At 35.9% G+C, this 217,511-nt stretch overlaps 1 protein-coding gene and 1 long non-coding RNA gene across 2 annotated transcripts; one reads left to right on the top strand and one right to left on the bottom strand.

The window, feature by feature from the left end:
- The first annotated feature begins 41,508 nt into the window (after nt 1–41,508).
- UNC13C (unc-13 homolog C) lies at nt 41,509–158,200 on the top strand. Its single transcript, XM_051628273.1, has 33 exons — nt 41,509–42,074; nt 50,885–54,109; nt 62,856–62,878; nt 63,415–63,479; nt 70,823–70,901; nt 75,841–75,912; nt 80,234–80,453; nt 82,860–83,087; nt 85,137–85,278; nt 94,698–94,867; nt 96,769–96,884; nt 97,885–98,048; nt 101,895–102,045; nt 105,671–105,739; nt 106,638–106,727; nt 107,734–107,862; nt 112,974–113,107; nt 121,371–121,456; nt 131,257–131,383; nt 132,362–132,458; nt 132,908–133,051; nt 133,993–134,070; nt 138,101–138,178; nt 138,587–138,616; nt 144,449–144,537; nt 145,579–145,728; nt 147,898–148,021; nt 149,487–149,543; nt 150,367–150,447; nt 151,075–151,222; nt 155,100–155,192; nt 155,894–156,053; nt 156,801–158,200. The coding sequence occupies exons 2-33, from the start codon at nt 51,205–51,207 to the stop codon at nt 157,084–157,086; spliced, it is 6,585 nt and encodes a 2,194-aa protein (XP_051484233.1). The 5' UTR covers nt 41,509–42,074; nt 50,885–51,204; the 3' UTR covers nt 157,087–158,200.
- On the bottom strand, nt 153,185–217,286 carry LOC127388592 (uncharacterized). The gene is made up of 3 exons (XR_007890409.1): nt 217,258–217,286; nt 158,505–158,555; nt 153,185–154,838 (listed from the first exon to the last, which is right to left on the bottom strand). It is a non-coding gene; the product is annotated as an uncharacterized LOC127388592 (long non-coding RNA).
- Nucleotides 217,287–217,511: the final 225 nt, after the last annotated feature.

Here is a 217,511-nt window from a genome sequence, read left to right as displayed (position 1 = left end):
AAGCCTACAGATGTACCACACTGGTGTTCATGATGCTGCTCACAGATTTGCTATATGTTGCTATTCAGAAGCCTATTGTGTCCACGAATCTGAAAATACACATCAACACTACTTTGCATTTTGTGAAGCAGCAGGGTACATGTGCATTTGTATAGGTGGGAGCAATAGAATAAATTAAGAAAGAGAAATACAATGCTGAGAAAGATGCTTAACAGAAATGGAAATAGAATGGAGATATAGAGGCTACAGTGGAAAAGGCAGCAAGTGTAATGTAGGAAAAGGAAAGATCTATGAGGCTGGGTAAGTGAAAAGGAAATGGAAATCAAAGAAATTACACTGAAGACAGTGAGACAAGACAAGGGTAAAAATAAAGACATTGATGTTTAACAGATCATACAAAAGAACAAATAGTGCTCCTTTAAGATGTGAAGTCTACTCTCTATAGGTACAGCAGCAAAAATGTTTCTATACTCCAAGTATTTTCATTACTATCTAATCACATGGCAGGCAACAAAACACTCCAGGAATCAACATTTCTATCCTATCTTCCCCTTCCTTCTGTCTTAATGTATTCTGACAGAACCCTCAGTATTCCACACCTTTCTCTCTACTTCCCTTCTTGCAGCTCCATCCTGGAGACCCCGTCTGCCTGCCACTGCACTTCCAGTTTAAGATTTAATGGGACTTCCCTCGAGACCTGTCAGGGCTTCACCCTAATCGGCTGGAGGAGTCACTGTTGAGTGACACCCAGATCTTCCCTGGGGGGTGAACATACTGCTTTTGCAGTCCAAGGGAGCAAGAGACTGGGACCAGGAATCAATACAACCCATTTTAACTAGCAAGAACCACCTAGTAATACCTTGTTTGTATTTCTTGAACGAGTGACACAAGAAACACTTATTTCATTCCACACAATAATTCACCACAATCAGAAGGAGCACAGTAAGGGCAACACCATCTCCCAGCTGCTGATTACATCAAAGGTTTGCAGCACAAATTCAATTTTATGATGTTAATCTCAGCCTGCCACTCAGAAATTTTCTCTGAGGGATATGATTTTTCTCTGGATTTCATTTTAAGAATGATTTTCTTCTTCTACAATCAATAAAGATATGTTTTCATCAAAAGACTCTATCTTGGCAGAATTCAATTGGCCATCTCAAAACCTTTTGGTGACACAGTATTAATTAAAATCGTTTATGTTGTACCTAAGCTGGAAAATGAGGCAGTGAAAACATCAGCAACTCAGAACACTTGTGCTTTACACACCATCATAAGGTAGAGTAGAATAATCTTCACCTCCTTAAAGTTACTGTTTTACCCCATAAACTGTTACAGTATTTTAAGCTTGTTTGAAGACAATCATGAGATGCTCTTTTGCTAAGTAGAAAAATTAAAAACACATGCAAAAATATAAATTCCCACTTTCTACAAGTGTCATTAAAGACTTCAACAACAAAAATAATCAATTATATAACAGCTGTTTAAAAAATTTAGACAACAATTAATGCACATGAGGTAGATAACTTTGGTTTTAAAACACATATCAAGGATCTTGTTCGTTTGCAAAGTTTATTTGAAAAAGAAATACATTATAGAAGTGTATTTGGAGCCATAAAAGATGCCTCTAAAGAAAAAAGCATTTACTGTCTGAAATATAGTGTTTCAATGCCCTTTTAACTAAAAAATAGGTACCTACAGGAAATGAAGTGTTACTTAAGCACTACACACAGTCTACACATGTGAATTATTTGCCACTTACAAAGCGTTAAGCACATGAATAGTATCACTTAAGTAATCTTCAGTGGAGTTACTCATATTCAAGTGATGAGATGCTTTGCAGGAGACTAGCTTTAATCAGGTCTTACAACATTCACTCAATTCTTACCAAAAAGCACACACAACAGAAAAGGGCCATTAATTTATGCAGAACATAAACCTTGACTTCTAAATAATTACATCTTACTGACTTAAAGACAGGCTTTAACCTTATATTTATATACATTAATTATGCCTACCTTTATTTAGTGTAAAAGTTTTGCAGGTGAGAAAGAGCTGCTTCCTTATGTTAATAAAGAGAAAGCTCCTTAGATTTTCTTAATTATGAAGTATTTTGAGCAAAGAGACATTCATGTCTTTTAAAGAGTCAATGATCCCAACATAATCCCACATGAATCAAAGGGTATACTAAGATGGTGCTAACTCCAAGTTTATGGCCTACATAACTTGGAAAGTGTGGACAGCAATAAACTTAAGTCTGTGTCAATGCTTCCCATAGATGCAAAACAAGAGTCACATATAGTCTATAAGAAATTTACTTTCATTTTTATGAAATATCAAAGATTCTACAATAAACAAGCCATAATTAAGGCTACAGAATCCATTCTTATTTACATCGTTTAACATAAAAAAATATAAAATCTGGTAAGGTCAAGGTACATGAAACCTTAACAAAAAACCTTAGAAAAAAATCTCAAAATGAGGGAAAAACATGCACCAAAGCTCTCAGTTACTGATTTTGTCTTCCTTAAGTGACCTTGAACTCATTTAAGATAAAAAAAACGTTGATCAGAAAGGTAATGTTTTTGGTTCAGCTACATTGTACTCTGGAATGTTTAAACAACAAACAAAGTTAGAATCAGATGCTGGAAATAAATCTACAACATTTCATCACCCTTTGTTTTTTTGGATAGTGATGCAATCATCAGAGGTATAATCAATTGCTATATTAATGAAGATCTCCTAACTCTGATAACAAGAAGTCCTTATTTTTCTATTTTGCTCTTTGAATACTCTTAATGACCAAAGAGGCCTCTACGCAGTGTTCTTTGCCACGGGGCATGCAACTGTTTAGTGTAAACAACTCGGAATGATTTATTATACATACACAGTCAAATCTGCTAAAGTAAAACGACACTGTTTATTATGAAGCAGAAGCAAAGTCCAAAACTGATTCAACGCACTGCAATGCAGTTTTCATTACAGTAAAATTCTAACAACAACAATTTTTTCAGGAGAAAAACCTGCTCTCATCATGTAATCAGTCCTACCAACTGCCACAAAGCTGTTGAGCAGAACCAGCTCACCACAACAGCCTTTTTTGCAATGAGCATTCCCAAAAGATCACAGTTCTGTTCCAGTAGCATTGCTGACATGCTAAAATCCTATGATATATTAAGAAAACACTACTGCTGTTCCTAGCAGTAACTAGAAAAGTAATTGTGACAGAAACACCACAAGGCTCAAAGTGAGCTGTTCTGATTAATTTTTTAATTAAACAAGTTTCAAAAATCTCTAACCAGAAGTATTTTCAAGAGAAAACAAAACTTCTTTCTACTCTAAGATTCTGCATCTACTCCCTGAATAGCACTAAAATAACACGAAGACCTTCTCCCATGTTAATGAGCTACCACTTTGAACTCTGGTGTGCCTGCAAAGGTGTGCCTTCTAAAGAAGTCCACTGAATAAGCCACTAGATCACCTCGGTATCAGAAGTTTCAGATATCTACCATCAGAGATGAAAGCTAAAGTACAACGAAGTTATCTAGCTGATGCTAAACATACAGGGGACCAAACTAAGCTCCCAGGAACTGGGATGAAATTTACCAAAAGAGAGAAACAGGTGCCGCACCAGTCAAAAAAGGCTTAGCGCCCACCAGAAACGCCCTGGGGTACCAAATGCTGCCGTTCCTGGCCGCAGCAAAACCCAGATCCAGCCTGGGTCGCTCCCCCGAGGCGCAGGGCGGCCAGCCCGCTGCGCGGCTGCTCAAGGTCAAGCCCACAGACCGGCCCGAGATTCCCCGGGGACGAATGAGAAGAACCAGCGGGGGAAGGTGACCGAGAGGAGCGTGCCCGGCGCGGGGCCGGGCCGAGCCGGCGAGGTCGCGGCACAGCCCCTTACCTCCAGCGGCTCCCGGGCGCCGCGAACACGGGAGGAGCGGCCGGCGGCAGCGAGGGCGCTGAGGAGAAGGGGAGGGACCTGGGACGGGTTTTATACCCCTCGGGAGCGGCTACACCCAGCGCTGCACCCAGCGCTGCACCCAGGGCTGCACCCAGGGCTCACCCAGGGCTCACCCAGGGCTCACCCAGGGCTCACCCCGTCCCGCTCCCAGCCGCCAGACCCAGGGCGGCGCGTGCCGGCGCCAGCTCGCGCCCCCCTCGCCCGCCCGCGCGCGGCTCGCGCAGCGCGCAGCCCTGTCAGCGGGTCCCGGCCCCGGCAGCGGGTCCCGGCCCCGGCAGCCCAGGGCGAAACACAGCCGCAGGAAACGGGGCAGCGACAAAGTACGAGGAATTAAAGCCGAGCCGCCCCTTCGAGGCGCTGCGGGGCGGTAACCGGCCACACCGCATCCCAGGTGGGGCTACGCGGCTGAGAACCCGGCCCAGCCCTCGGAGAAGAGCCCCCACACAGCCCCGAGGAACTTTTCAAGCGCCCACCCTGCCTTAAGTAAGATGGAAAAGCGTATTTCCGCTGCAGGTTGTGTCAGTTCTCCTGACGAGGGGTGGAACAGGTGCGGCTCTCCAAGGGAGGGGCTTCATGCCTCACCGGTGCGGGGCCCGCGGCAGCTGCGGGTCAGGCCTCGGGGCAGCGAGCGCGGGGGCTGCGCGCGCCGTGGGCGAGGGGGGCGCGCCCTGGTGCGCGGGTGAGCTTCCCGGCTGCAGGTCTTTCCGTGGGAAACGGGGCAGGTTGTAGTGAATTGCTGTGGTAAAAGAAAAAAGTGTGGTGCTTACTCATTCAGTAGACCGTTTCTTCTTTGTTCAAAAGTCAATCGCAGAGAAGTTATGATCTACGAGAGATCCTGGCAAGGAGCCGAGTTGAACGGGCTGTGCAGCATAGACGTGAGTTCACCTTAAAGGCTGAAGTAGTCAGAATCACATACAGGGCTGCAAATAAAATTACGGGAATCATCACTGTTGCTGGGTTATTTTCTCTAAAACTGTGAATTTCTAGATTATCTTCCTTTTTTGCCTGCTTTTTGGTGTTGGTTTTTTGTTTGGTTTGTGTGAGTTTGGTTTGGTTTGGTTTGTGCGTGTGTGAGTTTGGTTTGGTTTGGTTTGGGTTTTTTTAGAAAGGACATTGAAATGCACAGGGAGCTGGAAGAATGTTAAGAGATTTAAGGGTGTTTTTAGTGCCTGTGGTTCTCCGAAGGTAATTGATCTGCTAGCTGAAGTACTAATTGTTTTTATTTTAGCATTTTTGAGTTCACTTTTGCACTAAGACTGCTTCCCTGAGCCATCTACCCTAAGATAACGGTAATACTCTAAAATGTGTTAATGTAATTATAGTCTGTATTTATGGGCTACATTTTAGAGGTAAGTGAATGGAAAAAAAACCAAAAACTAAAACAAAAACAAATCCAACAAACAGGTAAAGTTTGTAACATTTTGAAACACATTTCTCCCGCACTTTTATTTTTGTCTTCTTTAGCTGTTTTGTAGTTCAGATTTCAAAATATTTTTAATGCAATAAAATAAAAATCATTAAAGATGAGACTTCTTAAATTACTTCACCTTATGAATGATTTTATGTAGGCAAGTTATAAACTCTGAAAATAGAACCTTAATGGGTCTTTCATGGATAACTTTCTAAGGAAAAATGAACACTGGCCCTTTAAAGTTGGTAGTAATAACTGGAAACTCAGCTAAAGTTTCTGTAGTCAAAAGATTCTTATCAAGAAAGTTAAATGATTGTATGAGGCCAAGTAACCTAATGGATAAACTAGATATTGCTTGTGCTTTTTGGCATTTCATGTGAGTTGTGAATTCTGCCTGTGAACCTAAATAAATTATTTTTGACAGCCTCTCTTTAATCATCAATAGGTGGAGGTTTCCATAAGAAAAACTGTCACATACATTTTAGCACAATTTGACACAAAGGGAAGGTCTCTCCAAAGACCCAAATTGTATCTTATGCTCAGAGAGGGTCATGAAGCTGTGTATTTTCTATTTTGACTTTCAACACTGTGTGTATGGTAAAATACATAATGCCATAAAAATAGTAGACATTAACACTAATACCACTTACATGTATTTACAGTGCACATTAAAAAATACCAGATATGCAAGACATACACATCGTACTTCCGGATATTAAGAACTATCTCCAAAAAAGCCAAGTGGTTTTGTTTCATTCCCAATCTCTACAATAAGAAACATTGTGTTCACAAATAAATAGCTATAGCTTTTAATCTGTTTAAAATAATGTAAGTTTTAATGTAAGGTGGAAGTGGTAGCATCTCAAATTTTACAACTTTTTAAAAACACTGCTCCTACCTAGAACTAAAACCTCTCATACCTTGTATAGTATTTGTGTGAAGTTTCTACTGTAATAATTAATTTTGGAAAAAGTGATTGAACTACTAAAGAGCTAAAATAGGTAAAACATTAAAATAGCATTTTTATAGTGGTGGTTTAACACAGTGTGTTTTTCTGCATTAGTTCAATAGGGGTTATGCTACTGTCAAATTTCATGTAGGCCACAACAGTATTTTGAAACTAATTAGATGATGATAAAAATTTGATCCTTCAATTATTTCAAAGATATTCAGTGATTATTTTTTAATGTAAAAATGATAATATTTTTAATATAAATACAAATACATATACACATTAAGTTGTGGCAAAGACAGCACCCACACAGCAAGATAAAAATTACAGAAATTAAATACTTGTATGTATTTCCCTGTTTTGCAGCACTGGTTCTTGACAAGAACCTACAATATGGGAAAAGCAGAATTAACACAGACTTAGCAGCCTACCTGCTATGGTATCAGCTGGGTTTTCATCTGAAAACAAACTAGAAGGATTACTTTGGCTTAAAATATGTTTTATTATTGGCTCATGATGTTTGTAGAACATTCTTGAAGTCCATAATGAGACAAAGTTAAATGTATCACAAGTTGATGAAACAAACGTGGCAACTGGTAAGGAAAGTGAGAACAAAGAAAAGTAAGTTAAACTGGTCACAGGTGAGAGCTCAACAGAGAACTTCTTTCTGTTGGAGAAAAAGTAGGTCTGAACTGTTAGATCTCCACAAGGAAGGCAAGGGCAGTTCCCAGATAAATGCATACAAAACTGGAAAAAAGGTGTGGACGGTGAATGATGTTAATATGGGGAGAATCTCTTCTGAAAGAAATGAGTCGTCTTTTCAAAACTGAACTTTCTGCATCAAAGCTACAGTCATCAGTTGCTAATTGCATTCTTTGGGCATTACTTTTACATGCTGTTACAGGAGGTTTGCATTTTCATTTTTTCTATTTTCATTTTTTCTATTTTCATTATGAAAAACCATGAAATCTATTAATGAATAGCACTTTAAAAAAAACTTGAATTTTTTTTTTTGTAAATGTAAAAAGTTAGGCCTCTTTCTCATGGTCAGGGGTTGTGTAGGTATCTGTGCATTCCTATTTATCACTAAAAATAATGTTGGCTCACTAACTTATTAACCATTCAGACCATATATTAATTTCAGTCTCTCCTCTGATTTTAATAATCTAATCCAGTAATTAATTTATCCAAATTTCTTCTCTTCAGCTCCTTTTAAGGATTTTCCTCTGTATCTGAATGGGCAGTAATTTCAATGAACTAAAATATTTATCTGGCCTCAATTAGCAATCAAGGCATGCTTTTCAGATAAATAGGAGCAATTACTAGTTAACAACATTGTTGACAGATGTCACATACTGAAATATGAAACAGCATTAGCTTAGATTACATTAGGGGATAGTTGGCAGGGACTGAGAATTTATTGTATTCTCATGTATAATATGATGAAATATTGATGAAAATATGTCACATTTCATGTAAATTTGGCTATTGTTTTGCAAATATAAACTATGGATATATTCACCATTGGATATACTTCTGGAGACCTAAGGATGGTGTTGATTAAATCAGTGTTTTTATGAGAATAAATGCAATTTCACAAATTGATATCAGATAAAAGGGTGAGGTAAGTCTATGCTTGTTACATTCTGGGCTTAAAGCAAGACAGTATTAATACAGAATTCAGTATTTTAATGTCTTTCTTACTGGATTTACAAACTATACTTTTTTTCTCCCCAAAAAACAATAAAGCTGTAACTTCTAGATCCAACAATAGGGTAGTTTGACCATATTTATTTTTAAATTTGAATAACAATTAAGTTTTGACTTCTTTTTTGTCCTGGTGGAGTGTGAGATGCTAGGGGAAGCAAAGGGAAACAGAGAGCAAAAGGTAAATCCTATTAATTGCTTAATTTTGCTCAGAATGTGAAAATGGGATTTGTCGTTGTTGAACTACTAAATTATATTTTTAAAGATGAAAGAAAATGGAACTTTTATAACTATTTGTCCCAATTTTAGAGCTCCTTATAATAAGCATCGTGACCACAAGTTCTCACTTTTTCTTGCTCTCATAAGACCATGTGGTGTAGGCAATTATGGCAGCTGTATTTGTTTCTAGAAATTCCTCAGTTCTTTTGTGGGAAATGAGAATCCAAGGGGAAGAAATTACATATCCTAAATTTCTATAGAAACAGGACAGGAAATATTTAGGTTTCTGGTAGATACTAATTCAATGTCATTTTATGGTATAAAGTGCTTTTTTAAGAAAGAAAAAGCTGAAAGTGTGAAGCTATTAAAGATATTTGAGAAACATTAATTTAAGCTCTTCCTATCCATTAAATAGAGACACAGGGAAGAAATGTATTGCATACTTCTTTATTTCTGCTATTCCTGTTTTTCTAGAATACATTTATTTTCAGGTGAGCTGAAGAGAGAACTACAATTTTTAAAATATGGGTACAGAGCTCATAATAATTAAATACAGCTGTTGAGTGTCTCAGGAATTTTTGAAAGCATTAAGAAAAGGCAAATTATATTTGCAGCATACCTACCTAATTGCAGACTTAAAAGACTACCAGGACTGACTGGGTTAGAAAATATTCTGCAAAATCACAGAGTAGTAGTCAAGCTAAGACTATTAGTCTGTTTGCTTAGCAGACTTTTTCATTTAAGAGTGGACACAGATGAATTACTGAGCTTTGCCTAATTTCTTGGTAGTGGCTTTTTTTGCCACTTTTTTTTTTTTTAATGTAGAAAATTCTACTCTTGCTAAGAAAGCCAGCTGTGTCCAAGACCTCCATTTCATCATAAATTCAGGGGAGTGATTGTACACATACAAATGTACATGAAATAATCTGTTTGAGATTTATGTTTAGTAAGACCTAGAGGCAGAGGCCAGAGTAACAAATCAGATGCATAAGATGAATTAAGTTGAATTTTCCGAAGAAAAATATCAAGTTACATTTTCTGTGGTAATTTAAAAAAAAAAAAAGTATTAGACATGTTTACACTTCAGTTGTGTATTTAAGCTGTGTATTTTTTTGTCAAGTCAAATGCTTACTGTGCTGTATTTTAAGAAAGATAGAAGATCTGAAAACCTCTGAAGCCCATTTGGAAGTGAGAAATCACTGCTGTTCTCCAGAGCAAATTAGTCTGTAGCCACTAGGTGTCTCTAAATGTAAAATAAAAAAGAAGACAGCCAAGAATGCATAACACCAAGTGAAACAAATGCAAGAGACTGGAAAACATTACCTTTCATAACGAACAAACCTGCACCGTTAACAGTTACTGAGTAAAATACTTTGGCCTCTGATAAGCTAAGTTTCTTTTGAAACTTATTTCTCCTTAATTATAATGAGCACAGTTTAATTTCTGTGTGTCAGCAAGAAATTTTACATAAGTCATACCAATAAGCAGAGCTACTCACAACTAAATTTAAACTTTAGAAAATCTTAGTTAACTTCAAATAGATTCTAAAAAGAAAAGATGCTTTTCTTTATGATTTTTTTTTGTTTTTTTGTTTCATTATTTAAGCTAGCTTTTTCTAATCTGTCTTGCTATACAAAGGGGGCATGACTTTTGGGGCATGTGACTTCAGTGGTGCAAATGATTGCATCATTGAAGAGACAAGTCACAGAGGGGAAGGAAAAGTGCCCAAACTTAAGGACCATAATCATTAAGTATGTCATCCTCTTCCCAATTAGCGTGGTGGGACAATGACTGGCTTGTACATAGTCAGTTTCTATTTATGTAAAATAATAAAAATAATTCTTTTTCTTTTCCTAGTATTCTTAATGAGAAGATTTCCAAAGTCTGCATGGATCTTAATTCCAAAGCTATTTTCATAGGGCAGGTAAGTGATAATATTTTCAGTCTTTATGAAGTTGGAGTTGAGGAAAGAGAGGTGTGATGTGACATGCAAAACTTGTACTCAAAAAGCCTTAATGTCAGTCTGGACTGAACAATCTGTTTTTTAACTACTTTGGACAAAATTTAAAATTATACAGTTTTCTAATTAACTTCAGGTATTCAGTTATTCAAAATTTAGACATTTGTGGCACTTATTTGTAGTTCAAATACTGTTTTTCTGCAATAGATTAAGAAAAAAATTGAGATTAGTCTATTTGTAGTCTAATATTAACTTTTAGTCTATTAGCTTCTGTGGCTATTATAAGTGTGACAAGTGGAATACGAATTTGTGACAAGTTATTGTATTTTTCTGTGTGTTAAAACTTCAGGGTTTTTTTCATTGCTGTGGCTTGGCTTTTTGTTATTAATCTCTAAAAGTGTAGTGAATAGGTATTTCAGTAGAATTTGTACCTGTGTACTTGGTGGTTAACCACACACAACACTGTGAAGGAGGGCTCTTTCCTTTCTTTCTCTTTGGAAGAAGGTAAATGGAGTGCATCAAACTCATTTATCAAGGTGATTCTTGTGAAGGCCAGAACACATCACATATTATTCCTAGCCATAGCTGTGCCTATCTTTTGGAGGGAAGGACCAAATTGATCTGATTTGTAGTTCCTATCCTCAATATTGCTCATAGTTTCTAAGGGTCAGAAATCAGCTGATCAATTTTCAGCTTATCCTGTCGCTTTGATGACATATCTCTTGATAGCATATTTTGTTTCAGAGTTGATTATTGCTATCTTTTATCTCTTACGGAGTCTACTGAAAATTATAATACACACCTGGGGATGTAGAATCTGTATTTCTGAAAGGTAGAAATGAGCTGGCTGGAAAAACTGATCTTTTTCTTGCTCTCCTTGTTGAATTCCTTCTCATTGGTATCAGCTTTCTGTGTTACTATGATCACAATAATGATAATACAGCTGTTTATCTTTGAATTTGATCTGAGGAGCATGTCACTTTTTAATAACAGAAAAAAAACTTCTCCCACTAATTGTCATTTTAAGCTAAAGATTGACTTCAAGGGGAAGGCAAACAAACAGTTTATCTCCTAGTCTTCTGAGGTGCCTGACATATTTCTTCATGTGCTAGTATAAGGAGATACTGATCAATGTTGAACAGCTGAATGTTTCACTCACTATATTAATTTGCAAAGGAGCAAATTTCCCTTCTTCTCAAGGGGAAGTAGTTAAAAATGTTTGTGTTCCAAGGTCAAAAGTTCTTTAAAAATAGACATTGGTCACCATAAAAGTAGCCAAGAAAGGATGGCTTCATAATGTTCACAGATAGAAATGTAGGAGATGCAAGGAAACTGCTTTTACACTCTGTATTTGTAATATCAATTGAAATTTGGCTAATTTTTTTCCCCACCAAGTTTACTTTTTAACACTCTCTTTTGTAACTATCTTAAAATAGCAGTAGGCTGTGTTTTCATTTTCCTGTGAGAGCTGAGAGGTATTATATGAAAATCTAGTGTTCATGGCCATAGTTTTTGCATTACAAGCATCCTGTAGAAAAGGAACTTCCTGAAAAGAACAATACGTAGGTTTAATGCCAAGTAGGTAAATCATCAGACCGAAATCTCCTTGCTTTTGATACATTTACTCAAAGACGCTGACGGACTTCAATTTTGCTAGTATGTGCTATGCTATGTAAGTTCATATAAAAAAAGAGAAGTAAAAAACCCCCAGAAAAACAAACAAATGAAAAACAGAAAACAACACAACAAAAAAACAACCCAGCAAGATTTTCACTAGAATAAAAAAGTAAGTTAAAAAATTATAATAATATCTTCCTTATTTCAGTGTAGAATTTGGATTGAAAAATAATTACATGCATCATTTAGAAGCAGATCACTGAACAGCGTCAGGTATCAGCTGACACATCCTTAATAACAGCATTGCACCTAATTACTCTTATCTATTGAATAGAGGGGAGTGAAAGTATAGACAGTCTTGATATAGTTCAGATAAATATGTGATATATATAATTTTATTTTGGTTTGGTGTTTGTTTTTTTCAGTCTGCCTAAATTCTTGATTCTGCGTATAGATCTTTGAAGTTAGGACCTTTAAATTGAAGTCAACTTATAGGACCGAAAAGTCTTATCAGGCATAAAATAAAAAATTATAATATGGGAGAGGAAAAGGCATGAGGAAGGCATGACTAAATAAACAGGTTTACCTGAGGTACTGAAACTACCAGTTTGTGAAACATGCATGTTGTACGCAACTTGTACTCTTGTGCCCTTTAACCAAACGCCATCCTGACAACTTGTTCCAGCTCAGTGCTTTCCATTTTATTTAATATAATGAATGCTTTTTCCAAATGAAAGAGCATTTGCATGTGCCCTGTTTTCAGTCCACAGTGACCTCCTGCCTATGTTCAAGTATTGTTTGCATATTTCTTACCATAAAGTCATAACATCTTTCCCAGTTGCACATCTAAATAACAGTCAACATCACAGTAAAGTAAATGAACCACAAGGGCTGCTGTAGCTGCTGGAACCCAGGGGTTCAAGGAGATAATTAGTATTCCAAATAAAGGGGCCCAATATTTGAAAAGGGGTGTGGAAGGAAGAGAAAGTCTGCATAATTTCAGAAGGATACAGAGATGCAGCTGTGTAGCTTTGACTCAAGTTAAGACTTACTGTGGGATCTGTTTACTGAACTCTTAAGTCAGCAGTGATTGCTTTTTTGTTCCAAGTCAATATTTTTTCTTCATTTTGACCCAAATGCACGCTCAGGATCAGATTCTCAGCCAGTATGCCAAGCCCTGTTACCTTCAGTGGAACTCCATTGCTTGCATAAGGTAGAAATCTGTCTCTAAGAATATCAGTCTGCTGTGGGAGACTTGTTCAGAATAATAGAACTCGGAAGAGAGATATGCAAGTATATTAATCTAAAACACAAGCCCAAAAAGTATGTGATCCTCAAACAATGTAAGTATTAGAGAGTTTGGGGTGTGTGTGTGTGTGGAAAAGCGCATCTACATGTTTTATGCAGAGTGACTATATGCTTTCATGAGATCCTGGACCAAATTTTCTTCTATGAGAAGAGATTTTTTGACTTTGTAGGCTATCACAGAATCATAAGGAAGTAACCTCTTGAGATCATCTAGTCCAACATCCCTGGTTTGAATATCTCAAAGGACAAAGGCTCAGTATCCTCTCTGGACAACTTATTTCAATGTTAAGCTACCCTCACAGTAAAAACATGTTTTATTTTCTTCAGGTGAAATTTTGAGTTAGAATTTGTGTCCATTGTTTCTTCACTTGTTATTAGGCAACAATGAGAAGAGTCAGTCTTGTTTACACCCTCTCACCAGGTATCTATAAGCATCACTAAACCCACCCTTCCCTCCCCAAGATTTATCTTATCCAGGCTTAACAGTCTTAGCTCTCACGTCTCTGCTGAGGTGTGGTCATCATCCAGATGCAGTTTCTTGGAACTGCAGACAACCATTCCTGAACTCAGACCTGTGCATTCCCACCTGCTCCATGGAGACTCTCCTACTTCATTTTAAAACCTAAGACCAAAGACTACAATTATAATATGACTGAGACTGAAAAATTGAAGAAGTGAAATATTATGTGTCTGTGGAAATGCATGTACCATTAACCACAACTAAAAAAACAAACAAGCAATAACCAACCACAAACCAAAAAAAAAAACCCCAAGCCAGTATTAATCTGAACAAGCGGGCATAAGCACCACCATTTTTATTAAGTACTGTTGTAAAATATTTTAACATTGCATGAGAATATTTACTATCCAATGACGGGCAGCAATTGAATTAGAAATTAAGTACCTTACATTTCAGCTTGTGTTTTTCTGCAATATTCAGACCGTATTTTAGAAAATTAACCCTACTTAAGCTTAGCTATAGCTAATACAGTAAAATAAGAATTCTGACTGTGAATCTACATTAAAAAAAAAAAAATCAAAATCAAACCTATTCTCTTTCAGATGCTTTGAAAGTATTAAAATCAAAGTTTAAGATCTCTCAAAGTATGTTCTTAATAAAATAGTGGCACTGAGTTTGTTATTGCTGGCACAGATGGCATTCTTAAATGTGTTTAGACTAGAAACGGCTGCATACAGCAGATAGAAGTTGAGGAAATGAGGATGAGGAAGCAGTTGTAGTATTTCTCTTTTCCTCTTCCATCTCAGAGTGTGTGTAGAGGGAGAAATAATTTGTCATTGCTCTGTCACTGCTGCATCAATTGGCTGGCTTTCTTCCATGTGAAACATGGGAGGAGCATGCAGGAAAACTGAAACACACTTGCACTGAAGAAACAGGATGAAAAGGGGTAATTTAATCTTCAAGCCAAAGTAATTTTTTCCCATTTGTAAAAAAAAATCTTAAATTTATAGTCTTGAAAATATTTTCTACTGGAATGGAACTTCTTTCTATAAAAGGTAGGTTTTTCTTATTATGCAAGCTACTTCAGTAGTGTGACAAATATGTAGTAGGTGGCTGTAAGTAGCAACTTCATAGATTGTAGATGTGCATTGTTCATTTCAGACGATAGGACTATATCTTACAGTACTTCAAGTAAAGTCAAGCAAGTGCAGTGTGTAAGTTCTGAAATCCCGCAGTGCAGTGGGACTGCTGCAGTGTTTGGACTCTGCTTGTGGCTCAGCAACAGTTTGGCCTCTCCCCATTTGCCTTGAAAGTGAAAGCTTTGTCAGTCTGAGACATGAAGAGATTATTCGTGCTGTCAGACATTCTGCAAATATGGTGCAATTCCATAGAATACACAGGGTTGTTTAGGGTTAGAAGAGAACAAGTGAAGTTTGGCAAGTGGGAAGAGTAATTGGAAAACAATAGTAAGCTTTTGGGTGTAAAGTTGTAGACGCAACATTTTGTTTTATTCACAATTACTAGGTCCCAAGTATAGTAATGAAATTATATATTCACATATGTTTTTAAAGAAGGGCTGCAGTGATGTTCCATTCAAATTGAGCGGAACTGTCTTACACGTGTTGATATGGCAGGAAAATTTAAATAATATTTAATTGTATTATTTAAAAGTCTAAAAATTCAATGAACTTGAGTCGTCGGACATTTGATACAGAATGATGACCAAGTTACTTTTTCATAATTATGGTAACTATCTGAATCACAGTCCTACTAGCTTCAGCCTATTTTTTTCATTAATAGGAGTGATACCATAGTATAGAACTTAAGGCTGTTGAACAAAGTCAGAACTGGAAATGTTTGCTTTGGAATTGGTGAGGTGCTTATTGCAAAATGTCTCTTCTAAGTGGCACAGTGAATACAATTCAAAATAAGTACAAAGGATTCTTTATAAGATGATGAAGCTACTTCAGAATATATATGAGCTTTCTGTGATTTTTACAGAGAAGAATTTGGAACTAGCATTATAAGGTGTTCAGTGGTGTGCTGCTCTCCCTGGTCACCTGCTCTCCATTCTGCCCTTCATGTTGTATCCATGTATATACCAAGTTTCTGTCAGCTGCTTAGACTTTTAACATGTTTCCTTTTCCAAAGAATAATGAGTAATCATATTATCTTACCACAATGGTACTTATATTTTTTTAAGACTACTTGTTTTCATTTCCTGTTGAGGTTTTTTATACCACAGAAATCACTTAGATTTTTTTTCTTGCGTTGTTAAAGTATTATCTGAATATAATTTATTTTTTTTTAATAGTGAAAAAAGGAAGGTTGGATAAAGCAGCTGGTAAGTCTGATTTCCCTTTTAATTTCTGCTTTACGTTTTAATTTCTTGGGCATGCTTGTGTGTATCACACTAAGGAATCATTGAAGCTTGGGACTACTTACATGCATTTCATCAACAGTTCAGTCCAAATGAAATGAGGAAAGAATTTAAAAATATATGTATATTATAAAGGTCAAATTAACAAACAAGGTTGTGGCCTCAGACTATCTGTAATTTTCAGATATTAATCATTATTGTCTCTCAAGCAAGTGGTATTTAAATAGCATTTCCACTTACAAGAATTTCTACATAATTTGATGACCTATATGGGTCATCAGTCAAGATAAACTTTTTTTTGTTTAATATAAAAAGAATGCAGGATTTTAGCTTAATCAGAGCAGGGAAGAAGTGGTGTCTGAATTTTCTAAGTGAAGAAATACAAATGGGAGATACTGATTGACAGTTGCACAGGTAAGTTATAGGTCTAGGCAATAAACATGAGCAAAATCCAGATGTGTCTTATGCTTACAGTAAGACCCTGTAAGTGTACTTCCAGGACAGAGATTTAGCCAGAGTGAAAAAGAAATTCTAATCTTAGTCAGAGATTTTTCACACATACATAGACTTTAAATGTAAGTCCTTCAAGGTTTTTGTAATTACTGTTTCTTAGGAAAAGTTGGTATGTAACATAATGCAGCAAAATTTACCAGTAGATGTCTGGCTAGTATATATAAACAACTTCTGCAAATTGTTTAAAGTTATCTTCATTACAGAAATGTAACCTGAACTAGCACAGGTTAAGCTGCTTTCTGGGAACATGATTCTTCTAATTCTTTGAGAAGTAGTCATTCTTCTCAGTAGGCTGTGAAGTATGTTTATGAAGTATAGCCTGAAAAATAATTTTATTTTCATTGAAATCCTACTGCAATCAGAAAAGTGTTCTGCGGGGTTCAGCAAGTCTTGTATTTGGTTGGTACTCAGAAGAGGTGATAATTTACAAAAGATTTTCAAATGAGAAATAAATTTTAGAGTTGAATATGTAGATAATAAAACAATGAAACAGGCTACCACTAAAAATGAGTCTTAAAAAGTCTTGGTCTTGCCAGTTTTGGCATTTTTAAGTAAGGTAAGTTTTCCTTTGGGGAGAGGTTGTTTGTACTTTTTTATTTAAATGTAAATATAGATGTAGATGCTTAAAATGTCTGCAGTTAAACATTGTAGGTTGCTATTTTTCAGCCAAGTGATTTAACAGTGAGTTCTTTTGAAAATTTCTCAAACTACAAACAAATTTTGCCACTAAAAAAATGTTTTAGCAACTTTTGCATTTTCTTTGCCTCAGTTACACAAAATGTGCAATAGGATGGGATGTGAATCCTGCACTGTTGACAACATGTCTCAGAAATGAGACAACAGTCTTCTAAATCTGTATTGACTTTCTCAGGTTTTTTCAGTGTAAGAACAACAATGTGCTTGAGAATGCTGGTGCATTGAATTATAGAAAATAAATAGATAACATTGATCACTGTTGATTTTGTTCATTGAAGTAAATAGTTCTCATTACATAATATCCTTTAGTCCTTTTGTCAAACATTATAATCAGTCCTAGCTGATAAGATCTACGTGCAGGATGTTCAGAGCTAACTCTCCTCCTTCACACGTTTTGTTAACTGCAGTGTAATTTGGTGCAATATATCCACTAGCCTATTGTAGACAGTGATACCTTCTCTCCAGTTCAGACTGGTTCACTGACCTGTGGTAACAGCTCAAAACTTACTTCTGTACTACATCTCATACGTATATTTTCTCAGTAGTTTTTTGTGTTGTGTTTTGTGACTTTGTTGTGTGTGTTGTTTTTTTAACAACAAGTCTTTTTTTAACCATATATCAATGTTCATCCTTATGTAGGATGCTGGAGTCTAATGAAGGATGTGTTGCATGCATGCAAGATAAGATTTTCTCAACGGCCACATTAATCAAGATGAAATAATATGCCCTTTGTTGCCTTAGATTTCTTTGTAAGGCCCAGAAGCGTAGAGCTTTGCCCTAGTTCTTTTGCTTTTTTCTGTTGGTGATATTTTCAGGCACTTTGAAATTTTTAAAACTTTATTCTTCTTGCTGATTAGGTGCAAGTGTATGAACATTTGCACTGTGCATCTACAAAGACATCTACAAAAATATTTTAGTTCATTTGGGACTGCATCTGAACGCCATTTTGCTACTGCAGATCTAGATTCACATATGCAGGCAAGACTGAGTTATCTTTTAGAAGTCTGTGGCCTTGCCTTAATTGGACATAAAAGCCCATTAGCCAGTCACCAATACTACCATGCCAATTGGAAGGCAAAGAATAACAGTAATTTGCAGAAAGGGAGTGCATACTGGTTTCATGCAAGATCTATCAGGGAGATTGAGAAGTAATCTGAGAAGCCATGTCTGGAAACTGATCCTTAAAATACTTGCTTGCATTTACTGTTATGTTTTCTCCTGCTGGTGATGGGTATTTTCCAGTCATAATCCTATTAGAATTAATAAGAATTTTCTTGTTCAGATCCTCTGAACATTTTGCGTGGAGACTTAAGCCCCTACTGCCATGGAGTTGAGTGTTTCCAGCTTCTAGGTAGAAAGAAAGTGGGTCTTAATCTGCTGGTTATTTATTTTTCAGATACTTTTGAAACCTATGTTGTTTTAAAAGTCCAAAATTTAAAAAGCACTACAATAGAGAGAAGAGGAAATGAACCGTGCTGGGAACAGGACTTCATGTTGTAAGTAACAGGGAATTCTTATTGGTTTTGTTGAATCTTGCTGTATTTGGACAGTTTAGAGCAATTAACATCTGAGGCCACATACAGACCACAAAACCACAGGAGGATCACATCTTTGAAAATGCTAAGGAAAATTAATAGCTAGCTTTTATAAATGCCGTTGTTATACTGCAGCTTTAACTTGTAGAAAATATTTCATGTTTCTATGTAGAGGAATCATTGCTATATAATAATACTGTGTTGACGTGTTTTTTTGGCACTTTACTGATCTAGACATAGTAGTTCTATAAAACACTGGACATGGACTGGATGACAATGTAATAGTATATCAGGAAGCAAATCAATTAAATTCCAGCATTTGCCCTATCTGTTACTGTTTAGTGCAGGAGGAAATAAAAAAATTATGTATTTTCAAGTGTATGTGTGTAACCTATCCTCTAAATCTTCTTGAGGAATGTGTTAAAATATTATTTAATACATTTCCCTTTCTGTTCTCCAGCAGTAACTATAAACATCAAATGTTTTCAGTCCTAGAAGCAGACACTGACTGGAAAACATGCTGTTAATAAGTACCTTCTAAATAACTGCACTTAACTGAGAAGTAAAATTACTAAAAATAAAATTGTTTCTGTCCTGGCCCAAACCAGGACATTTCACCACTTATTCCATACCATTTGCATCATGCTCAAATAACTGATGCTTTTTGTCCTCAAATATGTATATACACACACACACATATATCATTAGTCCATCTTTGTATAACAAAGTTAATTGAGTTCATTTATTTCATTATTGCAGATCTATCGTAGCAGTCTCTCAGAGCAGAGAGATGATATAAAAGTTGTCACAGGTCATGCCCACTGATTGCAGATTACAGATGTCTGACTTGAGGAAGTTACTGAGCATCACTTGATGAAGGTAGCTCTGGTTTCATCACCATGATGTTCATCACTGAGAAATTCCATATGCAAAAGCTAAAGCTGAACTAAAGGCATTGATGGTTCTGGTTTCTTCTTGGCTAATATCTAATAGGGCCGAGTCTTGTAGCAAAATCTAGCTACGAACAACTGCGATGTCTGTGCCACATGTCCAGCAGAATTGTCCTCATCACTTTGTAAGAGGAATCCTGAACAATAAGACTTGACACTTGACTCATCCAGTCTAACTTTTTTATCATGCCTCTTACATTGTATTTACAAATATGCTGACAACAAAGCACCTCTGTATCTACTGTAGGTTACTAACTCAAGATATTTTCATAGATTACTGAGCAGTTGACCCTGTGTTTTCAGCTTAATGGTTTGTGTATTCTTTGTTTTTAGTGAAATCTGTGCTGATGGAAAAGGTTTCATTATAGAGCTGTGGAAAAAAGGTTTGCTCTGGGATAGCATTTTAGGAGTTTTATGGATTCCCCTTGCAACTGTGGAACATGCAACAGATGTAAGTTGACTTTCTCTGGAAATACCCAACACAATAAAATCCAATGAATTTCTCATTCTTAGTTTCCCTAAATGCTTTAATGACATTTGCAATCAATGTATACCTCTATCTCATTTGTTTCGGTCTGTAATATTGAGGCATAATGCACATGTGACTCTCAAAGTGACAAGTGATCAGTGTTAGTCATATACCCTGGAGAAATGGCTCACATACTGAGACAAGTATCATTCAGTAATTAGGTTAGAGTTCATCTGCACTCATGAATTATTGGAAAGGCAAGGACAGTTTGGTTCATGTGATTGGAGTGAGGGAATTTCAAATTGAGGTTTCTGGCCTATGTCTTCATTGTGTGACCTTGGGTAAATTTCTGTTAAACAGTGCAAGATACTGTTGCTTTGTCTCTCGAGGGCATTGGCCGTTGTCTCAAAGAGGAAAATAGAAATTTGCCCTGTGGTGCTATAGAAGAAATGAATACTACAATGAGTGCACAGAGGAGAGGATGAGTGGAGAAAATTTTTCAATCACAAGAGTTACCATGTATCCAGCATAGTCATAGTTAACCACCAGAATGAGTATGCTTGCTCTCAGTAGGTTAGAAAATAAAGAAAAAAGGTTTCTGGGAGTGTGGAAATACTGAAGCAACCTGCAAGTGCTGCGAAATTGTCTGAAATTGGGAAAAACAAGAGGTACCTTATTCTAATACTCCACAGTTCTCCCTTTCATAAATATGCTTTCCTAAACATAGTCCATGGAGTCTGTTTTTTACAAGGTAACTCTGAATTAGAGAGATTAAATTAATTTTTGCAAATAAAATTGTTTGCTTTCTTGGATAATGCTATCAATCCCACTTGGGATTTATACTCAACACTTTCAGAATGTTTTGTTGTTTTGTTTTGTTTTTTTGTAGGAAGGTCCAGGTTCCTGGTGGACATTAAATTCCGAAGTAATAAGAAATGGGAGTGAGATTCAAGGCACAAGAACACCAACTTCACATGAGATCTTACTGGATTTCTACTTTGCATTGCCTTTTGGTGAGTTACGGACTGAGGTCTCACCCCAGCTTACCAACCATTCTATTCCCCTTTAAGTTCCTGAGATACAGTGGCAAATAGAAATTTTTCTCCAGAATATTCAATGCTTATTCATTACTGGAACATCAGTATAACTAACACTGATAAGTAACAGAATCACTGGCAGCTACTTCTAGTGAGGAGCTCGATGAACCATTTAACTGTATAAAGTTCATCCACATGTGGATTGTAGAGCTACAGAAGGAAATAGTTCCTTAAGGCTCAATCTACTTAACCCTGTGCGTTATAGCTCTGTATCATGTCAGCTTTGACCAGCTGTTTGCACAATGTAAATTATCATATAATCTGGGGCTTCACAGCTCTCTTAATCATACTGGCAAAAGTTGTCTGCCTTTATGAACTTGGAAACTCCATGTATGTGCATGAAAATAGTGTATGTAGGGGTAGAAGTGGAAACTGAACATGAAACAATGCATGGGTTCACGTTATTTCCAGATGTAATAGAAAGAGATTTACGTTATCAAGATTATAAATTTACCTATATTACATGGTCCAACATGACAAATAAGTTCACAAAGATAATTAGCTTACTATTTTACTCTTTAAACTGTCTAATGAACTATGTCTAAAAAGACTAATCCTTTGATATAAGAGTAGAAGTAAAAAATGTCATGAAATGTGAATGAGAAGTATAATTTCTCTTTTGAAAGGGAGGAACAGAAGTCATACCAAAGATGTATTCTTCAGCTGATTCATGTATTTTTTTAACTGCATGGTCTGAAACTGAACTTGGCAATACAGCTAATGCTGATTAGAGCAGACTAGTTACTTCTGATGTTTCTGGGTGTAGTCTGCAGAACTACACTGCTGTTAATATGTGTGGTAGAATTTATACCTTTTCATAGAGCAGCTAGGGACTGTTGTGGATCCTTATGAGTCATAAAAGGGCCTACATTTTTTTCTTTACAAAAAATTACACTTTATTTAATACTTCTTAGCCAATAAAAAAATTTAAAAGATGACCTAAGCCCTAGTCACATTCTGGTTTTTGATTGTGTCTTGTTTGTTTGCTATTTCTTCCCCAGCAGCCACAAAAAAATTGCAGTTGTCTGAGTAAAATTTAAAATAGAGGAACTCTTTTTTTTGCTATTCACTTGTACCTCCATTTAGATTATTCTCACTTATGAGATAATTTTATTTTATTTAGGCGTGATGAAAAGTGCACGTATGTTGAATAGACTGAGTACTTAAGTATAAAAAGAGAATAGAGGTACAAAGAAGGAGCAGCTTATGAAAATTACAGAAAAGGATAAAAGTTTGTGCAGAAGGAGTGGAGTACCCATTATAAAAGGAGAAAAATTCATACAAATTGCATTTATTCCATGTGCCATAAATTCTTCTTTAAATGTTTTTTGAGCCAGCAGAATGTTTTAAGTGTGTCCTTGGTGTAGTTTTCATATCTAGAATCTTGGTGCTCATCTGTTACAGAAATTCTGTGTGTTTATAATCTGGAAATTCAGGTAGTTAGTGTTTTCAGGCTGCTACTTCGAGAGAGTGTTGTAGTTTGATGCCTGTACTCTGTTTCAAAATAAATGTATTTGAAAGAGTGCTTTAACGACTGTCTCTGAAACTCTAGTCAAGGAGCACTATGGAAATCCTGTAGAGGTCACTCCTACACTATAATTTTCTGTGCAGAAGGTTGTGTTCAAAAGCATTAGGTGTGGGTATTGAGAATACCACGTTTATCTTTACCCTCTATCTGGAGTTTGACTAAGGTGTTATATTTTGCTTATTTACGCTGTTGAATGACTCTCAGCTTACATGTGACCGGCTGAGAATCTGTCCTTGACTACTGGAATCTGTACAGCCTCTTTGTTATGACAAATGACATGTGAAAGGTAGAATACTGCTGTTATTTTTCACATTTATTGAAAGATGTCCAGTTGAGAATGCCAGATACTTGGTAGAAATAGAAGAGTTTTCCACACTGCTTTAACAATGCAGCTACATTTGGCTTTGAAGCACTGTATGTAATAACAGGGAAGTTGTTTCAGCATCGTCAGTTCATTCAAGAGTGCTTTTTTATAGAAGTATCATCTAATGATAGTTGGGGTAGCAATAAAGTTGTCATTCCACCAGTGCTCTGTAGACTAGGCTTCATAAAAAAAAGCTACTAAGCAAAATAAGGATCTCAGATAATTCACAGTAACAAGATACAGTCTCTAGAGAAACATTATGCTGAATTGCAACATTTTTAATGTTTGCAAAAAGTCAATGTTTCTAAAGGGTAATCAGATTTTGTTATGAAATGCAATAATTTTGCTTCAAATTTATTTGGTCATTCTTGTAAGAGGAGACAAGAAGATTAAAATGACATAAGTAATTTTTTATTAAATCCAGGATATCTCATGCTTCTTAATATTCAATTATATGTTACATAGAGAGTGCAATGAAAAGAAATTAAAGATGATTTTATAAAAGTTAAATAAATATAATTTAATATTTTAATAGTAATATATATAATTTTGAAATAAATTTGTGCATCTTTGGAGCTGAGATCTCATTTTCCCAAGCAGCCTACTGAAAGTCAACAGGGCTTTAACCTCAGGAGTAATTTTGGAAAATGCCATTCACCTGTTAGACTTGGTTGGAATTTAACTAATTGTGACTTTCTTCCATATACATTAAGTAGCAAATGAGGTAACATATGAGGTAACAAGATTTAAGTAAAATGGGTGAGATTAATCACTCTTTCTGCATTAGTCACTATGCCCATTCAATGATACACCAAGGGATTAGCAAATGAGAAAAATATTTGTTTGATAGAACTTTGATCAGCCTAAAATGAGGTCCTGAAAAATCACAGCAGAATACTTGGGGAAAACTCATGCGTTAAAGCATAAAAATCTAAGTACAGAGCACATTCATTAGTGAAATAAGTCACATATACTTACAGCCTAAAAGTTGGCATTTACTTATGCAGTAGGAAAACTGCAAGATCCTGTTGTTTTCCAAAGTATTATCTTTATATTTTCTTTGTTTCACAACAATGTTGTTTTTATTTTGAGCAAAAGATATTACATAAATTTTACTTTTTTGGCAGCTAACCAAGTGTGAGTAAACAGTGTGAAAGGAAAGAAATAAAACATAGTTCCTAGTATGCAACAAAAACATCAAAAATGAAATAAAAGAGATGGGCACACAAATACTTCTAATCAGTTTGGAGAAAATTTCCTCACACTCAGGGCCAGATCATGAACCATTTCGTCTCACTATAACTAATAGGATGATTTTTAGAGTAAAATCTGCAGGAAATCAGTTTGTATTTCCAATTGCAGATGAAATTTGACAGGTTTCCCCAAAGATATAAGAACTTATAAAAAGTCCATTCTAGACCAATAGCACATAAAATTAAAGTAAAACCTGATTCCTTACTTAAACCACAAAACAAAACCAGAAACCAACTAAACAAACGCCACTCCCCCCAAAAAAACCCTCCACATTTTGGAACCCTGTGCAGGGATACATAAGATATACAAGCAAAAGTTAAGAACTCGAGTTGGGCTGAAAATTAAGAGATCCATTTTCTTCCTAATCCAGCAATAAACTCGTTTTTCAGTTGTAAAGTGAACTGTTTCCAAGTCTGTGTAACAAAAAGGTAACTTGTTTAGGCTTCTCAGAGTTTTCAGAACAACAGTCAGAAGGTGATCTTGGAACTCTGCTGTTTCTGCTCTTCTTGTAAAAAGTAATTCAATTGGAATAATATTTTGTAATTTATTTGATCAATTCCCTATTACAATGAATTCAATGACTTAATGTGCACTTCCTGTTTTAGAAATTCCTTCTGTAAAATGGACTGAAAGATTTCTAGCAGTTTTTTATTTTTCCTCTGCAGATATGCACAAAGATTTATATGGCAGAAGCTGGCACAGAGGAACAAGCCTGCAAGGTTCAAGACATTCACATCAAGATACATATGATAGTCTGTCATCCATGGAAAGTGGTCTCAGCATACAAGAAAGCAAACTAAGGTATGTTAACTTGTCTTATCAGACATTTATCATACAATGTTTAGATTTTTAAATTCTTTTTTTAATTACATTGATACATATGCAATTATTTTAAACAAGAATGTGACTAGAAGTTCTATAAACATATTAAACCATAAAACATATTTTTCTATTAGTATGGTGGGACAGTGCATTATTTATCATCTTAGCATGTTGAAAGAAAATGCATGAAGAATAGTGTACCCTGCCAAACTAGTTTACAAATATCAGTGCCTTTTCAAAGAGTCATTGGTGGTCAGAAAAGAGCACTTAAGCCTACAGAAAACATAGATATTAAAAGCAAGCAGAAATACCTTTGTCAAATTCCTACAAAAAAAAAGAGAATATAATCTATTAATGATGCAAAAAAGGTAAATAACAGTCTAGAATCTTCTGTAGCAGATTGTTATGTATATTCAAAAATGCAAATGTGTTGGTTGATTTGCTTTCATTTATGGTGATATTTTAAAGAAACGCAGGTGTTCATTAGCTTTTCTATGCTCTCTTATGGCGGATACATGGTAAAGCAACTTTCTTTCAGATAAAAGGAACAAGGAAAACCTCACCAGAACAGAAAGGCATTCTTTGTATCCATCCTTGTCTCTAACCCTTCCTACTCACCTTCAGCCCCCTGTTGCAACTATGTGGCTGCTCTCATCTCTTTTCCACCTCTCCTGGAGCTGTATTTTATTGGAACAGGCTATCATGAACCCTGTGTTGAATTAAAACAAACAAACAAAACCAAAACCAAAAACCAACCAGGAAGCCCCACTGTTTGGCTTGATTAGTTTCCTGCACATTGAGTTAATTTAATAGTGAAGAATGGAGGATAATGAGAGAAGCAGTGCTTCTACTGTTAGCTGATCATTGCTTTCCCTGTGTTGTATGCCTCCCTGGGTCATCCTAGGAGTTTTTCTAAACATTTGATGAACCAGACTGGGAACTGATCAGAATTTAAAACTGAAACATTTTGCCAGGTTAGCTCTGCTTTGTGGTTTTTCACTTAGCAGATGCTCAAATACTTTTTGTCAGCATAAAAGAAGAGCAGAAATTAGAAGGGACAGTACTAGCTTATTCCAATTTAAAGTGTTAGTGCATTAACAGCCTCAATAATGAGACATATTGAAGGATGGAGCAGGCAGTTTTTGACAGAGCTCTCTTGCAACAGAAGGCATTAGAAAGTCTGATGTTAACTGCTATTTGCACTAGCTTTAACAATTACTTTTGTTAAAGTAAGCTGTGACTTCCTAAATCAACTTTAAAAGAAGCAGCAACAACCCATAAATGTATAGTCTGAAGGGTGAAAACACACTAGGGAGAGGAAAATACTTCCCTTGCAACAAAGAGTTAATTGTGCCCAGGAAAAGGAGGGGTAGTCAGGCTACAGTGATGGATGGGTTATCAATAGCAGCTGTGTAGATAATGAGGCTCAGAGGTATTTCTAAAAGCAAGCAGGAATAGGCTTTTCTTCAGGAAAATATGAAGATCAGTGTGAATTATACCTATGAAAATCTTGGGGAAAAGTCAAGGAAATATTTGAACTTGGAAAAAAATGACTTCTGTTATGGAGTTGAATGCATACCTTGAATTTTCTCTAGAGGTGAGTCAAAAGATATAGGTTGTCTAGGACTTAAATTGTAAGGCTTAAGACTAATCTGAAAAAGAGTGGGGGAAGAAAAATTCTGAGAACTTAACTAAAGCATTTCTGTAAGCATATTTTAGTTTCTCTTCATGTGTTACCGAACATTTGGATCTGAATAGTTAGAAAAGGTTGCTGTTGCTGTTATGTGTTTCAGGCAGGTACACAGGGCGACTTCAAAGAAATCAGAAAATGTTATTTCATTACTGTTGGTTGATAAGATAAATTTAGTACTTTTTCCTGAAGACCCTAAGGCCTTACAATTTCCATTTTAAAACAGACAACCACCAAGAACTCAGAACTATAAACTATACCAAGTGAAAATCAGAAGTAACATAACTGATGTGAACATGATTGAAAATTATAGATACTGAAATTTATAATTGTAGACAATGAGATTGCAAATACAGAAGAAAAAAGTATAGTAAACTATAAAATTAAATTAGTATCGGATGTCTTATAAGTGAGTTGGGTTCTCTACTCTTCTGTTTGAAAGCTAGACTTTTAAGTGCAATTTCAGCATCTTAAATGGGAGCATGTGTAGATGTATAGATTTAGTGCTGTAAAAAAAAAAATATCTTGGGGAAAAGTCTGCCTTCTGTTGCCACTGAGACACACAAAAATATGTATATGAGGTAGGTGGGCAATGGTAAATTATATTAATCTATGCGAGGCTTAAAAAATAAGTCTTACTGTGATATAGCTTACTATGGAAATCCTAGCTCAGTTCTCCTTTGCAATTTTATCAAGTTATCAATTTCATGTTAATGTGATTATAGCCAATATGGACACACACTGCCTACAGTTACTCCTAGTGTTTTACTAAACTGCTACTTATTGCACAGCTTTTTAATGTTATACAGATTCTTTACCTGTACTGTATAATTGAGGCCTACGAACTGAATTACTATTGAATTACAGATATATAGCACAATAACCCTTAATGGGATACCTTTTTTATAGTTTCACATTCCAGATATACTTTCCAATAGCAATAGTGTTCTCTTCTAAGTGCATGAGTCAACCTGAGTGCTAGTGATGCAAAGCACCTGGTTTTCAGCTGGAAACTATTTAAGTGCAGCCAGTTTCAGATAATCTCCTGGCAGGTGCTATAACAAGGACAAGTTTATTATAGCCCAGGTGCATGTAGTATTGCTAATGTCACTTTGGGCTAATGGCTGGGGTAGCAACTTTTGCATCTACTGTTTTATGTGCCAGCAGTAAGAAATCTTTCCAAAGAATATGTGCTGCTGCAGTCAAAATGAGTAACAGATGTGTAAATCCTCCCCAGAAGTTTAAAGTGTCTTTGAACTTAGCATACCCTGCTAATGCATGTTACGTTGTGTGTGTTTCAGAAGTTGCAGCATTAGCAGTGTAGTACTCTAAAGTACTCTTTTTGGTGTTCTAAAAAACACAGAAGCTCTTATTTGTCTTTAATCTTTCCTATCCTCCTTCTGGACTACAAGAGAATGCAAAAAAAAAACACAAAACCCAACACATCAACATCCTTATCCCATATTCTCACAAGAATTACCATTATCAAATACTTTTGAGGAAGTCATTTAAAGAATGTAAAACAAAAAATCCCTCAGTCGTGTGGTTATATACTACTCAAGTAGTTGATCTGGCTTCTAGAGACTGGTTTAAGCACAAGACATTAGTTCCAGTATGACTGTTGCTGGTGGGGAGTAGAAATCAATGTAGATGTTCAGGACTGCCTATTGGAAACCAATAAGCATTCCAAGGATGTCATCATTTGTATGTAGCTACACTGCAATTGCTATATAATTAACTGCTTTACAATGAAGTCTGTAGTGAGATATAATTTTACAAGAAGTGCCGTGAAAATACAAATGGACATTGAAACACTAGAACAGTTTCAATGTATTGCGGCATCATAATTGAGAAGGGAAATACTCTATTAAACAAAAATCTCAGTGCAACTTTTGTTTTCTATTAAAAATCCTTGGCTTTTGGTAAACCAGGCTGAACAGCCTTATGTTTATTTAGCCTGTGCATTCCTTTGCACATACTTGTCTTCTGTTGATTAATTGGCTGCAACAAGATTGGTTATCCTAAGAAGTGTGGAAGCCAGCTAAATTTGACATACAATGCATCACAACTTTGACCTAGGCTGCTTGCTCAACTCATCCTATCTGAATATTGGTGGACTTTTCATTATAAGACTCTCTTCTTATTGGTCCTGTGAACTGCACTGGTCCAGATCACAGCTGGGCATTATGTTGTAGGAACAGTGTATCAGTGTGATTTTTGTTTTTCTACTACAGGGAATTAGTGCTCTGATTCCCTTACTTTCTGACTTAATGCTCATAGGAAGTTCTCCTAATTTGCTGTTATTGCTTATCTTCTTTTTTTTCAAAAATGATAGCAATGTATTTGCCTAGAACAAAATTTGTGCCTTGGCACACAGTTCAGTTAGCAGTACAGATCACTGCCAGCAGTATCTGCTGGTTTCTGCTATGCAGAATTCCTGTAAACCACACTATGTCATCTGGAGGCTTTATTCAGTATTAAGAAACTATTAAGAACCTATTTTCTGCCAGGTAACTAATTAGTGTAGTTACCTGTATGTATAGTTTCCTACTATAGATCTGAAATTTAAGAATCATTTGCTGTCTAAACTGTACCAATCACTGTGTGCAGAAGTGCACAGGTAAAAAGCTGTTTCTACTATGTCTGTCTTACGCTGAGTTTTTTGTGGCATAAGAAGTATACTGAACTGCCTTACTGGTTTGTATTGCTCAGCATACCAATTACTTTCTAAAAGTGTTCCAAATGAGCTAAAGGTTTGGTCTGCCTATGTACATTATGCCTCAAAACTCAAGAATACTCTTGACCCTATTTGCTTTCAGTGAAGGCAGAGAAAGCTGTTTTTCTCTGTTCCTTTGGAACCAACATTGACAATCAAGTCTCCATTTGACCTTAAGGTTAATTATTACCTAGATTTCCGATCTAGTTAACAGCAGCAGTATGGAAGGGACTAACCACTAGTACCTCTTGGCTGATCTATTAATTTTAAAAAAATTATTATGAGGTAGATGTGAAAAGGGCTGAACCTGCAAACATACAGCCTCAGAGATAGGCAGGGGAAGACAAGCCTCTTCATAGTTTGTTTGCATCATGTGCACTCAGCTGTGCATATCAGAGAGAACATTTTCTTTCTCAACTAGAAGAGCACTAATGCAAAAGTCCAAGATAATTAAGTAGTAATGTGTGAACCTAGGGATATCACTGAAGTGTAATATAAGTACACTGCAACTTTACTTAGTAGACTGCTACTGTCCTCTGTAGAGTGTATCTATAGAGTTTTACCATATACTTTTATTTTGCTACTTAATTGTACAAGGAGGTATCTTTTGAATTACTTAGATTCTTGCAAGTGTGGTAGGTAGAGTCTATACTAATGATTTTAACTTTTGCTTAACAGTTGAGAACTGAATTAGCATGTTTCAGCTTGAACCAACATTCTTCACAGGTGTGGTGAAATAGCTAAAAAAGTGAAACCTTATTATAATTGGCCTGTGTAACTATACAATTTCTGTGTGGGTGCAACCAATTTCATAAAAAGTTCTGATTGATCGTTAGAGTTCTGTTAATGATGCTTAGCTGATCAAATGTAAGGTTTTGTTGTGGTGGCTTTTTTGTGGGAGTGTTGTTTTGGTTTGTTTGGGTTTTTTCCTTTCCCTTGTAGAGCTTTATTCCAGGCCTTGAGAGCTGTAAATGATTTCAGCATGACTTGTCAGTAACAACTCTAGTACAGTTTGCAAAGACTTAGTGATGGTGCTAGCTCTGTGTCTCACAAGGGTAGGCCTTTACTGAAGAAATGTAGGGGTTTCCTGTTTTGTCTTGGTGGTTTGTTGATTTGGCTTTTGTGTGCTTTTTTCTTCTCCTGCCATTTGATGTCAAAGACCTTGTAATACTGGTTTGTGAATCACTATAATTGGGAAATATATTCCTTTACCAATGCTCTTTTATACCCTATTAATAATTATAAGGGGCAGGGATCACTTTTCAAGCCAGTATACTTTTAGAATTAATTGAACTCCCTGTAATCCAAAGGGACTATTGGCCAGTCTTCTCTGCTTGAATATATCTTAATGGCTTTGGAATACCTGGATAAATGGGAATTGTTTCAGAACTGCAGTTTAATATTTTGTTACAGCAGAGAAAATCAGCATATGGAGATACTGCCTTGAGTTTTGTTGTAGTTACTGTCTAGTGTCTGCTTGTTTTTCCCTGCATGCTGGGTCAACTCTAGGTATGCTGTGTTGTTTTCAGTAAAATCACCATCAGGTCAGGGGGCTCTTCACTGTAAACATTTTCATTTATTTTATCAACAAAAAGCCCAAGTAGAGAGTGGCAGGGTAATTGGAAATGAATGGGGAAAAGACAGGAAAAAATGTGTTTCTCTACTCTTACTTTCAATTGTAATGAAAATAAGACATTATATTAATGATCAAAACTTGAAGAAAATGTATTTTCAAATTGTTGTATTTGATTTTAACATTTAAATCCTAGGAGAGGAACAAAGCTGTTTGAAATTGGAATATCAGGTTTTATTAGTACATTAGTTTTAATAGCCTTTTGGAGAAAGTGGGCTGGAGTTAAAAATGGTACTTTAAATGTAAATAATGCAAATTACATTAGATGATTGTCTTTAACCTGGTCATCCTCCATAACAAATATTGATCTCGCTTGTGGTACAATGTCACTCAGCAGATATGAATAAAATCTTCCATGTTGAGGGCTAAATAGGTCATAATGAATTGTTTTCCTTATTTGCCATAGCTTGTTTGGATTTAATATTGACAAAGCAAAGCTACTTGTGAGTTCACACACTGGGACTGTACTTGCTGAACAGCTTACCGTATTGAGTAAGTGGCTGAGAGAGTGTGACTTTGGATCAGTCATTTTCCTGCTAAGTGTAAAGTAACCCTTATGCTAATTACCAGGAAAAGTTTTCATGAGGAAGTAGGTGATGGTTCTAGCTGACTTTGATCCATTTATCCATAGACTTATCAGAGTTTTGGGGTGGTTTTTTTGTTTGCCTTTTTTTTTTTTTTTTTCATACTGTGTGGTTCTGAGTTCTTTTTTTCCCCTTCCCTTTCTACAGAAAAAACAAAGATCAAGCTGATGGAAGTGATTTTGCAAAAGCAAGATGGGCCAGGGCTATTCAGAAAGTAAGAGCTGCTCTTAAAACTACTTATGTGTTACTGTAATTTAAATAATTTTCTAAGATGGATGAAGTAATTATAAGGTTTCTAGTTCATGTAAGCTGTTATTCAGTTACAGCAGGATCTGAGGATGTGTCTACTGAGTTTCTGATAGTAGAGACAATTACTCCCATTCATTCTTACGTATGTGTTGTTAACTCACCTCATTTTCTTTTGAAATAGATGTTGTGATCCTGAAACTTTCTTCAGATGCAAGAGAAATTATTGTAGTTTGGCTATCTTGTGTTGTGTATGAATCCAGAAACCATAATTTCAGACATATATTTCTGAATATTTTTTATTATAGGAAACCTCAGTACTTCAATAATAGTTGATAAAAATGGTTTTAAGAACATTGTTTAATTTTTTTCCCTAGAAAAATCTTGTAAATTCTACTGATGGTATCATTGCCTACACAGGCTTTCTTCTTTATTATTAGATGTGATAATTAAGGGAAAGTATGATCACTTACTCTGATTATGTGCTCGACTACCAAATATTTGCTTTCTCAGTATTTCTCCTGTACTATACAAACTATTGCCTAGCATGAACAGTTGGGAATTCAGACATCAGTTTTTGCCCAGGTTACCCAGTAGTACTATCTGTTGTGTCAGTTATGTGCCACTTCTGGATAAAGGAAAGGAACTAAAAATCCAACTCTTACAATCCCATGTTTTTTTGCATTAAACTGTTCTCCTTTGGCTGCTGGTTGTGCTTGGTGTGCACAGGGAGCACAGCTGGGCAGTCCCTCTGTGTCTCACTCTAGCAGTGCAGCTATAACTCTTCAGAGAACAAAGTCGTTCTCTCTACCCTTGAAGCCTCACTCCTTATGCTCAGTTTCTCTGAAAGGGCTGTGTGTGGCAGGGAGGTTGTACACTTAATAGGAACTGAATCCAGTTGCTGTAAATTTGGCATCAATGCCTAAAGCAAAGGCTTTTTCTTTCCTATTAAAAGAGATCAGTAGGATAAATTTATTTCCAAGTTTAAAACCAAATAACTAATGTCATGTGGTCAGCAACTTTACTTTATGATTTGATGAAACAGATGTATTTTGATCAGATATTAAATGAAGATTTTTAAATGAAGTAATGTTAATATTGCACTTCCCACTACCATTCTTCAATGTAATTTTGAGGTCAGTGGTTAGAAAATGGTTAAGTAAACAAGTTAACATACATTAATTGCCAACTTAGGATATCACAGAGCAATTGAATAGTTTTTTTGTAACAAAGCAGTCAGAATAGCTCAGGGTGCTGAAATAAGGACAGATTGCTCAGCAGCTAATCTAGGATCTGGCTGGGGCTGAAAGATGATGACAAAGTTGTTGAAAGTCTTTAATGAATTTGAAGATCAGGTGAATGAGAGATATAAGCAAATACTTAATGTGGAAGTCTTTTTAACAAAAGTAGTAAATTTCTATAGATATTTACAGGGTCATTCTGATTTTCAGAAGCAGTATCCTGATATCATATCATCATCGATTTAGTGCAATTGGTGTGACATGAGCATCATTTTTTGCTCAGAAATTCTAAGAAGCATGAAGGATGAATCTCTGCCAATGTCTAATCAAACAAAGCTGTACACTTGCAAGTATTCTTGTGGCTAAAAAGGGCCATTGACAAAAAGAATACACAGCACAAGATCAGAAAACAGTCCTAATATATGGAAATAAGAAATTAATTAGGCAATTCTGATCAAATATGAGATGACATGCAGTGGCTAACCAGAGCGATGGTAGCCAATGAATGTTTACTCAAACATTGACCAGATAGGAAAGGTGCCACACTGTTGTTTTGGAGAATGTGTCTTTTTAAATATAATAGATTTGACTCATTGTCTGTTTGAAATAGCAATAGTTAGGCCTTACTGCAATCATATAGCAATGTTGAGATAAAAGTATTAGGGAAATTCTTCCCAAATTTGGGAGGTGAGAGAAGTTAGGTATTTGAGGGAAAACTGCTTATCAGGAATTAATAGCTTTTAAAAAGACAATGCAGGACTACATAGGGTTCTTTAGTTACTGCTCTGATTGTTGATTAAAAACAAAAATCCAAACCAGATTTCTTTTACAAGAATCCAATGCTAGTATCTGTTTTTTGGTTTCATGTTCGCTGCACTGCTAGGGACAGTGAACAAGTAGGGGTTTTGTTTGTTTGCCTAAGTTCTCTAAACAGATTTGAAATGAGGGCTATGAAGTACTGGCAATAATTTTGACAAGATGTGTTTAGAGGGTTGGCTTTTTTTAACTCAGTGTCAACCTTGAGTACAGTCAAATGTATTTTGCCCTTTCCTCCCTTTACCCCAGTTGTGTATGTCATGTTGTTTACATCGATAGCTACTAATCCTATGTGTAGTAGAGATGGTTTTGCTATTGAAACATAATCTCTTGAATAAATGCCACCTCTCCAGGATGGTTATGCCTTTTATAAAATACAGAGCACAGTAATTGATTCCTAAGGCTGACAGTAAACAGGAACTACTCGTGTGAGTTACCACTTGTATAATTCCACAGCTGTGTTTAGTGATGTGTGAGTATTGAAAACAACAGACAGCAAAACAGTGGCACTACATGGACTGATCTTATAACCTGCAGATCAACAGTGATAGTTACATTGAATTGCCTGTAGTAATCTTCCCTATGTGCCTAATGTCTTAGTTTGCAAAATGAGCATAGCACATTCATATGTCACAGTTTATGCTATTAAATTAAGAAATAAAAAAGTGTGTTCAAATATTAAAAAAAGGTTAAAATCTACAACCAAACATTCACTGTGGATTGTCCTTAGGCAGATCTTTGAGATTCATGGTTAAATACACAATACATATAGTGGTGATGCTTGGTATAACAATGTTCACTAACAGAAGTTACTACTAGCTTAGTTCTGTCAGCACTATTGATTTACTGTCTTATCTAGAAAAAAAACCATGAGAAACTAATACTAAAGCAAGATATTACACAATTACAACAATGGGAATTTAGGACTGGGTAAGCACAAATCCGTATATAGAAGCCATGGGGCTTTAAGATTAATACATAGCTTCCCATTAAAAGATTTCAGTAGGCCTTAAGAAACTGCAAACTTTTAAAACATGAAACTTTCAGCTGAACAATTTTTAACTCTGCATTCCATGTAATATTTTGATGTAAAAATGTCTTGAAGTGGCAATAAAAATATATTTCCTTTTCATGAAGTGTTAATAATAGAATTTTATATTAAAACCCTAGATCTTTTGCAATTCAAAAGTAATTATAGTGTGCAAGTGACAACCAGCAAGTGGACTGACTGACTGATATGGCTGTCAGCAAACAAGTTGCATTTCTTAAAATTTTGTGAATTTGTTTTGAAGATTAAATATTTAAACAAAAGGTGACAAATTGACAATTTGAAAATAAAGAATACTTTCTTTTCTTTCCACTAAATGAATTTGAATCAAGACATTTTGACAGTAATTTAGAATCTTAACTGATGTTATGAGAAAACTCAAAATATCTGAGGTGCTGAAGGACTTTCCAGGATGTCTTTTCTTTATGAATCACTCTTTTTTGTTATTAATTATGTGAAGAAAATTATTGATTGGTTATATAAAGCAGTTCGACTTCTATGATACAAATTATTTTCACTATTGTGTCTGAGCTGTTTACATGAATAAGGTAAAAAAGCCAACATGGGGAGACTGGACTAAGTTCTAAGATCAGTTCATAGTTGCCATTGAGGCTTTCAAAAACTGGGGTTTGGTAAGGTAACTTTGACAAAAGCTGATTCACTGACAAAGAATGTTTCTCACTTGTGTTGTGGCCACTGACCATGCAACAAGTGCAATGTTTGTGAGTAGCACAAATTATTTCCTCAAAGAGATTATGTGAGATTGATTTATCTTCATTCACAACTTCAAAAATCATGTGTGGCTTCATCCTGATTGCAGCCTGGAATACATGGTTCTAAGCAGAGATAATGGATTAGAAATTCAGCTAATAGGTCAGGATAACAACTCTAATATACTCAGAGGCATGAAGGAAAGTAATAAAAAGCAATAAATGTAACTGCTAGTTGTATGGAAGCAATTTCAAGTTCTCTGCTGCTCTGTTGGTAATTATCTAGCACAGATTAATTATAATTGTATTATGTTTTTAGTTAAAATCTATTTCACCACCTTGTCTTCCATGTCTTATTGCTTTCATATAGGTTATATACTATATAAAAAGATAAAATCACTCTTGCCTCAATTTTGACAAAATAACTGTTTGTTTCTTGTATTTTATATCTTTTAAAGTAAACTGACTAGATTATGTTGGGGTTTTTTCTGGAATTACTTCCTCTGAAAGTTTCTCGGGGGGAAATATACCAAAAGATCAATAGAACTTTGAAGCAAATAAAATGGAGATGTATTTTATCTTAATTGAGCTATAGTTCACTTATTTGAAGTCTTACTTTTACTTAAATCTTCCTAAGGTATTGTGAGTTTAGGTATTTTGTTATCTATTTGCTCCCCACCCCTCCCTAATCAATGTTTAAGTTAAAAATTGCTTTATTTTTAAGAGTGATAGAACCTGGGATAAAACTTTGAGTTGCTGCACTATTATTTGAGGACTCTGTTAGACAAGGTCAGGAAAAGAATGGTCACTTTGCTCTCTTCTTCAAAAGTGAGCTATCATGATTCACAACAGAGGTTAAGAAACCTAAGCTTTCTCTCTTGGCTGTCACAAAAGAAAATCAACAAACAGGAATGTAACGTGTTCTCTTCCACAATTACGTTTCAGTTCTATCCTTTGCATTAGAGTTCAAAAAAGGATCATTATAACATCATTTCCCTTCCTCCTGTTGCAGTATTTCAAGTAACCACATTACAGAGCTTTGTAGGTTCTCTTTCGACTCCTTTTAAATTATTTATTATTGGTTTTGTTGGTAGCCTGTAGCTAAGTCAATATACTATAGAATTATACATCTCCTGAAGCATGTTTGAAATTGAATTGTGATGATTTGAGGCCTGAAAGACTGTGAAACTCAACAAGGTTCTTATCAGAGGAAATTTACAAGTGAGAACGTGGACTTCACATAAAACAGGAAAAATAAGCCAGTTAGTGTGAATCAACTGGGCTGTCCTTTAAAGGGCTTCATTCTTTGGGGGCAAAAGCTGGCTTCTGGAATGCAGTGAAAGTACTGAAAATGAATAGTTAGGAATGTGAAGGCAATAATACATTAAATTAGAAAGAGTTGGGATTTTTAAGGAGGAAAGGGGAAGAAGTCCCAAGGTGAGGAGAAATGCAACCAGTGTTGATATCAGTGGGAGATCTAGGATAGGAAAGAGGCAAGAATGGAGGACTGGTGAATTCAAAATCCGGGCAGAGACTGACAGGTCAGGTAATGAAGAGTTCCATGCTTTAGTAGTGGTAGTATCTGTAAGAGATAAGTCACTGCAGAAAATGCTATAATTTTGGCAAAACATAAAGGGATATAATATTAGAAAGCAAAGCATCAAACCAAAACCAATTCCTTACACGAAGTGTGACAACTGGGTCAGATTCTTGATTTAAAAAAATAAAATAAAATAAAATCTTTAGTAAACATTCTACTTTCCTACACAAGAAAATCAAATCAAGTTTCCAGAATTAACACATTCCTAGAGGGGAACCATGAACAAAATATTCAAAAGGGAAGAACACAGTGGGATGATTACGTTTCAAGAGTAATGAATGTTGTTCTTAAGTTACCACTGCAAATGCTTGATATATCCAGATGAGGAGAGAACTCCCTTTTTTTCCTTCTGAAGTGACTTTTCTAGATGTGTTAGGTTTTTGTTGTGGGGTGGGAAGCCCAAAAACAACATTTGCTTTTCACTGTGATGGCATGTCACAGCCAGCTTCTGTTCAAATTGCAGCTGGCAAGAAGCTGTTACCATGTTTGTAAATTGACTGTTCCCTGTCAATTGCTATTAAAAAAATTCTCAAAAGTGTTTTTACAGAACAGAATTCCAACTCCATGACTTAATAAACCTAGAAATTGGTTTAAGGAACCAGTGTGTGGGAAAGGTTTTGTGCAGAATAAGGAATGTTCTTACTCTTCATAACTTCAGAAACCCCAAAACACTTATCATCATCTGAAGTCAAATATAAACCAGCTCACAGGTGGACTCTATGCACTTATGAAAGACCAATATTTGTGTCTCATGAATAGTTATTTTCTCTTTTCCCCTCCTATTATGAAGTGTTCTTTTGAGAAGAAAACACTGAGCTTTGCAGCAAAGAAAATCATTGTATGTAGAAAAAAAGTGTGGAGAAGAACATCTTTAAAACTCTGTGCTTCTGCAAAAGGTTGAGGATAGTCTATACATTTCTTCCTACTTTTAATAGATTAGGTAGTCTATTACGAGCTGTAGGCGTCAGATCTGCGGGTAGGTTAAGCCGAAGAGCCGCTGCCTTAGCTCATGCACCCACCTCCTGTGCGGGGAGCGGGGCCGCCTGCAGGGGGCGCGCGGGGAGCACCAGGGCCGCGCTGCCCGCCCCGCGCTGCCCCCGCCCCGCCGCGGTACGTGCCGCCTGTTGGCACCGGGGGCCCGCGGAGCGGGCTCGGTGCGCATCGCTGCGGCTAAAGGCTGCTGGCGTGACCGCGGGGGGAGGCGGACTGGAGGAACTGCCCTATACTCCTCCCTGTACTCGCTTTCCCCCCAGTCTGGACGTCTCTGTTTAGGTCAGAACATTATGATGTAGGAACCGGTTGATTAGGTTTATTTTAAATTTATTAATTAGATTTAAGAATTGACACGGTTGTTGTCTGCCTTAAATGAAAGGGAAGAAATATCAGCGCCTTAAGCAGACCAAGCAGGTGGGGGTCAGGCTAAATAGCTTAGTTCTGTAACAGCCTTTCCAACTTTCAGGCTGAAATCTATCATGACATATCAATTACTTCTTAGTTGTTCCATCAGTTGTTAATTGTCACCATTTCAATATAAGTATTAATAGAAATAGTCAAATAGTATCCATAATAGTGATATGTTATGTAACAGTGGTTTTATTTCTTAAAAATAGTTATGGAAAATATTGAAACATTTTCACTAGACAGACTTGCATTCCTATCAATTCTGAGAATAATCTCTGGAAGTTATGGTCACACAATCCTGTAGATAGGCACACAGAATAGCTGTTTTCTCTATGAAGGTTTATAACTGCCCATTGGTTTGGGGTGTTTTGTTTGGGTTTGGTGGTTATTTTTTAAGGGGGTGGGGGATGTTTGGTTTTAGCGAGGGTTTGTTGTTTTTCTCAGTTAAGATACAGTTTGGCTAGAATTGTGTAACAAATTGCTACATCTCTGTACATAGTCGTATTTCTCCAGTTCCTTCTACGTGGGGGAGTAATCTCTATTAGCACCTTGTTTATGAAGTGCAGTAAATCAGCATAAACCCTTAGAGGTCTGGTTCTTTAAGGCCAGTTTCATCAGCATGTGAAGTTACTGGCAAGTAACCACAAAAACCCAAATGGCCCATGCATGTGAACTACCCTTTTGTGTTAGTTTGGTGAAAACTGTCTTGGATGTCTTTTCAAGATGCACAGTAGTTTCATTTCAGTCATCATTGGGTTACAAGCATCTGGGCTATCAGAACTATGAGAATTTTAGAACGAAAACCTCTGCTCATACATTTACTATAGAAAGTTCTTAACATCATATTTGTGTGAGGATTGTGAACAGGTTCATGTAATTATGTATTTATATATGAAACTAGACTCTTGGTTGGACAGTATTACTACAAACAAAGTCAGAATTTTGTGGCTTTAGCCTTTGGTAATGTAACAGAATAGTATAATATAGGTCAATATTTAGGAGCTTGCTTGAAGATGACAACATTGTGTCATGAGCTAACGTTATTTGTAAACAGTTTTTTAATAAATGACAAAACCTTATATTTTTCCAAAACACTTCTAGTATTTTCTATTATTGTCTGTAGTCTCAAGATCCCTTGCTTAATCTTGGTAAAAACAGTTTCTTTCTGTTGTATCTGCTGTGGGTGGCCATGCTTGATTAGACTACCTGATTTTTCTTTTTTTAAATCCTTACGTGAGCAGTACTGTTGATTTTGAAAGGCATTACTGTTACATCTTATGTAATTAGGACTGTATCACTGAGTATTATATAAAAGCTGAGGACTTATATAAAAGTTTTATTGGATTCTTTTGGGGTGTTTTTTGTATTTTTATTGTGTTCTTTCTGGCATGCAACATGGCAGATTTGAAGCATCAGTTTTTTAAGGTCAGAATGTTAAGTAATTGCTGTGGGTTGCTAACTACAATAAGTTTTGAATAATAAAGCTTTCATTCATCTGGTTCTTAACTATAAATCAAATTAATGGAGTATTTATAGGTTTCATTCATTTCAGCAGGACATAATAAATACAATGGCCCGTAATTATTTTTACAATGATATACAAAAAAATGTCAAGTTATTAATTTTACCAGTGTATGTAAGAGATTTTATTCTAGAGCTGTTCCATTTACAAATTGTACTTTAAAAGCATTGTATCCCAAGATATAATTACAAACAAAAATACAAGCATTGCAGAAAGGGAAAGCTGCAACCAATAAGCTTTACTAGAGATTGTTAAATAATTTTAAGTACTGCCTTTTATTCAAGGTATGCTTAATATATCTTTGAAGAAAATCACTGAATTACAAGCTTCTCTGTTACAAATGTCAGCTGCCAGAAAGTCCAGAGTTTTGATTTTTATACAGAAAACATCTATAATTTACTAGCTGAGAAATAATATTTAATATGGCATTTCACTGCCATCTCCCACAGTTAGATGGGATAATGGTATACCTGTGGTTTTATGCATATAAGTGTTTTGTGAAACTTTCACACTTCGATTAAGTGTGCACATTGTTTTATATAGGATCACACTGGATGTATTTCTGTAGTTCTTTGTGTGTCAGTTTTAAATGTATCTTCAGTGTATGTAAGGCTGAATGTAGCCTTACACACACTGATAAATCATTTAACATTTGAAAAAGCACTCATTGTATTCTGTACAAGAAACTTTATTCACTGCATGCACAGTAGTCCATTCTGCTATTTGAATCCCAGTAAACAAATCCCTGAGTTCTACGGTCTGGTTCTTTGGGAGCATGTAATATAGTTTTCATGGAAAGCAGATATGCTTTTTATTATCTGGAGCATCCTTAAATAATCATGGAATGGTATTAGTTATGAATCTACTTAGCAGATTCATTACCAAAAATTATCTGCTGTTGATGAAAGCACAGCTGAAAGAAGTAGCTGTACAAATGTTTCTCTGGGTCCTGTCAGACTGATAAATAGAAGGTTGGATGAAACATGGCCCTACCAAGCAAGAGATACTACCTCCCACTGTTATCCTTGTGGCCATGGGCGATGCACTGCATGCGTTTCTGTGAGCCAGGCTTCTCAATAAGCCTGTTTTACTCTATCTGTGAAGCAGAGGGGCTGCCTTCCACGCAGGAGGGCTGTGGCTATTGCAGCAAATGCTGCATTCAGAAGCAGTGGCAGGAGAAAACAGCAGCGGGTGAAGTTACCAGCACATAAAACACCAGGATTATTACTGTTCCTTCATGTTGATGTTGTATTTGAGCAGGAGTAGGACACTGACTCCCGTTTTGCTATTACAGAGAAGAAATAAAAGCCGAGCTGCAGAATGAATTAGTAGCTAACACCATGATTACTCTTAGCTGTTAGCACAAGTTGTAGGAGGGGGGGGAAACGGGAGAGGGAGGAAAAAAATAAGCCAAAACATTTAATGCTGCCTGGGGAATACGGTGGAATTTAGAACAGCTACCGTTGCGGACTAACAGCATGCCTGATTGCACTTGAGTTGAATCACTGAGAAGCAGCCTCATATTGTATTGTACTGGTTTTAAGGCTGAAGGAAGAACGGCACAATAGTAATGGAGTTGTGTACAGTATTTCTGCCTAATGGAAAATAGTATAAAGATGGTGGTATGTAATTTGTATTTTATTTTTGAGAAGAATTTAACCCAGGTATGTATCCTCTTTGTATTTTTGTATCTGGTCTACACACGTTTTTCTGTTCCCTCTGTTTTCTTTCCCTGTTTTCATTCTGAACATAACCTCCCACTGTTCTAGCTAATGCAATGCATTGATTTGTAACTGATTTGCTTTCTAATGCTATAATGTTGGTGAAACTGGGCTTGTGGACTTAAGAATCAACACTTTATTAAAAAGGGGGAGGGGAGGGCATTTTGTACTGCTGATAAGTTCACAATATAAGTTGAGTGAGACAGTATAGTATTTGATTTCACTATTAGTTGAAACATTTTAACTTGTATAAAGAGATAAATAATATAGATATGAGTACGTGGGGAAAATATAGTATGCTTTGCTTATATTTGCCAGTACTTTTTTCCTAGTTCACAATAGGATTAGTAATAAATTGAGCTTTACAGATGTTTCTGTGTTTCTGGGTCTTGATTAATCTTCAAGATGAACACCCTGCAGCTTTCTTTTGAACAGGAAGGTTGCTTAGAAAACATGCTTGATTCTGTTCCACAGCTAAAACAACATGTTAGAGTACCCTCCCTCATGCAGCTTCCCCTAACCACAGCCTAAAAAACCCCTGTAGCTATTTAATACTTTTTTGTCCATCCTTTTAGGTTCAAGAAGGTAACATTAGTATTTTGCCTTCTGCAATTCCAGAAGCCAAGTAACAGTGGCTGAAACTAATTTCTTACTGTGAGATTGATGGTTCATTTTGCTTTAAGAGGAAGAATGATGTCGATATAAAAATCTAACTGTATTCATTAGCCCCCAACTTTCTTTAGTCACCTGGGTCCTATTGCATTTTCTCTTATTAATAACAATTTGTTTCAATTGGCTACTCTTTGTATGTAATAAGTGAAATAGAACATAAAGCTATGTGCCCTTAAGCTAAGGACACTAATAGTTCTCTTATAATGGGCATATCTAGTAAAAACATGTTAAAAACATTCAAGACTTTAGAAATAATGCTGATCTGATTGTTCAGTAGTCCTGAAATCTCTGAAGACATTCTGTTGCATTTCTAATTTGGATGCAACCTAGTTTTATGTAGGGGGTTTTTAGAACATGTTGATATAAAAAGGGTTAATATCAGTTCCAGCATCTTAATACTGATGTTAACCCTTGGCTGACAGAAATTCTTGTGCTTTAAAAGCATTCAGTGGTGTAACATTATGTAATTGCTTTCTGATGTGTAAATTAACTTTGATCATAAAGTTATTTTTCACAGACGACATGCTTATTTGTTGAATGAAGTTGTTGATGATTATATAAAATAGATGTCTTTATTTAATGTAATACAGTACTATGGTTTGGCAATTGAAAATGTTAAGGTTACTTGACACATTTGAGTGCTCTAAAAATCAATGCTAATTCTTACCATATAAATCAACCTACTGAGAAAAGTGTTGAGAGAATGCTGTTGGGTCTAAAAACATTAAGAATTAAAAGTAATATTTAAGGTTTGGACACATTTTGTTCATCATAATTTGCTTTTGTAAAGCATATTATGCTAGAAATTATGGTTGACTGTCATCTTGAAGACCTTTCGTGTAGAAAGAAGTCATGATGCAAGATAAATGAAGGGTTTTTTTCGGTGGAATTTACAGAACCTGGAGGGAGTTGTGTAAAGGTTTTCTGTCACTATACCATTTGTTTGATCCTGCAATGATGTCAGCACATTATCATAATGACTATATATTGCTGTGGAAACACCTAGGAAATCACAGGTGGAGTACTGGGATTCCAGATTATTATCAAGGAGGAAAAGACTGATAGCTCAGAATACCTCCCAATTCACTGAAGTCTCAAGGAGGACTGAAAATTCCAAATTTTCTTTGAACTGTAGTGTTGTGACAATATAGGAAAAATGAAGCGGTGTACTAGGTTCTGCCTTGTGAGACCATTATAGTAAAACAGAAGCTCTGAAGCATAAAAATTATTTGGCACCTAAGAAGGCTCTTGTACAGATTTTGTTTTTCTCATCCATGTTGTTCAATTAGGTTGATAGCTCTAGAGCAGAGTTTCTTACTTTCAGGTGACAACCTAATAATCACTCCAGAGCACTCAGTGGATTGAAGCAGAGCAGAGAATTTTTCCTCTATTTTTTTTCTTTTTGCAGCAAATTTAGAATTATGTTTAATACTTACCATTCTTATCAATGAATGTCATTTCAGGTGTTTAGCAAGCATGGCTTTTATCTATGTGTACTCATCCTACCGTATGTTGCTGTCCACAGTAGTTGTAGTGGTTTGTGCTTGTGGCATTTTTCAAATGTAAATGTGACAGATGCTTGTCAGCATTTATCAAATGAAAGACCTATTTATCAAAACCTGTCCATTTCATACTTTCATGTTCTAAGAATTTAATGGAATTAATAGTTAATTACATTTTAGAAGATATTTTAAAGCTTTTTCCTTTTTGTTGGGGAAGGATGGGACCCAGATGGTTTATTAGTAATGTTTTGCCCTTTTGAAGTTGTTCTCTTAATCTAAACTTTTCACAGAGAATTTTTGTAAGTAGCTTAAAAATATCCCCCAAAAATCCAACCAAACAAAACATTAGAACTCTTAAAAATAATCTGAGTTCTGTAGAGTGATGTAGTAGTGCACACCTGATCACAGATGCCATGGTGGTCTCTCTCCTAAAGAGATCTGATTCAGGGCAGGGAATTACCTATCCCAAGGCTCAGGCCAGCACAATTAGAGGATTCAGATCCTATATCTGGAAGAAAATTTAGGTGGTTTTTGGCGTATTTTGTATTTTCTGTTAGAATGATTATGGAGATTCTTTAAAGTCACTAAAAAGTTAGAAATATGAGAGTTTGAATGTGCAGTCTGTATACTGTAAATGTCCTCTGCATACGTGTTATGTTTCAGTGTAAGTTAAGTCACTTGGGTTCTCAGGGTATAATGCTCTAAAGAAAACTAATTAAAAACAAATCTAAAATTAAGAACAGAGCATATGTCAAATGCATGTTGATGTTTTCTTATTTTTTTAAAGGCATCAAATTGATTTTAATTATTCTGTAATCTATACAGCAAATATTTTGTATTTTTGTGTTAATCTGACATAATAGCATGCATGCAATAGCCTAACTCATACTTAAAAGCTAATGTGTGGTACTGACTTAGCAATACAATTACCCCCATATTGTTAGAAAACCATTTTTCCTTCTCCAGGTTTTCCGTTGCTTTGGTAGCCTGTATTATCTCTAGATCGTAGCAGCTTTGAAGTGAGAGTATTGACTAAAAATAAGTTTATGCAGGACAGCACAGATCATATATACAGCTGCAAAAGTCGGGGGGCAGGACTCTCAGGTTCACTGTTGCCTTCTTTATATACCACAGTCTCTTATTTCTTTTCTACTTTTCATTTTAAAAGTTGAGGACACAACAAGGAAAAAAGGTTAGTACATTTAGCAAAATACTATTGAAGGTGTCTTCCCAATCAGTTGCAGTCTGTTAGCCCTTGTGTACATTAACGTGGTCAGCTACCCTATACTAACCTGCTGCTATCCAAATGGAGCATATTTTATCTCTACAAATTTGTTCAATAGCTTTTCACATCTAAGTATTAATCTACTATATTGGGCAAATTTCATCTTTTTTTTAATTTCCATTCAAGGCCATTATTCTTTAAGGACAAGTGCTTCAAATATAATTTTCATATTTGTAATATATATACAATACTACACATTTGTTTCTAGAGAAATAAATTGTGTTCTAAATGTCTTCAGCAATTTTGTTTGTAGTTCATAAACTATTGATTAGTAACTTTAGCCTCACAGTTACTGTAACAAGACTTCCCAGAGAAATTAAAATACTATGAATACACACAAAGATGTGGAGAGCAGTGTAAGTAAAAAAAAAATTACAAATTAAAAGTGTTTATTTTTTTCAATGCATGTCTGTCTTCAACAGTAATTGAGGAGAAAACATCTCCAGCTCTGCAAAAAAATCCCCTTTTTTTTCCATACTGGTCATAGCAGTAGGGGTGCAGTGAAGATGACTTTTCTCTGGCATAGTTGCTCATCCTACCTGGTTTTTACATTTTTTCTAAGTTGTCCTGAAGACAATATGCCTCCATATATTACAAAGTGGTGTAGTTGCAAATAACTGTTAAATCCTTGAGTTAATTTACTAATATGCAAAGTTCTAGATATGGTTTCTGATTCAGATGCTGTTCTAAATCCCAGTGAGCCAAAGTCAGTTTTAAGTATGTGCTACTTGCATCTGTTGGTATCTTTAAACTCAGTTAATATGTATGCTGAAAGAACAAATAAGTAACAGCTACGAATGACCAGTCTGTCCATGTGACTGTTTAAATAAATTGGTTTCCATAGTGTCGTTCATTATCATATGTGCAAGGCCTTTAGGACAGCAGCAGGCCTACTGGGCTAAAAAGTAAGCAGTTGTCTTAGTAGTATTAATAGTCTCTTTAGGCTGGGGTTTGAAACACCAGTCTGGTGGTTAGTTGTTTTGGTAAAGTTCTCCACAAACAGGCAAAAGGTTCAATGGTTGTTAGATACGTTAATAGCAGGATCTGTAAAGAAATATTGCCAGTTAATAAGCAGATATAGGGAACTTCCAAATTATGTTGACCATCAATGGGAATAGCTTTCTAGACAAAAGGAGGGAGTGCAGTTAGCACCCCATGATCTTGTGTGAATGTTGGAAGGGGTGACAGGATAGGGCAAAACTCTGGTGAAAGCTTCAGGAATTCTTGGAACAAAAAGTAATTATTCAAAACTGCTTACTTGCTGTTGTCCTCATCTTTGTAGGGTCTGCAGGCAGGCCATGCATGTAGCATGTGCAGTATTAAAATGAGTATCACTTGAGAGGCTCACCAGTAACACACATGAAAAAAAGTCAGGATTTAAGAATATACAGATAATTCAAGAAGAATATAAAGGAGCAGATAATGTTTCCAAATTAAGTCCTTCTGAATTGGGTAATCTGAGATTATTGTCAAGATAATGTTAGTGTTACAGTAAACTAGTGAAACAATCTGGATTATACACAGTTGTGCTTCTCTAGAGAAAAATAGTGTAGGTTTTGCTCAGCAGCCACTCACTGATGGTAAGTACAGTTATATCAGGATAACCTTATTTCCAGGCAACCATAAGACTAGTAAAATACCATACTCAAGAAAGCTGTAAGTCTGATTTCCAGTTATTTTTTTTCGTTTCATTATGTTCCTGATAGTAGGAGAACCTCTCTTAGCCTCGGTTTCTGCAGCTGCAAAAATGATTGTTTAAATTTTTTTGTCATATGTCATTAATGTTAGTGAATAATTTTGCATATCACAAATGTTGCTTCCTATAGACAGTAGAAACTACTTTGGCAGTAACGTAGAGTGGTATTGCTGCAGAAAAAAGATGGTTTTCCCCTACTGTCTTGGTGTTGTGAACACAAACTGCTGTGTGCCTTTTTACAGAGGGAGACTGCTCTTTAGACTCTTCTTCCCTTTCTGCTTCTGATACACACAAGCCCCTTATAGTTGATTAATAGTGTAAAAGTTAAGTAGGACTATGGTTCTGCCTGTTTCTTGCTTTTTTCGGGAGACAGTCTGCATCCACAAAGCTACCTCTGAATGGAGAGGTCTGCTGCTCTACAGGTTCATGTACTGGGACCTTAACAGAAGGTTAGCAGTGATCTAGCTATTATTTTTATATACTGAAATGATTTTTTAAAGATTATTCTATTTTATTTCCTTATAAAAACAGAGGGCTGGATTTGATAAAATGAAAAAAAGAAGGGGAAATTCTGAGGGTCTCTAGTTCAAACATGTAACTAAAATACACTGCTTGCATTATTAAAAAAAAAGCTATAATTCTTAACCCAGGCCACTCCACCCTACTTCCACTTGACATGTTAGTTTTGGACTTTGGAATAAGATACTTTACACATAATGCTTCCAACTGACAAGGTTTATTTTGACAATGCTTTGTTATCAACAAAGTATTATCATCAATTATCCTTGAAATCAATCCAAATTACCTGTTCACCATCAAGTTGACAAAGGTCTATTTTCAGACTTGCTAGGAGTAAAAAGTTGAAAGAAGTGTTGTTGTGTCCGTTCTTTAAAGAAGGAACCCATTAACAATTTCATATATTTCTAGTCTCAAAATTCATATCACTTTCCATTTCCTACTCTATAACCATCTAGCATAAAGTCTGTGTTTTACTGGTGTAACATTTCAATTTGACTCCTTATGCTTGAAATTATTTGGAATAGGTTAACCCTATGTGTTCAACTTTTTCATATACATGTATTTAATTATAAAAAAAAAAAAAAAGAGGTTATGATGGTCTATTGGGAGACCTGGATAAAACCATAAAAATAAATCACCAAATAACATCTTGTAGCTCATTCAAATAATTGTCTTAGGGTCTTATGTGCTTCTCAAAGACTGTTTCTTATTTCTGAATGGTTTAACTTACACTGATTTAAAATAAGAACAAACCTATGCAAATCTTTGCAAAAAGAAATTGATGAGACCTATAATGACTCAAACTTGATTCCTTATGTAGATACACAATTTTAGAAAATGAGTATTTGACAGAGCAATGGTAGGCTGTGAACTGATGAAGAGATCATATGACTAACATAGCTGAGATGGAACGGAACTCGCATGAGGGAACATAAATCTGCTCCATTTAGCAGATCTGCATGTATTTGTAACAGTACAATTTGTAAATTACTATGGCGTTGTCAGACATTGAATAAAACATATGTATGACTGGCAATGAAAATAAGTAGATATGTTCCAGATTCCAACGATAACTTCATTATTTCTTGATGTTTTGTAGGCTGAACTAGTAAACAAACCTTCTAGCTTGTTTATATGTTGTTGTTTTGAAGTATGTTCGATGAGAAGGATGTCCAAGTCATTTAAGGAAAGTTTTTATGAGGAGGCACTTAAAAAGCTGGAGTTGTGTGGGCAGAGGAGGCAGGCAATAGCACTTCAAATCCTTTCCAATAAATGGTTGCAAACATTCAGTGTAAGAGCTGAATGGTTAGCAAGTGTTTCTACATCTGGAAACATGCCTTTGTTGAAAAGTTTCCCAGGATGTTTCCCTCCTCTCCTAATATGTGAAAACAAGGCAGCCTTGGTTTTACTGAGAGCTCCCTAATATTCTGGGATGCCGTTTTCATACCTTGAAAATTGTGTGCAGTCTCTTTGAGCATTCTTTTCCTTCCAAGCATTGCTTGCTCTTAATTCACTCTTCATATTCTGACTTCAGGCAGAATCCTGGAGGAAAAAGAAGCCACAAGCTGAACTGATGCATATAGGTGAAAAATGTGATTCATATTCCACAAATATTTCACCTTTTAAAAAATAACAGGCAGCAACTTTGGGAAAGATCAAGTTATTTTCTCTTCTTGTCCTGTTTGCTCTTGGGCTGCATCAGAGTTTGGTTATAACTGGAAAGGAACAAGTTTGTTTATATCCCCTGTTCCAGGATTCCAGAAGCCACCCAAGCTTTTACCAGCTTTGCTTGGGCTCTGTGCAACCTAGTGCATTTTGCTGCTGCAGTATGAATCAGTAGCTAGTGTTTATTGTTGACTGTAAGTATAGTGTAAGGTCACCGAAGACGAACTCCGTAATGAAAAGCCCAGATCTTGAGGTGTGTGAGCAGACCATAATGTTTCATGCTGTGCCATGCTCTTTGCAGACAAGGACAGTTCATATCCTTTACTCCTCTTAAGACATCACAGAGCAAATTTTAACCCTTCATGTACCCTGTACCTAAATAAGCTTCTTATTCTGCCAAAGAATTTTTAGCGGGTTTAGAAACTGAAATGGCTATTTTAAGAACTATTTGTTCATTGAATTTCCCTCAGCTATTTGTTTTGGTTTTATTCTGCAGCTATGAGACTGGGAGGTGAGTGATATGCTGTACAAAAGAGTATATTTAGATGTTTAAAATGCATTGACTACATTGCTATGGAATAGAAGCTTTCGTTTTATGAAATAAAAGCTTCCAGATACTTAATGAAATTTTATCTTACCCTTCCATGCTTCAGATCAGATTGCTTTCCTATTTTATCCTTAGATTTGTACATCATACTTGTTTTTCCCTCTTCCTCTCATTTTGTGTCGTTTTTTTTCTTTCCTTTATTTTCTGTGACCAGAACAAAAAACTTAGTAACCTGTGTGGGACTGTGTTCCATCAGTTGTCATTATGATTTTCAGTTATTTTCTATCTTCTTAAAGACTCATGAAGTAATTATGCCCACTTAAAGTCCTGGCTTAACAATATATGTTACAGTTTCATATAACAGTAAAGCATGTATTTCTCAAACCATAGTCATGTGCATAATTCAATCTCAAGATAGAACGGTATTTCATGGATACCATACTGATTCCTACTTTGCTCCAAAAGATTGAACCAAAAGAGACCTTTCTGTTTCTATGCTAGAAACAATTGTTGTCCTGCTGGTTCTTTGATCACTGCTGTATATCATATGGATATAAATCGAATGTCATAACTCTGAAAGAAACCAGGCAGCATTCATAGCATATATCTCAGTTAAAATCAGAGCATTAAACAGGACAAAGAAGCCTTGTAAATAGGTAAAGTTTATTGATTTATGTAAAAAATATGTCTAGAAATGCTTTCAGCTTCAATTATTCATGAAAAATCCTATTCAGACAATTGTGGGGAAAGTATAAATAAATACTTAACTCCTCAGTGTTTCTGTTGTAACCCAGTTAAAACAATTTCAGTGTTATTGAATGATAAGTTTGTTTGGCAGCCATTGTAATGTCATTCCCTCCTTTTTAGAAACTTCAAGAAGCCATGCACAAGAGAGTGAAATTTTGCAAGACACGCAAAACCCCTTCAGGATTTGGTTTTGAACAAGCAGATGTGTGATTCTTTTTGAAATATTTTTCTGGGGGGCTGTCCCATGATACCAGAGCATCAGTAATTTATATGTCTATAGTATCTGTTAATGAAATATTGCTGATGACCCTGTTGGAGATACAAATGCTTGTCTGGATCAAAAATTGTGCTTTGTGGAGACAGCTTATTGTAGATTACACTCCATGGTTTCTGCCCTCTTAAAAAGGCATCTCATCTTACATATATAAGATTTACAAGGAATGTTTACAAAGAAATCGGGAAATAGTACAAAAAGGAAAGAGAGTTGTCAGAGCAAAAAGGAAGAAGACTTAACTCAGATTGGACAAACAAAAAATCCAAAATTTTCAAATACTTTAAAAAGCACTGTTAAGAAGATTGCCAAGTGTCCATCTGCTCGCAACTTATCGACTGAAGAAAAGGAAAATAATAGAGAATTTTCACTTTCTCCAACTTTCAGTTACAGAGTTGCTATTGCCAATGGACTGCAAAAGCATATTTTTGTAACAAATGATAATAATGAAGATATAGTTCAAGATCTGTCTTCACATGATAGTTCATATTCTGAGTCGTCAAGTGAAGTAAAACCTAATAGCAAGAAAAACGAATACTTATCACACACGATGCCTGTGAGACGCAACAGAAAAAGCTTAAGCAGCCTTGCACCATCTGATGGAAGTTCTGATGGAGAACGCACCTTACACAGCCTGAAGCTGGGAGCTTTACGAAAACTAAGGAAATGGAAGAAGAGTCAAGAGTGTGTCTCATCAGACTCAGAACTAAGTACCTGGAAGAAAACATGGGGCTTAAGAAGTAAATCTCTAGACAGAACTGGCCGTCACCAGAAATCAAATACTCTTGAACCTGGCTTTAGTTCGTCAGGTTGTATTAGTCAAACCCATGACGTTATGGAAATGATCTTTAAAGAGCTTCAGGGTATAAGTCAAATTGAAACAGAACTCTCTGAATTAAGAGGACATGTTAATGCTCTGAAAGAATCAATTGATGAAATTTCTACTAGTGTAGAAGTTGTACAAAATGAAATTGAGCAATTGCGAACTGGATTTGTGCAGTCCAGAAGAGAAACTCGGGACATACATGACTACATTAAGCAGGTTGGCCATCCAGGAAACAAAGCAAGTCTTAGGTTTCTAAATGTGCCTGAAGACAGACTTGAAAAAGCTGAAAACATAGTTTACAAAATATTAATTGATAAAATGGGGTTCTCAGAGGCACAAAGCACTATTAAAATAGAGTTTGCCCAAAGACTGGGGCAACAAAGAGACTGTCCAAATGCAAAGCCAAGGCCCATTCTAGTTTACTTTGAGTCATCACAACAGAGAGATTTGATTTTAAAGAAGTCTTATAAACTGAAGGGAACTGGCATTGGAATTTCTACAGATATATTTTCCCATGAAATAAAAGACAAAAAAGAAAGAAGACTACCTTCCTCTCAGACATATGAGAGTATGGATATGAAGCTTTTAACTGTGGAGACAAAAACAAAAATGCATGACTGGGAGTCACCTGACAGTGATAAAGACTTGGAATCAGATATAAATAAGAACAGTTACGCAAAGATAACAAAATCAGCACTTCAGATTAAAAAAAGCACTACAAAGGGGAGTATTGAGTCCACAAATACTAAAGACCTCAACAGAACTGCTGATGATAGCACCTTTTCAAACAGAAGAAATCATGACAATCAGTCACCAGAATTTGACAACATGGAAAAACAACTGAAGACCTATTATTCAGATGTGACTCCTCTATGGCATTTACAGAATGACTTTGCAACACCAAAACTTAGCCGTTCAGAGTCAGATTTTTCAAAATTGTGTCAATCTTACTCTGGAGATTTTTCAGAAAATCAGTATTTTAGCAGAACAAATGGCAGTTCACTGTTGTCTTCCTCTGATCGAGAACTTTGGCAGCGAAGGCAAGATGATTCTACAAACTGGTACGGTAGTTCCCAGGAACAGACTTTTGTTCAAGATGCACAACAGTATCCAGAGCAAAATGAAGCAGAGAACACAGAAACTCTTGACAGTGGAGTAAGCAATGGAATAATAGGTGCCTCTGCAGCCAAAAGCCACTATAGTGATTCTCAACTTTCTTTACGTGATGATCTTTCCCCGTGGAAAGACTGGAATCAGTTAGAACGAGGGGCAGATCTGGGCCTAGACTCATCCACACAGGAAGTTTTTGTGTATGATTTGAGCAGCCCTTCAGATCAACAGACAGATTTTGGAAAGTGCCAAAGTACTGACCTGCAGTATGATACTGAAAGCTATGATTTTACTCTTGATGGTACTTCTCCATCTTGTCCAGGCCTTGATAGCGAAACACAAAGTCAGTGGACTGGCCAATATGATGATTATCAGGAAACAAACTCTATCTCCTCTTATCAGAATCAAAACAGATTACCTGTGATGTACCGAAGTCAGAGTGAACTACCAAGCGATGACTCAGAAGAAACAGCCCCTAAATCGTGGCATAGCCGATTAAGCATAGATCTTTCTGATAAGACTTTCAGCTTTCACAAATTTGGATCCACACTTCAACGTGCTAAGTCAGCTTTAGAAGTGGTCTGGAATAAAAGTACACAAAGCTTAAGTGGGTATGAAGACAGTGGATCATCTTTCATGGGAAGGTTTAGAACTTTATCTCAGTCTACTGCAAATGAATCCAGTACAACACTCGATTCTGATGTTTATGCTGAGCCTTATTGCTACAAAGCAGACTATGAGGAAGACTTAATTGAGCCCACTGGTGAGAACGAAACAGACTATGTAGAAGTAATGGAACAAGTCCTTGCTAAGCTAGAAAATAGAACTAATAGCAGTGAAAATAGTGAGCAGGTCCAAGAATATGAACTGGAGCAGACTTTATATGAAACACGGTATGCAACGCTACCAGAGAAGCAATGTGACACACAGTTTGAAAGTGTGGTCAGTGAAGAGATATTGGAAGTTGAAAGTGATATGACTGCTGACATAGAAGTAAGGGAAGATGAAAATCAGAACATCCCAGAGATACTTACTGTAACTCCAAAGAAAAAAAGAATACGGCCATCATTTAAAGAAGCTGCTTTAAAAGCATACAAGAAACAAATGAGTGATTTGGAAGAGAAGATCCTTGCTGGAGGTAATAGTATTTTAGTATTGTCTTTTAAGTAAAATATTGTTCTTACTAGATTTGGACATTAATTTCTGTATGGTACCTGATCCTGTTTCCATTTAATTTTGTGACAAAAATTCTGTTTAGGTCTGGTTTTCTTTATAGAGTGAAACTGTCCCACAGAAGGCAAAAGGCTATAATTTTACAAGTTCATTTGAATGAATTTTCTGAATATATTTAGTAAAACATGTTCGTAATCAATTGTGTTGCTATGAATTTCAGTAACTTAAAAATTAAACTTCACAAGATTTAAATCCTTTAAAAATAACTAAGTAGTACACTGTTCTTGGTTTTCTTATAGTTTTATAAATGTATTCACAGGAGTAATCTATAGTCTTCCTATATTGCAGTGCTTTAAGAGTTCTCAAGGCATGGTTGGTTCTGTAGTCATCCTGATGAGCAGTGTTCTGCATCCTCTAGTCAACCTACAATTTGTCATGTACTTATGAGTGCAAGTTTAAACTTATTTTAATGCTGTCCTTGATTGTACTCCTAGCAAGTGCTCAAACAAGTAGTCAGTCCCCAAAACAGGGTAGAGCAGGGTGAGGAGGAAAAGAAAAAGCCTAAGTATTAGCATCCATGCACAAAGAAGTGGTAGAAAGGAACTGAATTCACTGACGGTGTTGACACAGATTTATTCATTATGGTTATCTTTTGTATTAACAGACTTCAAAGCAATCATACACATAACTTTAATACCTCTAGTAGTATTATAGTAATTCTCAATATTAACATACACTGTAATGCTAAAGTTATAGTAGTGCATGTGCATTTAATTGGGAGCACATAATTACTGCAGCTAGCCAGATGGTAATTGTCACCTTGACTGAATCTTTGCTTTCTTAATCTGCCTTGAAAAAAGTAATAACCTGATACGTTCATTTTAAAGATTAAGAACTGAGACTTTAGCCAAAGATTGTATTTAGTAATAATGAGCATCCAAAACTAGACTAGTATAAATTTCTTTTGTACATGGACAGCTACTTTTACATTAAACATTTAGTTAACTGGAAAGTATGTTACTCAAGCAATTAAATATTGCTAATATTAAAGTTTATTTTAAAGTTCATTTTTACATTCAAATAATGACACTAGACTGTAGATTTGCATTTTACAGATATTTTTCTACAATACTGTGTTAGACAATAGCTGGTGTCTGTATAAAGAAAGAGCAACAAGTACTTTTGTGATTTTTTTAAACTATTTTATGAGGCACAGGAAGGGAGGAACTACAGTAATTTTACTTTAAATTCTGAATTTAAAACTTTCAAAATATATTTCCTAGCTGGAGTAGCCTATTAAAAGAATACACTACTTCTGAGTGAGTTGTAGTATTATAGCAGTAAAATATTTCATTATTTTCTTTTCAGTGAGCTGGCTGGCTGACTTGTAGACAGTTTATTCACAGATAATAGGATCCACAAATGAAATCTCCATCTTTGGAGGTATTCAAAAGCCATCTGTATGATGGTCTTGGGCAATTTGCTCTGACCAACCCTTCTTGAGCAGGGTTGTCAGACAAGAGGTCCTCTTGAGGTCTCTTCGTCCATAAGCTGTTCTGTGATAAGGAAATAAATTTTTTAATACTTTTTAGCCTTTGAATAAGGATGCAATCTTAATGTCCATTTGTTCTGTAAGACAAAATGTTTTACTTCTCTTTTTTGCTTAAGTTGTACAGCAATGTAGATTTAGTATAGAAAACAATATTTTGTGATTCAATTCTACAAAACAAACAAAATATACAGTTGATAGCCTCTTAGATTCGCAACCTGACCCCTTTTCTTTTTGTGTGGATTCATGCATGTCCAAAGAATACCTAATTTATCATTTAAGCAAATAGTAGTTTAGGGTATTATATCTTCCTTTTAATATTTGCAGGAACAGTAATAACTTTAAAGAGAAATCACTAATAGCTGTTCTAGAATTTACATTACTTTTATGTGTTTTTTTTTACTTCTGTATCTGAGTCACAGTCAACTTCTGATTCCCTATTTGTGGATGGAAAAGTACTAGATGCACAACAAGTTCCCTGAATTAATCATTATTATGTAACCAAAGTATAAACTATTGTTTAATGAATGGTTTCATCTCTCTATGTAGGCAGGAGCAGGTAGACAATAATCTGAACAGGAGATAGAGCAAGATAATACAGTAGTGTTATTGCTTCAATTTAATACAAAACAAAAGTTTAAAATGTTTGTATTTCCATTCTAGTAACATACCAGGTATGGTCATAGAAATCTTGTTGCATAAATAATGTATTAATGCACAAGAGCAGCATTGGATAGTCCTATCCTCTAAGTGGAGAGAAAAAAATACACTAGGCTGGTTGCTTATATATTTTTCATTACATTGTGGTTTTGGCCCATATACTGGAGTGAAAGCAATAGGGTATATGGATGAGAGGAGACATGAGCAGTACTTTAGTAATCTTCAAAATTCAAGCTCTGTAGGGACATAGAGGTATAGTGATGATGCATATGTGTTGATGGGTTTTAGAAAATTAGAGAAATATTGGCTAGTGGCTTGTTTCTTTGTATGCTGTAATGGAGAATGACTCTTATCCCTTTATTTATTCTTCCAGTCCTCACTTGCTATTTTCTAAATTTCTTTTTCCCTAGAGGCTTCCTTCTTTCCATCCCTACCTTGTTATCTTTTACAGGTGTCTTAGCATAGGCATCATTCTCTCTCCTGATGAAACTATGCCTCTGGATAAGTCTCCAGAGTTGCATGCACTTGTCTGAGTTGCTATTAATGATAGCAGACTCTTTCTATGCACGGAAATTTATGAGCAATAGCTTTTTGATCTATTTGATTAAGATCTTACTGCTCATTTGGAGAAATAATTCATCAAAACTGCTAAGTTACCTTCATAAAAGAAGGGAGTCTTTCCTACTCTACTCCTTAAAGGAAATGGGGAAAATAACCATTTTAAAATGTTTTGTTAAGAAGGTCAAAATCTTTACTTTCATGAGGCTTATCCAGGGACTCTTTTCAGTTGCTTCTGTTCACAAGAGTAATTATATTACAAAATAAAATATGCTGAGTTTAATAGTATTTGCTACATTAATGCTACTTGTATATTTTATAATTGTGACTAAGCATACATTCTTGCAAGCCTAAAACTGTCAAGAAAGCCTGATCTTCAAGAGGACTGTAGTTTTCTGAGACCACCAAAAATCTAGCAGCACTACTACCATACCACATTCCATAAGAAAATAGTTCTCTTGATAGTCAATAATTTATTCTTTTAGAATTATGTTTCAGAAGTTGGTAGGAACATCTAGCAGCTGTTGAAAGACAACAGAAAACAAGAGAATTATAAGTCTAATGGGACTCAATTTCTAAACACCAGAGATGTTTTTTAAGTGTGTCCTCATTTCAGATTTGCAGGCCAGTTTATTAATAAAGACACAAATGCAGTCTTTATCTTCACCATGCTGACCTGCTGTTTTGGCTCTCAGTGTATCCACTAGTAATTTTTCTACATCACTGCTAGTAAAGTGCTAGCAGCAATTCTTCTATTTCTCCTGTCATCCAAGCTTTATTCAAGTTTGACCTTCTCTTTGTCAGACATCCATCACTCATCTTTTATGATGTGTTAGATTTAATATTATCTTTCAAGCGTTATGCAGTATATCTTCCTATAATATGCTTCAGCAACACAGCATCGTCTAGGCTTACATACAATAATATTCTGTTCTGTGATGATAATATTAGCTTCTGGGTACAGCATTAATTTTTTTAGCATTGCATAATTTGTGTTACTGTTTTGGACATGCAACCTACTACTTCTTTTATTTGACCCTGGTTTTCTACTTTATTTCCCTTTCTTAGCAATATATATTAATTAGAATTGTCCAGCTCAGACTACAAACTAGTTCTGACTATGGCTATCTTACACATGGAATTGCCATGGAACAGCTGTATTGTTAGCTAATTCCAGCAAGTATTATGTCTAAACAGTTTGCGTCCCAGAATTATGTAATTATCAGTCAGTTTGGTGTTCTTGCAACCATTCTGCAAAATTAACTATTAACTTGGAGGGAACAATGAACTTTTTCCAATTTAATGTTATAAAATTAAATACAAGGTAGCACACATAATGCCATTTTAATGCTAGGGTTTCCTAACAGTTCAGGCTTTTACAACATTCTTGCAATTCTTGTGCTGTGGCAGGGATTGGTGAACTACATTTTTGCCATCATTAAAGAAAGAGTATTAGGATGATGCTCAGAAAAATGCAAAGGTAAAACAATGACACAAAGCTTGAAGGATGCTCACAATGGGGGCAGGGGGTGGGGGAGAATATCTTTTGAACCTCTTTGATACAAATGTCTTTGCTGACTGATGAGACTTTTGTCCAGTTGTGTTTCTGGTAGTATCATAAAGTACAAAAGAAAAAGTCTGTCTTCTCTTCTGTATCTTCCTTGCTAGTTTACCTTTCATGCTGGAAGAACCTGCCTTTTCAGCATCCTTTAAAGATTTTTTTTTTTTTTTTTCTGGGGAATTTGTAGATAGAAATTAATTATATTGTATGATGTATCCCTGTGGTGAGTGGTAAGTTACAGGTGGCAACATTACTATTAAAAATTGATAAATCAGACCATGTGTTAATTTCAAAACAGTTGATAACAGTGTAAAGCTCAACTTGTATAAGATCTATTAGTTTTCAGGCTGATCTTGAATATTAATTATGCAGCATTAATAAACACTTGCTGAAAGCCTTCAAACTGATACGTGGACAAAAAATTCTCTCCTTCACTCTGTCCCCTACTTTCCCCCCATCTGGGGACCAACTTACCTCAGAGGATACTCATTAATCACTTTCCACAGAAGGCAGGATTTAGTGTGTATGTTGAATGCAATACAGCCTGTTAATAGTTGGAAGTTATTAACAGAACCTTAAAGATTAATTTGAAATAGTGAATATTTATCTATATCTATATATTTTATTTTTTTTTACCTAAAGGATTCTGTCACTTAATGGGATGTTTAGGGAATGGTAGTAGAAAAGGAGGGTTAGAGATTAGTAAAGAATATTATTGAATTGAAGATAACTTTCTAGTTAAGCAAGTGCATTTAAAAATATTAATTGCTAGATACTCCTTAAGGTTGTTCCCTCCTTCCTGAAGTTTTTGTGTTCTATCATTGACTTTTAAGAATTTTGCATAGAAAATGAGCTTATTTGCAGAAATGTGATATATCATCTTACCATCATGCTTTCTTTACTGTAATTAATGATATGCCACATTTTTATTCTATGTATTGTTATAATTTTAAATGAACAACAAGTACCTTGTATCATTACAATATCCTTAACTACGTTAAAACAGTTTTTTCCTATTTTCACCAGTTGAGTTTGAAACAATCAGACTGCCTAAAAGAGAAAAAACTGGGGAGTGGATTTTCCTTTTGCCTTCAATATTTAACATTTTTAAATACAATTTTCTCTAGTAAGTAGCTAGATGACTGTCCTACTCTTCATCATCCTCTATAAATCTATATACAGGGAATGCACTGAGCTGAAATAAGTCATTATGGAGCAATATCACTCCATGGATTTTTCCTATAATCCTAGTAAAACACCCTCCAGTTGTGTAAAATGGTGTATGGTGTAGAGGCATAACAGGAAGGCTATGCTGGTATTTTGTAATGTAGTGAATTTTCACATAAAAATTTAAGGAGAAACAGACTAATTGAAATAAAACAGGAAGTATCCCATAGGTTTAATTAAATGAACCAGCATTTCCACTGTTCTTGGTATGTTTATAACTTTTAGGTTAGTTGTTTGCCATAAAATGTTGTTATATGAAGATAAGCTATTGTAAGTAAATCTTTGTCATTCAGCAGTATAATCTGAGATGTCTGACCTTGAATCCCTGAGTTGAAAATACATTCATTGGTCTCTTACATAACCACTGTTCATTTCTTATCTACATCAAGGGATGTGGCTGTCTCCTCTGGTAGCCTAACGACTACCAAAGTGAATTGCCTGGTGACAGAACACTTCCTGCTTTATTGCTCTCAAACACACAGAGAACATTTCCACATTGCCGATTATTTCACTTGTGGCAAGTTTAGAAGAAGGAATAAACAATGAAGTTTTCAAACTAATTTTGTCTCTGAAGATGCAGTCACTACTTAAAAAAAAAAAAAAAAAAAAAAAAGCTCTCAATCTCATTTTGAGAAATTTGTGTCAAGTGTCTGCTTTAAGCAAGTTCTGTTGAACAGAGACTGTTAGACTGGTGGGTTTTTTTAAATAGAAACTACAAGAAAAGCAAGTAATACCAAACATGTAATATATTTTTTCCCTTCCTAATTTTTGATTGTTGCTCTCCTTCCTAAATTTAGGCAAAATTAGGTTCCAGTAGAGAAAGTGTAGTGAAATTAGATGAAGCTGCCTGAAACCCAAGAGAGGTAACAAAAATTTCATATGTCCATCTCACATGCTCTGAAATACAAAATTTCATTTAATAGGGAAGGCAAGTCTCAACAATATATTATTTTTAGTACAACTTTCTAAAAAAATGAATTAAACATGTAATTTATGTGACTTTTTACACAACTGATAGCAAAGTATCTGCAAACTATTTTAAAATTGCAGTTCATGCAAATAATACTGAGATTCTTTATGCATCTTGAAAAGCATTATTACAAAATTATTATGATTAGATATTATAGAAAGAAGATGTAGGTTGCATGAAGAGATTATGGTGAGGCTTCTTACTTCACAAATGATGTCCTGCTTAGTTGCCCTCAGTGTCCAGATTTTCTCTTCACTTTATGGAGTCTCCTTTTTCACAAGTCTATAATTAATTCAGTCTCTTATACTTAGATTCCTATTGGTATATTCTCTCATTCACCTATCCAAATGCTGCTCCAGCACTTTGGTTTTAACTATTCCTCATATTTCCTTTAGCCCTCATAAAAGCACATCCCTTTTTTTGTCCACAGCCAGCCCAGCTTACAGCTGTCTAGTTACTCCTGGTTGTGCTCTTACCCTGCTTATTGAAATGCTGTAATAATTTTAGAGTGGAAAGGTAGGATCATATGGTAGTGCTTATCTTCTTTATATGCTTGTGGAGAAATAGTGGCCAATTGTATCTGATGTTGTCAGACGTATTTCACAAATATATTTTAAAAAGAAAGAAAAAGTAAAGACCAACCTACTTTGTATAACTCTACCCAGTCAAGTGAGGGTAATTTGACAAACAAACTACTATAGCTTAATTTAGTCAAGAAATAATGTCTGAAGCAAAATTAAAATTCTGATATTTTAGAAGGGGAAAGGGAAGTGTTGAAGCAAGAAAACATTTGAATAGTTTGTGTCCCAGCGTAATAAAATACCTTAGTGGATTTTTCTAAGACTTGAAAATAATTGTTGCCATGTCCATTTATATTCAAGAGAAGAGCTATGAAAAGAGTCAGTTAATGGCAAGTAAATATTCTTGGAATGCAGAGATGTGCTTACTCTATTTTTAATAAATTGTGGAATTTAATATTAGTAATAGCTTTAATATTCTGTATAACTTAAAACAAGTTTTCCTTTTGACAATAGACTATAGTTCATTCTTTTATGCATGCTCGTTCCAAAAGGGTTGTTCAAAATAGTTGTGAAAGAAAAGATTAAGATCTGTAGTCAGGCCTAAGAAAATGGCAAATGTTGTGATCTCACAAGGAAGAAGAGGCTGGTGTTGGTTTGTCTGGGGATTCAAATGTTGTGTTGTGCCATTGCTAATACCTAGTAGCTCATTCCTCTTTAACCTTTTTGAATAACACAAAATCAGTTCTAATCTGGCTGGTAAAACAAGTTTGGAACACTTTATCCCCAGTTTCTGTTCTGCCTGTTCCTGTGCTCTAAAATTAGTGGCACAGCAGAGCCTTTTGATTCCCTGGGTTGTCAGTACTTTACTCTTCACATTTGCCAATATGTTTTTCATATATGTGTTTGAATGTGATAATTTCTCATAGATAAACTGATTTAAAAATGAAATGTGTTTAAGGTGTAAATGATAATTTTGTAATAAGTCATGTGGAACATCTCCAAACATATTAAAAATACCTGAACTTCTTAAAGGGCCTGTAGAATGTACTCCATTTGGGGAGGCAACATGGAAAGATCAGTAAGGTGACAATTAAAACAGTTTTAAATTGACAAAACAAGAAAATGTCTCATATTAAATCTGAATACATCATTTTTGCATTAAACAATTTTATATGTGTGACCTATCTTCCTATTGGCATTTAGGATTGGGTAATTTCTTTACCTATATGAATAGCTGTGGTAGAACAGAACAATAATAGTTCCGATTTTTGTAATATATATACCCTTAGTAGAAACACTTATTTTCCTTGAAAATAGAGCATTATTTTTTTGAGCACTGCAACTTTATTAAATGTACATTCATTAATATTAAAAAAAAAATAAAAACAACCAAAGAACCTAAAAATCCTGTGGAAATGGGATACAGTATATTAATTATAAGGTATCCACACAGTCCTGCATAAGTGACAAGGGTTTTTATCTACTGAAAATGTCTTTTTTGTTTTTTTAAATTAAAGTGACAGTAAGGAAACAGCTAATCTCAGGTGTTACTTGGATTCTGCTCATCATTAGCAGAGTAAAACAGTGACATTTTTAATAGCATAAGGTATTTTCTCAGACTGTTTTGTCTAACCTGTATTCCCCTTCTTCCCAATTCTCTTTCAGATAGCGGTTCTGTGGATGAAAAGGTTTAAAATTATGTATTTACTATAGGGATCATGTATTTTGTTGATGTTTGTTTGTGACTTATTTGACCTGTTTGGTTCCTTCATTTCAGTTGTGAAATTTGCATGTTTTTTTTTTCCCAGCTTTCCACTCTTTTGTTCTCCTTTGAGTGTATTGCAAATGTGTTGCATTTATAAACAGGTCAGCCCTCACTGTTGTGCTTATCATAACTGCCAACACAGGGGTCTGCTACTGTCAAACTTGATATCTGGGATTTTTGCCTGTAATTACCATCTACACTACATACACCATAGGATTTAAAGGACAACAGTATTTGGGAAGCAATATCTTACCTTCCCCATGGGTTCTTCTAGTGTGTTTCACTAAATGCTGAGTGCTACCAAAATGTGTTCCAAAGCAATAGTTACTCTAGCTTTGTCTGGAGCTGACCCTGCTAAACATTTTCATCTTAGGTGTTATATGTTTGATGCAGTTAAATTACATCCGGGATTTATTAATAGCAACTGAATAACTGTCCTGTTTCTGATCTTTATTCAAGGCTCGGATAGTAAGTGGGAGTTCCTTGGATGCTTCCAAGCTTTATGCAGTGCAAGCATTTAGTGGGTAAGTACCAATATGACTGGGAATTTCATTATTTTTATCTTCATATGAGTCCCATGATGTCATAGTATTTTTACTAGGGCTTGTTCTTATAAGAAACTGAATTATTTCCAAAGGAAGATAGTAAGTTTCATTGTGTGTGTCTTCTTTTAATTATTTTTTGTGCCCTTAATTTTTAAAGAAATTGATACCAAAAAAATCAGTTGCACAGGTGAACTGGATGACAATTTTTTTTACCTCTGTGCATACAAAATAAATGCCTTTTGAAGCTGTAGTTTTATTTTATGTCTTAATTTTAGTAAAAGTATAGTAATGAATAATACCAGCCTAATATTTGAAATCTAAAAGGCCAAGGGGGGAAAAAACCTTCCGTATGCTGAGAGTGAATGTGGCAGGAACCTGGGCATTTTTTTTCGTCTCCTTATGGAGTTACCTTACATCCAGTTCTAGGGATTCCTTCCTTTGAGGAAAATACCTCCTTCCAGTTTTAAATATCTTTTAATTATTCAGTTTGGGAAGGAAAAGTCATCAGTAATATTAGGCAACTATTTAAAAGGAATTATGTCCTCCTGCTGGTGCACTGTATAAGCACTGTTTGCTGTAGTTATGCTTTGTTACAAAGACAAGGTGGTTACATCAGATAATTTATCTTCCTTCTTCTCGTTTATACATCTTGAAGGCTATAGAAGAGAACATAGATAATGATACTTTTTTCATTTAGATTCCTATATTTTGAGTTATTTTTCCCTGAAAGGTATTATATGTTATTAATTTGCATAATATAGTTCATATGCTGCTGTGAAAGGTATAGCTGTGGTAAAATTTGTGCTTATTGCCAAACCCCAAACAAATTTAAGAACACTTTCCAGCTTTACAGTGCCTTAGCTAGTTTCCCTATAGTTTACCATACATCAAGTGTGAAATTACTTTCTATTCCAGCTCATAGAAACTTCAGATTTGATGTAAAAGCATGAGTTTATAAGTGGCATTGTGCAGGACTAGTTGCTGAATGCAACCTGAAGCATTTTGGATATTGTAAGAGGTAATTGATGTGTGTTTTTTAATTAACTTCTTTGGCATTAGACTTAAAATTCTAGTGTACTTCTCTTGGGTTGCAAAGGCCACATTGCTTTGACTTCATTCAGTTGCAGTTTTCTCATATGGTCAGAATTATCTCATTATTAAAGGAAAACTTTTGTGTATTGATCAGCACTACTTCTTACTATTCCAAAACACCTGTTCCTTCTTGGAATGGGATTAAGTACTGTATCTCTCTATATTTTAAAAGTAGAACAGTACAAGTGTTGTGAATTTTCTTTCCTGACTTTCAAATGCAAAACCTTGTTATTTGTGTTTGAATTATATTGCTTGTCTACATGAAACTAGCAACATTGTTAGAAGCACTTTTTCAACAATGTATCAGCAACAAAAACATTTACTGAAACTCTCTATGCTGGTGTTCACTTCATTCTTCTAATGTAAGGCTTTCATCAGAATATTGCCTCTGTGCCAGCAAATTATGACAATAACATTTTTTATATATATTTGGTGTCATCTTAGCTGAAAAAATTAATATCAGAAGCAAAAGGCATCACCGAGGCAGCTTCTGATATTTGCCTCAAATTCTTTTCATCATATATGCAAAGGAGATATATTTTTTTGTGTGCTATGCAATATCAATTAATTTTTAAACATAGGCTTTTAAGGCCTCAGATTTTAGTAATTTTTTATTTGAGGCATCACAAATACACAGCAAGCTGTGGTCTACTGAAACTAAAAATGATCATTCTGAGACGCATTAGTGTGTAAGTGTGGCACAAAATTTTAGAAATCAGAAGTCTAAGACTAAAAATAAAGTTAGTCCAAAACTGTCTTAAATTTATATCTGTGGCTTTTAATGACCCAATTTGGGTCACTGTGTGTAGTTGGACTTCCATTGTGTAAGCTAGAGAATTATTTCTTAACCAAAATCTTAAGGAAAAATTTCAGTTTCATGTGATTTTTTTTCCTTATTTCCCCTTCTTTAAGTAACCTACTTCTTGTTGCTCTGTTACCTTTTATTGTTTGCCACCTCATATGAGTAAGCTTACTAAGAGAGAGCTCGTTCCTTCATATTGCTTACAATCTGCAAAACCAAGAGAGAAACAGTTTAACATCTAGTTCATGCACAGCCTATGAATAGTATTTTGTAAACAGTATCTGTGGGTGTAAATACTGGCAAATATTGACATCTATGCATGCAGGAAGCTACGTGTGACCATATAGTTTTGCCATATGCACTGCTTTCCATAACCAATTAGTTAATTACAGTTTCCTAATAGCTGTAGGATTTAGAAAAGCAGTGTACAAGGGTGTATAGAATTTTTATTTGATTTTATTTTTGAGGGGTTGCACAAAAAACCCAGTCTCATAGAAGGAAGGAGACCTTTTGCCACTGTCTTCCATTTATAGGTGAATAAATTCAAACATTGAATCCTCTGAGAATAAGGTGTGTCAATCCCTTGTACAGCCATCCAGTAACCACTGCACAGGACTACTTCCAGTGACTGACAGTAGCTCAATACTAGCTCTTGTTTTAAGGTTAGGCCTTGCTTCTTTTGGCTGACAGAGTTTATTTTAGACTGGGCTTCTGCTCCTTTTGCTGTCTGCAGTATCTTTGTGAAAGCTTTTGTTTTACTAGGCTTCCCTGAAAACAGTGATGCAATTTTCACTTCTCATTCAGATGAAGAACACTGACATCTCAGACACTGTTGTGGCTCTGTTCTAATTACACTTTCCTCTCTACTTCTGCATGCAAAAATTAATCCCTCATTCTAGAATCCCTCAGCCTCTTCATTGCCAGCATTACTGGCTGCAGCCTTAGCTATGACTCCTTTTCCCTCTATGGTCCCTAAAAGGTTTTGCCATTAGAAGTGAGGGGAGATTCTTTCTCCCAGAACCTGTGATACCTTGCTTTATCCATACAGAAATATCTCACTCGCCTCTTTTCAGCCTTCCTTTTCCTTCTCTTTCATGGCACAATGCTGTGAACCCCTCTCATAATACACCAGCACATTGCAAGTCTATGGCACAGGCTACAACTCTTCATTCCCTGCAATGATCTCCTCTTGGATGCATGAAATGAGAGAAAAACCAGGAGGAGAAAGAACAGGCTAAGACCAAATACAGTTTTTCTGCAGCTTCTCATGCTACACCTCTGATAAAAGGCATATGCTCCATCTTCCCTTCAGTATCAAATATCTTCTTCATTTTAGTTTTCTTCTTGATTTTATTGAACCTGAGACAATTTAGAATTTCTCCTTTCAATATTTTTGAAAGGTACATGAAGGTCAGCTGGGTTTTTCATCATTAATATGAATCTAGGATAGTCCTGTTTTACTTGTTCCAGAGATTTGCTAGGTATTAATTCATTGCTTGCCTGTTGGCAGTAATGTCAGAGACTGATAATTTTACCACATGGCTTGATCCATTCTGAAATTAGCTAATGACACACAGATGGTGCTGCATGCAGATTATTACTTTACTTCAGTGGCATGTTCTCAGTGGTAAAAAAAAATTATTTTTCTTGAACTGTCTGACAAATTCAAATAGATTATTGTTACGCAAAATATCTTCAGAAGCATACACAAAATAGTCAATATTACAGACATTTTTCTTGCTTTGAATTACAACTTGTGTAACTTCATCATCATCATCTTCTATGTCAGAATGTTGTTGGGTTGTTGTTACTGGAGGTGGGGAGGGGAGCAGAGATTTTAATCAGCAGCCTACATAATGTGAAGAGTTTGTCTGTGGCTGTAGTGTTTAAAGTTCCAAAGGCTAATATTTCACTGTCAATACAGCATTGCCCAGTTTATTAGTTCTGGCAATGTAGCTATTCTCCTGGTTTTCAAAAAAATTTGATCTCACCATCCAGATGCATATACTAATCCTAACTTCTATCTTCTAGCTAACAATTACTGCATAATTATGGTCCTTTTAAGTGTTGTTAGGGGAACTGAATTTCTTCTTGTATGGAGAATTTGAGCATAGGAGAGTTTCCAGTTCTTAACCCCAAAGTTGGGGCAGTTTTAGCAATAAATAAATAAATAAATAAAAATCCTACTAAATATGCAGGTGTCCAAGACTGAAACACGTGTTTTCAGTACACACACACATTACTGGAACTGTGCTCTCCCACTGGATATCCCAGGCAGGTGTACGTTTACTGTTTATTTAGCTGTAAGATATGAGAGTTTGGTGGGTCAGGCTTTCCATGTCTTTACTCGATATTGTTCAACTGATGGTGCAGGAATCTATTTTTGTGCTATTAGATTTTGGTTTTGTCTATGTCCTTGAGATGTTTTTTTGTTTCAATTAGTTCTGTAATTTCATTATTTTATATAGTGCTTCTAACTAAACATTTACATTGGGGAAAAAACTAATTAACAGCACTTATCAATGCTAAATAAAGTATATAACATCCTGTATCTTGTCTGCTACCAGGAGTTACATAGAAATCACTTGCCTACACACTCCTGAGTTTCGTTCCTCCCACCTCTCAATATGTGCAGGAGTCCAGTAGCTATTACCTTTATCCTTGTCTGTGTGCCTGTAACAACAGGCTTCCACAGCCTAAACAGCAGTGATCAGAATTTCTGATGTATCCCTTCTTCAGCTTATTACCTGGCTTATACACTTTCCTTTGTCTTCCCACCAAACCCAAAAGATAGGTAAATAGGCTCATATCTGCTCCAAGATCGTTTGTTACAGCCTTTCATACTATCAGCTCTTCCCAGATTTAAAAATATGTTCTTTGTTTTTGTCACTCTCTTCTTTTGAACTCCACCTCTCAAACAATCCTGACATCTCAAACCACTGCAAGGCTACTGCTACCAGCTCCAGCCAAACCTTTGCCAAAGCTGCTCTTCTCCTTGTTTCCCTTTAATCTTCAAAAAGAATGGAAGAGTCACTGTCTATCCCAAATTATGCAAAAAGGCAGCTGTTGGACTTAGGTTAATAAAAACTTTGGTAAAAGATTCACAAGTCCCTCAAAAAGTGAGAACCTGTATAGCCTCAGCTTTTCAAGAATCCCTGTTTGGAAATTACAAGTAAAGAAGGATTTGTCTAGGTTTACTCTCAGTGGTTAAAGATTTTCAGCTGCTTACTAGCTGCTCCTAAATTCAATTAAAGTTGTGCTCTTAATTTGAGCATATGATCAGTCAAAATTTGAGTGGATATATTCCTTTAATATAGCCTAGTCCACCTGAAAATTTTCTGACAGCTTCTTTAATTGGCCAGGATAATGGGTTTTACTCTATGGAGGGGTTTTGATTTTTTTTTTTTTTTTTAATTTCTTAAAGTATTTTTTCCTCATATTAGACTCCCTTAATCCAGCTTTCATTTTCAGAAAAACTGCTAGGTGTTTCTTTCCTGGCATTTTAATACACTGAGGACCAAGAAAAGCTGTAAATCCAGTCCTATAATTACTTTTATAATGCTGATATTTTCTCCCAGTACTCATATATAATTTCAGTTTTCGACTTCAGCAAAAATTGTGTGGATTTGTGGGTCTTTAGACAGTGTGGCTGTCTCATAATTATTTTCATTAACTTGTATGGTTCCATTTTTATTTTTTTACAAAAGCCACTGGCTACATTTTGTGATTATAATATGCAGCAATGATATATTTCTTCTTCCCTTCCTCACCCCCTAGTTCAGTCTTCAAAAAATGCATCTCAGTTTTCATGGGATCAGACCAGCATTGTAAATTATTATAGCTGCCTAGGTGTTTTATTTATCATATTTAACTACAAAATTATGTAGTAATTATGTTATAAAACAGACTCACCGAATCTAAAATATTTTATATCCTAAGAACCTAAACAAAATAAAGTATCCCAGTAACCTAAAATGTATGTTAGTACTGAGTGATTTAAAAAAACAAAACAATGAATCCTCACCACTTCATTTTCGTCATTATTTTCATCTGGAAATGGACTCAGACAAAGCTTAGAGTAGCTCCGATTTTTTACAATTTTTTTTATGCCTAGCAATGACAAAAAGAAGAGAAAGTAAAAACTTTATGTGAAACAGTTTCAAGACTCCACTGGGTTTTTTGAAGTTAAACTCATTGATTTTGGGGATTGAATCTTGTGTGTACCAGTGTCAATGTTACATCTTTATTAAGGTCCTTGCAGTTATGCAACTTTAACCTCTATATCCAACAGGAATCATCAGCCAGCACATTGGCTTGAATAAATATGAAATTTGTCAACTGTACTAGTGGGGAGTGGTTGTAATCCCCAAGTCAGAAAAGGAGTACTGGGCACAAAGAATTGACCCTTTGGAAGGAAGTGCAAATTCTGTCATTAATTTCAGTTAAATCTTTTTTCACTCAGTAATTGTGATATGCATAAATAAAATTAAGGCTTTCAGATGACAAACTGTTTGTGGTGACATTTATCTTTTTATATACATAGAGAGAAATATAAGAACAATTGAAAAGGTTATTTGAGACAGTGTCAAACAAGTATGGAGGGGAAAAATTTGGATTTTGAAAAATATGGTATCCTAGCTTCTCTGTCAATCTCAAAGTGTCTCTGAATTAGCTCTGACAAGGTATAGAGCAATCTTCCAACATCCATTGTGGAAAAAAAATGCGTGAGCATAATACCTATATTTCCTATGCTGAAAAGTCAGGGAGAATGAGGCATATTGTTACTGAATCAGTATGTGTTCTTTTAAATACAATTGGTATGCTAGCCTTATATTCTTTGAAGCAACTCCAAATTGTTCTTTGCTGTTATTTCCAAGTTGTATTTGAAATCTAGTATGGGGTTCAAATGTGTGTGCTTAAGGAAAAAGCTTAAATTAGCCAAGAGAAAATAACTATAGTCACTATGGAGTTACCTTAACATTTGATTAGTTCTGTTTTCCACATTCACATGGACTCATATGAGAAGGTGTTGTTAAGTAGTTAGATATTTTTCTCTTTGTATCAAATTTATGACAATGGCATCCTGTACAAAATTGGGCTTCATCTCAAGTCCCAAATAGACAAGTCCTTTTGATGGAAAGCTGCTGTTATAATTTCTAAATCCATGGTAAAAGGATTTAGGAGGTATTAAGCAACCTTTCAGCTACTCTTTGGGTGACTGCCAGGGGAAAAAGTCAGCCACAAGTAGAATGGTTTTGTTATTTTTTTCATAAGAATTAGCACACTTACCTTCTTCAACTGGTAACTGCAAATTTTTATTTTACCTGCAAATACAAATATTATATGCAGTTCTTAAGGATGGAAACTTGTAAGCCCCAAGTCTGTTTGTTGGTTTTTTTAATATTATTTTTTGCCTTTTAATCTCCAGTGCTGGCCGTGGGCTGTATGGAATTGACAGCATGCCAGACCTCCGTAGAAAAAAATCTTTTCCCCTAGTCCGAGATGTGGTAAGTAACTTCTGGTGCCTTGAAACTGCTGACTCATTTGTCAGTTGTCTAGATGTTTCTTGTAATTACTATTGTGCATGTGAATGATAGTTTATCAACCATTGTTTTATAGGAAAAAAAAAAAGTTATCTTGAGAGAATGGATTGAGAGCAGTAAAAGTCAGTGATGTGGCTGTCATAGTGTATTAGATAAGTCTTGGTATCTCACTGAATATTTAGATATTACTTGTGGAATCAAGTAATGTGCATTTCATGCAATAATATACTAGTCATTTTTGTGTTGACTTTGCTTACGAAGAAAACTGTTGTTGAGTACTTGTGATACTGATTGATTTATTATGATACTGAAAGAGGAAGAAAGTTTCTTTTGAAAAGGAACCCTGTTTCAGCATTATTTTTTTTAAAGGTTTTTGTATCCTTTAGGTACAGAATGAGATATTTTATTTTGGCAGTCAGTGCAGGAAATAATCTAGGCAAATAAATTTCAGGAAGGTAAGAAGAAAGGCAGTTCCTTTGAGATATATTCTGATGTGCAGTCTAAACAAAATTAAGTAGAATCACTCTGAAGAACCTTAAGTGGCATTCACATTTCTCTTTTTCTCTTTCTTAACAATATGATTAATAATTCAATAAAATACATATTTTGTCTCTGGTAGTGGTAAGCCCCAAACCAATTTCTCATTGGAAAGAAAGGATGTCAACCAAAGTAACTTATTACTATAGTTGACTAAGACTGATCTTTTAAAGACAAATTATTACTCAATGTATTCTCAGCTACTCTGTTCAGTTATTCCACAGTGATATAGCATACTATCTGAAGGGTCACAAAGAGAAAACACAGTGACCTTTTTAGAGTAGAATTCCTCCTGAGATGAATGAAAAGTTGCATTTTATTTCATAATAGAACCTACATTTGTTGATAACCATCATTCTGATAGTAATCGCTTCACTGTTAGTTGTATTACACAAGTGTAGTTTACAGCCACATTTAATACTTCTGTGCATGTTAAATAGCACTTTGCTTTAGTCTTAATTGTTGTAACTGTTTACAGACAAGTATTGATCAGACTGAGTTAAGATTTCAGAATCTTTCTATTAACTGTTCACTTTGAAAAACATAATAATTATCAAAGTGAAACAATACAGAAAATTCACATTTTGAAAGGTGGAATAAAACTTTCCTGTTATCATTCTAATATGTCAGTATTATTATGCAATTATTATTTCTTTGCTGTTCAGTCACTGAAGGATAACTCCACCTGAAGGAATTCTGCCTCTAATAAGTGGAAGTTGCAGAGTTTTAAAACTACGCTTTATTCTGGAATTTAAAAATTATGGACTTACAGCTCTTAAGTATATGTTCTTTAACAATACCCTTCAAAAAAATAGTAAGTTATATTACAGTTCAGTTTTGCAGCTATAAACCTAAAAAGAATTACCAAATTAAGAGAAACTTATTTCAGACCCATTGTAGGTAATTTTCATCTTTGAAAGATTATTTGAAGGTATGTGCTTATTAAGCAATCTTCTGTGAGCTCTGAGCTTGTAATAGGTTAGTTCCAAAATACCTCATTTAAATCAGTGACTTAATTCTCAAGCCCTTGTGAGATGTAGTACATTGTACATAATTTTTGTTTAATTTTGGTTTTCAGCAATATAGGAATAGTATTGCTAGAAATGAGTGCTAGACTCTTTTGACAATGTATGAAGTAGATATTGATTGATAGATTTTTCTTGGTTTTGCAATAAACCTGATAAATTATTAACATTCTTTACAATTTTTCTCCCATCTTGGCTGGATATTTCAGGCTATGGTAAGTGTTTTTGTACTGATATATGTTCTAAAATGCTCATAATAACTCTTAGGGATTTCATTAATGTTCAGATGTTTAGCTGCAATTATCTTTCTTCCTTGGTACTATTTAAAAGCAGAAAGGCAGTATGTGGGAAACTTTTCTTGCTACATTCATAACTTGTCACCTGGTTTCCCATAAATGAGTCTGGCATCATTTTTCCCTTCCTCTTTCCAAAATACTCACTCCTCCTTATTTCATTCCATCCTTAAGAACAGACACTGTTCTGTATTCAGTGTTTCAAGCTGCTGAATTATCACCAACTACAGTATTTCTAAACAGAAACATTTTATTTATGGGCTTTCTCCTGAAAATGCAGATTATTCTGACAGTGATACATGAATGGAAATAAGCCTTGTGAGTTTTTTAACCAAAACCATGTAAATTTAATTCATGAGACTGTCAACTTTACTGGTTCATCACAAATCCCTCTAGATAACTCTTTATTATTCTTTCAACATGACAAACAATTAAGAACAACCTAATTATCTGTTTCCTATTAGGCCTTCTTTTATATAAACTGCTGTGTTATGATTTTAGACGAATTTCTGATTTAGGAGCAAATTGGTTAAGCTACATGATTCCAGTAGAATGTTGGGAGTACTGGATCTAAAGGACACGACAGGGTCAACACTGCTTCCCTACATTTCATTTTCTCACAGGAAATAGTACATGTTTCTTGACTTATATCATGAGACTCCAGTTCTTCAGCTGGCTCATGTACTTTGAGTGATACATTGCTGGAGGACAGAACACAGCATCATCACTACCCTATATTTAAGGTTAATGTTACTACGTCCTTTGTATTCCTGCCCCGACAAGTACTCCATATTGCTCTATAGCTTGGAATGTCTAGGTTTGTGTAATTTAGACCTAAAGGGATCAAATCACTTTCTAAGTATCAGGGACATGAAGACTAGAGGTCAAAACTATAAAACTAACATACTGCAGGCAAAGAAGTGTAAATGGCAGTTTTCTAAGACTTTTAAAAGAAACCTATGCTTCAAGAGGGATCAGAAGATGGAAGCTTTTAAAATCGATCTCTTTAAAGCTAAAAATTAGCAAAATTGTTTCTTTTCTTCTGAATGTTCCAAACACATCTTTACTTACCATTGCTCACTGTGATGTGTGGGGTCCCGTGGAATTAGGTCTTGTCACAAAAAGCTTGAGAAAGCAGAGCCTAGACTTTGTTTAATCTTTCCTGTCACTTTATCAATCTCACTGGCACACATCAAGGAAATTTCCCATGTTCACATAAATAGAAGGAAAAAATGGTCACTGACAAGTAAACAGAATTATTTACATATTAGCAACAGAATGGGAAAACTGATAGCAAATTAATGGCATAGGCTTTGTAAACTGCTGAGAGTTTAAAATGGCAGGGAGGAGTCTTTGCATCCCTTATTAACTGTAATAGGAAAGTGATGGATCAAATAAAATATTTCTATGCCAAGGATGACTTCTTACCCTATAATTGGTTTCACAAGATTAATGATTTTTTGTCTGCCTGCAAGTTTAATTCTTATCAAGGAAAACTTACTAAAAATTGAATGGGTATGTTCTCAGGGGAAACTAAGCACTTAGAATTAAAATTAACAGTCTTAATATCTCTAAATAAAACTTAAAAATCCATTTAAATTATGTCAGTGTTTAAAATTAGAAAAGAAGGAAGAAATTGGAATTGTCTCTCCTATTAATGATTAATGATGCAGTTCCTCTGTTGATGTAAGCCTAAATTGCTTCTGACCCAGCCTCTATTTCACACAAATAAGAATGTCATATGCAAAATACCAAGGCTTTTGCTGTAATAGCTCTGTAATGGTGGACTACAGAGACCCAGTTCAGAGTAAGGAGAAAATCTGTATCCTCACAGCAAAGGCAACAACAGATTTATGGCTAGTGGGAGGTATAATTGATCACACTCACACTGCTAGATTATGAGCACAGCAATGTATGACAAAGCGGGTGCTGGGTTATAACAGAGGTAAAACACAAGTATACAGGCACACTTGGTTTGATTTAGAATAGGGGAAAGGATGCACAAGCCCAATTTTGCAGGTAAAACACAGAAATATAGTAGTATTATAGTAGATATTTTTTTACAGTGGAATAAATCTGATCTCTTTCTATCAGGCCAAAAGGATTAATGATAGCAGTAGTGACATTCAGAATTGAAATATTATGTGGAAAACACAGAGAACTTGTTTCCCCAGGGTTTTTTTCCTTCTCATTATTAACACTCTCTAATTCATTCTCAAGGATCTACTTAAATTACAGGGATATTGTGGTAAGGAAGATAAAATTTCCCTATTTATTGTATATTAAAAATACCTGATTTTGACTGCCTTTGGATGTACTATACTAGAGCAAATAGGGTTGTCTCTACAACCAAGAACATAGTCTTCAGAACTGGGAGGTGTTCATATACCCATAACATCATGTGGGCAAAAGAGGAGAGACTGAGGTAGAGTTCAAAACTTTTTCCTCCCTCAAAGACCCAGAGTATTTCTCCATATAGCTATTCACAGTATTGAATGATTATTGTGTTTAAGGTAAAAATTACTTTTCGGTTTCTCTGCTTTTTAAGACAAGTAGCATTTTATACACATACACTCAGTTTTAAAATGTTCAATCACTTACCAAAAATATTACCCACACTGACAATTTGAATGATAAGACTATTGCAAAATGATCTTCCATGCTACCACAAGCACAGACAATTTCCAAAATTAAGGCTGGATGCCTGTCCTTGTAGTATATTAATTTGGCACGCAAACTGGAAAAACAGTGACAGCCTATGGTTCTAAAAAAACTTCATCATAAACCTCTGAATAACAGGTTTTATATTAGAAATGGCAGTTCAACTGGGCACTACTGAAACAAACACTAATGAAGATGGAAACTGTGCTTGTATTATGTACTGAAACCTTAAAAGTTGTGTGCTGCAAACATTAACTAAAAGTTTTTGTGACTCCTATAATTTTGCTTAAATCCAATAATGTAATCAAGCATTTCTTGCCCTCCATTAGATTGAACAATTGGAGTTACTAGCTTGATTTTTAACTGCCTTGCATTTGCTTTAAACAGACACTTGCAGCTCGAAAATCTGGCATTTCCATGGGCATGCTCACCCGGACCTCCACAGACAATGATGAGATGGTAAGTGTTTTCAATGGCCGGTTTAAATAATTTAAATACAGGATATTTTCTTCAGACCTCATCAGAAATTATTTCAGCCTTTGACACTGTATAAGCATGCTGGCTTTTTGTGCAAGAACTTCTAGGGATCTTGAGCAGAATTTGCTGCCTGATCCACAGTGAGAAAAATGAGTTTGTTTTTGCGAACTCATGTCCATGAAAGTCAGAAGATACTGACAAACCTTTGTTTTGCAAAATAGTTACTTGAGGAAACCTTTTCTTTTAAACTGTACAGTTGCATCAAGCTTTCCTTGCAGTCTTTCAGCATCTGTCTCTCTTTGTCACACCATGAGTACAATTAGAATGACAGGACTCTGCAAGATGGTTTCTGTGTGATTTATTTTTTTTTTCCACAGTCCTTTTACACATCAGGGATATTACTGGATTTTTTAAATGTAACTCTTGCTACAAACAGGTGATTATAGATGAAAAAAAGTGTTTAATTCACAAAAGTGACAAAAAATACTTTGAAAATTCATGCTGTCATAGCTAGTAAAATCTGTGTGTTGTGGTTTTCCATTATTGACTTACATTTGTAAAAGAAATATTAAACAAAAACGCAACAAGTGCTATTTTCTTCAGGAATACTTAGTGCAATACAAGCTGGTTTACAGGGCTGAACTAAGTAAAAGCACTCATTTGAAGGAATAAAGGCCTTTTTTGTGTTTCTATAAACATAACCTTCCAGAATGTGTCGTACATTGAAAAACATGAAGTGTTGAATTTTTATTACACTGTTGTTAAGATCCATAGCAGAAGAATGGAAGAGCAGAATATGCTGATGGATATTCTGCAGCTGGAACTCACAGCACAACTAGGTACACATCCATCACTCTTCCCTGATTTATTGTGAACTTTCAGTGCTTATATGGTAATCATAAAGGAACAATTTGGTTGTGCTCAGGGATGGATTGATGAGATGGGAAACAGCTGGTGTTTTAAATGATCTTTCAGTAGGAGTAGTAGTGATTTGGTTCTGCAATCTCAAAATAGCAACAAAGGTTGATCGAATGAAGGAGAACTATGGAATCTTAAGAAGTTAAAAGCTGACAGAAAATTACAGATAACAAACTTATGCCATGCAATTGGTGCAAAATAAAAACTTTTTCCATCTATATTATAGCTGCTACAAAAATAATTAAGTTCAGTAAAAGACTCTAAGATACTCAATGTTCTTTACTAAAAGATGTATACTAAACAAACAAATAAAACCATTTATAATTATTACTACCTTTCATGAAAATAAAAAGAGGTTCAACTATTATTTTACATGCCTCCTGTGGGGAGATCTAAAGGTGCAAGTTTTGGAGATAATATTAATTCCCAACAAATGCAGGACAAGAACAAATAATTTGGACTGCACTTACAGGTTCTGACTTAAGCAGTACTGTTGAGGAGGAAAAAGGAAGGCAGCAAATCCTAGTGGACAGCTCAATGCAAACATTTCTCCAGTGCTTGCTGTGCCTGAGGAGAAACAATTGAACTATGATTCAGGAGAAATGGAAAGGGAAAAATAAGTTGAATGTATTTCTATCCCATTGTACTCTTTAGTCTCCATTTGAGACAGGTCATGTGAAAAATTGTGTACCAGAAATAGATATTCCTTAAGAAATCTTCAAATAAAAACATAGGTCCAAAGGCAGACAATGTAATTTAGATACACAAAAGTTCTTTTGATGAGAAAAGGCAAACAGCTAATTCAGTGAAGAGGTGAATAAGAGAAGCCTGTCCTATGCCAGCCCTCACTAAACACACTAGAGAGAAGTGAAAGGTAGTACTTTTTCTCTTGTTCTGTAAGTAGCCAGCAGAACTTAATGCTCTAAGGCATCATCAAAAATGAGTACAGCAAGATATTGAAGCAAAAATAACAAACCTTTTCAGGCATAAAATAACTCTCCAGATACTCTCCACAAAACCAGATGAAGTAGTGCAGTCACTGATGAGAATTAGGAAAGAAAATCCCCTTTGGGCCAGTTACTCTTCTGATTTAAGGCTTTTCTGGTTTTTATTTTACCTCAACTTTTTCTGGAGGTAATATTAGTGACTGACAGAAGCAGGTTATTTGGCTGATTACATTCAGTATGGAAATTCTTTGAACTAATGCCTTCTATTAAAAATCAAATGCCATTCCAAAAATTAAAACCTGAGATTAAATGCTTTGAGCTTTGCCACCTGACATTCCTGTCCTGGTAACTCATACGTGACACGGAGAGTTTGTATGTTCTCAGGCACTCATCCAAAGACATTTTAAGCAGTGTCAAAGTATTAACTTCAGTGATGCTTGAACGTATGCTTTCAGTTGAGCATTCATTTAATTGCTTTGCTGAACAAAGAGACAGAGCTGCAAGTTTGTCAAAATATTACATTGATGACGTTGAAAAAGTATCTCAAGTAATATATGGCAGAAATTAACTTTAGGGGATAAGAAGATAATTAAATCCTCTTATATATTAACAGTGCTAACAGTTGTCATGCCCAGAGCTCAGTGAATGCATATAATAAACACATTCAAACAGAGAAGAGTATTAAGAATTAAAGCCTCTAGACAACAGGAAGATAAATAAAATTCTCCTTTAAAATTGTGGTTTGCTTTATTAACAACAGGGGAAAGATAATGTTCAGCAGCAAAACCATTCTACAAAACTTCATTTACCCTCAGATGTTTATTTCAAGGCCTGTTGAGCTGGGCCACTTCATTACTTTCTACCATTTCACAAAGAGATAAAAGTTACCAGCAAAATTCTGAAATTATTTATACTGTGAAAAACCAGTGAAGCTGAACATGAGGAACTGGCATGATTTGTACTGACGCTACTAAAGTTCAGAAATGTGAGAGCGTAATCTGCAAAAGAATCTTCAAAGACCTGGTGGTTTCTGAGGAACATGATACCTCAACAAGCTGCGTGTATTCACTTTTGGTTGGTTGTGAAGTTTTCTTTCTGATCCCTGTAGCTGGTAGACTGTGACATGGGAGGCAGAGGGTGCAGAAATGCACAAAGGTGAAGTTTGCCATGGCTAGCCCGGTCTTTCATAGGGTTTGCCAAATCAAACTAGTGCAGATCTTTGATTGCTTTCACAGAGGTTATTGGATGGCTAATTGTGTAGGATAGGCTAAAAAAGCATACTGGAGAGAAATCTAATGTTTAGTCATTCCTGCTATATCAGCCTCTTTTATTAGTTCAATTCTAGAGCATTCTCAGAGGTGTCTCGAAGGTCCTCAAAATGTCTGTCTCTGTCTGTTTGGCCAGGCATCACAGGATAAATGTTGCTTTTAGCATGTAACTGTGATCTTCAGTAAGAGCTGTTGCTGCCTATACTCATTTGGGGTTTTGGGTTTTTTTATTTGTAGTGCTTGAACCTATGAATCAGTAAATTTATGGCTACATGGTAATGCTTTTAGCAGAAGTCTTTTAATTGATGGCTCTGATTATGCAACATTATAAAGACGTGCACAAAATATACTCTTTTTATCAGACAATTTATCATTAACAGAATATCTCACATTTGAGCCAAGATGCAGACACATAAAACCAAGAGCATGTCAGCCTGCTGTTAGACAGGCTAGTATGTTGCATTTGGCATACACTGACTACAGCTGAATGTTAAAATTATGGGAGAGCTACCAAATGCTTAACTGAGTAAGTTAGCCTTGCTTTCTATACTTTCAGAACTGTGGCACACAAATTCCAAAAAAGTTGTTTCCCAGTTTGCTACAGGTACACAGCCAGCATTGCATTTACCTTACATTATATCCACACAAGGTGAAGATCTGGTAGGACAGACAGAGATATTCCACTTCCCACTGTGCTGCCTCTTTTAGTATGGTTTCTTCTTTCTAAAAGAGATTATTTTTTCCTTTATAAGGGAACAGGAAGGGAACTTGTATTACATTCATGGCAGCCATGTGTGCATTTGGTGAAAAAATAAATAAACCAAGGTCATGTTTTTGTGTGGAGTCAAGTGCTGCCAATGCATCAGTGAATGTAACGTAATGGCTCAAAATACAAAAATATATAGGACTCTGTTAATTGACTGACCTGATTCCAATTTAACCTTCCTGTTCCTGTAATCAGTCAGAATGGTCCTCCAGGGATTTTTTGTCTTCAAATTGCAAGGCAAAATGAGTAAATCAGTATTTTGTAAATCAGTTCATACTTCTATGCATGTTCTGATATTTTGTAACATTGGAAGTAAAATGACATACACTTTAGCTCCAGTTCGCTGGTATTAAACAATACTTCAACCCAAGTGTTGATTATTTATTTTTTTTCTTACCCAACAGAAAATACATGTCTTCAAGAAGACACTGCAGGCTTTGATCTATCCAATATCATCAACTACACCTCACAACTTTGAAGTCTGGACAGCTACAACTCCCACATACTGTTATGAATGTGAAGGTCTACTTTGGGGCATAGCCAGACAAGGCATGAGATGCACTGAATGTGGTGTCAAATGCCATGAGAAGTGTCAAGACCTCCTAAATGCTGACTGTTTGCAGAGTGAGTATTTCCTGACAGCTAAAGCTTTGCGGTACTTCAGACTTTTTGATTTCATGTGTACACTCAGATATTTCCTGAAATGAAGGGCCAAATCATCAGAAATCAGTGAAAGCACGTTTGATATTCCTTGGCTGAGGAGGTAGCCAGAAGCTTTATTAAATACTTACTGTTAATTTGACTGTTGTCCTTGGAACTTGCCAAATGTTGCTGGTCAGTTACAAAACAATGTTTGGTAGCATCAGTATATTATTTGCTTATGAGCCTGTGGCTACACTCAGAGCAATTTTTTACATTACATAAACCCTCTTTTGTTTTATTTAACCCAGAATACAGGAAATGTCAAAGTGAAGATTAAAATAAAAAACTCCTGATACTTATTCTGGTCATATTAATATGCTGCAGAACAGAGAATAATATTAAACAATACCTTCAAAATACCAAATCGTGATTGCGAATGTATATTGTAGAAATTGATTAAAATATCAAGCTTTTTAAGGTCAATATTTTGGCTTGTTCTAAATTAGGTTCTAAGAAATCAGTTGTACATTCATTAGACCTCTCATCCTCAACAAGATAGTGCTTTCTAGTAGTAGGTTCAATATGAAATCAGAATTTACTTCAGTCACATTAAGTTTTTATCAGTTCCCAGGGTAAAAGGGGCTTGTTAACTCCCTGTGCAATGTAAGTTACAGTATTGTTTTAATTAGTCTGATCAATACTGCATTAAAACAGCTGTTGATAGACTGTCAGCAATAGAGGATGTAATAACACCTGCAATAAATAATTTAGTATAAATAGAAGACTATGCTGATTTTTCAGAAAAACTTAGAGTTCCATTTTAACACATATTCCAATTTTATCTGTACTGTCTCAAAAAATACATTATTGCTTTTCAGATTGTGTCTATGGCTTATTCAGTTACAATGTTAATCACTACTTTATGAAGAAGGGCAGAAAATAAGAAAAAATGAAAAATGTTGCTTTCCTGCATCTTGCAAGAACCACCTGTCATGCTTTCCAGACAGCTCAGCAATCATCTTTTTTGTGATAAAAACACTAGAGTTCTTCAACTGTGATCCAGTTTCATGGTAGCATTTAAATTTTTTTTCTACTAATTCTTAACTTTTCAGTGTGGAAAATCCTTAATCACTAGGACTTTGGTCTTCCACATTCAAAAAAAAAAAATTGGTATTCAGACCAAGAGATTTTCAAGATTTAGTAGCCATGGAAAACATATTGAAGGAGACATATAATTCAGCCTTATGACAAACTGGAATCACTGGTATCTAGTATCGCATTGCATACTTTTCCAATCTTATTATGCCTTTCTAATTCACTATCTATCTATAGATCTTGTTTCCTTTTGTCCTTGGAAGTGCTAAGAAACTTTCAGATAGAATGAAACCAGTAAAGAAAACAAAGCAGAAAATATTCATTCTGCAAGATTTCACTGACATCTTTTGCTGAAAGGTGACCATTTCCAGCTTTTTAGGTGTGTTGATAATGTCCATTGCAATCTGAGAGTGTCTCAAGAAAAAAATGCCATTAAAAGAACACAATGATTTTTGGTCTGAGAAGGAATTGTGTTCCTCTTTAGTATTGAAATATCTGAATTCTAATTACATAGTGAGTTGTTCAACGTAATTTGTCATCATTTTACTATCCATTCAAAGTGAATAGTAATACTTTGATCACCCCAGGAGCTGAGGATGGCTAGTTGGAAGGGTAAAGTACTTACTCCTGCTAGTGATAATGATGATGACAATGATGACAATAGTGCCTAATGAACCAAGTATGGCTTCTTGTACCAAAAGGAGGGAGAGAAAGGAGTGAAAACAGTGATAACACAATGATGTTTTTGTTGTTGGTGGGTTCTGTTGGTTGGTTGTTTTGAGTTTGGTTTTTTGTTGTTTTGTGTTTGGGGTTTTTTTTGGGGGGTAACAAAAAAAACAACAAAACAAACAAAGAAATTATTTGAGGAATTATTCACATATGCATGATTGAAATTTAGCTAGTAACAGAGGCAAAGGACAGAGCAGACAGACCCAGATACTGCATGCTTCTACACACCTTTCTGGAAGAATCAGTATGTCTAAATATGTAAAAAAAGTTACATGTTTGGATGTTTTCACCGTAGTAATCAATACTGAATAGTACTGAATCAATAAACATTTCTAGGTATAACACATAACTGATTGAAATTGAATATTAACCTGTCATGTTAAACTAAATCAACTGACTATTTTAAATATCACAAAGAATAAACAAAAGAGTCTTGGTATTATCCAGATGAAGCACGTTATCTTTGAGTACTGCAGTACCAAGAATTGGCTGGAGACTACAGGAGAAAAAAAAACTAAGATAGCAACATTTTAATAAAAGTATTGACCTTTTCTCTCATTTCAGGAGCTGCTGAGAAAAGTTCAAAACATGGTGCAGAAGATAAAACACAGAATATTATTAGTGCTATGAAGGAAAGAATGAAGATTAGAGAGAAAAATAGACCAGAGGTGTTTGAAGTGATCCAGGAGATGTTTAATATTTCCAGAGAAGATTTTGTACAATATACAAAAGCAGCAAAACAAAGTGTTTTGGATGGAACATCCAAATGGTCAGCAAAAATAACCATCACAGGTAAATTTTCTTCTGAACTATTTGCTGTAAGAGTTCTTTCTTTCCAAGTCCCCTGGTTCAGGAATAAGATCTATTATGATTACAGCTGGAATCATACATGCTCTCACTAAAAAAAATTATTAGTAGTAATATATTTTTTTGTGGAAGTCAAAAGGTTTTTTTGTGACTTAAATAGAATTGAAAAAAAAAAAGTAAATATGATTTCATCTTTATCTCATTTTTTTTATTATTTCTGCTTTTTTATATGTTTTATGCTGTACATTATGTATTAGTAAAGTGGTACATGTCTATGATTAGTAAATAAGCAAATGTATTTGGGTTGCGTGCTCCAAAATATTTACTATAATGCTTCTAGATTCCATGACAGATTTTTTTTAAGTATTGGGGAAGGGCCATTGAGAGAAAGAATTGCCATTTTTATTGCTGCAAAGTAAAACTGGCCCTCAGGAGAGAAAGGAGAAAGCATTTGTCAAGTAGACCATGAATTAATTGCTCTGTGAGAGTTGGTAGGTGTGGTTTTAGTTACACGTGGCTCTGTAGTTGAAAGTAAAGCTGAGGCAGTGGCAGTACATAAACTGTCCATTGAACTGAAGAATAACAGATATGTGCCTGAAGAAATCTAGGGGAAACCCGAGATTGAGATTCAGATGGATTTGGAAAAAGGGAGGCCATTCTGGAGGCTGTCAAACAGTGTATGAAATCCTAAAGAATAGCTGTTGAATTTTGGAAGTGTCACCAAGCACTGAAGACATAGGTATGTCAGGGAAAATATTTAATTCATATTCTTTCTTTTAGTTCTACTTCTAAATGTTACTCAAGGGATACCTTGTACAATATTAGGCCAGTACATTAGTTAACAGTTCTGGAACGCTTTTTCAAAGCTGGGACCTAATTCTCCTGCATAAATAGGAGTGAAATACTTTCTAAATTTTCTCTTTGGATTTATAGGAAATGGGAAACACAAAATTTGTTCTGTTTCATTCCCAAGAGTTAGTCTTTTCAGGAATGAGATGTGGAAAAAAGTAACAGAGACTTACTTTTTTCACTGAGGTCAGTAGATATGGCAGAACCCACACTAGGGGTTGATATGCTGAGTAAGAAGGTGTTATTTTTATGCAGTTGTTTTTCTGAACATACTGAGGGAGCTTCATTATTCAAAATGATTGACATTAGAGAATGTTAACTAAATGTTATCACTGAGATTGTTTAAATAATGTGTGCAAAATAATAAAACCAAGCTCTGCTGATGCTAGGGACCATGGCAAGTGTTTAAGCTGCAGCTCTCTGGGTTTGGTGGGCTGCTATTTGACAGTTCTGCTTTCTCCTGTGATTATGAATTATGATGGAAAATAAAATTGTGTGTATTTGTCACAAAATGCATATACATTAATTATACACCCACATTAACTGTCAGAAAGGCTGAGAAATACATAAACTGTTAATGATAATTGATCTGAGCTGTCATCCTGTCTGTGATAGAATAGGAAATATTCTGAAAATCCTCATGGTTCATCTCTCACATGAGGAAAATAAATGAAAAAGTCATAATCATGCCCCTCATGTTTAGTTTCATAATCAATAGTGATTTTTTTTTTTTTAAATTGCTGTTTTATTTCAGAAAATTTAGTTTGGATCATTGGAATAATTTTGGCAATCAGTATTTATTTGTGGAGAGGATGGAAATTCTAGGGAATTACTGTACTCAAGCCAAGTAGTACAGCAACATTATATTACTTGCCACACTGACTAAACCAGTTTGAGACGAGTATCTGAATTATGCATGGCAGTAAAAGTATTTGTTTTGTGCTCTTAGTGAATCCTTAAATTTATTACTCTATATCTGTACATTTTATACAGTCCAGAAGGGTAGTTACGTAAGTCTTGTCTATCTCCAGAGTAACAGATGATGGAAAAATTTATCCAGAAAGCTTTGTTTCAGGACCCCTCAGTTTGAGGGCTTTGTTTCCTGTTGCTGTTGTCAAAGTCTCATTTATTTCCTGGCAATGAAAGCTATGAAGGCTTAAGCACATTTATCTCCCTTTTTTGCAGTTCTTTGTGCTCAGGGCTTACAGGCTAAGGACAAAACTGGTTCAAGTGACCCATATGTTACCGTGCAAGTTGGGAAAACCAAGCGAAGAACAAAGACGATTTTTGGAAACTTGAATCCAGTATGGGATGAAAAATTCTATTTGTAAGTATAAAAGATACTCTTGTTTCTTGTTTGCTTGGGTTTTTTTAAATTTACATTTAGGAAATACAATGCTCCCAAGTGAAATAATTTATTTGAAAATACTTGTTGTCTGTACTATCCATATTCATAGTATTAATAAATCAGAAAGTTATGAATGGAGAGAGCATAGAAGTTTATTGTGACTTTATAATATAATAGTTGTACAGCTCATAATTATGTCTTTGGGGAAATCTGTTTTTTAGGCTACTTAAGTAACAGTTTTCAGACTGACTTTACATACCAAGTGCTGGCATTCTAAATGTAGGCGCTATGTCTCCAATACTGACCTTGCAAGTTAAATGTGGTTTTATTCAACATTACAATTTTCTTTGGTGAAACTGGGGAATTTGATACTAACTGGTATGCTTCAGGCTCTGGGCTGGGCTGTTTATGATGTCTATCCTTTCCAAGACTAAGTGTTGTCCAGAAGTGTGATGTGGAGAGTGAGATATGATCCTCCTGTCTTCCTTCTTTGGCCACAGCCTCTGAACCAAATAGAATACAGTTTTTTATCAGCTTATCACCAGAGTTCAACCCTAATTGCAAAGCAGATATTTCAGCCTGTAATATATTGGCTAAGGATTCAATATGATTTCATACAAGTTCTAGTTCTGGCAACATTCCTAGAACTTCTTTCAGAAAACAATGTTACAGTACAGGAAATTCCAATTCATGGGTACTATACTGTTTCTTTCCTGAAAATAGTTCCTGTCTGAGAATGTGACCAATCTGATAAAAGTATCAACTTTCTCAGTGTTATTCCTCTACATGTAGCAAAATTATTTCAGCATTTATTCTTTTCTCAGCTTGATTACTATGCGCCACAGTATGTGATGTGCACTTAACTACTGTTTTTAATGTCAGTCAAGGATTCTGAAAGGCTATTACAAACCTTAGATTTTCTGTGGAAAAATTTAGGTGAAAGTGGACTGTTTATTTAGGAATTTTTTAAAAATTCTTCGAAAAATTTCCAGTATACCTTGGAAGGAAGTACCTACCACAGTATTATCAGTAATATTTTATGGTAGCTCTGTGAAAACACTGATACAGCAAGTTATGAACAGAAGAAATTATCACAGTAAAAAAGGATATACAATTTCAGTGTTCATTAAATACCACAGTTTTATTTAAATTTTTAATGAAAATATATGCAAACTGTTGACGTATTATAATCCAACTTTTTGTTACTACGTTATGAAAGTCTGTTATGTTTACATCAAATAGTGCTATTCAAAACTGGATGTTAATTTGATACAACTTGATGAAACTCTTGATGAATCAGTGAGGATAAACATGATGTGTCATTTTTGTAAGCAATGCTGAATTCATGAAGCAGCATCAGAACAGCTCAGGATCCTGCAGACTGCCCAGCCAAGATGCAGAATCTCCAGTTAGTCACCGTATACAAGAGAGTTTCAAAATAATCACTCACCACAATGTAAAATTGTCTTCAGGCTATAACCTGTTTAGTTTCTTCTTACATTCCTTTCCTCCTGTAAGGAAGATGTAGGTTGTCATTATTCATATCTACATAAACCATGGATAAAAAGCTTTTAGGGTTCAGGCATTTGAAATAGAGCTCTGTTTTCTTCAAGAAGGTAAAGTGTCATAACAGAAGTTACCTTCTTATCATCTGGCACAACAGCTTCTTTCTATGTTTTTTTAAACTAAAATCTGCTGCCTTATTGCTGAGGGGGTTATCATTTCAATAGTCAGTTTCAAAAAGGTGTGACCCAAGATACTCTTTCTATTTGTCTAGAAAAGGTACTAGGTAATGCAGCTACATTAAACATTGTATTTCCATTTCATTCACAGATTCAAAGGCCAGTACTAGAAATTAAGAGCTAGTTCAGAAAAAACAGATTCAGAAACTCTTTACAGGCTTTTCCTATACAGATAGTGTTTTTTTCCCCTGAGTTATTTGTGTTGCTTTAATAACAGTTGAAGTGTCATACTTCACTGAATTACTGTGAGAAACCAAACATAGCAGGTTAATTACTTTCTTGAATTTAATTTTATGTGTTATATACTACCAGAAGCTGGAAGAGCAATTCAGTAAATTTGGTATCAAGTTTAAAATTAATTTTAAACAGGGCTACTGTAAAATCCCAGGAATCTTGAAAATATTCTGATTTTTTTTTTTCACCCAGCAGCCTTAGTAACATCTGCTCTAGCAATAACATTCATAAAAAAACCCTCAAACTCTACTACAGTGTAAATCTCCTGAGTAACTGCATTGAACTGAATACGTTTTTCAATCCTTTTTTTAGCACATGTACTTTCTAAAATAGTGATTGCTCTGCCTTATTTAATGCATTGGATTTCAATAGAAAGTATATGAGAATTTCTAAAGTGTATTAAATAAACTATAAATATTTAACCACAAGATGAAAGCTGAAGTAGATCAATATAATTATTTCTGTGACTCAGGAAGTTTCATGTAAAGTAGGCTGTACTACTGATATTTGATTGTCCTATTTAAAAATCAAATACTAATCATTAGTATAACTCCTAAATAATAAATTGTAGGAAAAAAAATATATCTTAAAATTTTACAATCATATATTTACTTGTAAGACCAAAGCATTCATTTAAGTCTCCCCATCTGTTCCAAAACAAGGACTTGGAAAAAACATTGACTCCCCAATGTGCATTTGCTCTGTCATAACAGATAAAGTGAGGGCAATGTTCTTGTTTGCAGAATCACACACAACCCTAATATGACTGAATGACAAGCAGAGAGTAAATGTTTCTGTAAAACATAATGTATCCCTGTGTTAAATGACCCTGGGATACTGTAATGGATTTTAACATTGGAATTAAGAAATCATAACTAAATTATAGCTTACGTACAGTTGCATGCATCTCACTGAAAAAACATGACTGTCAGAGAAAGAACACATCTTTCCTTGAAATGTGTAATTTTTGTACACAAGATAGTGAGGTAAATAGACCAGCAGGTGCTCTTTCAATGAGTGTAATACAGGTGGCAAGGGCTTTGATCCTTTCTGCTGTCATTATTAGAAAGGAGGTACAGAGCAGTTTTTATTTGTTTTCAATAAAACATCAGGAATAGGAGAGTTTATTCAATACCAGAGCAAATGAACAGTCTTGCAGCTGTCACCTTCCTTATTCTGGTTGAGTGGGCATCTGATATGGGAAAAGGGACTGCATATTTATTTTTGAGTTACAAGAAAGACATATTTTGGCTGTATGGTTTCAACTTTGTACAAACTTTTAGATCTATACACTATTATAAATCTTACCCACTTTTATTCTTTTCTTGACTTTTCAAGAGTTGATTGCTGAAATATGGAAATTTGCTTTTTCCTGGCAGTGTTGTCTAGCAAGCACACATCTCTCAAGTGTCTTGCAGACTTTGAAGGTACCTTTTCCTCTGGCCACTCATTAAAACCTCAGGTACAGTTGTATAATACAGACATCTTTCTTTTAAACAGATTATTATTTTACACTACTTATTCTATTTTGGCTGTAAGTAGGCCACAATGTGGCTCTGAAATACAACTTCATTGAATACCTGTTACTTGTTTCAATGCATGAAACAGCAGCAGACAGCATTGATGTAGATTAGAGATCATGCTAGTTAAAGACTTTGTGTTGGTCAGAGGAGCTGTTCGACTGCTTCATATTTCAGGTATTTCAGTCTAGAACTTCTAATGAAGTAAGAATTTCTGGTAGCTATTTCAGACATCCGGCTGTGGATGTGCTTTCCTTGGAATTACCTTAAAGAGCAGCACTCAAACGGTGTATTTATACTGCAAAAAGTCATTGATGGATTCTTGTAAAGAAATACTTACTATAAAAAGCCATGTATAGGAAATAAATACCAAAGGACCTTACCAAGGTCCTTTCCTACTGTCATTTTATTGGTTAACTCTTTAAATGGTGTTTCAGTTTCCAATGATATCTAAATACAGCCTTGTGAGAATTGTTGAAACAGCTTAAGGGTTATTTCATAAGCAAGAGTATATACCAGGTAATTAAATTACACAAAACCAATTGGGTAATAGAAACCTGAAAGTTAGTTTATTGGATTTACTCATTTGCAAAGTTCTCTAGTAAGCAAGATGTCTCTGAGAGACATCCTACTGATTAAAAAACTGTATCTCACAGCCTCAGCCCAAAACAAGAGAGAACACCTCTAAGAACTAATCCAAATGCTGAATTTTTTTGTTCAGCGATAATGTTTTTCATTGTCACAGTACAGCATGTTTGGTCTGAGTCTTTTTTTCAAACTGCTGTCAATCCAGGTTAATTTTATACAACTCTATTTTTGTTATGACAGAGTAAAATCATGCAAGAAAAGGCATAATTAGTCTCATTCTACTTTATCAGAGAGCATGGCCCATGACTACACTGTTAACGAATTGAGACTGCCCAGGCTAGAGAAGAGACAAACAGTGGAGGTAAGGATGTCCTCAAACACATCCTTTCTCCTCCAAAGAGGAAAGGAATAATCTATTTTCTATGTTTACTGTTATAGAAACACATCAAGAAGTAACAGGAACAAGTTCCATTTAGAGTGGCTTAAATCAGACTGCAGAAAAAGTTTGCCAACAGTGGGGTTAGAGAATTACTGGAATAGGTTTCCTGAGAGACTATGGAGCTACCTCTGAACACTTAAGAATGGAGAGGAAAGTCTTTTCATGGCAATGCCATGGAAGTATCTGGTTCTAGCTTGAAGTAATGGTAATAATAAAAAACATGCGGGTAATAATAGCAATGAAACAGCTTCCTGAACTTCATTCTCCTACTGTATTCCATGATTGTGTGCTTTCTTAACAGAGATTTTGTCCTAAAAGTATTTTCAACTTCCATTCCCTATCTAGACCAGATGGCATCCAAGATATTTTAGTATAAGGGAATAAAATTGAATAAGAATTCAGAAAAGTCCAACTCTTGGATCATTCTATGTGCATTATCTGCTATACAAAATGTGTTTGTTTGTAAGGGGGTCTTCAAGAACTATAATTTGCTATGGTGGGTTTTTTGTTTGTTTTTTATTATTTTATTTTGTTGTGGTTTTTTTTAAATCTGTGCTACATTTTGAACAACTTCATCACATACATAGTTTATGCAGCCTTACTTTTTACCTGTTTTCTAAGTAGGTCAGTGTTGACTTGCTGAATGAATATAAAAGAACAAAATACTGTCTTCCAAAATCTGTTCCTTTAATTTGTGGATGACATCTAAGGTATATGTAATGGTCTACAACTAAGCAATATTCATCTGAAATAATTAAATGAATACTAAGTGTATCTATGGTTAGTCTACTGAAGTGGTATGTAGCATGTTTTCTTTACATGCCTTGAAGACTGTATGTCCAAAAAGAATTCAGGTACTTCTGTAACAGGCTAAACAGAAATAGAAGCTATCAGAGAAAGAAACTGAAAACAAAATACAGCAAAAAACAAAGGTTATGTGTTTTAGTTACAGTAGACCACAGTGATTCTTCAGCAAGTACTCTTGCATAGACAGGCTGGCAGTCTTCAGCTGAAATAGCCTATCAAAACAAATTAAAAGATCTTCAGGTTTGTCCATCAACAACCAGAGTGACTTCTGTGGATCTTTGGCAAGACATGTTGGCTCTGAGTTTGATGTTTCTGGGAAGTTATGTAGGTGAATATTATTTGAATCCTGGAAATCCTCACTGGAGAGGGAAGAGTATATTTATAGAAGAAACTTATCTCACAGTTTGCTATTTCTTTATAACCGCTGTTGGAAATAAAAATGGGTGCCAGTCCTTCAGGACAAAAAAAACAACAACAAAACAAAAACAGAAACAACAACAACAAAAAAACACCCACTAAATTAATTTTTAAAAGGGGGAATGGACACTCTGAGAGAGAAGGAAGATACTTAGAGTGATTCAATCTGTGAATTGTTAGAATAGTTATCACAGATTTAAAATTGGAGTAGAATAGTGTAATTATTTCCTTTTTTATAACTCTTTGTTCTGTCACTTTTGAGGGTATTTTTTAAATAGAACCTGGTCATTATCTGTAGGACGGAAAAGGTAGAGTATTTTATTGTAAAAATTATTTTATTTCAGTTATATAAATAGCAGTTCTTCAGGAGAAAAATCCTTTCCACTTAGACTAACAATTCAGAGTATGAAAATTTGTTAGCACATGTAAGAGCTTCTACTGAAGATTATAAGGAAAGAATAATGAATGATGACTATATTGCATTTTGACAGAGTAGGAAATTAGTGTCCATAAATTCTTTACTGTCTTAGTTCATTTGGATTTATGTCTTTACTGAAGGTAGCATAGTATCAATTAGTTGTTATTTTAACATTGAGTGCAGATCTATTACATGGGGTGTACAATCATATTATGGCAGTGCTCATTTTAAATTTAAATGGGGTTACTAGGAATGGTAGTTTATTATTACATTTTTTAAATTACTTTAACATTAGAATAAGCAGGAAGTACTGTGAGGGTAATTTCAAGTCTGTGCAGGATTCTGTAAATGCAGAAGTAATGTAGCATCTCCAGATTGTTGATAAATTATTAAAACTCTCTTCTGTCTAACATCTCCAAATACACTGCAGCTTTTCCAACTTTCAAAAGCATCATTGTCTTCATTCTTTCTGTGTTAATGAACAATTAACTTCTCACCTTCCTTTATCACACCTTAGTGAATGCTTTTACTGGGCATACAAAACAGAGTGTCTAGAAGAGGAAGACTGAAAATAGCATAGACTGTCTTTGCCTTGAATTTTCTGGGCTGATTTTACTGGACTGAGTCAGCAGAAGTAGGAATCCCACCCAATGCTTCTTGCAAAGCCACAGAGCTTCTGCACAGATGCTACCAGTGACTAAAGCAGAACGTGCATCTCTAAATAATGCTGTTTCTGAGAGGCTGGGCAGGTAGGTAGAATCATGCAGAGTCAGCTCTGCAAATTTAACAGTAAGTCTCCCTGTTGTCTAACTGCCGCAAGGCAGACCAGTAGAAATACATATTCAACCCCCCTTCCATTCTTGCATCACACTTCTATGCTAATTTTGGGGTCTTGCACAACAATGTTGCCAATGTGTAGCACAGCTACAGTTTTAAACACAAAGATGAATATGAGAGTAAATTCATTGGTTGTTGTAGGTCTCACGATGTTTCACTGACCTAAGATTAAAGGAGAAAAAGATGTGGGAGAGATAAATGAGAATATCACAGAAAAGTGCAGTCATTTCTGACCACCTGAATAAATATTCCTTAACCAGCTAAGTGTGCATGCATCAGAGGGAAAGGGGTTTTGTCTCAGGAAAATAAAAATATGCTATTTGTACTGCAGTACCATTTCATGACTTTTTATATGCAGCGTCTCCTTAAAAATCAAAGCAGGAACAGTATTTCAGAGATATGGTGATGAGGGTCATATAAAAAACCTCACCAGTGATGGATCTCCCTATGCCACTTTAGAAATCCCATTTAATATTTCTGTTGGGTGCACAGCTAAATGCAATTCGGGACTGTAGCAACGATAAGCAATAATTCTGGGCTACGTTTTAGGAAAATTAAATAGTTTCTCAATTTAGCCTTGTTTCATAAGGCAAAGGTGCTCATTTGATCCCTCTCTGTCTTCCTATATATTATATGTCCTTGCCACTAGCTTTTGAATTTTGTGGTTAGTCAGAGAAATACCACAGATTGCCTAATACTACATCCATCATGTTATATGAAAATATGTGGTGAGACAGAGATGAGACCCTGACAGTGTGCTCAGTATGAGCCTGCCCCAGGATAGACATCAGGGAGTCCATATGAAGGGGTAATTTATAAAAATACCAGTTACAGGAGAAGATTCAAAAAGTGATTGTGGTTTGTTCAATATCAGGGAAGCCAGTCATAAGACAAAAGGAAACCAGGCTTCATTAGTTTTACTAATGAAAGAACAATGTGGTTTTTAATTACTAGAGATATCTGCGATGTTAAAATTTGGAATTCAGGCACAGGCATCCTGTGATACTGAATGATGTCACAGTAAGTCAGAGTAAAAACTCTGATTGCCATTTTTAGTGACTGATTGGCCTTGACAGTAATAATACCATTTAAAGCACTTTATACTTCCAAAGCCCATTACCACCACTAATTATTTCCTAGAACACCCCTGAGGGATGCCAGTTGGGAGATAAGTTATAGTATTGCTGGTTTAATGCTGGAAACTCTGAGGCAGATCACTAAGCAGTGAGAGTGCTTGGAACAGAATTCACGTACGAACTCTTAATCTAGTGTCAAACTAAGACCTTGCTGAAGATGAAAATTCATTGCTGCACTTTAAAGCTAAGTTTCAAGGTAACCAAAGATTTATAATATTTAAAATATTTTTGTAGTATTACTCAGTGGTATTAAAGAAACCTGGTTAGTACAGATGCATGAGTACGATGTGACCTGTAACAGATGCCAGTCTGTACTAGTCATTAAATGCCATCAGAAAGTTTTTCACTAGCACAGACTTTTGCAATGTTAGGATATTCCAATGAAGTCATCAAAAGTCAACACTGACCAATAGTAAACAGTCTTCTCTGTAGCTTATAGGAATAAACAGCAGTAGTTTCTTTTCCATTTCTGTGCAAATATATGCAGGTTGGAGCTGGGAGTAAAAAACTTTATCCACTGGGAACTCCGCAGATTGCAAGTGGAACCACCTCACTCTCACACATCCAGTAGTTTCACAAATCCACTCAATTCTTGAGGGGTTAGAAACCTACTTAAATTTGCAAGGAATTTTCTTAGTACATGACAGGCTGTCCCTACTCCTCCTCCTTACTATGGAGAAAAAGTATTATATCTTTTAAAGAAAACAGCTACTTATTTCCCTAGGTTTTTCTGGTTGCCCGATTTTTCTTGCTGTGCATACTTGACACTTTTTTTTTTTTTTTTCCCAAAAACTTGCTGCCATGTACTGTAAAGATTTTCTCACTTTTTTTGTATTATAGCATTCTAGGCTAGTACTGCTTTTCTTGTCTACTCTATGTGCTAAAACATAGTATTCCTAAATGAATAAACCCGAGCTAACTGTATCTTTGCAAATATAATTGTTAAATAATAGCACTGAGAAGTACTAATTGTAAATTAATAATGCTAATGAGTTCATGACGTTCCTAAATACAATCCATATGTATATATAATTCTGTCAAGTTAATATCTTTACTTTCTCTTATATGTAGTAACAGTAATTTGTCCCTGGCAATGTGGTGTGGCCTTTTATTCCACTGAATGTTGTAGGTTCTTTGTCACTTCATGCAGTTAAGCAACTGCTAAACAAATGGAAAATGAGGACAGTTAATTAGATGGCAGTACAAGTGTATGTAGCTTGTGTATCACTAACATTTTATATTTTATTGTTATGTTTACAGTGAATGCCATAACTCTACAGATAGAATAAAAGTGAGAGTATGGGATGAAGATGATGACATAAAATCTAGAGTAAAACAGCATTTCAAAAAAGAATCAGATGACTTCCTTGGGCAAACAATCATTGAAGTAAGAACACTGAGTGGTCAAATGGATGTATGGTATAATTTAGGTATGATTCTTGATGATTTTTTAAAACAAACTTAGGTAGAATCTCAGCATGTGTAGATTTGGGATTTCAAATTATATAGCTTTGGTACTAATATGCAACTTTAAAAATCTTTAATTTCACAGGCAGATTTGAAAATGAAAGATATTTTCTTCATTTTGATTCAGAGTTATGACAATTACAGAAAGAAGACTAGTCAGAAAAATATATAAGAAAAATTTTTCATTTTAATGCCAAATTAAAAGTGTGTAAGAAAACCAAGCATTTCAGACTAGTCCTTTATGGGCCTAAACATCTTTGTTTTTCACGGTGTTTGCACCTGCGGTTCTTCATGAAAATTGCTTGCTTCAGTTTGCTGTTCCAAATATCTCAATTTGATATGTTTACATGCATACAATTTGATACATTTACATGCAGAGTCACAAACTGAGGACAGCCTGCTGAAGCTCCCAGTGCTCTCTGTTGTCCTTTATGACTGCACTTTCTTATCTGGACAGACCTTAAAAAGTATCACTCTTTAAACCAGAAAAAAATAAAGTGTGTTCCAGAATATATGTCCTTTATATAAATCTAGGTATAGAAATGTTATTTAATTCTAAAAATCTCTTTGGGTGCACTAAATAGTCTGGAGTAGCTCTTTAAAAGTCAATCTCCTATATTTGCTAGTAAAAATATGATAGCAACACTTTTATCTAGGCTGCCTTCTCTGTGAAAACTTCGAGTGAATTATGTGACATAATTTTCTGATATTGTAGAGCATGTTTCCTAACCAAGGGTGTTTCCCTGTCTAGTGTTTCATTTCCCAGTGCATTACATAGATGTGTCAGGGAGATATGTTTTCCTATTGACAAAGAAGAGAAAGCCTTGCTTTATTTCCTATTAATAATGAGGGTTTTTTTAAAGGTGAGATAATTGAGTTATTATGAATTTTGAATTTCATTCCTGCAAGAATTTCAAATACTTAGACTGATAAAAATATATAATTATTATTAAATTGGGTTTTGAAACAATTCTTGCTGAATTGATTTGACTAGAAGTAGTTTAATAACAGCATTGAAAATCTATTTTTCTCTGTAAAAGGAAGAATCTAGAATGAAAACCTTTCAATCAGCGTTGAAATAGAAATATTGGTAAATGGCTCATGAGAATTTTAATATTGTAAAAAAATTAAAAATGCGTATTTTATTCTGTTGCATAAATGACACAACTGCAAAGTGTTACATCCCCAAATAAAACAATTGGCTTTATGGAATACCAATTCTTATTGATTCTACTATTCATCACCAGTCACATCACAGCACTTTGTGAAAGAGTCATAAAAATTTTAATACCTATTGACTCAGTTATACTGCTAGAGCAATTTGGAAAAGAGAAAATTGGAGGAAAAGATTAGTAAACCCCACACTGAGTGACAACAACTACTAGTGGAGACAGCACAAACAAAGTTTTGTGTAATTTTTTTTCATATAAGATTCAGCTTAGCTCTGTCATTGAGTTCTGCTAAGAACACTTTTGAGTTTCTCAGAGACATAGTAGTTCAGGTTGTTCCGAAGGTCTTCATAACTAAAGGAAACTATAAATAATGAAAATAACAATAATTAGTACAGTTACCAGACAGAAAATTAAAATAATTTCTATTGAAAAGGGAAAAGTGTTAAATAGAGCACTGTGGAGCTGGGTTTGCATTCAGCAAAAATAATAAGACTATTTACTTCATAGTTTGATATTCTGCTTCGTGGCCTGAACTGTATTTGAGTTATTAAAAGGAATTCTCTTGTTCTCAACAGCAGGACTTTCTTGCTTTAAAAAACATTCTTATTAAGCTAGAATGATTTATGAAAGCCTTTCACTTGACATAAATGTATTCTAGGTAGTTACTAATGTATTTTTTTTCTGCTCTTCAGAAAAGCGAACAGATAAATCAGCTGTCTCTGGTGCCATTAGACTGAAAATCAATGTTGAAATGAAAGGAGAGGAGAAAGTTGCTCCCTACCATTTGCAGTACACCTGTCTACACGAGGTATGTCGAAGCTAAATCATCCTGTACAGAAATTGCTATTCGGTTCTAACATGAATAAGAAAAAAAAGGCTACAGAACATTAGGAACACTTAAGTAACTGCTGCTACACTTCAGGAGAAGTTTATTTTAGCTTTCCCACTTCGTATTGCTGATGGCATATCAGGTTCACAGTCAGAGACAGAGAAACATCAACAGATCATTCTTGCTGGTAGGAGTTACAAAAAAAAAAGAGATGGAGTCAACTAAGAGATATTGCAAATGTTTTGACCTGTGAAGTAAATGGTGAAATTCTGTTACTTTAAGGTAACCCACAAGGTAGTTATGGTCCAATGAGAAAAGCTGAAATTATTTCGAAGTCTTGGGGTGTTTTTTGGTCACTGAAAGTAGGAAATCATATCAGCAGCTGAGTCTGTGGGTACATATATGGAGGAAGCACTCTGACATTAGCATCAAATTAAATACTAGGTTTGGTCCTAAGGTTGCTAAATGTACTTTATTGTATGCCTTTCATTCCTTGAGAGGCTTCTGCAATATTACTAATTAGGTTTCCTGTAACTTATGGTTCTTAAATAATGAATTTGAAATGTATTGGTTACAGGTCCAGTTAAAATTGAAGCACTATGTAGTAAGCATTATAACATCATTATTTCATTTATTAGCAAGGGTGTGTGGTGAAAGAGAATGTTTCTGCAGCTATTTGTTGCAGTCTTTCTGTGCCAGTTAAGGGATGTGACCTTATATCAAGGGTATGTGATAGAAGAGAAAGTTTCTGCAGAAATTTATGTTGAAGTCACAAGCCTGGACTACTGGAGTTCCATTACAAAAAATGTGGTTAGAGTCTTGGTGTTTTTTTGTGATGATGACTAGTTAGTGCCCGTCTTCAGGGGGGGGTGACCAACTAAGTAATAATTAACATATTGGTGACTATTATATAAGAATATACCTTCAGAATGCCACTTAAAATCCAAAAATTCTTATTTTAAGTATTTCTTATGTTTAGAATCTATTCCATTACTTGACGGAAGTTAAATCAAATGGTGTTGTAAAAATCCCTGAAGTGAGAGGTGATGAAGCCTGGAAGGTGTACTTTGATGATGCTGCCCAAGAAATTGTAGATGAATTTGCAATGCGCTATGGAATTGAATATATTTATCAAGCTATGACGTAAGTGTTATTATGTCTGTTTTTCCACTCTTCTGTCAAGAATGTCTTTCGCGGAAGTGATGAGTTCCAAGCATTCATGCTTTTATTTTCCATTTCTTGCCCATTTCAGTTTTAAAATTCTTGCTGTCATTTTTGTCCATCTGATTCTCATTGAAGTGCTTCTCATTTGCAATGGAATTAAGATTTAAGCATTTTATAAACTGTTACATGTATTACTGCTAATGCATTTCTTAGTCTTTCTGATACTGATATGTGGCAAGGATCAGAAAGACTTTCACTGTTCCACAACATGGTTTCATGTAGGACACCAGCAATAGTTGTAACAAACTCCATAGTATATGGAAATAATTCATGCAAACCATTTTTAACAGTCTTAGAACCTGTTACTACATTACACATACTAAAGTGTTTCTGATCACTTTAGAATAAAGCACCACTGATCTTAGAGGCAATGCAAGACCCTCATCATGTATTCTAAATTTGTCCAGTGAAAAGGACTACATTCTGCTTTTTCTGCAGCTATAGAAAATCAGAGAACTCTGAATGAGTTCTCTACAGAAGAAATACAGATTTCTTTTTTCCTATACAAAGCTGATATTATGGCATTTTTTATCAGAATATGTATCCCATTTCCTCAGTCTCTTTACATTACATCCTAAAAAAATTCTTAAGTATGAAGTCACATAATCACACGAAGTTTTCTTTTGACTGCTGGGCATAATGACACCATCTGCTATTGCAATACACGTGTCTTTCACTTCTTGTAGCTCATTGTGAATTATTGTGCTGTGTATCTAAAAGGAAGGTAGAGGATGTATTTGTAATATACATGTCATCAATGGTCTTTCTCCAAGGACCTAAAACAACATTGCACAGAATAATTAATTAAGCTTGACAGTTTCCTTGTGGTAATGTATGTCTATACTACATATGGAGGAACTCATGCATCAAGTTTCATTTATATTGGGGGTTCCAAGTTTAACTTCTCTTTCACCATGTATGTCTTTACATCTTGATTACGCTAGATTACTTATTAACTATCAGAGAATTATAGTTTTCTAATTTGATTTAAATTGGTATGTCATTTTTACCAAAATGTTACTCTCTAAAATGATGGGGTTGTTCCTGCTGTGTCTAAATGGATTCAGGGTTTTATGAGATGAATTCTCAAGAGCTATTCATGCCAAGGGAGAGCATTTATTACTGTTTTGCTTAGGAAATAAAGCAAGACTGATTTAGCCTTAGTGTTTCCTCTTAACTCCAGCCCCACTATCTGGTCATCTCAGTACAACATGGCTGCATTTTAGCTGCACAACCTCAACTGAAAAATTAGTTCAAAGTCTCTTTTACTTCATCTCTTGATGAATGCGATTTTCTCTGCAACTTTCCAGAAAAAAATTGAAACTGATTTGAGAAATTCAAATATAGCAGAAGTCAACATGGCAAAAATAGCAACACAATTGACATGTGAGCATTTAAAAAGCTTTTTAATTTAACAGTATTAGAAATGGACAGGTTGCATTTTCATATAAAGAGGATGCTAACTCAATCCTAACTAAAAAATTCTAGCCAAGCATTTTAAATTATCTTACCTCCTTCGTCTTGTCGTCTCTTAGTCCTTGCTTTCTTCTATCCCTTTGCCACCAAATTTCCTTGCTACGGATTACTGCAAACCAGGGATTTGAAGGCATGTGTAGTAAGAAAGTGAATTAAATGTTGGTAGTCACAGGTAATTTACACAGGAAATAAAATACAAGATTTCATTGCCCTCATACCCATGAGCAATTCCTATTTGATGGGTAGGCCACATAATGTCTAAGGCCACATTCTGTTTAAGTTAGGAATAAAATCAGTAATTAATTTAATCTTAAATAATACTTGGATAAGAATATATTTATTCACATACATTGATTTGCTGATTCATCTGCAGACATGTCTCTCTGTAAGATCATCCAGACTTTGGTGAGAAGAGTAGTGAAGACAATAGGTCTGCCATAGGGAATTTTCTTTTGGACTGTATGCTGTTGGTTTTATTTGTGTTTATGAGATCACCTTTTTCTCCTGAAGCAACTTTAATGACTGGGAGAAAAATGTAAAACTTCTTGATTTGGAAAATAGAATTATCAGATTCCATTTTGTAACTATGTGCTCCTACTAAAAGAAAAGCAATTTTCTACCATACAACAGAGAGATAATTTGAATGTAATCACTTGGCCCAAAGGAATATTGTGTAAGCATTTTATGCATGAGAATCTAGTGCAGAATATTTCTATTGCATGTCTCATGATAACATTGTAAATTTAAATGTTTGCATTTGTAAATGCAAAGCTGACAATGCTTTTGCAGCCCATGATCCAGACCCCAGAGTGCATCTACATCCTTCTTATACACTGTATCAGACTCAAGTGAGTTTTAGGGTGTTGCTGACGAGATGCTCTTCTGTCAGAATCTAGGTTTTATAACATATTTGTTTGCAGTTTTAAAATTACCTATTATATGAAGTCTCAGTGCTAATGATAAGCAGTCTTGATCGTTTTATATATGGACAGACAACACATGCTGGAGTAGGAACATATGCCATTTTGCATTTATCAACATAACATAAATCTGATTAAGCCTCCCTAAAGTACCACTTTCTAGAACAATTTGACATCCTGTTCTGCTATGGCAATAAATATAATTTCAAGTTCATGCTGGTGGCTTTGTCATCTATGACCCTCTTAGTAGACCCGTTTCTGGCTCTCAAAATTGTATTTATTTATATTTATTCCTTTTAAGCCCAGAAAAAATATTTAAGAAGGATAGCCTTGATTTTCCAAATACATTGAGTGTTCTCATGCTGGCATCCTGAGGGAGGTGATGTTCAGCCTGGGGACTAGTTGTACTCACATTCTGCAATGAACCTTGTGTGGCAGTTTTTTCCTTTTGCCCCTTCTTTTCTTTACTGTAGAATTCGACATTATGTCATCATAAACCCTTGTATTAGTATTCTGACCTATGCAGCTCTACATCCTGCAGAAGGAAACTGTTCAGTGCTAGATCTCACAAATGCCTTAGAACAGCTATGTCTGAACTGCACCTACTGGGAATATGAGGCTTACCCAGCTTTTTCTTCTCCTACTGCTACTGTCAGCTTCAGCCTTCAATAGCAAACTGGGTTCATCACTTTTATCTTCCCCCCCATTCCAATAGTGTACCTCATTGTGTAAATGCCCGTTTCTAAGCTGCGTCCATGCAGCACAAGATGTGCTGTGGTTTTAATCTCCTGTGTCAGTCCAAGCACCACACTACAGGACTGGCAGTGCTGCAGCTTTTCCCTTGGATCAAAGCAATCCAGATCGGGGAGCAGGATAGTAGTAACAAGACTTCATTTGGCCTAAATCAAATCATGGTGAATCCAGAAGTTGCTTGATGCCTCACCTTTCATTAATAATGTAGTCTTAAATACAATCTGGAGTAAAATGTTCATTTGAGTCTTTTTGATGGCATCAATTAAATCCTTCTCCACTAGAGTATAGATCTCTTGTTTTAAGTTTGTGTTTGATTTTAAGTTTGGGTTTAATACTGAATGTTTTGCTTTATAGTAACTAAGATGATCAGATCATGGTTTTGTATTTAGTATTAAGAGAGTAAGAAGCAAATGTGTATCTGATGTGTTCAATTTGAAAATATCAGAGTGCAACAAGTGGCAATTATATCAAACATGCCTGGATTTCCTCATGTATCTGCACAATTGTCTGTGAGGTAGCTTGAAAGTTATGTTATTGTAGCTGAAATGAAGTTGTGGTGAGAGAAAGAGCAGAATCTTTGCCATCTTTAATAACTGTCAGTTTGTTTGAATTGTAGGCACTTTTCCTGTCTGTCTTCTAAATATATGTGCCCTGGTGTTCCAGCAGTTATGAGTACGTTGTTGGCCAATATAAATGCTTTCTATGCTCATACGACAGCAGCAACTAATGTATCTGCCTCAGATCGGTTTGCAGCTACGAACTTTGGGGTAAGTAGACTTGCTTTGTTAATAGAATACTAGTCCTTGTATTTTTTCTTTTCTTTTCTTCTTCCTTTTTTTTTTTTTTTAGTATATGATACTATATTAACATCTAAATTCAAACATTTTTTAAGAGTTGATAATTTTAAAGAGTAAGAGTTGCTGTTAGCTTTTGAAAGTTTTACCCTGCGTTTTTACAGTCACCATAAAACCTGGAGAAGATACTATTCAGCTCCTTGTATAGCAATATGGAAGGTATACAGGGTAGAAAGCACTGGCACACATGCATAGTAGTAAAATCTTCAACAATCAGGTTTTGGTTTTATTGCAGTGTGGCTTGCAAACTACTAATTGTGCTAGATTAAGTCAGTTGCAATTGTTTCCTTGGGGTACATGTCACCAGTGAACTCATGTTAACCTAAGGGATCGACCCATAAATACTACTCTTCGCACAAGAGCCTGTAAGGATGGGCTCTTATTTTTAATTAAATAATAGTGCATTTTCCAAGTCCTGGATTTAGGAATCTGAAAGTTTAGGAGGAATACCAGGCTCTCAGGATGTGGTAGCTGGCTTTGTATTCTGAGCTGTTCACTTACCCTCACTGGGGACATGACAGCAGGAACAGAGCAATGATTCAAAGATGTTGCTTTCATATCTCTACTGTTGCACATTATATAGTCAGAGATAAATATGATTTGATGCAGAAAAATGCATTCCTTCTTTTTTATTTGTATAGCTGTTAGTTGTATGGCTGATACCAAAGCCATTTTATATTTAATATTTCATTGACATGAAATAAAATATTAAACATAATTAGAATTTATTAAATACAAATTACAGTTATTTTAAGTAGCATTAGAGGTACTAATGCTCTTCTCCAGTATTAAGAATAATAGAAACTTTATGAATTTCTGGATTTTCAAGACAACATTATGCAATTACACATGTGGACTAGTAAACCAAGAAAGACTTAACTGTTTTTTCTTTTGTCTTTCTGTCACAATTTAGAAGCATAATTGTCAGACTATGCTTAATACAGTAATTTAATCCATGCCTGGAAAAAAAGTGTAACTAGTTTTATAAGGAAAATTAGCTAAATTTAATTTTTTTAGCTAGAAGCTAAAACAAATTTTAATTTGTACCAAACAGTGTATTAAGTACTGCATTCCTGCATAATACTTTCATGCAGAGCCTCAAATAATTGAGACTCAATATTATTTTGCATTTCACGCATCAGTACCTTTGAGATAGAGCTTATATCTATAAAACTCCGTGTGTAGTAATAATACCAAGGATTTATTTTTCTTATTATTGCTGAATCCTGAATGTTCTCAGGATCTGATGCTACTGCTTACAGCTGTAAATAGACAACATGAGTTCTAAAAACTCCTGAAGTAGTATTAGCATTAATACATTTTCATATTTAAGCAATGTCATAAGTGTGTTTAAAAAAAAATAAAAATCCATTACGTCATTATTCTGAGGTCTTTCAGTAGGTTTTTTTGGGAAATACTCTAAATACCAGTTTCTTTTTCTTTTATATTAATTTTGCTGGAAGTACTCACATACGAAAGTTCCAAGAGCTCAGCCTTTAGTTTGGAGACAACTTGTTTTTGAAATGAAATTTTGTGTCCTGCTGCTAGAGGTTTGCTTGGAAAGAGTAATATAAATATTGCTTCAATATTACAAAGTAAAAAACTTGCATCGATTAAAATCACTCTCACAGTATTTATTATTTAATTATTGTATTACCATGATAGCACAATATTGCTCTACTCTTATTCAGGTTTTCTTTTATAAGATAACCAATGGTTTATTATGGAAAGACTCTACCCTTATATTGAAATAAGGGTACTCTTCCAATATTCAAGCTGTAAGACTTTTGAGTTTGATCCAGCTTTTGAAATTTAGAATGGTTTTGCTGCATCTTCTTTTTTTTTTTTTTTTACTTCCCCCCCCCCGCCCTGTTCTTCTAATGATCAGAACTACTTTTATCCTCAGAGTGGATGGAGATTAAGTCCTCTCTCTGATGTAAATGCCAGTTTACCTTTGACGCAAATTCCAATCCAATTCGTAGTTCAACAGATGGATGGAAAGACAGTAGTAAGCATCACTAATAGAGATTTGGAGCTCTTTTTTCAATTGACTTGTAGGCAAAATATTAGATTATTCTTCTCTCTTAGGTCAAAAGGCATTTGTTAGTGGATAGCTGCACATCATTCCTCAAAAAGAACAGCTCAAATTCAAGTCCTCAGGCTACAGCTGGGAAGGATTTGGCTGGCTGAATATTTCAGTACAGATTTATAACGAAAGTTCCTTTTTGATTGATCCCTTAAGGGAACTGTGCCAAATTAGTGGCTTTTGGTGTGGGGTAATGCTCCACTGATGAGAGGCAGTGCACAAAGAACCCTATTTTCTTATTTATATCAACTGTATTTCAGGGATGGTGTGGATACTGTTGTGCATTCTGAGAGCTGCTTCCACAAGCCTGCTACTTTCACATAGGCTGGCAAGGATTTCTGCACAATTTTGTCCAGTGAACTATGGAATGTGTTCTAATGTAAAGACTGATAATTAGAAGCTCTCATTAGTATTACTTGAGAATAGCACCACTCAGTTGGGTATCTCACAGCAAAATGTTTTCACTGCACCTTCATCTATCAAGATAACAAGTTAATCTCCATATTTGAAAGGGAAAACTATAACTGCATAGTATGAGTTATTCTGCATAGTATGAGCTTATTCTTACAAAAGCCCCTGCTATTGTAGTATAATTTTCAATCATACTTTTACATGAAATTTGTCTGTAAATCAGCATTATTAAAGGGAATGTATATTAAAGGGAAAGGGGGAAGTGCTTTCTTCAAGAGTGTAGGCTATTACAAGGCAAATATAAAAATTTAACAATCTTATCTGTTTAATAAGCCTTGCTAACATAACTTAAAACATTGAACTTATTATTTCTTTTCCCCAACAAAAGGAAATGGATTCAAACTGAAAGAGGGTAGATTTAGATTGGATATTAGGAATAGATCCTTCACTGTAGGGTGGTGAGACACTGGAACAGGTTGCCCAGAGAAGCTGTGGGTGTCCCTTCCCTGGAAGTGTTCAAGGCCAGGTTTGATGGGACTCTGAGCAACCTGATCTAGTGGGAGGTGTCCCTGCCCATGCAGGGGCATTGGAATTAGATGACCTTTAAGGTCCTTTCCAACCCAAACCATTCTGTGGTTCTATAAATTTATCCAGAATTGATGCTAATATTGCATTTTTGGTCAGCAACATCAGGTAATGCTCTTCAATTTCTAGATATATTGAGTTATTTAACAATGCATCAGTCATTAAGAAAGGAAAACTCTGCATAGGAAGGTATGTCACCTCACTAATGTATTGCATGGCTGCACGGTAGTGAATGCGTAACAGGTAAATCACAATATAGGACAGAAAGAGAACATAAAGTGCTAAAGTACACATTGCCTTGGCCTTGAAGCACAGATATCTCAGACCAGTACATTTATATAAAACAATGGAAACCACTCTCTTTTTCAAATAAGAATGGAAAGCAGCTTTCTAAACCCTACCAATTACAGGAACCTGCAAATTCTAATGCAACGTGTTCTTGTGTTCTTTTAACAGAGGGAAAAGTTTATAAAACTGCTGGATCAACTGCACAATTCTCTGAGGATTGATTTATCTAAATACAGGGTATGTGCAACCTATTCTATGTAGTGACAATCACAAGTGTTTTTTTCGTTTAAATATCCCAGTGTGCATTATCTGCTTTAAAAAGTTTTAGAAATTAGTTCCTTGCACACATGTCGCTGGTGGGATGGTGGAGAAAATTGAAGGGTGAAAGTGAGAAAACTTGTGGGCTGAGATAAAGAGAGTTAAATAGATAAAAGAAAATCTGCACACACAAGCAAAGAAAAACAAGGAATTAATTCACTATTTCCCATTGGCAGACACGTGTTCAGCCATCTCCAGGAGAGGAGGGCTCCATGACACCTAAAAGCAGATATGTTTATCCTAAGATCTTTTAATTTTGAAGAATATTATCCAGATAATATTGAGGCATGAGGATATTTGGCTGATACTTCATTAATATGAAGCCATTCAAATAACACCACTTCCTGTCAGTCTTCCTGTTAACCTAGAGATCATAGCAAAAATTTCATATGTAGTTTCCTCATTAATCTCACTACTGCATTTTTGCCTACAAGTGATTTATACACTATGGAGAATGCATAAATTATTTTCATTGGCAACCTGGGACCTTGACAGACTTGAGAGGTGGGCCCATGCCAACCTCAACCCCTGCAGCTGGGTCAGTCTTTCTGAAGGTGGGGGTTTTTTTGCTCCATTGTTTTGAAACTATCTCTCGTATTAGAAATACAGGAGAATAATCAGAAGGATCCCTATTCATGTCAAAGGGATGCTCATCACTGACTTCCTTACAGGCAGAATTTGGGTAACATGAACACTTATAATCCTTTTAAGAAGCATCTTTGTTTTCCTAGAAGGTGTTGGTTTGTTTTTTTCTCTAGCTGTTGAAGGATCTTACCTGTAACTCCAGTTTCAATTATTTCTCTTGCTGATTCACCAGGATAATTTTCCTGCCAGCAATCCTGAGAGACTCCAAGATCTGAAATCGACTGTGGACCTGCTTACCAGCATTACTTTTTTTCGAATGAAGGTATTGTCCTTTATTTGCACAATGACTCTAAAAAAAGTGCTGTTGCCTTTTATTTTCCAGGAAAAACATACTGTATTTAATACTCTTAATCAATTAATCTCCTTCAGATTTTAATTAAATCTCTCAATTTACTCAAGATCTTTGAAGTAAACACATTCATACTTTGTATTAGCAATGTGATAAAAGCCATTATCTTTGAAAATTAAATAAGTATATTTTCCTTTTTATAACTATTATTTTAAAATTTATCAAGGAAAAAAAGCCATTTTAATTAAAGTCAAGTCACATAAAGTAAACTCAGTTGAACACCTTAGGAACATGTTTTCCTGGTAGTGTGATAATATCACATGTCAAACAGCAACATAGGTCTGATAACTCCTCCTTGCTTTAGTCACTCCAGATCTTGTTATACAGGTGGTCACATGCTGAAACATTTTTAGGATGGAATGGTACACACTGATACTACTGGATAAAAATACAGAAACACAAAACAACGTTTGTCACAATAGCATGTGTTTTCACTGGGTTAGGCACTACATAAAGAGAAATAACTTATTAAGTTGAAGTTCAAATTAGTGTATCCCAAAGTGGAGTAAAAAGCTGAACCCTTTCTTTAAAAATTAAGAGCTACTTGGCTCATGTTCTCATTCAGAGGAAAGTACATAATTATATGGTTTAATTATTTCTTAAACAACAGAACTTTTTTCCACTAGATGTGGAAATCCTAAAGATGTAAACCCTTGGGCATGTATGCCTCTTTGATCACATCAATAATTTTATTGAAAGAAAACTTAGTGATACAATCTACTTGCTTCATTTGAGTATGTGTTTTAGTGCATCTTTAAACTGAGATTACCTGAACTCAACACAGTTTTAAATATTTTTATCATTATTATATTTCAAAACCTTTCATCCTGTATTACAGAACTATATTCATTGCAACACCTGGATTTTTTTGTCTTCAATTTAATTCTGGCATTCTACCATTTATTCAATATTTTACTAGGTCCTTGAACTGCAGAGCCCACCTCGAGCCAGTACTGTAGTGAAAGATTGTGTAAGAGCCTGCCTGGACTCAACTTATAAATACATTTTTGACAATTGCTATGATCTCTACTCCCAGTTAGTGGATCAGGTAAGGCAAATATGAGCATATTTCATGCTGTTGTTCATTAATTATTGTTATATTTATGGGAGAAAAAGCAACATATTATAAATAAACCCACAGATGGCTATGAACTCTAAAATGTGTAACAAGATGAGTTTCAAAATTAATGTGTTAAATCATAATTTAGTAATCACATTGGACACGACTGTAAAATTGGCTATTGGCTTTAGGGAAGATGACTTTAGATTGATTACTGTTCATTTCAGATTCATAATTGAAAAATAATTTTAAAAAACCTAATGTTTCACTTCAGTAGCTTTAGAAAAGAAGCATTATAATTTGCTGTAAGTTATATACTGCCTCTCCAGCCTTATATTTTAACTTCTATGATGCATACTTGGATCTTAGCTTTAGAAACTACTTCAAGAAAGTAGAGAATGAATTTCTAACATTTCTTATTATTAGTTCATCAGGCTGAACTGTCAAGGCAAAATAATAATAGTATTCACCATATTCCAAATGCTATGCAAAAGCCTTGAGAATGCTTTTTTTCTAGAATATAGTCAGAGTTTATCCTATAAGTAATGTTAAAATTAAGAAATTTGTACCTGCAAAATTATACAACTGTCTAAAAGAAGCATAATTGCTTTGTTGCACTGCCTCTTGGTCTTTACTTTTACCTTCTGGGTGGCACACTGGAAAAAATGGTATTTCAGTGACTATTCCTGCCTTGAAAATGCGAATTGTTTGGCAAATGCATTTTTGCTGTGTAGTACATAATAGGTAAGAACAGTCATACTACATGTTATATGACATAAAATTTTATCTGAAAGCATGTTTAACCTGAATCCAAAATATTAATTTCCTGATTTCAGGAGAGGCAGTGCATGCTATATATTCAGCTTCTCTGAAATAAGCATTTATTTTCTAATGTTGGATTCCTGTTATGTGAGAAAACTTATCTCTAGCTCCCAAGGTTTGAACGTAATCTCTTAGCAGCACTCATGGGCACCCCACACTCTGAGAGCTTGTGTATGTTCCAACAGCTTGTTGGAACACATAGCTGTGGAAGTTTTCCAGTGAATCCATGTGCATTGCAGACTGGCTTGTGGTATCACTGTTATAATAATGAAGCAGTAACCAAATTGTAATTAACGTTTCATTAGCTTTGTGTTCAAACCCCTTAGTTCAATTATACCAGATTCCACCCTTAGGCCTTCTTCATTAACCATTCTCTTATCTCTGCATGCCTCCCCTTCAGATGAGGCCTTCTCCTCTCAAAGGGAGGGAAGGAATTCATCCTAGCATGGTGGTGCAGCACAGACGGTTCATGTCTTAGCTGCACAGCTGAGATTTGAGCTGTGAGTAGTGAGAGCTGAAATCGATGAACCCCAAAGCAACAAGAAATGGTTCAATATGTAGGTCACCACCTGCTCTCACTCAGGGGAAAGGCTGGCAGCTGTTGTCCTGCCAAGGCCCACTGCAGGCTCAGGGTATTACCATGGTTCATTTCTTGCCTGAGTCATATTGGGGAGGATGTTACGAAAAAGTGGAACATAGACACTCTACTTAAACAGTAGTATTTCCATCTGGTCTGAAGTGGTATGCTCCTGCATGTTGTGTATATTACCTCTGTGTGTAACTCATGTTAACCCTCTTCTCCGTTTGCTTTTGTCTACAGCCTAAAATTCTCAAACTTGCCTGTCACAGTATTTCTGAAAATATGTTTAATGTCTGAATATGTGTAATTGTCTGACATTGGCATGAAAAGAGAACACTGGATTATGAAACTGTGGGTGCTCAAGCGGGAGTTTTGCAAGTGTATCGCTATAAGGAGAGTAACAAATAAATCACAAAATATACTCAACAACCCCCTCTTTTTATTACTTTCTACTTTTGTGTCAGAGAGACAGTCGCTCTTATAAAGCAAATATCTTGCAGCAGAATATCACCCCTGCAGAACAGCAATATTTCCTGGGGTGAATGCTACCAGTATGGAAAAATGTCATGCTATGGTTTCATACTGGAATACGAAGAACAGCTGATGGCAAATAAAATAAAATAGCATGAACACTGCGGACAGTAAAATGTGACATCTTGACAGTCTCATTGACGTGGTAATTACTGTCCTCATTATTTGAGACAAAGCACTCTGATAAGGAACTACCTAATTCCTTATGCAGCAGATGTAGTATTGTCTCTGTTTAATTAACTCTGATCTGAGTGAAGAGCTAGCTGTCGTATGTTGAAAAAATAATGCCTAGAAAAAGTAGTTAAGGAAGCATTTTGATAACTTTTTGACTCAAGTTAGCAATGTGTAAATATAAACATAGAACAAATATATTTTCTTAAGAAATGGAAAAAAACCAAACAAACAACCTGGAATCTTGGGTGACACCCCCAATGACAAAAGTCCTTTAAATAATTCTTTTTGCAGTCTTCTCCACTGAGTGAAACAAATAAAATGTGAAGCAAACTCCTGTTCATGGCTGATAGCACCAGACACTGGAGAAATACACTGGGTTACTCTATATTCTGCTCAGCAGAATAGTGTTGAAATTCTACCTGACTGTGGAGATCTTTTCTTTATCTGTTACTGGGCTCTGTGTTGTCACAGTGAAGCATTGTGCAGAAGACTGGCAACAAATTAACTAGTTCTGGAGCCGAGTGTTGCAGGGCTATAGTAGCTCAGTGCTCTTCCCTTGAGATTTATCTCTGCTTTGAGATTTAGCACCTTAGGTCAGGTCAACGTACTAATACTTTCCTAACTTTTGGGAATCAGGGTTTCTGTATTAACGAGGTGGTGTAGGCTGGCATGTGGATGGACCTATGATTGAAGGGCCAATTCAGTTTTGCTGTACTCATCTGTGAGTCCCTGGTCTCTTTTCCAGTTGGGATTTGGGAACTCAACACGCTCAGTTGCTTTTGAATGTGTAACTCCTTTTCTTTAGTAGAAAAGCCATCTCAGCTACATGCCATTGCAAGCGTTGCTTTCTTTTTTTGGGTTGGTTGGTTGATTTGGTTTTGTGTCTTTCGTTTGGGTTTTTTTTGTTTGTGGTTGTTTGGGGTTTTTTTGGTTGTTGGTTGGGGTTTTTTTAGATACAGTTCTTGGATAAGATGCTGGACTAAAGGTGTACTGGCTCTGTCTTCTACTGACTTTAGGTTCGTTTGCTTTAAACATGCACTAGCTTCTGAGGGAAAAAATGGTAGATGATAAATTATTAAAATAATTTCTTTCTATATCAGAGATTTATTTACACCAGGGAGAGCTCTTGTGAGTGACATTAATGCTCCAATATTCATTTATGTTTTGAAAAACACTCTTGTTTGCATGTGTGGTTGTAAATTACCAGTGATACTAGTCACACCATCCATTTTAACAGCTTCTGCACCTCACCTTTATTTCAGTAGCTTTAGAAGTTGTAGCACTTGAAGATCAGCTGAGCATTTAACAGTGTGATTAATGATACTTTTATAAAATATTCCACAGTGACCACAAAACCCATTTCAATTAAGTGTTGATGAAATTCCCTTTTTGCTATTCTAAATGCTCTTAATAGATAAAAGTTAATTGAGGTTAAGAGAACATTTAATTAATTCACTATGACACTAATATAGTGTCATATCTATTCAAAGAGATAAAGGGTTTGTTGAAGTGGTCATGTTTGAACTACAATGAGAAGTATAGGGAATGTATGTTTAAACCTGCAAGATAATAGACATCTTTATTTTCTCTGACTTACTAATTGAGTGAAAAAAAAACCCTTTCTACCTCTGCCAGCTGTGTGGCAGAGACCCAGTATGTGCAGACATACCTCTATGTGGCAGAAGTTGTATTTATGTGTGTTTGTGTCCATACAGAGATAAAGTTTTCTTTTCTTACTTGGTTCTCTGCAATTAACTTATTTATTTGATATTGATAAGGAATCTGATCCTTCTGTCAAGCAAAGAACTGAAAAATACTTTTTGTCTAGGAAACTGTAGACTAAAAATTAATAAATCAAAACTGTAGAGACAAAATCTAGCTGTAAATGCACATTTGAGTGAGATTTAAAAATATAAAATTCTCAATAAAGGATTGTAAGTGGTCAATATTAATATATATTTATATTAAAAGGTGCAAAGGCAAGCCTCTAGTCAAAAGGAATAAAAACCACTGCTTTACTTACCAACTTTTACTTGGTGGCTGGAGAGTCATATTGGTAATCCAAATTATCTGTGTCATGTCCTTCCTCGTGATTATTACAAAAATGTAATGGGACCTCTCAGGTTCTTTTCTTTGGACGTCAAACTAGTTGGAGTCCTCTTTATTTAAAAGCTGTATATAAAAATCCCATTTCCCTGGATAAAAAAAGGAATCAAATAACAGACTAGGGGCAAAGCAACACCCTCACAAGCCTGTCTTTTGGATACTCCTATCTTCCCAGTAGTTTCCTGTGTCAAGGGATTATTTTGTGGTGTTTTCTTCCTCCTCTCTTAAACATACACTTTGTGGTTCTGCCAGTCAGTCTGTCAGTTCCTGGAAAATCTCTGTGCAGGATACTTTGGCCAGTAGCCTTTTTAATTTTGGCTATTAAAAAAATAAATGGAAATCTAACCAGTTCATGTGGAGTGAAGAGCAGAGCATCTGTTAGGCCCAATAACTGAAGCATATAATAAAATAAAAATAAATAAAAATTAAAAAAAAATTTAAAAATCAGACAACAACAAAACAAAAGAAACAAAAAACACAGCAAACCAATAAATGTTCCTTATTGTTGATTTGTTCAGTATTTATTGTGCAGGGTATAAAAGTTCTGCCTCAGTAGACAGTTTTACCTGCATTCAATTTCAGCACAACAAATAAATTAAGAATTCATTTAATTGAAGTCTGAACATGTGCAAAAAATCAAATCTCTATTGATCATCTTGGCTGACCTGACTGTATTTTCACTCTTTGTGTTTTGATAGATGTCCACAGCTAGGTACAGTCTGCCATACAGTCTGCTTTAACTTTGATAGACAGTCTTTGTCTGAAATCTCTGAAGATTCCACTCTTTTGAACCAAGTAATAATTTGTAGGTGAATATCTCATAATATTTTTTTCTAATTTCTCTAATGTAAAATATATTCAATTTTTTAATTATTTTTTTTTACAGAGTAAGAAACAAGAAGTTCCTAAAGAAGAACAGGGACCAACAATGAAGAATTTGGATTTCTGGGCACAGCTTATTACTCTGATGGTCACCATTATAGATGAAGATAAAACAGCATATACACCTGTCTTGAACCAGTAAGTAATTACTTTTCCCATAGAAATTAAGAATCATGGACTTATTAAAATAATGACAGGAAATACACCTGAATCAGTAGTTGTATTTTAAGAACAATCTAGTTAGAGATTTTTAAGATTACAGAAGATAACATTGACGTAGTTTGATAAAGGTTTAGTGCTCTAATCATGGAAAGAGAAATTTTTGTTTTAAGGACACTAAAGCCATGTGATATAGGAACCATCCCAAAAAGTTAAATAGGAAAATATTATGCAAGAGAACTAAATGGATAGACAGAAGTGAAATTTCAGTGGGATGATATTGATGTTATGATGATATCTTGGCACACGAGGTGTTCAAATAATGCTGAAACATTTTAAGGAATTATAATAGAGTTTTAGGGATGCAGTTGTGAAAGAATAATGAACTTTTTTAAAATGCGCTTTCCAAACATTTGACTGACTAGAGAAAGAGTCTAGCCAGGCTGACTTGAAAATTTATAAAATGGAGAGCAATACCCTGGATTTATTAGAGATGGAAATTGACTTCTCAGAATTGAAGATGTAACAGATGAGGGAGGCGCAACCACTAACCAGTACAAGTTGGATAATTTATACACTAGTAGAGAAGAGGGAGCCAATTGATAAGCACAGGAGGAGATTGAGTGCTGGGTTTTAAAAATGAAAGGAGTGCCAAAGAACCTATTTCACATTTTAAGGCTGGAGAAACAAATGTCATAATAATAGAAATGTGACGTGATGAGGGCCTTGGGAAAAAAATGAGCTCTTTTACATATTTTACAGAGATTCTAGATAATCTGGGCATAGTCTAGCTGTGATGACTTATGCAAAAGTTAAAATTTAAACTTATATCCGTATTATAGCTAAATACTTAGTAGAGGTGCAATGGCATTCAATGGAATGGCCTGAATGGAAGTAAGAACAAGTCTGTTTCTTTCAGCCAATATAGGGTAGATACTGAAAGGCACTCTGCATGTGGAGGTGTGCTTGTCTGTTGATAAAAGGTACCATACTTTAAAGGACCAACAGTATAATTACATTATAAGGAACCTCCTGGTGATAAACAGAAGTTGAAAGATATTTCAGTGTCTCATAATAAACATGTCTTTGCTCATTCATTTCCTGCACTTATTAAGTGCATTTCCTGACCTTATTAAGGACAAGCTTCTTACCCTACAGAGGGTTTACTCCTTTTATACAATTAAGTGTGAAATTCCCCTGTTAAGGAGAACTCAATTATTTGTCTGGCTGTCTGCATAATAAATATACTTATTACAAAGTATCTGACTGGAACAAATACATACATGAGTCTCATTTCAGTCTTCAATTTAAACAAAAGTTATTGGGGATTGATAATCCTAAAAAGTGTACTAGCCATATTTTTATACAAAAGTCACAGAGAAAGGCAAGGGATAAAGAACATAGTTCCTCTGAGGGGATTAGGACATTCCCTGAAGTACAGCTGAGTGACTGCTTAAGGTATGAAAAGAGAATCAGGAGTGGAAGGAGTTGGGACAGATTAAGGGACAGAGTTTGTGTATATGAGTTCTCCTATTTTCACTGTTGTTTTGGAAGTGGAAAGGTGAACACACAGAATAAAATATCTTTGAGAAACAGGAGACATCAGGAGCAGGAGATGAAGAGGCTGCAGGTGGAAAAATTTGAAAATCTGTTAAGATTTGCTTTGGATACTTTTTTTCTTTCTTTTTCTTTTTTTTCTTTTTTTTTTTTTTAATAGAGAAAAGCTTCTTCTAACACAGAAACATCAGATAAAAACTTTTGAGAAAGATGACAGACAGCCTCTTCCCCCTTGATTACCCCAGAAAAGAGAATGCATGAAAGGCAAATATAAGCTGAGTGCATAAGAATATTGCAAAAATATCACTCCTTACCAGAAATACATGGTCATGCAGTCTCAGCAGATTATTCATGCCTACATTCATTTGAATCCCATTGTAGAAATGAGGTTACTTAAGATTCCCGGGAGATCTCCAAGCATTCTGATAGGAGTTTTCACAATGCTCAGAATTTTTTTCCTCAACCAGTTTTGGAAACCCTATTTTTGTATCTACCTTGGAGGCAAAAAAGATACAGTGATAGAGCTGTTTCCAATGATGAATCCAGATGAAACATGACATGATTGCCTCAGCAAGCATTGCAGGATCTGAAAGACCATACCGGACTATTCAGTGGCAGTTGTGTAGGCAACCTGCAGATCTTATGTGACATAAGAAACTTGACAAGTTTGAAGGAAGAACATGAAGTCTGGTATTTAAGTTGTAAGATTCTCATTCTCCTAGTTAAATGTAAAATGTGATGGGAACCTAATTCACAAGCAAATCTAGGGCTTCCCAGCACTCCACGAATCTCCAGTGTATATATACACTGAGAGACAGCAGAATTTGCAAAGTTTAAGATGTTGGAACACTATCTTAAAATTTAAAAAGTCAAGATAGATTAAACATTGCTAAAGAAAATAAAAGGCAGTGAGGAAAAATTGAATGTAATGGGAGTGAGTTCTCTGTGGTGGTCGTGGTACTTAGTTGAAATATTCTTTAAGTTCACAAGGCCTGCTGTCATTTTTTCATGTAGCAATGCATCATGCACTTTAATACCAGGTTAGTTATATAGACTATATAAGGTATCTATCTTGTCAGTTTTATTTTCTTCAGGAAAAGGAAGGTTGTTTGGTTAAAAATAAAACTTATTGGATAATTGGAGGATGGAGCACAAAAAGTGAGAATAAATTAACTCTTTGCTCACTGTTTAATTAGAATACATATTTTCCAAAATCAGATGGAACGTTTTTTAAGTAGTGAAGCAGTGACCATAACCAGCACACCACAAATAGTGAAATTTAACCTGTTGCTGCATGCACAGCACAAAAGTCAGTGAATTCACTCACCAGGACGTAGCGTATTCTGTTTATCAAGAATAGTATTGTATGCTTGACATATGAGTTAAAGACTAGGGACTGTCATGTAAGGTAGAAAAGTTATTTTAGTAGCCATCTTTTGAATAAACTGAGATCTGATAGTATTGCTGTAAGAACAACAGATGAATTAGGAAAATTATGGTCTATGAGACAGAAATAATTGTAACAAGAGGAAACAAAACTATTAATAGAGCTTTCTCCTGATTATCTTTTTGCTTCACTGAGAAATATGAAATTGTGTGGCTTTTACAAATATTATATAATATAATATGTAGAGGTTTGCATGGGAATTTTTTTTTAATACTTTGCTGCTAAGAGACCAAATTCTGAAATAGTTTGGAAAAGTCTTTTCATCTAAAAATAAGGTGGTAAAATACAAATAATAAAAAGTTCCTCACTTACTTAAAGGCTTTTTGAATTTGACAGTATATTATCACTTCCCTCTAATAAATCATCAGCTGCTGTTACCATTTATCTTTAGGGTGTGGAAAATGTTAAGCTTTGTTAGCTTCTCTCCTATAATAGCACTGCAACAACAATTATGATAGTTGCAATGTACCCATAATTATGATAGCTGCCTAATACCCACCAGTCTCTGATTGTTTTAAGTATGCAAATTAGCATGAGCTTTAGAATGGAAGTTCAGACAACTTGGAATTAAATGTACACATAGAAGGAAGGAAGCATCCATTTCCCATATGCTGCGTTTAACAAAGTAGATAAAATCATTGCCTATTTGAAGTTCTACAAGGCTTTAACTCATTTTCTTGAAATGTATTTTAGTATGCCCACATTTGCATAAGAATTCTGTCAAATTAAAATGAAGTGAATAATTGATACCTTTGTGAATAATTTGGCATGTCTTAAAATGCCTGTTTAAATGGATTTCTTTTGGGTTTATATTTAAAATCTGTAAGTGATTGTTTGATTTGAATAAGTAAGTAGGAGGTCATTTTGGATTTTGGTTGGTTGTGGGTTTTTTTAATCTATGGAGATCTCAAAGATTATTTTTTTTTTCCAGGGATGTTTTTAATTGACTCTTTTCAGACTTTTTAAAGGAGCTTATAAACCATGAATGACATTTGTTACTTAAACAAATTTACTGCAACAGGGGAATGTTAAGCAAAACAGAGTACTGTGAAAATACCAGCTACCATTTTAGCAATTTAAAGACCTTAGGAAGAGACCAAATCCTGCCACCCTTGAGATAAAGCTGCTAGTGCAGTGAGTTGTGTTTTGAATAATAACATATTGGTCTGCATTAGGAAGACCACAGCCCACAAGCTCAGGGAAGAGATTGCTGCCTTCTGATTGATATTTATGACACTGCATTTGGGTTGCTGTTTCCAGTTTTGATTCTCCAGTGTAAGACAAACATTGTCAAACTGGAGAACTACAATGGAGGAAAATGAAGAAGGCTAGGGGGATGGAACATATAATGTGTGAGGGGAAACTGAGGGAGCAGTTTGTACAACCTGAGGAAGACACAGCTGAGGGCAGTGCTGATTGCATTCTTGAACTTCCTAATGAGATGTCATGAAAAGACAGAGCTGAACCCGTTCCAGAAGTGCACAGTAAAATGCATGAGCACAGATTTCAGGTGGGAAAACCTGTATTAGCAGTACAATAGCAAACCCAAGTTCCGCAGTGGGAGGAGTCAAACATTGAAATACATTGCACAGAAAAATTGTGTCATTTTAATGCTTGGAGGTAGCCAGAATTCAGCACTGAGCAACCTGACATAATATTGAGCTAGGTGACCTTCACATTTCCATTCCAGCTTAAATAGTTCAAAATTTGGTAAAAATAGCTGCATTCACTCCAAACAGCATCCAGTCTGCTGTACATGTGGTCAGTGCTGGATGCCTAGAGAAAGACCGTATCACAGTCACCATTGCTATCCTGGCCAGCTAATGGCTGAAATAGTTGTCACCATATTGTAGCCTTCTCAATTACAGACAAAATTTTACTCCATCCAATTCTGTGATGCTTCTTAACTCAGGTTTTAGCTTTATTTCCTTTTTGTTGACATTCAGAGAAAATCTTTTGAATGTATAATGTATTCCATTAATCTTGTACACTTTGTACAATATTTATTAAAAGAATCAGTACCTGAAATGGTGAAGAAGTATTACTTGGATAACTGTAAATATATACCAAAGAGGAAAATCTAAGCCCAGAATTTGATGTTAGCAAATGCAGAAATTGGTTGAAAAAAATTTAAATTACTTAAATCTTGCATTCCAATTCAGAAAAAGTAATTAATGCAGAAATGCTATATCAATTCCACTCTGACAATTTCAGTCCAATCCTCTGTAAATTAATAATACTTGAAAAATTTAAGATCAAATCATCTACACCATACAGCTTTAGTGTCTCCATGCAATGTAGTTTTGAAACATTATACTGAGTATGTATATGAAGGGAATTTTAACAATGGTAAATAACAGCTATTTATTTCTGAAATACGCTTATAAGTAGTAATTTTTTTAATAAGCAGCCTGTGGCTAATCAGCTTTTTTGATTCAAGATGTACTGTCCCAAAGTGCTATACATCAGTGAAAAGGCTGAGGAATGCAGAGCAGAGTGATTAAAGCTTGTTTTCTTGTGTCAACACAATTCATATTGATGACAGTGTAATAGAAAGCCATGAACAGATAGGAAATGGTTATTTCTAGTGTGTGAAAACAATGTTTGCCACAGTTTGCATTGTGAATACCTTTCTGAGCTGCATAGAGCTGCAGTAGCAAATATCCAAGCTTGCAAAGGCAGTGTTGAAAACTAGAAGTTTACTTTGCTTGTGGGATTCCACTGACCACCAGTTCTGATAAGTGAGCATTGTTCATAAATGCAAAGATTGGAAAGGCAGTGGCAGTGTATGGAGAGGGGGCTGGGATGGTGCTGAAGGCAGAGTTCTGTAATTATAATGTGATAAACAAGTACTTTTACTTTCTGGATCAGGGAACTGTAGGAAACTTTCATGAACTAAAGTCTAGCTGAACCCTGGCAAGGTATAGGGTGTTATTTCCAAGCATGTTAGTGCTTGGAGAAGTGCATTTTATGGCTGTTATCACAACACAATGAGATCTAAAGGCTTATTAGGTACTTAGTTCATTAGTATGTTAGATGAATTTCACTGGCTGAAAATGTTGATTGGATTAACTGTCCTCATTACTAACCTACTTCGGACAACTTAAACATCTACTATTTGAGTCTCTCATTAATACACCTACAGGTATCATAGCTGTCCCAAAGCATATTAATCACATGTGAAAAGTGAAAGTTTCATAGTAAAACACAGTGGGCTTTCTGTTGTGTGTTCATTTTTGTCACAGTAATCTAAGAGGTCACTGTTGGTGACAGTGTGTGCAGGATGCCTGGGGATGGCAGTCAGTCCTGCAGCGCTGTGTACAAAAGTGTGTCCGTGTAATATAAAATTGCAAATATCTGCACACTGGCATTGGATGTAGGGGCATCACTCGTATGTTCAGCTGATAGTTACTCACTGAGTTTGTATTTTTCAGGGACAAGGAGGTTGATATCCATGGGTGTCAACTTTAGGTACCTAACTGAAGCCAGGTGGAATGAATTGAGGATGCTGTGTAGAACTACAGTAATTTAAGCAACCTAGTGAAAAGATAACTGTAGTTTGTGTGTGCATGTGTTTTCACAAGTTAAAACGTACATACACTAATCGAACAAATGCATTTTTGTCAGACTTAGGTTTGCATCATGGACTAAGAACAATGTCAATATTAAATCAATTTTTAAATACTTCCTCAGAGCAATACTGCCAAAGTTCAAGTGTAGTGATAAAAAAAAAAGACCACTCTGACTAGACTGGAGGTAAAAAAATTGAGTTACAACTAAAATACATTTGATCTTTTGAACAAAAATCAATTTTGTGTTAACAGAGTTAATTCAAAGTTCTGTAATTGAGCATCCATTAGCATAATGAAGGCATATCAGTGACCCGAACTAGCAATTGCTACATATTAAAGTGACAGGGCTAAGAAGCTATTTACTTACTTTTTCTCTGCAGATATGCTCAGGGTCAAATATGTCCCTGGAAAGAATCCTGGAAAGAATACATTGCTTAGGTTATATTGCTATCACCTTAAAGTTGCACATCATTCTCGTTCTCTGTTTGGCAGCAAGAACTTCAAAATGTCACTCTGTGACTCTGTAATTTCTTCCATTCTTACAAAAATTATTACATAATATTTTCTGAATTTGTTTAATACTTCAGTAAAAGTTCAAAATTCTACAGATCAAATTTTTGCTAGTGTCAAGTGATGTCATAAGTCCAAGACAAAAGCCACACAGCTCTGTGTGTTTTCTCATGAATGCGGTCTTTGATGATTCTATGTACTCATGGTGAACTGCCAGTGTATTCATGTGGCTCTCACTGCACAGCAGATGTAGAAACTGTTTTACCCTCAGAGGTTCTGTGCAGTGCTTGCTGCTTTGGTCTGCTTCTGTGCCCTGAGAACTGCTCGTATTCATGTCAGTCCCACAGCTGAAGTAGGGACAGACTTTAAAAAAAAATAATAAATTAAAAAGAAAATAAAGTTTGAAAACCAAAACAACACAGACAGACAAATAGCTCTCCTTTTAAATTTGACATGAATCTTGCAGTGTCTGTCACTGAAATGCCAGCTTTTGCTAGTAGCTAATGGAGAAGATGGTAACTGAAAGATTAAAGCTTTTCTTTTACATTGAATAACAAGCTGCTGGGATCTGTAAAAAAGTTGTCAAAAATTTTCACTTGATACAAAAAAAAAAAGCTAAAAAGGACTGTTTTTTAAAGATTACTTAAGGCATAAGACCAAAACTGAAAGTTTTACTCAAAACTATGCATTTTTTTACCCTTTATATTCTTTACTGTTTTAGCCATACTTCAAGGGGAAAGTATTAAAACAATGAATTGGATTTAACTAGTGTAGGTCAATATAGCTTCACAGACAACTTCACTATTCTCTGGTGTAATCACAGAATTAAGGAAACCCTGTAGCTGCTGATCCCACTGTTTCAGGGTTTTCATAAGCTATCTGATTTATCTAAAGTTGAGGAGTTGTCCACAAGACAGATGAATGTTTCTTGATTTAAATGTCGTGTGAGGAAATTAGTGTAACGTTCAACTAATTACTTAGTCCCCTAACATTAGACTAAGGGAAGTTTTTATTTGAAGATTGGATGGTACAGAATCCAAAATACAGTAAGTGCATACTAGGGGAATTATTTGGGGGAAATATTTGCCTTTCAGCTGTGCAGCTGTAAGTGTAATTTCTAGAAGCAGGTGAATTGATGTAATGTGATTGATTGCAGGTTTCCTCAAGAGCTGAACATGGGAAAAATCAGTGCTGAAATCATGTGGACTCTGTTTGCCCAGGACATGAAATATGCTCTTGAAGGTAATTAGAACAAACAATTAATTACACTAGAGTTCACAACAACTGATTGCAACTGCAAATCACACCTGGCACCAGATTTCTGTGAGTGGTAATACTTTTCTGACATACCTCTTTAAGACACTTCATAGGCTAGTGAAAACTGACTGTTGTAAAGGAAGAAAATCATTGCACCATGACTGTATGAAATTATCTGGGGAAGAAGGAGCCAAAATAATTGAAACTTGACTACTGTAACTTCTTACTACCTAAATCTGACAAAATCACCTGTGTCCAAAGAACCACAGGTATGCTTGCTAGGGAGCACTGTAGGCATTCCCTGTTTTCTTACTCACTGAAAAAAATGCTGACTTGCCCATAAGCAGCATTTGCACAATGAAGTTATGGAGAAAATACACACAGGTAAGTAAACCTTTTTGTGTTCAAAAGGCAAGTTGTATTCATTCTAGTTCCAACAGAATCAAATGCAGTTTCCTTTCATTCTTTAAGATAGCACTGTGGTTCTAACCATAGGTAAAATACCCATTTTTCTCTGTCAGATAATTGCCAACTAATGGTTTTGAACTCGCTCATTTAAAATATAGTTAATGCAGAAAACCATTTAAAATACCTGTATGAAAATTTTTTTAAGATGCTGAAGAGAAGGAATTAAGGAAATATACTTAGTAATAGAAATCTTGTCAGTCCATGTAGAAGCATTCACACAAACTTTTAGATAATTATTAAAATCATGATTCTTGAAAAGAAGTTCATCAAAATCTCCCTAACTACTATTTATTTTTGCAGAACAAAAAATTATGGCAGTAGCTGAACTTGACTAATTTTATGTACCCATTAAACAGATTCAGGTTTTAATGTGAAAGAAATGCAAGAGGATCTTAGTTTCTGTCTGCCATCAAGAGTATAGCTACAATGAGTTGGAAACTAAATGAATCAAATCTGAATTTGATCAGTAAATTAGATTTTTACATTATAACATGCATAATAAAATGCAGTCTTTTTCAGAGTTTCTCTTCAGAAACAAACAAACAAATATAATAAAATTAAAAAAACAAATAAAACAAAAAACACACACCACAAAACAAAACACAAGAAAAACCCCAAACCAACAAACCACAAAACACAAACCTAAAGGGAAAAGAACATCAGAAACCACTTGTAAAGCAGTAAGTTCAGTTTATAATATCATGGGCAACCTCAACATGATGTGAAAGAAACTATAGAGCACTGGTCTTTAAAAACAAAATAAACTTTTTCTCCTGCTTTTATGAAAAAATGTTATTCAGAGAAGGAAAGGCTTTATAGTGCTAGCCAAGTTTACACTTCCAGAGTAGCAGAAATAGCTACTTGTGATTTGGGGTGACAATACAGACTTTGTCTTCAGCCAAGCCTGCTAATAACTATAGAGCAAGTGTGCCAGTGGTTAAAATAAATATGAAGTTGGATTTAAACAACAGTGCCACTCAATTAGCCCAAAGGATTAAAAAAATAATAATTGAAGATTAATTTCAAGGTTATTTGCTCCAGAATGTCTAATGTGATAATATCAGTGTAGTGGAACTCATGTTATTGTAGATTTTTCTGATTAAAAAAAAAAAAGCGAGCGAGAGAGAAAATATTAATTACTGGAAGTGCTATTAGTGGAAGAAATATTTTATTCAACTCCTGTTGCGTAACTTTGTTAATTATATTATTTGAATGTGAAATTTGCACACTAAGTCCAGCAGAAGACAGGAAGAAAGGAAGAAATTACAGGAGCAATGATTATAATATGTAGAATGACAACAGACAATATGAGAAATCAAATTTTAAATGTGGGTAGGAGAAGAGGTGTTCAAACTAATACTTGAAGGTGGTGTTCTATAGTCATGTCAGTCAAAGGTGGTATGAGTTTGAGAAAGCTTATGTCAGGCAGGAGATCATCCTTTGAGAGCGATCAATTAAGTCAAAAGCTACAAAGAGCTGACAAGTATGAAGACCAAATGCAAGCTGCTGTTTTGTGTTAAAACATACTTCTGGTTAGCTGAGTGAGAACATCTTTATATCTAGAGAGGCTGTAAATTGGGAACAAGTTCAGCAACTCAGTGTTGTGATAGCACTTAATAAGCATTTCTATAAGCTATTACATTGTCATGCTTTCATAACTTGTAATGTATAGTAATACTCTGCACAGAAACATCTCTGAGCTTGTAGTGTTTTAGCCACTGAGCTATAAAAATTCTGTGCTGCAAGATAATTCAGTCTGTTTGCTAAGTAGAGCATACTGATAGCTCAAAAGGCAGCTTCAGATCACACTGTGCTTTGTCTCTTTGTTGTAAAGAGAACAGGAAACTTTTGAGGAAAAGTTAATCGTACAACATAAGAAATGTGAATGGCTGCGTTGGATCATGACTTTCAAAAAAATATCAATTCTTTTTTTCTCCTATGCACAGGTAAATTTCCCCTTGTGGGAAATTAGTTCTAAACTAAACATTTGATACTGGTTCCAGCACCCCCAAGAGAACAGGATAAATCCATTAAATCTGCTTGCTTCCACTTGATGTTTCAATAAGCCTTAAATGCAATTTGCTGGATAACAATTAGAGAACACCTCTGTGGTTTTGCCTTTGCTTCTGCTTTACAGCAGAGCCAGATACAAGACAGGTAATTATTAAAGCACAGCCTCACATTTATCTTGTTGCCTGAATATTCCTGTTTTGTACTTCATTCTACTAATTGCTTATAAAATGCTACCATGCCTATTTGGTAATGTTTTATGCTCACTTTGCACTCTTGTGACAAACCAAAGTGCAGAGAATCAAGTCTAAATGTTTCTTTCATGGAAAGATAACTTTTTTTAAACAATGAAATGATAAATAAATGTAAGGAGCCTGTCATAAAAATAACACTGAAGACTCAAAGCTGAGTATGCAGCAGTTAAGACCAAATACAATTAAGGCTGCCTATATTGATTTAATTCTCTTTTTCCTCCCAAATCCAGACATTACAATATAGCATTTAATTATGTAATAACATTTTCTGAGAAGCAGTGGTTTCCAAGAAGTGTGTATATTTTTTCTTTATTTTGCAATTTGTTATACTTAGTAGAGATTTATGAAAGCCAAAATCAATGTAAACTGGATTAATATACCAGCGTTACTTTTCCTCTTCTATTACTTCCTAATTATGTGATTACTTAGGATAAATGTTGAAACTTAAGTACAAAGTATTTGAAAATTCCATCATATTATTCAGAACCCTGGCTTTGATCATCATCATAGATGTCATATCAGATAGGATGGACCATATTTTCTGCTCAATTCATACCTTCCACAAATTCCCTGGGCAACCTGTCCCAGTGTCTCACCACCCCCACACTTCTAATGTCTAATTTAACTAATAAGTTTCTTTCTAATGTCTAATTTAAATCTCCCCTCTTGCAGTTTAAAGCCATTACCCCTTCTATTATCACTCCATGCTCTTGTAAAAAGTCCCTCCCCAGCTTTCCTGTAGCACCTTTAGGTACTGGAAGGTGCTCTAAGGTCTCCCCCGAGTCTTCTCTTTTCCAGGCTGAACAGCCCCAAGTCCCTCAGCCTGTCTTTGTAGATTAGGTGCTCCTGACCTCTGATCACCTTCGTAGCCCTGTAACCAATAGTAGCCCTGTATATCCAACAACAGAATTTTGTCTCCCTTTTTTGAAAATTATTCATCCTCTTTAGCTTTGATAATACATAAATTTCACTCAAATATGATATTGAAGGGTAAAAGCTATACTGAGGTTGGTATTATTTGCTGTACCAGCATTTGTCTTACTTGCAAACAGAACACAAGAAGCTTGTGCTTAATCAAGCTGCATGTCTTGCATCTTGAGTGTCCTATTGGTGATACACTCATCCACTTATCTGGAAGTATTTGGCCATGAAGTAGTAATTAATTGATTAGACTAATAACCTAATTTTCAACAAGGAGTAAAATTGCAATTCAGTAATGTTAGGAAGACACCAAAAGTAATTTGCCTGCAGTCATTTCAAATGTTCAGACAATATAACACAGAAGGTAAAAAAATGGCAAGTGCAATGTTTTATAGCAGAAAAACAGGGTTCTTTGCAGCAGATTCATACATCCCTTATGATACTACATGTTGCAACTCTTAGATTGTATGTAACATTGGGATTTGCTGCCCTTGAAGCTCCCCTGAGCAGTTTTCCTCTCCCAGGAAGTCATGTACAGCTCTGCCTGTTTGGGTGCTAAGCAGGTGGCCTTGAACTCATCTGTACCTGCTGAGAAACATGAAGTAAAGCAGAGAGCTCTGAGCAAATGGCCTTCTCTCCCTTGGAGAGCTCCCCCTTGATTAAAAAGAGCAATTTCATATCATCTTTTAAAGGGCACTGCACTAGGTCAGTGATTGATTAGCTCACTTCCACTGCAGGCAAGAAGACAAAGAAGAACAGTAAATCCATTTTTTCTTTCAATTCAGAATGAGACAGTTTGCCTTCCTTCCTTGGTTTCTGCTCAGTAAGGATATATGACTCTGGGTAAGAAATCTTTGAAAAAGATCTACACTGCCTTTCATAATTAATGTATGTTCCCTCAGTAAATTCACTTGATCTCCCCATACCCCAGTTTGCATTTGTAAAATGTGAGTAGCACAGCTTAATCACCACACAGATATGTTCAAGGTGTAATCCATTGTGTTTGTGTTAAGAGATATTTTGATGAAAATTTTCAAGTGCATGCAGAGAAAAGATTGAATACATGGAAGTCTTTTATAAAATATACAACTTATTTTTAAAAGGAGAAATAGATTGTTTTTCAGCTGTAAATCAGTTGTAAGTAGCTCCACAAAAGGAGGTAACGTTTTTCAGTTTATTATATTAATCTTGACAAAGAGCTCCTTCAGAAAAAAACTAATAGTGTTTAACACTATCAAAATCAATGTATGTTATGCATAATTACCAATTAGTTGTGTCCTGCTCTGAATTTCAGTTAATAACCAGTGGCTTCATTGCCTTTAGCAAAATACAAGAACCAAAGAATGAGATGTCTAGTAGAATGTAAAGTTTCCTTGTAAATCGGTTATGAACATTGAGTTTGTTTTTCTTCATTTGTGGCCTGATCCAATGATGTTATATTCCATTAGAGTCTTCCAGTTCACTTCAGCAGTACAGAGATTAAGTGTAGAGCACTGTAAGCATAATAATACTCACACTGAAAGAGGCAATAACACAGCAAGCAGCTGCTGCACTGTAGGGAAATCATGTTGAGATCAAGTCCCGTGGCACAGGTGCATCATACTGGTGTCATGTCTCCACAGTGAGTCAGAGGGAGGAATACCAGTTCATTCTCAATCAATATCATTCCTCACAGAATTTCATCAAGAGCTACTCTTCCACTAGCCATACTCAGTTTGTGCCATGCATATACTTCCCAATTTTATGACTGAAAAGTTGGAAATAGCAAGTTTTCTGTAGCAGCAGTTCTGAAAGTAAACAAAATATGCAGCTGGTAGTCTCTAGAATGCTTGGCAAGTAAATATTGCAGCTAATAGGGAATTATGTCACAATGGTTGAATACAGTATCTGATTTTTTATGGGAAAGTTTGCAGTTAACCCAAACACAATTCCTTTATGCTTAGTCTCAATCAATTCCATTTGAATAAACTGCAGTGCCACAGCTTGTGTGTAACAATCAAACCGAATGGTTGTGATATAATTAATTTGCTACACATAAATACTCTTTGTAGCAGTTGTTCATCTTTGAAAAAGTACCTTTAAAGCCTAGAAACTGGACAAGCTTTTTTTGATAGATATTCATACATATTTATGTACACCTAGTCAATTTGTTCATTTTTACAGACGAATTTCCTTCTTGTGGTTCTTGCTTATAAAAAAATTCAATATTCTGTAAAACTGCTTCATTAGAATCCTTCAAGCAGTTTAACTGTACGTTGTTATAAAAAGCAGTGGCTAGAAAACTACTGTGGAAAAAAAAATTGGCTCTAAGCTCTTGTACTGAAATAATGGAAAATTAGAGTTGATCAAAATATCAAATTGATTACCTAAACATTTAAAATGTTCATCTTTATGAAGGCTGTTAATTACCTTTTTGTCCTTTTTAGCATCTAACATATTTTCATTATATTTATTATATTTTTATTAAATTTATTATATTTTTTATTACATCAGAGTGATGTTATTTCATCAAGGTTAAAAAGGAGAAAGGTTTCTGTAGTGAACAGGATCCTATTCCAGTTTTAGTGTCATTGTGTCTTTTGTGTCATGTTAATGTTTCTGCATAAGTCATTATTATGACTTTATCAACAACACACGATGATGCTACAAACATCAGACCAAAACAGAATAGCTGTATTGCAATTCCTGTTTGTTTGCTGCCTTTAGAAAATCTCAACTTTCTTTAGCAATTGCTGGGAAAATGAGCAAGAGCCCAAAGATGATTCCAAAGTATTACTGTTTGGCTACAGGCCTGTGAGGAAAGCCTTGGATCATAGTCCTTAGCACAGTGTCTCTTTACATATTTTTCTGGAGAAGAATAATTACCTGCATATAGATATTTGTTAGATACGGTGTCACCAGGTCAGTGGCTGATTTCATCATACACTAAACATGTATGCATATATTAATGCATTCCACATAATAGTCTTTTTTTTTTTAATCTCCTTTATTTTTTGGTTACACAAACAGCACCTGAACTTTATTTTTTTCATTTTTTTTTTTGTTAATCTCAGTGCTGTTGCTTACTGGAAGTCTTAAAGGTGTTACTGTATTTGTAATTTGTACAACTGGAGCAGCTCTTTATACAGTTTTAATTGTACTTGCAGTTACAGCATGTATTGTGGCAAAGCTGTGGTAAACATATAAGCATTAGAGCATTAGCACTAAGGAGATATTTTTTTAATAACCCACAGTAAAACCAATACTGTAAAAAAGATGCTCTTATTGGGACTGCAATAGATAAAAGCAGGTAAAGTGCTGTGTACAGACAGATTACAGAAATCTTATCAGCATCTTTTCATTGATTCATGGTATGCTAATATAGAATAATGTGCCTTTATCTGTAGTGGGAAATGCAAATGTCCTCTCTATGAAATTCACTAAATTAACAGATGCTTATTAAATTGCTGCACTGCAGGAACATTTCATAAAAGTAGCAGGACGTTAAAAAAATAATATTAATAATATTAGATTAACTATACTGGAGATTCTGTTTATCTAGAATAAATTCTGAGAAAGGTCTGGTATTTCTGTCATCATCTCTGCTGAGCACATTTGCTCTCCATGCAGTTGGCAGGTTAGTTAATGGCTGACTCAGTAGTACAATATTTTTGCAAAGCAGGAGTGGACTTTCTTAGAAGGGGTTGTATTTTGCAGCAATATTAAGAAAGCAATTTATGGGTCCCCATCTAAATTTAGAATGCCTACAGTGATGTTCCTGTGCTTTCTAGCTGAAATTCATGGCTACTGTGGATAAACCCATCTAATATAATTCTGTTGAAGTTGTCTTGACTCATATGGACTTTCTTTGTTCTTTGGTTTATATAAACTGAAGAGGCAATGTGCATGGATACAAAGTGACTTTGTAGATTCTGTGAAGTATTTCCTGATGTTCTCTTAGGTTAATATTAGGAATTGAGGATGCATTTTTCTCTTACATGTAGTGACAAGTCATAACCTAGGAGACTTCTGAAATATTCTTTCCAAGGTACGATAACCTGGAGATAAACCTCAATTATTGATGAATTATCTTTGTGTTTGCTTCTAATGTGTTATATTTTAGATCTTAGCTTAAAAGAGAAAATAAAAATGAATGGTATTGTACAAGTTTTACCCTTCTTCACGAGTTTGCCCATCATTGGCAGCAGCTCATTTCTAAAACTGAAATAAGCATTTACTAGGTATGTGTTACTATAGCAAACATTCTTAAGCTGCATTGTATAATATAATAACCTACTCATGCAATGCTTGAATGAAAAAATGCTATTCACTTCAGAAATTCCACTCTATTGGGATACAATATAAGACTGGGTTTTCTTAACAGAGACTGAAGCAGTAGATGTGCAGTGAATTTGATAGCAATAGGATAGCTATTATCAAGCAAAGGCTTATGTCACTTGTAAAAACTACCTTTTATTGAGCAAACATTTGGTTATCTAGCTGTCTACAATAATAGATCATGGAAAAGCTCATACCAGAATAAAAAAAATAAGATAAAGGTCTGTAGAAAGTAAGAACTGTGAGAGTATGCATGAATTTTTCTCTCTGTGGTTCTGTTTAAGGCTACCTGATATTATGATGGGGAGAATTTGTAGTACTCTGAGGTAGTAATTGAGCATGAACAATTGCAATATTTAGGCAGAACCTGATTTACTGTTTTTTTCTCTGGAGTGGTATGAAAAAGCACTGTAAGTAAAAATGTTAACATAGTGCTAAAAAAGCAGTAAGAGCCCACAGATGCACTTGGTAAGCTGTTTTCCACAAAACTTAGTAGTTCACTGCATAATAATATGCTTCTGAAACACTTATTACTTGCATGGCATGGTAGTATTACTAGGGTGCTGATTTGGCATAATAATAAAACTAAAAATTTCCTGTTAATGTACCTGGTCAAATCTGAAAGAGAGAACTGAGTGGTGTGTTGATGGGTGTGTGTGACAGAGAATGTGATGTTCTCACTGCTATATCAAATCAGGTTCACATCCAAAGATATCTTTTTGAAAAATTGTGTGGTGCTGTTATGATGCAAGCAGCAGAGGCAAAAAGGAGGTTTGACATACTGTTTACACAAGAATGTTATTCCTGCCAAACATATGTAGTAGGTCATTTTTTTTAAGGGAGATGGGAGATCAGTCTTTTGCTTAAAGAAGAAAGTGCAAATGTCATGACACCTCAAACAGATGAGACCTGTGCAGATTCAGAAAGCTGTGAGCAGTAAATGAAGGAAGGATTACTCTGCCCAAGATTTGTGGATCCATGATTTCCTACTGTGGGAGAAGGAAATGAAGGATTTGAGCAAGGATGCAGTGCCTGTTAGCTAATGGAGTGAAAGAATGGGGCTGTCCAGGGCTTGTGGTGGCTGGATGGGTAAGACTGCAAAGCACTGGGGATGAGTTAAAAGAAGGATCATATTCCTGGGAGGAAGATGGACATTTGTTCCAAACCAATTAAATCAGACTTTAAACATGCAGAAAGTGGTTATAGGTGGCTCCATAACTCCTGCCATCCATGATCATCTGCATATCCATTATGTTGAAAACTGGAGGACTCTGAGAAGATGGAGAAGCCTGTTTGAAAAACTGCAAAAACACTTAAGCCAGCTTTTCTGCTTCTGCCATGTATAACTCAGAAGGTTGTTCAGCTGTAGGGTTGTCTTCTTTTTCGTAACTCTATGTGATAAATGCAGCCCATCTACTAATGTAGGCTTCACAAATGTAAATAGGGCAAGCATTTATAGCTGTTACTTCATTAGGCTACTATACAGCTATAGTTGTCCAGCTGGACACCTGACACAGGTTCTTAACTCTTGTAACAACAAGAGAAAAACCAGCATGTTTGTGGGTCTCCTCACTGCAGTGAAGAAAGTTGAAAAGTCCAACTTATGGTCTGGGCTTTGCTTTGTTTTGTTTTTCCTAAGGGTACTCAGAACCTGAATATTGAAACTGTGAGTACTACTGTCTCTAAAAAAGTCAAACCAGTTGTCCTTTAGAATACAAGTGCTGTATTATTATGTCACCAGTGCATTGAGCACAAGAATGGTATTTGCTGTTAGAATGCTATTAACTGTTTTTATTTTAAATCATTCTATTGCAGAGCATGAGAAGCAGAGGTTATGCAAAAGCACAGACTATATGAATTTGCACTTCAAAGTGAAATGGTTTTATAATGAATATGTGCGAGAACTCTCTGCTTTCAAGGATGCAGTGCCTGAATACTCTCTGTAAGTAGTCTAAAGGCTTGGTGTTTTGGCTTGGTGCAAGGTTGACTTTGTTCAAGTATGCTCAAGTTCATGCAAGACCTGAGGGTGCATAGGACTAACGCTTCATTTTTTGCGTTACCTTCTGTTTAGCTCTCCATTCTACCAAATGAAATAGTTCCGATATTACAAGTGCTATTAGCTATTTCATAGGACTCTATCCAACTCTTGTAATTGCAGCTTTTCATAGATGACAAAATATTTTGGTCAGAAAATGCCTGAGGAAGGTTTAAAAATGTGGCAACCGGAGCAGTGTTCACTATAGGTCCCTGAATTTGTTTCATATTCATTTCTGGCTAAAGACACAATGCTAATGGGAAATACTACTGAAATTTTTCTTAGTGCATTGGGTTAATACTCAGATGCTGTTTTCATTTTCTCCTCTCCTCCCACAACTGATGCTTTCAATCCTGTCCTTTCATATGAGCTGTTCTTTTTCTCATTCCTTAATCTTTTGCAAGGCTGCTGATTTGCTGAGACGGTTTGAGGCCCGTTATTGCTTGAAGTTTTTTGTTTGCTTTTTTTAAGTAAACTAAAGAAAAATTAAACACATCTGATGTTTTACTAATGAATTTTTTTGTCAAAGTTATTACACATACAAATAAAAAATACATCTTAAAGAATCAATATCGATAAAATACATATTCCAAAATAATTTTTAAAATGTGCAGAATGATTCCCTACAAAACATGGGCACATTTCTCTGATGGCTACTGCTAATTTTAAATCACTGGGGTAGTCCAGTTAGAATACTGTGAAGCTGAAGCCTGAAAGACCTTTTGGTAGCCACAGTGTCTTTGGCGATTAAAAAGTTTCAAGGATTATAGACTTTTTAGCAACTAGAAAAGATGTGAAGACACAAGATGCCAAACTGCTGGGTCATATGGCATCTCTCCTCTTCATGAAGTGTACTTACTTTACAAAATTGCTTTTAATTTTCAGGTGGTTTGAACCATTTGTCATTCAGTGGCTGGATGAAAATGAGGATGTCTCAATGGAATTTCTTCATGGAGCACTAGAAAGAGACAAAAAAGATGGGGTGAGCCTTTACTTTTAAAAGAAAAAATAATGAATGTAATAACAGAGTAACTTAGTATTGCAAAACCAGAAGTATATTTGGTGTCCCACAGTATCCTTGGTAGACATCACAAGATACACAGCCAGTAATGGTTCTTGGAGAGAACCTTATGGACAAAGATTTTCTCTAATTCCATCTGCTTAAATTCCCCATAGACTTCAGTCTATGGTTTCACTAAACTCTGTTGTGATACAGACATTGTGAAAGAGAATTTTGTTTTTGAAGACGTTTGAAAGTAATAGAAATATGGCTTTTCACATTTCTCAGCATTAACAGTGAGACTTTTTTATTATTTACTTTTATTTGTTACTTTTTATTGCTCTAGGAATTAATGCTCAAATGAAAGAAAACCAGTTAATACAGTTTTGATCTCTGACCACGTATTAACTCATTTGACTGTTTCTCTCCAGTTTCAGCAAACATCAGATCATGCCCTCTTCTCTTGCTCTGTGGTTGATGTCTTCACACAGCTCAATCAAAGCTTCGAGATTATTAGGAAACTGGAGTGTCCTAATCCAGAAGCCCTATCTCATTTAATGAGAAGATTTGCAAAGGTAAATTAAAGTCAATGCATCTCAGCCAAGCTTCAGAGATGGCACTGTGTTGCCATGTACTTAAAAGCTAAGTAATTTCAATGTTTAGAATCAATCTCTTCTTTCTCTGACTGGGATCCTCAGAAAGTCATGCTGTCTGTGTCTTAAGACCAGTGTTCTGCTTTGTCAGAATCATTTACCAATTTGAGAAGTTCTGTCCACTTACTTATATAAGTTGTGCAATCAATTATGACTCTTGCTGAGCACTGATAACCATTCCTTTGATGGAGCAATGCAGTGAAACGCAATTGCCTAAACAGTCAGTGCAAGGGAAGAAAAAAATCAAGGTATGGCAATAAAGTATTGAAGCCCTGAGGTGGGCTTATTAATCTGCTGTTTGATAAACTCAGCTTTGTTAGGCCAGCTTTCTGTTTGGATTGTAACATTTTCTCTCAGGCTTTAGATTTCCATTATTGTCCTTATGGCTTTAAAAAAGTTTGTATTTATATTTATTCCTGTTCTTCCATTACAACAGTTTTTCATTTGCAGACAAAGTTCCTATTTACATTATTATTGTAAGATAAGCTCACACTGCCAGGCTTTGAACAGTGCTCCCTTGGTCTTATTTTTCCATTATATTTTTAATCTATGCATTGTTACCCTAGAGGGTTTTTTGAGCTTGCTGCTGTTCCATCAAGTATGGAGCATGTTGCAAGGAGTAGAGCTCTCAGTACTTTTCAAAACCAGTATGATTAAAGTATCTCTGCTATTGAAGATTACATTCCATTAAGAACAACCCACCATCTGTTGTGCAGGGACTTTTTACATTATATCTAAAAAAATACTTTATACTAAGTGTGTAAGCACCTGTAAAATCTATAGTTTGTATAAACCTCCTTTGTGGTAATTTATTTTTTTGCATTATGAAATTCATAATTTAAAAAATTCTTATCCTCTCCTAGACAATTAACAAAGTGCTTCTTCAGTATGCTGTAATTATTTCAAATTACTTCAGCTCATATTGTGATAAAGAAAATGTGGTGAGTAAAAAGCTGTGGTTTGTTTCTGCTTCAGAAATTACCTTTAAATGACTTACTGTACTTTTTTAAAATGTTATCACTTTTGTATAGGAGAAAAAGGGAGGAAGGGACTTTTGTTTTTCTTTATTTTTTAATAAGTTCAGCATGTTCTCATAGCTGTTTACATTGCTATGTAAAAGCTGGAATTGGTTATGAATCCTAGTCAATAATTTCAGAATCAAAGTGGAAAAAAAATTCTAAATTACCAGGAAGACTCCCTGTATAACAGCCTTATATAGTGGTGAATATGGTGAATACATCTTTGCCTTTTTTTCAAACAGAAGAATATCTTTTGGTTTGACTTTACATTTTGCATTGGCTTGCTTATCTTTATCATTTTATTCTTTGGAGAATTTATAAGATCATTGTTCCCTGTCCAGGGAATGTGTGCAGACTGTTCTGCTGCTACTGCTCACTCTCTGTGCTGTGTCCATGCAGCAGTGAGAAGAAAATCATATGCTCGTGGACTCAGAAATAAATTAGATATGGACACAAAGGGTGTGGTTAAGCAAATCAAGACATTATCAATAACTGAACATGATCAAGGAAAATTGTTCTTGTAAACTGACTTTTCAGTATTGCTGATATTCAAACAAAGCTAGTGCTCCCAAGGCAGGCAACATTTAGCACAGTAGCTGCTATAGTTAGGGGTGTATTGTACAGCTGTTTACAATTAGATAAATAACTGCAGCACCATCCTACTGTTCCCTTTTGAAAGTACAGCCCTTACATGGCTCATACACAGATCTCAGCTATATATATGATAGACCAACACACCACATTGCCATTTTTTTCCCCCATAATATAGAGGATGTAGCTCTTCATTAATTTTTAACTTTATAGATACACCTTCTAGGTATTCTTTGCCTCTTCCGCTCCAGGGCAAATACAGAGCTGAAAAGAACACAGTACTCTCTCTCCTCAGTATGGAGTGAATGCCTTACATGCTTTCTACCTTAATGTTAACTAAGTCCAAACCAAACTTCATCTAAAATAACCTGGCTCTGTATTTGACCCAGTATTAGCAAAATTCAATGTGAAAATGAAATAAATTCTGTAGCTGTATTTTTCCACTTTGTTCTGTTCAATGCTAATATTAAATAAAGCTTATTGTTTTCTAGAAGAAATTCATTTTAATATGCAAGTATTATAGCTTCAGTCCAGTTGTTGGGTCAAGCTCTTTGTGTAGTCTTTTGACCTGTCAGGTGAGATTGTTTTAATTGATGAAACAATTGATTTCTGGAGTCACCCTGGTATGCCAATCCTTACTAAGCCTTTAGATGGAATTAATCTCGTTATGATATGAAGTATGGTGCCAAATGTCTTTGAGGGACATCACTTATTTTTAACAGAAGCTACCTTTGTGAAATACATTTAGCTTAAGAAAAGACCCCTTGATCTGGTGATCTCAATTATATTAAAAGTCCATCTTCCACATTACATCTGCTAGAAGATATTTAAACAAATACTTTTTATGATTGTAGTTAGATTTTGAATTATTTTTCAAGTCAATATTTCTGCTCTTTTTAATGAACACTATAAAATGTGCACATAAGCTGTTCGAATAAAAGCATACCAAAGGTGCTTTTCATAAAGACTTGTGTTGAATGTAAAAACATCTTCTTATCTTCCACCTCTTGTTAGAGTTTACAAACAAACCTGGTTTTATGTGGTGTACTTGCCACTCAGTTTCACATGTTGTTGCATCTGGCTCTCTGATTCCTGTAAATTGCTGCAAAGAGTACTCTGAAGGACAAGTTGGTAATGAAATAATGAGAATGCTTTTCAGCTCTGGTTCTGTTCTATACTGTTGAAATTTTTGCATTGAGCCAAGGTGGGCTTAGGCTCTGAAAGAACAACCTTAGTTGGCCTCAAAGGAAACTCTGAGAAGTGCCTCAGTCTGAAGTATTTCTCTCATAGCTTCAGTATATTGCCAAAGGCATTTGCACTTGTTTTGAACACAAGAAAAAAGATGCTACATTCAGCTACTTATGCCCCCCATCAGAAATCATAATCATTGATTTGTGATATTGGAGGTAATTTCCAGAACAATGTATCTATCAGAAAAGAGAAGATAACAGAGGAGAGGAGGACACAGTCTTAGTGAAATTAAATTAATAGGAGGGAGTGAGACAGACAGAAGTGAGACTGGTACATTTTTCAGGGAACAAGAAGAGAGAAGATATTTCAACCATTACACAGAGCCAGCTGTCTTTTGCAGCAGGGCAAATAGCTTCTTTACTGGAAAGCAGTCATGTAAAGATTAAGAAGGTAGATCAAATTTCATTTTTCCTTCAGTTGAGAAGAACTCCAATACTGAATTCCTTTGAGAGTAACATAGAGCCAATTAAGTCTAAATTATATTATTGGTCTCTTGAAGACCAAAATCTAATCCCACCATGTTTCAGCACTTCAGTGTCTAAATTAATCCACTCATGCTTTAAAACACGCTGATCTTGACCATCTGGAACTCTTTTAGCAAGTATTGCTTCCCCTAGACAGCACCAAACTAGCATAAAATGTCATCTGAATACACAAAATTCTAGTAGTAGATCCTTTCTTCCATTGTTTTTGTCATGATTTGGACAATTTCTCTGTCACCCTACCCCACCTGAGGGCGGGTTGGGAATCAGGAAAAGGAAAAGAGACCTATGGGTTGAAGTGAAAACAGGTTTTATAGATTAATAATAATGAATTAACATTAACCCTAGTGCTAATAAAAGATACAAAGCTATACCAGCCCCAGACTGCAGTGGCTCTTCCCAGTGAAGGCTAAATGCCAATGCTGCAGCACCACAGCTCCAGCCACAACCTGGTGGTGACAGCAAGCTGAGGAGGGGACTTCAGGGATGGGGTGACCAATGGGATGGACGGGACCCTCTCAGGAAGATCAGCCATGGTAGAAGCCCCCAATGTCCTCGTAAACTTCCCAGTTTATAGTGAGGGTGATATATTTGGTATGGAATACTTGGGTTGGCCAGCCTGGGCCAGCTGCCTTGGACTTCAGCCCTCACCCACTGTACCTGCATGGTTCAAAACTACCCTCCACCTTGGTCACTACAGAAACCTGCACACCGCAGTATCTTAGCTCTTTTGTTCTCACAGAATTGGACTCTCAATTCTCTCAAAACTATGTTTTTTCTGAACAGGAAAAAAAAAAAAAAAAAAAAAACAGCAAACCACGACAATTTTGTAATAAGTTGCTTAATTTTACCCATTTTACTTTTTACTTTATCTAGCAATCACTGTCTTTTACATTCTAGCTCTGTGTTCTGCTTTAAAGAAATGAGCTTAAACAGCAATATTTTTAGATTAAAATAACATGTTGACAAATTTCTGTTGCCTGATTCCTTCACCAGCTTTTCAAGCAATGCAAAATGTACTTGTCTGGAATATTATTCCTTTATTAGGAGAACTGCCTGCTGATTTATCCAAATACTTAAGCATCAGCCATTATCTGGGTTACAGTGCTGTCACAGTTTTGTGCAAAGACTGGGTCTAGAAAGCAATTTGCCATTCCCCTTCCCCCGGTCTATTTTCACTCCCAAATTGTTTTCATCATTCCTGTGTCTCTTCTCAAAGAGACAAAAATTTCCTATTAGCATTAATCCAGCAGATGTAGTTGTATTAAGTGTGACTAGTAACTACATGGAATATAAGGTTCAGGACATGAAATACTGGGATCTGAAAACTGCCCAGCCAGCTGGGAGCAGGTATGGAATTTCCTGCAGGGCAACACTGTCTTAAGGACATAACCGGTGGTCACTGTGTGATGAGTGGGTTTGCTGACTGGGAAAAGAGGAGTGGGAATTAAAGAAGAAAGAGGAGGCAATAGTGGTCAGGAACCTGAAATCCTCCTCTGAAAAAACACAGTGGCATGAAAGTAGGTCTGCTGAAGACCTGGTCTTCAGCCCAAAGACAGAGAATACACATATTCATAAACAAAAGGAATATAATGTGCCCATTCTCACATTTTGTGCTTTCTTTGTAGCCCTGTATCTTGATGAACAACATTCAACAACTAAGAGTCCAGCTTGAGAAAATGTTTGAGTCCATGGGAGGAAAAGAGGTGAGTCATATTTGTCTCCTGGTTCATTCAAAGTTCCTTAGAGATCATTAGCATCATGTTTTCAACCTATTTATAGCCTTAACTTCTGCTTGCAAAGAAAATCAATGTTTAAAAAACAAAAAGCCTGGAAGAACTCTTTCATGTCCTAACAATACCAGAAAGACCTAACACTATTTTGCAGAAACATGCTAATGATCTGTAAAGTTCAACCAGCCTTGGGTGTGTTTTGTCATAATTGGCAGTGGCAGCTTTTTTTTAGTGTTTGTATTGGACTATACTTTGCTTCTTCTTTATGTATTTGTCTGTTTAGCCTGTATCTGAAAAATTTGTAGAATATGTGCTTTGTGCGTTGTCTGTAATGTGTCATGTCTTTGTCTAATGCCTCTGACTTGCAATCCCACTGAACAGAAGAAAGAAGGAGAGAGATTCTCTTATCAGGTTTGTGATAGTAAGCATCTTTTATTATACTTTTTTTAAGGCTAAGAACAGTCATATTTCCTACTAATTTCCATTGATCCATTCATGTAATTCCCTGTGATCTAAAATCAAAAAGAGCTATGCTTGGGCATTCAGTTGACACTGTAAATTGAAAAGTTTTATTAGACAGACAGTGTAAAGTGTTAGAATTTCTAAAAAATCTATACATCATTTCTAAGTGTGCTTTTTGGTATCTGATGGCCTGCTTGTATTCCAAGATTTGGTACCATTTCTCCAACAGCTGCTACTCAAAGTCCAGTTCGTGCTTAGCTTTATCTTTTGTGGTTCAGAAGGCTTAAAGGTGCCTGAAGTTCTGTCAATAGTCAAAAGACATATTTATGTGCTTCAGTACTTTGCTGATTGTAGTTTTTGATTCTTTTGAAAGCTAATGAAGGAATTAGCATCTTCTCAGGCTAAAGAATACTGTCTTATTAAGAAGCAATGTTTAGATCATGAGTATACTATCCTTAGGATTAGTAGTTGGCTTTAAAATGAAGTTACACATACACCAGCTTTTTCTTGTTGAGACTGTGGTGTGATAGCTTCACAACACTCTGATCTAATGTGAGCACAAAATAGATACAACTGGAAACTGCATTATTTCATAGTTCCACATCCACAGTGAGACCCTGCAGAGGTAAGATAGTCCCCTGTGTCTTGCATTGAATAGCACCTTCCAAATGAAGCTATAGATTAACTGTGTGGTGAGGAGGTTCTGCTGAGCTAATAATAGCTTCTTGAAGCTGCCATGGCAAAAGTACTTTGTGCTCCAGAGAACATGAAATAAACTTCAGCAGCCTTGTCAGCAATGAAAATTTCCTATCAATCCTTCAAAATATTTTTTTATCATCCAGACATGGCTCTGTCTTTTGCAGTTACTATTAATCCTCTTTCACCCTCTGAATATGACAAATGATCTTGTCTTCCAGTCTTTTATGTTCTGTGCAAAGTACTTTTGTTTTAAGGTTTTGGATCCAATCTTAAATGTTGAATGTCATGAATCATAAAAACAGCTAAGTGTCCACAAATCCTGATGAAGACAGGGCACAGGAAAGCTGAGTAGCACTTTGTGCTATTTTCTTGTATCTCCAAAATACTCCATTTCCTCAAGAAAAAAATAGTTTTCCTTTTGCTCTCTATAGCTTTTACCAAAAAAAAAATAGTAAAAAAAAAATAAAAATAGGGTTTTTCATAGCTGTTTTCTTTCAAAATATCTCAGCAACCTGGTCTAGTGGGAGCTGTCCCTGCCCATACAGGATTGGAACTGGATGATCTTTAAGGTCCTTTCCAACCAAAACCATTCCATGATTCTATGATTGTTTCTCATCCTTTTTGATTTCCCTTTGGATTTTAAGGAGGATGAATTATTAAGGGTGTTACAGTATCAAAGCAGCATTTCCTACAAATGTGTTGCAACATGCAACCCTTGGAGATCTTTTATTTTTTAATCCCTTTCTTAGATACCATGACAGCATGTCTGATTCATGGGCTAAGAAAAAAGATCCAAAAAAATACATGCAAAGTTTTATTTTATTTTTTTTTTCCTCATTAGGGGAATTTCTTGAAGAAAAGTACATTGTGGTCAATGTTTTGTCACCATATCAAAGTGCTCCTCAAATGTATGTCCGCAAACTGGAATGCTTCCTCCAAGAGCATAAACACTAGTGGCCAATTTTGCCTTATTGAACTGGTACTTTTAAAAAACAAAGCCAGCAATAAAAGCTGTTTCTTTGCAGGGAGAAAATAGTTTAATATTTTGCTTTTGGAGGGCATAGAATGTCAGATGATTTTCAGTGTAATAGAGAGATCTATTTCAGTTGAAGCAAAGCTAATTCTAAGAAAATGTAAATGCTGTTAATCTCCTCAGTGTCACATTGTGAGCAGCACGTCTGTCAAACTATGCAGTCAAAACACCAGACTGGAGCAACAGTCCCTGTGTTCAGAGCAAGCCTGTTGCTTTAGTGCAGGGCAGGGAGCTCTATAAATAGCAGAAAAGCTGAACTATTAGCTCTCCTGCCATTGAAATAAAATAGTCTGAATAGTGTGAAGTTTTTTTATTAATGCTTCTCTTCTGCTGTAGCCAAGCAGGAAGGGTACTTATAAAAGCATACAAATTATATCAGTCTGCCATAGTAAAGTAAGACTAGTAAAGTGGGATTCAAATCTCTGCTCTTTTTTTTAAGAATCATAGAATCGTTTTGGTTGGAAAAGACCTTTAAGATCCTCAAGTCCAATCATTAATCTAGCACACTGCCAAGTCCAAAATCATGGGGAGCAAATTAATTTTTGTTTAGCTTGTTTGTTTCATCTCAAAGGAAAGCATACTTTGCACTATTTTTTTTTTCATGTCTGACAAATTGGAAGCTGATAAATGGGAAAGGAAAAGGTCCAGTGCTTGTATTGCTTTTCACCAGATGGCAGAATGGCAGAAATGAGTTACAGCAATTAGGATTAAAAAAAGGGGGGAAAGCAAAAGCAGGTTGTTTGTGTACAACAGTATTAGATTGACTGTAAGTAAATAATACTTCCACTCCAGTAACTTGGGTTCTAACTTAATATGTAATGCTTAGGATTTCCAACAGCAATCTATATGTGGTCCTAAAGATTTAATGGGATGACAGAGGCCCAGACATAAGTAGAATCTTTCTGAAGTTTTTGGGAACAATGGTGTTCAAATATATAATTTTTTTTTCAGCTGTTCAGGAAAAGTATTCTCTGCTTTTGTGTAGCATTTAGATAAAGTCAAACTAGTAATTATCTATTTAATAATCCATAATTAACAGATCTTATGAAGTGTGCCAAGAAATTTGTGAGTATGCTTTGTTGTAAGGAAAAGTTAACTCTATCATTTAAGAAGATGGTAAAATAACAGAAGTATTTATGAACCCAAGAAAGCCAAGCAAATTAAGAATTGGTAGAGAATTATGATTTACACATTAACAGTTTAATAACATTTCCTCTACTGGAATAAGTTTGCTCTCTAAAATAATCCAGATTTTAACACCTGAGCAACCTATTTTATATAGGTATATTTTAAGGCTAGCCCACACATGCTGGGAACTGCTAATGGAATCCAAGAAGCTATTGGATAAATGGTCCTTTCTCTCTTTCAATTCTTAAATTAGATATGGCACATTGATGACACTTTTTTTCAAAACAGTCCCTCCTCCCCTCCTCCCCCAAACAATAGTCTGTTCAGTTACCAGTTTTAAAGTCCCCCCTGAATTTTGTAGTCGGAACCATCTTAATACTTCCCATCTTAGCTGAACCATATCAGAAACAAAAGAGCAGGCCATGGCTGTGGTATATGTGGATGATGTCAGGCAAGGGCTGGTGCCTGAGGACCCTCTGATTTGCCCCGGGAACTCACGAGCACATAGAGGGCACATAGTAAAATAAAGGAAAAGTGCACATTTTAGTTCTGGTGAGCTGCTCAAATTGCCTTAACTTCCAGTAGTTGAACCAAAGCAGCAGTAGTGCTGTAAAGCCTTGCTGAGGTGTTCCCAGCCACCACCTGGCCAGGTGCCCGGCTGGCCGCCCGCATACCTCTTTGTGTCCCGCTCCTCCCGAGGCACTGCGCGGATACGCATGAGCATGTGTAGACACAAGGCTGGATGTCCTGCCAGGTGCCTCCAGCTGTGCACACACAAACTTGTTCACACAATTTGTGAGCACAAAGCCCCCTCAAACATCCAGCACTTGCATGCACCTTTTTATAATGTGTGTCATGTCCACAGTCTGATATTAGTATTTGATCCAGCTTTAGCCAACCTATGTCGAATTCCAGGTGAATTTAGCAAACACATTGTGTTTTCTGGTTATCACAACAACCTCTGATAGAAAGTAACTCCATTGGCATTTGTAGTCCCAGTAGCAAGATGATTCTCTAGCTTGTGCATGATCTGGTAAGAAATTTTGAGTCTTCTGCTTGCCTGGTATTTTTGTGCTTTCTCAGATGTGTACCATGTTCAGTGTGAGTGCTTGTGTGTTCAGTACTTCTTAAATGCTGATGTTCTACTGGTCTTAAATTTGTGTTCTGTATGTATCCCACCAAAGGAGGCAGTATAATTACCTAATGCATTTCGTGAAAAACTCTGCCCTTGTTACTAAACTCTGTCTTTGTTAACTAAACATAGACTTTTTTTATCCCTGCTTTTCATATGAAGGAAAACTATCACTTTAAGTGTACGAACTGAGTATGCCTGCCAGTGAAACTACAAAGACATGGAGTGGAGAACCAACAGAACTCTCTCCATGCAAAGTAACTAAAACTAAATCAGGAAGTGGTTACAGTGTTAAAATATGAGATTCTCAGATTAGAAAAGTGCTACACATCCCTGAGCATCTTCTAAGGGATGTGAGGAAATTCCTCATGTCACCTAGTAGTGAAAATACTGGATTTTCTATGCTTTTAAACCACAAGTAACTTCTCAGGAGAGAAAGTATTGTCTAATATTAGAACAGAGTTAAGTCTTTGGGGGTGATTCAGTGTTGTTTTTTTCTTCACTTTGCCTTAAAATTCCTGTGTAGTCTTATGTAAGATGTCCAATGTGCTGTGACACAGCTTCTCTTGTCTCTGAAGTATGGCTACAAGAGCTAACCTGCTGCACCATAGGGCTCTTAGAGCATCAGGTGAAGAATAGGCACTAAACACTGCTCATGCAATTGAAATATATGAAAAAATCAAATAGAGACAGGCCTGATTTTGCATTCTAAACATGCAGTTTCCTTTGAAATTGTCAGAAGATCTGTACCTGACCTTACTGTTCAGGGAACAGAACTCAAGGGTTATCATTGAAAATCATTCCCTAACATTGTGATGCAGATAGGTGAAAGACCTGGAGCATGAGTTATTCATTTAAATTCAGCTGTTGAACCTGATGATCATCAGTCATACCCCAAAATACAGTGTAACTATTTCTCCTAAATGCTAAAATCTCAAGACAAAAACTCCTCAAAAAAATTTTTTTACAACAAATGCGTAGCAAATAAACAAAATGCTGATCAATATCAACAGAGTATTGTTTGATTAAATATCTATGCATGGATGTCCACCCTGTAAGTGTAAAATTGTGTTTCTCCCCTGCATTCTCTTTTTTTCTGTGTTTAGAAAACCTGTATCAGAGGTACAGGAGCTGTTCTCCCTTTACATAAGAATGCATTGCTCTGTGATTGAATTATGTATGTTTTAATGGCTTTTAGAAACAGAGGTACTGAAATTCAATAAATTCCCTTCCTTCATACTATGTGAGTAGAAGCAGCATGGAATAGTCTTCAAGACATTCTTTCCAGTGCTGGCTGTTCTACTGCTGTGCTGCATTAAAGGAATATGGAAACATCTTCCATGCAAATCACAAAAAACTTATTGATGGTGGTGAAATGTACAAGAAAAATTAAAATATTAAAACACCAGCAGTATTACTAACACAAACACTAAATTCTACTGCATCCTTCTCTTGGTAAGCCTTGTGAATACCATATTCCTGATAATGGTAATTCTGCTCTTGTGACTGTCAATACAATTTACACCATCTCATAGAAAGCCATTGTTTAATTGCATAGTTTTAATGTCGAATAGTATAATTCTTCACTATTCCTATCAAATGTTTTCCTTTAAATGGTAATTGGATTTTTAGGCCTACTGAATCAACCCTTTGTTGTAAGAGGTGTTTCCACATTTGATTTTCCGTAGTGCAGTGTATCATTACATATAATCCCTAATTTATCAGTTGTAGTGGAAAACCCAAAAACATTGTGTGTAAGTAAAATACAACATTACTTATCTCTTTACAGCTGGACCCTGAAGCTAGTGTTGTTCTAAAAGAACTTCAGGTGAAACTTAGCAATGTACTGGATGAACTCAGCACAACATATGCTACAAGGTAAAAAACCTGTTTTACTGCAAAACTTAGAGAAATATTCCTGTTCAAAAATCTACCTCCTTGATTAAGTCTGGGTGTTGTTTGGATGTCCTGAGGGACAACCTGTTTCTGCCCTGATGAAGTGGTGTCAATTTGTGTGTGTGAATGTGTTTAGACTCTACATACAGCAGTCACCTCACTGTAAAGAAAACTGAAAATTTCCTGTAGGCATGAACATGTTACAGAAGTGAGACTGATTACTTTTGTTCTGCTTTGTAGGTAACAGAAATTGCTGGTTTGTTCTTATTTCAGACCATGTTTATATCACTTTCTCAGACTGACAGCTTTTTCCAAGTGGCTTTCTTCAACCAGGGATGTCTGCCTATGTTTAGCCTGTTTCAAATGGTCACTGTGAATGGCCTTCTTAGGTCATTTGCTTGCCTGTGGCTCTGCCAAAATTGTCTTCTGAGCCTTATTCTCAAAATCTTTCATTAATCAGAGAACACACTGCAGTCTTGGATGAGGATGGTGCTGTGCCAGCAGTGCCTCTGCTGTAAGACGCTGCAAGTTATCTCTGCTTCAAATTAGAAAGGAATCTAAGAAAGGGGGATTAGTGCTGTAGTGGTTTTCATTAAGCAAAGTCTGCAGTTGCTTCTCTAATCCATCAATGAACCGCCTGTGTTGACAGTGTTCACTTCTGAGTATTAGTTCCTCCTGAGAATTCTTGAGAAGCTGTTGCACACTGGTCATACCTTGAGCTAATGATCCTGCTACACCTGGTACAGAAAATTAGTACTTGGCACCCCTACAAGGGCATGAGAAGCACAATGACAGAATGGAAATGAGGGGTGGGGGGAAAGAAAACAGTATATTGTATCAGTTATATGAGCTTTGAAAGAGTTCTTTTCAGTCTTTAACACCTACAGTATCGTGTATTTGTGAAACTTCCATTACTGCAGAACAGGTTTAAATCTTGTTGAAGAATCTGATGCAAAATTATAAATCTTGGTTTCTATCCCAGAGTTCTTTCATTCTCTCTTGTTTTCTTTTTCCATTCTGTAGCTTCCAAATTATTATCGAAGATTGTGTAAGACAAATGAGCAATGAACTGAATCAAATGAGAGGAAATGGGAATGCAGCAGCCAACAAGAACAGTGCAGCCATTGATGCTGAGATTGTGCTTCGGCCTCTCATGGATTTCCTGGACAAAACGTAAGTGTGCCAGGCTGGTGTGTGTGGCAGGGGAGGATCTGGGCACTACACTCAGCTGTACTTGGCTTTACCCTGAATCATCATTAATATGTAGAAATATGTAGATATTATATCTACATTAATATGTAGAAACAGTCTGTAGTATTTATAGTATTCACGTCTGCACCGTGCTAAACCTGTTGACTTATACTGAGCAATTTGTACATGAGCTACATATTTGCCTTCCTATTTTTTGTCATTTTTTGAGTCATTACAAAGGAGCTAGGGTACAGTCACTCCTCCATGAGCTGTGGCATAAAGGAGTTGCTCTGAACAAAAGAAAAAAAGTAAATTCCCTATACTTAAATTGTCTGGCATTTGTTCTAGGCTGGCATCCAGTGCCCCCCTGTTTATTAATATTCACTTCTGTGTCCCCAAAAACCTGGTCAACATTTAAAGGTTTACAGAGCAACTAACATTGTTTCTAAACATGGGATTGATGGGCTTGCTATCTTAGAAGCACAATTGGAATTGCAGCTCCCTACTATACATATGCACAGCCAAAGTCTAAAAGTCATTGGTGGAGCAGGGAATTGAATGAGATTTTGTTTTTTCTTTGGAGATTGGATTTTTATAGGCTTCATTTTTTTTCAAGGCTTTGGCAATTTTGTGAATTCCAATGACAGCTGGCAAAGGGCAAGAGCTTGTTTAATGTACTTGATAAGATTTGGCTATTTTTGCAACACTGTCAATGGCAGTGCTTGGATTCCTAGCCTGGAAAAAAAAATAACAAATAACTGCTTTATCTACATGTAAGTCTTTCATTTTTAGCAGTCTTCCTTCTCCTGTGTGTTAAGTTACAAGAGGGGTACATGTTGCTTTAAGAAGATGGTTTTAAATTTTAATTATCTTTGAGTTAAGATCTTTACTCCTAGCATAAGTCTTCAAGAAAAGCCAGAAGTGTTTATTCACTTATATTTGCTATCCTAAGCTCATCAAAACTGGGTAAGTTGACTTTGCTTTCAGGTTCAATTCCAAATTGCCATTTCTCAAAGCTGTATTTATAGTTTCTTGGAGTTTTAATTGAATAATGACACAATGGAAACAAAAATAGGTTCTTATACTGTCTGAATAGGAAATATTCCTCACCACATGAATGATTAATGGAATTTTAGCAGATGCTAAACCCATGCACAGAAAGTAAAGGTGGGAAATTAAAAAAAAAAAAGGTTAAAAAATAAAAATTCCAGTGCTAGGGAATATCACCTTTCTTACAAATATAATAGGATTATAAACATGTAATATTAATGTGATTTGGAGTATATTTGCTTAATTATGCTTTTATTTTTGCACTTACTAAGAGTAGTAAGAGATGCTAGAAATGTGAATTGGCATATTTATTATGTGATCAGTACAATTAATTTACTGTAACCTTCTTTTACATTTGCTCTGTAAAGTTCCCCATATATTCATTTGTTTGCTATTATTTTTAATTTTTTTTTCCTGTGCCTGAAAACTTTAGCACTTTATTCATGGCACTACTTATTCATCATGATACATAAGAGATGGTTTATGAATATACTCTTAAATAAAGAAAAAAATCTAAGTACACAGATACTCCAAATATTTAACTTTACCATTAGTAATAGATGGTATGATTGCACAGGTATGCCAGTGTGTAGCAAAAAAATGCCTCCAAGTGATAGGCCTGAATTTGCACTGGCTATCAACACTTAGTTCTACATAACAATAGAAATACAAGACAAGAAGGGAGATATTTGTTTTTTATTTTTCAGACATAAATTATATATCAAAACTTTAAATGAGGGTCTTGGGAGTACTAAACTGTATCATCCATCAAGCTTTGTAATTCATCATCATTTTGCATTTTTGATAAATATATATCAGTATTAGGGCAAGCAATGTATTGGATAGTAACTTGTTTTGGATAGTAAATTGTTAAGCAATTAATTGGATAGTGGAGATTAACATGACTTTTAATCTGCAAGTCTGTTTATTTACCAAGAATATTTACTGATAATGTTGCAAAATAACTAAGTCATCAAGAAATCCTTATTGATAGAGAAAAGCTAAACCGTAATGGTCACTAATCTGAACATATAGTGATACAGCAGCTCTGAAGTTTTAATGCTAGTTTTGGAGACTGGTTTGTGTTTTGTTTTATTCCAGTTTAAGCGTCTCTGCAAAAATCTGTGAGAAGACAGTTCTGAAACGAGTTTTAAAAGAGCTTTGGAAGTTAGTTTTGAACAAAATAGAAAAACAGATTGTGCTTCCACCACTGATGGACCAAACTGTAAGTGTCTCAGCAGTTCACACTCTTTATAAAGATTGTGATAATGTGCTTAATCTGGTGTTGCCTAAGGTGTCTAGTGCTGTATGTTTCCCTACCTTGGCAAAGGACTGTCACCCTGACTGGGAACCATGTGTTGCTCTCTAGTATTTCAGAGCAGTGTCACTAGGCTGCTCTTCCACAGCTGGCAAAGAAGACCCTGCTCGTTCATGCACTGCCTGCCCCAAGACGGGGCATTTTCATGAGTGCAGTGTAAAGCTGAATCATTGACTTTCATAGTAAAGCATGCTTTCATAGTAAAGGCTTTCAAGTTTGATTTCTCTTTACTTTATCATGAACAATAGTGTTCCTTACCTTTCCCACTTGCACCATGAATTCAATTGCTTCTATTGTTGTGCTCTTAGAAAGCCAGGAATGCTGATCCCATTCTTTATTCGTGCCTGCTGTGCCGTTCCTCATCTTGAGGCAGCACTTAGCATCAGGAAGTGTACACCAATTTTAGCTCTGAAAGTTTGGAGTATTTTAGTAGCAGACTAGATCACAGGTCCTCTTTGGGCAGGACTGCATTTACAGCCTGAGAAGATGAGGGAGAGAAACCTAAGTTAATACAGAAAGTAGAGGTGCTACACACAAGAGCAGTGTGGGTGATGGCCAGAAACGAGCCCTGAGTCATGACAGACCTGAGAGCACCAGTAAACTCTGATTCTGTTTAAGGGTTAAAGAAAAAGAGCCTGGCTTGAAGTGCCTCTCTTTAATTGTTTTTTGCTTGGACTCAGAACTATGTCTTACTGAACAGCCAAGTAACTGCACTAGTAATTATATTTCTAGGAGTAATTATGATGAAAAATGTGAGCATGGTATTATAGTAGGATTCTGGTTGTCCAAGACAAACATGGAGGCATTGGCCTTTGGGCAGGATTTGGCTACTTTAAAATATTGGTTTAACTTCATAACACTTTGTTATCTTTTCTTACCAAAAAAAAAAGGGGGCTTTGGCTTAGCAGTGTGCTGATACACTGTGTGTTACCCAGCTGAGGATTTCTCTGGAGACTGTTAAGCTTGTGTAGATTCCTCGGGGCTGCTCACTTACTTATATTAGCATGGCATCTGAGAGCTGTGATTATAGACAAACATCATTGGCACACTGTCTAAGGAAAATCTCAGACTTAGTTTACAAATATTAAATACAAAATGAGATAGCAGACAGGAGAGCACAAAACCACTACCAGAGGAATACAAAATATTAATACCAAGCCTAGGATACTGGAGGGAATCATGTCACAAGCATTTAACTTAGTCTTATCAACTGAATGAAAATATGTCTCGTGTAATTGAAATTTTCATTTAGCTTTCCAAAACAGTGACTTTGGCTAATGTCCTAGCAGCAAATAAGATTATGTTGAATGTTGACATAAAAAGCAAACATGCTCTAGCAAGTCTGTTTCCTGAGTCTTCCATGTGATTACAGGGGCCCCAGATGATATTCAGTGCGGCCAAAGATCTTGGACAACTGTCAAAACTCAAGGTAATGAAGCTGTGAATAGCCTGCTCAAATGAAAAAATAGATGAAATAGTAGAGACTGTGAGGCCAAGCCTCATGCCTCAGTCTTGTGCTTATTTACTATAAAAAGATTCAATACAGCAGTAACCATTGGCAAGGAATGATTTGATAGTACCTCTACAATGAGCTCCTCAGCACTACTTCGCTGAAGTCCACAATACACTTGATGGGGAGTTAGATGTTTATACTGGTGTCAGTTGTTTGCCAATCAATTTTGCCATTAGAATTTCAGATTTGGGCAGAAATGTGGTAATTCATACTCCTATGAAAAACTGCTCATTTTGCTAGAGGAGTTAAAATGTTGCCTGAGTAAATCACAAGATCCTTATTTTAAACAAAGATTTCATGGCTGGATGGCCACTTTATGACTCTTTTTAACTTATGTTCTGATAGGAAACCCTTTTCTGTTAAACATGGGGCATTAACATGCATTAGTTAAACTGTCAGGTTCATTAGTAAAATGAATTCTTCTGGTATCATCTAATCCAATTGTTTAAACTTAAAATGTAACATTTTCCCAGACCCCTCAGGACAGAGAAATAGTACGTCATAGGAAAAAAAGCATTTGTTCTTTTTCCCTACAATCTTTGTTTTCAAGACACAACATGATCACTCCAGGTTATAAATAGTTGTATAAGAAATATGAATTAATCCCTGTTGGTCACAGAGGTTTAGGGGCTTTTGGCAGTTTTGTTTGGGTTTTTCGTTTTGTTTTTTTCCAAGAATAGACATGCCCACAATACTGTCTCTCTTTCAAAATTAACTGCAGATGTAACTTGCTTTGCAGGACCATGTGATCCGAGAGGAAGCCAGAAGCCTGAACCTGAGGCAGTGTGCAATAATGGATGTAGCACTAGTTACTATAAAGGTACAGCTTTGTGTGTTTCTCTCTTCTGTGCTGGAATGATCAAGAGCATTACTGATACAAGCAGCTGCTAATACAGAATGGTCCCTTAGGATCCTAAAGATCCCTTTGTATGTCAAGGACCATTTGATCCTAAGCTCCTTGTATTGACTTGAAAGCAAATGTCTAATAGTCTGTTTGCAGAAAAGTTAGAAAAGTTCTTGTGCCAGTTGCAGACAGATCATGGACAGCATCCACTGAAGGAACAGGAGGTCAAAGCTTTTCTGATTCTAGTGTTCCTTTACTAAATCAGGCAGCTCAGAGTATGTGGTAAATCCATATTATGTTGCAGCATAGCCTCTTTTTCTCCCACTAAGGAGACACTGAGCCTGAAAAGTGTAGCTATTCCTAGCTGCACCCTCCTGCAAATGTGTCTGATACATGTTGTGCGTAGCACACCTGAAAACAGGGTTTAATACCAGGCACTACTCACAGCTGTGTTTGACTTCTGGAAGGAGCTCTGTAGTAGAGATGAGGACAGTTACTTCAACTACTATATTCAAATCTACCCACACATGCCAGGTATTATCTTACTTAAAATTGTGTGTAGCTGAGGCCTCCCTGGATGACCAAATTGGTTTTTCATTTTAGCAATACTTCCATGCTGGAGGAAGTGGGCTGAAAAAGAATTTCCTGGAAAAGAGCCCGGACCTGCAGTCCCTGAAATATGCTCTGAGCCTTTACACACAAACTACCGACACCTTGATAAAGAAGTTCATCGACACTCAGACATCTCAAAGTAAGTGACATGTAAAAGAGATTAAGTGCATCAAATTGGATTTTAAATGTTTTAAACAGCCACTCACCAATCACATTCTCCAAACACTGTGGTATTTTAGAGTTTATTGTCACAAACTTGCCCATGTGATATTATCCCATATCAACCACTGCTGTCAATCGAAGGAGCTTCTCTAAGGGCCGTGCTTGTCAGCTTGTCAGTCACTGTACCTGAAGAACAGATCCCGCAGCTATATATGGACACTGAATATCAGGGCTAGTTCTAGGAGCAACTCCAGACACAAACAGGGTTGTAGAGGCCAGACCAGAGTGCACATGAGAATTGCAGAAACAGAGTGGATCGTAGAGGAGTTTGGCAGCACTAGATACTTTCAGACCTGGAGGATATTAATTACTAATCACAAATAACTGCAGAATGCAAGGCATATCCCTTAAGGTTTCCTTTTGGGATTAAGAACAATAAATTGTGTGCAGCACATCCTTAATACAGCACACTGGTTCCCAGTCATGGAACCCACACTTCTTCTGGCAGGTCATTTGTGGATTCAAAAGTAATAGATGTTTTTTGTAGGCTAAAATACAGCATTATTTTCTCTATCTAATTTTTTTTCCTTTGTGCATTTCAGAATTCAGATTGAAAGCCATCCTGCTGAAAATTTCACATAATTTTTTATACCTGCCTATTAAAATTTAGTATTTTGATGCTTTCCCAGAAGTAGGCCAGGGCAGAGAACATGCAGGATATGGTATTAGGTGTACTTTGAATCTGGACATCAGCAGCACTAAAGGCACATTTTTCTGCTCTAGAATTTTAGTACAATGCACTAAAATTTGAAACACAAAGTTTTCATGTGAACTATACTTTCCCTTCATTAATGGTGTATTTCAGAAGAGGACTTTCTTAGGTTTCAATAAGAGACCAAGAGTTCATGGCTATACTTTTAGGCAAAGATTCTTTTTTCAAAAAGAAGCTATTTCTTACCGGTTTTCTTATCAATCTAGGAGAGTGTTCCTATATTTCTCCAGTACATACAGGAACTGCTTTTATATAGATGACATGCATTATATTTCAAGCTAAGCAGTTTCTTCATTTTAGAAACTGCAAATTTTTGTATACTAGTAATCTATACTAGATTCTTTTGAATATAGTGGACATCTGTTAAAAAGGGCTTGTCCACCACTTAATGTCTTTGGGAAGGAATACAATTTGCTGATCTATAAAACATCATCCTGCTCTCACTCATGAGAATCAGAAAAGTTTTAACTGGACAGTTAAGCTGGTAATCTGTTGCTTTTACCTCTGAAGCACAGTCTGTTATTCACAGTATAATATGCAGGAAACATTTTGCAGCTTGTCCCAAGATTAAGTCCAAGGGATGATCATTTCCCACGCAGCTTCCATATCACACGGACGATCCCTGTTAATATTTCATACATTACAAGTAAGAAAATTGCTACAAAACTCTAATATATAAGAAATAGATCCTTTTTTAACCACCTCTCAAAAAAGGTTTCAATATGGATTTAGGAAAAAAAAAATAATTACTAAAACATTTTGCATTTCCTTATGCATACTGTCATGGGAACTGCAGGAGAAAAAAATTATCCAGGTTGTAGCCACAAGCAGGGCTCTGTTATAAATCTTGAACCACAAACCTGAATTTTCTGATGTTCCTCATGATTTCAGCCTCAGGTCTGTGTTCATTTCTGTGCACACATTAGCATGCCTGTATTTGCACACCAGGTACTAGCAGCAGTGTAGCTACTGGGAATGAAAGTTAAGGAAAAGTGACTCATAGCTTTTCATCACTGTCAATTTCTCATTTAAAAGAACTAAAAACTCATCTATTATGACCTCCAGCCTCACAACTGTAGCTGTAACATTAGCATTTAGTTAAAATGACCCTGCTTGCAAATCAGAAAGTTACTCTGAATTATCATCAGATTTATATCTGCCCTCATGCACATAACCAATCCAAAATCTAGAGATGGTTAGATGTAATTAAACTCAAAGCAATGGGGAAAATATTATAAATTTAAATACAATAGCATATTGAATAATAACTATAACTGTAGATAAAAGTTCCATTCTTATGAAAAAATATTATCTTCCCTTTTAGTTCAATACTTATTTTTAGCTTATGTATCTTATTTTTACCTTATTTTAACTTACTATATTAGTATTATTACCATGATAGAATTTTTATTTCAATACTTTACTCTTATTTAAATGGTCTAAGTTATGTTTTTCCCCTTGGAAAGCCTAATAGCTGTGTAAAAGTGTGTGTTATTTCCTGTGTTCACGTTCAAGTTCAGTAGGAATAACCAAATTATCCACGAACATGCTTTTGCACTATTTCTAAACCAGAATGACTGCTTGAACTAGAGTTTGGATTCCTGGCCTTTCTGACTACACATTCCTAAAGTGCTTCCTGGAAACAAAGTATTTTGCACAGGCAATATAATTAAAAACATTTATAACTTTTAAAATTAGGACTTAATCTCAGGGATTCATAGTTTTTCACATGGTGGTTTCAATACACTTCATGAAAGCTAAACCCTTATTGCCATTTTCAACTAAATCAGGCGACTGTACTGTTAGATACTGCCATGTGCTTTAAAAGCAAATTGTCTCACAGTCAGGAGTAATGAAGTTGACTGCCATGATCTTAATCTGATTTTTTATTTATAAGGCACAGATACAGACTCTCAAGACTGTTTTTGATCAAGACAAGTGTTTGAATAAGTAAACAACAATCCTGAGCATAAACTAACTAACATTTTTCATAACTTTTAAAATAACTTTTTTCCCTCCATATAAAGATTTGCTATTTAAAAAGAACATGGGTTTGAAAGTTCTAAATTCAAACCTTATTGGATGCTGTGAAAAAAACCTGTAACCACCCTATGAAAATGAAAGATAAAGGAAAAATGTCTGTATGAATTTGATTAAACAATACAGATATCAGATTAGCATACTTAGTGACATAGCTTAACTCCTGTCATATGCTGTTGTATTAAACATCTGCCTTTCCCTGGCACAGGAGGAGAGGGAGGTTTCTATTCTCCAGTTACAGCCCTACCACTACCTTAGATCTGCCACATACTTCCAGGCCTTTTGAAAATTAAATACTGTTGAGATTCTGATTGTTATGGATTTTAGCAAGAGTATCCATATGACAGTAAGAGGGAAGACTATCTGTGTTTGTCCTTTAGTGTAAAAAAAAAAAAAAAAAAATTTTTTTTTTTCCTCTCTGACATGATCCAAAAGAAAACTAATTTTAAATGGGGCCCTGAGCAACAATTTTTTAACAAATACACACAATGGCTTCTACAAGACCTGGGTGACTGGGCTTTCCTACTGGAGCCCACTGTGAGATTCCTGCCATCCACTTACTCCGTGCAGCATTGGTGGCATCATGAGGAGACGAAGCTCTACTTGTGAATATCCAACCCATCACTTCCAAAGCAGCTCCAGTATCTCCTTTTCAGCTGTGGTGGCTTTGGAGCCTTTGTAGCTTTGACCCCAGAATCCTAGGGGTCCACCTTGAGTCTCCCCTGGTGTTTTCTGCTAGAGGCTCTGGGTAGGACCATTGGCTGTGGTGTAGAGCCTGGGCCTGTAAAATTGGGAGACAAAAAGCAGTTGAATCATAGAGGAAAACTGAGGCATATTGAGAGACGGAGGGTCCTGCTACACATAGACATTTGCAATTGCTAGGAACTTCTGTGATAAAGTCACTAATCTAACTGATATGAAATGTGAAATATTTCAGAAATTTCTATGCGTTTTTGACAGAAAATACCACTCACCTTTTGTCACTGTCCATTTCTTTTGATGTTTTGAGAAGCTGAGTGTGCTAAACTACTCATTATTTCAGGTCAAACCACTAATAATTCAGTGGGTGAGATATCTATACAGGTGGACATCTCTACACATCCTGGCACTGGTGAGCATAAAGTCATCGTAAAAGGTAAGTTTCAAATATCTAATTTTAAAAAGAAAGCAAAGTCCAAAACTCCCAGGCACTAGATCCTAAGTAAAATGTACCAATAATGAAATAACAAATGTTGTTACAGTACTTGTAAAGCTATAGGTGATCAGGATCATAATTATTCCTTGTTCAACATCAGCAGAAGTTTAGATAATACAGGTAAGTACTGTCTGTGCTTCTCTGTGTAGACAGCTACAATTTATTATATGAAGCCACAGAGTTCTACGTTGGGATGTGCCAAATTACACTTCTGAATTGCTTGCAAAGAATTTAATTTTCCAAAAGCTGCTGCAAAGTTGAGTGATGAATGACTGCACCAAGACTTGAAATGCTCCATTTTTAACAAAATGCCTTTTTTCTGCACAACCTGAATTCCAGAGGAAACCCAGTATCATTTAGATTAGTATAAACTTAGTTTTTAATTACAGTGGAGGTAGCAGACAAGAGCTGTTACTGTAAAGCATTTGTAAAATATATGTTTGTATTTGTTGCTGTTGTAACTGGACAGTCAGACATCTTACTCAATGGAGAACAGGCAAAGTTCCTCCAAAGTTTGTCAGGTACTGGTATCCAATAGGAAAGTTCTCAAATCCCCTTTCATTGCCTATAAAAGTCTTACCAGATAATTAATCTCTGCAAGTGGAATTTTATTTACCTTTATTTCCTTTATCTCTTTACAGTTGTAGCAATTAATAATCTGAACTGGCAAACCACAGCCATGTTCCGGCCATTTGTGGAAGTTTGCATATTAGGTCCTAATCTAAGTGACAAGAAAAGAAAACATGGAACCAAGACAAAGAGCAACACCTGGTCACCAAAATACAATGAAACTTTCCAATTGTAAGTCTTTTTTTGTCTGTTATTGTATGTATTATATAAATTTTGTTAGCATTTCTTGCAGTTAAACTGGTAAGTACATAAAAAAGTGTGCTAAGGCTGCTATACACATCAGAGCCCAGAGGTACAGACACCACTTCAAAACTATTTATTAATTCTTTGTTTTATATGAAGATGAATGAAAAGCACTAAGCTGTCAGTCTTACAAGACCTGTTTAAAATCTACAGCTAATTTCCCTACACAGGAATTAATATTTATATATCTAGAAGCCTCTTTGCCAAGTAACTTCTGGATGGAAGCGTTTGTTACTACTGCTCACTATCTGGGCATTTATTGCTGTTGAGATACCCAAGTATGTAAAGGGTTATGCATGTGTCAGTGCTGTTCTGTATCTGTTGTTTAATCCTTAAAGCAATAAGAAATGTTCAGCTAACCGGGAATTTTAAATTTAGTACTTCTCACAGCACCTCTTTACCCTCCGTAACTGGTAAGTGGAAAAGTAACAATGTTTAATTTCAGATATTGAGAGAATGATGAATTCTGTTTCTGTTCTGGGAACAGAGGCTACATCATCATGTTGACTGTGTAGAAGGTTTAAAGCTAAACAATATTTTATTGCAAACAAATCTGCAAACCCAATTAAACTACCACTATTGCTTTAATTTTTACAAGATTTCTAAAGTCCCTTCCTTCCTTAGGAAAATTGAACTGAACTCCATGTTCTAAATCCGTATTTTCAATCCATTCAGTGTTCTGAGTAGCGAAGCCAAGCCAGGAGCCTACGAGCTCCACCTCTCAGTGAAGGATTATTGCTTTGCTCGGGAGGACCGCGTGGTGGGCATGACAGTCATTCAGCTGCAGAAGATTGTGGAGAAAGGTGGCTGTGCCTCATGGTACCCCCTGTTGAGAAACATCTCTGTGGATGAAACTGGGCTGACAATTCTTCGAATACTTTCTCAGAGGACAAATGATGAGGTTGCTAAAGAATTTGTAAGACTTAAAACAGAAACAAGATCTGCTGAAGAAACAGCCTAAAATACCCAAGTACTGCAAGATTGCCACCGCTGAGAACTTAGATACACTGCTCTTGTCCTATAGTGCATGCATGTGCAAATCATCCGTGGGAATGTTTAACTAACTATGTTTTCAGTGTTTGCCAGTACTTACATACTATATTTGCAAGGTATGTCAAGGAACTGTGTATCTTTTTTACATATTTTGGTCTTTGGTAAAGTAATTGTTCCAATGAAGTGCCAAAACTTAAGCTTAAGAGTAAATGTTTCATCATATCTTTTTAAATGTCGACTTCACCTCATTACAATTACTTTGTTTTTTAACAGCTATTAATAATTAGCTTTTTTAATTGATCAATAGGTTATCTCTGTTAAACTACTGCATCACTTATTCTAAGTTAAGTTACCTCCCTTACTATTATTTTTTTAAAATGTACCTGGTTTTCTTCAAACTATCATTTTATGCAAGCCTCATTTTAGGTATCTTACTGATAACTTTTTCTATCATTACTACAAATGCAGTTACTTATAGGAAGTGTTTGTAATTTTATAATTACTAATATAATGATTTTTGCATAAAAAATTAAAAAGGATGGAAATATTTTATGCTAATCCTTTTCCAACCTTTCATAAATATCACTGTGAAGAAATGCTGTTAAAGCAAGTTCTCAAGAAGCTGTGCTTATCAGAGTTTGTTACTAATGTTTGATATCTTGACATAACTTTGTTCTTCAAAACTGCCAAGGTAATATCGTATTTGTATTTAAAAGGGTAAGTCAGTATCTGTAGAAAAGGACTGCCATACAATATATGTGCTTTTAAAAAAATCCTTTTTTTAAATGAGATGGCCCTGTACAAGGGTTAGTAGTTTGGAATCCGTAATGCTGGTTTGTGGTTTGTTTCTAGAAATCGTTTCTGAAGAGAAAAGATGCTTTTAGCATTTTCACTCAGTTATTAACTTTGCTTTACATACTTAGCTGTAACATCAGTTAAGTGCTTTATTTCTTAATTTATTTTTTTAGAAAAGTTCAACAGTTTGTACTTATGCAACATTACTATGTATTGCACTAATGCAAAATCTGTGTCCTGTAAATATATTTAGTGAGAAACTGTAAAATAAAGGATAAAGAAACTGCTTCTAGTTTTGTCATTTGATATTATTTATGTACCCAGAGGTTTTACATGCATGTGAAGCCCATGCAGTCACTCACAGCTTTAGGAGAGCTCAAAGTACAATTTCCATTGTATGATTTGATAGGTCAGTGTAGTTTTTAAAAGAGGTGGTAGGTATTTTGTTAATGTACTTTTTTATAATATAATGTTCTGTAATTATATTTATATTTCTTGTTGGTTCTGGTTACTAAAGTTTCTAATAACACAGGTTCAAGTTTTCAGCTTTGCTTAGGGAAAAAAGCAGTAAAAGGAAAGGAGGACACATACCTGTGTTGATGCCAGTCAGGTACAGCCCAAGATGTTTCCAATGGATGGCACCTAAAACACACGATCTGTTAACAAGCTTTAATGTAAGAAAAAAAATCAGCAAATCTCAAATTAAGAAGGTGAGTAATCAAGAGATTATTCCTGTAATTATTTTAACTAAAATGCAAAGAGAATGCCACAATGAATCATTTGTGGTTCTAAGAATTACAAGAGAAAGGCTGGGATAGGCAGCTTCTGCGTTTTACCTGGAGCATGTGTAGCTGCTAATTCTGCTGTAAAATGGCAGCCAGGTTGGTGCACGATGCAGCATTACCCACCTTGCTGTGTGTCCCTGAGATTCCCCTACAAAGGAATAATAACTGAACTTGTCAAGGAAATCAATTACTGCTCTTAGTGGTCTCCCTCAGTTGCGCACACCAGAAGTAACAGACAATCTGGTAAAGCAAACGCTTATAATTTACAGCTTTAAACACTACAATTTCATTGTCTTTAACAGAGAAATATTTACTTTCTGCATCAAAATTTGTCACATACAAGACGAGCAGAAAATACGTTCATGCTGCATCACAGGGCTGTGCAAAACACTGGGATCATTCAAAATGCAAATATATCCAATGGTGTAACACAAGCATTTCATGTAGTAAACATAATTGATATGGAATTTTTAAAAGCTGTTATTGTCTCTTTTAAGGAAGAAAACATTCCTTTTAAAAAAAAAATCATTTATGAGACCATTTTCTTCAACTGAGATAACCTTAATGAACTGGCTGCTGTTACTGCAGTTTCACTACTTAGTAACAACTGATACAATCAAAATTCTAGTTGTAATTCCATTTGTATTTGTTTGTTAAGACAGAGCATTTAAATACATACACTTAGAGAAATAAAGGACAAAAAAGGGGAAAACAGGAAAATTACTTGGAGAACAAATTTTCCATTACCCTAGGAAGTGTTACTGCATACTGTGTTCATACACATCATGGCTTTTGAGAACTTAAATTCAGATCAAAATAATAAATACAAAGGCATTTGGACACCACCAAGAAACTCAGCAAGTTCCAAAAACAAACTGCAAAAATATTTTTTGAAATTGCTTCCTCTCTGGTGGGTGTTACCTGTAATTTCTCCTATGCATGTAAATCTAGACCTGAGTGAGATTTCACTCTCCTCTCCTGTCACCTATGTTCCAGCACTGAAGATCCCCCCAAGACATATTTTACTGGATGGTAAATAATTGTTAAAAGTTTTTCTGTAACCTGGAAGACTCAAGGGATCCTTTATGAAGATCTGAAGAAATGCATGTGCCAATGCAGTATATTTAAAGTAGAAGTAATACATTGAGCAAGAAAAAGCTGAACTTCTGGAGTCTACATCAACAAGAGTCTCTGGACACACACTGTACAGACAGGACAGCTCTTTATGAAATACTGTCTGTCAATTAGTGTGGAAAACATGCCAACTAGTGTCAAATAGGAAGGAGCAGCTGTAACTCCAACAGATGATCAACAGAATTACATTAGAAGCTTACAGAACAGAAATAATAAAACCATAATTTTCATTGTTTTTCTCTACTTTACTAGTTTTCATTTATGTTCTCATGCTAGTGACTGAAGAAATTAAATTTGTTCGCAAATACTGGAAACAGAAGAATAATTTACCATTACCATATTAGTCTGAATTAAATACCCATTTCTTCTAAATCCCTTGAAAACTAAAGAGCTAAACAAATATGTGGAAAACATTAAATTACTGTATTAAATTAAATTCAGCCAGCAGACATAACGTAAATGGATTCAGCAAAATGCAGCTGGGGAAGTGCTGGGAAGTATCCAGCTGTTCACACCATGCCTATTTTGATGGTATTCTTGTGTCATTTGTCTTTGCCTTTTGGCATCACATTTATGAGATTGACTTGTACTATCAAAAAATTTATAGATGTGAAGCTTCAGGAAACAAATTCTAAATTATTATGGACGTTTATAATCAAGAGATGGGAGATAAATGTTAGACCAACTAATGAGCAGGACTGGAATATTAGTAAAAGATGTCACTCTTAAGTATTCACAGAAATCAAGAAAAATTAAATCACATATCTGGAGAATCATCTGTTTGTCTTGTGAGCTGCTCTGAGTGAACACAAACACATCTACAGAGTATAAATGAATTAGGAAATTACAGATCTACAAAACCTGCTTTACTTTGAAGACAAACCCAATTGAGGAGAAAAAGATCTTTTCAAACAGATTCTACAGCTGAAACTCAGCTTACCTAAACAAGCAGTTCCTAAGTGATTCCTGGCCTACGATCATTTTGCTATGAGAATTCAGGTCTGAGTTCCAAAGACTGCCCCAATCAAAGCTGAAAGCCTTCCCTGCGACTTCAACTAAATAAATTCATCACTGCAGAATATGAAATAAAGAGTGGACATACTGCAAACTTAGTATGAACACTATTAAAGTGTCAGATTCATTATCAAATAAATACAAAATAATCAGAAAAAGAAGAAAGAGAAGTCCGCTCTTCAATATTTTTCTCTTACTCATTGGTGCTACAGTACTGACAGTACAGTAGAAGACTCCAGTAGAGCCCCAGGATCCAATCTGCATTGACTTGGAGTCTCACATAATTTAACATCTATTTCTCTAGTTTTCCAGAACAGTATCAGGAGTTCCAGGCAAAGAAGGACAGCCTAGAGAGCACAAATTAACTAATATGTGTTATGGTTAAAAGATCCTTCCATTGCTAAGCACAATTTACTCTACTGGAGCTATAACAGGGCTCACTCAGGCAACAGTCAGAGTTCTCTTTTCAGTTGCCCTAGATACACAAGAGCTTGCTGACAATTACTGCTGTTGGTTCACTGCAGTTCCTCTGATAGATACTGAGGCAGCTTTAACTTTCATTCCCTTGGGATCCAAGAAGCCCCACACATTTTGTTTAATAATGTTTACCCATTTAAGCAGGATCTTTTTGTTGCTGAGTGATGGCAGTTGACTGCAAAGGGAGTTAAACCTCCATGCCTGAGGTCATGACACTAAGAAAACAAATGTCAGTTACTGACTGGCAGAACCAAAAGATGAAAAGGAATTGCCAAAACACGCACTGAACAGTAGAACACTAATGGAAAAGCACAGTGTAGTAAATATGCTCCCCTTCCTCTAGACAACAGCCTCCTAGATTTCTTTGAATAGAGAAGGCACTGTACACACACAATGCTTGAGTTCACAGCACATGGCAGAGCTTTGCCCATAAAAACAACACAGCATTTATACCATTCCCCAGCATCAGGCATAAACACAAGGAAACTGGATACACTGAATAGGAGCACTGCTACATTTTTTAAATCCATAGTAACCAAAACAGTAACATTTTAAAGATACACTAAAAAAAGAAACAGAAAAGCAAACCATAATCATGCCTTGCTTTCACAACAAAAGTGACACAGTGTGTTTGCTTGTCACAGACTGGAGGAGAAGGTCTTAAAATTGCCTGAAGACTTATGAAGATATTAGGAAGAGGTGATTTTAATATAGTTTTATGAAAGCAAAACTGAACAGAATTCAATGGCAAGGTTCACTCTATTACTATGCAGAAGGGCCGTGTATGGGCTGCAGTTGTATTGGAGTGATTTACACATGGATCAGAGGAAATTATTTCTACAGGGAAAGGGGAGATTGAGTCAGGATCCAGTTGGAGTGATTTGCCAAGGGATCAGGGAAAAAATCAAGGAAGATGCTCCAATTGAGTCATGAGGTTCAGAACAAAGCCCCTTGCTTTCTGAACTCCTTCTCAGGGAGGAGTCTGAAGGCAGCTGGATCCACTCCAAGTCCCAGACTTGGCCAGTGGTTTCTGACTTACCGGTTTGGGTGTAGGGATTTTAGGAAAGGTAGGTCTGTCTGTATTTTTGTCATGCTCTAGTCTATTCCAAGAGTTTATCCTGTTGCACGTGCTTTCAGTGGAGCTACCAGACAGAACTCAATCCCAGAGGGAGTCTACCCTGCTCCTTTTGTACTTGTGTGGAGTGTGAATACACAAATTCTGCATTTCACTACCCTCTGTTACAAAAAGATAAACATATTGCCAGCCTGGAGGCCACCACAAGTTTAAGCTAAGGAGTCTGTGGATTATTTCCCAGAACAATAAATATCCAAGACACAACAGCATTAACTAGGTGGAATATTCTCCCAAGAAACAATAGCAATTTGCCTCTAATGATGCATCAATGTATCAACATGCTAATTTGCACCTAGGTGACAGTATGAAATCAATATGCACTTCAAATGCTATCATTTTTTCCTATGTAATTTGTGAGAAACTTGTGTAACAGATTGTGCTTCCTCAGCACGACAACCACTATGAAATTAGGTCAAGCCTCAGCCTCCCCTGCTCATCTTTATGTTACAGACAAAACATTGCAGGAGTCACTGGAGTAAGCTGGAGTCAGTAGCAGCAGCAAATTTAACTCGTATCAAACATGCTCTATAATGTTCAATCACCCATATAATTGCAGCACATCATCTACCTACTGCAGAGATTTACATTCCTGATCAGGGAGAAGTTCCACAACAGGGAAAAAAAAAAAAAAAAAAAAAAAAAGAAACCAGGAATACTGTTTACATTTAATATTTGCTTACTGCATTTTTGTCAGATGGAAACAATGAAGAGTGTAACTCCCAACACGTACCCTTCACCATCACACAGACAATAAGCAAAGCCTACATACAAAATTTCTTGCACAAAGTGAATCTCTTTTCTATTTACAAAGTACTTGTGAACAGCTTGCAATTTTGGCAAATGCCATTACTTAGACTGGCTGGCTAGATAATCTGTGAGAAGGGGTTAAATCTTTGTTGAATGCTCCAAGTAAGCTATTGAAGACAGCACCAACTAAGAGAGTCCTATTCTGGCCGAAAGCAATGGCTAGAATCAGGTTATTGAAACACAAACCTGGTGTAAAGTCTTCATACATCGCTTCTATTAGCAACACAACTAACTAGAATACTTAAAGAATAAAATCTGTCTTTATGCAGAAAGCAGAGTGCATCAGAAAACATATCTTGCCAAACAAAGTAGGAAAGCTTGTTAGAACATCATTATTTACGGGAGCAGTTTGCATCTGGAGGATGGTAGCAAACAAAATATCTCTAGACAAAGACACCCCAAAACCAAAACAAGGTAAACTGCAATAAAACAGGGAAGGAAGGGCAGAACTGAAATAAAAGGGCCTTTCTACATAACAAAGACTGTGCAATTCTAAATCAGACCTGTCAGCTAGAGAGTCCTTTGAGACATGTACATTGTAAGTTATTTAGACAACTGGCTGACATTGGGTAACTAGCAGATATCTACATACCAAGGTGACTGTGACTAACCATAAGAAACAAGCTAACAAAAAATTCTTCAGACTCTATTGTGGAGGTGGTCTGTAACAGAAGGAATAAAGTTGTAGATACATTGAGATACAGTGAGGTTTATACCAAGTACTAAATATATATTTCCAGCATTTCTTCACTTCATACACGACAGTGAAATGGTAGACAAGTGGCTTTGCCCATCCTTTCTGCCCATACCCCATGCTCATGAAAGGTTTGTTTCCAGAGCACTATTTAAATAGAAATTAAAAATGGCTATTGAATTCAGTGGTAACACACACAGTACAGCATCTTTTACTGTGCCAAATTATAGTCAGACAATCCCATGGCATCAGAAAAATAAGCAAAATTGCAGAGGGGAAACAAAAATATATTTTAAAAAAAAAAGTTCACGTGACTTTCCACCTGTGAATCCAAATGGTTGTGCCCTGGCTTCTGGCCTTGCTTGAGGCAGAGTTCTTAATTTATGTTATCTTTCCCATAATATTAAAGCACAGAAAATGCTCTAGCTGTTGGGGCTAACAACACCTCACTGCACTGCTTTGTAGCAGCCCAAAGATCTGAGCAGTACCCACTGCAGAATGGCAGTCCAGGAGCTTACCAGTGGACCCAGAATTGACTCCCCATATTTAGCCCACCCATTTGCATTAGAGAAAAGCAAGCTGGGAGAGAGCAATTTTTCTTCAGTGTTAAAACAGTGTATTCTTCCCGCCCCCCCCCCCCCCGAGGTCTGATTCATAACCCACTGAAAACAGCAGGTTTTCCTGTTGAATTCAATATACTTTACACTTCTTACGAAAGTGATGTGCCACGTCTGGTGTGTGTGTTTGTACAAATGCAGATGTGCCTCTTCAACAAGGTAATACGCAGTCTCATATATAGATTAATTGATTTACAGTCTCTGCTACTGATGTGTACAGTGCTCTAACATGCAGCCTCATTTTTTAACTCATATTTCTTGGTGGTATTACAAGAGCAGATTTCTGATGAGTCCATCAGGGTACCAAAGGCCAAGAGTCAGGATTTCAAGAAGAGTGAGTCCCTCTCAGCAATCAGCCTGTGCTGCCACCCTGGCCACAGTCTTACTCCTCTGAGGGAAGCAATGTCCCATCATAATTATTCAGACACAGAGAAAGTGATTAGGATTAAATTCTTTGTCTAAACTATTGAGAGCAGTGACAGAATCAGAACTGAAATCCAGGAAGCCTTCACTTCTGAATTTACTCGCTAACCATTGCATTATGTTTTTATTCTGAGGCACAAGACGGGATGTGTCACTATCTCTGCCTATAGGTTGTGGGTGTTTACTGTTTGATACACTTCAGTTATTTAATTAGACCAAGTAGGAAGACTTTAACCAACTTCTCAAGCAAATCTGCCTTCTGGTAGTTGTAGGTAATAAGTTAAAAAAAAAAGAAGAAATGTGCTGATGAATAACCTGAACCTTTGAAATGTCTAGAGGGAGATACCAATATGAGAAGTAATCCATTTTCACTGCAGTGAGGGTATCAATCAATATTCAGATGCTAACAAATCCTTAATTCACAATTTAAAAGTCATCCCTGTATATTTCATAATGGTTCTTTCCCTATATACCTAACACTTGGGTTTTATTTGAAACAAACAAACCAACCAACCAACAAACCCCCACACAAACAAATCCACAACTGTTGAAGAGCTAAAGAGACCATCAGCTACAGCTATATAGTCCAGCTACAAACACCTTAAGTCAAATTCCTATTAACTATTTCTGTGTGATATGAGCAAATGATTAATGTAATACATATAACTTTTGGGATCCTGATTACAAGGACATCAAAAGCATGAGACCTTTGAGAACACTGTTTAGACACACTATTGATGTGGAAAATAAATAGGCAGCTCAACCTTGGGCCTCATACATAGCTCTTAATGGACATCCTTTATGTTTTCTGAGATACGAAATTTTTATTCCCTATAAAAAAATATCACATCATGTGGAATTATTTTAATTTCTCTCACACAACTCAGAGAAAGATAACTTCTATTTTAGAAAGAGATTACTCAAGAAATTTATGCCCTTTTCCAGCTAAAAATGCGAGAGCTACTGCTACAAACTAGAGGATGTTGCGTGCACCACAGCAAGACAATTAGGAGTTTTTCTACTAAACTGCAAATAACAAGATTACGTAGGTACTTAATTATTTCACAGTCTCACTAACACATTGAAAAATCCCCTATTAAAAAAGAAGCAAATCTATACACATGCCATAGTGTTTTTTAAGCTTTTGATTTACGCTTAACCTTGAAGTCACCGAGTCACATTATTCTACAGTGATGCCCCAGTTGCTTTAGGGGTGCCTGGCTGAGACAGTGTTGTGTAAAAACAAATCTCGGAACATCACAGGAGTTGTTCCCAAAAGCAAATAGTTCCCATATAAAATATGGAATTATTAAAAAAAACCTACAAGGGTTTAGCACATTTTCAGATACTGGTTTATATGGCAACATTCTAATACTTCTGTATTTTCTATAACTGAATATCAAAAAGGCAAGTTGAAAGCAAAAATTCAAATATCCCAAAAGACTGAGTATTTTTCAAATTTAAGGAACTACTTAAATTCGCTAAGCTACAAGGGCAAACCTAGATCCAAATTTAAAATTCAAATCTGTCAAGGTTTCAGTTCAGGCTTAGCATGCTCTCTGGTCTATGATTATACTGAATTTTAAATTAAGTTACAGAAAACTATGTAAAATATTTTCATCTAGGAAAAATGTAGTGAAGACAGACTTATCTGCTTACACTTTAATTTTAGTACAACATGTTTTATAGCATATCTGGTACAGATACCCTTTATATATACTACAAGTGTGTGTGTGATCTGACAAGAAATAGGTATCTTTTGCTGCAAAGAGATTCTCAAAATAGATATGGCACACTAGAATAAGAAGGGGAAACAGAAGCAGAGACAGGTGCCTAAGGTCATACTATAAATCCCTGCCAGAAGAAGGAAAAGAGCCAGGCTCTGAATGCCAGCTCAGTCCTCTGTCTGCAGGTTATGCTCTTGTCAATCAGTTATTGTGCAGCATTATTCTGACTAACCAACCCAGCAACTCAAGAAACACAGTTTTTTGTTTCATTGGCATATGACCATACTTGTGAACTATAACTATAAAGTTGCTAAAAATTATTCAGAAACATTAAAAGGCAGAGAACTGAGGGTCATTTGGAAATAGCACTATGAACATTTCTACAATCCCCACACACAATCATGCAGCTATTTGATAAGTTTGTGCGTGTGTTCAAAATGGGAAAATAGGAACCCTAAGTCTTATTAGCCTAAGCTCTTCCCAAAATGATTTCATATTTCCTAATGTGAGAGAACTGAACTGGAAACCAGTCTCCCCTGCATCTCTAAAAGTCCCTTAGTTCAAGTAAGACCATGTTTATTATTAACCTTGAATTTGCCCCAATACTTAGAAGATAAGAAAGCATGAAACATTAAATGGCAAGGATGATGCTATGATTATTGGAGAGAGCAAGACATGCCTTCTGGACACTGAGGATTCAAGTAAATTATTTTTCATTTACAATACTTAATTTATAGTTATTAGCCAGGAGCTTCTTTTATGTAACGAGTTAAATTCACAGAAAATGGCTTAGATTAAAAATAAGATTTCTTCAATCACTGCTGAAGTAATTAATCTCATTGGATGGCCCTAGGAGAGCAGAATAAATATGTATGAAAGAGAAGCAAAGGCTAACACCTACCCTCTGCCAAGGTTATTCTGTCAGCTGGCAAGAGTTACTCAGCACTAAACCCACAGCTTTTTAAAAAGACATGTATCTGAACTTTAACTTTCCTCTAATTTATACTATGAAAGACTTAAACTTTTACACTTGAAAAACTGACACAAGTACTATTTAAGTATTTTGGTTTTTCCTCACAAAACAGATTTGAAATATAACTTGCAAGTCTTGATACAAAATGGATCAACTCCATTTTAAGGACGCAGGTATTATGCAGTGTCTGTGTACTGTTCTTTTAGATTAAAAACTTGGAGAAGTTATAAATTGTAAGTAAAGGTCAATCCAATAACTTGAGAAAGAAAAGGCCAAGAAACAAAGAAAGTTCAATTTGAAGCTTGTTACCAAGGTTACTATGCAGAGCATATTCATTAAAGATACTCTGTTTCCAGAGATATTTATTTAAGTATTTAGTTAGCTTATAAATCTCAATTACACCTCAATTTTTTCTGAATACTATTTCAGATTACTAGGGGATATTGTTTCAAAACATGCTCAAGAATACCTCTTAAGGAACTCTCCTTCATGAAGAACAGCTAGCAGGCCATTTCAAAGAGCAGACTTCAACTTCCATAAAACTCCATCAAGATTTGTGTAACTGGGGCTCTGTCTAACAAACTCTTATGCAAGAAAACACATCCAGTTAACAGCTCTTTAAGGCTCAACTACCTGTGCTGTGTCATCTGCTAAACCTACTTGTGAAGCTTTATCAAGAGAATTCAGCCTCAGCTAGAACCATCCCTAGGTTTACTGGATAAGTAAATGGAAGTCGAATATTTGTCCCAGTAAAGTGCAGAACCATAAGATTTTTGTCCTAACTCTTGTACAAAAAGACCCGTCCTTCAAAAAAAGGAACTTCACTGTAGAGCCATCTCTGCATCTATCCTACATTATCTTTAGAGAGTCAACAATTTATTCCAACTTACAGAAAGGCTTATTAATAAAATATTTTGTTTCACACAAAGGCATAAGTCTGAAGCAAAGTCTTAGCCTCTAATCTGAGAGTATTATCTGTGATTCCTTTCAAAGTTAATAATCTGGAATAAAAAAGAGGTCTGTTTTGAACGTCTACATATTGCATCTCTCCTTCACAAACTGCAATGCCCAAGAGTCAGAAACATATGAAAAAGTGTTCCTAGAGATAATGTGAAATCGTCACACAAATTGTAAATCTAACAGGATCCCATTTGATTGGAATGAAGGTCACAAGTGCCAGGTTCCATTGTTTGATAAAGCCTCTCTCTCATGTGCATTCGCAGTTGTTCATGTAAGTTGGCAAGTAACACAGGTTAACATCCTTAACAGTTGAGCCTAAAGTTCTGTTACATAGAAAACTGAAGTAATTAGGAGTATGTAATTGGACACACTCAAGAATGCCTATCAGACTCATAAAATCATCATCATTATATGCACACAGGGGGAAAAAAAAAAAACAAACAAACACATTCTGAAAACCAAACTAAGATAAAAAGGAATTATTGCAAATATTATTTTTTTGGGGGGGCAGAAATAAAACTGTCAGAAACACATGGAAAATATCCTAGAAAACTCTCACTGCCTTGATGAACATTTAATAATTCTGCTTATTTCTATATTTTTAAGTGTTACGTATGCATATGGAGATAGATATTTGCTAAATATGCTGCCTGATTCTAATAATGCTAATTTAAAGGGGAAAAAAAATCTCTATTATCCCGTAATATTTAAATGAGCAACTTGTGTTGCATTTAGTTAGGGTGGAATAGTACTGACATTTCCAATGCTTAATAGGAGTGCTTCTCAGAAGCAGGAGGAAATCTCTTGTTCAAATACATTTTAAATGACATACTTTAAATACAAGGTGAATTAATTATCTTTGGTAAATATTATGCTTAATTAATATTACGTTTTAATTTCCCTGACCTTTTCAAAATGTTCAGCAATACACACTTACTTCCTGGTTGTTTAGAAAACAGCTAAACTACACATGAACCACTATAGCCTCTAGCCACGAAGTTCTCCTTTTGTTGGAATTTAACTTAGGAAAAGAAATGGTTCATCATTTCTTCTTATTAGCTAAGCTGCCATTAGGTCATGCATCTGTTTCCTTTAATCACAACAACACAGAATCCCCATGTTTTCACAAGGCTTTTAGATTCTAGCTCAGCTGCACAAAAGCACTTTACATGCTCTTAAGAACTATAAATGCATCGATACAGACCATCAGTCTCGTAAGTAATTCTGCATGCCACCCTTCTTTTACCAGTTGAAATCTACAGAGCTTAGCAGAGCTAAGACCTTGTCTGCACCAGGAAACACATTCTTACCTATCATGCTACTGCTGACACAATTTCACCTCTGCTGATTTTGAATCAGAGTACATTTTTATCAATGAGTAAATTTTGCATTTCCAAGTATAGAGCATGCATATGTGAAGTGTTGTTATGCACTTGTGCTCTGAATTCATGCTTTCCAGAACAGATTCCACCAAATATGTGCATACAAAGCACAAAACATACTCAGAATAAAGACACTAATTTTTGCATTTTTACACCTGCAGCAAGTAAACACAAAAAGGAAACAACATCTATGTGTAAAGTTTACAGGCCACAGTCATGTTCAGCTGAAAAAAACAAACAAAAACAAACAAAGAAGAAAAAAACCACACTACCTGAGGATCTTACAAGCATTTGTACAGCATGGGAAGGTTGTTCTGAAACCGCATGCCAAATCTCTGAGGAGCACAGGGAAGCTCTTGTGCTCAGACACTAAATGTTGGTCACAATTGCTTAGTGATGGTTGACTGGACATTATCATCTCCATCTGGTTAGGCAAAAAACCACACAGATACAATTTTTAAATACACAGGGCCTTGCCTGTTTCTAGTCATAGATAACCAAAAACTTTTGAAAAAGACTGGTTTGGTTTTTTTCATTTGCATTTCTTTGGATTGCCTTTAAACTCTCCACTCCAAGATAAGCACTTCCCAAGGAAAGAAACTAAATCTTTGTGGAATTCAGGGAAATTTTCTAGATAAAAGACGGGTTGTTTCTTCATGGAGTAGAAGAGGGAAAGATTATACAAATAAGATATAAAATACAAAGACCGTCACCTTTCTTTTTCTCCTGTTTCCTGAGGGTGCAGTGAATGACGTTCAGTTAAACCACGTAACGGACAACGACTTTGCAGTATTTCTCCTCAATGTTTTTAGCACTTCAATAAAGGCAACCTCTACATAGTGGAGCCCTTAGAGAGAACAGCTATTTATAGAGCAAAATTGATCCAAAAAGATGGATCAGCATATTGCACTTAGTTTTGGGACACAGAAGAAACCAACCCTTTCATTCAGACCTTCTAAAACAAAGTTATGACCCCTGGCATCACAACTGCTGTCTTGTGTTTGCTGGATCACTGACACATTGTCAGACTGTTGCTAGACCTAGTCACCACCTGATTCTTCCCTAATTGGAACTCTAACACCAGTATGACAAATGTGCAAGAGAACCCTAGTTCACCAAATTTTTACACCTCTTTTTCAGCCTTCTGCACTGGTAAAAACAACTGTATAAGATGCGAAGCAACAGAATTATATCCACATCACACTGTTGTCATAAGGCAAAGGTGACTTTCCAACTCTTGACTTTAACAGCCAGCTGTCAGCAAGTCCATCAATGACAAATCCTGTTTATTACATTTGGAACAACTATTTCTTTCCCTGCATATGCAAATGGAACTGTTTCCACAGACCAAAGAAACATTACTTCCCCATTGAATCTTACACTGATACTGTTTCACTCCCTGTAACCCCAGAAGGCAAACGCATTTATCAGGAAACAACTACATCAACTAAGCCAAAACCAGTGTGTTCACTGCAAACTGGGTCCATCCTGCATAAGAAAACCTGGTGTAGTCCAATTCCTGCCAGAAGCCAACACCACACTCTGCCAACAATGTAGTTAGAAAGATAATAGAAACCTGCGTTCAAGTAATTAAACCACATAAAGATGAAAGGATCTCATATAGGTTTGAAAGCAGCGATCTTTGTTTATTGACTTAATTCTAAGATATTTTTCAGCCAGCTCGCCTTGAATCTTTCCCTGTGTGTTGCTGAAGTTTCCCATTAGGAAACACACTGAATTTCAGCCCTGAAATTAAAATGCATTTTGTGATTTTGTCCCAGTTGTGAACACACAGGTTCACGTTACAAATTTTTCACTGTTAATACTGTTGTGGAATTCCTAGCTGGGAAAGGAAGGGACCATGTGAATAAGTAGACATAGCATGGGTGTCTTACTTTCAATAAATCACTCATGCACATTGGGAGCCCATTCAGTCCTGTCTTGCCTTTTCATGATCAGTCCCCACTATATCACTTCAGAGCAGACTTCAAATGTTGCTCAATGCTCAACCAACCACCTAAAGTGAATGTGCAGTCATTAGCTTAGCTTCCTATCCTCAATCAGGCCTCTTTCTGGAAAATTAGGTCACATTTCTCCTGCAGCACAGCAGAAATACTGAGCAGTTATACAAAAGGTAATAACGCAGAGATGATGGAGTTGGGCATCATTGATGAGATTAGCTGCAGTGCTAGTGACAAAAGCGATACCCAGAAACTACTGCTTTGTGTTGCAACACAAAATCCCTGCAAAAAGCAAGCTGTCTTCTGGCATAAATGCAAAAAACACATCAGGTGCCTGGGTTTAGGTTTTTATGATGCTTCACAATAAGGCATTCTGTTTTCATTACCATTCATCAGTGCATAATTGCCCTGACGTACACAGAAAGTCTGAGGATTAATAGGAGATATACATAGCATCTGACTCAGTTACCCCTTGCCTTCTGATACAATATTTTATGCATTAAAAAAAACAGCAACAGCTACTTACTGTACAGACAGTATGGACAAATTGTCATTTACTGCTGTGACAACGAACAATTCTTATCCAACACAGACCCAATGTGCTGTGATAAGAGAACATTTGTTTTCAGAAGAAGGAGTTATGAACTGCATCAACCTGAAAATCTCCCAAGAAAAAGACATCTGCAAGTCTTTAGAGATTTGTGGTTCTCCTTGTTTAAACAGTGGGTCAGGAGCACAGCAAGATCAGTCACGTTGTGCCTTTTGAGATTTGTCATTACAGTGTTTGAAGATGTCAAGGACAATGGAAACTTATGCAAGAAGTTCCCTTGAGCATTTGCCAACTAAAAAAAAAAATAAGAACCCACACACAAAAAAATAATAATAATAAAAAATAAATCCACAACTGGCCTCTGGTAGAAAGATTCTCAAGCCACACACTTGCCAGCTAGATTTATCATCCAACCAATCCTGGCAAATATCTGCCATTAGAGATTATACTAGCTGTTCACAACAACAGAACCAACTCTTAATTAGGCTCACTACAATTCCACTATCTTTAGACATTCTTTCAGCCTTGAAGTCTGTCCACAAAGAAAAATATTTTCAGGACCAGGTTAAAGCAACTGCTTGGAAGAGACACAGAACGCACAGCACCTTTTCTTTCCATCTTATTTTGTGTGATTAATCAGATGCATGGTCATGGCTCTATACAGAGTGCAAAACAAAACCATTCCTGTCATAAAAAGCTATTTTTGCATAGTCCCATAACAAGATTTAACTTGCCATTTGTCTTCATTATCCAGCTGACGAGTAACTCCTGTGTTGCATGGCTTAGCTCTCCTACATGCTGATTGGTTATTAGAAAAATAAACAAGCTTTGTAGCATCCAAATATGTTGACACAAATAAATAGGAATTGAAATACAAAGAGAATGATAGAATGATACATCACCATGTTTCAGTACAGTATATACCCTGAAAGCATACATGTATTTCAGAAGCAGTAGAAATTTTCTGTTGATTTTGTGGGGTTTTTTCAAAATACACCTTCATTTGAAGGTCCCTTCACCAATACATAGAGCAGTTCATCTGACCAGCATGTGTTCCAAAAGATGAAATGTATACAGACCTATGTACTTCCTGGAACAATGTGAAAAATAAAATTGCAAAATTCACCATATCTACAGAAATACAGGAAGTAACCTTAATATTTTGGAATCTATTGACCCCAAGGTTTTTTAAATCCTGTTCCAGGGTTGCAGAGGGAAGAATGAAAGTAAATACTTCTGATAAGCAGAACCTTACGTATTGGTGTGGGAGAATCTATTTAGTTTCATGTTACTAACACCTGCTGTAGATGCAGCTAATATAAAGCTGAGGTTTTAATATTCTTAGAAGGCTTGTTTCTCTGCAGACCCACAAATGTGTGAAGATTTCATCTGTGTGAACCAAATCAATTAGGCATACAAACAAAAAGTCAAGGAATTCCCTGCTTGATCCATTTTGTTCATCTTTTGCCATCTAAGATCTGTATCACTACACGTAAGATAACAACCAAATGGTTGCTGGGACATCTGGTGGCATTTGTATCATTCAGGAACATTTTTACACACTTTCTCCACTACAGAATGTGGTTGAAAACCTTTACTTTCTACTACCATTTCCATATATACCTGTTCATCTCTTTTTAACCTCTCTGATATGCTTTGTGACTTGCCAGTATCCTCTCAAGAAAACCTTTGCCATTTTCAGTGTAGCAGCTCAGCAGAGGCAGATTTAATCATTGCTGTACATGTAACTTTGTGCAAACTAGCACATTCAAAATTATTATACAACAGGATAATTTACAATTAAACCAACAACTTCCAACACTATAATAAAAATTAAAAAATAATAATTAAAAAAAAAAAAAACAGAAAATAAAAAAACCAAGTATCACTAAGAAGCAATTATTTCTACTGGCTTTAGTAAAACCTCCTTCATCAGAATGTGCAGTATTTATTTGTGATGGCTGTCTGTTCTGGGGCTCCCTAGAATCCATCACAAAAAAGATGGGGTGGGGGGCAGGGGGAAGATTTTCTCTTGTTTTCAGCATAACAGACAAATGAAAACTTTCCTCTCAGTTCACACAGTTCTGAATTACAAGATTCTCCTGGTCAAACTTTTCCTTCACAGCACCTGTGAACATTTATTTAATCTCCCCAAAGAGATGTTACCACTCTTCCAAGCTTTCCTTCCTGAGCTTTACTCTTCTACAAACTTTAGAATTTAGCCTGAGGAGCTATGCAAACTTCGGTACACTCTTGCTCTTTCCTTTGTGGCTTTCAGCCTGTAAGTACCTGCTCTAGATAAATGTTATTTTAAAACTCAATTAGTTTCCTGTATTAGCACAATCAAGGAGATGGCATAAGGTTGAACAAGTGCAGGGAAAATTCATAAGCCAGTATTCCTCAAAATTAATTAAAAAAAAAAAGTGTGCACATGTCTGCATATGTGTGTGTATATATTTATGTTTTATCCATTTGTCTCAGGGTTCTCCTGCATTATCTTTCTCTCTACCCAAAATGACTTTCTGCTCTAGTCCCCTGGCTGAGGTTTTATGTTGTCAGAACATCTTATGCTGTGATCTCTCCCCCAAAGAGAGAGATCTGTTGGCATCCACAGGCAGAACTCATTGTTTCACACTAAGAAATGGGGTGGTGGGTGACTCCTGTACACAGAGCACTAGCCAACCTAAGACATGAGGACACCAGCACACCTTCCAGAGCCACTCCAGCTGGCCAACTGGTGATGACTCTTAATAGCTTTTTTTACTCAGGAAAAGACTATAAAACATACTTCATAAATTGAACTGGAATTCCTATCTTAACAGATATATACACTTTCCAGATTTTTCCCAAATAAAACCTTTGGAATAATAACAATTAATTAAAAAAAAAAATATATCTTTCCTTTCTAACAGTACCAGAATACTGGGCATGAGAGAACAATGGATTGGACTAACAAAAGAACCATTATTAGGCTGTACAAATACAGGTGAAAAAAGAGCATTATTTCCATGCACTTTAAATATCAAAACATAATTTCTTCCTTCACTAACACCTATACCTCTTAACTAAAGGCTGTATTTACATCTGTTAAAAGGCCATTCTATATCTATGGCCAATAATCAAATTAACTTGCCAGAACACATATATTAAGTTGCTTATTTTTTCTTCGCTTTCTCCCTTAATAGCAGTAGAGACTACAGAATTTGTCAAATAGATAGTTTGAATTAAATACCATACACAATATGTATGACATTGTAAAATATCTTTTCCTTATTTCCCTTTCTTCCCACAGCAGCATTCCTTATGACACTGCTCTTCCAAATGATGGCAGATGTCTGGGCCCTTGTGGGTCAGCTTCCTAATGGAAGAAACCTATGACATCTAGTCTGGGTATAATTTAAGTGTAACTTTTTCTATTTATGTAGGACCTCTGTTCAAGGCTTGCAACAGAATTTATCAAATTGTCTCTAAGCAATCTCTTCCTTCAATAAGCTCAACAATGCTGGGCAGTTCTCAAAGACCGTCTCTACCTCAATAATTTAATTTAATCAGAAACCTGGGTAAAGAGCAAATTCTCCTGCTGCTCTTATACACCCTCTCCAAAAGCCCTGTCACTATACCAAGACTTGCATAACTAAAGGCAAAAACAGCACAGCATGTCTTCCCAAGACTGAGCATATGCTCATAGGCTAAGGAAAAAACCTACTTGAAAGGCTGCATGTATCAGTACTATCCATGGACACCTACTGCAGCCATGCCATTTACAGAGACACCACCTACAGGTCAACAAGTTTGAGGCTTTGTTGTGCCAGACTTCCTTCAAATATAACAAACAGGACAGACAGCCTCTCTAAACATTTATCATATAACACAAAAGCACCAGCAGTTAGTTACCAATGACCAGCAAAGTAAAGGCACTTCTACACATTTTGCATAGAGCAGCTCTTCAGACATTTTTCCAAGTTGCATTTTATCTTTCCAAATAGCTAATGTACAACATCCAGGTTAAAAATCCAGATTTTTTGTGAAATATTAATTTTTCTCATTTATTGTGCACTTGTTAAAAGAGGAAGGTTGTACTTCTGGCCGAAGTTACCAGCCAGTAGCTGAGCCGAAAGCTTGGCAGGCATCCACTGAAGATGACAGTGACCTCCTGAGCTTTGTCAACCAGGACAGAGCACAGGGAAAAGAAGCAACCATAAAAGCAAAAGTACAGTTGAGGAACAATTGTGACAATACTAGAAAAACAGAGAGATAGAAGAAAAAAACCAATAACTGGCGAAGCAGCATAGAAAGAGAAATAATCAAAAAAGAACTGCAAAGTGGCAGGTGACTAAATGTATTGCCTGTTAAAATGGGCTCTACTGCTTACACAGCAGGGGCTGCAATATTGGGAGCAACTGCTAATGAAATGACAATTTAAGGTTTAACTTTTACATTGCCCCATGTGGAGTCAGGAGTTGGATTCATAGAACCTTGTAGTCTATTCTATGTTTCTATGAAAATGATCATTTTTCCTCTCCTCCCTCACCAACACAGCACTTGCTCTCCCCCTCTGACTCTTCAATTGCTTCACACAGTTCAACTCCTTTTCCTTCTATGCCAAGAACAGCCCAACACCTTCACCCCGACACAGCAAATTCACTTTTGGAAACTCTAAGCCAGCTCTAAGAGGACATTTGGAAGGTGATAACAGAAAACAGAAGACAAAATGACATTTGCACAGCAGGAAGATTAGAAAGGGAGAGGTCAAAAGCCTCTAGGAGACATACTGACGTATCAAGGCAAATGCAGAAGGCAATAAAAAAAGCTTTCGGAATATCTTATATAATTCTGATGACATAAAGATGGTGTTCTCAATTCATACTAGGTAAAATGTAGAGACAGACTAGTGAGGCAATCAAAGAAAAAAGGATGAGAAAGATTTTTCACTCAACAAATCCGTGGCTGAAGGGTAAAGAACATTTTGTGTTCATACCCAAAAGATGGAGAAAGGTTTGCTTCAAACTGCATGCCAATAACAACATTTGTATACAAATGTACATGAACAAACTATCAATATAGCAGGAAATTCTAAGGTTTCAAAACACTGTAGCAGCAAGGTTTTGGAAAACCTTTGGAATTACTACAGTGAAGGAAAAAGAAAAATATAATTAAAATAAAACCCCAGTACTAAATTAGCAATGTTTATAGTAAAGCAAAAGGAGTTTATCAGAGATTAGGGCTTCAGACAGCAGAGGAGCAGAATACATGTCATTTTCCTTCTCTCTTCCACCCTCCCAGCATATTCTACATGAGTGTTAAACCCCATGCTAGCTGAAATCACCATTGTTTGTCTCATAATTAAGCCCCCAGTGCTCCCCAACATAGATCAGGAGTAACTTCATCAAATTAACAACTTTAGTACATGTATAATTATAAGGAAAAAAATATACCATTTAAAACTGATTTAAGCCCCCTGTATTTTTTTGTTTGCTCTCTGGAACAACAATTCCACTTTGAAGTTCATTATGCAAAAAGATTTACTTAGAACTAATTTATACCAGGGCCTGTCACATGAAGTACCTCCCACATAAGTCAACTCAAGGCTGTGAAAAATTGCTCTTTCTCTGCAAAACGCAAGCATCAGGCAAGAGCTTCATGCTAATAAGAGCAGTGCCTATCATAAAACAATTCAGCAAACACTCATTTGAGCCTATGTGGAAAAAAAAAAAGGTTGAAAAAAAACAAAGCTACGGGACTTTGCTAATCTGATTATGTCAAACATAACATTACAGTATGTTCTTTTCAAAACTATAACAATAATATTTCACTAAGATCTGTCAATGCAAAAATTATTCAAATTGTTGTAAAAAAATTGTATATTAAGTCCAGAAGTGAAAATCCAAGACATTTTGATCTTTCAATATCTTAACTAACTTGATTTCAAATATTAAATGCAACTATTGTGTCTAGCACCCCAAAATAATCTGTAAGCTGATTTCCATGAAAAGTGATCCATGATTATGTTTTAAATTGCTGCATTTTCCAGCATAATACAACTGTGTTTCCTCAGGTGTTAAGCAAAATTTAACATCTTGTATTCTTAGGGAACTAGTTGAGAAATTGCATTGACAAGATGCTAGCCTATACATCTTTGAAGACCTGCCTTTGAGAGTACTGCTGTTCAAAAAAAAAAAAAGTATATGTGAAAACATTACAAAGAAGACTGATGTGGGAAAAATTATCATTCCAATCACAGAATCATCAGAGTTGGAAGAGATTTTTAGAGATCTTCTAGAGCAATCCCATTGCTAAAGCAGGATCCCCTAAAGCACATCACACAGGACTGCATCGAGGTGGGTTCTGAGTACCTCCAGAGAAGGAGACTCCACAACCCTCAACTGTCATTCCACAGATAATTAGAACTGCCTGCACTAAAATGAGCAATGCCAGATACATAGCCAAAAAAACCAAGAAATTCTAATTTCATTCAAAAGACTTACATAAACATTTGGCATTAACTTGCATGTTACATGAGCCTCCAGAGTTATCAGTCATCCCATATTTCAGTGGAAATACACAACAAATAAAGACAAATAAATAGTCTAGAATCACAAACAGAATTCTTCATGAAAAAGGGACCTCAAGGTCTGCAGTTTTTCTAGACACATGTGGACCAAAATCAGTTGTTTACAGACAAACCATGTTAAATTAAAAAAAAAGAACAAATCTTAAACTGAGCTATTTTCTCTTTTCTTGCTTTGCTATACAGCATATCATCCCCACTACTGCAAAAAAAAAAAAAAAAAAAAAATTAACAGACATCCCCAGTATTTGTGCAGTTGCTTTAGATTCAAAGCACTCAGATATATAAATAAGGCATAATCCAATGTCTTTCTATAGGATATTAAATTTCATTTTAAAAAGGGCCCTGGGGAAAAAAAAAAAGCCACCTCAATTTATATTCAGGATTTTACTCACAACTCTTAAGTTCTAAATCACTAGTTCTAAAACTGGGAATGAAATTTATTAAAATAACATCAATATGCTTAAACATTTTATTTAGTTGTGCTCACTGTTTCTGCTTGAGACTCTTCCAAAGAAAGCAACCTTAGGTTTTAGTGAATCAACCATATGATAAAAAAAAGAGAGACAGATGGAGAACAAGACTGTTTCTGTGCACTCACAGATGGAGGAGACTGTAAATGATATAACCAAGTTATTTTACACCACTCTGTATTTTGAGTAAACAGTGAAATGAGATACCAAAAGGCTATCACTGTTGTTGGTAGAAGTGATAGTTCCTGTTTACAAAACTATGCTAGCATGCTATACTTTAAACACTTCACCTTAAAACAGTTTTAATTTCTGAAATACCTTCATTCTTCACTTTCAAGAGATCATTTTCAGTAACTACTGGGTACAGCAGCTTAATCTAAACCAATGCCAGATGAATTAGCAATAGATTCCTATAAATTCTTTAACCTGATCACTCTCACAAGGAGGAATGTCAGCAGTACTGGCCAATCAGATAGATATTCTCAAGAAATTACCTAAATGAAGATTTACTACCTGACATTAGAAGACCATGTGATCCCTCATAAGAGGAATAAAAGTAGGAAATTAGTTTATCTAAGCTGCAAAATGTAATTCTTGAATTGCACCAGTTGTCAATTTTAATGCAATACTTTTCTATGCCATACTAACTAACCATACCTCAGGTAATCACTGAGAAAGGGTATGCAGAAATTTTCTCTCACAAATCATGGAGAAAAGAATTTAACAGTAGTGAATGCAGCTCAAATAAGGTTATGCTTATGTAATGCTAACTGCTCTATACTATGCACCAACAGATCTGCAATAGCACAAGCTTTTATACTTCACCTTCCCCTAGAAGGGCGTTATTTGCTGCAGTGTCTGTTCACCAGCTTTTATCTTTACCAAGCTGCACTATTTAGTACTTAGACCAAGTGCTACCCTCCCATCCATGCTTGCATTGTCCTTTACCCAGCAGGGATGAATGTCAGATTTTAAATATTCACAGGGACTTATATCAAGGGTCTAACTCCTACTAAAAGAGCAGAGAAAATTAATCCCATTGAATCTGCACCACACTGGATCACATGAGGGATTCCCTATATTGGTCAAAACTCTGCTGACAATGCAAGAAGAAACAAATTAGACATCTCAAGTGGCTTCCACTGGTGGTACCGAGAGCCATACATGCTATATATGTGCGACATGAAAAGTACAAAGGAGCCTGAAGACACTTAGTTCTTCCTCACACAATTTTTCAAAACAGCTGTATCTTTCTTCCTAATAAAATCTGTCAGCTCTGGCATTTGAACAGCCAATAAGTATTAACTCCTACTCCTGTGAAATATGGCATGGTATCTTAATAACATTCTTCATTAAGACTAGTTTCTCTGTGGGAGAGCATCTCTGGAGGGTAACACTGCTCGTGACACATTTTATTTTGTAGTTTAACCCAGTAAACCATCATCCAAAATGATGAAAGTTGCATGCTCCACTTAATGATGTGGAGCAAAGAATGGTACATGGGAATGATCAGGAAATTCATTTCAAAATATTAACCAGTCCAAATAAAAACACTATTATTGTAGGCACACACTTTCACTTCTTATTCAGCAAATGTGGGCTTAGCCTTCTGTCCACTCTTAACATCTGCCTCCAGAAGAACTTGCATAATTAATAAAATTTCAGATTGTATTTCCTCTTTTCAACACTACTTGTTAGGCTAGCCATACAACCTCAAGATCTCCTATGATAACATGAAGGAAGTTTGCCCTGGTTTGACCCAATTTTATTTCTAGTAATTTTACTTTTCAATCAAGTCTCTTCTAAGTAACTGTCCCATGCCTCGCTCCCCATCTCAGAACACTACTCTGGGCCTAGAGAAGCAAGCCTTGTGACAGCACAGTACTCCAGAAAGAACAGAGCCAGACAATGGGGATCATTTCAGAAACCATCTTATTAGTAAATGGGCAAAAGAACGTGGCATCAAATAGGTATATCATATCCTCCATCATGCACCAGCCCCAGGGAAAACTGAACAATACAATGGAGTGGTAAAAACTATGCTGACGGCGATGGGTGGTGGAACCTTTAAAAATTGGGGCAATTTAAATACTTGGGATGAGAAATTGGCACAAGCCACTTGCCTAGTTAACACCAGAGGATCCATGAATCAAGTTGGTCCTGCTCAGTCAGACCTGCATACAGCAGGCACAGATAAAACCCCTGTGGTGCATAAAAGGAATTTGTTGAGGAAACCTGTTTGGGTTTTTTCACATCAAGGAAAGGCAAGCCCATTCATGGAATTGCTTTCATTTGACGACCTGGAAATACTTGGTGGGTGAGGATGGAGAAGTGCAATGTATACCCCAAGGGAATCTAACCTTGGGTGAGAATACCTATTTTTGCCCAACTAGCTCAATTGGTAGAGCATGGAACTGGTATGTTGAATGCTACATAATACTAAAGGTGTTCAGTAAGGGTTTTTCAGGATAACATTGTGGTGAGGAAACCAGAACTAGGTTCATGGACTGGCATCCAGTAACTCCCTTGAGGCTGACACCTGTAACCTGCAACCCATTAACATGAACTTTGACACCTTTCATATGTGCTTGCCCTAGGAGGCTGCTACGATATGTGGACATCTGCTAGCACAGACTCCATGAATTTTGGTATAGAAAGATCTGCAGATATGCGTATTTAAGGACAAAAACTAGTAGTGACCTGAGCATGACACAAATGGTATGGAATAAGGGGTGGAATGTTCTGGTTTGAGCCAGGATAGAAGCAATTTTCTTTATAGTAATTTTACTTTTTAGTTAAGTCTCTTCTAAGTAACTGCTCTCGCTGAAATTAACAGCATGTTTTTCAGCCAGTGTCTGAAAAGAACTTCTAAGACTGAATGTTCAATGTTTATAGTTACTGCTGGAGAATGGTGTGCAGAACCAAGGTCACTGCTTGGTTCTGATAAACTTCTTATGAACTGGAAACAAAAGAGAGGAAAAGAGGTCACACCTAAGACCCTCCTGCGGGAAGGAGAAGAGTGGACAGCTGACCAAAAGTGGCCAAGCTGTTTCACCCCATGTGAGTGATTGTGAGGATCAAGCTCTTTTCATGGCCAGCTTCCTAGGAGGACTCCACCCATTTGTCTGCCTTTGATTCTGATCCATGCATTCCTGAATTCATGTGTTCCTGCATCCAGCTCCCATCTGCTGCCAAATCCTGGAGTAGGATTCAGGAATTTCCCAGGGCCTGTCCTGCAGCCTCAGTGGTGACATGAGTGTTATTGGTGGTGGAGAGTGGTAGTGATTTTGTATATATTTGTGTATATTTTGTTACTTTCTTTTCCTCCCTGTTGTTTTCATTAAAGCTGTGTAGTTTATTTTCCAACCCTCAAGTCTCTTTCTTCCTTATTCTCTTTCCTTTCCCTTTCTGGGAAGGGAAAGGGGTTAACAGAGAGCACCTGCTCTTTATTTAACTGCCAGCCCAAGCCTTAAACTCTGACAAGGTCACACTATGTTTTGCAAAACTAAGATTTGAGGAAGCAGTAGCTCCTAAGCATTTTCCCCATCTCTGGCAATGGGGAAAAGAGTCAACTTTGTCAAGACTTTATTGCAAAGCTTCCAAATGAAATAGAGTTCTTCACACATTGATTTCCCAAATGGAAAAGTCAAAAGAAAATGGCCATCTTCTAAACATTACCTTGTAGGTCATATATTGTTGGTAAAAAAATATTTAATATTATGCCACTACCAACTAGTGTGTGGTGTTAAATGCAGATTAAACGTGCTAACTAGGCATCGGAAGTTAGCTACACATTGATCTTATAATGCCACACTCTTGATAGAACAACTTTTCCTGTTGCACTAAGAATTCCAATATTGCAATTAATTAACCTAGGTATAATGTGTTATATAAATAAGCCCCTGTAATATGATAGAAGGACAGTATTTATGTGCTGATGAGGTAGAGAAATCTGTTCATATGCTTTTTGTAATTCCTCCATGCAATTGCTTCTGCCTCTGAAGTACAACATAAAAACCTTAAACTATATACTACTAAATCAAGGGATTAACTTCACACCAATAACTTGTTAATACTCCCAGAGGCCTACAATACCCTCACTTACTAGTGTTCACATAGTTTTATAAATCCTTTGAACTAGATCACTGTGCCTTCCTCTCCCATGCCCATTTATTCTTGGCACTAGAATCTCTCTCTTGATCTTCTGTTTGAATTCTGGGACCAACTCTGAGTTGCATTGTGGCTATAAACTGGGGACTATTGGGTGCATGTAGAGAAGGACAATGAGTAAGCCAATCCAGGCCCTGATCACTGTATAGGTTTAAGCAGCAGGGCCACTCTTGGGATAACTCTATCCAACAAGCAGATGAGAACCCCAAGGGACAACCACAAGTTTTCAAGTCTCTCACCTCATACAGTGCATAGTCTCCTCACCAGTATGGGTCATCCAAAGAGAGTGATGCTATAAAACCACTACCATATGCCTCTGTTTCAGAATGTAAACATATACCTTTCAGGTAGACCTGAAAGCAGATGGACCTCTGCACAAATTGACTAAACCCATGGCAGCCTGGGGACACTCCAAGCATGCCTCTATAACACAAGACACTATCTCTTTGAAAACATATGGGGCAAAAAACCCCTAAGTTCTGCCAGAGTACCCTCAAAGGCAGATGAATGTAAATTTTAATTTTAAGTAACATTTCCATGATACAAATAAGGAGCTGGTCCCTTTGTATACATTATAACCTCCTCACCGAAAATTCTTTCATTTGGATTCCAGATCTAGGGTTCTGACAGTCAGCTTCATGAGGCCACCAAATTACTTTTCAGTGGCAGCCAAGAAAGTAAGTTGTGTCTTATGTGGTATCAAGAAAGAAACAAAGAACAAAACATCATTATGAAATTTGTGGTGGACTCATATTAAATGCCAACAACTTCTGGTCTCTATGTCCTCAAAAACAATAAAATAGACCAATAGAAAGTACAAAGAGGGTTGAGAAAGATAAGCAATAAATCATTCCATATTAGAATCAACAAGGACTTCCCAATCTTTGAGATAGAGGGGGAACTTTCATAGGTCTATAAAATCCAGGGTGGCATGGAAAATAAAGCATATGAAATGACACAGGCACATGAGTAGGTTACAAACAAACAAAAGACGTGGTCCTTCAGTATGGAGAATAGCCATGGGAAAAGAAAAAGGGCCTCCTCTATCTGTAAAGAAATAGATTAAACAATATGAGACCAGCTAAGAGCCAGGGCTTGTTGTGAACAGCACTGTGAATATCAACAAAAATCAGAACACTGTTTATCATGGGTCTGGTGCATGACTGGCTCCACCCTGGGAACCCAAGGACTGTGTATGTGCCATGAAGCAGGTGTGAATGCTGTATACATTCCTTGTACCCTGGTTGCTTATTTCTCCATTCCCACTGTAAAAGTATATAAGGGAGCATTTTTTCTCAGAATAAAGGATTCCTTTACTTCCCCAGAGTCCGTGTCACAGCTACCACAATTCAGAATACTCAGGAATTACAATAAGGAAGAAAAAAAAAAAAAAACAGATGCCTTATTAATTTATAAGAATTCTTTTTTGTTCAACATCTTGAGTAAATCTCAGAAAAAAAAACAAACCAAGCAAGGTGTGAGTGAGTTCAACATAAATCAGGAAAATGAGGATTCCTTTAGAAATAGGTCAGGTTACATTGCAATATTAATCCTTCTCTAAGTACAGGTTGCTTTAACTACATTCTGTTTCCGCACATTGCAGATGCTTTCAAGTATCATTAATTATTTTATGCAGAATAAATACCATATTACTGTCTAAGCAGTTCAAGCAGCACAGCACTCTTGTTCAGCATTGGAAGGTTTTCTCATATTTTCTCAAACAGTTCAAAAGAATATATATACACACACACATAGATGCACACTACATGGGGAGTTACCGATGAAGCAGAATAAATGGGTCACAGAGTGTTTTAAAGTCTATTACTGTGAAAATACATGCCCACTAATGGGATGTAAAACCATGTCCTCAGTAAGTAGGTCATGCAGCATTTTTATAGTCTATTAGAATATACACATGCATACTAATGGAACACAAAACTAGATTCTCTAAAAGTAAGAAGATTAGAGAGACCAAAAAAATCCTACGACATGGATGGGGTCTGAGGTGGTTGCTCTATTAGACAGCTGTATATATTTGTCAAGGATAATCTGTTCCCTGAAATATTTCTGTCTCTTTTCTTACAAAGTTGTTTGGAACAGTCTCTAGGGGAATCATGCTTTTCTGTTAGCTCAGAACAATAAAAATATAGCTCACTTCTAAAACTGGATGTCAGAAAGTAATTCTGCCTGTAGAGAGCACTACTTTAAGCAGTCCGATGTTTGAGAAAAGGAAGCTTTCTTCTGGTGACAGAAACAAAACCAAGCATAAAGTAATATTTAAAGCTATCATTCATTCTCCTGTAATTTTGTTGACAGATTAATTAAGCTGACTTATAAAACACATTGAATTATCATAATGTGTATCTATGACAAATAAAATTACAGCAATATAAGGGATGTAAAACAATATAACTACATCTGTCTTCTGTACTTCATTTAAGAATAAAAAGCATTTATACTTAATGTTCATTTAAATTTTTTTTATTCAAATATATTAGAATCAGACAAGTTCATAATTTCTACTCCTAAGACTTATCTGGCACAACAAAATCAAGAGATATTGAAGCAAGAGATTTCAGAGGACTGAAAATATAACCTCACTTTAAGAAGCACATTATACATCTGGGAAGGGCAAATTTACTGATCTGACTATTTGTGACTTTATATACCAGATTATGGCTGCACTGGGATCTAACTACCCAGGAACCTAAATACATTCACAGCTTAAGTGCAGATGCAGTATTTGAGAGCAAGTTTTGTGTTTTGGCCTTGCACAAGTAATTATTTTTTTTAAGTAGGCTGCCCTGAAGAAAAGAGAGAATTACTACATTACATTCTTCATCCTTCAATTCAGCTTGCTGAGGGCCCACACCTTTCCTAAATTTGAGAAGCATCCATTCTTTTAAGAATGAAAGTACACTGCAGCCTGGCATTCATACGATGCCAAGGCATGCAAGATTACACATCTGTATATTGCCAGACACTTGACAGCTGAAATACAGATATGAATCCCATGCATTTGCAAATATACTCTGCATAGATTCCATGATGTCTGCTGGCTGCACTGGCAGATAACTAATAAAGAACTTTTAAAACCGTCAGCTAGAGGTGAACACAAATAGATTTTTTTTAGTTGATTCTTGCAGAATCAAAAAAGCAACCAAATCAGAAAAAAAAAAAAAAAATCAGGGATAAAGCAGCTACATTTGCCATCATTATTATTTTGGGGTTTGGGTTTTTTTATCAACTACTACTGCAGATTACTCTCTCATCCCAACACTCATGTATTACTATTAACCATACAGCACAGCCATGCAACTAGAACATGACAACAGAATTACATACTTCATTATATAGGAATTACAGACTTCATACATCAGTTTTTTGCCAGAGTGACATCAATGAGGTAGAACATCTTAGGAGCAGAAGAAGTAGAAAATAGCAATAATTTCCAACCCCAGAAGTCATTTCAGGTTTCCAGAAACACACACAAAAAAAAACCCAAAAAACAACAAAGCACCACACAACTTTTTCAAAATGCAAGTTAAGACCAACCAGACACTAAGGAGTGAAGATTCTAATCACAAGGTTGATACTCATTTCTTTCATTGGCTAATATTAAACACTATTAGGATGCAGCACAAAGCAGGCATGAACACAGCACAAATTATAATAAAGAAATCTAATTAAGACCCTCACTGAAAGAATTAAAACAAGAAAAGCTGAGAGATCAGGCTGACTTTTACTTCTTCCAAAAGAGAAAAAAAGTGGTGATATTTCACAAGTATATTTGTAATACTGTATATTTACTGATGAACAGAGCCGTGAGAGTGAGAAGTGGTAGCTTTAGTTTCCTATTGAAATCATTCCATTAGCACACTAGCTAAAAAATTAAGCTGCCAGTTATATTTTTCCAATCTCAGCTATTTCTGCTTACAAAACTATATCTCAACTGGTTTCGATTTAGTAATTCCACATTTTCAAATATTTCCAAGAAATTCCAAGAAAATAATTGATTCATTTAACAGGTGTCAAAACAAATGCCTACTTTTGATAACAGAAAATATTTCATAAACGTTCATCCCAGACTAATTGCAATGTTTAGAAATTACAACGAATGCAAAGATTTACCACTGCCTTTGCCAAACGTTATTGCTAGATCAGAACACAGAAATAAAACAGATACTCTGATGAGTCTGGTGGGACTTCTGTTCCTTGCTACCCCTCTGTTCTCAAGTGTTCATGGTATTTTCTGTAGCACGCTGGAACTCAAGCTAGAAAACGTAGCTCTCTAAATTGATAATTCCATCTGTAAACTAAGAAATCTCAAATGATTCCCTCAAAGGTTTTAATATGGGATTCATTTTTTTCATGCCACCTCCCTCTACTTGAGGACCAGCAGGCTTGCTCCCACCAGGTTAACCCAACTGAGAATAAATCGCATCACAAATACAGATCCCATGTCCTTTATAACCTAGAACTCTACTCTCCCACTTCTTCATGGAAAACAGAAATAAGGAAAGCTTACATGGCTTACCAGTGTCCAAAAGATACAGCCTGGACAGCTTTCTCTTCCCCTCTGCCGCCATCTTCAGCAGGTGCTCACCATCTTTCTGCTGGCAGCTTCTTTACAACACCTTCTTCCTCCTCTCTCAGAGAACATCCCAGTTCTACTGGACACATTCCTGTTTTATAGGGTGCCCCAAGCCAGACCAAATTTGATGATAGGCCTGCTGACACCTTCTCCTGCATCAAGTCCCTAATAAGACAGTAAAGATTTCACACTTTAACTGAAGAATGCTCAGAAGAGCTACAGACTGGACTCAGAAGTTTTACTGAAAGCCAGCCCACAAACTGACAGACTTTAAGATCCAATCACCACTGCTCTCCAGCTGCACCCTGATGGCTCCAGAACCTTCTTCTCTGGCAGGTGCTGCCCTGCCCAGGGAGGCTCCTCTCAGCACTCTGCCCACCCCCACCTGCCACCCCTCAGCAAGGCTACGCTCGCCCCAGCACTCCTTAGCAGAGCACCTCTCACCTTAGCACTCCTCGGCAGAGCTCCCCTCACCCCAGCACACCTCAGGAAGGCTCACCACAGCTCACCACCCCTCCGCAGGGCTCCCCTCACCCTGCTGCCCCTCAGCAGGTGCTGTCCTGCCCAGGGGGGCTCCCCTCAGCACTCCACCTGCCCTCACCTGCCACCCCTCAACAGAGCACCTCTCACCCCAGCACCCCTCAGGAAAGCTCACCATAGCTCACCGCCCCTCGGAAGGACTCCCTTCGCTCCAGCACCCCTCGGCAGGACACCCTACATCTTGCTGTCCCTTCATCAGGGCTCCCTGCAGCAGCTGCATCCCCGGAGCAGCAGCCCAGGTGCGCCCCGTGCGCCCCCCGCAGCCTTTGGGCACAAGTGTTTTCCATTTCTTCCTCATTTTAGCCCAGCTGTGGGCAGTAATTAGACCATCCACCTTCCCAGTGCACCTACTTATCACAACTTCATGTCCACAGATGAGGGAAGAGAATCCAGATAGGTTTGGGGCAGGGAATTATGGTTTTTTTGTTTTTTATACTCAGAATTTTAGCAAGCCTGATAATACCCTTCACTGCTTTGCTGTGAGATAATTAATCTGCATGAACATCACAAAGACAATCACTTGCATTTCTTTAAGCTAAAATAATAGGTCTTGTTTCTGACACAAACAATGACTCCTTGCTCTGATCCCTTCTTTCTGCCCTGTCACATAAAAAACATAATTTATTCATTTCTAGTTAGCAATAACAGTTGGGTTTAGGTTGTGGTTTTTTTAAGTCTGGAAATGGGAGCAAGGTAAGACAATATGATGCAATTGTAAAGACTCACTATATGAGTGCAAGCAGAAAACAGATAACAAAAACCCCTCAGATATTGCAGAAAGATTTATATGAAGAATATATATGCATGTTATCAAATAATTATTTTATTATGTAACTCGCAAGATTATATTGTTCATATTCTAGAATTAGAAAGCACAGTGTTTAGAAACAAAAGCTTCTTTGGCACCTAGGAACTTTAAGTTTTGAAAACCCTATGAACCATTCAGGTATCTATATGATAGTCACTGTAAGTAGTTGCCTGTCACCAGCAAATAATCAAAGCTGCTGCAGCATTGAGAGAGCAACAGGCTCTAGAGGAAATGTACAAATGACATCCAAAATGCAAATTATAGTGACAGAATTTACTGACTTACTCCTAGGTTTAGATTCATTTTGAGCTGGTCTTATCACCCATGGGGAAGATTTGCAACATTCCACTCATTAGAAGGCAAATACATTCTGTTGTGCACCTGGATGTACAGGAGATGGTTTCACTTACTTGTCAACTTATGAACCTCACAATTTCCCCTGCAGGTTTGACTTCAATAGAATTCCCAAAGCAAACCACTTCACAAGGGTTCTTGATTTTCAGCTGCTATAAAAAATGACTCCTAGTGTTGGCAGAAACAGAACAGACTGTTTTAATCTAAAATTACCTTCTCATTTCTGATGCCTTCACTCTGAGCAGCTTGCCTTAGGAATCAAAGGATATGTATGTCCATTCAAATACTTCTTTTTAATTTATACTTTAGGTTTGGTCTGACTCAAAGGATTTGACATGCCGAGAACCATCAGTTATCCTGTTACTTTTAGCACTCCAGAAATAACTGAGGGAAGAATAACAATCAACATTAAAAATAATAATTATAACCCCAGTTAGCTATCTGTGTGGTAGTCAGTATATGTGCAGCATGTCTAATAGTGTTACAATTGCAGCTGTTGACCAGAAATAAAATTAAGGTTGTCTGAAACCACCACCAAGCTTTTTGCATGGTATTCTATAGGTAACATGGTTTCCCACTCACTCTGCAGAACTACCTTGCAGTGTGAATTGTTCTATGAAAGAACAGCAATCACTCTAGAGCCTGGATGTACACTTCTTTTTTTCATTATTCTAAGGAATAATTTGAAATCCTGCTAGATTACCTTTATGGAGCCATCTTATCAACATCCTATGTGTTTTTCTGTAAAGTCTGGACAATTTAAAGCAGATTATTATAAAGGGGTTTGGGTTTTTTTTCCAAACTGTAGGGTTTCTTTCCAGCCTTACACATGCACTGCCTGATGGTGACCCTGAGGCTCAGTGGCAACAGATGAATACCACGTAATTCTCATGGGTGCATTTTAGAAATACAGCAGAAATGGACCTTGTGTGGAAAACCTCTGTCAGACTCATTAAGGAATTACAGTGATTGCTCAGAGGAACAGAATAACTCTTTTTGTAACAGAAGTCTTAAAACAACAACTATTCTTACAAATGAACTTCATTATTCCATAATTCCCCATTTCATGGGGTTACCTCAATGGAAAAAGTTTAAAAAACTATTATGCTTTATGTGCCAAGAGTAAGATACAAGGTGAAATAAAAGTTAGGTCTCAGAGGAGAACAGAACAATATACTACACCAAATGCAAAGTGAAAAAAAAAAAGCAACTGTTTTCATCCTGTGCATTTTTTCCAAATTCCAGTTCATGTGACAAATACAAACCAAACTCCTAAGTAGTACCAAACTACCTTTTTTGGGATGTCAGAAATGGAGGGGGGTGGAGAGGAGCTGAGGTTTGGTTTGAGGGAAGGAATTGAGGTACTTTGGGTTTTTTGTACTAAATAACACCTGAGAAACAAAAAAGTTAAATCCCAGGAAATACTCAGTTGGCCTGTGGATCTAAAATAATTATCAGAGTTTTTGAAAAAACTGTGAATTCCAAGAAGACTTGCTGTATCATCACAAATACTTATTTCAACATTTAAATCTCTGAAGTTCTAAGCCAGGAATTACTACAGAATCATTCTGGTTGGAAAAGACCTTTAACATCATCAAGTTCAACCACTAGCCTAACTCCATGAAGTCCAGCGCTAAACCATGTCCCTAAAACATACTAATTTATTCCTCTTAAATTCATAATAAGTGGTTATAAAAATGTGAAATTATGCAAAGGCAAATATTTATCTTAATAGCAAGATCTGATCAGCTTCACTAATTCAATTAACAAGAAATGGTCTCCAGTTCATGCAATTTTAAACAAGAAGGTATTCTACTCAGGTGCCCATCCATCTGGTTCCTCAGCATGAAAACATTTGCCAAAGAGCCCAGTTCACAAGAGTCACTCTGTCATGGGAAAATTCCACACACATTATATGAAATAGAAAGATAACAGATTCAGAATATGACAAGTCCAATTCACTTTAATAAGTACAAATGCAGGGAAGAAAATCTTGACACGTTGTACAAACAAAGCAGATTTCCCTCTATTTGCAGCACTGAAGGAACATTTGTATTTTACATAGCACACTAAGAAATACATTAAAAAGAAAAGATGTAGATTGACTGCAAAGGAAATCGGTCATGATGGGAGTCCTAACACAGAACTGCATCATCTTTTGTTTGAATGAAGAATGAAATTATTTTCATGCTGACTTGCTTATAATGTCAAAGAATTATATGGAAAAACTTAATAAGAATTATTGTTCTACTCTTCTGGTTACTTCTAATTGAAATGTTAACAAGTGTACGTGATTAATGGTAATCTGTCACCATCGTCGCCTCTCAAAAGAAGAAATTACCAATACACAGCACTTCTGCCACCCTAAATTATATTGTCAGCAGAAAACAGAAAATCTAAAGCTAACCATTACACCTTACAGAGTCAGAAGCTGCCAAATACTAGAGCAATTGTCAGAGGTTCCATAAAAAAAAGCTGGCGGGCCAAGTGGAAAAGATTAGCTCAAAGCAAAAACCTTTCAGAAATCACGTATACAAGAAAGAGTTCATTTCAGATTCATTTTCTTATCAACAATGGTGATGAGTGCAGAGGAAGAAGGCAGAAGTAAAGTTTTGTTCTGAAATAGACAGGAAGAACATACAAGTCTCAGTGTTGACTGGATTGTTACCTACAGATGTTTCAGCAGAAATGGCAAAGCAATTTATTTTAATAGGAAACTGGAAAAATTTAAATTATCTCACAAATTTGCCAAAGACTTCCAACAGCTCTACTTACACGGTTCTCTCTCCAGTGTGCACACTGGCAATCTCAGGGCACAGTCCTTTTTTTCTGCTCTATTCACAAAAATGCAAGACTATCCATTGTCCAATAAAGTGGAAATTTAAACTGCACTCTGAAAGCAGAAGCTGCATTTTAATGCGATTACTGAGAACAATACAGCAAGGTCACTCATCATGCAACATGGAGGCAGGCCTCTTTAACAATGAATATAATACAGTGAGATATTCAGATGGGTGACATAGTGCTCTTCACATTCAAACACCTGTACATTAATCTAAAAGAGAGAGTGTGGCCTTGTAAGACACAATATAACAGCACAACTCTCATTATTGTCAGAGAATATCCCAGTAACCTGAATTCAGACACATCCAGCACACTTCTGGAAAATCAGGTTTACCTGACACAGCCCTTCATCACGATTTCTAAACCTAAATACAATTAATCACAATGGTACATAAAGTTTCTGAGTTTTTGGAAGCTTCCATTTCAGGCAGAAGCAGAACATGAACACACTGAGGAACCCAGTGGATGTTTTTTGGGAGGGGTCCTTGAATCAAAATAAAGAACACAGGTTTCGAAACAACATAAAATAAAATAGGAAAAAAAAATTAAGTATTTACTCAGCTGCTGATTTTTTCTTAGTAATATTAAACCGAACTCATTTCAAGTTCTCCTAGTGAAAACTTGAAGCAGGATGATGTTACAGTTGTTCAACTTGCTGTATCTTGCTGAAAATATAAGTTTTCTCTGCTGTCAATGGGGAAAGTAGAGGACAATAGAAACCAGGTTCCACAACATGCATACAGCAGAGTCCTCTGGACATCCCTGTTCAGAACTTCAAAACAATTCACCTTCACTCAGATTCAAACATTCACTCTGCAGAATTCACTGAAATCCCTCAGGAGAGCTGTTAAACATTTTCTGCAGAAGTTCCTAGTAACTGAGAAAATACCCTTTAGATCTTCCAGAACACCTAAGCCTCAGTGAAACAACTCGAACAGCAATGGAAACAACAATGAAGATGTTATCACTGTAGAGTTAAAAACCTTCATACTTTGGCAAGCATTATTATGACCAAATATTTTGTTTGTATGTTTAAAAGCACCACAGACTTTTTTCTCTTCCCTGAGGAGCAGAAACACTTTAAACTGGGGTCAAATAGAATACAGACCTCTCTGGTGGTCCCTCTTTGCACTGAGTATGATAAGTCCTAGCAGAAATGAACGACTTGAAGACAGGTATGGTGGAGACCACATAGGATCACAGAGAGACACAAATGCAAGTTCAGGAAATAGTAACACCAGGTTAACTGGACAACCTGAATTAAATTCCGTGAGCAGAGCTTCAGTTTCAAAGTAACTTCTATTGCACTAACCCAGGGAGGTTTCACCCCACTGCAAAGAAATAATGCCCTCAGGGCAAAAATTACTGTTTTCCAAAACAGGGTTATTACTGGACACCTGCATAGCCCATCCTGTTTACAATTAATATGTTCATGCTTTTACAAAGAACACACTTCTTGCAAAACATTTGGCTTAACATCTTAGAGATAGAAGGAGCATGATCTCATAGGATGTCCCGATTTATTTGGGAGTCAATTTTCAGAGACACAAGAAAATCTAGCACTGGTTAATATTCACAGCATTAGCCATAAGCAAAATGATTCAAATATTGTTGTGATCTACAATCACACTATCCTTTTTGAAGTTTCATAGGGTTACACCAAAGTAATGTTTGACAACTGATTTTGAAGATTATATTCTGCAGCGAAATTATATATATATATATACACACACTAAAAGTTTTTTGCAACATAGCTACAAAGTTTAAAGCTTCCCTAGATGAGCAATAAAAATACCATGAAGTCACCTTTACCAAACGAGGAACATATTCAGCACAGTACTGAAATCCTTTTGGACCAAAGTGCAAGTGTAAAGGAAGTTACCAGAAAGTTTTCTGAACTACTATATTCTGTTCTCTGTCTCACAGAGACTCACATCATTTCTGTCCCCCTTACCATGAGAAATGTCACCAAGTACTGTAAAATCTTTCCTGACACTATTTATGACAATTTGAGAGTAGCCATTTTTTAAAATTTGGCAGAGAGTATCTTCTGTCAAAATAATGACAGTCTTTCAGGAAAGGTTTTCCTGCTCTATCTGGACTTCTTTGTGCAAGGTTGTCTCTTTGTCATTTGGAACCACTTCCATGACATTTTTATGGCAATTGCTGGACCTTCCACTCTTTGGCTGAGTTTTCTCAAATAGCTTCGACATTTCTATTCCCCAGACTAAACTTGTGGTTTTTTAAAAAACACAACCATAAATGGATATCCTCTTTGGCAGTGATTTCTAAGTACTTTCCAGTTCTCTTCCATACTGTACATCACTGTTTTCCTGCTACATCTTCAGCCACTTGAGTTTCAGACTAAAAACAGGATACAATAATTAGTCTAACTCATTATGAGAATTGAGGTCAGTATTTGCTTGCATTCATAGATCACCTAAATACTAGTAAATAAGGACAGAGAAAATAAGTCACACGATGATATCTCAATCAATTAAAAGAAAACCTATCAGTAAAGAATATATACAACAAAAAATTTTCCTTTTTACTTTCTTTCAACTGTAGTTTATGCTACAAATATTTTAACTGTCTTCCAATTGAATTACAGAATTCTAGGAGCTGAATTTTCACTGCAGTCAGTAAACCTGGCCTGAAGGGCTGGAGAGGTGTTTCGTAAAAATATCATTTTAATTCTGATCTGCCACCAGTCAAAATTCTGAGACAATTCTGCCCTAAAAACACTGAGGTGAAGTATTCCTAAAAACAAAAGGTCCTGGGGTTTTGACAAATTATCTTGACAATTTCCTCACAGGAAGCACAGAAGACCCTGAGAGTAGGACAGATCTCTCACGCTGCTCCCTGGGCAGAGAAACCACACTGCACACAAACTGAATCCCTGGACTGCAAGGAACCAGGAATCTCACAGCCCTCACTCCTAAGTACAGCAGCATTCACGACAGAGCCCACTTGGTCACTTTGTTCCCTGAGGACTGAATTCAACACATTCAGGGTACACATCTCCGGATAAACTTGTCATGGGAAACCCATATGGGCTGTGACCCAGAGTTTTTGTTGTCCATTAATAGGAGTGACCCACTAGTCTCCTCCAGCAAAGGAAATGCCTAACTTTCAGTGTCTGCAGAGTATTTTATTTTATCAGAAAATGTCCTACCAGCTTTTGTTGCAAATTACCTATTTCCAAGCAATAAGTAAATTCAAAGAAAAACAACTCCATGACTGCAAGCAGCTGCCTCACTTCTAGTTAATGCCCAGCCTGCCCAAGCTGTGGCTGTGCAGGCCCCACTTATTAGCTCCATGTGGGTGCACAGGCAGAGCCTGTGGCACAGCTGAACACCATTTCAGTAGGGATCAACTTACATTGTGCACATAAATCCATGAAGGCCAGATTGAAGGACAGATTACCCAAAAGTAAAAGCTTCTAATGCATTTTAAAACTTAAAAGTACATTAAAAAAATATGTATTTCTCTTAAGCTGAAAAACATGTAATCTTTTTATTTGTTTCCCTTAATCTGTCTTATGAAAACAGGAATTTTTTCTTCTCTGGTCTGTGAAGGTTTCTAACTAATCCACTTCAGAGAAAATGGAAAGGAGTTTTTCCTCAAATTACTTTCCTAGAAACAACTTCAGTGTGTCTTCCACAGGTCAATTTTCAAAGTCCTGAACAATGACTCCAGACAGGGAGTGACACAATTGTTATTCTAAAGCACACACAGCTTCAGAAGACACAGTAAGGAATGTCTCTTTGGTCAAACATCTACAAAATAACCAAGACTCAACCATTAGCAAGAAAGAATTTCTAACAATTGACTGTAACTACAGTTGGAAGAAGTCCTTATAAGATAACAAAGAGAATGCTTGTGTGAAATGTATGCCCTCTGTGTCTGGACACCACAATGTTTATACACTATAAAAAAATATATATATAAAAAAAAATAAAAGGAAAGAAAAGAAAAAAGAAATTAACAGAAAGTCTCCCTGTACATTCCTTTCATTTTACCTTCTTTGTATGCTACTTAATCATGAAATCCAGTGTTACATGTCCAGCAAATAATCTGCTTATTGGGTTTGGGTCTTATCTACAGCATAAGTATCAATCAGTAGCTAGTTTTGCATTTGTGTTCTGAATTCACACCCTTCACAGACACTGCAAATCAATGCAATTATTTTTGCTGTATGCAACACATACATACACACATTCATTTTATTCTACATTTTGTTTGCAATGAGTGATTCAATATAATGCTTGCAATATCTAAATAGACTATTGCTGAGGGGCACGGCAGGTTGAAATACAGTAATAAATATTCTATTTGATTTCACCAAAGAGTTCTAGATCATCAAAACTTATGATACAGATGCATAGTAAGATAGAGGACTGAAGTGTTCAATATTCTGAGGAAATTAAACCGAGATAAACACAGCAGGATTTAGATAAGGAAATATTCAGGTGAAACAACTACAAGAATTTTTGAGGGGGTTTTATAGTGATGCTTCTTGGGCAATCGTATCATCATCCCTTTTTAAACACTCTCACATTGACTGTTTTACACTAGAATGCATAAAAAATGTCTGATTAGGGACAAAATTGCACCAGAAGAAGATGAGATGAGATAACTTTCCAGCTCAAATCTGTACTTTACATATGATGGGCACGTTCTCGGTTTAATGCTGAAGCATTGCAGTAAATTCCTTACATGATCTGTATCTCAAGTACACACAGAGCTCAGCTGAGAAAACACTTTGCTTGCTTTATGAAATACTGAGTTCTGTAGGTACCCTACCAAGACAGGATTACAAATTATTAAACCAACAGATGTGGGTCCAGTCCTTTTTAAACATAATTTATCAATTTGGAGCTGTAATACAACAGTTACAGACATTTACAAAATTCTAAACATAATTTTTAAATGAAATTTAGTATCTGTGTACCTATCCTACTGAGATGTGTTAACAAATCAGAGCCAAAGAGCCAAGAGTTCTAATTAAAAAGTTTCAAGACAGTTATACCACAATTCTGCATTGTATTGTCTGTGTAACATATATTCCAGAATAAAACACAAATACATCTATCAGAAAAACAAAGTCACAAAACCTACTTTTCATTAAGTGGTCCTGAAATCCCTTTCAATTCCAGTAAATCTTCTTATTCCAAATTTATTTTCAAATTGGTTGGGTTGTCAAACACACTGTTACTAAGTATGATGTAACTCACCTGAGTGTCTGAAGTTAGTTTTCAGATGTAAAGTTATATTTCTTCCTTTACACACAGTAGTTTCCTTAAATCAGGGAATTTCATTGTAAAATACCATGGCTTAGCCTAATTAGGAATATACCTAATCCCAATTTGATTGATGAAGGGAGTTACAGACCTTCCATAACCATAATATTAATGAGGACTTCATGTCCTTCAATTTTATGTTGTGTCATAAAACTACAGTGTATTTTCTGATATATGAAGTGGACATAAACCAGTCTTGTAATATTCTATGACACTCATTGTGGAACTATAAATACAATTCCCTTTCACTTACAGAATTTGAACAGAAGTCTATAGTTTAGGTTTCTACAGAAAACAGACGAATATTCACATTTTATGCTTTTGCTAAAATTACAAAATTATGTCTGAGGAATTACTAAATAATGCATGCAAGACCCAGAAAAGTCTGAAAATGCTTTCCAAAAGATGAAACATTCAGTAAGTTAGATGTTATTATACCTTAGTGTCCTAAGTTAGATTCTATTAAATCTCAGTGTCCTACAAATTGCAGAACAGATTATAAAACTATAAGACTGAAGCCACCATATTCTTAAAAGAATTATTTCCAGGGGAAAACTACTTATTGTTATGATTTTCAGTCACAGACAGGGTGAAATTTTTTAAATTATTCAAAAGGAGATTTTTTTAGAAGTGCTTTAAACTTTTTTCATTGTTTGCCTATTTTCCCATGCAATTATGAGGTAAGATGTAGGAAGAAAAATATATTTCTTAAACAAAAATCAGAATAAATAATAATATAACAATTTTTTAAAAAATAAGCAAAACAATAAGGTATGTTTGGATGTGCAGAGGTATCTGTGATCAAAGCAGCACATTCTCATGACCAATGGCTACAGTATTAATCAATTTTAATATTACCCTTTTCTTGCTTTAGTAGCTTTAAAATACTAATGGGAAAGGTTAATTCACTGACCCATTTCTGCAGCATACAGCACTTGCATTAAATTGCAGTGACTTCAGAAAGGTGTTATTTTTTCAGATGGTTGTTCAAAGGCAATTGAAGTATATCTTTGCTATAATCAATATATTCCCTGAAATTATAGGTTATGCTCTATGAACTACTCAGGAAATATGTTTTCCCACTATTGACCCTAATCCTCAGAAAAAAAATGTGCTAATGTAGCTGGTAAATAACTAAAATGTAAAAGCTGACCTGGAAGATATCAGAACAAATAAATAAAGGGCTATTTATTCTGTTCTTCAATATGCGTGACAAGAATCCTTTGTATCCCACGGAGAAAATCACAAGAGATGTGACTTTGGAGACTCACAGAGAGAGATCAGAAACATAAAATTGGCAGCATTACCCATCAGTGACAATTATAAAGCTTCATGAATATGTAGTGAAGTTCATAGTTGTTTTTGCTTATTGACAGCCTGCAAGTTCATAGCTGTTTGTGGGGGGATTAGAAACAAAATAGTAAATAATTTTAATTTTAATTCTAAAATTATTTTCCTAAATAGAAGGAAACACAATAAGCAGTAAAAACTTTCAATCATTAATGATTGAGTTTTACTCTCCTAAGGTCTTGGTGAAGCACTTGAATTATTTTGCATAATGAACTTTTGATACAAATATTGTTTGAGAATTTGCTGTGTAACTTGAACTCAATTAGAAAGTAAAATTCTGGTTTATTAGGATTGTGGATAAACTAAAATAACAAGTTATAAAATGAAAGAAGAAGGTAATCCTAGGCAACTGCATCAGCTGAGGAGATACAAGCCTGGCATAAAGGAAGGTTAAGTACAGTTTCTAATTTGTGGATTCAGAAGCTGAATCAGAAGACAAGGAAACATCTTTTCTCCAGTTCCAGAACATGGGCAACTCGACCTTCTGCATTTACACAAAATTCTATAAATGTGCTCAGTTTCAATGACAGATGACATTAAATTAAGATACTACCATTCCAAATTAGACAGGAAAAAAAGCAAAGGCATGTAGCACTGACACCTTTAAATACAATTGCAAACAGGCTAATGAAGGTTGTTTATTGAGTCAGTGACAGAACTGCATGGAGAGACCTTATGCCACGACACCCATGGGAAGGCAGCTAATACAGAGTAGGTAATTCTGTGGTAGGTAGTTCTTATGCAATCTGTTCTTTATAGGTCACGACTTGGAAAAGAAACAAACTAACCAGCTGTACATTATGCCAGTCTATATTCAGACACTGTAATTGACATTGTCTTTTGCTCTTTCCCAGAACGTTTTAACCAGCAGCTCTTTCTTACAAACACACACACCAGCTTACATTGAAAATAGTCTCTTACCAAGCACTTGTAGCCCTGAAACTTTAGGCAAGAACTAACCTGTGTTCAATTAATTCATGGCAAGCATTACTTTTAATATGACAGGAACTGCATATGCTGCATAAAATGAGCCATGGAAGTGCATATTTGGAGGATCAAGTAGCAGATGGTAAAACCAGATTGTCCTCTTCCTTCACAGTTCCATAGCAACTAATAGAGTAAGGCATTGACTCCAAGCTAGGTATTTAAGAGTGAATGCAATACAAATTAAGAGACTGATTAAGCACAAGGTAAATGAGAAATTTCATGAAGGACTTTATAGAACATGATACAAAAGTAAGCCACTAAAAATCCACATAAAATATTGAGGTAGATGTATTTTTTTTCCTTTTTTTTGTTTGTTTTTTGTTTGTTTGTTTGTTTCATTTTAATAGAAGCCAGTGATTATCTTGAGCCAAAATGAAATAACAGAAAAAGTAAATCCTCTCCTAGTTGCACACAAAGATTATACTAGAGAAGAAGAAACTACAGTAGAATAAGTAAATATGCCCCCCATGTAAAATTTGTCCAATAGGTTTTAAAAATTTGCTACTGAAATCCCAAGAGTTTGTAGTAAAATAGGTTATTTATGACCTCTGCTTTGAGACAGATGCTAAAAATGGATTTGTTCAGCACAGGTCTCACGGTGAAAAAAAAAATCAATTATGGATTTCAGCGAATTAAGGAGTTTGGTATAGATTTGTGAGCTTTGTATATAATGATCTAAAAATCAAAGTTGTGTGGAAGAAGATCTACTCCCTTAACTATCCTTCATACATTGAATTATGCCATTTGATACTCACTTAGTGGCTTTAATACTCTGGAAAGATCAGTTACTTCAAAAGATTGCACTTTTGGGAACAATGCCACATAAATCAGCACAGGCCACTACATTGTCATCCTATGGACTGCACCAATTTTAAGGGTTGCATTTCAGATCCTACTGCTTTCATGCTGCTTCAGAGTGAAAAATGCATGTGGGTTAGCCAGTGACTTCATCTGCCTTCCTTATATCACTACTTGTTTCTATGAAAACGTACCTAAAAGATGAACTTTGAATCTAGGACTATAAATTCAGTACAGTTGCTTTTAGATATTCAGTGATCTCCAGGGTACTGCTGAAGCTTTTTATTCTCACTAGCTCAGAGACCTAGTGCCACCAAGAGTCACAGCCTGTTTCTATCCTGTTTATCACATACAGTCAGTAACCACCTTTGGTGTCCAGGTCCATTTATTTACAACTGCCAGGTAAAATCTTAAGGCAACAAGGATGCACAGATGAATTGCAAACTTTGCAACAAGACAGTAGAGTCAAGGGCCCAAACTTGGACTTAATCACCATTCACAATCATTTAAGCCAGAAAGTAAGACAGATTTTTAACTGTCTGATTTGTCTATTTGTAAAATTAATGCATTAGCCTGAAAGACATTACATATGCAGCAAGTCCCCAGATCTATATAAATTATTAATACAGTAACAGATAGACCACAGTCAGCTCATTATTTACACAGAAAAATCTTTGAGATTTTTCAGATCTAAATCTTCTGGGCAAACAACTTCAGCTAATGTTTCTGCAAAATAGAGACAAGATTTATCTGACTACTACAAAGGAATCTTTCTGTAAAGACATTTCAGACTGTCTTCCCTGTAACATCTGAATATTTATATGCAATGTATGTTTCATGTAAATATTTAGAGATTCATCCCAGGCAGAAATTAAAAACATCTAGAAACTGTCTTTTGTGACTAAGACTTGGGATGACAAAAGTGTGTAGAAGAAAATGACATATCTGAAGTATCAAAACTGCTTGCAACTATTTGCTCATTTGTAGATCATTTGTACCTTTACAGTACCTGTTTCATAAAAGATAAGTGATTACTGCAATTGCTCATTAAAGCTATCCCCTTCATTCAGGCCTTCCTTCTCCCATTTTCAATACTCTTAGACAAGATTGACTGACAGCCTAAGCAGGCTATAGGTTCTGTCCTTTGAAACATTACCTGAAAGGTACTTGAATTGCATTGGTGTCATCCTTTCACCACCTTACTTGGCAACAGAGACATTTCCTTGGAATAGATTTCTTCTACAAGGACGCTCTTAGTCTACTCTTTCTTTTGGTTTGTTTATTTCTACAAAGCTCCACGCAGATTTCACTGGATACAAAATCTACTGCTTTTACTCATAATTACTTTTTTACATGCTGGTAATCACAGATAGAGTTAATGGGACACTGACCCACCATAACTTTTATTTAAAACAAGACACTATATTTAAACAACAGTCCTAATTTTTTTAAAAAAGGTTTTGGCTCATCCAAGCCAGAACCAGTCCTTAAGAAATGGTGGTGTTTCATCCATTCGTGCCTCATCTGGGGGAAGAACAGCTTTGTTGAGCTGTTCTTCAGCAAATCAGAATATAGAACATGCTGTTTCTGTGTTACAAAAATGCTGTGTGACTATGTCATTACACTTTACACTAGAAATTAACTTGCAGAACAATCATACTGTTTTCATTGCTTTTCACAGAGGCCCACAAGTTGTTATAATAGAGATAATCATATTCATAAGTGAAGCTGTTTGGGAGCATTTTTAACTGCCTACAAAATGCAATATTAAAAAATCTGGTTTTTTATAACTAGTACCACCATTATAAACTTGGGCCACTTACAGTGTCTCTGTCTCCACATTGTAATGTCCCTGAAATAACTCCAATATCATGGAAAATTAAGACATTAGTTACTGCTGTAATATCCATAAATTCACTGCTTCTACTCTAGGTATGCTCCTAACTATGCTTCAAGATGGAAATCACAGAATGGTTTGGGTTGGAAGGGACCTTAAAGATCATCTAGTTCCAACCCCTCTGCATGGACAGGGACACCTCTCACCAGAGCAGGTTGCTCAGAGTCCCATCCAGCCTGCCCTTGAACACTTCCAACGATGGGGCAGCCACAGCTTCCCTGGGCAACCTGTTTCAGTGTCTTGCCACCCTCACAGTGAAGAATTTCTTCCTAATGTCCAACTTAAGCCTACCCATTAAAATACAGTCCTCTTGCATTGAGCACAGGCAAGCTGTCAGTCTCCTTACTGAAAGGGCAATGGCACAATCACTTAATTGTGTCCCTCCACTGGAGGGGTTTTCACATCTGTAATTATCATATCTCTAATTATCATATCTCTAATTATCTGCTTGGTATCTCCAACTATAGTCAGACCACCCCACTGGAGGTCATTTACCCAAGCATGTGTAAGCAGGATCAAGCATACAATCTTTCCATTTGCATCCCAGTTGTAGCACATCTTTTCTCAACAGTGCTACGTTCCTGAAACTTAGTAGGAAATGAGTAAACAGTCCCACTGATAAACTGGTAATTTTGCAAGGAAGAACTATCACAGTCACCTGCAAATGTGGGTTGTTGTTTTGGGTTTTTTATCTTGTATAAGCCTAAGGAGTAGATATACTAAACATGAATATACTTGATAGTGTAGATAAGAGGGTAAACATGTAAAACTGCCCCTGATATTGATTGTTAAACAGGTAAAATAAAAGATGGCAATTTTTACTGTTACATTTGAAAAAATTTTGTGTTTATCAATGTATTATACTCTTCTTTCAAATAGAAAGAGTAAGGTAAAGAGATTAATCTGAAGATTACTTATGGGGGGAAGAAAAAAAAAAAACGCAATTTTTTTTAGATTTTAATTTTTCTATCTTAATCCTACCTTAGAAGTGGAAAATATTCCCCATGCAGTATCCTACCATGGCTTGTAAAGTTCACAGATTTGAAATTCAGGCTATTATTTTAGCCACCAAAAAAATAAAACTTGTCAATCAGGAACTATTAATGATAGAAAACTCTATAAATATTATTGTGGGACTTTGAGCAGGTCATTAAATACTTCTGAGAGATCTGAAACTGACCAATGTTTAAAAACCAAATCTTTCTTAAGTAGAGATTCATATCAATTAAAGTAATTCCATATAAAAGTTGGCAAAGGATGAGTCACTGCTACCTGCAGCACAGGTGAGCAGAAGGAAATGTGTTGGAAACAGTCCAGCATTGCACAACAATCTGCTTCAGTCTGCAGTTTCCAGCAAGTCCTTGTGAGCTGCTTTGGTGTGCAGACAAGTTGCCTTCCTATGTCATCAAAATCTCCCCCAGGTTTTAACTGGTGAGCAAAGAGAAAGTTTTATTTAAAACCAGTCTTGCTCAGGCTGGTTAGCTAAATAATTTTAGCTTTTGTGCAGGCTCACTGTTTTATCAAAGGTCAGGGAGAAAATTATGTAAAATTCAGTGCAGGCTTGAAGTTCAAATTATTTAAATTTCAACACACAAAAGATAACTTTTAAAATGGGCACTCCCTGCATTTCACAGAGAATTAAAGATAAGTTCATAGCTCTTGGAAACCTGAGGCTTGAATGACCAATGTCACAGGGAGTTAATTAGACACTGCAAAGGTAAATACAGATCCAGGATTTTACTATGCAATGCAAGTGTTCCAATTAGAAGAGTTTCATGCATTTAACAACCAGCCCAGCAAGTTCACAGTGAGACTTTTTTTGTATATACTGTAGACGTTACGTGGCCAACATGACAACCATGTTATAGGGGACAAATATGGGCCTGCAAAAGCTCCCCACAGAGCCCCAGTTATGTGCATTTGAGTAGAGGCCATTCTATTGGAACATATTCATCTTTCTGCAGTCATGTTGATGGATGGGTACAACAGGATGGAGAAGCACAGCGTGAGCACATATTCATTGTTTCCACCAGATCCTTTAGGGACAGTATAGATGTCTGAAGATTGTGCTGACAAGATTTGCACAGTCACCAGTGGCACATTATTGCCACGGGGAGTCGGAGTTTCTGCATGGGGCTCCAGCATCTGTGAGATTGAGAGGCAAGTCCGTTGAAGGGTGACAGAAATTCAGTCTTTCCCCTGACAAAGTGGCAAGGAAAAAGCTCCATGGGGGAAAGGGAATTACCATGGACTTTTCCTCTTCTGAGTTTTTATAATGCTATTTGAGAGCAGTACTAATGACTTCTTTCCAGCTTACTGCTAAGCTGACAAGCCAGCTGCCATGGCCTTTGTACAGATGGGGACAGGGAAGTGCAGGAAATTAAAAGTCCTATTTCATAAATGTCTCAAATGTCATTATTTTCAGATGGGTTTTTTTCCCCTACAAATCTAGAGTGTACTTTAAGAAGTATTTAATAGAAAAAGCAGGTGTGCAATCCTCTTGTATTCAGAAAAAGCAAATGGCTAATACTAGATACCTGAACAGTGTGGAGGACCTAAAAATGAAGGTCACATTCAAAAACAGGAACTTCACTCATTTGCCTGAAGTCCAGTATTAAATTAGTAAGTGAGGACAGTTCTGTTTGTTTCCCATATTTTTTGTATATACAACTGAAATGACTTGGTTAGCAGTGTACAGGGCAGAGAAGGATTCAGAAACACACTTTCCTGGCTGCAGATGCATCATCTAGGTAGGGCTGGGTAATTGGTATGTTCTTTTTGGTTAAAGTTCATCTCCTGTTTCTGAAAGAGGCAAACACACTTTCACAAGACTGAGTTAAAAGATACCAGCCTTGCGCTGTAAAACAACAGCCATTTGCTAATCACTTCCAAACCAACCAGGCGTTCCTTGTTCACATCAGAGCACAAAAGGTTTCCCATGCCTGGAAATGATCAGAATGGTTATCAGGCTCTACAGGTGACGTGACATAAATTAATTTTGTACAGCTTATGATATATGCATTGCTGTCACAGTCGATATTTTTATATTTCCAGAGATGCATACAGGATTCTCTAAGTGCCAATAGAAACACCAGCTCTCTAAGGAACAGAACACTAAAAATCTGTAGGTAGGGAGGTTTTACATTTGCAGCTGCAGACACACATTTCCATCACAAGGGAAGCTGGAATGGCAATTCAGCACCAGCTTTGCACTGCTAACAGTCTGGGATCCACTGAGGAGTTTATCTAAATTGGCGACCAAGAGCTATAAACGACATAAAGGAATTTTGTTGCTTTCACAATGGAGAATATTCTTGCTGTAACAAATCCTCAGTTTTGCCATCCTACTTAAAGTTATAGCAATGATATTCATTATACTGCTAAATGTTAGTAGATGGTTTTCTCTAATACCATAATAATTTCAATGGCATATTTTCTTGGGCATTCCTTATGTTTTTATTTTTCAGAGATAAAATCTAAACCAAAGAGTCCAAACTCTTCTTATTTCAGCTATCCCATACAAGCCTTTTGGGGGGAAAAAAAAAACAAAAAACACCAAACACCACAATTCTGTCCCCATTGCAAACATTTTGTTTCTGAATTGCATGAAATTATTGAAGAATATTAAATTTGGAGAGTTTCTAGCAAGTGTGATTATTTTCCTTTAAGTCTTTAGTTTCTCTGCCAGGTTCAAGATCCCTGTGGCATTGCAGCAGTGATTTGAGCTCTGTGTATAATGGGATGCACAGTCTCATCCCTTCTTGCAAGGACAAGGGTAGTAGCTGATCAGAAGCAAAACCAGCAAGCTAGATGGACTCAATTAGCAGGAAAACTAAATTAATTGTCCGTGTTGTTGTGCACTACAATGAACACCTGGAGGATTCCTGTATCAGCTCAATTCTTTGGAGAGGAAGAATATGAGAAATTGCATCAGAATTAATGCACAGAAAAGGAAACAAATGATAAAAAGGGGGAAAAAAACCCGAACAGTAGGGCCAGAAAATTTTCTTCTAAAAGATAAAAAAAAAAAAAGCAGATATGAATTTTTTAGCAATTTCAGATTGAGGATTTCAAATTTTTCCTGTCAAAACAGCAGAGATGAGAACGACTGATGTTGAAGTCCATGGAACATAATTTCAAGTCTATAAAGAGATGACAGGGGGGAAGTGTGGGGTAGAACATAAGGACAGACATTCTGGTGCAGAGAAAGCTGTGATCATAGTACCCAGGTTTACAGAGAATGACTTGCCAGTGGAAGTCAGAAGGGAAGAACCTTTCTTTTACACAGTGCACAATTAAACTGTAAGCCAGTTTAAACATGACCAGGTACATTCTAGAGACATAAGACCAAAAAGTATAATTACATAAATTTATGGAAAATGGGTCCATTATTTGCAGTTACACACACTAGTCCATATACAAGTGTCAGCTCAGGAAGACCAAATTGTTTTCCAGAAGCCTAACTAACCACAGTGGGCTGATGTTGAGAACAAGAAGTTGAACATTCAGTCTGATTAATACATTATTTGTGTTCCTGCCTCAGTACATAAGAAGCTCCTTGCACTGCCATCTAGGCCACACATATGCAATAAAAGCTTGCTGATAGCACATAATATCTTACAACTCAAATTGAATCTGCTTTTTTGCAAAAACTTCAGCTGGTATTTCTGGTGAGACTATTAGGTCTATTCATACCAATATTTCTTTCCAATTTAATTCAAGATAGAAAATTAGCAAATCCTGTTCTCTACAGATCTTGAAGCACAAGACAGCAACACATGTAATCAATCCACTCTGATCAGCTCTCAAACAGGTGATACTGCCTTTACTAACTCTAAGCTGAGCCACAATGTCATAAATAGAGCAAATGGTTTTAACATCAACTAGAACTTTTTCCAGTGCAAGTCCAGAAACTAAGAATCTCTATTTCATAAACTTGAAAGAGAATCTTTATTAAATAGTTCATTGAATTCCCTTCTGGTTCTGAAATGAGACATACTGTTTCGCTTTCAAAGGACTCAGTCGCTTCACCTTGTTTGCATGACTTATCTGCTTGGATAGAAAGTTGATACTAAACTAAACTATAAAAAAACTTGACTTTACTCTTTTCCTCTTGAATAAAACTTCTCCTGTATAATCAGCCTATTTTAAAAAGATTTTTATATAGTTGTTTCTTTTTAGTTGTGTATCACTTTGTGTTATTTTTATATCATGCTATATCCAATGTACTTTGTAACTACTTTCTTTAGAAAAAAAGCTTAAAAAAAGAGAACAAGAATTATAAAATATCCATCCACCAAAGTCTTTTTCTTCTTTCACATTCTTTGCATATGTAATAGTAAAAAAACCTCCCTGATAAGAATACCACATTGGATGCCAGCAACCCACAACTTGATAAACCTAAAAAATGCAGCAGATTTAAAAACAAGGGAAACAAAACAGAATTGCAGTTTAATAATAAATAAAACATACTAGCATAGAAAGAAAGGTACAAAGCAAAGGTTAATACCCATGTTACAAAATTCATAATCCAAATGGCTGATAATAGACACTGAAGGAATCAATCAAATAGCTAGAGGGCCACAGACATCAAGAACACACCCTTGAAAATACATTCTGAAAAAAAAAAACTTGTAAGCAAGGCATGTGCTCAGTACTTTATACAGGTAATACAACCAAATATCAATTCATAAAAAGGAAGACATGCTTCTTTGTCTTATGTTTAATACAGAGCACAAAAAGATACATTCATCCTTTTTGTGAACAAAAAAGAATTGCATAACCTGTAATAAAAGAAGATGTAAGGCAATGTCTGGAAAAATGTAACAGTTTCAAATCAACGGAACCAGATAATTAGCTGAGAAGCTCTCTGAACTGACAGCAATTTTTGAACAAACCTAAAAATCTAAGGAAATCCTCAACTACAAAGTGTTCCCAATGTCATTGTAGGATTTGCAAGCAGTAAAAGCGATGGCTGAGGAACCGGCAACTGGTCAATCTTATGCAAAACAGAACTTGTAACTGGCAACACAGATTGAAATACCATCAATGCCAATCGACTGTCAAAATAGAATAAATTATGTTTTGCTAGTAAGTTGGTCCTGTGAAAACAATCTGTTCTCTTTTTAAACAGGTGCATAGCAGTTCTATAAGGACAGCTGTGTCAGTGCAGTCCACTTGGGCTTCCCCAAGGTACTTGACTTAAAATGAAAAGCTTGTATGTGGAGGACTGAAAAGAATTTTGTGTTTTAAAGCTTCCTTAAGAGATGTCCCAGTGTACAGGTAAGGGCTGACTCTGTCAACTCATTATTTTTCTAGTGAAGCAAAAGTAACTGTCCCCCGACTCTGAAAACTTTTTTTCCTATTTTTATTTTCTTCTCTAGATATAAATCACACTTAACAACAAAAACAACAGAATGTAGTGTGCTGTAATCCAACCTCTAACTTCAGCAGCCTGAGGCAAGGTCCTTAAATGCTCTTTAGAAGATCTAACAGAGTTGGGAATACTATTATTACAGCTGTTTTCTTTCTCATTCCTGGAGAAAACCAGTTTGGCTTGTTCCTGCTATAAGTTTAAATTAGGGCAATTCCAAGGCTGTTTCAGCTCTGCACTACTTTCACATCACTATTTGAATGTTTTTTTCCAACAAAATGTGAGATGAATAAACTTCACAACATCTCTTCCTATACCATGGCAGGCAATCAAAACCAAAATGAAACCCAGTATATAAAAAATGTAAAAGAAGGTGGCATTCAGCTGCCTGTGCCAGCTATGCCCCTGCCACAGATTCCTCCCAGAGGGGAAAGAATCCTCCTGCCTATTTCCAGCAGTCATCCTGCTCTTTAGCACCACACAAGGGCTGGAGCAAGAGTTGAGAGTTTGTCCAAAATACTAGAAAGTGAGCTATATGTGGATAGCAAATAATCATCCAGAGATCCATGCTCAGGACAGTATGCTGACTGGCTTTAAAAAATTAAAAAAAAAAAAAAGAGTAGGTTTTTTTCTAATTATATGGGAATTGTTATTAAAAATAATAATTAAAAAAAAAAAAACTATAGAAGTGATTGTCATTCCTCAGAAGCCTTTGTCAGAAAACGGCACCACTACATCAGACATCAAGCACTAATGTCAAGCCCCAAACATTAACAGTCATTCCAAGACAAATCACCTTGCAAAAAGGTTTTGGAAATGCACTACACAAAAATGTAGTAACGGTAAACCCCAGAGGAAATTACAAAATCTGCCTACACACCCAGGAAAATTACTTCTTTTCTGGGAAAAATGTGTTGTTTTGCTATTTAATTTTACATTCTCTGTCATTAACAAAGGCATCCCTGGATATCCATATTCATAGGAACACTCTGTCTGCTGTTGAATGTGAAAGAAAGATAATATGATAATTTTGCTTTTCTAGCTAGACCTGTCTTTGTAAACCTCAACTTTCATCTATTTTATTAACCTGCTCATGTTATTTAAACACCAAGAGTAAAGATAGTTTAATATTGCCACATGATTTGCAGTGTCAGACTACAAAAACTAAGTTACTGTTATAGAGGTGTCCAGGAACTCAGCTATAATGGAAAAATAACAACCCATTAGGCTCAAGAAATAGACACATTCAGCTGATGTTTAGGAATATTACAAACTTCTAAAAGCCAGTATCTGAACATAAGCATCCAAAGATCCATGTACTCTTTTCAGTTATCCTAAATATTATTTTAGATGCCTGTTATTTTTCTCCCCTCCTCCCTCATTTTCTGAGAGTCTTTTTGCACTCCTACATTATACATTAACATTTTAATTAAAATATGGTAAAAACACAGAAGGTTGGAACTTGATGGCTGCGGATGCAAAGAACGATGAAAAAGTGAATGTAAATGTGTCCTTCTGCTGTTGAACTACCAATAAAAAAGAGTATATTTCCAATTTGTGGAAATAATTGAATTTTAATAGAACTAGGGATATGTCTCTGATACTTTAGAAGATATATTCTTTACACGAATGAGGAAAACAGGTTTTTCCTGTGTAATGTAATTGTTCAAAATACACCCTCTATTAATCCCATTACAGCATAATAATGGCAAGTTGATAAGATATTTATTCAAACAATATTTGGACCACTTGTCTTTTTAAAAATCAGGATGTGCTTTGGTGCTCTTAGGAGCAACATTTTTCCCCAGACCAAAAGTATGTCAGAGAATATATTCCCTACCAAAAAAACCTATCTCATTATTTTAACAGCTTTCAAACACACTGAATACATCTCAGATTTGCAGCCCAAGTTCTTCAGCCTATTATTTTGAACAAATTGAAATTGCAATGCAACAATTTTAATACTAAATGAAACAAATATGGTCACATTGCATTAATGTTACCAGCATTAGTATTCAGGCTTTTTGCGCTCTTTTTTGTAACACACTTTCAGTATATAATGCAATGCATTTAGTTTTCAATTTATACCTAAGTAATTTCCATGAACTTATTCCCTCACACACAGTGTTGTAGTATAAAAACTGATATACATATACAAAGTTTAAATAGTTAGATAATTCATTATCCAATCAGACTGATCTCCTCATACTATTGATTATTATTGTAACATATATGCAAAGAATAAAAGTAATTTAAACATAGTATTCTTATTTTCTTCTGACCTCTTAAGAGGTAAATGTGCAACTAACCTGCACTGCTGTTTTTTAAGAAAAAAATACTACTTCTGGGCTGTTACCTGTTGGGTAAGAGGGCATTTGGGGTGAAGCTGGAAGCTGTGCACTTGAAACACCATGCACAGAACTGCTATGCACCAGAAAGCAGGAGGCCTGTAAACCTGCTGCAGCTGCTGTGGGCACGAGGGTAATGCACAGGAACTGTCAATAGATTTGGGAGCTGACCATGCATTTCCAGGTTAATATTCTACAGTAGTATATATTATAGTAGTACCTAGAAAGGCTGGACTGGATGATCCTTGACGTCCCTTCCAATCTGGCATTCTATGGTTCTATTCATAATATATATACTGTTAAAGGAACATAAATATCTCTTGACTTCTAATATATTTTGCTATTCGCCAAGTTTTGGTCTTAATACATACCCACAATATTAATCCCTCAAAAGCTTTAAATGGGATTTATATTTATTAAAATCTAGCAAACTGAACAAAGCAAATCATACAGAATATTTCAGAAAGACAATAAAAGACTTTTCATCAAGCTCAAGAAACTGAAGAAATCCAAAAATGATAAAATTAAGAGACAATGGTTGAACATGGGTAGAATGAGATCTGAAACAGCATTACAAAGATTACATCAGTTCACAATTCATTTTGTTAAATGCAAATAACCTTAGAACTAAAATGGTATTTTTGTTCAAGTTAGATTTGCTTTGTAGATTTCTTGAGGAATCAGCACAAGTCTAAGACTGAAGAAAATCAGTTTGTTAAATTTTAAGTTAATAACATTTAAAGTAGAAAATCCTGGGTCTGATTTCATGTCAGAGTGGACAAACTCAAAAGCTAGAGGCTCCAAATATCCCAGCATTTCTTAGCTTTGACTGATTCTAACAATGTTACATGTACATTAATATGAAAATGATGAAAAGCTAATCTTTAATATAGATAGCTATTACTTTTTAAAAAATACTTAATTATTTAAAAGTGGCAAGCCAGTCAAGTGTAAATAGTAATGCTAAATGTCAAAAGCAAATCACAGCCCCATACATATTTTACTTCAATTAAAACTAAATTAAAACTGAACCTTTTTTCTCAGCCCAAACAACACTAATAGTCTTTAGTCTGTTTATTTTTGCAATAGTTTTTCCCAGAAGAAAATGGGGGTGTTTTTTTTCTAATAAGAAATAATGTATTTTTTCACCTCCAATTAATTCAGAATTGATTGATGGGAAAATTAAACCTTGGACAAAAAGCAATAGTAGAATATTTTTTAGCCGGTAGGGAAACACTCCACAAAATTATGGTGTGCAGAGACAGCTGTTGCTATGGAAACTGTTTTGCAACCTTATATGTGCCAGCAAGTACCAGGTGTCTGCTGTAATGAGACTTTAAGGTAATTATGAAATGTAAATGAAGTTTGCTGCCAAAGTGATTTAGCAATAAGGATGGATAGAAACCAAGCATCATCTCAAGGCCTGAAGGACAAACCCCTCTCTGGATAACATGCTGAGGAGAAGGCACAGAAGTGGCCACCACACAGCTCACAAGCCACATGGTCTTCCAAAGAGGCCAAGCACTGCTAAACGGCTACATGCTTCCAGCCCTCCCAGTGCCCAAGGGAGGAGCCAAACTGGGGTATATGTCAGGACTTGCAGAGCCTGCATGCATGGCCAGCAAAGAAAGAAACATTCTGGAACAAACAAGTCACAGAACAACCACCAGACTTCTCCTTTGATCACTCACCTAGGAAATCTTTTTTTGCTCTCTCCACTGGCTGCAGTTTGGGAATCCCACGTACAATGCTGACTGGTGATCAAAAGTGGTGTTCCCTGGCACCAAGGTTCACAGGGAAGTCAGGGAGAGGCTGAGGACCTGTGATCTGTTTAGCTGATGTTCTTGCTACACTGGCTCTGCAGAATTGCACAGCTTCGAGCTGGATGTGGTTGGCACTGATTCTGGGAAACTGTACAGAGAATCCAAAAGCACTGGGTTCTTTGACAGTGCTGTGAGTTAGGGGATTATCCTAGAAGGGATTATCCTAAAGAGGGCACATCTCATCTGTCAGGACATGGGAATACAGAAGTTTAAGTAAGGAGCATAGTGGTAGACTGTGGCAGAGGGAGAATGGAGACAGCACTAGGGACTGGCTTTCTGAGGTATAGACAGTTGCATAAGACAAGTTAAATAGGGATAGTGGGTTCTTGGTTAGGGGAGAAGTTCAAAGTATAGTGAGAATGTAAAGGAGTGAGTAGACTTTGGATATATAAATACTGGGCAATGAAAGTCTACAGAGCCCTCTGCTTGACAGTGTTGAAGAAGGGGGTTCTCTGTCTCTGAGCTCAATGAATTTTCCCACAGATACCCGCAGGGCCCCAGCCCTTCTGGTCCTGTGTGGTAGGTCTGTAAGAAGCTAACTGACACATCAGATGTGGAATCCACAAGCTGGAGAAACCACAAATTTCCATTGCAGCTAAAGGGGAAGAAAATAACCAGTCAGTAGGGCCCCACATTCAGAAGAGTCCAGCTGCAAGGACCATTTCCCATCTACAAGTTTGCATTTCCTTCCAGTACTAACTGAACTTCTTGAGGATGCTGAGAAATAGTAACAGATATTTCTCCCCTGGGCCTTGCCAGTGTTACATATCAAAATTAACAGCTTTTATGAGTTATTTGAGAAGACTATGATGCACTTATTTTTGCATTTAAGTGATGGACTTCTATTTCAAACCTCTAGCTCCTAAAACACACTTCAGAAACTGGTGGTATTACTCACACGAACATTGCTGAATCAGAGCCCGAAAGAGGCATTGCTGAGAAGTCAATTGAATTTTCTCTAAATCAGATCATTTTGATAGACAAATCTTTACAACCTCTTCCTTGAAAAAGACTCTAAAGAGTTCTTCTTTTGAAGGAAGCTGAGCTTCTAAGAGACACTTTTTAGCTGTTCAAACCAATACTCAGAAATTTGTATTGGGTACACGTTCACAAAGCCATCTCAGAGCCACTTCTCTCATATCAGGGGAAGAAAAGGGTTGCCCATAATACTGACTTCATCTTCACCCGCCCCTGCAGCACAAACTGACCACTGTAAGCAACCTGAAGACTACATTAAGGGGTGACTCCTCCAATGCCAGCAGTTACAGTCTCTTGGTTTCACTCAGACATTTCTAAGCCAAGTCTCCCGACATGAATGAACAGACACTGAAGGAGATCCTTCATAGAAAACAAACCCACTTACGAACATATGCAAGGAAAAAAAGTGTTCTTCAACACAAAGTTTCCCAGCATTCCCATTAGTCTCTGCTTGCTGCCTGCAGAAATTTTTCTCATTACAATCACATGAACTACAAAATATTCAAATGATTGTATAAATACCCTGGAGGTATTTGAAAGATGTGTAGATGTAGTGCGTAGGGACATGTTTTAGTGGTGTACTTGGCAGTACTAGGTTAATGGTTGGACTTGATGATCCTAAAGGTCATTTTCAACCAAAACAATTTTGTGATCCTATGATTTACTGAAACTCATGCAACTCTTTCCAGTTGGTTAGTGCATGTTTTATGAGAAGCCCTAGAAGTCATGCCTTGTATTCCAGACAAAACATCAAAAGAATCTAACTAAAGCTGTACAACACAGTATCAGAAAGTGAAGCAATGGTAACCTTGACAAAGAGTCAACACTAAAAAAAGCAAAAGCACATTCATATATCCCTGTAGTGCTGGGGGGAAGGGGAGGAGGAAGAGGTGCAATGGAGCATAGTCATTTATCTCAATTATTTTCTGCTTTTCCTAAAGCAATGTTGACAAGAATTACATTTCATAATAGCCATTATTCTCTTTGCCTTGTTGGGTTTGGTTCTCTCTCACCATATTAACAAGTTAATCAATGTCTCCCTAAACGACATTTCCTGCTACCACCGACAAAAGAACAAACCCTGGGATGGGTGGACCGTTGACACCCACACATGGTGGCCTAACAAAAGAGCAACAAGTGGTGCTTTTCCCATTGAGCACAGGAGTGCCCCAAAGGAAGTTTTTTTCCTTGGGAAATTCAGAGGTGTGGCAGACACTGGGTCCTGTGCTCAGCCAGGAGGCCTTATCTGCGAGTGATTCACATCATTATAACACTGCATAAACAGACTACAACATAGAAAATAGATACAGCAATAGAAAAAGCAGGAATAGGGCAGAGATAGTTTCTGCCTAGGAGTTTTGTTTAAAGATAAAAATATTGTTTTTAAATTATTGTAAACTGTTATAAATTTTATCTTATGTCAACCACAGGGTGACTCTTCTTTATATCTTTGCCCTCAGTGGAGTTACAGGATTCATAAGCTATTGCATATTTTATTGCTTCCATATACAAAGAAATAAAACATTTTATGTTATCAACATATGTGACAGAATTTAATCATAAGGAGAATTACTCATTAATTTTTTTGCTAAATGAAGGAAATACTTTTCTACTGTGATGCTGTGAGGAACACAGCAATAGAGAAACTTTGTTTTCACACTGAAAAAAAGGGGGTTTAAAATTTTGTTGCAAAAAGAGAAAAATTATCCCAGCACACTGTGTATTATAGCAGCCCCTAGAATACACCATTTGGTGTAATGCAGCTATTATGTTTGTTCTTCTCTTCTAGTTCCTCACCTTGTGAAGGTCCATCCTGAAATAGAAATACTAACAGCAACAATCATTCCTCAAATTGCTTTGCCTTTAGCTTGACATTTTTTAGCAGATAAAGGCTGTAGTTTTGCCATAGCCTTTTTTTGCCTTAAATATTCAAGCATTGCCATGATCAGAACATCTCCACTGACAATTTGTTTTGTTTATTTAAATTTAGCCCCTACAGGGAAGGACAGGACAAGAAAATACATATCTTTATGTCCAGCTATGGAATGACAATTTTTCCTTTCAACCACACCAGTTATCATGTTCCAATGAATGAGAGTGAAAATACTTTTCACTTATTTGTCAGTTTTACATTTGTTGTCTTTATAATTCAATAGATCTCCAACGTTATAGAAGAAAAAGATTAAAAATGTTGTCACTGAAGAAGAATGAATTATTGTCGTTCCTGCCTTTGTTTCAGTGCTTTTCAGAGCCTCTTCAATGTTTGGTTTTCATAACCACTGTCACCCAGTCTCAAAATATACTCTGCATTAAAGGAGTTTGGTTATCCAATTAACCCACTTTTGCCATTAAATGTTAAATAGCAGAGAGGGATAAGAGTTTTATTTAACGATAGTGAGAAAAGATTGTTAAATGTTATACAGTGCACCAAGAGTTCTATGACAGAACCTCATTGATCAAAATTATTTCTATGGTATAATTAAGTTAAGCAACTCACCAAGGATGCAGGTCATCATTGGTGCATTAGCCAATCCTGAAAGGGAAAGCAGAAAATTGGATAACACAGAAATTGCAAAGCAGAAAACAACCAAAACAATGAGCTGGATCTGTTGGACATGGCTAACACAAAACCAAAAATATTTTCCTTTATAAGTGGATAAACAAGGATACTGTGTAGTTTTGCAAAAAACAGCTTTGTTATTTGACAGACTTGAGTTCTTTATAGGCCATATTTCAACATTTTCTCAGTAT

Source organism: Apus apus, chromosome 10 (genome assembly GCF_020740795.1).
Source record: "Apus apus isolate bApuApu2 chromosome 10, bApuApu2.pri.cur, whole genome shotgun sequence".
Classification (NCBI taxonomy): Eukaryota; Metazoa; Chordata; class Aves; order Apodiformes; family Apodidae; genus Apus; species Apus apus.
The sequence above is the reverse complement of the archived record's forward strand: the minus strand, read 5'-3'. Positions and strand labels throughout refer to the sequence as shown.

What these genes read in the sequence shown, in the direction of transcription:
- UNC13C (XM_051628273.1), top strand. Translation starts at nt 51,205, where the DNA reads ATGTTTACAAAGAAATCGGGAAATAGTACAAAAAGGAAAGAGAGTTGT. An exon ending in CCACAGACAATGATGAGATG is followed by an intron (nt 75,913 to 80,233) that starts GTAAGTGTTTTC and finishes CTTACCCAACAG; the next exon opens with AAAATACATGTCTTCAAGAA. An exon ending in AAAGAGACAAAAAAGATGGG is followed by an intron (nt 132,459 to 132,907) that starts GTGAGCCTTTAC and finishes GTTTCTCTCCAG; the next exon opens with TTTCAGCAAACATCAGATCA.